Source organism: Candoia aspera, chromosome 2 (genome assembly GCF_035149785.1).
Source record: "Candoia aspera isolate rCanAsp1 chromosome 2, rCanAsp1.hap2, whole genome shotgun sequence".
Classification (NCBI taxonomy): domain Eukaryota; kingdom Metazoa; phylum Chordata; class Lepidosauria; order Squamata; family Boidae; genus Candoia; species Candoia aspera.
Window position 1 is genome coordinate 185,395,469 of NC_086154.1, and position 264,942 is coordinate 185,660,410.

The 264,942-nt window shown below is 38.5% G+C and overlaps 1 protein-coding gene across 1 annotated transcript; it reads left to right on the top strand.

The window, feature by feature from the left end:
* The first annotated feature begins 216 nt into the window (after positions 1 to 216).
* Positions 217 to 133,413, top strand: MLLT3 (MLLT3 super elongation complex subunit). The gene is made up of 12 exons (XM_063295018.1): positions 217 to 500; positions 1,597 to 1,777; positions 70,480 to 70,562; positions 74,631 to 74,774; positions 84,144 to 84,263; positions 89,331 to 89,939; positions 119,840 to 119,918; positions 122,730 to 122,862; positions 125,144 to 125,240; positions 127,214 to 127,285; positions 127,604 to 127,675; positions 132,586 to 133,413. The coding sequence occupies exons 1-12, from the start codon at positions 489 to 491 to the stop codon at positions 132,715 to 132,717; spliced, it is 1,734 nt and encodes a 577-aa protein (XP_063151088.1). The 5' UTR covers positions 217 to 488; the 3' UTR covers positions 132,718 to 133,413.
* Positions 133,414 to 264,942: the final 131,529 nt, after the last annotated feature.

Here is a 264,942-nt window from a genome sequence, read left to right on the forward strand (position 1 = left end):
GTGCGTGGTGGGGCGGGGAGGTTCCTTGCACGGCCCCAACCTGCACGCGGGTTCCTTCTATCCCTCTTACGATTATTATTACTATTATTATTCTGGACTCCCGGTGCTTTTGATTGGCTCTGCCTCTTTCCCCTTCCCACCCCCCCTTTTTTTCCCCTTTCCTCTTTTGGCCCGCTGTTGTATCCATGAGAGTGTCAGGAATCGGCACAGGAGTGCGCCAGGGCGCATGCTCTCGGTAGCTCACAGCAGCCAGAGCCGGGGGCTTAGTTTAATAAGGAGCGAGCGAGCGACAGACAAGGAAGAAGGCGACGGCGGCAGTAGTAGTAGTATCAGCAGGCGGAAAAAATAAAAATAACGAGCCACAGGGCGAAAGCGAGAGAATGTCCGCCATGGGCTTTCCTTTCCTGTGCGCATTCTCCGTTTCTTCATGAATTAGAGCTGAAAGGGTGGGGGCGGGGAGAGCTGAAGACACCCCAAGGCCCCCAGGCATGGCCAATTCGGTGAGTACATGTAACCCCCCCCACCACCCCCGTCTTTTTCCCCTTTCCTTCCCCCAGCGCTGTTTAGCGCTGCCAATTATAGTGAAAGGTTGGGGGGGCAATTCCCCCTACCCTTCTCTCGCGTGCGGCTTCCTCTCCGTCCCCCCCCCCCCGCGTTCCCTCTCCCCTCCTCTGTGCAATTGCATGAAGCGCGCGCGCACGCACACGCACAGTGGAGGCGGATAATAATCCAGCCATATTTCTGCAGCAGCAGCAGCAGCAGCCCGCCGCCGCAACAGCCGCCGTCGCGCGCCCAGGGGGAGCCGTGAGTACAGTACAGGGGACTGGCTCGCAGCTCAGGAAGGCGCCTCTCAGGATGGTGCGTTCTCCCCGGCGTGGCTTTCTGACAGCTGGCGGCACCCCCTTCCCACCCCTCCCCCGATGGTCTTCCTCTTTCTGCATGTAGCTAGGTGTATACACGCGTGTCTGTGAGGTGGAGACAAGAAGCTCCCCCTCCTGAAAAAAAAATGGTTTTTGAAACTACTTCAATCACGGCACCTCCTTTTCGATTTCCCTTCTGTTTCTCCCTCGCCCTCTTATCCCCTCTACTATTTACTCTGAAGGTGATCTCTGTTTCTCTGGAGCGCATTTCAAATGGAACTTGAAATGCCAGCCCCGCTGCAAATTCGATGAATAAGCCCCGAATATACATTAATAGGATTATTAAACGTACGCTGTTCTTTCCCTTTTTATTTTTATTTTTTTTGCATGGCTTCCTGTGGGAATGAATCCCTTCAGAAATTCGGTCTGTTCCCCCATTATTTCCTTCCTCCTTCTCCATGTCCCCCCACCCCGAATTCTGTACCCAGCCCTGGCCTCGATTGCATTTTTCCAGCCTGCATTCCGTTACAATCCCAGCTGCTCTCAGTGGCAATGTCTCTTTAAGAGTAAGGGATGGTGTCCTACCCACCGTAAGCAGGCAGCTATTTTCTTTGTGTGTTTTTTCTTTTTGTCCTTTTCAGGGAACCTTGAAATCTACAGGAGTGGAGTGGGGGGGGGGGTGTTTCCTTGCTTTTCTCTGGTACTCATTGTTATCCTTCTCTCTCTTTCTCCATAGTGCGCAGTTCAGGTGAAACTGGAGCTTGGCCATCGAGCCCAGGTGAGGAAGAAACCCACCGTGGAGGGTTTTACTCACGACTGGATGGTGTTTGTTAGAGGACCAGAGCATAGTAACATTCAGCACTTTGTGGAGAAAGTCGTTTTTCACTTGCATGACAGCTTCCCTAGGCCAAAAAGAGGTAAGGCTCCAGTACAAAGGTGTCTTGATTTCTCTTTAATATGTTTGCTTAAGGGAGTAGAAGAAAACGGTCGCCTTTGCCTTTCAAACTCCACACTGTGCTTTCATGTTCTGAGTCCTAGTTACTGTGCAAAGGATTTGGCAGGGTAGAGGAAGCTTTTTTAGGAAATAATTGCCTTGTGGAAAATCACGGTGATGTACACCTGAGGGCAATACTTTTTATCAACCTTTGGAAGTTGACACTGGTTTGCTGCAGCTTCTGATAAGATGACAGTCATGGACATGAGCTTCTTTTCACAATGAAGCAACTAATACCTGGACATCTTCTGTCAATACTATTTGTTCTTATAATGTGTCGGTTCGTTTTTTGCTAGTTTTTGACCTTTACTCCCTGCCATTAAATGGAGGCATATATTCCATTCAGTTGTGATATGTGTAGTGTTGCCATTTGTTATTTTCATTTGCAGTGTTTATGGTCCTATCTTTCATTAGAAGTAAGCAGAATAATGCTGAGTAATATTGTTTATTTGGTGCCCTTTTTAAATTTTCTGTTGGATTGTTCTTGGATTCTATGTGTCCTTGTATTGACAAAAGTATTGGGTCCTACAAGTTTTAGGATGAATATCTGTTCAGCCTTTGTTTTTGTTTTTTTTCACTGTTTGGATTATGATCTTGAGTTTGTATTGATTCCGCATACAGTTAAAGGAAGTCAACATATGACCAAAAAAAATGCAAACACTTAATTGCCCCCAAAACATAAAGGGATGAGAGTGATATTTCCTTTGATTTCAAGAGGTTTAGGAAGCCTTTGTTTTCAATTTTCATTCCATTGACCTCCAAGCTGTTGTCTTGACTGTTTTAGTTGGATTAGTGGAGGTAACAGTAGGAATACAATAAGGTGCTTTGTTTGTGAACAGGTTTGTTTATCTAAGTATGCACAATGGTTAGCAGTTATTGTCTGTCTAATCTTTATTGGTATATAGAACTCCTGTAGCCTTTTAAAATAGCATCCTAATAAATCCATTTTGCTTAGAGGCTTTGAGAATTATTGAAAATACAGAACTGTGGGTCTGTGAAGGGAAAGGGTGGGAAGAAATGGGCAGGATCTGTGAGCTTTTTCATCTTTTCAAATTGATTTTTTGAAGCATTGTAGCCTATATGATTACCAGTTTTTGTAAGTTATGTATTGGTTTCCTCCCCATTGTTTGATTTATTTTTTATAACTATTCTTGAACAATTTTACTGAAATATCCTATGTACTATTAAATATTGCTAATAATGCTATTTTATGTTCCATCTTCACTATTGCCAAAACCTCCAGTGATACTATTTTTCCCATGATACATATCTTGCTTCTTCAGTATTAGAAACAAATACCTGCCAATAAAATGTCTTTCCTAGGGTTTGGTTTAATTATTTTTCCTCTTACATGTGTTAGAAACTTGTTTCTGGAGGCTGTAGTGCGGATACAATACTTACTAAGAGATGTAATATGAATAAATGTTTCTTTTTGCACAGTAAATGTGGTCATATAATTAACATTCATAGTAGGAAGTTCCTTAGTTCTGTAGTACAATCCAATCTTTGGTGTGGCTATTCAGATGTAAGTCTCTTTAAAAATCAGTGAGATGTCTAAGTAAATATGAATAGGAGTTAAATCTTAAAATCCTGCATCTATGCTGTTACAATGATCTGTGACTATCTGCCTCAATTCCTCAAGCTGAATAACTTTCTGTCCAGTCTGAGGAAACGTGATTTTATAACTTAGATCTGGGGGGTTGTTAAGTGGAATATATTCATTATAATCCAGGATTTTCAAGGATGTATGTACTTGATTACAGACAGTTTAAGTTCCTGGATATATATACTACATTGCTGAGTATTTCTCTTCTTTCTTACAGCCATTGTTTTAAAACATTTATATGTTTTGTTTGGTTTTCATTCATTTATTGTTATTAATTATAGGTGCATTTTTCTAAGTGACAAGCACTAGGAAAAATGTCAGTTCACATAGTTTGGGAAAAGACTGTCATACTATAATTACATGTAACTCAGAGATGATTAGAGTATGTTCTGTGTTCACTGGGGATATGGAACAAGAGTTAAAGCTATGTACCCATCACCTGTGCAGTTGATTTTGGCTTCTATGGTCTAGCAAGAGATCAAGAGACATGCTGGAAATCTTTTTGGTCATGTGTGCCTTTTTATGAGTCAGAGGGCAGAAGATGAGTGCTCTCTAGCAGTGCTTTTGATTTGTTTTAGTAACCCAGCATTTACTTCAGTTGAAATCAATATCTGAAGTTGATGCATAACATGTCCGTTGCAAGCCAGTGATTGAGAGGCTTACTTTATTTTTCGATTTGGCAGGCCTAGAATGTGCAACAGGTTATTCCTGGGTAGTAGTGTTATGCACTTAATGTTAGAATTGACAGTAAAATATTAGAGGAGGGCAAGTTTTTCTTAAATACTGGGTTGCGATTTATGAATTTTTGCTGTTTTTGTTTTGGGTTTTTTGCTATTTCCTGTAAGACAGTTTAGCTGGCAGATAGGACTTTTGAGAAGGACACTAACAATATACAGGTAAAATATGGATTTCTTGGTGCTCTCTAAGATATTCTCTTCTATTGGATACAGTAAAATATTTTTATCTAGATATAATTGCCTCTGGATTCCCCTGTCCCACCACATTTCTATCTCTATTATTATAAAAGCAATCCTCCTTAGTCCTAGACTGGTGGGTGAGTGTATATGTGAAACCACTGGGATCAAGCTATCATTTATGGAAGTTATTCTGGTTCCCCTCTTAAGGGGAAGAGGTTGCCCTTTGGTATCAGTCATAGTACTCCTTTGAATTCCACTTGCTGAGGAGCCCAAGGAGAAAAGTGATGCTGCAGATGTTTATCCTAGCAGTAGATGTCCCATTAGCATCTGGTTAGCCGCTGTAAATGAAGTGCCAAATTGGATAGACTTTTGGTGTGACCAAGCATGGCTCTTTAGCATTAGCTAGTTAGTCTGCTGTTATATAGTATTAGTCATACTTTAGGTCATACATCAGACCACATATTTTAAATATTTTATTGTACTTAAGAATTGGGCAATAGTCATTAATGTCAATGCAGTGTTGCAGTAATGTCATAAGAAGGGTTTTTTTCCCCCTTTCTTTTTTGGTAGGGAAATAAACATTATAAGTATATAGCCTATGCACAAAGGCACATGGGTATGTGTGTGAGAAAGAATCTTTAAAGCAGGACAAAATTATTTTGATTAAACGGTTCTTTGTTGAAGTAGTGATGACCACTACTGGCAGATATACTTGAAATAAATAACTAGGTGATACATTAGGGATGAACAGATAGTAACAGATTAATCATGAATAAAGGGTGCTTTTAATCAAGATTATGTATATTTTTTCCTGCTTCATAGGATTTCTTTAACAAAGATTAGGGCATGCTTGAAAGTCTAAGCTTACAGAAAACTTGGTGAGCTTGTATGTAAAAAAAAAATAGTGTACTTCATCAACCTAAAAGATGTTGAATAGGATAAAGAAGAATCTCTGTATTGCTTCTGTTTATATTTTTTGCTATGCTTCTTCATAACAGAGATGATTTCATTCACTCTTTCTTCCAGATGCAGTTTTGTGTTTATAATTGTTTATCACAGTGGGTGAGGTGGATCACAGCTGAAATTTATTTAAAGAAATTGTTCATTTTGTTATATGTATATAAATGATGTAGAAGCGCAGGTCCATATACCCCCTTGTTGTATATTACTAGCTATTTGGTTGAAGCACTGACACTAAATGGATTGTTAAAGGTTCAACTGTGAGTTGGTAATCAAAATAAAGTGCACTATCAATACAAGCAACAATTAATAAGGAGTAGTGATCTCATTTCAGTATACCAACGAATTACTTGTAGTTTAGATCATTATCTTAAGCTTACAGGTTGAATCAAAAGATAATGCAGCTAACTTACAATGTAGCCACTTCACAGGAAATAGCTAGTTATATTTTTCTCTTTCTAATCTGTACTTCATGAATTCGCTAATTTAATAAATAATCTTATAGATAACACAGCAAAATAAGAACAATATGTCTTACCAGATCATGTAATGCTCCTGACCATTTGTAAGAATTGTTGGATATTATAATGAATATGCAACTGCTACCAAATGGCAACCATGTGATTCTCTGCCCTTGTTAACTAATGCCAGTCAGGAAATTCTATATTTCATGACATCTCACTGTTATGGGATGTGGGCCATAGCTTCCCATTTATTTATTGGGAAGTCTTACTTGAGGCCATTTTTTTTAGCTCCTGCATATTTAATAGCCAAAATTCTGCTTATTTTTTTTGCACAAATCATCTGGAAGTCATTTTAATACTTACCAGTACAGCAGAATTATTTGTTTACAATATTAGGAGGTAGCTCCAATTGGTTGGAACTCTGTTCAGTGATTAATACAGTTGTTATATAACAATGGCTATAGAATTATCTGGTTATTTGTTGTAATTACATTGTCACACATCTCTCTAAATACTGCAAAACATTTAGAGGAAAAAAAATAATTTTCAGCGTTAAAGCTAAGCTGATTTAAGTATATGAGAAATCAAAATAAGAATTTCAACCTTAAGTGAATGCTTAGATCCTTAGATAAAATATGCACATTGATAAAACATGTAGAACTCCATGTCTGTCATATGGGTGAGAAAAGTATTGGGTAGATGCTGACTATTGATCAGGTAAACTGAAAACCTGCTTTGAATTATCTGACATGGATAATCTCTGACCACAGTGAGACATAGTTCCAAATATCATCCCAAGCTATATTAAGATGACGGATATATAGTATGATATTGACAAATCAACTGGCTGGTAAAGCAGAATCTAAAGCAGAGATGGCATCCACAAAGCATAGTTAATGATTGCATGGAAAATAAGGCAAACAGCATCATATAAACAGCTCCTGCTGGTGGTTCCCCAGGTGTGTCTTCCTCAGTGCTGCAGGACTTTTGTAATGAAAAAACCACCATTAGGTGGTCAATTAAAATCATTATATAGTATGTAATTTAAAACTATAATGACATCAGAAATTAATGACGAACCGTTTAAAATCAAAGTTTTTTGGGGTGGGGAATTGCCCTTTATTTAAACAAACAGAACAAATATTGTGTACATAAGCTGTGGTTAGTCTTTGGCTCATACCCTTTTGTTCCTCACAAGATACTGAAAGAGGTGATCAAAAACTTCTGCTCTGAGCTTTAACTAACAGACATTCCCTGTTTTTATTGGAATACTTATTAGTAACTACTTGCTTCAGATAAGCAACTATAATAAAAATAGCAGCGTTGGACTGTAATAGATTATTTTAATGTATGTAGTAATTTTCCCCGCATCCTTCTAGCACCACCCAGAGATTGTGTGTAAGACCATAGTTCACAATGATTCATGCATGTCATCTTGCCCATCCGTGATTTAGTATTTTGCTCAAATGGATCCTGCATGTTATACACACATCAGAATATAAGTAATTTTATAATTCATGATATTTGTATATAGCTTTTCAGGAAAGACAAGAAAATAAAGCTATATTAACCTATTTAAATGATAAAATTCATCTAATTTAGGTTGATTCAGAGTAGATCTATTTTTTATTATTATTTTAAAGAGGGCAAACTAATAGAATATACCTTCTAAAAGTTTCTTAAGTTGTTAAATTTTAACAAGCTGATGTTAAATTTGTGAATATTTCATAAAACTGAAGATTTTGCTAGTTCTATCTGACATATCATTAATTCTAAATTATTAAAGTTGCAATTATGTGTGGTGGTTTTCATGCCAAGAAAAGCATTCTCTATTTGATCTTGCAACCAGTTCCTTTTAATTTTGTTGTAGATTGCTTTGTACACATTTGTCTGACTTTGGACTTATGGTGGCAATATATATTACTGGTTTTTTTTTTTTTTTACCAAGAATCTTTGATAACTTACTATCAAGGCTTAAATTCTATACTTGTAGAATTTCTGTTGCATAAATCACATGACTATTTCCTTAATGATATCTTTGTTTCTTCCATAATTCAGTAATAATTGAATGAAGCCAACTTTTAAAAGCCATGATAAAAATGTTGCATGTAAAACTAGCATTTTGCTGAAACAAATGGATTTTGGAAAGAAATCAGTTACAAGAATAGTGAAGTAGATGGAAGGTTGCATGGGGTAGGAACTTTGCGAAAAGTGAAAATCCTGCCATAGAGATAGCTGATAGTTGCTCTTCATAAGACAAAGGGAAGCTTTTTCCAGTGAATTGCAAGTGAAGTAAGAGAAGCAGAAAGGAAGTGGTATGAATATACATGGTGTTACACTATGGCTTACTTACTCATGGTTTGCTAACTAGGCAACAATTGGCTAGATTTACACAATGCATTAAGCAGTGAAGCATTGTTTACAAACCATAATGACTAGGTTCTCACAGCATGCTAAAGCAAACCCAAACAATACCATATTATGTCTTAGCATGATGACGAAGCGTATCCAGAAAACTGCATGTACCTTAAGATGTCTCCAGCAGCTAAGAAATAGTGTGTGAATAATCTGCTTCCTCCTGGTTGATGCAAGGGGAACAAAGATTTGTAACAACCCATTCACAAAAATTAAGGAAGAAAATAATGAGGTTTACTATATAGTACTTGCCATGTATACTGTTCAGTAAGAATAAAACTATACTCTTTGACTCAGTTAATTGAAGCATGCTTTTATTTTTGTTATGAACAAAACTTAAATCTGAATTGGATTTGAAAAACATCTGCAAATGTTTTATAAAAGTTAAATACTTGCAAGCTAATTTGAAAAAGTAGCTATTTAAATAAAGAGGAAAGAAAGCAGGATCATTTAGGAACATAGTTGGAAACCAGGACATTTTTTAAAATATCTATCTGTGGAATAGTTGCAGATCATTCCCAAATTGAATGTTATTTACCTGCACAATTAAAGTAGGTTCGGCATGCTTAACTACATAGTCTCAGTCATACTAAATGCAATGGGTCCTGTACATTTGCTGACATATGTGCCTTAGGAACCTTGTCTTGGTCTTATTGAAAGATTTGGATTCAGTAAGAGTTTCCATTGACTATACGTAATGGGTTTTGTATAACTCATTATAGTCGATGGAAATCCTGTGACTGATTTGTACGTAGACTGTAGGAATTAAGCATCATTCAACAACATGTATTTAGGAACCAACTTTGAACATAACACTTTGTGCATTCTCAGTCCAATCCAAATTTTATTATTAATCAAAATATAGACATTGTTGGCTCAACTGAGACATTGTACCTAACTACTTACTCTAGCCCAAGAATCTATACCATGATTTGATCTTCTAAATCGAATCTCATTCCCTTTGAGTTGAATTAAATCTGCCATTACTTGGATTTTATTATATTTTATATCTGTATTTATTGATTATTGATATTATTTATGTTTTTATTGAATTTTAAAAGTTTTATTGTGAACTGCCCAGGGTCCCCCACATGGGGGAGATGGGGGTGATAAAATATGATAAATAAAATAAATCTGTCACCTGCCTATTTCATCCTGACTTATCAGAAATCCTGTTTCTGTAGTGCAAATACTATAGTTACACTTTCCCAACTCAGACATAATTTCAAATTCTAATTAAATATCATTAAATATGTTTTTGTGTGATAATTAAGAGACACCAACTTTCTGCCAGAAAATGGAATGGTATAATGAAATCACTGAGCTTGGTATTGATTCCAGAACCAAATATAAACTGGAGATGAAGAATATTAAACATGTGATTACCTCAGCCAATTTTAATTCTTTTGGTGTGCGCAAATTATGTTTTTCTTCCTATGCAATCTGACAAATTCTGTGTACTCTCTGGATATCGTAATTTCTGAATTATTTTTAAGTAGCCTGGAATTTACTTTAGAAGGAAGCTTCATTGGATAGCTGAATTCACATTAACTTTTTAAACTTAAATAGAAATCATATAGAAATGGATATCAAGAATCTACTTCAGTTTTTCCTGAGTGCCAGCAAAAAAACTAGTAAAAGAAATAGACTATTAGCCCAGTACTGTAAGGTGGATTCAAGTTGGATTAAGGTAGAACTAATACTTTTTTGTGTAAATGTTTGGAAAACTTTCATTTTGGTATATTTTGTAATATTTAATGATCATACATAAGAATACACCTCATTTTTGCAGTTAATTTTGAGGATCCTGTGTTTATCTCTCTCTGAACATGTTGTAACTGTTACTCTTTGGAGAATAGCTAGTAGCCTTTTTATTTGGGGTGGGGGGAATCCTAAACTATATTTATGGTTTACAACACTATTTGTAAATTCTACTGAAATCAGTTCAGTTGACGTTCAAGTAAATCTGTTCTATTTCCCTTTATAATGCAAGAAATTATTATGTACTGAACAAACATTAAATATTTAGCAATTGGGAACTACTGGAAAATTCAGTAACATGGAGTCCTATCTTTTCCACTTCATATCCGGTAAAGCTAAACTGGATTTCTTGCATCTAAACTCTTCCTCTGTTCCTCCACCCCGCTTTTTCTTTGTAATGCATTGGTGTTATAATGAGAGGTTGTACAGGTAGCACAATAGAAGGAATAACCTAATCTTTGAGTATTCACAGGCTTGCTATTTCAGAAAGGTGTACCTTTTGCAAAATTTCAACATATTCATTTTCAAGGAGGTATGATACCATCTTAAAAGATATAAAATTTTCTATCCATTTGAAAAGCTACAGTTATAAGATACATGTCTTCATTTGGTCTCAGTCCTATTTTGTGTCTCAGGCAGTCATTATTGCAAATTTGCATTCTGATACTGGCAGTTCATTCTCTTGACATTTTTCTTACATACTGTATGAGTGTGTTGCACACACACCCTGAGTGTGTTAACTTTATATACATTGCTGTGTCTTCACATGAGCATATTGTTCATCTGAAATCAGTAACTGCGTTTATATGGGTTAGGTGTATCTGTAAATCAATTAGGACACGTTTGATTGAGGATTGGGCATAAAACTATACCTGCCCAAGGAAGAAATCCCATTAATGACCTTTTGCTAAATGTTGAAATAGTCTGTTCTTCTACGAAATGTCATTTTGGTGTGTGTGAACATACATGTTCACTGGATCCCTGAGTTTCATTCCTTAGCTTTCTGTGAAATTTTTAATGGGTATGCTGATTATGATTTAATTATGAGTTTTCAGCTTTCATCAAGGAATAATGAAAATTCTATTTTATCAGACCTTATGCTCCCTTTTTTACTGCTACATTAATTTCCTATTTCTCTTAATGGAAGGTAACTGCAGTACACAGAGTTCTCCTCTTTCATCTTCTATATTGTTATAATATCCCTGTTTGTGTGTGTCTGTGTGTGAAAGCAATGACTGCATTAAAAGCAGTTGATCCATGTAGGGTGATATGCTTAGGATACTGTATTGGACAAGGCCAGGTTCAAATCCAGCCTCAGCCTCCTTGAAATTCAATGGCTGTCTTTGAGTAGGTTACTCTCTCTTAGCCTAGCCTACTGCATAGAATAGTTGTGTTTTTGTTGTTTATTCGTTTAGTCGCTTCTGACTCTTCGTGACTTCATGGACCAGAATAGTTGTGGGGGTAAAAAATTACAGAAGAGAATGTTATATATACATTCAAGAGCTCTGTGAGGAAAGGCAGGATATAAATTGCATCAACTAATGTGACATACTTAACTCACTATTTCAGAACTATTTTTTTTTGTAGCAAAACATATCCCAAACTAATTTTTAACATGTAATAGTTGCTTGTTTTCATTTCTGCAAATAGGATGGAAAATCTATTATTGAAGATAGTAGAAGCAGAAACATGGGTGTCTTGGAGGGAAAACTGAAAAAAATCAGAGAAAAGGTTTTTCCTTCTTCTTTCATGAAGCTTTCTTGGTGTTATGTTATAGGGAAGAAATGAAAAATTGATAAGTATTTCTTAATATTTTCTTTTTAAATAAAGAAAGCTATTTTTAACATCTTACCTACTTTGTATTTGGACATATATCAATGTGTCAAATGTTAAAAGGTTTTTTTTCTACATGGAGGTCTTTAATTTCCAAGAATCCATGAAAATGATAAAAATGAAAGATCAGAAGAAATACTGCTGCTGTGGGAGCATTCAAATTCAGAAAAAGAGGCTGATTAGCCAGTGTTTAATGTGTCTAAATGTCCATTCTTAGTCCTCGCTTCCTGCTTCTCTTTTTTTCCCTGAAATGTAAGGTTTTTTGTATCTGTTTTTTTACAGAGGACAACATTCCATAATACATAACTCAAATTGTTTCTTGCAATGGCACACGTTTGGTCTGTTTCTAGCATACTTTTTTGTATGCTTGGTTTTCCTAAACAGCAAAAAAAAAACACCCCCCCCCCAAAAACCCCATAGTTATTTTCCTGAGAGGTACAGCAGCTTGTAAGTCCATTTGAGAGACTTATTAAAACTCTTAAAAGTAAATTCAATCAATGAATGTTTATTGTCTAAATAAAACCACTTTTCAGTTTTATTCATAAATATACCTCTATGAACAAATCAGGTTAAACATTGTTTATGCAGAAAAAGGTTCTGTTGCATATTTAACTATCATATTTTTATCACTTCCCATTTCCCACACAAAGGGGACCCTGGGCAGTTCACAATAAAAACAATTTAAAATTCAATAAAAACATAAATAATATCAATAACCAATAAATACAAATATAAAATATAATGAGATCCAGTAATGGCAGATCTAATTCAACCCATAAGGGGATAAGATCGGTCCCAGCAGGACTAGGGAACCAACCAACCCCAAGAATGGCTTTCAAGGTTTCAATTTTTCCTGGAAAAAAACTTTCATTGCTTCAAAATTTATATGTTTTCTTGTTTTTAAAGTAAAACAGAGTTAATAGCTATAACTTTTTTTGCTGGGTTCCTTTTAAAAATAACAAACTTGAATAACCAAACTAATTCATGTTTTTTTCCCCTGATTTTTATTGAAGTTGCAGCATTACAGTGATTATGTTATAAAACATAATACATTCAAGTGTGTCCTTTTTGTTTATTATATCTTTGAAATATTCATGATTGTTCTTTTATATATATTGTAAGAACAGCAATAAAAAGAAGCCTCAAATTATAACTTGAGATTTCCTTTACAGCTTACTAATACATTAGTTCTGTCATTGATGTAAAAAATAAAAAAACGAAATCTTGTTAGAAAATGTTATTTAAAGTGGATATAAATTGCCTGTAGAGGTGACAGACTTGTCCTTGGGGGAGCTGGGGGTGGCGACGACTGATAGAAAGCTCTGGCATGGGCCGGTCCATGAAGTCACGAAGAGTCGGAAGCGACTGAACGAATAAACAACAAAAATAAGTTGCCTCTATGGTTTGAGTAAGTGTGAGTAATTTAAATCATTCATATATATATATATATATATATATATATATATATATAGCGCCAAGAAAGAGGACACATTAATTTAAAACATTTTAAAGCAGTCTCTTCATTTTCCTGTTGTTTCCTTTGTTAAACAGGTTCACAACTTTAAAAAAGAGAGAAAAGAACATATTGAGACTATGGGTCTCCTACTGGTATTTATACACTAATTAGTCACAGAATTTCAAATTGAAAATACGGTGAAGATCCAAAGATTGTATAGTCCCCTGAACCCAGAGAGTACTAGAAAAGAAAAATGGATTTGCTTGCTTGCTTGCTTGTTTGATTTCATTTCTATAGCCGCCCATCTCAGCGAGTGACTCTGGGCGGCTTACAACAATAAAACCATAAAACAATTAAAACAATTACAATTAAAACAGTTAAAATATAAAATTTTAACTGTTCAAGGTTTCAATTTTGCTGTAGTTGCTGTATGCAACTTTAAAACAGAACTTTTATGTATGTTTATAACTATGGTTTCCACAGGGATCTGTGATTAGGGTGCTGAGGAGAGGCAGTGTTATGTTCTGACAAGTTGGTCATTCTGGTCCAAGGGATTGCATCTTTAAAAAATTCTCCAGGATTACTAACTGCTCTATAGCAGTTATTGTCAGATTAATCCTGCTTCTTCAAACTTTGTTAATATCAGTTCCTCCCATTGGAAATTGTGAGGAGAAAAGTAGATGCAGCTACAGAGCTAATAAAGCATACGCAGAGTGTTTCCCTTAAGATTGTTTTATGATGCTCTGCTACAAGGCAATATATAGAAAAAAGGTCGAGAACAGTTAAAAACAGCTGAATTTTATAATTCATTCAAGGTTTATTTACAAATTTACATGTTTTAATATGCCAGCAAATAATATGTTTGAATGTGTTCAGAGAAATAGTTTGGAAAGAAGTTTATAGAAATCATGATTTCATCTGATTAAATTAATAGTTAAAATGACTTTTTTATGAAACCACTGGCAGTAATGTTATATCAGATCTTTCTGATTTACCTGACAGATTTTTAATGTTTCTGTCCAAAATTGTTCAATGTTTTATAGCCTTAGCTCTATTTTAAAATGTTCAGCCAATTTTTATCACACATTAGTAGAAGTTGCAAGGTAAAAGTTTATAGAAAATGTTGCAGATCAGCATAAAAATTTGTTGCCAACATTGCAGTACAGTATAATACTTACTGGTAAAAAGCTGGTTTCAACTCCGATATGTTCCAAATGGAAACCATTTTCTCAGTATGTATTCCCCATAAGGTTTAACAAACAGAGCAAGTTATAATACTTTTAAGCATTTATTGTGCCTGAGAGAATTCCTAAAAAGTGTGGGCAAGATGGGAGAGAAATAGTGTTAAAAGGTATGAAGAGAAGGGTTCAAAATAATTAGGAAAAATGAAGAAAATTTCAGTTGTATGCACATCTTAAATCTGGATCTTTACTTCTTAATCTAGATCCTTTTATCTTTTGTAACCTTTTTTCACAAGGTATAATTTACAAGTACAATATGATGACTTCGTAACATTCCAGAGGTAAAGGAGACAATATTGAGTTTTTGCAGTCTGTTGTAAAAATAAGTTCAAGATTTAATCTTTGAAAAATTACTTTTTTAAAAATTGGTATGCCATAACCTGCCTTGGGTTCTAAAGTATCTGTTCTGTTAAACACCATTGAGCTGGTATATTCTAGTTTCATATTCTGATTATCTTTGGCACTTCAGAAATACTTATTCAGTGTATTTGATATATTGAATATAAACATTATTCTTTTTTAGTTTCCTTTTTTTCCCCAATGGTTGCTTTTGTAGTAATGGTGGTAATATATACAGATTTTTAACAATTTTATATTGTTCTGGCAGAATCTTTTGCAGGGGGTCTAATTATATTTAATATCAGAGTATTTCATAAAGCTTGTCATATAAAGCAGTAGGCTTTTTTATTTAAGTAATCTATTTAGGTAAGTCTTTAGGGAAAATATTAATTTCTAATCTTGTTTAAAATTGGAGCTGAGCATAATATAAACAAATCAAATATGAATTGAGTTGAAACTTCCTATTCCGTTTATAAATAATACAGAAATAGTGATGCAAAGATAGTTGGGCATTATAAATATAATGTTTATGGAAATTATGACTCTCAGATCAAATATGAACACTTACGGTATATGTTAAGGAGAAATAAAACTGTGCCACTAACTACTAGCTGTGTTTTTTTTAAGTTCTAAACAGTAAATCTTACTTCATGTCTTTTCAATTATACAGTTAAGTAATTATCCATAATTCTAAACCACAGTTCAGTGCTACAGGTAAAAAGAGAAAGGAAACCATGCTGGGTAGTTTGAAGCCAATTGGTGATCCATGCAGGTACTGCAAGTGGTCTGTGATGTAGAGTCAAAATAAAAATGAAAAATTGTTTACAATTAAAAAAAATTAAAATCTGAAAGATCACAATATTTTGGCATGCTTACTTAAAGGCATCCACTTTCGGCGTTCTCATTCAGTCTTGTGAGATTTGTGTATTTCTGTAAGATTTCAGGTAAGGACACAAAGAATTTTGGGTGATCTCACCAGAATTTGGAGTCTGGGTGGGCCATATGGTGGTCTGCCAAAGCTTTTTATGATGTAGTAGTGTTCCATGTAAATGAAAAGGCTGGCAACATCTGCTTTAGATCAGCTTTTGTGTTTATTAAATAATAATCACTATTTCTGGCTTGCCCACAACAACAAAGTACTGCTACAGTGAAACTGAGGTATACCTTATTGGTCCTTCTAGTTTTGCTGGAGAAAGAAGGAAGAGGAGGAAAATGGCCTAGATGGAAGTTTCACTTCTACACTTTTTTTGTTGTTGTTCCACATACATAACACTAACATATACGGTATAATGTTAGGTGCAAAGATTGAGAGCTGAAGTTTTTAATGTTAAAATGATTGATCTGCGCAGTTATGAATTGAGTAATGTAAAAAGCTTGTGGACTTGTATGAATAGAAATGGTGTCTGATGCTCCTGAACAGTATAAAGTGTCAAAATAGTTGCAGACTTTCACAAGGTTTTTTATTAACAGTTTTTTAATAAAAAACAAGGTTTTTTATTAACATTTAGTAAACAACATGTTGTTTACTCCAGAATAGAGTAGCAGAATGGATATGTATATCATTTCAAACAGTTGCTGAAATGGTACACCGTTCTTGGGTTGGGTTTACAAAAAGTGTGAAGTCATGGTTTGTGGAATAAACCGCAATGGCTGCATTCACACAGCAATCCCAAGTCAAAATTTTGAAACAGTCATTATGCCTCAGCACTAGGTGTGAATCCAGTTGTTTAGAATGTAAGTTTATTCTGGAAATATATTGATTTCAAAAGGGAGCATTGATTTAAAAGCAGCTGAAGGTGAGGTCCAGTTCAAAAAATTAGGTGTATTATTTTGTAAAGGGCAGAAGTAAAATGAAGTTTTTAAAAATATTGCTTCAAATACAGTCCCTATATTCATTTTTCTTCTTCCCTAAACCTGAGGGAAAGGGAAAGCAGAAATGTTTTCAAAAGTTGGAGAGAAACAAGGTTCCACTTCTCCTTCCCTCCCCTCCCCCTTAGCACTAATCAAAGCCTACTGAAAGAAGTTTAGCTTTGAAGCCTTGTAGGCAAGCTTTGGAATCAGAGACTCTTATAGGAAATTCATCAGTAATTGTTTTATGGCTTGGCAGAAATAGGCTGTATGCTACCTATACAAATAGGCCTATCTGACAATTTGGTGTCATTTATATCCACCATAAAAAGAGAAGAAGAAAATAGTTAAAGGGGCAGAGGAACTAAGCTATAAATGCAAATTGTCCTACCTTTTTTTCCTCAAAGAAGCATAAAGGAAGCTGTGCATGGGAAGCATTTTATTGAAGGTGCATTAATAGAGGCCCGTCTCCTGCTCAGACTGTTCTAATATTGTACTTACCCTATAAAACTGCAAACCTTCTGTACTTCTTTGACCTGCTTCAATAAATCGTAGGAGCACGATAGGTGCATTCATGATGGAACTTCAACTGTTAGGAACTGAGAGTTATGTGTCACTGTAAGTATGTTCTACCATACACTGGATATTTTAACTTTGTGTCTTTTATTTGAATTTTGGACTTTTAAAAGGAAGACCTAGGCAGTGCAATTTTCATGTGGTCATTCTGTGCTGAACATCTTTACAAAATAACAGACAAGGAGTTCTTTTTATTTTAGTGGTAATTTTAAAATGATGTTTGGGGACCTAAATTACTTAAATCCTACTGATGATATGTTTGGGTATCTTTGTGGAATATAACTGACACCAGAAGAAGTTTTTAATAGACTCACTGCTTACGTTTTGTACAATGTGCTGTCAAGTAGATTCGCACTTTGCTTTAAATGATAATGTGGCTTCCTTTGTTTTAGCTTCCTGCGTTGTCTGAAACTAGCCATTGTGATTTATCAGCTATGGCTTATAGGTTAGTGTGTTATATGAAGCAACCCATCTTTCTCTTTGACTCTTCTTTGTGCTGAAGCAAATTAGGAACAACTTGTTACATCTGCAGTCACATAGTTTATTGAGACAAGAAGCCACGTAACAGTTCAAGCGATCTCTGAAGCTCTTCTTTAGAACTTGCCTTTGTTGACTGGACAGGTAAGGGTAGTCAAAGTTATTTATATTTGAGTTTTAAAGTTCAGCCTATTGATTTCAAAGAAATGTTTTCCAGGCAGTCCAGTTGGTTCCTATGTTGTAAATGGAACAAAATTAGCTCATTGTGTTTAGTCCATTTCTTTTCTTTAACATTACCAGTTATTTGAATCATACTTCACCTAAACAAATAAAGAAGCCTCTTTATTCAAAAGGTGTAGCTAAAACGGTGACATAATCCCTGTACTTTCTGCGTCTACTTAAGGTTCAAAACTGGGAACATTGAAGGAAGTTAAGGCAGAAAAAAATCACCCACTCTCCTCTGAGTTTTAAATGCTGTACATAAATTTGAGATTTCTTTTTTGAGGGAGATGGGATTAGATCAGTTTCTAGAAATAGCTGATCCTTTTCAGCCGAGGGAGGAAAAATATATGTTTATCTAAAAAGAAAGTTGATTCAGGGTTCTCAAAATTTGTGGAGCCACATCCCTTTCAGATACAATAATGAATTTCTGTGATCTGCCATGAATAAAACTGTCAGACCTCACTCTGACAAGGGACCTGCATTTAGATAAAGCTCCCACTCTGCCTGGACAAGCTTACCATTGGGAGCATGGTCTTGCAGCAGTCCATAAGTGCAGGATTACTGTTAAAACTCACTCTGGTGCCTGGGGCTCATCTTTGCACATGTAGCGATGGTTTCCGCAACAGACTCAGCCTTCCTGAGCCACACCTTACCCAACACCTGAGTCAGGATTGAGGTATCCTTGTCTAGTCTCACATTCTTCTCCTTCCAAGGGGAGCCCATTTATTTATATATTTATGGGATTCATAGGCTGCCGTAATCTGTTATGATTCTGGAAGCTTGGAATTAATTATTTACTATTTTACTAATTTTGATTGATTCTAGTTCAGTGCTTTTATTGTAAACTGCCATGAGACCAATACTCAGAGGCATAAAACTCTAATAATTAGTTAATGTGATACTGAACTGAGACAAAGAGAACTGGACTTAAAACTGTTGAAAATTGAAATGAGATTTATTTCAGCATGAGGAGTTAGTAATGACTAATTTAAATCCTGTGATTACCATGGGAACTGAATGTGAATAACATGATCAGGATTCAGACCACATGTACTAACTAGGTCTTTCTCTCCTCAGATTCCAGGAAGTATCTATCCTCTTTTGCTTAGGAAAAAATCAACTAGGAAGTAGAGGTATACAAACTGATGGGATGTATGTATATGTGTAGGTATATATGTATGTATGTATACGCACGCACAAACACATGCACGCACAAACAAGTGCAGACATCTATGTAATATAAACTGAGTTTCTGCTTGGGGTCATGGAGGGTTTTGATGCTAAGTCTGCACAGCCCAAGTGCTACATCTCTTTTTCTTCCAGAAGATCAAAAACTCTCAAGGGTTGTGTACTATCTGTAAAACATTTTATGCCCATTTTCCTTTAGGTTATAACTTGGTGTGACTTTTATAAATTTTGTCCATAATTCTTCCCGTTGTTGTGTTGTAACTGTTCCTTTAAGGTTTTGCATCCATTTGATCATACAGTTTTTTATTTGTTCTGTCTCTATGTCATATCTAAGTACAAGTTTATATATACTCCCTAATAGGTGGTATTGGTTTTGTATTAGCATTTCAAATTCTGTTACTTTCCTCCTCCGTCTTGAGATCTGATTTTATCCTTTTGACTATTTGTAAATACATGAGCCATGTATATTCCAGCCTTCACTAAGTAGTTCTTGCAGTGTTTTTAGTCTATTCGTAGAATCTGAGTGAGCCATATCTACATATGTAATTACATTTTTTTTGCTGTAATTATCTCGGACATGAAAAGGAGAAGCTTGAGGTGAAATTATTGGGCTTAATATTCCCTTTGTGGAATTTCATACTTTTATCAAACTTTATCTAATAATATGTCCTTTTAAGTTTTTAATCTTCCTTTGTATTTCTGAGATTTTATCCATGACAGGCAGCTTGCCTTATGATACAGTTTAAAATTTGGAATGGTGAGGCCACTTCTCTCTTTAGAATCTGGTAGGATTTTTTGTTTGACTCTAGGGCTTTTCCCACTCCATATGAATTTACTGAGAGTTTCTTGCCATTCTTGGAAAATTCTTTCTGAAATTCTGATAGATGCCATTCAAAATAAATAATTCATCTTAGGTAGTACATTCATTTTGATAATTGCAGTAGATACTAAGTTATCTTTCAAGGGCTCTTTTAATCTCTTGGCATAATTTAACATAGTTGTTTTGATATATTTCTTCATTGTTCCCTGTCAAGTGCAAACTGAGATATTTTGCTGAATGGGCTATCTGACAACCAAATTTTTCATGCAAAAAATTAATTTCTTCTTCTTGTAATTTTGTTTTCTGAACAAAATGGTATATAACTCCATTAATAATATCTAAGATGGGCAAATCATACAGTAATAAATGTTGGAAATGTCATAAAACAGAAGGAACATGTTATCATATGTGGTGGACATGTAAAAAAAGTTCCAAAAATAAGCATAGTATAATGCAGAAAATATTGGAATTTAAATTTGAAATGAAACCACAACTTTTCTTACTAGGTATAATCTCAGAAAAAAATCAACAAGAAACACAATTTAATGAGCTATATGCTTACAGCAGTGAGAATAAATTTTGCTCAACACTGGAAGAAAGACACAATTCCAACAATATCCGATTGCAACTAAAACTTGGAGCATATGCAGCAGTAGCAAAACTAACAGTTGTGTGTGTGTTTGTATGTGTGTGTACTCATAAATGTACATACATGCAATAGAAGTTTAACTAAATTTAAAGAACAATGGTTCCCACACATACAACACATTACACAGCATGGCAATATTACAGTTTGGCTTCTAAGGTGGCCTAAATGTGCACAAATATTGCAAATTAGCAGATGTATAAAAAGGGAGAAGTCAGAAATCTAATAGTTATTTTTTCAAATTTAATTTAATTTTTTCCTTTTTTCTCTTTTTCTACTCTTTGGTATTTTAATTCTTGTTAAATTTGTTAAATTTAATTTAATTCTTGTTAAATTTCCTCCATCCGTCTATTTTTTCTTTTCATTAACATGTATAAAAAATTCCCTTCTCACCCGTACGGGTGGTATATGTCTTCCTCAACCTTGGGTTCTCTACTAGAGGCCTGGGAGTTCTGGGTCTGTGCAGTATCTTGGCTGTTCCTAGCACTGCACTCTTCTGAACAGAGAGCTCTGATGATGTTCCTGGGATCTGTCAGAGCCACCCTCCCAGCTTGGGAGTCACAGCCCCAAGTGCCCCTACCACCACTGGGACCACTTTGGCCTTCACTTTCCACTTCCTCTCTAGTTCCTCCTTCAGGCCCTGGTACTTCTCCCGCTTCTCATACTCCTGTCTGATGTTGCTGTCACTTGGCACCGCTACATCTATCACCACCGCTGTCTTCTGGTCCTTGTCTCCTACCACGATGTCTGGTTGATTTGCCAGTACCTGCCTGACCATCTGGATCTGGAAGTCCAACAGGATCTTAGCCCTGTCATTCTCCACAACCTTCTGTGGAATCTCCCATCTGGACTTGGGAGGGTCTAGCCCATAAGCTGTGCAGATGTTCCTGTACACAATGCCAGCTACTTGGTTGTGCCGTTCAGTGTATGCTTTTCCTGCCTGCATCTTACACCCTGCCACTATGTGTTGGACTGTCTCTGAGGGCTCCCTGTATAGTCTGCACCTCGGGTCCTGTCTTGTGTGGTAAACCCTGGCTTCTATGGATCTGGGGCTTAATGCCTGTTCTTGTGCTGCTATGATCAGTGCCTCAGTGCTGTCTTTTAGTCCAGCCCTTTCCAGCCACTGGTAGGATTTCCCAAGGTCAGCCACCTCAGCTATCTGTTGATGGTACATCCCATGCAGGGTCTTGTCTTGTCATGGCACTTCCTCTGCTTGATCTTCCTTCCATGTCTGCTGCTGCCTCAGGCATTCTCTCAACAGCTCATCTTTAGGTGCCATCTTATTGATGTCTCCTGGAGGCTCTGGGTCTCATCCAGGACAGTAGCTTTGACATATATATATGCGCGTGCACACACATATCAAATAACAATTCACTGGAGATCTTAATATTAAGTAATTTGCTTAAGACGGAAATCTTTATTATATAACATACTTCGATGCAAGTTGCAGTGGTTTTTTTTAAATGTTATACTCAACTTTGAATGAAAAAGCCAAACAGTTTTAATGCTTGTAAAATTGGTATTAAATTGTAATTAATATTGATAGAATGTCTTTTTTTTCTCTTCTCTGTTTTCAGTACTCTAAGTCAGTGTTTCTCAACCTTGACAGCTTTAAGATGCGTGGACTTCAACTCCCAGAATTCTGCAGCCAGCATGCTGGCTAGGGAATTCTGGGAGTTGAAGTCCATGCATCTTAAAGTTGCCAAGGTTGAAAAACACTGCTCCAAGTTATCTAAATAATAGAATGTCAATAATCTTTAATTACATTATATAAAATTATTGTTGAAACAATACAGTGTATCACGACTTATAAATAATAAAAAAGGGGAAAATAAAAAAAGGAATAAAAAATAATAAAATAGGGGGAAGGGGAGGCTAGCACATTCGGGCTGCCTGGACCAGGTAGCAAGCTTGGTGCCAAGGTGAAGGGTGATGTGCCCTAGAAGAAGCTCAGGAAGATCTACCCTTAGAGTGAGGAAAGTTGAGGCTTGGCAAGAACACTTTGATCCTGCTGAGTTGCTTTGGGGCACTTAGGAGTGGATTGTATTTATTGCAAGAGATGTCGCTGCAGGTACAAAGTCTGTCAAAGGAGAGTCCTGGGGCCCGCATCCCACAGAAAGCTCACTGGACCTGGACCTGGCTTTGATGTACGGTCCAGGCTTGCAGTTTGCCTAGGGCCACTGTTTCCAGGCAAAGCAGCAGTGATGCAGCTTCACCTCAGATTTGTTTATGACCTCCCAGGTATTGGGTTTTTAAGTATATATTTTTATTGAAAAATTTTAGATAGATGTCCCCCCAAGTATTGTGACTTCCAGTCTGAAAAGCCGTGAGCTAATTTATCATTCTTGGGATATTCCTTGAATAAGAACAGTAAATCATACATTGTTTTGGGATTCTAAGATTAATAGAAATAAAACAGCTTGTTAATTTGTTGCGCACTATTGCAGGGAAAAATTCAATCAGGAAAAAGTTATAGTCCCAAGGTTAAGCACTGGGGAAAAAGGCCTCAGACTAATTTTACATAGAGTTCACGCACCAGAAATGCCACTGCATGCATTAGAATGCTATGTTTAGTTTAATAGCAGTGCTTAACTAGGGTGAAGAATTGCATCAGATTTAAATATTTTGACCACTGCTAATACTGGCTGAAGTTGATAGGAATTGTAATCTAAAACATAGCTATGGATTTGCCTTTATTCAAAGTTACATTGAGTGCTCTCCTCAACCAGCCGTATTTCCAGGAATTTACATTTATAGAAATGTAAGCCATTTTCCCATACAAAGATGTGTATTTGTAGTTGTTTTCTCTTAATTCAAGAGTACTGACCACATACCATTCCACTTGTGCAGCATATTATTTGTGTGAGGTATGATCTGAGGTTTCCATTGGATTTTGTCATTATGAAAGAATGCTGGATCTCTATACATAATATGACAAGGTGCAGTTCCCTGTTCAAAGATACAGTCCTGTATTCCACTGCAGATATTTTGGAAGTTCAAAGTCTTGCTGTTTCCTCCTGGTGAAGTCTTTGATCAGGGGCACTTTTACCCATTTTCGAAACAGAATCATTGGTCAAAAACATTTGCTCAATTAATTAAAACAAAAATGTTTTCCAAGTCTAGAAATTTTAGTAACCATCTTTTAATGGTTTTAATGTTCTTAGCATTTGCTTCTAAGTGGTCTTGGTATTTCCTTCATTTGAAATGCCATTTAGATATTGCTAGTCACTCTTGAGAACAATATTATGCAATTGATTTTCTGTGAGAAAGCATGGGCTAGATTAAAGTACTCCACTTAAATATCCAGAAGGGATTTTAAAAAAGAAAAAGTAAGAAAGAAAGCTTCAGTAGAAGAGAGAGCTAATATTTATTGGAAAGTCTGAGTCCCATTTTTACATGTAGATCTGAAATTTGTTGTTACGTTGCCCAGTATTTCTCTAGTATCAACTACTTCAGAAACTGTATTGCAGACAGTAAATATATTTCTTTGCTTAAGAATGCTCAGGATGGAATTTCACAGACAAGAAAAATAGCTGGAAATTATCTCAAGCCTGCCACTTTATGATTTGAATATAATCCCTTAATTTTCAAGGTCTGGTCCACTAATCTCCTCAGTAATCCATTGTTGTTTCTGCAACTTTTAACCATCCCCCCCCAAACAAGGGTAGTATACACTTCTTTATGTTTTTGAAAGTGATATATAGAATTCTTCACTTAAGAGTTCTAGTATGAACTTAAAATAGCAATAAAATCCTAATGCCATCAGTGTACCATGGGTCCAGCAAATGTTTACTTTGAAGTCCTGCTGAGTTCAGTGGGCTTTCACCTGTGTTTGGACAGAACAGCTACACTTGCTACAAAGCATAAATATATACAGTGTATAATACATATGATACATAAAATGTTTGATGGCATATAAGAGAATGGATATAACATCGTGTAAGTTGTCCTGGGAATCTTATTTAAAGGTGGAAAACATCTATTTTTAGGTAGCAAATAACTGATATTGAACTCCAGCTGTGTTCACAGTAGGGTTGTATACAAGTTGAAAAATAGTGCTTCAAACTCAGAATAGAAGCATGGCTACTCAGAATTTTCCACTGGAACATTTCAAGTTTCCTACTTTCCACTGGAACAAAACTTGAAATGTCTCAAGTGTTCAATCAGAACAAATACTCAAATTTCAAATCTACTGCCACAGAAAACAGTGGGAACTTGAAAGAAATCCCTTGCCTCCTCTTTTTTTTTGGTCTGTTTTCAGGCCATGAAAGTAGGTGGGGGTGTACTTGTTAGGCAGCCTATGGAGAAATGGCCAAAGGGGTGATACGTTTTTTGTAAAAAAAAAAAAAAAAAAAAAAAAATGAAAGCACCCAAATCGACACTGGGCAGAACAGTTTGGCATGGTATGGGCTCCCTGTCCACCTGCAAAAAAAAGCCACAAAACAAAGCCCAGCAAAGATAACAGCAATAGGATTATTTTGATACAGTCCAAATAGCAAGAAAAATTCACTTCTCTGCCAGCAGAGCACAACAAAGCAGAATTTTAAATCACTAATAAATCTATTTAAATTATTTTTCTAATGAACAAAAGATTCTTAGTCTTTGAACGTGTAGTTAATTGACTCTTCCTGATGCAGACTTTCCTCTGATACATCAAATGTATCAAATGAGAGCCAGTTTGGTTAACTGGTTTCTAGCCTGGTTAAGGCACCAGGCTAGAAACCAGGAGACTGGGAGTTCTAGTCCTGCTTTAGGCATGAAAGCCGGCTGGGTGACTTTGGCCAGTCACTCTCTCTCAGCCCAACTCACCTCACAGGTGGTTGCTGTGGGGAAAACAGGAGGAGGAAGGAGTATTAGGTATGTTCCCCGCCTTGAGTTATTTGTAAAAATAATAAAGGTGGGATAAAAAAAATTGTTTTTAAATGTCAGCAGGAAGAATCTGTATCTGTTTCATTGGCTAATCTGTTTCTGAGTGTCTGTGGCTTGAGTGAATTTAAAAGAAAACAAACTACATTGTATTAGAACATTTCAAACAATATGGAATGAAAGACTGTTTTGTCCTGAGCTTGGGACAAACACTAAATTGAACTTGAAACTGTTTCAGAACCTTGGAAAATGGTATTGTGTTTCAGATTTTGAATACTCAAAACAGCTGTTTCATGGTCATAACATTTTGCCATGTACCTGGTTCACACAATATGCTAAGACTTAAACCACGATTAATAATAGTGGTAGGGTTTGCATATAAGGTAAAGGTAAAGGTAAAGGTTTCCCTTGACGTAAAGTCCAGTCGAGTCCGACTCTAGGGGGCGGTGCTCATCTCCGTTTCTAAGCCTTGGAGCCGGCGTTGTCCATAGGACACTTCCGGGTCATGTGGCCAGCATGACGACACGGAACGCCGTTACCTTCCCGCCGAAGCGGTACCTATTGATCTACTCACATTTGCATGTTTTCGAACCTACTACATTAAATTAAACTAAGCAAGTCATATTGTGGCTTATTGCAGTGTGTGAATCTAGAGATTATAAATGAAAAATGTTCAGTTGCGGATAAATCTTGAAGTTAAGGAATTTGTATAACAACGAAGTCTGTACAATGAAACCTCAATTTAACGGACCGTCATTTAATGGACTTTCAATGCAATTAACTGTATTTATGTCTAGATGTCCCCAAAATAATGGAAAAATGCATTGTATCTGAAGTAGTCTGGAGGTGGCTATTACATGTATATTTTATCTTGTTTAATGACATAGTAGAGCAGTTTGGTGTAGTCATTAAGGCACCAGGCTAGAAACTGGGAGACCGTGAGTTCTAGTCCCTCAGTAGGCAGAAAGCCAACTTGGTGACCTTGGGCCAGTCACTGACTCTCAGCCCTTGGAAGAAGGCAATGGCAAGCCACTTCCAAAACACCTTCCCAAGAAAACTGCAGGGACTAGTCCAGGCAATCACCAAGAGTCAACACTGGCTTGAAAGCAAAAAAAAAAAAAAAGGCCATTTAGATCATGATGTCATTATGCAAATGGAGTGAATTGCTGCAATGGTGTGCTTTTTTATTTAATGGACATTTGGAAGTAATGGAAGCCCCTTCCCCCTAAATCTTTGGTTAAACAAGGCAAATGAATATTAATGAATGGGTGTACTTGATGAATGTTATTAGAGGCAAACATTAGCAAATGTAGTGGGTTATAAGTAGCAAGTTAAATGTGTTTTTTTCCCTCAAACTTTCCTTTTTGCTTTATGTAGTGAGATGAACGGCAGATTTTTTAAAGGATTTAATGTGTAGCATTTATTGAAAGAATCTGGCAGGCAGTTGAGGTACCTTATTTACATGCTTGTAATCTGAAGTCTCTGACTTCCAAGTTGCATGGCTATCATGGAAACCTGTCAAGTTCAGCGATAATTTAAAGAGAAGCTTTTAGCTGAGTGCCTAAAACTTTCGCCTGCTTTTCTGTGTAGCTGGTTTTATCCATATACAGTAGTTCTGTTTTTCAAATAAAAGCATATCAGTATTTTCTGGGTTGGAGAAATAACTCTGGAATTTTAGCACTGAATATTTTGGGACTAAAAATTGTCTTTAGGTGAATGATTTGGTTCTATTTCTGTGTTTAATGGCCAGCACTTACACAGCTTACTTCAGGCATTGCAAACCCATTTGTACTCTCCAAACTTATAGAGGAATGCAAGAATATGTATATAATGAAGCAGTGAAAATTTATCTGTGAAAATAGGTGCCGATCAAAGGTATACAGGTCGTCCTTGGTTAATGACCACAATTGAGACTAGAATTTTGGTTGCTAAGTAAAGCAGTCATTAAGCAAATGTGACCTGATTTTACGACCTTTTTGTGAAAGCGAATCACTGTGGTCATTAAGGGAACCACATGTTTGCTAAGCAAATCACGTGGTTTCCCACTGATTTTGCTTGCCAGAAGCTGGCTGGGAAGGTTGAAAATGGTGATCATGTGACCATGGGATGCTGCGACAGTCATAAATGCGAACCGGTTGCTGAGAGCCCAGATCATCACGTGACCACAGGGGCACTGTGATGGTTGTAAGTGTGAACACTGGTTATAAGGGTTTTTTTTTCAGCACTGTCTTAAGTCTGAACCATCACTAAATGAATGGTCATTAAGTGAGGACTACCTGTAATATAGTTCTGTAATTGTAGTTTCAAACTGACTCAGCCATAGATTCACTGGCTGTACCTAAAGTCATCTCTCAACTTCTATTTCCATATGCTAATGACTTGTTTCGTAGTAATATCCTGAAGACATAAGTAACAGTGACTGATAAATACAGAACAGAGATAAGGTTTTACTTTTAGAAGGGTTGCTCATGATTTTGTGGGCAACTGCTCAAATAGTTTACTTGGAATGCTTTTACGGCATGCACAGTGAGTAATTCAGTTGATTAATAAAATTAATGCAATAATGTTCTAACACCAGTATTTTTTAGCTTTGAAACTACCTATTTTTTTATTGTTGAAGCTTTTTTATAAGCTCACACTGATTATATCTGTATTGACAGTGCAACATTAAATCCATATTGATTTAATCTTTATTAAGTTAACTGAAGGATTATAAAACTAGTGTAAGCTTTTAAATTTACAAGAATTCCTCCTCAGGCAAGATAGTTAAAATTCCTGAGAAAAGGGGCAGGGCTGATGTGCAAGCCATATCTGTTCCAGATTTGCATCCTTCAGGAGGCTGTGGGCATGTGAACTGAGCCTTATTTGATGAAGCAGTATTAGACTGAGTAAAAGATTTTCCTAGTGCTTGCTGGAAAAAAAAGTAGTTAATAGTGACAGCTCCCAATTTTGGAAATATAAAATCTAGTGGTTCAAGTCCAAACTATTTCTATATGATATAAAGATTTGGAATAGGCAATCTCAATTTACATTTGCAGAATCTTTCATTTTGACAGCTTATGATTATTTGTGAATGCATCCCATGGTGTGCTCTCTGTTTGTCAGCCTTTGTTAGTGCTTATGTCATCTAAATTAGGTTAATCAGAGAACCATTGAATAAGTTGTGGCTGATCCTTGTTTTTTTCACGTTGAACGGAGGCACATTTCAGTGCCAGATGATTCAGGAACTATGCAACAAACCCCGGCGACTTAGTTTAGGACCCAGTGCAAGTGATAGAACTTACTCTTAACTGAACATAAATCTTACTGTGTTTGTCATCCAGAGGTATCCTATCTCTCTCAGAAAACGTTTGATTACCAAGGAGTTGTTTACTTGGCACAATGGCAAGTTGATGGCAGTGATGTTAATTCTTATTTTCTGGATTTCTGCACTATATATAGATGGTCCTTGGAATTTAGAACGTTAAAGAACTTTGGATAATAATTGAATGAGAGAGATAGAACAGTTGGCAAAGCACCAGTTGGTGTTTTTTCCTTAACATAATCTTAACATGGTCCTTATTTAAATGTAATAAGTTGATGTTGATGTTCAGTCATTACTGCATTGAGCTGTATACGTGTTAACAGCTTTTTGTTAAGCATGTCTTTTATGAAGTGTTAATTTTTTTTTTAAAAAACCCATCTATTTAAAAATTAAGCCATTAATCAGTAATGCCATTTTCACATGTCTAATAGTAAATATCCTCAAACAGATGTTCACTAGCCAAATTTTTACAGGAATAAATTAAAGGATAAATATTGTTCCTGCATGCTTTCTATCTTTTCCCTTTACAAAGAATTCTTTTCTTGGAAATTATCTTCTACTACAGAGAAAGGATCTGAGTATATCAATCTAAAAGTTTTGAATGTATTTTGCCTCTTTGTGCTTCCAAATACTATGCTATATTTTGTAGGATTTGAGGGGTATCCATGACTGAAGAATTAAAGTTAGAGGAAATTTTATTATAGCACCCAAAAAGGGTTTTGTCCTGTAAAGTGGCCTAAAAATTATTCAGTAAGAACAGAAACGTAAGTTAAAATTGAGATATTCTGTTCTGGATAGCTTACTTACATATTTATTTTTACATTTCCTTGTGTTTGTTCAAAAACATCTCTCATAAGCTCATTTCTTATATTGATTATATTCACACATTGCACCAAACCATAATGTGGCTGGCTGATTCTGCCTTATTGTGTGAAACTAGTCAGTATAAGTTATAAACCATGGGTTATGGAAATGATACACAACATCTTTTTTTGCTGAGAGCCTTTAAGTAATATGTTAGGGGCTGTACTTCAAAAGAAGGGGTGGCAGGATAAAATTGTTTTGCACTAAATTATTGGATTTAATTTAAAATTAAAGAATATACAATTAATGTGACTACTTCCCCTGTAATTTGCTTTTATGCCCATTCTATAAAATAAAAAGAATTTTGGAGGGTTTTTAGTCCCTGAAGATACTTATTCTTGGTTTATGTCATTGCATTATCAAGCCATTATAGCTTGTTCAATAAATCACTCAGAAGTTGAGAAAATTATTCAAGGCAATTTAGGAACTCAAAGTAGCAGACACAAAATGTCCAAGTCACTTTGAATGTCCTTATACAGATCTGTTTTATGTAAGTCTGCTCTTTTTTTATAAATAAGAGATCATTGCTTACTAGAACGTTTCCATGGTAAAGGCTCTGATATACAAAGCAGTTTGAAATTGTTGTTGGCTTTCCTTGACATACTTGTATGACTTTCAGTCCTGGTCTGTTTGGCTACGGTGAGTATACTTACTGGAAATCAGCAAGATCATTTTCAGGTCATTTCAAGATTTCCTGAATTCAGAAGAAGCTGGTAGATTTGTTTATGGTGTAGAGTTGGTGAGGAAGAATGGAGCCACTGATGCCTGGCTTACTGTGGGTATTGTAAACTATGTTTGTATTACTGGACAATATTTTAAAGCTTCATTTAACAGGTGCTTTAAAACCATTAAAATATGATTAGTTGTGGTATGTGCCAAAAATGAAAGAATATTGGATAGTGATGATACTTAATGCCCAAATCAGTCGTATTTCATTTAACAGTTAATTTTAAGCATACATTATCACTCCATCTTAATTTCACTTTAAATTAATCTAAGCATAGGTCATTCCAAAATGATAGAATTGGTGGAAGGAACATTCACGCTGTTTTAGGAATAAGACCTTGTTAAGGGAAATGGAGTATGATGAAGCAAAATGTTGGTAAAATCCAAAAATCCAAAGCTAATAATTTGTAATAATAATAGCTTTTTAAAAAGCTTATGCTGTACTAGAGAAATGGATAAATAAGTAGAACAGATTACATCAAGACTTTGGTTTCCGTATCCTTTCCTATGTCAAACATCAACCCAAATGATGGGAGAAATACATTTAGTATTGGTGTTCCCTGATTCCTTGAGGCATTTCTTGTGATATTTTAATGAATCATCGTGAAAGCCATTTCTTCCATCTTCTTTCACCCTCATCCCAACTTTCTTTATATCTGTTTCTATTCCTAATTGGACATTGGAGTGGTAGGGGTAGAATTAATTGTAATACGGAATGTGTGATTTTTGTCAATGCAGATGTTGGGAAATTTCAGAAAATTAAAGCCAAAGCTGAAAGATGAATACTGTAGAGAGTAGACAGACTAGCTGCTTACTGCATTTTGGAGGATGGGAGAGGAACTATGGTTGTACTAGTTATGGTAAACAAAGATGCAAGTTAGATCTACTATAAAAATGGTACAATGTACAGTGTTTTCAGATTTGTCTCCAGGTGGCTTGAAGCAGGCTAGACACTATGCTCTGCATTGCTGATAGGTAAAGATATGAAAATAGTATATGAAAAACCACAAAGAATAGGATAATAGTTGTATTGTACCCATGTTGATTAAATTCATTATCTGTTGGTTTCAAAACTAGCCTAGAATAGTTTGTTCTATGTGTTGCGCATTATAAGTGCAAAAAACTTCAGGTGGTGATGCAAATTACTAGATTTATGTACTCATGAAACCGCTTTTTAAAAACAAATTATGCCTCAGGGATATCTGTACTTCCTAATTAGAGATCCTTGAGCCCTGATCATGAAATCAAATCTTTTAATTTTCAACTACAATTGTGAATAATCTTCACAGTTGTAGCTGAAAAGCATATACATTTTTCATATTAAATGTTTCTCTCTGTATGGTACAGGAAACTAATGTTTATTGCATTAGATGTTGCCTTTGTGTAAATTAAACTCGGTTTTGTTATCTAGTGTTACTTTTAGAGCTGAAGAATAGTGACTTTAAGTATTGATTGCTGACTTAAAACCATCTCCTTAATATATTAATAACTGAACTTGTAAAAGAGCACTATAATAACTTTAACTTTGGGATTGCTGCAAATATCTATCAAACCCTAAAATAGTATGCCCTAAAACTCAACATAATTTCAGAAGAACCGAAAATTTTAGAATAAATCCTAGGCATCAGGTAATTTATGAATAATTAAGATATATTTAGCTTCCCTTTATTGTTCTATTCAGTATTTTAACTATACAGAGATTCTCAGTTGAGGACATAGGATTTAAAGTACCACCCATTAATTTTGATAGTGATTCCAAGCTGGACCATAAAAAATATGTGTGTTAAATTATAGTTCAAAACAACTTCAGATCTCATCATCACTATATCTATCTATATCTATATCTATATCTGCATGCAGCAAAACCCATGCTTTTAATTATTTTAAGTTGTGTATAAAAGAATACAAGAAGTGATAGATATAATGTGGTAGAACAGTTAAACATTACTTAGTTCCAAATTCAATTCAGCCTTAAATATCATTCTAGCCATAAGCTCACTAGGTAGTCTTGGGCAAGTCACTCTTTTCTGTTTCTTATTTGTAGTGCAGGGGAGATAGTGCTGTCTTGTAAAGGACCACTATCTGAATAACAATATAGAAAGCACTTTGATTTAATGTACTGCTTACTTCGAATACTTGAAATGCACCATATAATATTTGCTAACAGTTTTATTTAACATTGGATTTATATATTAATTTATATATTAAAAATGAGATAACAACAGTTGTTTATTTCTTTGCCCTAGCAACTTTTAGAAAGCTCCTGTTTAACCTAACACTTCTTTACTGACAGAGATCTATGAATTGTATCCTAAGACATTCTCAAATTTTATTGAAGGCTGTAACTCCTTCAGACATGGTTTCAATGTCTGTCCATTTATTGTATTTCTTCCTGTAACCCCTTTCTTGAAACCCAAAGACTGGATACTGTCTTGTAGCTTTGAGTAGGCTCAATAAACATACTGAAATTATAACACACTTATTTCAGTGTGATTATTAGACCTACTCAAAGTTTTATGGCTAGGATAGTTGTGTTTGGATTTTAAATATATTATTTCAGGAGTATAGAGTGTGCTCATGATACATCAAACTGGAATTGGCATTAAACATGGTTATTAAAAGACTCATCTAGGAAACTCTCCCCAAACAGTAGTACAGTAGATGCATTTGCACAATAGTCTTCCCTTGGTTTGTTATCTCAAGTATCCTTTAGCTAGCATTCCTTGGGATCGTTTAATACATCAGGAACAAAAAAAGTCCATGATGGTCTAATTGGAGCTGCACAGCATGAGGAAAAGCTAATCTTTCCCCAGCCTCTTTGTTCTGAAAAACAACCCTCCGCACAGGAAAACAAGAGCAATGAAACTTTGGTACAAGAACACCTGCATGTTTCAGTCACTCCATCAAAACTCATTTTTTAAGAAAACAAATGGCTAGATAAACCTTATGCTAGCCATTAGTCTGAGCTTATATCCTATGCAGACCATGAAATAGAAAAGCAATCTAGAATAAGCTATGATTATAAATTATAATTAAGCCTCTCCTTAATTACAGATTAGCTACAATGTGAGCTTAAATGATACAGTGTCCTATGAATAAAGTCATTATGCAACTGTGGAGATCTGGGAGAGAATGTATTTTGCATTCACTTTTTCTATAAATATTATTGTTGTTGTTTATTCGTTTAGTCGCTTCCGACTCTTCGTGACTTCATGGACCAGCCCACGCCAGAGCTTCCTGTCGGTCGTCAACACCCCCAGCTCCCCCAGGAACAAGTCCATCACCTCTAGAATATCATCCATCCATCTTGCCCTTGGTTGGCCCCTCTTCCTTTTGCCTTCCACTCTCCCTAGCATCAACATCTTCTCCAGGGTGTCCTGTCTTCTCATTATGTGGCCAAAGTATTTCAGTTTTGCCTTTAATATCATTCCCTCCAGTGAGCAGTCTGGCTTTATTTCCTGGAGGATGGACTGGTTGGATCTTCTTGCAGTCCAAGGCACTCTCAGAATTTTCCTCCAGCACCACAGTTCAAAAGCATCGATCTTCCTTCGCTCAGCCTTCCTTATGGACTTGCACAAAAGGTTGCAGTAGGCTGTCCACTCTTCTGGTTCTGTGTGCAATCCAACATATGTCCAGTGCTAGCACTATATGGGAACAATAGTGGGAGGATTCATGACTTGGTAGAAGTTGGTGCTTTTTTTCATTAGATGCCCACCTTTGAGGAGGTGGAAGAATTTTTTTCCACTTAAATAAATGGGAATCTGACAGGTGTGATTTCATTTGTAAGAATCCCTTGGATGTACAAAGGCCTCACAGGAAGCAAAATTGATGGATGATTGCAGCTCAGCGATTTGTTTGGCGTTAAACTCATTCACTTAGAGATAGTTAAGGTGATAAGCAGCATCCTGGTGAGGATATTGTGGTAGCAACCGCAGCATTTTGTCTTCTGGCTGCTTCGTGATTGGCCACACCACTATAATAGCTACTTTGTAATAGGTACCCCCCCCAAAGCAGTCATGATGTGAGAGTGCCCAGAACGTGCTTTCATTTTCAAATGCATCAGTAGAAAAATATTGAAGACCCCTAGTATAGAGTTTGTCTTCCAGATTCTGAATATAGTTGAGAGATTAAGGTAGGACCAAAGAATAAGTATTTATGACTTTCATTTGCATAATGCAGACCATGAAACAGAAAAGCAATCTAGAATAAGCTAACAGTAGAAATAAAAAGCATATTTAGTATTAGCAGTAAAGTTTGGGGTGTACAGTAAACTCTTGATTTTACGGATTAATGAGGGAAGAGGTGTTATTAAAGGCAGATGACCATGAAATAGTGGACGTTATTGATAAGAGTGAATACCTATTATGAGGAGGGAAGCAATAAACCCTGTCCAGACTGATTTGCCAAATAATGGACATTGCCTGTTGTTTGGGGCCAAGTCTAGTATTGTCTGAAATTTGGACAAAATGCAGACACAGCAGATTTTATCCATTAAATCTGAAATCTGTTAAATTGAGGGTGATGTAGAGGGAGAAGGGAGTGGCCTTGAAGGGCAGAGGGGAGATCTGTTACCAAGGCAAAAATCAGACAAGCACGGCTTGAGCCCATTCCAAGAAACAAACTTGGGAAAACATCTCAGACAGGCTCCTCCCTAATTCACATGAAGGTAAAGTGCGGGAGGAGGAAAGTGCATTCAGACTGTTATTATAACAGTTCTAATAAAAGTAGTTTTAGACCCAGATGGGATTTGTTTCTTAGTCTAGTTTATAGGGCTGACAGGTTCTACTAAAACTGAGAAACAGCAAACATTCAGCAGATAAACTGGAGCAGATTATTAATATGTGACTCCTATATACATTGAAGCAGACAGGTGGAGCATGCATCTCTTTTTGTTTCTCTGAGTGAGGAGCCTGCATATTCCTTCCATAGGAATGCATTACCTAAACTGATCCCAACCCCTTTGAAATCCTGTAAAATGCATGGTGCGTTGGCATTGTCGTATAATGTAAAGGTACAAGAACCCTGGAACCTTATATTTGACATTAAACCAATAACAGAAAAGGGGCAGTGAAAGGGAACAAACTTTTCATAGCAAGAATGCTAAAGAGAGGTGTTTTTTTAAAATCCTTTTTTTAAAAAATGAGTTAATTAAAGTAATGAAAGTTGGATTTAAATAAAGACATCTCTCTGGAAAATATGGAGATGTTCACTATGTGTTTTAATTGGTTTACCATCTGAAGTTTTATTAAATTCAATATAGTTAGCCTGGTTCTTGCATGGAGGAAGGGGATAGAAGGTACCCGATAAGTATATCCTAGTCCTTACGTGTGTGTGTGTGTGTGTGTGTGTGTGTGTGCGCGTATAGTCTTTCCTACAATTAGGACAATAAAAATACTGAGATGACAACATCTCATCTGAAGAATTTATTAGTCTGCCAAATTATTTGGAAAGCAGTTTTAGAAATAATATTTCTAAATTTGATTCCTGTGTTTAGTTTCACTAGTGTTTGTGCTTAATTATGATACAAATTGCTCATGCATGATTTTGGGAAAGCTAGTATTCCATGAATGATTCGATTAATCATGCCTCTCTGCATCTTTCAAAGAAAAAAGAAATAGGCAGTATTCCTGAGATTGTGAGTTTAGTCAGGATAAATGTATGATACTGCTGGTTGTCAGTTCACCTTCTACTTTTTCATGAGTTTTTATATTACTTTATACTACTTTTAATTGTAAAAGCTTTCAGATAATTTATGTAGTTTTTAAATAAGCCATTTAATTTTTCAAACAAAATTCCCAATGTAGATTATATTTTCAAAACAAATTTTGGAAAATATGTTCAAGAATAATGTCCTCTATAGTAAACTTCATACCAAGTTCCTTCTTGGAGAACAAAAGTGAAGCACTAACATTTTGGCATGATTTTACTGTGCTACAGAAAAGACTCTTAACACATTTTGTTGTTCTTGGCCCGTTTTAGAAATTCAGTTATATTGTGCCTCAGGGGAATGGTAAAAAGGTTTCTACAAAGTTAAAAGCAGAAAAGATGGATCAAACAGGCAATTCTCTGCATGTGAACTTTGTTTTATAATAACTGAAACTTGTTTTGCATAAAATGATAGCCTTTAGAAGAAGGAATGTGAACAGTTAATAACTTGAAATACTAGAGCAATAAGTAATTGAAAGCAGTAAAAGACTGGTTGAAATTTAGCCAAGACAATACTGACCAAATGTTACTGCCAACTTGTAGCTGCTCAGCAGCATATGTAAAATGAGCTTCCTCTTAGCTTAATACCTGGTGTGGAAAAATGTTTTACAAATCCTGACAGATGTTGAAATTGTGGACACTCTGGGAAAGGTTTCATTCAGGAGTATTCTTGGATATAGATCATGGACCCCTTAACATGTTGTTAGTACTTTGAATAGTGGCAAAAGAAAACTTTAGCTTTTTGACAGAAATGACAGGGAATTGTGATAATAATTTTTGGTGTGCACATACAAGAGTACAAATCTGTAATTGATGATTCAAACTACATGTAATATAACATTAAAAGAAAAAGGCTATGGAAAGGAGGGAATTCATTTAGGGTGAGAAAGGGAAGAAGGAATGAAAAGTTTGGATAAATTATTAACTTCTTTATTAATAAGTGATAACTACACTTGAACTATCCATCTCCAAGGAGTTACTATATATGACATCCCATGTTATCTTGGCAAAACAGAAGGATAACTACTTGCTGCAATCCATGACTGAATGGGAATCTGGAGACATGCCAATATAGTCCTTAGTTTTCATCAGCAATCAGATTATACAAAAATCATTCAATAAACCATAAACATTTTTACATTCTTTATTTTATTTTATTTTTATTTATTTTCCCACCTTTATTGCTTTTATAAATAACTCAAGGCAGCAAACATACTTAATATGCCTTCCTTCTCCTATTTTCCCCACAACAACCCTGTGAGGTGAGTTGGGCTGAGAGAGTGACTGGCCCAAGGTCACCCAGCTGGTGTTCATGCCTAAGGTGGGACTAGAACTCTCAGTCTCCTGGTTTCTAGCCCAGTGCCCTTACCACTAGACCAAACTGGTTCTCTTAAAATAGTCAAAGGCATAATGTGGTTTAGCTCAGTGCTATATTTTTACATAGTCATTGTCATTTGTAAACAATGCTTTATAAGTTAGCATGATTTGTGAAGTTGCTATTTTGTGGTATATTTAACAAACATGAATAAGGTAAATGTGGCTTAATGTGACATGAGTCTCGCATCGTAAGTGCTTTTAGTTGGATTTATTTATAGATTTTATATCCTACACTTTTAAAACAATTCTATAAGAGATCCTTTTCTGAAATTACATGCTTCCTCTCTAGATTAAAGTAGCAGGGAAGCTGCTTTGTGTTGGCAAGAGCTTTAAATCTAGGTACAGGCAGTCCTTGCTCACTGAGGCAGTCCTTGTTTAGTGACTGAAGTTATGGTGCAAAAAAAAAAAGCAGCTTTGCAACCAATCCTCACATTTATGACCATCACAGCAGCCTGTGGTCACATGATCGCCATTCAGGCGCTTTGCAACCAGCATAAATTTACAACCATCACAGTGTCCTGTGGTCATGTGATAGCTGTTTGCGTGCTTTGCAACCAGCTTGCAACAAACAGAGTTAATGGAGAATGCGGAAGTAAAATCACAAGTCGCAGTCATGTGATGTCTCGCTGAACGACCACAGTTATTCGCTTAATGACTGAATGGGAAGTGACATAAGCCTGTCGCAGCCACATGATTTTTCTCCTTAGTGACTGTGGCACTTAGCAACAGAGTTGCCGGTCCCAATTGTAGTCACTAAGCGAGGACTACCTGTAGTTATTTATCTTGACTTACTGATTGATTTATTAGAACGTTAAACTGCCATAATCTTACAGCTGGGTAGTATACAAGAAAAAAAGTCCATGGTACAATAATGTACTAAAAATATAGTAAGCCATAAAACCACAGAATCATCAATTTAAAATTGCAACAGTATGGCAATTAAAAATTCCTATGGCACTGTCTTAACTAGTTAAACCACAGCAGAGAAGCATCTCCTCCTAGCCTTCCGCCCCCCCCCCCTTCAATTTCACAGTAGTGGGAAACTACCAACAAATTATCTTATGTTTATGTTGGATGGGTCAACAGTAGTTGAAAGAGATTGTCCTGAATTTTCTGTGTGCCAAGCCAAGTAAGTTAAAGCTAGCACTTTAAATTGCACCCAGAATTGTTTGCATATATTGGCAACAAATACTGGAGTACCAGTGTAATATGTTTATGGTGTCTAGTGCCTGTTAGCAAACAGTCTACTGCATTTTGTTCCAATTGTAGTTTCTGAGTGGCAGCCCTATATATGGTGCATTTCAGTAGTCCAGCAGGGTGGTGATGAGAACCTGAGTTACTGTTTGAGATATTCCTGCTCCAGCTGATTGTTGTTGGCCTTTATAGGACTTACTGAAAGTTCATGTGAAGTTCTTTATAGTAAATAATCATTGGCACATCTGTCTATGCCTGTCTGATGTCATCATAAGGCATTTTTCCTTCCTCCTAGAAACATTAAAATTTTCTCTCATTCTTCTGTTTTCTTTTTCCAGTCTTCTATTTCTTTAAAGTCATAATTCAGTCATTAACCAATATAAGATAACATCATCCTATTGTCTGTAAACTGATTTACACAATGAATAAAAAAAATGTGTTACCTGGGGTGAAATAACAATGACATTATTACTGTGTAGGAAGAAATTGTTTTGTTGTAATGGACTCTGTACAGATTTAAAGGCTGTTGCAATTCAGGAATCAGGCAGAGCAACATTCACCAGCACCTTAAAAAAAAGCTACCTCCTCCAAAATAAACATTTCTTAGAAATTTCATGACATTAAAAATGTTGTGAGCTTTCAATTATCTTGTGTGATAGATTGTATGAGATCTCAGAAACATCACTAATTGCTGAAATCTTGTCAAATATCACCCATTTTTGGAATTTTTAATGTTGTGAAATATCACCCATTTTTTTTGGTATTTTTAATATTACAAGGTTTCTGTCAAGACCAGAGAAGAAGTACCTGCCAATGCTGTATTTGATGGATTTGAAATATATATATTTCATATATATATATATATACACACACACACACACACACACACACACACACACATACATACATATATATATAATTTTAATATTCAATACTTCAGTACTTAGTTTTGAAGCATTTTTTATTTTAATATCTTAATCTCAGTCACCGTAAATTGCTAACGACACTTGCAGAATAAACTCAACATTGTGTTCATTTCATGGGATTTTATTTTATTACAGGATTCCATTTTATTTTATTTTAGCTAATAGCCCCCTAAAATCATTAAGGGTCTGAAAATAAAACTTTAATGATAGTTTGGGAAAGATAATCCATAGCCAAGTTAGGATTATTAGGCTGAGTCTTTGAAAATTTACTTGGAAAAGTTACTTGATTTTGAAATTGTTGTCTTATAACTTGCTCCTTTTTGAAAATTATCATTTAGAGTGCTTCTAATATTTACCATATTTGTGGTGCTTACCTTGTTTGGCAACTTCACCTCAAGGTAGAGCTTTTTTCCACGGATTTTTATCTAGAACAAAGAATCGTGTGGGGGCGGGAACATTTAAGCTAATTAATGCATGTTCATTTCTGAGGTTAGTGCTGGAACAGTTGGTAGAATTTTGAGAATAAAAAGCTAAAGGCTCTTCATCTATTAAGATTCAATGCTCTTTATAAATCTACTTAGATCACAGCACTAGCTCATTTTGTGGTACCATACTGCAGTCGTGAATAAAGATAATCCAGTGAGCCCAACATGACATCCCATGCAGTTTGTCATCCAGAGAAGGACTCACCTTGCCCACACATAAGGCCAACCCAGACAACTGGCAGATCAAGCTTGTGCTGTCTTGCCAACTGAAACAGAAATGGAAAGATATCTAAAATATGAATCAGAAATAATGTAGGTATTCTGCCCGGAGAAATAACATGAAGTTTTGGTTGGTATTGAAAAAAACTTTATTGAAAGCATGTAGTCACTTTACATTCTTCAAGCTGACGATAAAAATAAAGGATATAGATACTAAAGAGTGAAATACTAAAAGCAAAGTTAAAAAATAACATAAAAGCATCATAAGGAGGAACTTTCAATGGCACATTTCTGGAAATAAAATGAATTAGTAACAACACATTTTAAAGGAAAATGCTGATATATTGTTGTACAGTGTCTATTTCTTTTAGCAGGAGCAGTTCACAATAGTAGTGAATAGGCCTTTAGGGAGAAGTTGTTGGTGTTCTTTAGGCAATCAGCACATTTTAAGGAAGGAGGAAGGCATAGTATAGATTTATTTCTGTACATTGATGGAGTTCTGATATTTAATTCATGCTCTGTACTTTCTAATATGCCAGATCTCTGAAGACTCAGCACAATCCAGCTGAGGTTAAACAACAAAATCCACTGCAGTAAGGTGCAATCAGTTTTGTTGATTCATGCTCTCCTGGATTATTTTCTGGCATTGATAATTTGGGCTAGTCTGTTTTCCTATGAGTGTTATTGTTTTACCACCGGTGGAAACAGAATCCTCTCCTTTTCGCTAGGCATGTAATAATCCCAAAGCATCTATCAATATCTGTATTTGAAATGGGCTAAGTTAGTAATTGCATAAAAGATTTAAAAAAACTAAAAACTGGATGCTGTGGAAAATGAAATGGAAAGAATCTGTCTAATGTAAATAGCAGGGAATTGTTTCAGATTAGGTCCATATGAGATATGTTCTTTTTTATTCCCTTACTGATTGGCTTGCCTATCTTCCTTCCAAAATTATTTAGAGAATTATACACAGAAATTCTGCTTCCCTGTTTTATGGTGTTTTAGCTTACTAACTTGTACATGCTCAGAAGTCAAAACCACTTAATCCCCTATACAGTTATTAGTGTTTAACATTTTATTAATACTCAAGTTAGCTACCTGATTTTAACTGTATTATCCCAAATACTCTGTTTCATTGACCGGTTGTACCTCTATAAATAAAAAAATAACAGAATAATTACAAACACTGTAAACTAAGTTTTTCCTATGCTATATTATCATGGACCAAACAGCAGTCAGTGATTTATTTATTTTACCATTTTATTTTAGATTTTTTTTATCTCACCTTTATTATTTTTATAAATAACTCAAGGTGGTGAACATACCTAATACTCCTTCCTCCTCCTCCTCTTTTCCCCACAACAACAGCCCTGTGAGGTGAGTTGGGCTGAGAGAAAGGGACTGGTCAAAGGTCACCCAGCCGGTTTTATGCCTAAGGCGGAACTAGAACTTACAGACTCCTGGTTTCTAGCCCATTGCCTTACCCACTAGACCAAACTGGCTCTCCCATTTTCTGTGCCTCAAACTAAATATTAATCATGATTAAATACATAATTTAAATTAAATGTTCTGCACAGGTTGCATCATTTTACCAGCTGTAATTCCTGGATTATGTTAAGACCATAGTTTCCTCCGAATTTCTACATTGTATTCAAAAACTAATTTTGCTGTGTACATCTTACTGTGAAAGTTCTCATTAAAATTAATAGGCACTTTCATAATTTCAGTGGGATTTTGTTGGGTAAAAATAATTCACCTCAGCACACTAAAGCTAATGATCACATAAAGAAAATAATGTGGTTACCAAGTAATTATTTGAGAATATGGGAAGACTGTAGGCATTGCTTTTTAATTTTATTTGAAGAAAATAATATAGGCAGTGCAAACATGTGTAAACCAAGTAACCCATTTCTTTCTCATGGTGTGGCTAAGGTGTAAATTGCAGATAAAGTCAATGTTAGAAAATAAATTAAGGCATTCATACATGGCAAATTGGAAGAAGCCTTCTATACCCTCATAGGAGTACCTAAAACGTTGTTTAGTTCTTCAGAGACCACTGTAAATAGTATGGACCGAGATTATCGTAGCTGAGCAGTTCCATGGCTCTCAGCAAACAATGAGTTTTACTCATATGCTAAATTTTCTGATGCAGTTTTGCTTGTATCTTTTTTGTCTGTGTGGAAAAAACTTACATTCAGGGAAGTGAATTTGAGTAGGAAAAAAATGGTAGGAAAGGAAAAAAATAAGCTTTTTTTTTTTTCTCACCGCAATCCCTTCTTAAGCTTCTTGAGGGTACCTTTGCGGGTATTGTATGCAAACAAAGAACCATGGAAAATAAAATGTGTTTGCACATGACAAGTAATTTTTGAATCATTTTTTTTAACGTGTTCTTGGTTTGCTTCCTTAGGTCAGGTTATGTCACATGTTCTGTAATCTGTGTGTCATTGTACAAATTGACAGCTTGATTTTGTTTGTTTTGGTGAACAATCACATTTTCTGTACATTAATTTTATACTGTCTTCTGATAGGTTTTTGATCAGTAGAACTGTCCTGTGGTACTCACAGTCATGTTTCACAGTGCATTTGAATCAGTTGTGGAAAAATACATTAAATTGTATATCTGATACTACAGTAATTACCTGCTGTGTTAATTAATTCACATATTGACGGTGTCCAGCCAATATGGTCACTCCAAACAAGCATGGATGATTTGCAACTGCAATAGTAGGATGGGGGGGTCCTCTGAGTGTATATGCAGCTGATCCATACTTGCTGGCATCTGCGTTACGTGAATACTATGCCCATTATCAGTAATTGACTTCTTATGCTTCAGTTCATCCTTCCTATTGGGGAATTGGTGGTATTTGCAACAATCTTACCTGTGATTTTCTTCTGGTTGAGTATTTCTTTACTGAAATCTTTTAAAAACTTTAGCTTAGAATTATCATATCTTGATACTTGACAGAGTGCACAAGTATTTGGTAGATGCATTAAAGACTTGCATAGTCCTTGTCTCTTCACGCTTCATTTTTGTACTGGTTAGAGGGAGAAAATCATTTTTATGTGTCATCAGTGTTCTGGATGGACAAAAATATTCCTTTGATATTAGGAGAATGCTTAGGAAAAGGCATGTGGGTTTCCTCCATAGCTTTTTCCTGATTAAAGCTTGTTACAGTATATTATTTAAGCATTTCTTTTGATTGAAATAAATTATTATTATTATTATCATTATTATTCAAAGAAAAGTTTTGCTAAAATGTCTGACTTTTTAACGTTTTAAAAATCCATGTTCTATTTCATCTCATATCCAGTGATGCAGTTGAGCTGGACTATGGGGCTGAAGTCCAAGGTGTTGGAGCATGGGGAGTGGGGCGGGACCCAAGTGACCATTAGGGCAAGGGTTGAGTTCAACAACAGACTAAGCATCAACATCTGGGCTGGTATAAGTGTGCTGAGACCCACCAAAGCAGATGATGTTCCATATAGTATTTTATGCACACCCACATACAGACACAGAGACAAACATTTCATAATTTGGGGGCATGTTGTTGTTTATTCGTTTAGTCGCTTCCGACTCTTCGTGACTTCATGGACCAGCCCACGCCAGAGCTTCCTGTCGGTCGTCAACACCCCCAGCTCCCCCAGGGACGAGTCCGTCACCTCTAGAATATCATCCATCCATCTTGCCCTTGGTCGGCCCCTCTTCCTTTTGCCTTCCACTCTCCCTAGCATCAGCATCTTCTCCAGGGTGTCCTGTCTTCTCATTATGTGGCCAAAGTATTTCAGTTTTGCCTTTAATATCATTCCCTCAAGTGAGCAGTCTGGCTTTATTTCCTCGAGGATGGACTGGTTGGATCTTCTTGCAGTCCAAGGCACTCTCAGAATTTTCCTCCAACACCACAGTTCAAAAGCATCGATCTTCCTTCGCTCAGCCTTCCTTATGGTCCAGCTCTCGCAGCCATATGTTACTACAGGGAACACCATTGCTTTAACTATGCGGGCCTTTGTTGTCAGTGTGATGTCTCTGCTCTTAACTATTTTATCGAGATTTGTCATTGCTCTTCTCCCAAGGATTAAGCGTCTTCTGATTTCCTGACTGCAGTCAGCATCTGCAGTAATCTTTGCACCTAGGAATACAAAGTCTTTCACTGCTTCTACATTTTCTCCCTCTATTTGCCAGTTATCAATCAAGCTGGTTGCCATAATCTTGGTTTTTTTGAGGTTTAGCTGCAAACCAGCTTTTGCACTTTCTTCTTTCACCTTCATCATAAGGCTCCTCAGTTCGTCTTCGCTTTCAGCCATCAAAGTGGTATCATCTGCATATCTGAGATTGTTAATGTTTCTTCCAGAGATTTTAACTCCAGCCTTGGATTCCTCAAGGCCAGCTTGTCGCATGATGTGTTCTGCATACAATTTGGGGGCATAGTTTTCAGATATACAATTAAATATGTTACCTTTTTTTCTTTAAGAATAGTTAACATTTTCTAAAATAATAATTCATTAAACTTGTATGCTGCCCAACTCTCAATGACTCTGTGCTGCTCACAACAATCAAAGAAATTACAATAAAACAACAACAACAACAACAACAAAGATGACAAGCACAATGAAGTGAGGGGTCTCTCTCTCCCTTCCCAAAGGCCAGGTCTTCATGGCTCTTCTAAACAACAGCAGAGTGGGTCCATCTGGATCTCGGGGAACCTCGTTCCAGAGGGCAGGCAGTGCTACAGAGAAGGTGCACGTCTGGGGTCCTGAGAGATGACATTGTTTAATCAAAGGAACCCAGAGTGCGTCAACTCTGCAGGATCAAATTGGCCAGGCAGATGTTATGGGAGAAAGGCTGTCCCTCACGTAACCAGGCTTTATGACATGTAATGGGTAAGAATTGTGTCTTTATTTCCTGGGGGCAGCAGAGTGAAATTACTCCATTATGATTGTCCTAATATGACTATGATTTGCTTAAATGAAAATGCAAAACTGTATTTTATTTTTTTAAGATTAGTATTGGCACTTTTTTCCTTGTAACATATTGGGACTATATAAGTAATTATAAAGCACAGAATGATAGTGAAACACAGGAAAGAGATGTATGCTTCATGACTGAAGGAATACTACATGGCCTTTTGAAGGGGAAACTTTAAGACAATTAAATCCTGGTTCTACATATATGAATTGCCTCACTGATTCCTACTGTGGTCTAACAGAATACAGTGATTTTGTTGAATATTCATTTGATTTCTCCTTGGTCGCAGACACAAAACATGCTTTAAATGGTTAGACTCTTGGATCTGTATGCTTCACCCAGCAGAACATTTCTGAGGTCTGTGTCACAAGTCTTTCTGGGCTTTTTTTCCCCCTTTGTCTTCCAAATAGTTAAGACAATATATTTGTTTTAAAAATGGGTTATCCTCTTCTGTATGACTAATTTAACAAAAGAGAGCCAGTTTAGTGTTATGGGTAAGGCATCAGGCTAGAAACCAGGCGACCGTGAGTTCTAGTCGTGCCTTAGGCATGAAGCCAGCTGGGTAACTCTGGGCTAGTCACTCTCTCTCAGCCCTAGGAAAAATAAGGCAATGGCAAACCACTTCTGAAAATCATGCCAAGAAAACTGCAGGAACTAGTCTAGGCAATCACCAGGAGTAAAAAATAAATAAATCTAAAAAATCTGTATCTGTGGCTGTTTGATGACAATGTAAAATGTATCCCTAATAAATAGTCATATGTAATATAATGGGTAAAGTTATGAGTTATTACATTTATGTCTCAACTTTTCTCTATGGGTTCATGGCACCGTTTATGGACTGTGATGAAGAATGACAATTCTTTGAAATAAATTGAGTAGAGTAACTGGCCCAGTGAGCTCCATGGTAAAGTGTGGATTTGAGTTCAAATCTTCCTGTCTACATCCAGTACCTTTTACCACTATGAATGGGATAATATTTAAAGTAAAAATCCTTTAAATCTATAAAAACAAGAATATTTTTACTACCAGGATTTCTTATTGTATATCAAATAAGGTGAAAAATCAAGGCTAATGTTATTCAATCCACTCTGTGAATGAAAATCCCCCAATGATTAATAGATAGACTGTGATAGCATTTTAAGTTATGTTTGTTGTTTAAATGTGACAATTTTTGTGCATAATTTATATCTATAATCTGGAGAATTATGTACTATTTAGGAGTTAAGTGCTGTAATATTTTATTTAAGGACTCATAGTATATTTGATATTTTGTGACTAAATGAGGCAGACAGTTCCTTTTTTTATACAAAATTGATGGCTTTGATTTTTCAATGTTTAGTTTTTCCTATTCAGAAGACAGAAACTAAAATGGGCTTAAATAGTTTATAACAGTTTATAGCTCTAACTTTGTGCTTATTCCCTGTACAAAACTAAGGAGTTTATACTTTTATAAACATTTCATCTGAAAAATTTAATATGCCAAGTATGGTATCCATGAAACTTTTTAGCATTAAGCACAATTAATATGCTAACAGTAAATAAAAACATGTAGTATTCCTACCAAAAAATGTTTCTACAGATATTTTTATATCAAAATGAGGTATTAAAAAGATAGTGCTATTTTTTTAATGATAAATCAATTGACAGTGGAAGAAGAACAACTATTTAAAGGGTTTAATTCTTAACAACCCTGTTCACATACAAATATAGAGTGAATAATTTATAGCTGTGCCTCATACTTCAAAAGGAGGTTCATGGGATCATTTTGGGAAAATGTATTTCTGCCTCCTTATTGCTATATCAGTAAACTTGCTAGTATTTCTCCCTGTGAACATCAACTTAGTTGTAGTCCACTACCTACAAACCATTCATTTTATAATCCCTTTAAAATCGTACATTCATGTCATTAATCAGCATATTTAGTGTATTTTAATTGTCCTCTATAGGGAATAAATATAAGATTGGTACTATTAATTTCCTTTCTAAATGAGTTGCATTCATGATCAAACTGTTCAAGCTTTAAAATACTGCTGTGTGTCTGAACTGCTGTTTATATTTCCTGGTTGGCATCTAGGCTACATTTTTTACTTCAATATTTCTCTTTCTATCTAGGGTTTGGCTTGTGTCCTTCATTGTATCTGTGTCGAGAAACAGCCAACACTTTAAATTATGTTATACCATTTTATTTCAGCAAGATACTGAAAAAGGCAGCGAGAGGCATAATTTGTTACAACTTGTAGGCTGCCTGTGACCCATCAGTATGGGTTCTATTACATAATAGGGAACAGAGATTTGAAAGAAAAAGAATACTGGCTGAGAACATGTTCAAAGGGAGCTGAAAGCAATACTGTACAGGAAATTAAATCATTGGGCAAGGAAGTGGAATTGGACTGATTGCAGTCATTAATGTCCTTTTAACAAGAGGCACATAAGGAATGTAACTCAGCAACTGTGATGGTCCCTAGTGTGGAGCCAATTAAGTAACGTAGATGTAGTATTTCAAACACACAGGAGTAGGGAAGGTAGATTATGCATCAGGCATAACACATCTGAGGGTCAGCAGATTTGTCCTGTGAGCAGAATTTACAAGGAGAAAGCCCATGTACAGGAGAAACGTAGATTCATAAATTTAATTTATTAATTTATTTATTGTGCTCTGAGTATATTACTCTTCTTTCCCTTGCATTACACCCTCCTCCCCATTTTAACTATAAATTTACTGCAACCTTTTTGTGCTTAAGCTCTTAAATATCTTATTCTTTGCTAAAAAATCATTTCATTAAAGTTGTTTAAAAACACATATTTCTTCAAAATACATTAGTTTGTGAATTAAATCAGTTTTCTTTGCATTTTACTTGATTTTCTTATGGCATGTTTGGATATTTTTCTGTTTTAAAAAACACTTCTCTTACAACAGCTAACATTAATGTTTAAATATATTTTTGAAAATAATGTTGATGTATTTTAATAATGCTTCCCATATGATTGCTTTCTTTAAAGTGTTGATTACATTGGTCAAGTCCTTATACTGTAAAATTTTAGGAGCTGCCTCTGTATTTTTTAAAAATATTTGAAGTACAGAAGTTCTAAATTTAGGATGGTAGACTGAGCCAGCCATAGAATTCCTCTTTGGTTTTGTGTCTCACTGCATGTCAGAAGTATTGCAGTTTTTTTTCTTTTGTAGTTTCTATAAATAAACAGGTTTTTGGAGATCTTTGTGGGGAATCACAATATGCCTTAAATAATCTGTTTTTCTTTTCACCCTTCTCCCATCTGCTTGCAGGTAGACAAGGGAGGTGATACAAAAAGGCTCAGTTGGGATCTGTTCACATGTATTGCTCCCATGATGCAATAAATCATTGCTGTTCTGTTTAATTACATGTTCTCATTTGCAATTTCCCCCTCTTCCTTTTGTCACTTGTTCCCTACCTTATCTTCAGCACACTGCTATTTTTCTGCCTTTGTTGATTATTCTCCATTTCTTTCTCTCTCCTGCCTCTAACCTCATTATTATTGCTTCTGTGAATGAACAGGAAGTACTGAATAACATCTTGGAGAACTAAGTATGCCTCTATTAAATCTGGCATTGGATGAAATACAACCTCAAATGAATGGAAATACATTCACAAGGAAGAACTTTTTCTTCCAGTCCCCAATTCTGTTTTGGAGAGCTCCCACAACTATCTGGAACAGATTTTGAAAGCAGCATGATGAGGGTTACTTTCTTACAAGTTTTGTTAGGGGAACTATAATATTTCAGCCATTGAAGAAGCAAACCTATATTCCAGTGATGCACATCCTGGGGCTACAGAGCTGCATGCAGCTCTCACAAAGAATTGGGTGTGCCCTTACTACCCCCAAGCTTTAATTCTCAATGTGACATAAGGTGATATTATTTAATAGATGGAAATTAAGCATATACATTGTATTTATTGTGACTAAGTCACTGGACTAGGGTTAGAGAAACCCAGGTTCACCTCTACCCTCAGCCATAGAAACTTACTGGGTTACTTCAGACTATTCCTGCTCTCTCAGCCCAACCTCTCACAGGTTGCTCTTGTGGGAATAAAATAAAGGGAGATCCCTATGTAAATCATTTTGAGCTGTTAGAAGAAGCATGGGATACAAGCCTAACAAATCAATAACCCAAGTACAGCAGAGATGAACCACATAATATTTGTCTGAACCAAGCTTTTTGCTCCTGCAAAACAGTCATGGCATAGAAAGCAAACCAGGTTTTCACAATTCATTTTGAAATGATTTAACCCAAATTAAGAGAAACATCATGCCCTAATTCATTATCTAGCTAATTTTTGTCTGAAATCAGTTACTGTGTAATTACCAATCAGTTTGTTACCTTTCCAGTAGCCAATTATTCCATCAAAACTATGTCTCATCACCCTTTCCTTTCCAAAGATGACAACATTATACTCACACAAATGTATTTCCTTCTCTCAAATGACTGAACATACACACTTCTCCTTCCTTTAATTCCATAATCACTTGGTTCAGACAGTGAAAACCCACAGTACGTTATTAGGTGCTGGGGAGAAAGTTCCTTTCAAAAATAAATTCAGTGCAGAGTGCCTGCCAAAACTGCACACTATGGACTATTGCCTATTGGTATACTTTTGTTATGTTTCTGAATTTGCCTCTGGTCTCATCTGTAGCTATTCTTTCCTTAACAAAGGAAGTACTAATTATGATTTGATTTTTTTTTAATTTGCTTGCTATATCCAGCTATTATTTTAAATTTCTAATATCTGGCCAAATTTTCTTATTTTATTTTCATATTTTCTCATTGTGATTCTAGCTTCCTTTGTATACTATCCACATTCCAAATTGTAGGCATGAATATTGGGTGTTCTCTTGTTGACTACTTTACTTTCTAGTAAGCTTACAAACACATTAGGTAATGCTAACAAAAGACAGCCAGCTTCATATTTTGCTTACTTTATTTGCTTCCTTTTCCACAGTACAACACTACCTGCATCAAACTATTTTGTGATGAGGACCTAGCAAAGTGAAGTGTAGAAATCTTAAACTTGTGAAGTTTCTGCTGTTCTTGAATCTTTTCTGATAAATAAATATACAATCATGTAGGTTGGTTTAAAGTAAGGTAACTTGGTCTTAAGAGTAACTAGATTTTGTGACATAAGAGCTACCTCATCTGCTCATAATGCAGTAGACTTTCTTCATTTGCATACTGCTTTGCAGGTTACAAGTTTATAGCTCCTGTCCTTTCCCCTATTTAAAGTTGTCAGGGTTAGAAAGAGAAATGGTAATACTAAGAGACTTTTCATTTAATAATGGAGTCTTTCTGATGATTTTCTTGATTACATTTTTTTTTTACCCTCTGATTACTTTTAATGGTACAATGTGGTGGATACTGCTTTTCATCATTGTTTTCATGGGTAGATTTCTATTTTCATCCAATTGAATGAAAATATTTTTTCAAATTCGGAGTGCTTTTCTTGTTTACATTCTTCCATAAAAAAAGCAAAATAACTAGTGTTTCCTCAGGTAGATTTGAGGAAATATTTCTAGATATTTTGTGACATAGAACTACAAATAGAACTAGATATTCAAGATGTATCCAGATGAAGCCTCAGAGAGTGATTCCTGTGAAGAAGGTTAGTTTAAGTTCTGATTTTACAAATACTCTAAAGAAAGATGCTTTTTAAAAAGGAGGTCATGAGTCTATTTCCCTTTTGGTAACATGGTTTACAGTCCATGTAAACATTTCTTAAAACCAAGTCTTCTAAACAGCAAGGAGAATGTTATTCTATCCTGGGTTTTCAAACATTTAAGCGGATGCAGATGGACATTAATTTTCTCCTCAAATGATTAGTTGAATACTATTGTAATTTACTATTTGGTAGGCGATAAACTGTATTTTAGTTGTGGGCCATGGTGGAGCAAAAGTTCAATAATGAAAACATAACATCCTCCTTACACTCTTCATTCTGGAGCAAAGTTTACTTTGTTATAGTGGATTAATGGTTGGTGAAATCACTAAACTGTTTTTTTTAAAACCATTTCAACACTCCAGTTACCATAACATTCTTAACTTTGACTTGAGAAAGAAGACAACATTATAGCATAAGGCAATACTAGGATATATTTGAAATGCCTGTTGTTTTCCCTTGTGTTGAATAATAAATGTTTGGTGCAACTATACACAGAAATTCTTTACTTTGAAGATCTTCATATGAGCAAAATGTTACGATATGTTAAGGTTTGGGATTTTAGTATCCTTTATCCCCGACATCTCAGTGATTATATTTGCAACTGTTGGCTCACATTGGCTGGTTCCAATGGTATTTAAACAATATTTTTTAAAATATCCAATATATTAGATTCCTTATTCAGTTCAAATTTAATAATAAACTGTCTGAGGCTATAATTCAGTAGCAGACTTGCATTTTTTTCTTCCCTTGCACTTTCCACCTCTCTCTTCCTGGTTTCTTTGGAATTATGGTATACTGTAATAACTAAGCTGGCAAAGAATTGATCTCACACGTGCCCTGTAAACCAGCCAAGAAGTCGGAAGGAGGGCTTGTTCATAATCCTAACTGTGACTGTGGGAATGTCCCGCAAACTTTACATCACATCATGATGGAATGTCCCCTCAGAAGGTTTCCTGGCTCCCTGCAAGAACTACATCATCTCAAGGGTACTGCTGTCCAATGGCTAAAAGATCTAGATATCCGGCCATAGGCTTAGATTCTTTAGTAACTGCTCATACATAACTTAATTTATTCATAATTTTATTCATCATTTGTATTGTATGTTTTTAAAATAATTTATTGTCCCAATGTCCTATATTTTATACACTTTTATATATTGTTTCTGTGATTTTTATGCAACAATGCTGCATTCTGCTATGCCATATGAAATAAATAAATAAATAAATAGCAGACTTGCATTTTTTTTTTCTTCCCTTGCACTTTCCACCTCTCTCTTCCTGGTTTCTTTGGAATTATGGTATACTGTAATAACTAGGCTGGCAAAGAATTGATCTCACACATGCCCTGTAAACCAGCCAAGAAGTAGGAAGGAGGGCTTGTTCTGTGGCACCAAGCTGTGTTGAATTTTTCAGTGTCTTCAACCAAGTACTTAACTAAATTCTGCTTTTGTTCTTATGTCTGTAAACTGACTCACCTACTGTACGGTATATGAGCAGAGTCTGCTTGTTTTGCAGCGTGCTCGCCTAGTTCACAAAGCAAAGCTATGTATACATGATGCAACAAGGAGTTTGTTTTCCAGCTGCTTTGCCACAGAACTTGATGCTAATTAAGGCTGTGAGGGAGCAACTGGCCCAAGGCCACCTAGCTGATTTCCATTCCTAAGGGAGGAATTAGAACTTGGGTTTCACTGCTCCTAGCCTAGCATCTTAAATATACCATGCGAATGCTCTTGACATCACTGGTTCTGTTTCACTAATATCCACGTGCCATTTATGAAGCCTATTCTTCCTTACAAAACACACAATTCTGAATTTTTGCATTATCAATAACTGATTCATCTTTCTGATCTCTGCATTACATGCTTGCACAGAAATCATTTTCATCACTCTAAAGCTGAGCTCTGAGGGGGGACATGGGTTTCTTCATTCTGCTTTGCATACTTAATGATGTGCCTCCCACCATCTCCTCACTTTCTTTCAGAGATAACTTCTTCATTACCTTCTCTGAGTAGCCATTTTCTAGAACTCTTTCAGGCTGTTTCCCATTATTCCTTTATTTATTGTTTTCTGTGACTTTAGTCCTTTTCCAGAGTTTTCCAAAGTATTCATACCTTATTAACTAGTCATGGAGGCCACACATGCTTCCCAAAGAACTCGCTCAATTCTGGTTTACAGTGAGAGGAATAAACCACATATTTGAGGAAGAAAGTCGTATTCCATTGGGACATTTTCTCTTCAGGTTGCCAATCACAGTATGGTTTGAAGCTGGTGATACAAGAACCAGGTATTCTAAGGCCAGACAGCAGCATTATGTAAACACAAAGCATTTCTGATTTAACTCCTCTAAGTGTAGCTTGCTCTTCACCCATTTGTTTGGAAACAAAGAAACCAGAACAAATTGGTTAACTATTGCTTTCTGAGGGTTCATCTATAAATTAACTATCAGCATATAGACCATTCTCCTTGATTGTTTTTCCTTGAGCTCATTGTCATTTGTGATGTCTCAAGGAACTACAGAGAAGAGGCACTTCCTTAAAATTCAGTTATGAACAAATTCAGTGGTGATGTGCAAGTACAGAACATTTTTTCTGTGAATGGCACAGATGACACTCAGAACCACAGTTAGAAGTAAGCAACCTGTTCATTTTCTTTGCAGTAATGATTATCTTTCCTAAATGACTTTCCCTGATCCACTTGTATGAAAGAGTGGAGCCATGTCATAGGCTCCAAAATCCAAAAGAATGGATTTGGACCTTTAAAAAAAATCATAGAAGCATAAATTGATTAAAAATTGTTTTTATGTCTGAAACTGGTTAATTGACTCAGTATACTCAAACTTCATATATAAAGCTTTAAGCAGAAAATGTAATTTCAGACTGTTTTCTTTTCCTAGTATATTCCGCATTTAATCTCTGCTTATGGAATCATAACTGCACTTAAGTCAATAAATGCAGCAATCACCTCTCCCCACCTAGCCATCACTTTTTGGTTCTCAGATTATGCAAAATGAAGTTATTATCTACTGTTGAGCATCCTTCCTGAAATCAGCCACCTCTTCCACCAGTATGTTTATTTCCATCCGTCAAATATTCCAATTTGTGAAAGATAAATCTAGCATAAATTTTAGCTGTAGTATAAATCAGTCTAATAGATCTGTAATTTATGATATTTTGTTGGCTGCCATTTTTAAATATAGGAACTGTAATACCAAGCTTTTAATTTTTTGGTATGAAGTCTGAGTTGTTTATATGAGTAAGCAAGTCTGCCAACAGTGACGCCTAACAGTCTGCATGACTCTTTAAAAAATTCAGAGGCAAACCCCCACCTCTCTTGGAGTTTGGTTGATTGTTCTTTAACAATAAGAGATTTATAAGAGATTTAACTTCTTGAAAGGATACAAGTGGCCATAAAGGGCTGAAGTTGCTACATAATATAAAAGCCTTATTGAACCAAGGAGAATTACTGCCCTTGATGACCTTTATTTTTGCAAAAAATCTGAATTAAATTTTTTCCCATAGAAGCAGCAATAGTCTGTCTAAAGAAATTTAGCTGCTCAGACATTTTCTAAAACTGAAGAACAGTTCCAAATTTACCAAAATTTGATAAAGGATTCCTTGCTGCAATTAAATTCTTATGTTCTTGTGTAACTTAACATCCAAACATAAGTGTCTTTATAAGTGCATTATAAACTGAGTACAGCTTCCCTTGAAAACAAATTTGTGGCCATATTTTCTTTAGATTTTTTATCCCGCCTTTATTATTTTTATGTATTATAATATAAGTATATTTATATATAAATATATAAACACCAGTTGCTAATAGATAGATCAGTCGCCTGAGACTCAAGGTCTAGACAGACCAATCAAAGCGCAGCCTGGCTTGACTACAGGAAAGCCTACAACTCAATGCCACACACATGGATCTGTGAATGCCTGGCACTATACAAAGTCAACAGGACACTCAGGACCTTCCTCAAGAACTCAGTGGGACTGTGGAAGACAACACTGGAAGTCAACTCAAGACAGCTCGCACAAGTAGCCATCAAGTGTGGCATATGCCAAGATGATGGACTGCCCCACTGCTGTTCTGCATAGGCTTGAACCCCCTCAACCAGATCATCACAAAGACTGGATACAGATACAAGTTGAAGAGTGGAACTACCATCAGCCACCTCTTCTACATGGATGACATCAAGCTGTATGCTAAGAGTGAACGAGATGTTGACCCACTGATCTACCTGACACAAATCTACAGTAAGGACATTGGGATGTCATTCAGACTAGAGAAATGTGGCCGGATGGTAGTAAAGAGAGGGAAGGTAGTCAAGACTGATGAGGTAGAACTATCAGCAGACCACATAACAGACATACAGACCAGCTACAAGTACCTTGGTATCCTACAGCCACATAGGAACCATGATGAGGAGGCAAGGAAGACAGCAACATCCAGGTACCACCAAAGGATAAGACAGATCCTGAAGAGCCAGCTCAGTAGGAAGAACAAGATCCACAACATCAACATGTATACCCTGCCAGTTATCAGATACCTTGCCAGTATAGTGAGCTGGCCAAAGGAGGAGATGGAGGCTGCCAATGTGAAGACCTGGAAGCTCCTCACAATGTATGGAGGTTTCCACCCCAAGTCCAACATCCAGAGATTGTACACCAGCCAAAAAGAGGGCGGCAGGGTCTGGTGAGTATCAAAGCCACTGTCCTGGATGAAACCCAGAGCATCCAGGAGTATATCAGTAAGATGGCACCCTCAAGATGAGCTGCTGAGAGAATGCCTGAAGCAGCAGCAGACATGGAAGGAAGATCAAGCAGAGGAAGTGCCATGACAAGACAAGACCCTGCATGGGATGTACCATCGACAGATAGCTGAGATGGCTGACCTTGGGAACTCCTACCAGTGGCTGGACTAAAAGACAGCACTGAGGCACTGATCATAGCAGCACAAGAACAGGCATTAAGCCCCAGATCCATAGAAGCAGGGGTCTACCACATGAGACAGGACCTGAGGTGCAGGCTGTGCAGAGAGGGCTCAGAGACAGTCCAACACATAGTGGCAGGGTGTAAGATGAAGGCAGGAATAGCATATGCTGAATGGTACAACCAAGTAGCTGACATTGTGTACAGGAACATTTGCACAGCGTATGGGCTAGACCCTCCCAAGTCCAGATGGGAGAGTCCACAGAAGGTGGTGGAGAATAACAGGTCTAAGATCCTGTGGGACTTCCAGATCCAGATGGACAGGCAAGTACTGGCGAATCAACCAGACATCGTGGTAGTGGACAAGGACCAGAAGACAGCGGTGGTGATAGTTGTAGCGGTGCCAAGTGACAGCAACATCAGGAAGAAGGAGTATGAGAAGCTGGAGAAGTACCAGGGCCTGAAGGAGGAACTAGAGAGGAAGTGGAAAGTGAAGGCCAAAGTGGTCCCAGTGGTGGTAGGGGCACTTGGGGCGGTGACTCCCAAGCTGGGAGAGTGGCTCCAACAGATCCCAGGAACAATGTCAGAGGTTTCTGTCCAGAAGAGAGCAGTGCTAGGAACAGCTAAGATACAGCGCAGAACCCTCAAACTCCCAGGCCTCTGGCAGAGGACCCAAGGTTGAGGAAGACACATACCACCCATGGGGGTGAGAAGGGATTTTTTTAAATATAAATATATTTATAATAATAAATATTTATTTTTATAAATAACTCAAGGTGGGGAACATACAAAATACTCCTTCCTCCTCCTATTTTCCCCACCACAAAAACCCTTTGCGGTGGGTTGGGCTGAGAGAGAGTGACTGGCCCAAGGTCACCCAGCCAGCTTTCATGCCGAAGGTGGGGCGAGAACTCTCAGTCTCCCCATTTCTAGCATGGAGCCTTAACCACTAGACTGAACTGGCTCTCAGTTGCAATTTTGAAGGAATAATACTCTACATATTTAATGTAATACTCTATATATTTCCAATATCATCAAATGCTTACAAGAAAGATTATTGCATGAAATTTTAAGGATTGTGCATAAGGATTGGAACATGCTACCCCCGGGGGTAAGACAATCCCCCACTCTCCTGGCCTTTCGGAAAGAGTAAAAACTTGGTTATGCCACCTGGCCTGGGATGGGAGGGGGGACAGTTATTCATGTTGGTGGTTGGCCCCATGAGGGTGCCAAGGTTAAGATCTTCCCATCTGGAATTTTATATTTTGTATTTCATATTTGTATTTGTAGGTATTTATATTGAACTGTTTTAGTGATTGCTATTTTTATTATTTGTAAACTGCCAGATGGGCGGCAAAGAAATTTAATTAATAAATAAATCTCTGTCAATGCCAGCCAAACTTTATATAATCAAAATAGCAAATTCACCAGTAGCTCTTTCGCTTTCCAGGTGGGCTTAACCCATGATCTGATTCTTGGCAATCCCCTATCAGTTATACTATAAATGAACCTAATTTATTACAAATATGCAACAGCAGAAACTGTAATTCTGCTATCCTCCATGCTATATTCCATTATAAAATGCCAATTGGTTTTCTTATATATTCCTTATCCCTCATTAGCCATAGTTCTGCATATCCATAATAGAGACCAGACCTGAGTATGCATATAACAGCATCTGCAGTTTTGACCTTCTTTTTTGTTACTTTACACACAAGCAAAATGGCCAGTATGTAAAACACAGTTTTGAAGGCTTAGGGTTATGTTGTCTTATTTGTTCATCATCCTTGTTCATTCATGGTGTATCTTGCTGGTCAGTTCACATTCAAGGCTTTATGTGGCTTCTTTGCAGCCCTTGATTACCTCCTTTAGAGCCAGTCACTCAGCTGGTGATGGAGGAAGTTGCCCCACTCACACTATGTGGCTCATGGTGGCTTTTTTACTTCACATACAGCTGTAATTGAAATTATTCAACCCCCATTGCAAATCAGGTTGATTGTCAAAATGTACAGACTTTCAGCTGTTTGCAATGAACAAACCAAACAAAAGCAATTGAAATAGCTCAACACAACGAATGCTTCAAGTGGTGTCCCCAAATTCAGAAGAAAGTAGAGAATGAAATTAATGTTTATTTTTAATTTGTCAATGGCTTACTTCTCTGACACTACCTAGTCAGAGGAAACTATAGATCCTGTGTTTATTTATGGCTTAGTATTAGTGTGAACTGGCTACTATATTTTTAGGCTATTTCTGATGCTCTCTGTGTATGCTGCAATTGTTTGGGGGGGGGTAAGTTTGATTATCTTCTGTATCTTGTCACACAATTTCTTTTTCCTGTTTCATTTGTTTTTCATTTAGTATGTTCAGACCTTCTGTCTAGACTGTGAATACAGATAGAACATTGGTAAATTCCATATATGTAGCTTTTGCTGATCCTCTAGAGATTCAGCGGAAAAGTGAAATAGTGACTGGGTTTACATACCATACTAAGCCATAGTGTGGTTTGTTTGGTTTGGGGTTAGCATATTGTATAAACACAGTAATTTGTATGCCATGATTTAAGACTTAGCATACTATGTGAGTCTAGCCAATGGCTTAGTCAGCAAAGCAAGGTTAAACCAACCTGGCTTAGGGCAATAAGTTAATGTAGTCATTCTATTATCCTATATAACAGTTGTCATTCCTCCCTTGGGCACATAATAAGGGAAGGGACACCTTATACATTGATGGGTCATAGGACTGTTAAGTCCCATGGGAGAAAGCCTTTCCTCTCCACTCAAAAAATACAGCCCTGCTGACATTAACTGTTGATAGCCTTGGAGTAGAGGCAGAGTAATGGAGTAAAGTGACCAAAGAAGGAAGAGGTGTGTAGAAAACAGCAAAACAGATTTATCTCACTGTCTGAATTGCCTAGTTCAAACTGATAATTTTTAAATGTTCCCAGGGGCAGAAGTAAAATGTGGCCATGGAAATCAATCCCAGTAATGTTTATACTTACAGGGATAAAGATTGTCACATTCTATACATTCGCATAATTCATGGTTTAGCTATATATATGAAGTCACATTATGGTTTATTCAGTGAACAAGGGTTAAGCATATGATGACTTATAGTGTGATATATGAACCAGTACTATTGTTGTTGTTATTTAGCATCTTTGAATACTAAATTTAATTGAAGAAAATGTATGGCTTACATGACAAACCACCTTAAACCAAGAAATATATTTTATAATATATTTTATGATGCTGAATAATGCATTAGGGTTTATTTCCTATTTCTGTTTCTCCAATTGATTTGTTGAATTCTTTCAGATGGTTTTTCTATATGAAGGCATAGGACTAGATCGTAGTTCTCAAATTCTCTAGAAAGCTTCGTGATAGTCATCCACTGATGATTATGGCAATAATAGATGGCTAGTTGTGTTGTACTGCTCAGAAGGACTAGAACTGAGGAAAGCCAAGATCAAATCTATCTTCCACAATAAAGATCCCAGGTGACTTTGGGCAGTCACATTATTCCTATTCAGATCTTTGCATGTAGAATCCAACATGCAAGAAGTCAGTAGTTCTAAATCATGTTATGTTGTCAGCAAACATCATGTCATCTAGGGGTAGATCTGTCTGCAGAGGAGAGCCTTCACATACAAAGGAGGTTTCCATGTGAGCTAGAATCCAGCACTGCGGGTCTTCACTGTAGTCAGTGGCCTGAGGGTGTGAAGATCAGCTCTTCAGGGACATCACCAGTATGACAAGAGCAGGGGAAATTGATATCTACATGCAGAAATATTGAGATTGCACACAGGTATTGCATGAAGAGAACTTCCATATCAGCTAATTACAAGGTGGTAATAAGGATATAATGACGGCCAGTTTGGTGTAGTGGTTGAGGCACCAGGCTAGAAACTGGGAGACTGAGAGTTCTAGTCCTGCCTTAGGCACGAAGCCAGCTGGGTGACCTTGGGCCAGTCACTCACTCTTAGCCCTAGGAAGGAGGCAATGGCAAACCCCTTCTGAAAAAGCCTTGCCAGGAAAACTGCAGGGACTTGTCCAGGCAGTCTCCAATAATCAGACATGATTGAACATTTTTTTTTTTAAAGGATATAATAGTATGGGAGAATAATTTACTCTTGCTTTGAGTTTCTTGAAATAAAGGCAGATCTAATAGATATATTAGACAGAATTTTCTTATTTTCTTAAAAAGACAATACTTCTAAAGGATTTAAAATATAAAGAAAGCAGGTATATTTGAATTACAGGTGGTATAAACAAGAGACAGAACATTAAAAATAAGAAAATATTGATCTTGGTTTTGAATAGATTTGCACTTGGATTTGACAAGAAAGGTTTGTAAACCAATGAAATGGAAAGCATGTGTTTGAAGGGTATAGTTACAAGCAAGTCAGTGGTATGGAAACAAGAGGTTAAGCATTCATTTTAAAAGTCTGTAGCTTCTTAACAACAAAAATTCATTTTGTCATTTTGTTTGCAAAGTTTGTAAATATTTAACTTACAGGCACCTTTCTTCCTCTCCACCCTGTTTTGATTCATGATAAGGAAAGGCTGACCTTGGGAACAGATTTTTGAAAAATAACTTAATGTATTGACAGAGCAAGCAGCAATCTCCTAATTATAGCTAATGCCTCTCTGCTGGTAGCCTGAGGGAAATCTATGTTGTTTATATGGCCTTCCCCAACCTGGTGCCCTCTAGAGACCAAGCTTAACCAATATTAAGATGATAGATGTTGTACTTCAGCATATTGGGAGGGTGTCAGATTTGCTCAAGTTGATTTAAACGATTAGTGTAGATTGTTTCAGTTAAGCTAGGTTGAAAATTCCAACTTTCCAACCTAGAATAAAGGATGAGAAATAACCCACATATTAATACAACACACACACACACATATATATACACACACATAAAAACATGTGTACATACATACATTCAAATTTAATATGCTGAGGAATGCTGCAGCAATGTTTCTGTGCAATATCTTTCCAGGGAAGAATTAAAGCATCTCATAATGCTATCTCATAGGCACCCATTTGTATGAGTTTTTGGAGACTTCACATCAAGCTTTTGCATAAGAAAACAAAAATCTTAAATAGTTTTGGCTATTATATAAATTTTAAACTTTGGAAAGTTGCATGAGCTTTTTACAGTGCAGCAGATGCTCTGGGTCTTAGAATACTCTATTTGCAAAAAACTTCAGCAGATTATTCTCCTAGCTTTACGTTTGTTGGATTCTGAAGCATGATTTAGGCTTAATTCATTTTTCTTGGATTTCTGAGCACAAATGTTTTCATGCTCCAAACAGAGGGAATGAGCACTTGTGTGAGAGAGATGCTAAAATTCTCTCTGTCATGGATTTTCTGTATGAATGTAGTAGGCTGCTTCAGTCAAAAGTGTATTTCTGACCTTACGCTGGATTCAGACTCATCTTTTCACAAATTGAAAAGCTCTGACATCTGCTACATTAATAAAAATAAGACTTGAATAAAAAGTGCAAATTGCTGGTCAACAATTCAATAGATTTACCGTAATTAATTATATGTGACCAGCTTCTTCAAATTCTTAATGCACCCAATTTAATGAGGGAATTGCTATTCCAATGATAGGAGAAGATGAGAATCTGACCTATACTGATAGAAGTTTGAATAGCCATGAAGAACTCCCACATCCAGAAGAGAATTTCTGTGCCTGAGTGTTCCCTTGAGGAAAACTCAGTAGCACTATCCCCTTCCACTATAAAAATATATTCCTTCTATTATCTTCTAGCTACCATGTTCTTGTGCAAGGAATCTGCATATTGGGAAGTTTAAAATGACTAATTTTAAACATCCTAGTTACAAAATAGCTTAGACACATCAGCAAATATTTTCCTTTGAACTATAGTTTTCCATTATTTTAGTACACCTTTTTCCACTTTAGGGTTAAGGATATAGAGAGCTATTAACTTTTGCAAAGTAGTTGTGGAATTCTGTAATGTGGCCTATACCGTCACTAGAATCTTTAACATGCTAATACAAACTTGGATATAAAAGTCATAAAACATTGTTTTAAGATAATATTAAATGCATGTGTAATTATGTATGTATTCCAGTTTCATTTGAATCTACCGCTTGGACCTTTCTGTTGTTATTTTTCAGCCCTACTTTCTCCAAGAAAGGTGGCTTTTGGAGCAAAAAGGTTTTGAGTTTCCCAAATAATCTACAGTAAACCTATAACAATAGAACAATGCAATACTTACACATTTTGAGAATATGAATAGTTTGTTATGCTGAATTTAATTCAGTTGAATGAAGGAAGGCTTAGTACAAAAAGTTGTTGTTACATGCTGGGAAGAGGCTGTTTGGCAAGATGTCCAAAAATCTAATAGACAAGCTTTTCTAGGCTGAAAGCAGTCCCATTACATTCAAAAGGAATGCTTGCAGTACATATTGTAGTGTGCAAAGCATATTAGTGTGAGTAAAGTACCTCCCAGTGTTAAAGCAACCGTATCATTTGGAAAGCTCTCAAGGTTGCTTCGGATGTTTTCCATGGTTGTCTGTGCATGTGTCATTCATCTCGGTGAAAATGCTTTCTGTGAGTACACATAGATACAACTAGAACAGTGTTCAAAGCAGCCCCACGAACCTACCAAAGAATTTGAGTACTTCAACACTTTAGGGCAGCTTTCTCAACTTTTTGACCCTGGAGGAACCCTTGAAATATTTTTCAGGCCTCAGGGAACTCCTGCACTTTCAGGCTCAAATATAGGCTAGAAGTTACAAAATAATTATATTCATTTCATGTGTAGGCCTGTATATATGCATTAACAGTGTTCTTAAACTAAAAATAATGAAACTTACCTCTTTAATGTGAAGTTGCCCAAATTTGAAATAACCCCTAGTGACCTCTTGTGGAACCCTAGGGTTCCACGGAACCCTGGTTGAGAAACCCTTCTCTAGGGTATGATGCTTCATTTATATTAATGTAGTTTGTGAAGCACTCTTTTAATTGCTTTGCACAACCTGAATTCACATATTGTACTAAGCCATAGATTGTTTTAATCGTGGTTTATTTATTTATTTTTTAAAAATGGCTGGGTTTATGCAAAATGCTAAGCCAAAAATAAACGAACCGTTTTATGGCTTGGTGTAATATGTGAATGCAGCCATTGAATGTTGCGGATCTTACAGGTAAGTGAACGTAAGATTTCACTCTGTTTGTATTAATTCAGAGATTTTTTGACATGTTTTGCCCCCTCAGTTGTCTTTGTTAATGCATGTTTAATTTTGTGGGAATCGAAGCAGTTAAGTAATTATAAGCAGTATTTTCTTAAAATAATCATTTCTACATCACAATTAACCTTATAAATAAAAGGTGCATGGTTATAAGAAAATAACCAAATGGAACTAAACTAACTTCTTTTCAGCGGTAAAAACTTTTTGCTAGTAAATTTGCTTGTTAAGTTTTTCCCTTGCATGTTTTGGGTTCAACATAATGAAACTTATTCTTTCCATATTATATCTAATAGGCCCGAGTTATGCTTGAAATATGCATGCTATTTGAAACTTGATTTCTCATGTCAAAATTTCTAGTCATTTTAGCTTTCTGTGCTAAAGCAGATACATGGTAGTCAGGCAGGCAAGTATACTTTTGCCAAGAAAGGTAAACTCCTAAGGAACAAAATAGGGACATTAGTCACGAGAAAGCTTCATCCTCATATGAGATGAATTATCACGTGGTATAATGATGTGAGTGGAAGACCAAGGTTCAAGTTCATAATCAGCTATGCCACTACAGAGGCTGCAGGGATAAAATTAGAGGGAGGTGTACTGTAGACATCTCCTTGATTTCCTGGAGAGGATGGAATGTATAAATCTAATAAAAAAGATGTACAAATGGAGGAGTGATATTGAGCTCAGTGACCTTTTTTTCTTTTTAAAATAAACACAGCACAGGATTCCTTCTCAGAAAAGGTAGGGATTCCTAAATACAACTTAAAGCAAATGTTGCTACTTGTGATAACTTTAGTTTGAAACTTCATTTACATTTGTCCAGGGAAGTAATTGTATAATAAGGTATTTTGAATTAACAGAGTAAATGATTAATATAACTACAGGTAGTCCTCGATTATGACGGTAATTGGGACCAGAATTTCCATCGCTAAGTGTTGCAGTCATAAAGCGTGACATCACGTGACCACACCACTTAGCGATGGCAATCCTGGCAGTCCCCGTTGCTCTCGTTAACCAAATCCCACCATTTGTTTATACTTATATTTCAAATTTCCATCACCGCCCATCTCCCCCAAAAAGGGAGGACCCACCCCATCCCAAGCTGTTCCCTGGTTGGTCCGTCACAGCCGCAATTCTCAGTAAGGTAAGGGACTGCCTCCTCTTCAACTCCCCCACCTGCCTGTCTCTGCCCCATCTCTGCCCTTTTGGCCACCTGCCTACCTGCTGCTGCCAGCTGCCACCTAGCCCTGCCCACCATACCATGCTCCACTACTGAATTGGCCAGGGTCCTCTTTCATGCCTCTTTTCATGCCAGTGCAGCCAGGGCTTCTCTAATGCCCCCCCAGGGCTTCAGTTCATGCACCGCGCAGGGCCATCTTTTGTGAAAGAAGCCTGGCGAGTGAAAGAAAGCCCCGGTTGCCCTGGCACAAGAGAAAGCCCTGGCTAGAAGCTGGGTCTTCTTTCATGGATGGAAGCCTTGGGTGGGACATGAGAGAAGCCCTAGCTGCACTGGTGCAAAAGAAAACCCCAGCCACTACAGCGGTGGCATGAGGTGTGGCAGGCAGAGCGGCCGGTGGTCGTGGGTAGGCAGGCAGCCAAAAGGCAATCGTAAATGCGAGTGGGCCCGAATGTTGTTCATGTGACCACCAGGGCACTTCAGCAGCTGGAACTTCAAGGACTGGTCCTAAGTCCCTTCATTCGGTGCCATCATAATTTTGAGCGCTGAACAGATGGATGTTAAGCAAGGACTATCTGTTAAAGGGAAGTACAAAATGCCCTTGATTTAACAGACTAATAAGAAAGAGAGATAGGAGTTTTGTTAGACTTGAATGTCTGTTGAATGGTACGCATGCATAAAATGGCAAAAAGGTTTTGCCAATTGCATCTGAAATCTACTAAATTAAGGCCTGATAAATCTAAGGTTACTGCATATCAATGTCTCACCGAAGAAGTAATATTAAATGACAGGTGCTTTTGATAAGTGTTACCAGATCTGGGCTGCAAAAATCCAAACATCTGCTAGATGACAGCAAAGAATTACTGTTTTCTATACCACTTTGTGGCATATACTGTAATGGTTGTATGAATTTTGCAGGCCAGGTATCTTAGCCTGATATTCTTAATAAATTGTTTGGAGCTAGAGTTTTATAAATGGGATAAGGAATTGTTTTATAATTTATTTATGGATTGGGAAAAAAAGACAGTTATGATAAAAAAATTATGATTACTAAAATATTCTATCCCAAATCATTTTTCTCTTTCAATTTCTCTGATAGTAATGGCAAAAAATAAGACAGATGAATGATAATGTGTGATTATTAATTTCTCCATTTGAGTAGGAAAGACTAGAAAGGTCTTAATGTGAAGAATAAAGAAGGTGATTTAGTAAAAGTAAATCTGGGATTTTATATTTTCATGCAAATTGTTCAAACTGGGTAATACAATATAGAGATAAGATCTTTACATGAGCAACAAAGATGGGTGAGATGTTTTTGCATGATGCATTTGAATGCTTTGTCACCTGTGGAAAGGTAGTGAAAGTTATGAAATAAATTCAGAAAAGTTAATTGAGGTATAATTATTTTTTAAGCTTAATTTTAAGGAGATCAGTTATTTCCGGTATACATCATATCAGGATTAGGTAAGAGTTTCAGTTGAGATCTTTTGATCAAGTACATGGGACTTGGTTCATTTCAAACTTGGCATTTCAGAGAAAACCAATTAAAAAATAATAATTTGAGTTGGTATGTATATGTACAGTATACATGTATACACAAACACTATTTCCAAGAAAGAATGTTCTTATATTATTTTTCCTGTATGCTAAAGTAAGACAGCATTAGTAATAACATGTGTGAATAACTTCCAACAGATTTCTAGGAATGGCTGGAATATTTAGGAGTAAAAGTAGGATTAATCATGTAAGCGAACCACAGCTAAATACCAGATCCAAGGCAATAGTATATTGGGGCTACTTGTGCTAAACAGATTAATTTGTGTGTAATAAGATGTTTGTGTATGCTATTGGAAGGCAAGATAGAATATAGTAATAGGAAATTCTGTTCTATTTCCATAGGAACATGTATGTATGAAATGTAATTTAAGTGCCCTTCTAACTGTTTTTGGGTTTCATTGGAGTTAAATATTCTTCTTTACAGAAGTATACTAAAACATATTTTTAACTGGGTGAAGTTCCATGTTGTATGCAAGTAGAAAGCTAGAGCACAGACAATTCCCTTTACCCACTGAAAAGTTTCTGCAGAGGGTTGGTGAACCTACAGAACACTGTAAAATGTATTTGAGTGGGCTATGGTAGGTAGCAGCATTGCATTAATTCTGGAACCTTCCTTGAGTAGTGCAGTATTTGTCACTTGGTTTTAGTGATTTCATCTTTCCTACTTTCCTCACTAGGTTAGACATTTAAAATGTTTTATAGGTCCATTTAACCCTCAGGAGAAACTTCAGTAGAAAGGAGGAAAAGAGACAAGTTTCACAAGTTGCTTTCTACTCATACAGTGTGGGATTTTGCCTGCTGCTTTCTTTTACTTGTCATGTTAAAAATATTAATGAAAAAGAACCAAAATAAAAAGGAGGTAAGTGAGACAGGGCTAGAATGGCAATCCTTTTGAGCATTACAATAATACCAATATTAACAGGATAAATGTCCATAAAACAACACTAAGTAAAATGCTTTTGGCAGCTACTTTGGCCTAAAGGAATTAATTTACAGCAAGCTTACAATAATGTAGCTTTAGGAATATAGTATTTATTTTTATTGTCATTCTAAAGCTTGATTCTCTTTGGGTTTTTTCTATGCTTTTTTATATACTGTTGTATCCTCTCCATAGTATGCTTTCCTCTTTTTTTTAGATATGTTTCACACATTGCAGAAGCAGTATTTGTTTCAGCCATACGTTTATTTATTTATTTAAATAAGACACAGTTGGCTGAATTCATATATTGTGTTAATTTAAAAAAACTTGCTGTTTTAGAAGTGCACATTTATGGTGGAGTTTTCTACTTAATTATCATCATTGCCCAATACTGGGCCATTTCTGTAACAGGCTGGAAAATTTAAAAAAAAATTGGAAGAAAGCAATTGCAAACCAATTTTGTATTTGCTGCCAAGAAAACTACATGGATATATCCATGAAGTCACCAAAAGTTGAGTGTACTTGAAAGAGGCTTTATTTATATCAATCTCATACCCAGAACTTCATTATTTCTAATTTTGTTGACTTTCCTGTTTTGCAATTTTGTTTTTTATTTTAAGTTATACCCAGGACTCATAAAGTGATGCTTTTAATGCAAGAATTTAAAATACATTCCAGGAAAGTCACTATAAATTGGGTCTACCAACATTGAATAATGCTTTTATTAAAGGTCTGTCATAAGCTAGAAAATTATATAGTAGAAAATTATGTGAAATAAGGAGCAGTTATATCCAGCTTATATTTGCTTGGTATGCTTTAATTTTTAGCAGTTGTTTCATAATCTTGAAGATGAAAATCCTAGTATTTTTATTCTCTGTTGAAGAATAAAAGCGGTTGTATAAACGAGGGGTAGACATCCTGTGGACTGAAAGTTTCCAAGTGCCTACCCCTACTCATGGGATTGGGGGTTGTGTGTGTGTTTGTTTTTGCAGTCCCCCAGAGTGCAGTCCTCCTTACTGCTGTGTTGAAATCTGGCAGTAAGATATCAAAATGTAGTGGCATTATTTTTAATAGAAGTAATAATATATGATAAATGTATTAAAATTCACTAGGTTTCATACACTAGTTTGCTTTTTGAAAAACACAAATTCTAAAAAAGCAAAATTAAATAAATAGCCCAAACTTTTCAACTTCATTCTATCTAGTGGCATCACCACTATCCCCCTGCAGCCCTCATTGTAGGAAAAAAAATGCCACTTCTCATGTTATTAAACAAGGGTTATATATGATTCAAGGCACTGAAGCTTTAGGGATCACCAAGCTCTCTCTATATATATATGGAGCTTGCCTTGAAGATTGTAGGTAAAATCACAAACCTGCTTCCAGAAGCAGTGTATTAGCTCAGTTCTGCAGTAAGTACAATTCCATCTATAAGAATTTAAGCAGGTTTTTTTTTCCTGTGGTTGATTGTGCTTAATATCCAGAGGTTTAAAACACATTCAGTCAGTTGACAAATAATTTGTGTATGAATGGTATGAACGTAAAGCTCAGAAAAATTCATTTTACCTGCATGCAATAATCTAAAATGTTTGAGCCTCTATTTTGCAAAATAAGCAGCAATGAATTGGTGGGTCCCTCCCAGTGAAAATGTATGAATAGGTTCCACTGAAAAACATGATATGTGAGAAGATAAGAAACGCTTAACTATATTGTTATATTTATGATTATATCTCGTTTAGGCATTCAGTCATGAAATAATAAATGTGCCTATATGAACTAATCTTCTAGAACTGGGGATAAGTGCATTGCAGTTCTTGTCTAAATGGGTTTCGCTGTTGTTCTGGCCTTCCGTGTGTTGAGGTATATGAACATGGACATTTCTGAAATTGATTTGCTCTCCTATTTCCAAAATATGTATGTGTTAAATTTCCAGAATAAGAACATAAGAGCTTGGCTGGATCAGGGTCCATTTAGTCCAGCATCATGTTTCCAACAGTGGCCAGACAGATACAGATGCTTCCTGGAAATCCATGAGCAAGACATGAAGGTAAAAGTCTTACCTGTTGTGCTTGTTCTGGAGCTCTAGGTGTCATTTCTTAATGCAGTTTCTTTGCAAGCCCAGAACTAGTAAAGCCTGATGCTTGTATTACTTAGTGGAATTTCCACTCTCTGTTAGTATAATTTACTGTTAGCTCTTGAAATAGCTTATATTTCCATGAAATAAATTCTAATTTCAAGCCCATCTTGTTGGAAGTATGATCATGGGCATTTCAAGAAGGTAATACTGCCACCTAACTCATTCCATTTATTATTCTAGCATTGCTATTATTGTCTTATTAAAAATATCCTTGCTAACTCTAGCAGCTTTCTTGCTATAATTGCCCCCCACCCAAATCATGTTTCTTAGTTTTCCTTGTTATATTTGAATCCAGTTTTAAATTACTGTGAATGAGCTTTGTAAGTTAAACTTATGTTTTGGTTTAGTTATTGAACTTGGTTTTTTATGAGATATTAAAGTTGTTGGAACTCTTAGTAGAATTGTGAGCTGTGATTAGTAGTGTAAAAAAAATATTTTTTATCTTTACAACTAGAGATAGTATGAAACAGTACAGTTTTGGTTCAGGAGCAGTTGCATTAAATGAGCAGAGTTTGAAATCTGTTCATCAATTTATTATGTTCAATGAACAAATATATAAATTTAAATATATTCACAAAATCCAGAACTACTTTATCCATTCCATTATTTGAACAAGGCAGTCAAGAATCTTATGTATTTATACAATAAATGTTTAAAAATCCTATATTAAATTGAACATATATTTTGAAACCTAAGTAATATCCAGAGATAGGTTCTGGACTTACAAGTAACTGGACAGCCTTTCCTTATGTTTAAAGAAAATGTATGTGCGAGAATTCATAAGCGCTTGGAGAGCAAAGAGCTTAAGTAGCATAATACTATTGGAGAGTGCAGAGTTTGTCATACAGATGTCTTGTAGATAAGTAGATCTTTCTATTTGGCAATTAAACTGCTTCTGATTCCAGTTTTCTAGAAATTTTTAATTTAAAACATTTGAAATCTTTTTGTCTATCATGTCAGTGGAGCTAAGTTGATAATTTAGTCAACAAAAACTGAAGCGTGCTTGTAGTTTTATATGCTGTATAAATATCTAAGAGGCCAAAAATAATGGAAGAAAATTACTGTTTTTTAAAAAAATTAATAAAGTTTGCATAATGTATTTAAGCATTATATTCAGATAAACTCAGAGGCTTACTTGGACATTTTTATTGGACTTCTTGGAAATATTGTAAGATGTCAATATATAAATTTGTTTATTTAAAAAAGGGATGGGGAGACAAAGGACCCAACGTTAGAATCTTTAATATTCGAATTGTGGCATGCTTCAAGTGCTGTGGCCACCTACATGTACTTCTTAGGAAGAAGCACCTGAAACTGTTAACAAATATTGTTGCAAATTAATCTTATGAAATTAGGCATTTCCAAAAGTGGAAATTCCTGAAAAAGAATACAGCATGCTGTGTTTCTGACCATTCGCCAAAAAACCCATTTTCTAGTTTTGTCTTTTTCTTGGATCAGAAGAGGGATTAGAATTATGCTGTGAATAGCTAGCCAGATAAAAATCAAGGAGCCTTTTTCTTAGGCAATTTGAATGTATTTAGCGATAGAATTATTGTTCAAACTGTAAACTCAAACTTTTTTCTTTTTCCCCCTTAGTGTGCAAAGATCCACCGTACAAAGTTGAGGAATCTGGGTATGCTGGTTTTATTTTGCCAATAGAGGTTTACTTCAAGAACAAGGTGTGTAATGCCATTCTTCAATTTCTCTACACATACACATTAAGTTCTTTAAATTTCCTCTTTAAATTACCAATGACTGGAGATATCTCAATAAATACCAGTGTGAAATCTGCTTGGTGGTAAAATTTCATTTCTCACAGATTTCATAAGCCTTTTTCAGTCCTTGAAATGTGCTTGGGAAATCCAACTGAACTGCCTGCTGATGGAATGGCATCAATCAGAGAAGCAGATTCTCCGTCTCCCTTACAGCCTATTGCAGTCTTTCAAAATATGTAGTGTGTTGAGGGATGCTGCCTAACAGACATTCAAGAACAGATGGAGAAGTTTTGTTATTTAGAAATCCACTAAAGTAACATTAGATGCTATCCAATAGGTAAGGAAATTGAATTCATTAGAGAGAATGTTTCAGTCTTAACTGAGGTGATTAACTTTCATAATATATTTTGAATGTTTAAATAGTTTTATAATTGAATAAAATTATCATATTCATGAGTACAAAAGTTTAACACACCACTTTTCAAGAGATGATAATTTAATTTTTTGTAGTTAACATATCTCTGTGTTAGAGTTGCTTTGTTGTTTAAGTACTTGACTGTTATTTCACAAGAAAAAAATTATCTGGTTCTCTAGTATTAATAATAAATAGATACACAGAGATACAGTATAAACACCCAAGACATCTAGTACAGCTAATTAAGGTATTTGAGTTAGTGTCATTATTCTCATTTTTTGTACAGGGCATTGTTAAATTTGTTTTTCTGGTTTTCTTTATTTAAAATGTAAATCAAGATAAAATGTAAACACTGGTTATTTGCAGTAGTGTATAGAATATTGACATTTTATATTTAATAAAATCATTTACTATAGGAGCTTTCCTATCTTTCCTTTGCCTGCTGGCTCCTATAAGTTCCCATAAAAAAAGTATCTAGGAGGTAAAAGTCTAAAGCAGTGGTTCTCAAAGTGTGGTCTGGGAATCACTGTCCAGAGAACATTGTGAGGTATGTCTGACTGGTCTACAGTGGGAATGGTAAATAGTCTCCCAACTTTAATTGATTCATACTTCCCCACTGCAGGACCATTAAGCACATTCCACAATACTTTGTGAGTCCTTTTGATTTCATGGAGGGTCTTTTAAGGATGTATAGAGGGGCTGTTATGCAGAGGAGGGAAAAGGAAGATCTATTGGTCAAACTGTCTTCTGCTCATGCAGTTGTTGGGTTTCTTCTGAAATGGAAAATGTATTTGTAAGGCGAAAGATGGAGACTGTATTTTGTGAGAAAAAGACTGGTTCTAAAAGTAATTTTAGTAAAATATCAGTTAGATAATGCTTTGTTAAGGAAATAGGCTGCTCTGTGTGGTATTTAAGAATGCAAAAAATAGTACAGTTTAGAGGAAATTGAGGATTTGAAGTTATGTCTACCATATGTTATTTTGGCCAAGATACTACATTTTAGCCTAAATAAATTCCAATCACTGGAAAATAATGAATGTCATTGTGAATAAAAGTAAGTTTATTCTTTTAATTTAGTTCTACTGTTTTGAAAATACGCTTTTTTAATGTAGTGTTGTTACGCTTAATATTTTACTAAATGAAGTAGAATCAAATCATAGCCAGCAACCACCCCCAAAATAACTGGCTTTGATTAACAGATATTTTGTTAAACGCCCAAATATTTTGAGTTTCCAGAAACTTCTTAAAAGACCCAAATTTCTGAGTTTCTAGGAGAGGAATATGATTTTTTTCCAAAAGCCTAGAATATGTTTTTCTACTTTTATAAATAGAATGGAAAGAATTACTTTTTACAAACACAGTCTAAATTCCTACTGTATCTATATAAACATTAAATGGCAATATATTACTCTTATGTGTCTTTCAGTACCAGTTACTGGAAAATGAGACTGGGAAACTGAGCCCTTATGGCATACTTATGCTTTCTATGAAGCTTTTGGCTGACCATTGAAGTAAGAAAATACTAGACTACATCTGTCCTAGGTCTGATTCATCATGTAGTCATGATCTACATGTTATTATTTTACCCTTTAACAGAACTATTGGCCATTCTAAACTGTATACAGCACTGATGATTCGCTGTTACTTATGCAGCGTACATAGAAGTTCAGAACAGAGTAGTTTTGTGGAGTTTGCTCAGTTGATTTCAAATATATGTTGTTTGTGTTAGGTCCTATTTATGTTGATTTCTATGGGAGGCATCTTTTCAGAGCTAGAGAAGATGAGTCCTTTCGATCGTAACAGTGAACTTAAAATACTACATTCTATTTTAAACGACATGTTATTCGTACATTAGATTTTGCTTGGAAAATAAGGGGTTTTTATGACTGTCGCTTTCACCTCGTATTTCTTGGCAGTCCAAATTGAGCCACTCTTGGGTATAAAGAACAAAAACCTTGCTGAATATGGTCTTGCCTCAGGATGAATTCTTCCTTGTACAGCAATTGTCCTCTTCTGGCCTTCTAGGAAGTATTATGCTATATATACAACACAATAGTAATTTGATTCCTTTCTTCATGCTACAAGATGTATTACAGTTGTACAGTGTATAAAGATGGTTGTTCTTTCTTAGAGGATTTGCTAAACAGGCAGACTTTCTATCCAATATTTTATCTGCCTTCATTTAAGCTCTGGTGTAGTGAACAATAATAGTATAGCTTGTATAACAGTTCATTTCTATCCTGAAACAGCTGAGGTATAATTAAACATTTTACAATATATAGAATAAAACTTTTCACTGATGCATAGGAAGAATTTTCACTGAGATTATCTAGTGGATATCACTTTAATGTAATTTAGGCACACAGAGTTTTGTACACATTTCTTCTGGCTTTAACACTAGGAAAGTAAACACAATTTGATTTAAGACTGCCATTTTGTGCACATTTAAGCTGAATCTAGTGGAAGCTACTTCTGAGTAAATATGTTTAAGGTTGTGATGCAAATCAGTGTTAAATATTTGGGCTTCAGTCAGCATTGCTGACTAAATTCTAGTTTAGTCACTGACTACCAGATAATTTTAGTACAGTTTAGTTTAAACTAAAATTTAGTTTAATTTTAGTCTAATCTAGTTTAGTCACTGACTACCAGATATTTTTGGCAAATCACTGTCTTTTAGCCTTGATTCTTTGTTTGTAAAATGGAAGCAATTGCTTCTTATACTATTACTTTAAGTTTATATCTGATCATAAAACTTTGTATTTCACTCTTAAACTTGCCTATGTCTCCAATCCATACTCAGATAATACGATTAAGCAGTAGTTGAAAGTATCAATGCTGCTATGTAATAAAGAAAAATAGCATTTGACCTGCCACATGCTTGTCATTATTAATTAGGAATTCTTGGTTGATCTTAATAGTTGCAATGAGCTGTAGGAAAAAAGAACTAAAACAGGGTCTTAGATATTTTGTACATCATAATTAGCACTTCAAAGTGTTAAGGATAATCAGTGCCAACTTGGCAAAACAAGGATAATGTGCTTATGGTGGACATCTGTACAATCTATACACATCCTGACAAAGTTCATTACAATAATTTAATCCTACAATGTAAAAGAGTGTTGCAGAAAATGCTGTGTGAGTGTCTGACATAAATCAACTGTAATTTTGGAAGATTGATTTGATCAGAATCAAAACAGCTTTTCTCTCTCAATAATTTGAAAATCCTAAATTTTCAAATTAGGAGAAAAATAGTACATAAGTAGTATTTAGTTTTAGTCAACTTTTGCTAGTTGCCAGTTCAACATTCAGTTACAAATATTCTAAGGTTAGAACACAGGAAAAATAAGCAGTCAGTGTATTTTCAATTACAAAGCTTTTGTTTGATCTCTCATAAAAAATTATCTTAAGGTCATAACAATACTTGAAAAACTGAGTCCCAGGTCATAACTCAGTCTGGAAAGTCCCATGCCCGAATGCCTACTCACTTTTTAAAAATTGATTAACACAGTATTTTAGATGTAAATGATTATTAATTAATTTAATTAATTAATTAAAGCCAGCATGTCATATGGTGTCAAGGTTTTTTCCCAGTTGTCTGACTGCATTCTAACCTGTAGGAAGAACCGAAGAAAGTCCGCTTTGATTATGATCTCTTCCTGCACCTGGAAGGACACCCACCTGTAAACCATCTTCGCTGTGAAAAGCTTACTTTCAACAACCCAACAGAAGAGTTCAGAAGAAAGCTGCTTAAAGCAGGCGGGGTGAGTTTCACCTTTATATAGAAACAAGCATCCACAGCAACTCACGAAGTACATTCTAAGCATGGTGAAAGCTGTTTCCCTCCCTCCATAGCAAAAACATTCCTCTAAGTTGGAAAGGCAGCTTATTTTTTACACAGGTGTTACAGATCACATAATATAGGTACATCAGGTATAAAAACATGAAGGCAATGACACTAAATAAAAATGAATAGCAGAGATGCAGGTATTATATGCCAGGATAAAACTGATACTGCAAGTCTATTTGGATCCAACTCCAGAACTAGTATTTATTACCAAGGGTAAATCCACATACCTATAATGCAGAAGGCATGTGGGCACATTAGATAGCAACATCTGGGATATTTTACTACATGGATATTCTTTCTGTCATTCAGCTGCAGTCTGGAAATTCTCTTATAGCCAACATTTTTACCAAAATTTAAAGTTGAACATTAGCAGCCATTGGACCATCTTGCTGTCTGAGCTGAAGAGAATACCAAGAAGGGTAAGAGTTTCCTCAACCATCAGTCCTGTCCATAGGAAAACTCACTTGGCACTTACTTTAGTATGTTAATATGCGTTCTTTCAAACTGCATTTTACAGGGCTGTTTTAATCGTTGATCCTATTGACTGATCTTACATTCTTTTTCTGATAATTTTAGGGATTTTTAAAAATCGTGCTAGAAACAGGGAATAAAAGTATGAACTAAATCAAATGATATTCTAGGCAGTATTTGATATAAGAATAAAAAGGGTTAAATCTGAGTGTATATTTTTCTCATCTATGTTCAGTACTTCGTCTGTATCACAGCCATATCACTCTTTAGGCCTAATAAGCAACAAAGCAGTGTTTATTGGGAGAAAAAGCTTTGCATGTATTTATGTCTATTGTTTGAATCTTATGGACAGTTTATGGACTATATTTATAAATACATGTTTTTAGCCTCTTTCCATTAAACATAACCCCAAAGCAGGGTACAGTGAGCCCATATAAATCTGAGTTATATAAAAGGGCTATTATAAGAATATACTAATTGTTCAGTCAAAAACTTTGGTAAATAAATAGGCGATTAGCTGATGCTGAGTAAATTCATAGCCAACCATAATAGGCCAGGGAGGGAATTCCAAAATGTATTTGAGGTCTTTGGTGACTGGGCACCATGTAATGGTATTGCTATTACCTCATTCATTCATTCATTCATTTGGTTTCTATAGCCGCCCATCTCAGCAAGTGACTCTGAGCGGCTTACAACAATAAAACTATAAAACAATTAAAACAATTACAATTAAAACAGTTAAAATATAAAATAAATACAAAATAAATATACATGGCTGCCAAGTGAGCAATGTATGGATGTTAATACAGCCAAGAGACGGGACCATCCACACGCTCGAGGCCCCAGGCCTGGGCACAAAGCCAGGTCTTCATGGCCTTACAAAAGGCCAACACGGTCGGAGACATCCTAATTTCTAGAGGGAGGATGTTCCAGAGGGCAGGCGCTATGGAAGAGAAGGCACTCCTTCTAGTTCCCACCAACCGACACTCCCTGGCTGACGGGACCTGCAGCATACCCAACCTACTAGATCGAATTACTACCTACTCTCTCCTGCCCATCCAAAAATATGTTTTTAATTACGTTTTCACCAGTCCAAGAGTAGGGTAGGGTTGCTATTACCTTTGCTTAGAATCAAATTTATTTTTCCTCTTCCTTATGCAGAACCAAGGTTACTTTCTCATTAAAGCTCAGCCCTTCTGTTGCTTTCTGTTTTGGTTTGGTTTTTGTTTTCCTCTTGTGGATGTTACTGTTTTGGGCCACCTCCCAGAAAATCCAGACTTTATTATAAGTTTTTGATCACCTTGATTGACCAGACTGTTGCCAGACAGAGTCCTCCTGGTCGTAACTCGCTTTCCATTCACCTCGAATCCTGGCTTTTCTTCTCCAGGTTCAGCCAAAGTCCTTGACTATTGGATCTTCCCATCTCTTTGGAGGTCAGCCAATAGGTCTTTTTACTTCTCTTGGATACCATTCAGCAACTGCTGTTGTCCAATAGCCAACTGACATGCGTGCGACGTGTCCTGCCCAGCGTAGCTTCCATTTTCAATATTCGACGATGACATCATTTATTCCACTTCATGGTCTAATCTGGCTGCTTGGGATGTAGTCTCGGAGAGAAGCTTTCAGCATGGATCTTTCTATAGCCCTTACTACTCTTGAAAGCTCTTCCTCTTCTGCCTTTGTTAGCGACCATGTTTCGCTTCCATATAGCACCACTGATAAGACAGTCGAATTAAACAGATTAGCACACAGTTTTCCATCGATCTTCTCATTCTGAAAGATTTCCTTAATGGAGTTGTATCTAGCCCATCCAGCTTTCTTTCTCCTATCCAGTTCTCTTTGATCGTTGTTCATTTTGATTAGCTGTCCCAGGTAGACATAGTGGTCAACCTCTTTGATAAGTTCATTCAGAAGCCTCATTTGGAATTTTGGAAGCTTCCCTGTCTGCTCAGTGTATCTGGATGTTTTACAACATTCCATAAGCAAAACACTCATATCTCTGCTCCCCAAAGGAGCTCAGAAACCTAATTTTCAATGTTTAAGTGATCTAACACATACAGTATGTGAAAGAAAAAGTAGTGTTTTCCCACTTTCTCCCCTTTATTAAGAATCTTTACAGGTAGTCAAGCTGGGAGTTATATTAAAGACGGGCTGCTTTAAAAGCATCTTCAAATTAATATTCCCATTTTTCTTGTGTTTAACCTATGCAATGATTGAAACAGTAAGGCAAAATCTATAAAAATAGGTTTGCTTCTTTGAGAAAAAGGGAATTCCTTTTTTGTTAGAAAATTTAAAGCTTGTTCCTGTTAGAATACTAAATTCAGTGTTAATAACTTATATGTGGCTCCCCCCACCCTCAAGAAACTGTTGAAAGATTACCTTATATTTATTGTTTGCTGTGCTTGTGGTACGTTACAGAATTCCTTCCAACAGAGTGATTTTGGGGTGGGGTTTTTCCATTTTTTATTGAAAATTTCCACAAAACATGAAATGAAACTTATATTCTGCCTTTTACTTATTTGTGTACTTAGATTCATTATTTAGATATTAAAGCCCACTTTCTTCCTGCTGAAATTGCAGACAGCAAAACTTGCTTGATGTGTAATTTCATTTGAATACATAGGTTCTCAGCTTAATTTTTAAATGTAATTTAGTTTAATTATGTGACCTAAATGCTTCAGAATGAGTCAAGTGGAAAAATACACTATATGAAGCATATAGGATATTCCATTTATATAAAATATAAAATATTTATACTATATATATATATATATATATATATATATATATATATATGCATGCCAAGAAACTAATATTTTTGTAAAGGATAACTTGCAAGTTGATCTACTTTCATCATGATGTCTACATAATTTGTAGGAAAAAAATAATGATAAACTTTGGCCGTTGAAGGCTACACGTTTCTCAATTAAATTCTTAAATATATAAGATTGTTTCAACCATGTTTTGCTAAGCAAGTCAAAATCAGACTTGTAATTAAGCAAAATGACTATGATTTGACCAATTACTTTTTAACTGCTCTTACCTTATGTTCCTGAGCATTCACAAAAACAAACTGGGAATAAGCCAGGAAACCACAAACAAATCATAGAAACACACATATCCTATTCACATATCATGCTAAACTGAAACAGGCAAATCACATTATGCCTGTACATGATATGTGTTCTCAGTCTGGGTTTTCATTTTACAAGACAAATAGAGCAGCAGCATGAAATATTAAATATGAGAGAGAAATATGCTCCCAGTTCATGCATAACAAATTGGAGATGCATCAAGATTAATTTAGAAGAGAGTTGTCTTTTGGTAGTAAAGGTAAAGGTTTCCCTTGACATTAAGTCCAGTCGTGTCCGACTCTAGGGGGCGGTGCTCATTTCTGTTTCAAAGCCAAAGAGCCGGCGTTTGTCCGTAGACACTTCCGTGGTCATGTGGCTGGCATGACTAAACGGAACACCGTTACCTGCCTGCCGAAGCGGTACCTATTAATCTACTCACATTTGCATGTTTTCGAACTGCTAGGTTGGCAGGAGCTGGGACTAGCAACGAGAGCTCACCCGGTCACGTGGATTCGAACCGCCGACCTTCCAATCGGCAAGCTCAGCGGTTTAACCCGCAGCGCCACCGCGAGATACAATAAACTGAAATTACTAGGATTATGGCTCCTCCTTGTGCCACTGTAACAATTTGGAACAAACCTTAGATAGATCCTTATATAAGAAACTACAAAGAAGAATGTTAACTGAAGGAGTGCAGAAAGTAGGCAAACATGCAGTTTCCATGCTCAGGTGATTCTTATTGTATTCAGCATATGTCTGTGGCTATTGTGATCTATATTGGCCTAATTCTGGATGTGATTAACATAAATTGCCATGTCCCATTTCCTCTTAAAGCCCAAGATCTACCTCACCATGTTTGTAGCCTGTCCACTGCTGTTGTTTGTCATTTTTATTGATCGGGCCTCATCAAGAAATATCTCACCGTCTGAAATAATTTTCCTTGTCTGAAAATGTTAATCTTGTTACTGGACAAGTGCCACTGTTTAATGCTGGATATACTTTCCCCCAAATCTTTCTGGTACAGTCTCTGTTAGGGCTGCTAATTAATCTGCGCTACCAGGAAATTGAATCTTCCTTGCCAGTAGTATGAGATTTCTTCTGCTAAAAGGTAAACTAATACTTTAGGAATAACATTCTCTTTCTTTAGCAAAAATTCCAAGATTGGATTTTCTGATGTACAAATGCTGCCTAATCCTAGTGACAGTGGCAGTAGAGGCGAGAATCCACTGGAAAGAGCTGGGAAGAGTATTTGGTATTTTTTTCATTCATTCATTTAATTTGGATGCTGTCAGACTCCAACCAACTCTGGGTGGCTCACAACAATAAATTACCATTATCATAAACTATCATTAGCATCTATCTTGGAAGCCGTACTAACAATAACAGTTACTACCTTGGGGCTGGCTTGATTAAAGGTAAGATATTTATTTATGGTAATGAGTGAAAGTCTTTTCCTGAGTGTTGGTGCAATGAGGAAGAGTATTTTGGTTCTGAAGTAACCCCCGCCTGGGGATGAATAGCAGCTGGGAAATATGGTACCTTTGCTGCTACCACATCTTTGTTATCAACCAGTTTCTCACTTCCCACCAGGCCTCTGGGGAACTAGGAGAGGATTCAAGGCGAAATCCTCACCCCACCCCATCTAAATTGCAGGAAGGGAACCAAACAAAACTTTCAGGGGACTGTAGCTCAGCCAAGCTGAGGTGGTGCTAGAAGGCAACCAGTCAACTCCAGGTTTTAAACAAAAATCAACTTTATTAAAAGTGCCAAAAGAAGGTAAGGTTCTACACACACAACACACAAAAAGACATAAAAAACCATAAAGCCAAACAGCTCAATTTACAACCTTGCCTGAAGTAGTCCCCTCAGCAAGGACAGCCAACTCTCTCAAAAGCCCAAAAACACTTCCCACCGGAAACCTCAGAGAACCCCCTTCTTTTCCTTTATTGGTTTTCAGGGGTCATGGGGCTACCTCTGGGCCCATAAGGCTGGCTTGTTCTTTAAAGGACCAGCTGCTTCCTGGTTATGTAGTTCACCTCATTTTGCCATGGAAACCTTGCATAGTGGCTTGACTCTTCAAGAAATGTATGTTCTAGAGATCTTAACTTACAGCTTGTATATGCCAGGAAGTATAGAAAGACCTAAATCTTAAATTCTTCATCACGTTCTCTATGATTCCTGTATATAGGTAACGCTACATGTGCAGAACCACATTTGGAATCTTCTGTGGCAGGATCCCCACCCCACACATACCAATATAGCTCCTGCTAAACCTGTTTATGTTTATTTTTGACTACCACAGGGATAGCATATTCATCCTTGAACCTCTCTTTTGGGCTTCCTACCTTTGGCCTTAAGGCATAAATTGGGTCTTTTTGCTTTAGCGAAGGCTGTGCAATAGGCTCCTGTAAATACTGCCAGATTGTACTAAGCAAGCCTGCTGCAATCACTCTTCCCGATTGTGAGCCACCCCTCCAGAGCATGCTCTGAAGGCAGCAGATGCTGAAATTATTGTAACTCCCTCAACAAGCCTTCAGTTGCCTCCCAGAAATTGTTGGGCAGCCCTCTCATCTCCTCCACCCTTAGGTCTCTGATGTGCCCTTGTGAACTCTGGGGAAATTGCTTCTTCCAAAGTTTCCTATACAGCCAGATGGAAAGCTTTTCTGATCTTCAATCAGAGGCAACAGTTTAACCCTCTACAATTTCATGTCCATCATATTTTGGCCTTTCTCGTCCACTTAAAACTATGAAGTTTGCCTCTCTGGCTGTTATCTCTTCCTTTTCTTTTCCCCCTTGTCAGGAAGATTTTTTTTTCCTAATGCTGGTAGAACAATTTATGAAAGGTTTAATACATCTTTATGATCCAGCTTCCCCTCTGTTCCCATAATGGAGCTTCTCCCTCATTTTATTTATATAAATGTTGAAACTGTTTGTACCCAGTTCTCCTTCTTTCATGGAAAGTAGCCCTTTTTTAGCTGTGATGTTGGCTTGTCAAGCTGGAGAACTCTGCAATTATTTCTTGTTTTTCATAAGGACAAAGTAGTCCATCTAGATATTTTCTTCCTTCCAAAGTCAGTTTCTACTTTTCATTTGAATCAGGCATAATATTATCTACTATTTTTCTTAACCCATCAACTACGGTGGAAATATTGCTTCATTTGTTGCCTTACCTTTTATTGGACTCTACAGCACTATTCTTCCAGGAACATTCTTGGCCTTCCAGCTGACCAAACAGTTATATCATCTTCTGATCTGTGTTCATCCCATGAGAGCAAAGGCAGCATAAGTAGGCTACCTTAAGATCATCCCAGTACCAAGGCTATGTCAGACAGCTATGTAAACTTAGCCTTCCACTTCCATCCAGCACTAAATACTGGATCTTGACTGCTAAAGAAATGATTATAAATCTTTAGAAAAGTTGTTTTCTCTTTGCTCACCTTATGATGACCAACTTCTTCCTGGTAAGAACCTTGCTATTTGTACGGTACATGTCTGTGAATCGCAGTGATCATGATAAGGTTGATATGGCTGTGACATCTGTCCACTGATTGTCAGGGTTGGTTTGGCTGATCTGGTTGGGTGGGTGTCTCCTTCCTCCATCATTGAGCCATGTGCATCCCTCCCAAAGCTGTGAGCTCAGTGGAAGAGGACAATCATGTCAAGATCATGATGAAGAACAGGCTCATTTTCATTATTCTTAATCTATAAAGATACAGAAAAAAGACCAAATACAAAATTCAAAAGAAAACAGAGACAACACAGATTAAGAAAAAAGAAAAAGTCTGTGTTGAAAGAAATGTATATGAAACATAAAACTCAAAACTAAATCTTAAACAACAAATTAAACATTGACCAATATGGGATGAAGAGATATCTGTTTAACCTTATAGGAGGTTAAAGAGTTATTAAATTTGTTTATACTGATGTAGGTTGGAAATATTTCTTTTCTTTTTCTTTATTACATTCTTTCTTTTCTTTTTCTTCATTCTTTTTCTTTTTTCCTGCACTTTTTATTCTTTCCTTCCATTTTCATTTCTTTAAGTTTAGTTTGTATTGGTTTTTACTACTGTAATTAAAATTCTTAATAAAATTATATTTAAAAAAACATTGACCAAGTAGAGTAATATAGATTGGACTTCAATTACACTACAAGGCCAGTTCATATGTCTGAAACAGATGAAAATGTGTCTTTATCCAGGGTTTTACATCAGGTGTACTAGAACCTTTTTGCAGAAGTAAAACAATATTTTTATCTGCAGCTCATGTATGGTAAATCCAAACTTTTTCATACTTAGCCTCCAAATGTTCAGACTATAATTTAATATGTTTTTAACACTTATTTCTATTTCCAACACAAAGAAGATTATTTACCTGGAACTGCAGTTCTTCATCTGGTCATTTATGAATTCAAACAACCTTCCATCCTAGTGTACTTGGTCTCAAGTGATCTCTGTGTTGGCTCTGTTGGTCTTCAGAATCTAATAGATTCAGCAGATGGTACATCTGACTTCATTGTAAACATAATATGAACATTCCAAAGGCAGCCTGCATAGCTGCATAAACCATGTATAAAATATATGTTGCCTAAATTTGGTGGCAAAATAGATGGTGTGCAATTTTTTTCTGATACTTTTTAGAAAATAAAATTAATGGAGCAGAAAGCATTGATGTTCACGGAAAATTGATTACATCAAAATGATAACATGCTTGCATGTTATAATGTAGATCTTACCCACAATGTACTTGCAGCCCAGTGTCTGACTTAAAAGTGTAAGTCATGGGTTTTGTGTCATGAGGTGTATTTGTAATGGTATGTGGGAAAGTCCTTGGGAGATGGGGCGAAGAGATGCTGCCTAGGGAGTGGTCAGATAAGAGAGAGCATAACCTGCAACTGCATAATGGGTGGGGCAAGAGGCTCAGAAGAGACCTTCCCTAATTTTTCGGGCTGTAAAGCAGACAGTGGGAGAATTGTACTTTCAGACTTGCAAGTTTATGTTAATGTAGCTTTACAATAAAGTAGAAGTAGCTTATCTGGTCATGTTTCCTGTCTGGTCTACCTGGTAAGGCTGACAATATTTCATAACCTGTCCTCTTGCCTCCTTCACACAGATGCCCTTACCAGAAAGCAAATCACTTTATCCTCAAACAGTCCTATTTATGATTTTTTTTTCAGCCAATTCTGGCCTGGTTTCAGCGCGGTTAAGTATAGGTATGGAAGTGAGACAACTTACTTGGAATCCCTTAAAACCCCATTTTGAGGGGATTTAAGGATGAGAATAGGAGTAATTTGCCTCCCAAATGCACCCTCTCTCCCATTTCTCTTTAAAATTCAAATCCACATACAAGTATACAAATCAGCTCTGCCCCTTTTGGTAACATCATCATAATACTTGAGTTTATGCAGCTTTTTGAAAGGTTGGGAGGCTGGAAATTGTAAAGGTTGGGAATTGTAAAGCTTACAATTTTTTATTCATGTTATTTCTTTGTACTATATTTGAATTTTTATGAGCTTTTAAAGCCATTATTTTAGATATTTTTATTGCTTCAATCTGTCCTTTCAATTTTGGTGACAGCCAAATGGTGTTAATAAAATAGATGTCAATTATATACAGCCCACAGAGGAAATCAGAATTGTCAGTTTATCCAAGATGTTTAATTGTCCACCTACAAGATCCTTACTTTATATTCTAGCTTATTTTATAAATGTTTCTAATATTTTTATTACCCTTTCACTGTAGATAATGGTTATGTCAGATGGAACATCAGCTGCTTCAGGGCAAAGTCTTCATCTCCCTAATCTTCCCACTAATTCCCTGTCTTTTTCTGAAGTGAAGAAGAAATCATCTCATGGGCCAAAGGTAAGGCATGGCCATGGTTAGAAATTGGAATGTTTTGAGCAGCTGCTTTGAATGTTACCTGATAAATGAGCCAAGAAGTAATTAGTTAAATGCTTCAACCTTTTAAGTAAATAATTCAGAGATAGATTTATAATCTGAATATCTAGGATAAGTTACATATATTTGCTTCTAAAATGTTTGTAACTACATATATGTATTAAAGCACCCATTTATTTTGCAGATTCAAATTTAAATGTACTTGATACGATTACCCACTTTTTGTCCTGACTGCTGAATTCTAGAGTTGACAGCCTACTGGGAAGCCAATTTTTAGAAATTAATTAGGGATATAACCCAATTCTAAGTTTTGTCAGCAAATCCCATGTTATAGTAGGACTAGACTCTCCTCATCCTTTGCACTCATCAGTCCCCAAATCTAGCCTGGATTTGTCACATGTTTTGGTTGCAAGAAAGAAGAATGCAAAGAAAATTCCCCTAGTGCAAGTGGAAATGATCCTTAAGTTGCCATGGTTCAGTGTTAGGCCATGACCTAATACGTATTGACCAAGGGATATTTAAACGTTCAAAACTGTGTGCTGGTGAATTAAACTGACTTACTATGTATTCAACAGTCTTTTCCAGTTAAGAGTTTATATTGACACATGTAAAGCCCACAGAATCTTTGAGTATTCAAGCAAATATAACAACATCCTCCCACAATTTCAAATGATTTTAATTTAATTTTTGAACTCAGTTCAAAAATTCAAAATAATGAATAAAATGCAGTTTAAATGAAGCCCAAATACGTTAGTTGTGCAGATTTGGTGTCTTGGGAAAATGGGGAGCAGGATTTGCTTGAGAAACATGTGTGGCAGGGAGATAGAAGATTTGCAAACTAATGTGCAGTAGTGAAATGAGTCTTAAAGACTGTTGGAGAGAGGGTGCTCTTAGATAAACTGTGAATGCTGTTAAGCAGTCTTTCACCGAAAAAAAGAAACACAAAATCCAGTGTGAAAGTATGGGATGGCACCAGTTTGGAGAGAAAATCCTTTCCAGAAATAGAAGAGAATCTTCCCTCAGTTTATAATCTCAGCTCCTTCAGGCAAAGCTACAAAAGCCTAGGCCTTTGGAATAAGGGGTGGCTAAGGCTGCATGTGGGAAAAGCACCAACGTGTTGTCTCCAAGGATCTTTTCTGACTGGAACCATCACAGCATCTGTGAAAGCAGTGGTTTGCAGCTTCTCTCTCTTGGCTTACAGTCTCTCTCTAGCTTTCCCTGGAAAGGTTGGGGAAAAAGAACAGAGCTTTGGAGCTCTGGGGCATTCCTTTCTGCTTAACTAAGAAGGTAAAAAGGTAAATAGTCCCTTCAGTAATTGCCAGAGTAGATGTTGTAGTTATAGATTAGAACAAAAGAAATGAAGGCTGGAGTAGCCTTTGATTGGCTTTAGCACACCAAAACAGAAAGACATCCTGGAAGGATGATGACATTGCTGCAGAAGCTGAAAAAGAAATATTATTATTTGAAAAGTACTGACTTTATCTTGATTGAACCATTTAGAGGTGAAGTCTGCTCTTAATTAGATTAGCACATGATCAAGAATATTGATAAAGCTCATAGCCAGGTAGAGGTAATGCTTGTCACACCCAAATATTCAGAAAGATACACAGATTACATTAAGGTCTTGGTTCATTATTTTGTTTTCCAGAAAGGACATTTTATCATTTCTTAAGAAATAACAACTACACAAGCCCACATTTCTTGGCTTCTAGGATTCAGTGATCATCTTTTAACTGCCTTATTCCAGATTAAGGATGGGGGGAATATTATTTTTTAAAATCCAAATCTTGTTTTTAATTCCAATATTTTGGACATGAACATAGTTGTTTTAAAAGCATTTCCACATTTTGTTAATTCACGGAAGATCTGCTTAGAAAGAGGGCTTATGTTCACATTTATTTATAAGAATTTTATATTTATTTTCAGTTCTAACAATACTTCTAGTTATTTGTTGCCTTTTATCTTCGCTTTCCTTAGGTGGCATACCCAGTAATTCCCACACTCCCATTTTATTGCAAGAATAATCTTGTGAAGAGGATTGCATTAAGAAATAGTGACTGGTTCAATATTTATTAAGCCATATTGTAGCTTGCTTGGGTTTTCACTGGCTTAACACGGTATGTGAATCTAACCAGAGTCTTGGCCAAAGTCACTCAGTTTGCTCAGATTGAAAAAGAATAGGTTTTTTTTTTTAATTATGAGAGAATGTATATAAAACATAAAAATGAAATGGCTATGCTTGGAGCACCTGGGAGCAGTATCAGAAGCAGCCATGACACAGCTGCTTTAATGATTCAGAAAGAGGTACTATATGTATGCTCCACAGAACATCCCTTTTGAAGATTTTTCATAGCCATAATAAGTGTGTGTGTGTGTGTGTGTCTGTCTGTCTTCTTAAAACAAGAAAAACAAAACACTAAAAGCCAAGTGAAATAAAACTGTTCTAAGAGAATTCTGCAACTGAGGTGCTGTCACAGATAAAAATCAAGGAAGTCCTGTCTTGCATTCCTGTTGACTTAACTTCTAGGTTTATATGGGAGAAGGTGTCCTATGTATTTATATCAATCTTTCTGGTGTATCCATGCTTGATGAATACAAAGGGGAAAGGAGGGAAGAAGTATATTTGTGTGCACAAGGATATTTTAATTGGATTTACAATTTTGAACATTTTCTTAAATTGCTAAGTTTAATGGGAAGATTACAGTGCAATGGAAGACAATTCATGGTCAGCAGACAAAAGATTGTCAAGTTGTTATCATTAATCATTGTATTATTGTTTAATATATGCTAAATTCTGAATTTTAATTATGTTTCAGATTCTGAATGTTGAAATAGGAGATAAGAACCATATCATGCCATTTAATAATAGTCTTATGGTTACCTTGAGGTGATGATAGAAATAGCTTTCAAATATCAAAGAAAGGCATATTAGTGGAATATGTTGTGCTTGACATCAGCAGAGGCAGCAACTGAAGGGTTGTTGGGGAGGGAAGGTAAAGCACAGGGAAGATCAGAAGTGGGTGGGCAAGTAAGATAGGCCACACTGGGAGCTGCAGTGGGGACAAGAGGGACAAGATGCACCAGCCTCACTCTACTCACCTCACAGGAATTGTTGAACTATGGCCAACCAAAATGGTTTGGCAGACCTTTCCAGTATGTGATCATTTGTTCTGGACTTGGAACATAATGTAATTTTCTTTTCATACGCAAACATAATTTTTGTCCTGCACAGTTGGTTCAGGCTACGTTTTTCTCCTCATGTTTTTATTACATTTTTTGAACCATCCATAAGATTTCAAAAAACAGTTATCATGGAAGGAAGTATATTTTTATAAGCATTAATTCTAGTTTCTAAACTAGTTCATTAAGTAACATTTATTAAGCCTGCTAAATGATACCTAATGCAATACTGTGTATGCAGCTTGGTATTATAAGTGTAAATTACGCATAATTGAAGCTAACAGGGAGTTTCTTGACTTACTGAAATGTTTTATACAATTTGTTTTCTTACTCTACCCACACTTCTATTCTTCAGGGTTTGTCTTTTCATTTAAGTGTAATGTGTCTTTCTACCATAAGATACACTTCAGCTATTGAACTTTAAAAATAAGGTTGTAGTAAAAAGATAAGCGGAAGTGTCAAATTGAGGGTGGGACATTCTGCAACTTTAGGTGGAAGCAAGTTCTAGGTGAAGCTCAATTGTAAGTGAACATAGTTAAGATTTAAACATTTAATTTCAAACTACTTGAAGCTATATATTGATTGGATTCACACAAGCAAAAATAGGATTAGCCTAACGAGTTGACTGGCTTTCTATGATGTTCTGAGCCATAAATCATAGCTATGTTAAGCCAAACTATCTTATCTCTAGATATATATTTCATTTTATTTATTTTTTTCTCTCAAATATTTGTTGCTAATTCTGTAGGAATTGTCTTTTTCATGCTGAAGTTTGTAATTTCAGCATTAGAAAATTCCACTTCTTAGTTTCATGAATCCACAACATAGAAACTACCAAGCTGTATATGTTTTTATTGGTCTTCCAGGATGAATCTATGAATATGGCTTATGTGATTAAATTCAGTTTTGTTAACTTTGGCCTTCCCAGTTTGGGTATTATAGGAGTAGAAGTTTCAACATCTGAAGAGCTTCAGGTTGGGAAAAGTTGTTCTTCATAGATAGGCAGGAACTCTCCAAGGTCCTGTATACATTTTTAAAAATGTTTTAATTATAGATTCTCTGAATTAAAGCTTAGGCTTGCTACCCACAAATATAGCCTGGTTCACATATTATCAGGACCATATGTTTTGTGACCTTTTCAGTGATTCCATCCTGCTTACTCTAATTTTAACAAGTTGTGAATTCTGTTTTACTGCAGCATGGTTAATAATCTTACAATATAATAGTGTTTCATATAGCAGTTCGAAAACATGCAAATGTGAGTAGATTAATAGGTACCACTTCGGTGGGCAGGTAACGGCGTTCTGTTTAGTCATGCCAGCCACATGACCACGGAAGTGTCTACGGACAAACGCCGGCTCTTTGGCTTTGAAACGGAAATGAGCACCGCCCCCTAGAGTCGGACACGACTGGACTTAATGTCAAGGGAAACCTTTACCTTTACCTAACAGTGAATATTCCTATCAAAATTTTAAATGTTTTTTCTCAGAATAGAAAATGACTACCCTCGTAGTACTTAATCATCTAGTACCCAGTAGATGCTTTGATCTGTAAAGAATTTTAGAACTCTTTAATGTCGTGTAGAACATCTATAGAATCTCACTAGAATGTCTTTTATTACCTCTTCACAAAGTGTGTAAATCATTACTCTATTACATCTTTAGTTTATTGAAATTTTATTTGTTGTGCTTTAAGCAAAGAAATACAGTCCAGTAGACGCTATTTTGGTACACAACTATTGCAAGCCCTATTAATGTAGGTAAAGTTTGCAGACCAGCAACTTGTAGTAGATGTATCTCAAACACAGAAGACTAGAGCAAAGGGTTAACTTTGTAATTTCCATTGTTGCAGGAGCTGAGCAAGAGTGTAAGCACTAGTAGCAGCAGCAGTAGTAGTAACAGTTTTTCAAAGCCCCATAAATTAACAAAAGAGCACAAGGAAAAATCTTCAAAAGACTCAAAAGAACATAAAAGTGCCTTCAAAGAACCTTCCAGGGAACACAACAAATCTTCCAAAGAATCCTCTAAAAAACCCAAAGAAAATAAACCACTAAAGGATGAAAAAATTGTTCCTAAGATGGCCTTCAAGGAGCCCAAACCTATGTCAAAGGAGCCAAAATCAGAAAACAACATACTTGCCATAACCGGTGGACAGCAACAAGAAAAGAAGGCTGCCTCCAAAAGGCCTCCTGGCCTGGATTCTGAGGATATTGCAGCCAAAAAGAAGAAAAAAAGTGGATCTGAGGCTTTATTTAAAAGTTTTTCTAACGCTCCTCCGCTGATACTTACTTGCTCCAGTGTGGACAAAAAACAGACAAAGGATAAATCTCAGTTTAAAATGGGGAAGGTTAAAATGGAACATGAGCCGCTGGAGAAAAAGAAAAATACGTTACCACCATTTGATGATATTGTGGACCCTAATGATTCTGATATGGAGGAGAACGTGTCTTCAAAATCAGAAGTAAGTGTTTATTGTTATGTTGTTGTCTGGTTACAGGTTTTGCTTAAAACGTCTTGGATCTTATCCATGAATGCGTGTACGTGTATATAGAATGGATTTCATTTGTATTGTTAGGTAAAATCCATAGTTCCATTTTATAGATAATTTTGCTGGTTGGTTTATTCTAGGGAATTGCATCAGTTGGTTGCTCCTTCTTAATCAAATAGGAATACATGGAATACAGGCTTTTTTTTCAGTGTGATAGTCTTTTGTTGCCAGGAAATAAATAAAATAAATAATAAATAAATAAAGGAAATAAATGTTTATGCTTTTTGGGTATGACTGTAGCTTAACTCTACAGACTGGATGAATGTAAACTCTGTGGAAGAAACAATACTTTGAAACTGGGTTTTGAACAGAAAAGTGCTATGCCAAGTTAATATAGGATTTAAAAATATAGTTTCCTCTTCACCTGGATGCCTTGCTTGCACCTTTATGTTCCAGATTATGATGAATTTTAATGTTACTTTAAGGCTGATGAATCAAGATATATTCATCACTTGCTATTTCACTTTAATAACTAATTTGAACTGTCTCCACTGTATAATGTTTTATATTGACTTCCACATTTTTGAAAATCTGCCTATATTCTTGGTTATAATCCCATTCATAACCTTGATGAGGATTAGTGAGTGATGGAAGCACTTTTATGAACAGGATAAGTTCATACATTACTTAAAAACATGGAAATTTAGAAATGGGAAATTTTTCAATTGGTAACATTTCTGTCTCTGGAATATAGGAACTGGATCCTTGAAAGCTGAACATGTAGGAAAAAAATAGAATGTCTATTTTTAATTGCCTCTTTGCTATTTCAAAATCTAACAAAGGGTTGTATTAAAGAGACCTCAGGGTTGAAGTACATGAGCCATGTTGTTTGTTAAAGTAAAGAGATTAAATAAATTGAATAGGGTGAGTTATTGATATATGGACTGAATCATCCACTGCAGATCAAGCATAGACATCTTTGCAAGTGCTGGGCAAGCACTTCTGATGATGTCAACGTGCTTGTGTACCTGATAGTTATCCAAGAACTGAAAGACAGGAATCATGATAGTGAACATTACAGTGTGCTTTCTGAATTTAGAGTGCTTTCCAAACTCTTGTTTAAAAAATCAGTGAGCATGATGTTCTGCCTATGTTGCATGTAGAGATAATTTCAGACTTGTGAGTATACAAGTTTATAAATACAAAGATAAAAGAGTAATACAAACTAAAGAAAGATAAAAAGTGAGGAAAAGGGCAAAGAGAGAGAGGGGGGAAAAAAGAGAAATATAAAAGTGACTTCCCCCTCCCTCCAGGTAAGTATAAACAACTCCCATGACTTAAAACCTTATCTAATATTTCAGTAATAAAAAAGATCTCTTCTTCCCATAACTCATCTCTTGCCAATAAACAAATTATAAAAATTCATTCAGTTCTATTTAGCAGAAGTCCATTAAGATGTACCAGAAATAATAACATATATATTTTAACCTTAATGAAATAAATCCATGTTGTGTTCCAACATATCACTTTCTCTAAGAAATAAAGCAAAAGAAATCTCTCCCCTATTATAAACAAATCTTTAAAGTATTGTCATTTAGTCCTGGTCATAAAAAAATTCTCTTTGTCTCCTCTCAGGAACAGCTTCGGTAGTTTCACAGGTCCCTTTTGTAAGTCCAAAATGAAAAAAAACTATGCAAGTAAATCTTCTGATTTTTTATTTGTATGTCCCTTTAGTTATTAAAATATCAGCCAGTTTCATTTGTAAATCTGTTGTGGCATCTTTTTCCATGTAACTCTTATAGTCTTATCGTTTTAAAATCCATTTTAAAGTCCATATCTTCTTCCATATCACTCTTGTAGTCTGGCATTTTTTTAAAATCCATTTTCAAATCCACCTTCAAATCAGCCTCAGTCTCTATTTTAACCTGTAAAGTCTGTTCCTCTTCTGTGACCTCTGTTATATCCATTTCTGTAGTGGCAGACAATCTTGAAAGTGATTTCTGAGTTCATTGTTCCCAGACAGCTTTAATTTCTTCTACTGTCACATAATATTACTCCGTTGTATTAATAGGTCTCTCCTCCTTTAATTGTAATCTTTAGTTCTCTCTGGTTCCCTCTAGGCAATCTTCAAAGTCCCCTCTTACCATATGGTTATTCTCCAATCAGCAACACTTTCCCATGGGAGGATTTCTTACAGTTAATTTTAAAATCTTCATATATACTTTTATAAAATTTTAAACAACCCACAGGAAATATTGTTTCAAGTCCATCTAGCCCCTTAACTTTCCAAAATCAACATTCTAGACACTCTTTTCCAAAAATTAAAAATTTTCTATTTAATCTTTAAACGACCATAAAACTTCTTTCACCCAGAACAGAAGGAAGCTCTCCCAGTGTGATGGAACTTGCCCTTCAGAAGGTTCTTAACATCCAAACGGTTGATAATAAGTAGTTTCCTAAGGTAGTTAAGAGAGGAAGTGGGCAAACCCAGTGCCCATTTGAAGGTGCCGAACCTCAGCTTAGGCAAGATGATATTCCCTTGGCTCCCAGAGCTCTCAAACCCAGTGGAAAAATAGGCAGATTTCTCAAAAGTGTAATACTGGAACTTGATTTTAGCTGGGAGATAACAGGAGTTGCCTTTGGCTGTCAGAAGTATTTAAGCACTGACAGTTGTTTGAGGCTTGCTGGAATGGGATGCCTGCTTAATATGAATTATATATACAGTAATGTGCACAAAACGTCTGACTGGAACTTTAATCTCGAATTTAAAGTATATTGTTGCTTTGACTGAAAACTCATAATTAAATATATATAGCTTCAGGAAAGATCCTGTGTTCAGATAATTGGTTTCATCTGGACTTATGTGTTGTGAGCAGTTTGATGCAATTTTTTTGTACAAAGTTGGCTCTTTCAGAAAAGCAGGAGAATATCATTGCTTTTGCTCTACAAGCTCATTTATGGTATTTCATGTTACTGTTTACAGAACTGGAGCTAAACAATGCAGTGTATTTAGTTCCTAATTTGCCAACTTCTCTTCAGTAGTATAAAGCATTCAAAAGAGGTGTTGTACAGTGCTCAGGAACAAGAACCACTCTGCGAACAAGAACCACTTCATATGCACATAGAGACAGCCAAGAATATCTTCTGAAGCTGCATCATAACCTTAGCAAAAGACATAGCTGCTTTAATGATTCAAAGAGGTGCTTTGTTCATCCTCCTTCACATTGTGAAACACCTTTTTTTAATGTTTTGCATGTCCCTAATCTTTAGCCCACAGTGACCATCATCTGTCTTTGGTGTTCTTTATAGCAGCCTTGAGAGAAATAAATTTAAAAAGAGATGAGACAAGGAAGGATAAAGTAACATCTGCACCTGTCTCTGTGTTAAATCCTGCTTTATTGGAAAGGGGAAAAAATACACAATGCTATATCTTCATACTGATGGTTTATTAAACATAGTTTCATGTCAGGCTGCATTGTTATGGGCTTGTATTTGCTGTGCAGATATGATGTACAAAAAAATACTTTAGCGTACTGATGTACATGAATCAGCAAATAAGAAAACCCTGGTCATGTTCTGTATGTATTTTTATTTGCTACAGCTATTAATTTTGCTGTAGTTCATTCAGCTCTTTTAGCATATTTTAGCATACTATGAACAATTCAAGTAATTAGTGTAATTGTGTTTATAATCATATTTACATGGGAAAAAATCCCAATGAGTTCAGTGAGTTTATTCACAGGTAAGTGGTACAGGTGAGTCTGTTTCACTAGTGAATACAGTATGTAGATGAAATTGGATACACCCACAAAATGCTTGAAGACCTATAGAATATAGGTTTTACATTATTACCTTAACATTTTGTGTTTTTAGAGGCTTTAATCATGCCTGGACTTTTCCTTAAAATTCTTTTCTGCTTCACTCCCCAATCAATATAATTTATTAAGTAAAATATTTTGTGGAAAAAGAAGTTATACTTCCAGCAGTTTAATAAATTATCTGTAATAACAGATTTTAAACAGAGGAAGTAAATTAAAATATTCCCAGGATATATGGAAGTCAATAAAGGAATAGCCACAATTGTTAGGAATGAAGATTTTTGTCTGTCTCTCTCTCTCTCTCTCTCTTTCACACACACACACACACACACATTCAATATTAACTTCCATTTTCATTTCATCACTTAACCCTACCTGTTTTGTACATATTTTAAAATGTTTGGCTCAAGCAACAGGTAGCTCCTTAAAGAGACATAATCATTAGTCTTTTTCTTGATTTTTCCTGATTTAAAATGTTTCTGTGTTGCTTCTCACTAAAAAGAATCTCAAAGCAGTTTACAATTTAAAATTATAATTAAAAACAATAGATTAAAACTATTAATTTAAATAATTTAGTTTAGTTTAAATAAATAATATTTAAATACATTAAATATTTTATAAACTTACAGTATAAAAATGCAAAATAAAATAAAACTAAACAGTGATGGAAGTTTCTTGTACAGAAGTGATATTTCATATTATCTTTAAGGTGGATCTTTGTTTTTCTTCATGTGGACAAAAAGTGGAAAACATAGAAAAAATGTGGTTAATACTCCTTTATTTTTATACTATTGCTCTAGCTGTGCTACAGTTTACCAAAATGATCTTTCTATATTCCATGCAATGGAACACTTCCTGCTCTTTTTTCTAAATCTCTGGGTCATCTGCTTTAGAAGAGAAATAAATTGTTTATAAGAACATACAAGTTGTTGAAGGCAAAATGATTTACATTTCTCTGTTAAAATTACTTTAAAATACCACAGGAGGTAAAAGTGGTATAAAATTTCAACTATACATTAAATTCCTTTTTAGATCTAGAATACTCAATTTTTTTTAAAAAGGTATGTGAGTAGGACTAGTTACTTCCCTCATTTCTCTTTAGAGATGTGGATCGTTGATCGTGCAGTTGAATGATGGGCCTAAAATAGCCACAAGCATCAGTGATTCCTTGGTTACAGGAATAGTGACTGACTTTTGAGTACAGCTCATGGAATATGCAATTATTATCCTATTTGACAGTGTCAACAGGCTTGTTTTTAATTTGTGGAAATTAATTTTCTTCTACACTTTATAATATATAATTATTCTAGAATACCTTCAGTACTTTTAAAATTTGTGGTATGTAAATGTTTGTTTTCAATGTTTAGGTGCATTTGGCAGTACAGTACTGTTAGTGCTGTAATAAGATTTTATTCACATGTGTTAATGCCCCAAAAATACTAACAAGCAAGTTTTACCACTTTGATCTAAACTGTGATTATTGCTGCATTAGTTTTTTAAAATCTCTCTATTTTTAAAACATTAAACATTTAAAGATCCACTACCATGTGAATACCAAGAACTTTGGCTAATGTTGAAGTGCCAGTTTCAATTTATATGAGCTAGCAAAGTACTCCAGAACTTTTGTATATTCAGCCAGTTCTAAATCCCATCCTGTAATTTTTGGCTCTCGTCAAACAAGTATTAGGCAACAAGAAAAGGAAGGGGAAGGAAAGCTTACCAAATTTATTACTATTGAGGCAATGGGAGAATAATTCAAACCACTTCAAATTCTAAACATATCTGCTTTTATCTTGAGTTCCTTAAAAACTGCTTCGTCAAAAACTTCAATTGCAGGATGTTTGATTTCATGAAAATTTGCCTACTGTTTTCCTATACTGCACTATGTAGCAGTGTGATAAGAGAACACTTGGCCTTGTTTTCGTTGCCTGTGTATCATGATGTACAACCATGTCGGCCTCATAATATTTACATAAGTTGCAAACTGGAAGGTAGAAAAATTGAAATCTTAGATCTCATTATGGATTATTTCATGTTGCAGCTGCTTTTAGTAGAATAACTGTGGTTGAGAAGATAACATTATTTGTTTTGTAGATTTCCTATTAACATATCTAGTTGAACAGAGAAATTCAAAGTTAAAATGTCATAGCAATTATACTGTAAGTGTCTTAACTATATGCATAAAATAAATATATTTTTTTAAAAAATTAAGTGCTTAACTATCAGGTAAATAAGGAAGTTGCCTCCATCTTGAAGACTTGATCTTGTGGGCTGTTGCCACTGGAAAAAGCAGGAGGTGATTTTGTCTGATTTATTTCTCTCTGCAATCCTTATTTGTCCCCAGGGAAGATTGAATATTCTCTGAAACAGCATAGGAAGTGGTAACGGGGGCTGTAGAAGCAAGGGAAATTGAGGGATAACATCTCTTCCCCACATCCTTCGCACCAGCCAAACATTTCTGGGTAGAATTGTGCTTAGGTTGTTTCTGCTGTACTAGTGAGGAGCAAAATAAATTGGAAACAGATAAAATTGGGCCTAAGCTCACATATACTGCTGTAAATAATAATGTGTTTTGTTTGGTTTTGTTTACTTTTTTATTTTACATTTGTAACCAATCCAAAGACTCTGGAGTGAATAAATCACGTGGTGGGTTTATTCAATAAAACATAGTTGAACCATGATTTAGTGAGATCTGTGAATTCAGCCACCTGTTTTTAAATTAGAGTTAGGGAAACAATTATGAAGAAGCTTGTTGTTGTTGTTTATTCATTTAGTCGTTTCCGACTCTTCGTGACTTCATGGACCAGCCCACACCAGAGCTTCCTGTCGGTCGTCAACACCCCAGCTCCCCCAGGGACGAGTCCATCACCTCTAGAATATCATCCATCCACCTTGCCCTTGGCCGGCCCCTCTTCCTTTTGCCCTCACTCTCCCTAGCATCAGCATCTTCTCCAGGGTGTCCTGTCTTCTCATTATGTGGCCAAAGTATTTCAGTTTTGCCTTTAATATCATTCCCTCCAGTGAGCAGTCTGGCTTTATTTCCTGGAGGATGGACTGGTTTGATCTTCTTGCAGTCCAAGGCACTCTCAGAATTTTCCTCCAAGACCACAATTCCAAAGCATCTATCTTCCTTCTCTCAGCCTTCCTTATGGTCCAGCTCTCGCAGCCATATGTTACTACGGAGAACACCATTGCTTTAACTATGCGGACCTTTGTTGTCAGTGTGATGTCTCTGCTCTTAACTATTTTATCAAGATTTGTCATTGCTCTTCTCCCAAGGATTAAGCGTCTTCTGATTTCCTGACTGCAGTCAGCATCCGCAGTAATCTTCGCACCTAGAAATACAAAGTCTTTCACTGCTTCTACATTTTCTCCCTCTAATTTGCCAGTTATCAATCAAGCTGGTTGCCATAATCTTGGTTTTTTTGAGGTTTAGCTGCAAGCCAGCTTTTGCACTTTCTTCTTTCACCTTCACAATTCCTCTTCGCTTTCAGCCATCAAAGTGGTATCATCTGCATATCTGAGATTGTTAATGTTTCTTCCAGCGATTTTAACTCCAGCCTTGGATTCCTCAAGCCCAGCATGTCGCATGATGTGTTCTGCGTACAAGTTGAATAGGTAGGGTGAGAGGATACAGCCCTGCCGTACTCCTTTCCCAATCTCAAACCAGTCCGTTGTTCCATGGTCTGTTCTTACTGTTGCTACTTGGTCATTATACATATTCTTCAGGAGGCAGACAAGATGACTTGGTATCCCCATACCGCTAAGAACTTGCCACAATTTGTTATGGTCCACACAATCAAAGGCTTTAGAATAGTCAATCAAACAGAAATAGATGTTTTTCTGAAACTCCCTGGCTTTTTCCATTATCCATCGGATATTGGCAATTTGGTCCCTAGTTCCTCTGCCTTTTCTAAACCCAGCTTGTACATCTGGCAATTCTCGCTCCATGAATTGCTGAAGTCTACCTTGCAGGATCTTGAGCATTACCTTACTGGCATGTGAAATGAGTGCCACTGTTCGATAGTTTGAACATTCTTTAGTGTTTCCCTTTTTTGGTATGGGGATATAAGTTGACTTTTTCCAATCTGATGGCCATTCTTGTGTTTTCCAAATTTGCTGGCATATAGCATGCATTACCTTGACAGCATCATCTTGCAAGATTTTGAACAGTTCAGCTGGGATGCCATCGTCTCCTGCTGCCTTGTTATTAGAAATGCTTCTTAAGGCCCATTCAACCTCACTCTTCAGGATGTCTGGCTCTAGCTCACTGACCACACTGTCAAAGCTATCCCTGATATTGTTATCCTTCCTATACAGGTCTTCTGTATATTCTTGCCACCTTTTCTTGATCTCTTCTTCTTCTGTTAGGTCCTTGCCATCTTTGTTTTTGATCATACCCATTTTTGCCTGGAATTTACCTCCAATGTTTCTAATTTTGTGGAAGAGGTCTCTTGTCCTTCCTATTCTATTGTCTTCTTCCACTTCCGCGCATTGCTTGTTTAAAAATAATTCCTTATCTCTTCTGGCTAACCTCTGGAATTTTGCATTTAATTGGGCATATCTCCCCCTATCACTGTTGCCTTTTGCTTTCCTTCTTTCTTGGGCTACTTCTAGTGTCTCAGCAGACAGCCATTTTGCCTTCTTGGTTTTCTCTTTCTTTGGGATGTATTTTGTTGCCACCTCCTGAACAATGTTGCAAACTTCTGTCCATAGTTCTTCCGGGACCCTATCTACTAAGTCCAGTCCCTTAAATCTATTCTTCACCTCCACTGGATATTCCTTAGGAATATTAGTGAGCTCATATCTAGCTGATCTGTGGGTCTTCCCTAATCTCTTTAGTCTGATCCTAAATTGTGCAAGAAGAAGTTCGTGATCTGAACTACAGTCAGCTCCAGGTCTTGTTTTTACTGACTTTATAGATGTCCGCCACCTTTGGCTGCAAAGGATGTAGTCAATCTGATTTCGGTGTTGTCCATCTGGGGAAGTCCATGTATAAAGCCGTCTCTTAGGTTGCTGGAAGAGGGTGTTTGTTATGCAGAGTGAGTTGTCTTGGCAAAATTCTATCAGCCTGTGTCCTGCTTCGTTTTGTTCTCTCAGGCCATGCTTACCTGTAATTCCAGGTGTCATTTGACTGCCCACCTTAGCATTCCAGTCTCCCATGATTAAAATAACATCTCTTTTAGGCGTGTTGTCCAGTAGGTGCTGCAGATCCTCATAGAACTGCTCTACTTCAGCTTCTTCAGCATCTGTGGTTGGGGCATATATTTGGATCGCTGTGATGTTAGATGGCTTGCCCTGAATTCGAATTGAGATCATTCTATCGGTTTTTGGATTGTATCCAAGCACTGCTTTAGCCACTTTACTATTGATTATGAAGGCTACTCCATTTCTTTTGTGGTCCTCTTGTCCACAGTAGTTGATCTGGTGGTCATTTGATGTGAAGTGGCCCATTCCAGTCCATTTCAGTTCACTGACGCCCAGAATGTCTATCTTTAATCTTGACATCTCACCAATAACCACATCCAATTTGCCCTGGCTCATAGATCTTACATTCCAGGTTCCAATGGTGTGTTGATCCTTAGAACATCGGATTCGCCGTTCACCACCAGCACCGTCGGCCGCTAGCTGTCCTTTCGGCTTTGAGCTAGCTGCGTCATCACGTCTGGGGCTAGTTGAGCTCATCCTCTGTTCCTCCCTAGTAGCATTTTGACCATCTTCCGACCTGGGGGTCTCATCTTCCGATGGTATACCGACATACTGATCCATTTAGTTTTCACGGCAAGAATACTGGGGTGGGTTGCCATTACCTTCCCCAGGGATCGCATTTAGTCTGACCTCTCTGTCATGACCTTTCCGTCTTGGGTGGCCCTTCACAGTTTAGCTCATGGCATCATTGAGGTGCTCAAGCTCCAGCACTGCGACAAGGTAACGATCCTTTGCTGAAGTGAAGAAGCTAAAGTTGTTTAGTTTAGTTTAGTTTAGTTTAGTTTAGTTTAGTTTAGTTTAGTTTAGTTTAGTTAATTCCTAGTGACCCTTTTTTATGATGGGTGTAAAGTTTCAATATCCACAAATAAATGATAGTCATTAAAGTATCTTCTAGACTAAAGTATCTTCAGTCTGCCCAATATGGATAAACTGTATACCGGCTAAGAGTTCCCACCTACTGGGAACCTGCAGATAAGTGATTAGAAGCCGGCATTTTCCATGGGAGCTCACCTTCTGTGGAACAGCTTTCTACTGGAGGCAAGAGTGGCCCCTTCCCTCACAATCTTCTGGAAGCTTTGGAAGCCTGCTTATTTGTAAAGGTATTTGGCAACTAAGATGATTTAGTATTATTGCTCTGGGTTAGCTGTGGCATTGTGAGTGTGATATTCATTAGGAAATTTCGTTGTATACTGATATATTTATATTATGTTTGTATTGCGTTTCTTGATTGTATTATTGACTTTGTAAATTGCTTAGGGCTGACTAGGGTGAAGCAGCATAAAAGACATAATAAATAAAAATGGGGTGTAAATGTAGCATGTATCAGTCTTGTACAACCTGGTGCAATCTGGATGAGCTGAATTTCTACTGAGTATAGGCATTAAAATCAAATTAAAACACTTCTGAATTTTACTAATGCTTTCTAGGATAGTATATATGGTTGCAGTTAACATAAATGCTGCTGCTAAATTAATGGCAGCCTGTTAATGTAGTAGGTGTCATCACCCTATCACTATGAGGACCTTGGTGCTACTACCACCACCATTTGATAGCTCAGTTCCAATGCTTTTTGCTGTTTTTAATGCTTTTAATTTAATAAAGGAACAGAAAATCTATAGAAGCTTGGCATTTGGGGGATTACAAAAAAAATTGACACACACACCCCTAGCCTTTAGACCTGGCCCTGCCTTACTGTTTACCTTGCTAATAGCATTTATTTCCATCCTACAGTTTTTGACCTGAGAAAGATAGCTCACCTTCAGAGTGTAAAATATGTATAATAATATTTTGTTCATCAGGGAATTGTGTAAATTATTTAAAATTATACTGCTAAAATGTTTTTAATGTCAATTTTTGTTTCATGTTTCAAGATTTCTGTGGTATTTTGCACCCTTTTAGAACAGTTTTTATATGTTAAACCTTTAGTTTGTATGTTTTTTATTTATAAAAAGCTTTGCTTTTGCACAAGATTCCAGTAAATTAATTTATAATTTTTAGAAGAATATTCTGGCCAACCTCACCCCATTCTTGTTAAGCCTCCAGGTTGTTATTAACACAAAAATCTGCCCTTCTGCTAAAACTTAAAGTCAAAGTGTGCTCTTTTTAGCAGACATTTATTGACATACAATAGAAATTAAATAAGTTTTGAATAATAGCTTTACTTTTTAAGTAAGTGACAGAGCATTAAGAAAAGGTGCATTATAAAACAGTCTTTTTATTTTCAACTTCTGATTAAAGTAAAGTGGATGTTGAGCAGCATCTAAAGTGATATGTGCAATGAAGTGTTAATTCTTAGGAATGTTTCATATTCTCAGATTGAAAAAGTAATGTGAACCTTTCTGTTTATTTCAACCAGCTTTTAGGTCATGGAGGAGCAACATTCTATGTGAAATTACTGTGGAACAAATATTTTACCATTCTAAAAGTGAGAATTCTGGCTAGGGCCGGAACCTGTCTAGAAACTGCTTTCTATTTCTGCCAGTCCAATGTGAAAATCACAAATCACCCCTGGAAAGCATATATCAGCCCATTTGGAGAGGAACACAGAACACTGTTGAGCCAGATTGCTCTCATACAGTGTTTTTCATTTGTTTGATTGCTTATTTTTTATCGTATTTTATCCAATTCACTTGTGGGCAAACCAGCCTGAGGCAGTTAATGACAAAAATCCAACATTAATAAATAGGAAGATGATTTCGAGCCAAACTTAAGTCCTATTGATTTCCTCAGGCTATTTAGTTATAGCTAGTTCGTGTCCTCTTGTTTTATCCATGGAAGGCAAAATTACAGTGTACTGCATGATTCAAAGATTGAGGCCTGTTTTGAAGGTCTCAGTCATTACTTAATTACTCTGTGCCCATCATGTATCTCAAGAATATTACCTCACTAAAGCACAGGGAGGCTTTATCATTTTTTCTGGTTTGCTAAAATAATTTTTATATTATAAACTAGTGTTTGTTTTAAGCTATGAGCCTCTTTTGACTCATTATAAAAGCCTACTGAATGAAAGGAAGGGAGCTATCATTATTCATCAATGCATGGATTGTTATTACCATGCAAAGCTGTGAAATTCCTTAGATCAGCAGTTCCCAACCTTTTTGGTGCCAGGAACTGGTTTCATGGAAGACAATTTTTCCACAGACCAGGGGGGAGGGTTTCGGGATGATTCAAATGCTTCCTCTTTTTCCCGACCTTTTATTCTTTTTTCTTCGCACTGTTTGGAGATAGCAGCCAATGGGCTTGCTTTCTCTGACAGGAGGCGGAGCTCAGGAGGTAATGAGAACGATGGGGAGCAGCTGTAAATATCAGGTTGTAAATTCACTTGCCCACCCACCGCTTACCTTCTGTGCAGCCCTGTTCCTAACAGACCACGGACCAGTACCGGTACCCAGATTTGGGACTCTGGCCAGGTCATTGTGGTGCTCTTATACATTGTCTTATACATGGTCTTATTCTAGCCTGATCATATCTCATTTGGAGTTAATCAGCAGGAGATAACATAGACAATTTCTTCAGTACAATTATTTTCCACGCAGATTGACAATCAGCAGGGCTAATCCTGTTGGAAGAAGCAATAATGACTACTTCACCATGATTATCTCAGTTGTATTCCAGCATTTGAAAGAAAAAAATTGAAGAAAAATTGGATAAAAATCACTTGGAGATAGTGATTCATTCAAATAGCCTATCATAGGTTGGGCTGAGCTAGGCTATTGGAATGAATAAGATATTTATCTCTACAGCTGGGTCCCTACCACCTTCTCAACAACCTTCCCAGAAAGGGACTGGGTAAAAATTTCAAATATGATCTGATTGAAAGATAGCTTCTTCAAGAGGGAGCACACTACTGCCTTCATCAAGGTAGATGGTGTGAGAATCCAGCCAGCCTCTGACTCAGAAAACAACACTTTTTCTGAATCAGAGGAGGAAATAAAAACTTACCGAGCTGAAACCGGGAAAGCGAAACCCAAAGATGAGTCAGCAGTGCGGGAAGAGTCATAGGCACTGATTAGCCAATCTTTGGAGGAGGATTTGAATCCTCCAATCAGTGCACGCCAACGACGGACAGAAAAGCACGTGAAGAAGGCAGCCCAATTGGCCGCAGAAGGGAATAGGCGCACAGAGGATCGACATAAAAGGCAGATGTGCGAAGAGCAAGCTGCCGGAACAACCAATCCTACAAGCCTGCAGCTTCCGCAGAAGAGTCTTTACCAGGGTCGGAGACAGCATCTGTTACCAAAGAGGGATCAGCGCCAGCGTTCTCCACCAAAGAGGAATTGAATCCTGCATCTGCTGCTACCAAGGATCTTCCCCTCACCAAGCCCAGCAATCTCAGTCTCACGACCAGCCTCAGATCTCCGCGGTCACCTTGTGTGCATTCCAGGCTCGCTTCCCATCCCGTTCCGAGGTTCCAGCCATGTCCAGAGTATCCAGTCCGGCCTTGTTGTGCTTCAAGTCTGCAGCCTTGCCCTGAGTCTTCAGTGCAGCCCTGCAACGTTTCTCGCTCGCAGCTTAGTTCCAGGTCTCCAGTATGGATTCAGGGTGCCTGTGACCTCCAGTCTTGCCATAGATCTCCAGTCCAGTTTAGCCGCACTTTGGGTACTCAACCTTGTTCAGGATTTTCCCACCTATCTAATTGTGAACCAGATTTGCAACCTTGTCTAGAATCTGTGGTCCAGTCCTGCCGTGCCGTGCCTCGAGTTTCTTGCCTAGTCCTGAACTTCCAGTTCAGTCTTGTCTTGTACCAAGCTTTCAGCCTAGTTCAGAGCCTCCAGCCAAGTCCAGCCTTGCTCCGAGTACTCAGCCTTGCTCTGAGTTCCTAGTCCAGAGTATCCAATCTAGTCCAGTGCCTCCAGCCAAGTCTAGCCTTGCTTCGAGTTCACAGCCTTGCTCAGAGTCTCCAGTCCAGCCCGAGCCATCGAGTCCAGTCCAGTCCAGTCATTAGAACCCAGACATATCCAGGGGGCTCTGCCCAGCCTCGCCCAGCGTTCTGGTGCCAGCCTAGTTTGAGTGGTGTTCCAGTTTGTGGTCATTTGACTTCAGTTGCAGTAGCGTCTTGTGCTCCAGCTTCTCTCAGCCCTCCAGCCTCCATTGGAGAATCCTGCTCTGCCATCTTGCTGCTGTCTCCTCCTGCAGTCTTGCTGGTTTCCTTGTTGCTGCCCACTTGGTCTTGATTGAACCCAGTTCTTTCTTGATTCTTAAGGATTTATTTATTGTAAATAGTTATTTAATAAAGAGTATTTTTGATATTTAATCTGCCTGGCCGCCTCTAAGTCTGATCAGGACAGATGGCATCATGCTTTCCCTTACAGGGAAACCACCTCCTGAATCTTGCTACCCACAGCCCACATAGCTGACAGAAGGAACCAAGAAGGGTATGAATCCAGCCCACAGATGAAAAGCTCATGCTACAAGGAATATATCTACTTCCCCAGGTTCCTCAAAAGAACTCAGATTTTCAATATTACTTTTAAGATTATACCAAAGAAATCAGTTCTGTACTAAGGAAATAAAAAGGCAACATCTGCATTCATTCTAATTTCCTGTTTAAAATAGTGCTGGTATAAAACAAATCAATGTATGGAAGCAACAAGGCAGTAGGACAGAGAAAAAGATGAATAAAATCCACAGGTTTCACAGGATTCATGAGGGAGGCAGTTTGTACTTTTTTGCACTTGCAGTGTAGCACCCCATTTCCAAGCCTTCAATGCCTTCAGTAGAACTGTGCTGTCAACATTTGGGGGCAGAATAGCAAGAAGAGGCTGGGAATGAGGCAGGAGGCCTCTGGAAAAGAAAATATTTAAAAGATTTGATGAAAGATTTAAAATATTAAAATCTCTGTTACCCCCAAAGATCTGAAACTGCTTCTGAAATTTCCCATTCCCATACAAAAGACAAGATGAAAAAAATTAGCACCATCCCTTTTAGGGACACCTCCATAGTTCAAAGATTGCTCACCCTTGCTTTAAATCAGGGTTCTCCAAAGTGGTCAGTATTGACCCCCAAGGCTTGATGGGACTATCCAAGGGGTTGTGGTGGTTGTTGTTATTTGTAGTCTTATTAGTTAAAGTAGTATTTGTTAAATTATTTTCATATAAATGTTTGCGGGGTGTTGAACAATCTGAAACTATCTGAAACTTCATGAAGCGGTCAATTAGCTGAAGAGTTTGGGGACCCCTGCTTTATATAAACAATTAAGATTTTAAAAAAATCCTGAATCGTGTGTCACAGAATACCCAATATGTGCTGCACATTTGAAGCAGGGAAAAAGCTGACTTGATACAAACTAGAGACCTAAGTGAAACTGAGTTGTACTGGTGATCCAGTGACATTGGACCTGATAGTTGCTGCTGACAGGGTTTCTCCCTGCAAAAGAGACGGTCAGTGGCTTGGGTATTCTTTTGGACTCACAGCTCCACAGATGAGAAACTGTCACCAGTGGGGTTTTTCTCAGCTCCCATTGGTGAGTGTCATCCCTCCCAGGTAAACCAGATGGGAAACATGACTAGATGAGCTAATTCTACTTTATTGTAAGGGTACATTAACAGAACCTAGCAAGTCTGAAAGTACAAAACTCCCACCCTCCCTATTTACTGCCTGAGTAATTAGGGCAGATCCTTCCTAAGTTTCTTCCTCTGATCATTACTCTGTTGTGGGCTCCTTTCTCTTTTATCTGATCATTCCCTACATGGCATTTCCCCACCCCCACCGCATCTTCCAAGGTGACCCTGACATTCCATCACAGTGAGACAGTTACAGCCCTCCTACCTGGAGCAGGATGTCTTGGTAATAGTAAGCCATGCCTTGATTATCTTGTGATTGGAATGCACTTTATTATACTTCTGATGGGCTGGCTTTGGAGACAACACAGAAACAGCAACTGGTGCAGAATGCAAAAGCCAGGCTGCTGACAGGTTAAATCCAATAAGGTAGGATAACATCAATTTTAAGATCGCTTCACCGGCTGCAAGTTCATTCCAGGGCCAATTCAAAATGCTGGTTATTATTTTTAAAACCATACATGGCAATGCACCAGGAACCACCTTGCCAAAACTGAATCTGCCTATCAGTCTGAGAGGAACTACTGAGAGAACACCCTCCTTTTGAAGTCCATGGGGTGTGGGTTAGGTGGCCACTGTGCTATGGAATATTCTCATCTGGCCCCATCCGTTCTTGCATTTCATAAACCTGTAAAGAACTTCCTATTCCAACATGCCTTTGGCCCTGATTAATAATGGGGGACCATTCTGTTTTATATTATGTTGTTGATATTAATATTCGTGTTTTTATTGTTCATCGCCCAAAGACTCTATTGATTGGGGCATTTCAAAAGTACTGTAGAAATAAGTATTTCAAAATAACTTTTTAGTAGAATCAGACTCTGGTTTCATTAAATTTTGCTTGATCTGTGACTGATGCATCTAAGACCGCTGATGGCACTGTTCATGAATGGGTACTTAAGGTCTTTGGAAGCAATACATGAGACAGAGTATCAAACTACATGTGTTTCTTTTCTTTTTCTTTACTTCAAAGTGAGCACAGGGAACCAGATCTATATTTGGATTTTAGGATACAGATATGGCTGTTTAATTCATGTAGGGCTCTTTGCACTGGTCATTTACATTCCCAAGAGTGATCCACTGAAGCAAATGGATCATTTTGCTAACACTGAAAATGCTAGCATGATCAGTGTGATCCAACCTGAGATTGAATGTAGGAACCAAATAATGAATTCTAAAGCTGCTTCTCTAGTTAGATGCTTAGGAATCACAAGAACCTTTAATTCTATTTTCTATGGCATGCTTGTAGATCTGACAGCAAGTTACAGTATCACTGCATAACTTTGGGAAATAGCTAATTGTGTATTTAGTTTGTGATGCTTGATGAGACACATTTAGTTGGGAATTATCTGTATGTCATAGATTTGCTATCATAGTGAGCTATCACACACATTGAGATAGCTTTATCATTTTAAAAGTTAGGCAGCTAATATTACAGCTTATACAACATGTAGGAAAGTGGATAGGGGCAGAAGTATATAAAACTACGTAATGTGCTTTACAATGGAGTTCATTGTGTTAAAATAGAAACTTGGTAAAGGGGGTACTTTGCTGTTACTAAATCATAATATAAATTGAGAAGGACAAAGATACCTCATTTTGAAAGAACTAAATATCCAGTGTTTGTGAAGTATACCGTTACATAGTTATAAGGTATCTTTCAAATATATTGAATATCCAGAGAAAGGATTTAAGGAGGTGATAACATTCTCCACTATCTAGATGAAATATTTTAGGGTAAGTGTCCAGGAGACTTTACTAATACCATAATACTGTAGAAGAAAATTCTTCACATACCTGAAATAATGGGTAAAGAATAATAAGGGACTAGTAGACATTTTGAATCAAATTTGTCTTTTTTTTAATGTCAAGAGTGGCATTTAGGATAAGCCATAATTGTTATATTCACTGCATTTTAAATATACTGAAATATTTAGGACGTTATGAGGTACTCCAGCTAGTTCATACAAAATGATCATTGCAAAGTGTTGATTATTCTTGAGCACTGATCAGCGAGGACTAACACTGCTTACTACAGTCATCTTCTACTTTGCTGTTGTACAAAGAATTCACTGATATATATGGAAATAAAAAATCACATCTAATTAGGCAAAATATATTGGTTACAATTAGAAGCTCTTTTCCCTGGTAAGTGCCCTTTCAGTGTGTTAAACTACAGTTCAAATTATTGACAGCCAGCCTTGACTGTGCTAGCTTAAAAATATTGAGGCATTGTTTATTCATTTTTATTTAAAATTTCCTACAAGATATTTCTGGAAGGTCCGTGGCAAAGCTATTAATGAAGCAGTTTAATTTGCTATAATTGCTCACATTCAAATTACAAGGAATCCAGTGTTTCATTAATTACTTGGTTGCTTTTCTCATAAAGCCCAACCGTTCTGTGATAGTAGTGGAACTATGCCAAAGGTTTCACTACAGCTTCCATATAGATTACTAACCATTAAGGCTGAAACAACTCTCCAGCCCTTCCCTCCCAGTTTTTCCTCTGAAAGTTCCTAATGAAAATTACTAGGATATGCAAATAGCCTTGACAATATAATTCTGTCGCACTCAGTCTTCTACTTATCGTAACATTTTATTTATCTATTTTTCTTTATTCCTTGAGTTAATCAGAAAATTTACATACATACAAAATTTAGAAATTTAAGAAGTATCATTGTTCAAAACAATATTGGCATTTTAATTATTTTATGTGGTCATGTTACTTTTCTTACTTTTGCATGCATTGTATTTATATCACAATTGATTGGCTAAATATATGCAAATATATGCAGTAGTGCAAGCTCCATATCTGAACATGATCAAGATCTATTTGATCCCATATGATGTGATTTTGGAAAAAGGATATGGTCTTAAAAGTTTGCTGTTGTGCTGTATCTTTTTATGTAAATTACGATTTGCAAGTTCTGTATAACAGTAATATTTTAGTATTGATTAATGTAAAGATTTTATCTTGGAATAGGTAATGTGATTACTAACTCTAGTAGTGTAGTTGTGCTTCCCTTTGAGTGTGGAAAACATTGGGTTTTAAGTTTAAGTGGGGTTGTGTGTGTGTACGTGTGTGGTGCTTAGAGTTTTATTGTTTAATCATGAAGAATTAACTTCCAAAGGAATAAGCAAAATGGTCAAAAGGTGGAATGTACTAAAATAGTATCAAAAGTGATAAGCCTCTTAATACCATTTCCAGGGGAGCATATGTAATGGTACTATTGTAATAATTGTCCTATTTATGGGTTTTACTTAGGCATCTGCTAGACTAGGTGATTGTTTGATTTGAATCAGCATGGATGCTCTCATGCTCTTCCTTCCATCCTTTGCTTCATTATTTGCTAACAGAAATTATTTTCCAACTGTGTTTCTGTATAAGCCAATCAAAGCATTGCTTGTAACTGATTTTTGAAGGAGCATCTTGTGATTTGAGGTACAGAGAAAATAAGGTACCATTGTATTCCTTTGAATGTTTCTGGACTGGTTTCATAAGATTTTTCTGCCACCGCAGTATGCCAGGGGGGATAAGCATAATAGTCGCTCTCTATGGGATACAGTTCCTGATCTCAAAAGAAAATATGTAGGGTAGCCCCACATAATCTTTGTAAAATGAAAGAATAAGTTTTCAGTTTTTAATTGTTTTTGTGAAAAACATTATCTAGATGGAAGATGGTTCTAGGCTAATTTGCTTCTCACATAATAGTACTTCCTTTGTCAAGTAATTATGTTGTCAAGTAATATATGCTCCGAGCAACATAAATTAAGATTACCAAGTATAATGCATAAAGTTCTTGGGTAAAAAAAAATGGATGTGATTCTGGGCTATAAATCTGTATTTATAGATTAATGATAAACTAATACGCTGCCTGGCTTTCTGCCATAGGAGTACAAGAAGTAGCTAAAAATGTGGAGACATTTCCCTTGTTTCTTCCTGAATCATTTCTAATACCATGTTTACCTAGGAGAAGGAATACCCTGAATTTAAGACCAACCTCCCAAAATGGAAGAATAGATAGAAAATACTATAAGGACAAGTCCAAATTTATTATAAACCAGTTTGATACATGTATACTACTTTCCATTTGAAATTTAAAAAAACAATAAAATAAAAATCTGTGCAATGCTCAGCTTCCCCACCTTCTGAATCGAGGTTTGCCAACTCCAGCTGAAACTAACACTGTAGGGGAGATTCTGCCACTACCACTTTCAGGTGTTTGAGTATGTGCATTATCTCTGCTAGGAACCATACTCCAAAAAAGGGCAGGCCCTTGCCAAAAAGAATATAAATTAATGTTAGTTGAATTAATTACTTGTTTAAAAGTTACTGAGATGAATGGAGGAAGTAACAGAATGAGGTGGGGGGGAGGGAGAGAAGCCCTGTTCGAGGATTATAAAAGTGGTAAAATTTACCTAAGCCAGTTTTGTATAGGTAGTCCTCAACTAATGACCACAATTGAGACCAAAATTTTTGTCGCTAAGTGATGCAGTCATAAAGAGAGATGTCACATGACCGCATCACTTAGCAACAGCAATCCTGGCAATCCCCATTGCTGTCATTAAGTGAATTTCACCTGTCGTTAACCGAGGACTCACCCCAATCCAAGCCATTCTGGGCTTGGTCCCTCCCAGCCCCAAGTCTCAGTAAGGTAAGGGACTGCCTCCAACTCCCCACACCCACTTATCTCCCTCCCCATCTCTGCCCTTTGGGCCACCCTGTTCTGGAGCTGCTTGCCATGCTGTAGCTCAGGGGCTTCTTGGTGCATCACAGCTCTGGGGCTGCAAGAAGCTCCTGAGCTGCAGTGCAATGTGCAGCTGCAGCCACCCCCGGAAGCCGCAGCTGCCCCAGCCCACTCCCAGCTGCAGTCTCCCTCACCACCCTGTACTGCAAGACCCCTGCCGCCCTGCGCTCCACCACCCCAGCTGACCTTTGCCATCTTCTTGCTCCCCCTGCTGAAGAGGCGTATCTGGCCTGGCTCTTCGTGCCAAGAATCCCCTTTGCGCCACACTGCTGGGCCAGACTGGGGCTGGGCTTCGTGCTGCACTGCAGCTCAGGGGCTTGCAGCCCCAGACCCATGGTGCACCAAGAAGCCCCCCTGTGCTGTGCTGCTTAGCCGGGATGGGAATGAGCCATGCTATTTGGAGAATAGCAGGCCCGCCCCATTCTCACGATGCTTCAGAAGACCTCAGAAGCTTTCCGAAGGCTTTCCAAAGTATCACAGGCACACTATTTGGAGAATGGCAGGCGTGCCCCATTCCCACAATACTTTGGAAGGCCTCAGAAGCCCAGGCCCAGCCCAGCAGCACAGCCCAAAGGGGCTTCTTGGCATGCTGTGGCTCTGGGGCTGCAAGAAGCAGCCCCTGAGCCGCAGCATGAAGCCCAGCCCCAGCCCAGCCCAGCCCTGGGCACACCTTGTCAGCAGCAGGAGCAAGAAGATGGCGAAAGTCAGCTGGGGCATGGCTGGGGCTTTGTGCTGGGGCGTTGGGGTGGTTGGCCATGGCACAGGCCTTGAGGCGGCACACCTCGGCAGCAGTGCTAGCTGCAGGGGACTGAAGTAAGGGCCTGGGGCTGTGACAGCCAGCTGAGTCTGCTAAAGGCCCCAGAGCTCTAATTCAGCCCTGGTGCCGTCATTGCCACCAAGGACTGCCGCTGTGCAGGGCAGCCAAAAGGGCAGAAATTGGGGGAGATGGGTTGGAGCAGTTGAAGTGCCCTGCAGTCGAAACTGTGGGCAGGCTGCCAAGCATCCAACTTTTGATCACAGGACTGCGGGGGTGCTGCAACAGCCGTAACATCAAGTACTGGTGATAAGTTCCTTCCTTCAGTGCTGAACTTTAAATAGTCGCTGAACAAATGGTCGTAAGTCAAGGACTACTTGTAGTGCTTAAGGCACTGGGCTAGAAACAATGAGACCATGAGTTCTAGTGCTGCCTTAGGCCAATCCCTCACTTTCAGGCCTAGGAAGGAGGCAGTAGCAAACCACCTCTGAAAATCTTGCCAAGAAAACTGCAGGGACTTGTCCAGGCAGCCGCCAGGAGTCAGAAACTGATTGGAAGGCACCAAAAAAAAAAAAATTACCTGGCTAGCAACCAAGTAGGAACCTCTGGTGCTTAGTTCAGCTGAGACCCCTGTCACAGCTGGGAATGAGCACATCCCCCCACCCTTTGAGCCTTCTGGAAGGCCATAAAGAGCTGGGACAGGGTGAGGTGGGAGCCCATGGATGGTTCTGTTGGATACATCCAAGGAGAATGGCCAAGGCACCAGGGTTTTGTTTTTATGGTTTTTACAGTTTTCTGGTTTTTATGAACTGTGCTGAGTTATGTTCTCAAGATGGGCAGCCATAAAAATCTTTCAAATAAATAAACTGAGAAGCAAGAACCAGTTTTGGAAGGTATTTCTCAGTTATATCTGTGTTTTGTTTTTATTTTAGCTTACAATCTTATATTGAACATAGCTTTTAACATTTTTTAAAAAGTGATTAGTAACCATTCACTTACAGAGTTTGGGTTTTAAGTCTTTAGAACAGTGTTTCTCAACCTTAGCAACTTTAAGAGGTATGGACTTCAACTCCCAGAATTCCCCAGTCAGCCTTGCTGGCTGGGGAATTCTGGGAGTTGAAGTCCACACCTCTTAAAGTTGCCAAGGTTGAAAAACACTGTTTTGGAGGTACTCTGGAGAAAAAAACATATGAAATGTGACCACTAGTTTTTAATTCAGTGTCTTACTATTTCTGGTTGAAATTTAATTAGTTCAGTAGAACTGTTTAAATTGATGGGTTTTGTGGATTGTAGAGTTAGGCATTAATCCTTCAATTTCTTCATTGTGAAGTGTATGCAAATACTTTGAGACTAACTTATACACAGACCTGTAAAACAGCCTTAAGTAGCTACAACTACTTTTCAGACTGTTTGGAAAAAGCTTTCTGGTTAAAAATATGATTTAAAGAAAAATGTGAAAGGCCTGAAAAATGTTGGATTTTCAAAAATCTTTTTTTTTAATAATATTTATTACAGCATGTAAGATATTGGAAAAAATGTTCCTCCAAAACAATCTCTAAAACCACCCAAGTGTTCACCATGCGATCGTTACACTTGTGGATGGACAACAAGCAGTGCTATTTTCACAAGAGAAGAGAAAATTATTCACCCAGCAATACACTTAAATTTATGACTCAAACACACTTCTAAACTTAATATTGAAATTTTAATTTTTATGAGTAAACCAAACCAAGCCTTCTATAGTTTAATTTAATTTTCTAAAATAGTAAGAACATTTCTTTTAATCAGGAAATCAGTGCTTAAAGAAAAAAAATACCTTGCAACGTTTCTTGTTTTAGGGTAGATGAGGAAAAAACAGTTCGTTGCTTCAAAATGTTCAAAAGTTCTGTTTTTCTAACCATAAATACCAAAGCTAGAGAACTTATAGTGAAACATTGCATAAGTGTTGCATAAGTGACAGCTTCTAATAAGTATTTTTTACTATATTTCAATTTCTTATATATTTCAGCTTCTTATATAAAACTCTTGTGGTAGTCATAGTCCTTGGTTCTAAAAGCTCTGGTTCTGGGATAGTTTTCCTGTGCATTCAATTTAAATTTCAGGAGAGGAACATGTTATGGCAAAATGTACGGCATGTAACATTCCCATTCTGCTACACATTTGAGTTCATATAGTGGAACTTTCTAATGTGAATGCTTGTCTTTCACCTTCTCTGGATCATGACTATTTGCTCCATATTCATATTAGGAATCACTGCAAATTATAGAGGGGAAATACAAAATATTTATCTGCTTGCAACCTATTATCTAATATCTACCCTTAGGAGATATTTTTCCTTTCTGTAGATTCTACTTTACACATATATTTGGATTTACATCATGGATCCTTTGGATATAGAATCCAAAGGTCCACCTATCTTTGCTGCTGATTTGGAGTGAGGTCCAGTAGGTTCCTATATGTGTATAGGCGAGTTTGCAAGGAGACCACATTCCACCAAATGAATACAAAAAGTGTTCTGTGTGAGGCAAGTGGGAAACACATGGATCTCCATGTATGTACAAAATGTTCAAATTGCTTGCTTCTTTCAGTCCCAGCTGTGAGAACTACAGATGTCATTTGTCTGAGAGGAACAGATGCTAACTCCACCCCCTCCCCCTTTCCTTGGCACCCTCAGAAAAAGAGAGATGTTCCATTAGCTTGCCTCACAATCTTTTTGATTGTGAGGCAAGCCTTTAAAAAGCTGTAAATCTGCCTTCTCATTACAAAGGGCAACAATAGATTGATTTATGGTAGATGAACAACTGTTGAGCTTATGTAAGCAGAATGCATGAAACTGCGAGTTAGCACTGAATTTAATAGAGGCTACATACTACTATTGCAGTACTTGGGGAGGGGACTTTGAATGCAATTAATTGGAGGATTTATGGCTATAAATATACTACGTATATTTCTTCATTAAGTTGGACAGAAACTGAACACAGTTCAGTGTAACTTGAAGCTAAAGCCACCTTATAGAAATCTCTGGTTCCAGCAGAGAACAAGGTGGGCATTGAAGAGCAGTTTTCAGTTGGCGAGAAGACCAAACCATAAACTCCTCTCCTTTTACTTATGACTCCCCAGTAGCCTTTACTGTACACCAAATGGCAGTCTTAAGATTTAAAACAGATGATTTGTAGCCAAGTTCACTCCTTCTGCTTCTCTTGATAATCCTACAATAGTAATTGTGGCCACCACCGTCTGATAAGTGAGGGCAATAGGTATCATCCTTTTTGTTTTGTGGCTTCCCGATGGAGGCATCACGAACCTCTGATAGAGAACCATCCTCAACAATGAGGTTTCCAGGAACCTTGGCAGCCTTTCCTACACCACTTTCCTCAGTGGTTGGCTTTTGAACAGGGTTAAACTAATTCTTGGAAACTGTATTTACGGCCCTACGAACGAAGAAAAAAGGGGGGGAAATCATGTCTGTGAATCAAGCTTTATTTCTTTATCGATTTTGTACTAATAATAAATACCTTGTTTTTTGTTAAACATGCCTTGCCCTTCAATCCATTTTCCTGCAGAAATAAAATTACTCATTTATTACATTATTTTCAGTTAATAATTGCCAGGAGGAAAGTTATAGCCTATCCCAGCAATATACGTGAGGTGGCATCTTCAGCAAAAATTGAGGCTGAGTAAATGTTTGAGGGAAAGATCCTCCAAGGTTGGTAAAACATTTTGGTATATGACTTCCTTCTCAAAAGACAAGACAGTGAGAGAGAATCCTATAAAGTGAAAGTGTGTAACCTGTGTGGAGCCTTCACAGACCTCCAGAAGTTCTTACAGAATTGTTATTTTTGATGAAGCAGAAGAGGGTAATGATTAAATACAGTACATGACACCAGAACCATATTAATGCCATGTAATGTTCAGTTTAAATATAGGAGAAATAAAATCAAATTCAGTTTTTCTAATAACCTAAGCTGCTACTTTTTAAAAGTGCAGTTCCCAAAACATTTTTCAAAAGCAAGTAGTGTGAAAAGAGTTGTGCACACCTGTTATAAATACTGAAATATTCAACAGATGAGTTGAAATAAAATGTCAGATCTCTCAGTGGAGGCCTGTAAATGGTAGAGTCCTTCAGACAACTGTGTTAGGTCTGTGTGCTCTTTGGTTTGTTCGTAAAAGATCTGGAGTTGGGAAGAACATAGGAGATGCCAAATAGGGAGATGACCCAAATTTCGTAAGAATGGTTAAGGGAGAAAAGCAAAGAGCTCAGAGAAGCCTTTTGAAAACAAGGAAATGGAATTAAACTGGTAATTACAATTCTATGTCAGCAAATGAAAGAGATGCCCCTTGGGGCCAAAAAAGTCCTGTTGTTGGGTGATATGAGCAATTTTTGAAGAAGTTGTCTATTGCTTATAATTGCTCCTATTTCAGATATTATTTGAGACAGGGAAAATGGAAACTCATTTGCTAAGCAATTTTTCATTTTTTTTTTTTACTCATGAGAAGTTCATTAAGTTCCTCAGTACTCAGAGGTGTACATCAAATTTGTGAAAGGATGAGGTTTTTCAAGTGAAAAAAGCCATGGAACATTTGATGTAATTTCTCTAAAAAATATCTTCATGTACTTAAAATACAATTTTAGTGAATGGGCTATAAACTAAAGTTGGGTGTGTCAATACACTGCATGAACATCTTAGTTGATGGGATGTGGAAAACCATGTGGTTGCAAAGTAGTCTTTAGTTGAGAAATCTTAACTTGCACAGAGGTCGCCTTTCCCAAGAGCAGCCTGCTCCCTGTCTCCCATCATATCTCTCCATTCTCTCTCCCCTCCCCATCCTGCTCCCATTCTGTGCACCTCCCCATTCCTAAGGCAAAGGGACCCATCCCATCACTCACAAGTATACAAAGACAGACAGGCACTGACCAGGTTACCAGCACTTTTCAGCATTCAAGCACCTCCACCCAGGCAGGCTCTCCATCCACAACAACCAACCCCCAAATCATCTTCCACTCTAACACACACACACCACCCCTCTCCACTCTCACATGGGCAGCAGGGAAGCCTCACCCCCAGAGTCCCAGTCAGGCAGAAACTCCTACCACGCACCCTCATCTCTCACTTGAGGGCAGCAGACAGGCCCAACCAAACCCAGCCCGCACACCAGCCAGCAGTCCATAAAAAAGTCCCTGCCAGTCCAGATTTTAGCAGTCTGGGTGCCAGCATCCAAGATAATCAAATACTTCTTCCCTGGGATCTTCAAAACAATGTCAGTCCCGGGCCACATCAGCCCACAGTCCACACAGAAAGGAGAGAAGGGCTGCCAAAATGGGCAATGTACCATATGGTTGATTAACTGGCAGCTGAAGGACACAAGCCAGTTCATCTGCCAGATTGCCACCTTGCTCCCACTCCCACCACTGCTGATCACCTGGCCATCCAAGTTGTCAGCTCCCCCAAGGGCTCTTACTTCCAGGCTGCCACTGCCACCTTGCACCACCACCACATGCCAGCCCAACTGACCTCCCAGGAATGGATAGAGGAAAAGTAATTGGGTAATTCAGAGAATTATTCTCACTATAAATAAGAATAGAGATTAATGAGTCTCTACTTTTAAAAAGTTCTGTTTGTTTTGGCTAGGTGGTTTAATCATCAATCTACTCACATGCACACACAGAAAGGAATAATGTAAAAGGATTGTTAATCTGATTGTGATGAAAGATTGAGAGAATTAGGTGAAGGATACAAAGGTGATGAGAAGTTTTGGATGTGGAAGATCATTTAGTAGTATCAAGAGTAGATCTTGGAGGGAAATAGACATGAAAGAAGAGGAACAAAGTGAAAGAAACGAGTAAAAATAGAATGACTGCAGGAAAAGAAAGAATGAGTCTCTGTGAAAAAGTTATTAGAAGACAGAGTAATTTTCCAACACAATAAATTGATAGTGGCCAGAAAGAAAGATTATGTGGTTGCTGCTTGGAACACAGTAAAAAGAATTATGTTACGAAGTGCCGCCGAAGTGTGTGATTTTGCTGTGTAATGGGAAATACGACTAAGGATGCTTGGTGGAATGATAAAGTAAAATAAATTGTAAAGGGGGGAAAAGTGTATAAGAAAATTATTGCTGCAAAAATGACTACATTCTTTGTAACTAACATTTCCTCTCTCTCCAAATTAAAGAGAAAGCTAATGTATAATTTGGAGAGAGAGGAAATGTTAGTTACAAAGAATGTAGTCAAAGAGAGCAAGGAATGATTCATATTCTGCAGAGAAAATGCAGATAAATTTTGGTTTCCATCAAAATTTGTTTTGGAAGGGATAAAAAAGACCTAAACAAGGAGCCTCCAGCAGAGAGATGTGTATGGGAATTATAGCACTATATTGAAGCATTAAACAAATTATGAATGTTAGTGTTTAGGTTAAAAATAATTTTAAAAAATGATGAATGCTGTGAGAACATTGAAAGATGATAAGGCTGCAGGTATAGCTGGAAAAAAATTAACATATTAATGTGGTTTAGTAAAACTGCGGCTGTTCAACTTCTTTAACTGTATCTGCACCTGACAGTTGAGGTAACACTGTTATATTTTTCCTTTATACAAAGTGAATGATAACAAGAATGAAATTAGAGGAAGATTAAGTATTCCTGGTAATATGTCTATTGGAATTCTTACTGAAAGATTTCAAGAGGTGACAATGAAATTTTGGAAGTACAGTGAAGTTTTATGCCAAGCTGACCTGTGCAGACTAGAGTTTTGCATTTCAGGAAAGTATGAATGTAAAAAAGTTTATTGTACATTTGTTGATTTAGAAAAGGTACGACAAAGTGAATGGCTTTACTTAAGGAACACGTTGCATTAATACGTTGTTGAAGGTTGGTTGATGGATATGCCAAGAGCAGTGTACTGAATGATGGTAGTAAAGCATGCATGAAAATAAATGGAATGCTTATCTAATGATCCAACATTGATCAGGGAATAAGTGAAAGACATGTGAGGTCACTTTGGTGGTTTACTGTATTAATTGGTAAATGTATAAGAAATACTTGCAATGATGTTTGAGATGTAGTGGTTGGAGATGTAAATGTATATGCAGGCAACATAGTGCTGTTGGCTCAGAGCTCAAATGATTTGCAACAAATGTTAGATTGTACGTTGCAACAAAGGTTATGGATCTGAAAATTAACGTTATCAAAGACCAAAATAGTTGCATTTGACAGCAAAGATGTAATGAATGGCTGTAAGTTTCCTATAAAAGGTCCTATAAGGTCCTATAAAAGCATAGAATGCTTAGTAAGATGGGGAAATGGAGAAAATTTAATGCAAATGCTGTTAGAAAAGAAGAGGATATATGTGGTTTGTTGTGAGGAATGGATGCTTATTGAGAGAAGCTAAAATGTGCATGCTGCTACCCACTTTGTTATATGGAAGTGAGAGTTGGACATATCAGGAGAAACAAAAGAAAGTTGAATGCAATGGGATTTTCAGTACTTAAGAAACATGTGGTAGAACAAGAGATGGGCTCAAGAATGAAAGGGTTCTGAATAGATATAGACTGAATACAGAAGTGAATGGCCAGTAGAAAAGGAGTTATAGTATGTTGATAGGATTTGGTCATATAGAGAGAATAAATGAAGTGCAAATAAATATTTGAAGGAAGAATGACTGGTTTGACAGGAAAAGTTGGGAGTGGATGAAATTGATGAAATCCTCAGAAAGAGCAGTGGGAATTTTAAAGAACAAAAGGCAGAGTATGAATGTTGTAAAAACAGAGGTGGTTTGCAAGCATAGAAAAGTATGGAGGCTATAGTGAAAGATTTAGATGTCCTTCTCTTTTTTTATTTCCTGCCTTTAATTTTTTTTGCTCATTCTCTCTTTTCCCCACTTTACATAATGTTGGTTACTCTGAAAGTTAATAGCATGATAGGTTTATATATATATGATTTTACACAATGGAAGAGTTTGGTGCTATTATGTTGTCATAGATACCTACAATACAATACATGTACCTACAATATGTAAGAATTATCCTCATTCCACCTAACTAGTATGAAACAGTTTTAAAACCATTTGCTATTTTCATTTTAGCCAATCAGGTTATTTGCCTTGTCTAATCTTTATTCTCTACTCTGATTGGCAGCGGGTCACCATAATCACAATCAGGAAAATAATAGGCCTTACTTTTCCTGTGTTATGGTTTCTGATTTTTTTTTTCCTATAGTTTCCATCTACTGTTTGAACTGCTTTCTCCAACTGGGTATTATCCAGATAAGTTGGCTGGCCAACATACCTGGAGGGTTTCTAGCAAATGTAGCTGGAGGGCGCAACTTATGGAAGGCTGGTGTGGCCTTACTCAATCAGGGTTCACTGATAATGTGATTAAAAGATTAACCAAAATTGGACATATCCACAATTTATTGCTAGACCATTGTATAAGAAAAGCCTTTGTATTTGGGAGCTCTGTAGACATTCATTAAATGAGTTTGCAACTTGTCTGTGCATAGTTGTTCTGTCTTCACGCTTTAATAGTGTGCCCATTGTCTTCAAAACCATTAACGGTTCTTCCACACACAGTGTAGGTGGGATGAGAAAGAAAGCTTGCCCACAGTGGATACGTCTTGTTCCATTGTATTATCACATGAGAGTGTGTTCTTCCTTGCTTTTATTCTTGCAAAGTAAATGTGACCATTTATCTTTGTATTTTGTTTCTGTTTGGTTTTTGTCAGCAAGCAAATGAACTAATTTTGTGTTTTGATTTTGTTTGTCTTGACTCCTCCACATTCCCTCCTTCCGAAGTCTGAGCAACCCAGCCCTGCAAGTTCAAGTTCCAGCTCTGGCTCCAGTTTCACACCATCTCAGAACAGTCGACAGCAAGGTAACAATTTTTAAAAAAAGGGTTCGGGGAGGCAGTTGCTTGGACGTGCAGCAAAAGAGATAGATGGCATTTTTTTAAAAATTAGATGTGTTTTTTATATCCCTACTAGGGATAGCTCTAAGAAGCTTCGTCCTCTCATTTTATCCATGCAAAATAGGTTGAACTGACAGTGAATCATAATATGAGCCTGGATCTGAGTGGGGATTTGAATTCTCTTCTCCCCACTCCTAGGCTGACCCTAACATCAGTTTGCTGCGATAACTCATAAGTCATTAAGATTTACTTGTTAAAGTTTGAAGTCGTTAGATTCTATTCAGCATTATACTTTTATTCAGAAATCAAGCAACTGTACTTCTAGTTACTTTAGACAACTAACCTGGCTGTGTCCCAATAGAAGATGACAACAGCATAGCTGCGTAAACAAATGGCTTTTTGAAATAACAAAAGTACTTAATTGGAATTAAGATGTTTTTTGCATGCTACATTTCATTTAAAAAAGGAGTTCCTCCAAGGCCTATCAGTCTTAAGACTTGGCAGAAATAAGCAGCAGTAAACAAAAGGACCTAGAACTTCTTTCAGTTTTTAAACATCATTTTTTTTAAAAAGGGAACAAATAGATTCCTTAACCTTTATTGACTTTGCCTAGACACTATGCAGTTCTGAGGAAGTTAGGATTTACATCTGCCAAAACATACTGCCATAACCAGTCTATATTTAAATAGTTGAGAGAGTTCCTATTTTGTCATTCTTACTGTAAATAGCACAGTGTCTACAATCTTAAGTTGTTTCTTGAAAAGCAAAAAAATAAATAAAATTAAATGTATTTTGAACTTTCTTCCCAAAAGCATTCAGCTCTATTTTGTTGATATTTCTAAGTCTCCTCAGACATTTTTTTCTGCAATGATTATAAGAAAATTCTTCCTTTGCCAACTGATGACTGCTTTCTAGGGAACATATCAAAATATATACAACCTCCATGCAAGTATATCAAATTATTGTATTATTATTATTATTATTATTATTATTATTATTAAATGTATATGCCACCCTACTCCCAGAGACTTTGGGCGGTTTACAAATGATTTAAAACATGAAACAAGTCAATAAAAACAATTAAGAAACAAAAAAGCATAGAGATGGCAGAATAACAAACCAGGAGGAAACAAAAGAAAACAACCTCTCTTTCTTTTGAGAGACACCTTTGCAAATGAATGAAATCTGGATATCCATTAAGTTAAGCCATTTTATTGTGCTTGAAAATACTTACTCCGGTCACACATGGATTAAGCCATCATTTCTTTTAATCACGATTTGTTAACTCGTGGTTTAGCCACAGTGGTTGGATTGACACAGAGTGCTAAGCAAACACAAAGAATTATGGCTTACTGCAAAGTATAAACCCAGCCAGTGACTATGATGTGAGTCCATTAAAACATGGCTTAATTTCAGTTACCAGAAACAAGTTCCCCATACAGCTTTTATAAGCCATGTAGGAAAATCTGATTTTGTAGGGTGGCATGCAGTTTTTAATATTTTCCTAATGAATAGCTATTATCTAAGTTTGGGTTGTAATTTCTGTTTTACACCTTGAACACACATCACTAGTATTTATCCTATTAACTGATGATTTTGCAAGAAACCCTGATAGTTATTATTTTATTTATTTAAAATTTGTCTGTGTGCGTCTTTGTTTTATCTATCTTGAACATCATGGAAAGGCAGGGTATAAATTAAAATGATTAATCAGTTTCTCTTCAGATCATATAGATCTTTTGCCTTTCTAAATTAATTAATGAAAACAGTAATTTAACAACAATCAATCTTTATTTTGGTCATAGATGAGCATATCAAATTGTAATTAATAACATCACTAATACTGATGTTAAGAATTAAACTACTCCATAGTGCTATTGCTCTGTTTTTTAGTGGCAGAATTATTTTCATAGCTTTGTCTCAAAAATTAGAAGAAAACTCTTTTTTTCTTCCTGCTTCCCAAATTAATCTTAGAGTTAACATTTCTGTTTCCTTCTGAAAAAAAAAAATGCTTCTGTGTAGATGTCTTTCGTATTAATAAAATATGTTAACATTTTAAGAATCTAATCCTAAAACTTTTTTAATACAACTTCATTAGTGAAGCAGGCGTAGGAGGCATAGGATCTCTATCCAGTTCTGGGATAAAGATAGGTCTCTTCTGTTGGAATTCACACACTTTATACATATGAGCATGCAAAGAGCTGGCTTGACCTGATATTGACCTTAGACTAAAGAAGACAGCTATATTCTAAGTAGATCAAAAACAGGCAGACAAAGAATGCCTTGGCTAGAGCAAGTTGTAATCACAGTGATTTATTAGACTATGACTTTCAATACACGGATTAGCCTAGCAAAATGTACTGTTACTATGGTCTCTTTAGATTTTTCCGGTATAAGATACCTTTAAGGGTCTTTTATAAAATCTTACTTTGCTTTGCTTTGTTTTGTTTTAAAGATGCATTTGGTTCTGTGGAAAGCCAACTTGCTTTACTTAACATTCCAAGGGGCTTATTCTGCAAACACTTAAAACACTAATCTCCTTGTTGACAGAAATAATCCTGTTTTAAGTCAACTGGTCCTTGAATAAATTTACTTTTGTTTAAGCATTTGCTTCATAAGCTCCCCCAAGCAGTGCATCTTTTGTTTAATGATCAGATCCTCATTTCTCCTTTCTTAAAAATTTTGTTAAGACTTGTTTTATTATAAAGCTAACAATAAATAGACTTGCATGTGAATTCCCATTGTTGAATTGTGTCCCTTTTTGTTTTTATTCACCAGGTCCTTTGAGGTCTATAATGAAAGATCTGCATTCTGATGATAATGAAGATGAATCTGATGAAGCAGATGAGAATGACAATGACTCTGAGATGGAAAGACCTATAAATACTCATGGAGGAAGTAGAGTGCGCAGGTTAGGGATTAGAAAAATAAATTCCAGATAATTTGACAGCCTAAGACAAGCCAAAGGTGGTAGAGAGATTTTTTTTTTTTTAGGTTTTGGGATAAGGGAGAAATATTTATTAGATTCATAAAAACAGTGCATGAAAACAATATACAGGGATTTAAGGAAATTTTAAGCATTAGGAAGGAATCTGGGAGGGTGTTTTAAAAAGCTCAGCTTGCTGAGAAAAAAACATAAGATCTGCACTCTAGTATGTAGTGAAGCTTTTTTTTTTTGCGTTTCACTCTTTAGGCTATATACTGCGACTTTAGTAAGTCTGGGAAGTAAGTTGAACATAACAGAGTTTTAACAAGGGCTAATTGGAAGTTTTTCACTTAGGAAAAGACATTAAATTAGCAGTTATAGGATGGGGAACACCTGGCTTTGTAAAAGTACTTGTGGAAAACCTTGAAAGTGTATTTGATTGCCAACTTAACACCCAGTATGATGTGACTATAAAAAAAAAGAAAGAGGCAAACACAGTTTTGAACTGTTATCAACTGAAATATAATTTCCAGTTCGTGTGATATAATAGTTCCATTCTAGTCTCCATTTGAGTACTATATCCAGTTCTGTGTTCCACAGTTTCAGTGCAATTCAGAGAAATTGGAACAGATGTAAAGAAGCACAGTGAGGGTGAACAGGGGACTGGAAATTAAGTCCTGTATGGAGAGGTTGAAGAAATTAAATATTTTTATCTTTCAGAAAAGACAACTTAAGAGGAAAATATGATAGTCATGTTCAAATATGTGGTGTCATATAAGAAGTCCATGACCTATTTTCTGTCATCCTAGAAGCCAGGATATGGAATAATGATCCTGAGTTATGGGAAATAGACTTATTTGAAGGGGTGGGTAGGTGGCTTCTTAATAAATCCATGGTTTGACTGTGAAACTAATTACCTAGGGGAGCAGTGGGATCCCTTTCACTTGGCACACATTTTTTGAGGATGCTTTAATTTTGATTCCTGCCAAAGCAGGGGATTGAGCTTCAGGATATAAATGGCCATAGATCTATGAAATTAGAATTTTTTGCCCCAGTGTGCTTCACTTAGGTACATTAAACTGCACTTGCTATTTTAATATTCCCCCAGTTTGAAAATATTCTTTTGGAGCTCTTTGCTAAGTAACTTGAAGCTGTCAGCAGCAGACCTGGTCACCTACTGTGCATTCCTAACTCCAGATTTGTGAACAATTAAAAACATTTGCTCCAATACAGTTCCATGCAGACCTCACCACCATCTCTCCATGATGAAAATGATATTTATTCCTTCTGCTGTTTCTTAAATAGTTACAGTTCATACTACAAGAAATGGGTCTGTATTTTTCTTTATTTTCAGAATAAGGCCCTCTTTCCCCAAGCCCATCTTTTATTGTTCTTAGAATGCTATGGGGAATGTGCTATTCCCACCACCCCTACCATCAGCAAAGACAGTCTTTTCCAGAACTTGTTTATCTTCCAATCAAACTACAGTGAAACTTGATTTAGTTGGATGCAATGGACAAATTTTTGTCTGGACATCCCCCTCAAATAATGGACATATCCACTGCATCCAAAACAGTCCAGACAAGACACCCTCAAAAAAATCCTCTACCCAAAAGTTAAATTTTATCTTATTTGCAGCAATTTATATAGTGGCATCATTATATAAATTTCATTATGTAAATGGCATCAAATGATGCAAATTAAGTGATTAATATCAATTTATTTCATTTTATGGTAATGACAAATTATCATTTGCATAATGTCATTGCGTAAATGACATAAATTGCTGAGATGATGTAGTTGGTGCTTTAATGGACATTTGGAAAGAACAGATACCCCTGCCTCCTGAATCAGGGTTTCAGTGTGTATCTTACACATAATGTGGAGTACATCTCAATTTGGTATAATTTATTCACCTCAAATTCCCACATCAATATATCTAACAGGCTTTGAAGCTTGTACTGGTCAGGATTATTTTACATTCAGAATGTATCCTCAAACATAAGAATGTTAGTTCTTGATGTACAGACAAATAGCAATTGAAAGATAGTGATTACATTTAATTCCTTTAAATTAGCTCTTCTTTCTGATATCTTAATATGTTTCAGTAATTTCAAATTCCCAGTCATGATGGATAGTCTTGAAAATATAATAGAGGATGTTCAGAAACTGTAATAGGGTAGGAACATTCAAACCTTCCATTTGTATATTGACCAAAGTCTATCTGCTGCTTACCTTTTTCATTCCTATACCCTTTTTTGCTCAGGGTTAGTCTAAGTGATGGAAGTGACAGTGACAGCAGTTCTGCATCTTCACCTCTACACCATGAACCTCCACCTTTATTAAAAACCAACAATAACCAGGTATTGTGTTTTGGCATGACTACAGCAGTCTCTGTTCTCCATATTGGAGCCATATTCCCCCCTCCCCTCCATACATAGGGCATGGATGTAGAACAGGAAAGCCTAAACAGGCAGATCAGGGTCCATGCCCAGTGAGAGAATTTCAGGGGTTTATGAACCACATGGAATTATGGCTATTGATGAAATATGCTTCCCAATAGATAAACAGATGGATCTTCCTTCACATAGTTAATATCAGATATACTTGAAGTGAGCAGTGGCCAAATACAATAAACATTACTTGATTGAGGACTAAGAACTTGCATGTACATTATCTTACTAATCTTGGTAACATCACCACCACTCATTTTCTTATGTTTCAATTTCAAACACCAATCAGCCATTTGGATTTGAATCATTATTTAATCATTTGAAATTCATATTCTCTAAATTGTAATAAAAGAATCAATAGCCATAGCTAATAATGTATTTTTATTATCAGTTATTATCTAACATGAAATAGTTTATTGATCCAGCTTATTTGAGTTGCTAAGATACTACATTATACAAACTGCTAACTCTTTCCAGTTTATTCAGACATTACTGAATTTGCTTTGTGCTGCTATAACCCAAAATATTTTCTGGAAAAAAATCCTTCCAAAAATGTCTAGTGGTTAAAGCAACAGGCTAGATACCAGGAGACTGTGAGTTCTAGTCCCACCTGAGGCATGAAAGCCAGCTGGGCGATGTTGGGCCAGTCACACACTCTCTCAGCTCAACTCACCTCACAAGGTTGTTGTTGTGGGGAAAATAGGAGGAGGAAGAAGTATTCAGTATGTTCACCGCCTTGAGTTATTTGTAAAAATAATAAAGGCAGGATATAAAATAAAATAAAATAAAATATATTTACTTTTTAATTTGAGGTACATGCCATTGATCTCTCCCATGGAGCCTATGCGGTGTGCTCTGGTATATCTCTGAGAAAGGCTAAGGAATTTATCATTTTAAGAATTACAATTTATGATGGATGATTAGAATTGTTACTTTCCACAAGAATAAATACTTATAGTAAATGCAGTATAAAGTGATCTGTGATTCAGCTATTATAAATCACCCATACCTTAATTTCATTGGAAATTATCTCAAATTCATTACTTTTCAACATAACCATGAGTCAGCCAATGACATTATAGTAATATTATATGTATACATGAATCAATTTAGTCAGCAACAACCTGTTGTTATTTAGATTTGTTATATTATTTATTATTTATTATGGTCTCCCCACTCCAAAAGATTCTGTATTCTTGGGCCCTTATCCACATAAAGTACTCTGTGAAAGTTATTGATTTTACTAGAATGGAAGAATGAAGGTGTGTAGATCAGTGCCCATAAAACTCTTCTGGAAATGGTAAATCCCTGTTCATAGGAGAATTGTATGCAAAACAATTTACCTTGCTATGATAAATCTGTAGACTTCGACATATGGATATAATTCTAATATTGTAGAAGTTTAGAAACAAAATTCATCAGTAGATTTTTTTTTCCAACACAACCACTTTAAGTAAATATTGCAGTTAATCTTAAATTTTACATTATAGTTACATGTCAGTTTTTCCCCAAAATGACTACAGTTTACATAAAGAATGTATAATCGTACTAAAGTACCATGACCTGTTTTAAAGCTAATTTCTAAGAATATGGCACATTTATATATAAATAGTTTAAAGAGTTACTGTAAGTTTCTTCCACTAGTATTCATTTGGTTAATAGATGTAAAGCCTTTTATGTTGTTCAGATTTATTTATAATTCTCTCTGTTGCTTTAATTTCCGGCTTAAACTGCTTTTAAAGTATATAACATGAGTTATAGGTAAGGTATATAAATTGGCTGTAAACCTGCTTAGAGAACAAAGGCATCTGACCACAATAGTTTAATATTTTTCAGTTTTAGATCTGTAATGTCCTTAAATATTTACTCTTTTCATTTTCTAGATTCTGGAAGTAAAGAGTCCTATAAAACAAAGTAAATCTGAAAAACAGATTAAGAATGGTGATTGTGATAAGGTAAATAGAAAAAAAGCAGTCTTTGAATCCTGCTTCTGTAGATTAGAATCTAAATTTAGCCAGAGAAGCTAATTGAAATCAACAAGTCTACACAAAAGTGTGTATTTGTATATATGCCTATATGCATTTGTAAATAATGACATATAACTTCATAAATTATTTCTTAAATTACTCCCTTGGCATTTTGTATTCCTACATGTATATTGTTTATTGTTGTTATTTTGGTGAGATCATATAAAATGGAAAATGTTTGTGAGCAAAGCCATGAGGTTTGACAAACTGTTTTGTTGGTTTTAATCTATAATTATTTATTTTCAGGCATATCTTGATGAATTAGTTGAGCTTCACAGAAGGTTAATGACTCTAAGAGAAAGACATATACTGCAACAGGTGAGGACTTCTATGTCTTTTTAACAGTTTTTGCCAAAATTTAAATTTTATTAAAAGAACACAGTCTAAATCTAAATCTGATTTTTCAGCAGAATGTAATCCATCATTCAAAATACTAGTGTGTCACAATTTTTTTCTAATCTAAACAATGTTCAGCCCTACCGAAACATGCTTTACACCAAAAGGAATTTCCTGAATGTTCAGATTATAACAGAATATTCAGCAGATGTTAAATGAATTCACACAATTCAGATTTCAATTTAGTTCTATAATACTGAAATTTGAATTAGGTATTTTTATTTATTTATGGAGTTAGTGCATTACTGCTTTGATGTGATTCAATGGCAAAACAGTTCCTTTGTCACGGAAATTAGTGCTTCGCTATAAGAATTTTAAAATGCAGAGTTTTCAGATGCCTAATTTCAAAATACAATTTCAAAGTAATAGTAATTTATATAACAACTTTTTGTTTTGCATATACTGAACCTAAACACTGCTATTGCCTTCTGTAATTAAAAAAAAATCATTACCCCAGTATAATACATATTCATCCTCTCTGTCTCAGTCCTATGTACACACACCCCAAATACGAAAAGATATGTCCGTAAAAGCAATTATATTTCTGTTTCTTATTGCAGAAGCTTTGTTCTTATACATTTTCTTTAGGGAGTTTTGCAATGTCCATGTCCATCTTCAACCATGGAACTAACTGCATGGCTTCAGGCCAATTGCTCTTTCTCAATCCAACCTACCTGCCTTGACAGTTGGGGAATAACATGAAGGAGGACCTTCATATAAACTATCTTGAGCTGGGGATACACACACACACATAGATAGTAGTTCCTTCACATTATTCATTTAAACCTCTAGGCCTATAAGGTCTTAATTTATCATGTGATAAAGTGCAGTCTCACTTGATGATTCTCTGCAGGCTGACATTCTGTCAAATCAGTGCTCAGCTGGATCAATTAGTGTAAGTCTATAGGCTTTGCATTTGGGGAATGGGGCCTGAAGTGGGGATTGTCAGTTACTGTTCCTAAAGTCCTTAAAATCAAAGCCTACTACTTGCTCATCTGAGTGTCATGGTAAAGATAGGGTTAATGTCAAGATAACTTATCAACTTTAGGTACCCCTAAATCAGAAGATGGTAATAATATTATAGGAGACTTAGGTGCAATTCTGTTTCAGATCTTAACTCACTTGGTAACTTATCATTTAAAAGCAGATTGTTATGAATTAAATAAATTATTTTACAATCAATGTTAACCCTTCCCAATATGAAGAGGGGAAGCCCTTCTCCCGTATACATTCTGTTCTAGAGGCATTTAAATTGCTACAGCATGATTGATTGCAGTGAAATTAAGGGGAAAACCAAAATGTGTAAATTAAGGGGAAAACCAGAATGTGTAAACAGAACTATATATATGAAACAAAAAAAGTATAGCTTACTTCATCAAAAACAAATAAAACTCTTTTGGACTTTGCATCCTGCATCTTTAGCTGAAGTACTTTTAATATGATTTTAATACTGATAATCTGAAAGCTTCCCAGCTATTATCTTAATTTTTTCCCCAAATGTTTCTTAATAAATTAAGAACATAAGTGCTAATATAAAAACATGGTCAGGAAAACCCCTCAAGTTTTCTGGTTAAATTCTTGATCTATTCTCTACTTCTGTTAAATGTGAAGGTTCATCTCAGTTGTGATTTTGGGGCTATATTTCCAAGAGGCCCTTAGGAAGAGTAGGGTTCAAATGTTCATGCTATTTTTAGTTAGGAGCTTAAAAAGGATAGATAGTAATCAAAAAGCGAGATTTTATTTCTCATCTCTCTAAAGAGTATTGCATTGCTTAAAAATGCATCTGTTAACACTTCCTAACAGCTTTTGAATTCCTGAAATTTATTATCAAGGGGGTTAATGGAAAGCCCTGTTTTGGCAGAGTATCACAGGAAAGCATATCAAATCCTTCTTTAAAAAAAAACTTCTGAGAGTTTTTTCTAGAAATCTTCATGGGCTGGTTTATTCAACCAGGGTTAAATGAAGCATATTTTAGAATTACATTCCTAACTCGTTACTTCGACACAGGCTGTGGAGTGTTGTGGCAAAAGTTTCTATATAAACCAGTGTGGCAGGAATAAATGAATGTCTACTTTAAACGTGATGCTTCTCAGCAGGTTGATATTAATTTTTTGTAATGCTGTATGGTTCACATTGTGGACTGGTTAAAAATCTCATTACCTCTTGCTGATCTGGAAGCACGTGGCTGGAAATATATAGGCTTACTTACAGAGTTCCAGGTTATTCAGATGGGCTATCTCACCTAAGAATTGCTTTTGTTCACTTAATAGTACAGTTCTTACTGTTTCTGTGTCCTTCAGTGCAACATGTTCCAAGGTTCTGCTGATCCATAAGTACCAAAAGCATCTACAGTAAACCCATTGGCTGCATTTTCCTGTATATGCTTAGTTTTCTGTTCCTGTTGTCTTGCCAGAAACAGATGAGTGCAGAACATCTCACATGTTTCTAAGCAAAGAAAGAATGAACAACTTTTTGGGGTAGGGGAGAGATTTAGACTTTTGGCAGGAGAGTTTAATAGTTTTAATAACACGTTCTAGTACTTAATTTGCTTTCAGTGATTTAGAGCTACCAAATCAAATGAAGAACATAATTGTTGAGCATGGGGCAGGAATCTAAAATAGATGTTAAATATCTCAGTAGTGCATGAACATTTTCAACAACAGTTTGCTTGGAATTTCCTTATGCATTAGAGCTCTGGTTTGTGACACAAATAAAAATTTAAAATATGGCTCAGTTGCATATAATAACAGAAAACCAAACTGTGACCACCATATGCTTTCACTTTTTACAACTTGGAACAATTTTCCTGCTGTTAGTTTCAGAGTTGTATATTATAGCTAATGTGGTTCATATCTTTAGTTTATATCAAACTATTTAACATAGTTCCATCCAATAATATCTTCATTCAGTGCTGAAAACAGATAAAGTAATATAAAAATGGTACATCTCTGAATCTGCTTGCTTTGCTTTTAGAAATTAATTCATATGGATTAGATACACTAGCTTATTTAACAAATCTGATCATTTGATTTAATATTCAGGGATAATGTTGCAGTTAGGGATTTTCTTGGGCAGTTGAACAATGGGTTAACAAAATCTGAAACATAAAATATGACTGGGTGTTTTAATGGAAGATTGAATAAGCATAGGTAAGTTCATAAAAGATGGAAGAGTCAGCCAAAGCAGTGTGAATCTGGGTACGTGAAGCAGACCCATCTTTAAATGTACAGTCAGGCTGCTAACTGATACTGTGTTCGCTTCCTGCTGTGTTGAAAGATCTGCCCTCACTGCCAGTAGTTTTGTAGGCACAATTTGAGATACTGGCTTAATCTTTAAAGCCCTAAACAATCTCCATCACTTTGACCCTGGATAATAACATCTTCACTGGAGGTCCTTTGAAAGATACTCGCTTCTCCAAGCCTCACTTAGGCATGGAAGAATGAAGTTTTCCTCTGTCACTCCCCAATAATGGAACATTTTCCCTCAGTTTTATTTGCCCTTCACTCTGTGAACTTTTAGAAAAAGATTTAACACACTCCCACCCCATGTAGGGCTCTATATGCTTTGTTTTCCATATCTTACTGCATCTTTCATTGTGTTACTTCTATCTTACTTCTACTGTGGCTGTCTGCTGGGATATAATGATGGGAGAGACATCAAGTAAATAATATTACATTTCATACCATAGTTTCCTATCTATCTGAAAGTGGGCTGCCTGCTATAATACACTGGAGTGTAACTGTCATCTCCAACACATTTGTAGGGTACTAGTTCAGAGATGGCTTGAGTAGAACATAGTAAGCTATGTTATATGTGAGACATTTTCATGTCAGCAAACAGCAGAATCAAGCAGAATCATAATTGAGCATATGCCAAATAAGAGTTGCTGATCTGTTGTGTTAATTTGCTACTTCATTTCTCCAGTTTGTAGGATACTTGCCTGGAAAGATCTATAGCAGTCTACAAAAAGTTTAAAACATTCTGCCTGATTTAAGAGAGATAAATGATAAAAACTCAGGAAGGTTATAGCAAGAATGAGGGCTGATGGAAAGATTCAACACTACCCACTATGAAGGAATGCTTGGTGAAATTGACAGATTTTGCTGAAATGGATAAATTGACTTCTTTGATTAGAGACAAGACAGTATCTACATTTATTGGTGACTGGAAGCCCCTTATGGACTTTTTGCATAAAAATGAAAAGAATATATTTGTGATTTATGGTTTTGATGATTGGACAGGACAGATTATAGAAAGAAAAGTAATATGATGTATTATTAGAGAGGTTAAAATACATTGTACTTATAACTGCTGTGAAGAATATCAGAAGCCCCTTCCTTATACTGTATATTTTTCTTTTCTTTTTCTTTTCTATTTCTCTTTAACTTTTTTTCTTTTCTTGCACTTTCTGCTTTTTCTTTCGCCTTCCTTCCTTCCTTCCTTCCTTCCTTCCTTCCTTCCTTCCTTCCTTCCTTCTAATTTCTGTTAGCTTTTAATCTTCTTGTTTAAAAGCTTTAATAAAAATTATTTTTAATAAAAAGAAGAATGAGGGGTGTTGTTGGCAATCAGGTATCATGCTCGGGGCCAAGGACAAAGAAATGAATGGGGCAAGTTTTGGAGCAATTCTGAGATCCACACTCAAAGATTTAAGAGACTGGGCTCTCTAGAGTCAGACTGTGTTCTCCTAAATTAAAACAAAGGGAATGGAGAGAAAAAAGTCTTCACTTTATTTATAATGTTTGGTACAATTTGGTGCTACATTTTATCTGAAAATCTTACAGATGAGGTGATTGTAAGTGTTTAAATTTAACCTTTTCTCTTGTTTTTGACAGATTGTAAATCTTATAGAAGAAACAGGACATTTTCACATCACAAACACTACCTTTGACTTTGACCTTTGCTCACTGGACAAAACCACAGTTAGAAAATTACAGAGTTACCTGGAAACATCTGGAGCATCCTGAGGACGTCAGTTGTGGCTGCATCAAAAACTGTGCTCTTTTTTTTTTAATGGGAAAAAAAAGAAATAAAACACTCAGAATGATGCAGCCATGGTGCAAAACCTCCAACAACTCTCTTCAGCTTTATTTTTTTGTTAAAGCCAGTTCATCATCTCTTGATAAAGGAGAAGAAAAATGACAAGCCTCAGCAAATTGCTCTTCTCACCAAGGAAATGCTCTGGAAGAATTAGCCTGGATAGCCTTGAAAAAAAAAACACTTAATGAATGTGTATGGTATCATGTGTCTCTCTGTGGTACTCCAGGCCACAAGATAAATGCATGTTCAACACACTGCCTTATTACATAACTGATCTATTTATTACTGCATATGCATATTCTAACGTCCTTGAGGGAATGACACTACCAGACGCTACAATGTCCTGTGTCTCATGAATGCTCCTTGGATCCAGCACACCACCATCACAGGCCTTCTGACCTTACTCTTGCTTTGATGCCACTTTGTATTGACCTTTTGCTAGTATGATGTGAAAACCCCCTGCATTGTTTGGTTTCTATTTCTGTGAGTTCCCCCAAACAAGATACCAATTTGGGGCAAGGGCAGAAAAGTCTCATCTCCATCTTGTTTTTTTTAAATGTTCAGTCTGCTGCAGCAGGATGGGCCCCCAAGCTATAATTACATATTCATCTTGGTTCACGGTTACAAAATTACATAACCATCTTGGATCATGGTTACAAAACGAAAACAAGATTCTGACCTACTTTCTAGACTGGTCAGTAAATTAGTAGCTTTTATCAAGGGGAAAAAAAGACACACGTGTACCAATATGCTATCTCAATTCAAAATTGCTTCCCCATCAACATTTCTGTGTTTGTATTAATGTTATATTAGAAATAAATATAACATTATAAGTAGATGCTTGCCATAAGAGGAACACTAGTCCAGTTTTCAGGAGAAATACTGTAGAGAGTCCTTGATTTGGAACTATTTATTGCCAGTGCGCTGAAAATGATTTCTAAATTTCATTACTGGTTCCATACTTTACATTCAGTTGTAATAGGGCTGTTAACGCAATTAAATGAATAACTGGTTGATTAAATTAATTTCAACTGCATAATCAATACATATGTTTGGATGTGAATAAATGAGTTCTAAACCACCACCCTTTTTTAAAAATTTTTATATTTGTGTATATATTGCTCTAGGGACCATCTTAGAATTTGTATTCCTTTCATTTTTTTGGAGATGAGAAATACTTCTTCCAATATGGTATCTGTCATACCATTTTACATTTTTGAATTATAAAATTATGTCTTTAAGAAAACAGCCACCCAATAAAAACATTTTTCTTTGATGAGATTATCTACTGAACATTGCTGCCCTAATTTCCAGAAGTATTTTTCAATTTTGAACAAAAATGCTTTCATAAAACAAAGTAAAATTCCATGTAGAGAAAGAGGGCAGAAAGAAGCCTTCTCTTACAGAAGCCATTAAAGTAGGGATTTCAAGTGATATTCTGATAGAAGATGTTGCTTACAAAGTACTTCTGGATCTGAAGGATTTGTGAGCCTTTTCAAAATAATCTGTTCTTGAAAGGCTGTTGTATTTCCAGTTGCTGCTTGGTTACCAGATGTCATCTGTTGCTACAGAATCATCCTGCAGAAACATCTTGTGGGTTTCCTTGTTCTATGCGCACAGTATGTTGCAGTATGAAAAATTAAGTTCATAGTAGGGTTATTTCTTCATAATCAAATGGGAATTCTTAACACTGTTTCTTTAAGTCCAAAGAAATTATTTTCTTTTGTGCGTGTGTGTGTGTGTGTGTGTTTGTGTATTTTTTTTAATTAAGATAATTGACCTAAACTATGGAAAGTCTACCTTAGGCTTCCAAAAGAACAAGTGTACTTTTCTTCAGTAATGTTATGACTCTTATTGATGATTGGCATGAAACATACTTGAAGTGTTATGTTCTTTTTTAAGTCCACCTGTTAATGTGCAATTGTTGGGATGGGAGGTGTTTGAAATCTTTTGATGTCAGGCATATGATGTGATCTCGGAGTGTGGCAGGGGCTGTTTGAGTGCATTTTTTACATTTTTGTTAGCATTTTTATATGAAATGTTTGAAAATCTAAAGGCTATCTTTCACTTTTTTTAATAGTGCACATTCAACACAATTCATTTCAATTGAGCACAAAATGTGTGCTTTGGGGGAAGGGGTCAATGTTGACTTTTCTAACTAAATTTTGTGGCAAAAACTCTTGAGAGATCGTTGGAAGGAGCACAGGCCAACATAACTTTGACTATATATTGAACATGTGTTTTTGTTCTTTGTTTTTTAAGAAGGCAAAATAAGTCCTTTGAGCCACAAAAAATAGTAGCTGATGTACAGAATTTGTGGGGGTGGAGGGGTTAACTATGTAAAGGGAATATTACTGAAATTACAGTAGACTCTTAACTGACTTGCATGTAGCTCATCAGTCATCCTTATAAAATGTTAGTTCTCTAGTTTGGTGAGAATGAGGATGGAATAAACACATTTCAGCTGCATTTGTGTATTGAAAGTGAAGAGTGTTTTCCACAAAATTCTGGTAGAATAAGCTGGTAAGTGGTGTCCTTTTTTTAAAAAAAACAATTTACTTTAGTTATTTTGTATGCTGAAACAAAATAAATTCTTTTTCAATTAATTTCAAATAGTCCTATTTTTCTGGCAAAGAATTCACTCAGCTGCATGGAAGATGATCATTTAGGATTGGTAAAATAATATAGCATGAGATCTAACTTTATGAAAACTGTTATTCTCTTGTAGTGTCTCATCTGAACCAGAAGTCAGAATATGCATTAAAAGCCACTATTTTGTCCTTATTGTCCTATTTTGACCTTTTTCTAATGAAAATGAGAATATTTCTCACAAGGTTATAAATACACAATCTTGATTGTCAAGTCAAGCTGCTGGAACCAGAGTTGATAGAGTGGTATGGACACTGTGTTCATGGCTTAGTGCCCCAAATTTAAATAGCCAGTTTGGTGCCCTTCACATGAATTGGGATTGTAATTCCCAGAATCGCACAAAGGAAAAGCAGTTTGGAGACAGCTGATGCAAAATGTAATACCTATTTAACATCAAAGCCAGCTATATTACCACCACATAATTAGAACAGTAATTAGCTATTGGGAGTGGAATTGCAATAGTTCAGAACTTTGGTGAGTGATATCAAGACATAACAATCTTATGCCAGTCATTATAAAGGGGTGAGTCCTTTGATGTGTAATCTCTGCTTATTTACATAGCAGTATACATTAAGGCTATATGAAAACATCTTCAGAAGTACAGTTCATATATTGTAAATCCAAACACTAACTTGTCCTGTGCCAGGTATTTTAAAGATTTCCTCTTTCAGCATTAGTCTGATGTAGATAAGTACTCTAATTCAGATGATTTAACAGCATGGTAAGAAAGTGAATGCTACAGAGAAATATGCCATACTTAAACATCTTTTGCCTGGAATTTCACATTGAGGTTGATTATGATTCTGTGCTTTTTCTATCTTTTTTAAAAGTGCTGTTTAGCCAGTTCAGTCCAGTCCATGCTAAACGGTGGCACAAAGCCCAAACAATTTTTATTATTCTGCCACAGGATTCAGTTCTTTCCCCTGTCCTGTTCAACATCTGCCTGAGACTAGTGGAAGAGATATCCATCAGATCAGGGGGAAGTATCCTCAATATGCAGTTGATACTCAGTTATGCATCTCCACCCTAGGCTTGATGGGGGATGTGTTAGAAGACATGACCTGATGTAAGGAGACTGTCAGAGTCTGGATGGAGAAAAACAGATGATAGATCTGTCTTATCCAATTCCAGCCATAGAAAAATAGAACAGCCATGTTTCCTCCTTCATTCCAGCTCCATCTGCCTCAAGTTCTTCTAAACAATGTTCTCCAACTCTGTTATCATTAGTCTTGCCATTGGTGGACTCTCCAATTTGAACTATCCAGTTTTTACCAGCTTCTCCATAGGTTTGGGAACTGGTCTTGAAAATAGGTAGTTAAAACTAAGACCTTCCACTATGGTCATCTCATGCCTACTCTGGGTTACAAAAAAATCTCTCTAAAAATTTAGCACTAAGCCTTTCATGATCCTAGGCAGTGGGACCCATACAGTATCTGTCTGTATTCTGGAGGTCAGCCCATCAAGCTGGAGAATTTTGTACCTTAAAAGAAGATCCTTCTTTATTTTTCATAGGACAAAATAGTCCTCCTAAAGTTTCCACTCAACTCAATGGATGTCGACTATCCATTTTCCCAAGCCCTCAACAGCTCTGAAATGTCTGTCTCATTCTTGCCTTTTGCCTGAATTACGCAGCTTCATTCTACCAGGACCAACCTTTATTCTTGGTCTTCCAAGGTCTGTCTAAAGAGTAGGGACATTCCCCACAGGGTTGCTCCAAATGGACAGTGGCAACCATTAAGCTCTGTTACAAGCTGGGAAAATAGCTGTACCCCTTCTGATCTGTGCTCACTCCACCAAAGCAAAGACAGCCTTCCTTTACGACATTTCCATACTGGACCTGAGTGAGGGAGCTATGTGGACTTAACTCTCCAACATCATCGCTCACTGTAGGATTGGACCACAGCTTCCAGGGAGATGCCACATTGGAAGGAGCATTCAGTAAATCAGTAGCCAATTCGCCCTTAGTCACTGATTGGATGTATATCTTAATTCTGGCTTTGGGAAGATTGCTTGTTAGTGACAGACACTGCTTCAACTGCAGTTACAAATGGTTCGCTGTGTTAAATATATCCCTTTCAGTTCTGAGAGGAAGAATGGCCAAGGAAGGGGCATAAAGAAATACAGTCTGACATAATGTGCTATCTGTAGCACATTGAATAAACCACCTCTTAATTTCTCACTTGATATATTAAGCCTGTTAACCAAGTCTTGGACTTTCAAGTAGCTGTTCTGTCATGGAGGCTAGAAATGGTTGATGAAAATAGCAGCAGTTCAGTCTGAGTGACCAGTCTATGACAAACTGATTGTAAAACCAGAACCAGGGCTTATTTTAGGTATTAAGTGCCTAAAATAATGTCATAGAATAGATTTATCTATAGCCATAATGTCAAGACTGCTGCTAATCAGCAGTCCTATAAAAATGGAACAATAAATTTGGTTGTTTTAATCCTAATGAATCAATTTAGGATTGTTTCAATCATTGCCTGGGGTTAGGCTCAGCATAACACTATGCTTTCCTTTCTACTAATGCATGTTTTCCATCACTTATACTCTTATATACTCTTACTCTTATGGTGGAAATCAGTTTTGGAAAGCATAGATTGAAACACTGAATGAATCTTAACATTTATGATTGATTGATTGATTGATTGATTGCTTTTCCATTTTTCTGTTCAAGCAAGGCATGAACTATCCTGGGAATTGGTATAGTACTGCCTTTCCTGCCTTAGTCTGCTCAGGATTTGGTTCAACTTCTACAATCCTCCAGTTGGCATTGCTAACAGAATTGGAAGTCCAGCAAATTTGGACTTCAGTTTTGGGATGGCTGGCCTGTAACAAGCAAAAAAAATTACATCAAGGAGGCTTAAGGAAGTAGTAAAGATAACATGTGGCTTCCAGATTTTAAGCCAACTCCCAGCACCCTAGCTGGGATGTCCAATAATGGAAGAATGACAAGGATTGCCTGGGTTGGGAAAATGGGAGCAATATCTGGAAGCTTCTTCTGATAGGAAGCCCACTGAACTTAGTTAAAGTTCTGAGTGGACATCTATAGGATTGAATTTACATGTTATAAGACATAAACAACAGCATTTTTACAGACTAGAGGTATATTAAGTTAGTTTCTCAGATAATTGCTCAAACAGTTTGTATATTTCTCACTTCCTCAATACTGAATGTTGAACAGAGGACAGATCAGAGACCTCTATTTTTATGGCGCAATTAATATAGCTGATTGTGCTACAGCCTGTTTTTAATTTGGCAACAATAGTTATCACTTTTGATGTACCACACTTTCCCTTCCTGTGGTATAAATGACAACTTTCTATTATCTGATGGTAAGACTGTAACTCAGCATCTGCATGGTTATGTTGTCAACTGCAGGCTCCCATCACGATGTGAGAAAGCAAGATCCTATCCTAATGAGACAAAAGAATGGATATATTTCCTTTCACATTCCTTTTTTTAAAGGATTTCTCTGTACATGTTCTCTCTCCCTCCTCCCCTCTTTTGGGGGGAATTATGTATGTGCTATGGGGTGGAGGCTGAAAAGAAAGAAAAAGGAGAAAAGAAGTGAGTTGTGCTAAAAGCCAGACTGTTCAAGTAATAAGGTTGTGATGCTGATACTGATTCGGGCGCTGAGCAGACATTCCTAACCCATTTGGTTTGTGTATTCCTATCTGAGTGGGTGGTCTGCTCTGAATGGAGAGGGAGGGACGCTAAATGCGGCAAGATGGCTTAGTTTCTGAGCAGTGGAGGGAAACTCTGAGACTTGGCTAGTATCATCCAGCCCTCCTTCAGAAAAACAAAGTGCCCTTCCCTCTTCTCTCTGTGAGGGAATGAGCTTCAACTAACTCCCTGAAATACTGTTTTGCACCATATTAAACTTTCTGGCAGGAATTATGTATGGTGACTAAATATTTGGCATACATATTAAAGATTCCAGATGGAGACTGGGAAATGGCAAGTGTGAGGATGGGAAGAAAAGCAATGTCTTAACCATTGTGACCAATTATTTTTCCCTGTCTGGGATGTAAGTAATCTCCCCTCAAAGCTTTCATTTTAACTAGTTTGTATGGAGAGAGAGGGAAGGGGGTCTCCCTGCTGCACATTAATTCTTCATTAGCACATCATTATCAAAAGCTCTGTTTGAAATGAAGCCTATTAAAAGGTGCGGATAGCTGGGTGAACCTTCCAAAAATGGTATCTGCAGAGTTGGAAGCTCAAGTCTGTCCCTACCATGAGAGCACCCATTTTATGAATGGCTTTACACTTTTCTCCCCTTCTTCCTCCCCTTCCTCCTAAGCCCTCCAATAACTGCAAGCAATAAAATGGGAATTCTTGTATAGGGGCCAGAGAACTCGAAGAGGATGATAGAGGTAATATGGAATATTTGCATTTGAAGTGGTCCTATGCCTGATAGACATGGACACCTGTGTGTGTATGTGTGTTCATATTTGTGGTCACACTAATTATGTTTGATTTGCATACAATAGAAAATTGGAACTCCTTTCGTTTGGCAAAGTGGTAGGAATGTTAGCAGTAAGACTCGTGGCTGTTCTTTTTTAAACACATAATAAGGCTAGGACACTGGACACTGTTGGAATTTTGAAAGCTGCTTGTTGGTATTTTCTTAAGAGGGCTACCATTGTGGAGTTTGTTTATCCCCAAGAACAACAGGCCAGTATTGGTAGGACAATCACTCTAACCCAATAAGCAAACTGCCTATAGCTTCCCCAAGTGTTCTCTATCATCTCAACTTACTTTTGCTTCTTGTTTTTTTTCCTGAAGATGTGGGCATCCTTCCACACAAAACACAAGACTGCAGCTGCCTGTAATTTTGATGTTCTATTGCCTTGGGGTCCTTTATCACAAAAGGCGGTCTTGTAATAAAGAGGATTCTAGAAGCTCGTACTTTGCATTGTGACTAGGCTAACCATATTTCCTTGAGACAAAAACAGGACATTGGGATGGCAAAATGGGGCGGGGTTGAAAACGGGACATTGGGACATTTTTATTAAAACGATGGGATGGTCTGGAAATGTTAAAAAAAGGGACTGTCCCATTCAAATCGGGACATATGGTCAGCCTAATTGTGACAAGGAAGCCTCATATTTAGGTTTTACTAAATTTTCACTACAAGAAAGGCCAGATGATGTAAGGGACCTGCTGGATGCCAGAGGAGGTATCTGTGAACACATCAGTGCTCATGGGTAACAATTTCCTATATATGGTCTATGACTATATGTTTTAATAAACTGAAAACTCTGTATACCTTAATTGTCTTTCCCACCTTTCCTCCATCAGAGAATTCAAGGCAGCATATCTGTAGTTCCCAATCTCCCATCTAAGCACCGCTAAGGCCCAAACCATCTTAGTTTCAGCAAGCTTATTGATTTGTGTATGTGCAGGCCAAGGACTGGGATGGCTTCTCATTTTTTCAAGTGATCTAATTATTTTCTTCTTTGTCAATGTTGGGTCTCAAGTGAATGGACAGCTGCAAATTCCTCGAAGTCCAATGGCATTAATAAAAGAAGAGGAAGTAAGATGTTTGTCACAGAGGATATCCTAGAGATGACTACAATGTGACCAAAGCCATCCAAACTCTGGATGATGTTACTGGCCGTGCATGCTATGAAATCTTTTCGAAAGAAGCAGAGATATAAAGATCAAGTGACAAAATAAAAATGGCAGGTTGGTTGACAAGTTGGCATCAGAATCAGCTGAAGGAAAATTGGGGTGATAGGCAGGACTAACGCAAAGAAGTGTCAACTGAGTAGTTGGACTCAGTGATTAATGAGCCCAGCAAAAGAATAGTGGGATGCATCAGAGGTCCCAAAATATTCCAGTTGTTCCTCCACTTCTGGTCCTGACATAACCTCAAAATAGAAGCACAAACTTCTGGCAAATCCCAGCATGCAGCATCTGTGTGAAATAAGAAACGAATGCTCATTTACTGTTCAAAAAAACATTCATGCTGAAAGGCTCTTAGACTAAACAGAGAATCCTGATCCTAGACAGTACTGCAAGATCGTAAAAGCTCAATGGAGTAGAAACAGATAAACACAAGTGTTAGTTTTATGTAAATATTTAATGTCAAGCTTTTCAGTGTGTTAAGGGGTAGAAGTGTGATAGGTGAAGGTTGTTGAATGTGCAAGAAAGCTGCATCTTCCTTGTGATTTGCTTGTGCTAAGTAGCCAGTGTGTGCCTTATAGAAACATCCAGGAAGAAACTGTACTTTGAGTTTCTTAAGACACTTAAATGCCAAGAAACGCAACACATTCCCATGGGTTGAGCAAGGTAATTTAACTTTCCATCTTAGAATATGTTTAGCAGTGTTTATTTAGGTTTATTGAGACTGCTTTAATACACATAAAGGAAGCAGACTTATAACCAATGCAATCAAGTTAATAATTATAAGATGGAATCCACCCCACACTTCTGAGAGAGTTCAGTTGATATATGGCGTTTTTCAGGGAGTACCTACTTTCTCTTACCCTGAACATTCATTTATATGCCTTGACAAATAAAAGAGGAAATAAAGTTGTTGATTAAACCTGAACTTCTGTCCGTTCTTATGTCAGTGAGTTAAAGAATAAAATGGTAGAAACATATTTAGAGTGTGAACAAATTCCATGATCCTATGCTGTGGTAATTGTTTTGCATATTTAAAATGAGAGGCCAGAAAAAAGGTTAAACAAAAGAGACCTTTTTTAAGACTATGTAAGAGGTAAATAAGTTCTTAGAAGCAATTTTTTAAATTCAGATTGCTTTCAACATTTCATATACAGAAGAAACGGGGGAAAGAATGCAAAGAAGAAGAATTAATACAAAAATATCTCAAAAGCATATAACTTACTATAATAGTTACAAGAAATATTAGCTACACTTTAAACACAGCATTAATCTATGACCACACAGAATAAAGTTGGTCGGTCTTTCCATTACACTGATATAGAGCCAAACTCATAAGCAGAAAGAGAGTACACATCTCCTGCCCAAGACCATAAATGCAGGGTGACACGGTCTTTCCATCATAAAAGAATAACCACCTGGCATTTTTGCCTCTTTCTTACACAGGCAGTTGTTCTGATATCATCACAGCCATAAAAGACCCAGGACATAAATGGCTTGTAAAATGAAAAGGCTATCTGTTAGTTGGATCCATATTACAAAACACTTGCAGCTCAGATCTTATTAAAAAGTCACAGAAATATATTTGCAATCTGAAATGATAAGTCTATGTTCCATGTATGGAGATGTCCTAGAACAAATAATTTTTTAAAAAAGACCATCCCTTCTACCCAAATAACAAGGTCCACAATTTGTTGGACTTCCTCCATTTAGCGACAGCTACAACCAGAATGTTCCCTAGAGGTGAAGATAAGTAAGCTTAGACTCTCATACTTTGGGCACATTGTCAGGAAAGACCGATAGCTTGAAAAGGACATCATGTTTGGTAAAGTCGAGGGCCAGCGGAAAAGAGGAAGACCTTCAATGCGATGGATTGATGCAAGTACCGCAACAATGGATGCAGACATTGGAACAGTCAGGCATATGGCGCAAGACCAAACAGCATTTCGTTCTGTTATACAGAGGGTCGCCATGAGTCGTAAACGACTCGACGGCAACTAACAACAACTTTTCCTTGTTTCTTCAGGTCCAAAGTCCATAAGGGAAATTAATCTTAGGATAATCCTAGTTAAGATTCAAATGACATGTTTAGCTGTAGTTAAAATGAGTAGTCCTTATTTAGCTACCACATTTGGGACCAGCAACTTGGTTGTTAAGCGAAGCGGTTGCTAAGTGAAACTGTGACTGTACTTATGATCTTACTTCAGCTTTCCTTTGCTTTACTGACCTATGAAGGTCATAAATGCAAGATTAGTCATAAATTATGTTTTCATCACTGTCGTGACTGCAAATGGTCGCTAAATGAGTCAGTTGCTAAACGAGGACTACCTTTAAGCCCAAACACACCATGGTACAAATTGGTGTTAAGGTACTCCTCCTTAACTATTATAACCCATGATCTAGAGATGTACGTCATGCTAGGTTTAACCATACTATGGCTCAGGGTATATATAAATCATGTCACCGAGAGAGAGCTGAAGTTGAGAGTGAATGTTTCTGTTCCTCTTCCGTAAAATTTCTGCTTTGATTCCACAGTTAGGAATTCTTTAGAATGCATTTTAAATTGAATATTGGACTCCTGCCCATCCCTTACCTTCAACACTTCAGAGAACTTGGTGGCTGATGCAAAGCAAAAGTTTTGCAGAGCTTGAACTAACTAGAATTAAAGTCAGTGTTTACAAACCTGACTTTAGAACTGAAATAATTGGAAGGTTTTCTGCAGCAACCTGTGAGACCTGATGAGGTGATCCATATCATTTCCTTCAGTGTAAATAAAAAGAAACAGGGCTGGATTTTCTAAAATGAAACAAGCAAATACTGTTGTTTCACTAGGCTGGACAACAAGGTGAATCTTGTAAATTCTACACCAGGCTCTCTGTCTTGAAAACACATGGAGGTATGTTTTAGATCTCTCTTAGATGAAGCTGTTCAGCCAGGATCTGTCATATATAGTGCAGCAAACAAGCTAGACAAGTGTTGAGTGTTACCATTTGTTTTTGCCTTAGGGATCATCTTAAGAAGTCAGCGCCTCCTATTACAAAACACATAAAAATGTGTTTATAAAACATGGGTGGTTGGGCTATTTCAAACTGACAAGAATACTATGTAATATCCAAGCATATTTTTTTTATTTAAATAAACCTTCTATCTTTTTTGAAGGAAACTCTTAAAATTGGGAACATTTTATTTATTTGGTGAGACAAGCTAAAGCATATTTGTATAAGCCCTCCTTTACCTCTCTCTGTCTCTCTGTCTCTCTCTCTCTCTCTATCTCTACTGTATCTCTATCTCTATCTAGATCACTATAAATCTAAGGTGAACTGAATGATTTTAGGAAAGCCCAGGCTGGAAGATTTGAGGCAACAGGCCTGCTCAGCCTGTACTGTTGTAACCATGTCACAGAGGGAATTTCCAGTTGATAATACAGCTCCATCTATATGTTGAATCCCTGGCTCATTCCCAGTTACCATAGCTAATACTTTTTTCGTTGCATGTGAAAAGTGCAAGGTAGCCCAGGGAAGGTTGCCAAAAGGAATGGCAAAGAGTGGTGATTGGTTGGCTACTCAGCTCAGAACCAGCAGGAGATCAGATCGATGTTTCCAGATGTCTAAATGACAAGTAAGACTTAATAGGCCCATCACTTCATTCCCAAGCTGTGGTTCAGGAAACCATTTTTCTCACTTTGCCTGCCTGCTTCTTCACTTCAGCCCAGTCTTCTTTAAACTAGAACCCCCCCTGGCATTTAAAAATGGACAAATCCAGTTATATAGCAAGTATAATCTTCTATAGAAACATACTTTCCAGTCCTCAGATACGACATACCACCAGTTAGCCATGCCACAGACTTTCTCCCTCCACAGCAATCTCTCTTTTAAAACAAATAATAAGCTCACCATTTTTTCTTTACAAAATAACCTGTTCAAAAGAAAACAATAATTTTATTATTAATTTTATGATAACTATATTCATGGCATGGACAATTATAGGGCTGAGGGTTTTTCTTTAAAAATAAACTGAAGTTAATGAAGCTGGATGTTTAGGGTTTTTTCCCCCAAGAAACTCATATTCTTCCTGAAGAAAAGCAACTTTTGGATAAAAACCATTTCAATTAAATTTATAAAAGTGGAAATTCAAAAATTTATTAAAACATCATCTAACTTAGTAGCTAAATAAGTATTTTTAGAATCTGAAGATATTAAATAACACTGGCAGTTAAAATTAGAGTTCACTGGATGGCATAGTTCAGTTATGTGTGATGGGAATAGGGGTGGAGGAATTTGGAGTTGTGGAGCTGCCACAATAAATTCAGCTCTGATGCTACACATTTTTACTCTGGTTTGTATGTGTGATATTTTCTGTTCTACTCAGGGAGCAAAATGTTCTGTGGATTAGGTTGCCCTGAGAGGCAGTTAGTTAAACAATTGGAGCTGTTTGTATATCCAGCCAATAAAGGAGCTACCCCTTGTGTCTCTGTCCATTGACCTTCAATATGGAGGTGGTTGCCTTCTATGATTTTTTTTTCAAGTTCTCAGTTTAGCTTACAGCCTCGAGATTTCCTGGTGTTGCCCCGTTTAAATACCCAGTGTTGGATACAGTACATCATCTTTGCCTACCAAACTATTTTTAATAGTGCAGAATAGAAGAGGGAACACCTGGTGTCCTACTTTCCATCTCTATTTTGCTGCCATTATGTATATAAAAGGGTTACAGCTGGAATAAGCCAAGCCCTCCCCCCGCTTTTGGGGCGGGGGGACTGTCCATGCTAATTACCCAGTATTGTATCCAGTAGCTCTGGAAAGTTCTGGGCCTTTTGATATCGAAATATAGACAATGTGAATTGTAAATTGTGACTTCTTCATGTCTCTCTCTCTCTGGTTTTGCCTGCCTTTGATCCTGTTTTGCCCATTAACTGTTTTTGATGTTTACTGATGTTTAACATTAAGCTATATTTTCTGCTAGCTGAACTGTGTGTGGGCATGCTCTGTTCGAAAAAGAGCATTGGCTGGGTGGTGCTGGGTGCAACACCCCCCCTCCTGAAATTATTCCCAGTAATTTTCCAATTCTCAGCAAGCCTGACCCTGCTCAGTTTTTTTTTCCACGATCCACCAATATTGGCTAGTAGCTTTGCCATCTGTTCTACTCTCAAGAAGGCTGCTTTATGCCTCTCTCTCTCATCTGGGCTTCGTATCTACTTTCAGTAGAGATGACTTTGGGAGGATCAGAGAATGGCCCCATCTTGCTGTTTCATCTCCAGAAGTAAATCCTTTTAGCTGGAAGAATTAACACATGCTACCCATTTTAAATCAGAATAATTGCCTCACTCTCAGAGGTTTATAGACCACTGTTCAAAACTTTCCACAGAAAAAAGATTTCATTTCACCGTATAGATGCCATAGAAAATCTCTTTGATTTTCATCAGCGTTTATGCAGGCAGCAAATCAAACTGTGATGAGAAACAGTGTTCATCCCACAGTCATATAAATATGAAGAGGAACTAAAGCTATTTTAAAGAAACTCATTTGAACTGCCTTAACCAGAATTTAAGTAACTGTACTAAAAATGATGATCTCAAAAGACATTTCACAGACCATCTGGAGTCTGTCCCCTATCAACTTAGCAGTGGAATTTATATCGTGCATTCAAAGCAGTGAAACTCGTTAACAAACTGTACAATGGAAATTTCAGAATCAAAGTATCAGATGCTTGAAATTTCCATACAGCTGTGGCTGTCATACTGATGTGAGAATTTTATTCTGTAGCAGGGAGGAAACAGATCTCTTTATTGGAATCAAAGAGTAATGAAGTCAGTCCAACATACTGTTACTTAAGGGCATGGTGAGAAGTCAGTTACAAAAACCCAACAAGGGCCAGGAAATACAAGCCAGAGTGGAAAATGGTTTTCTAATAAATTCTCACTAAGAAAAAAAAGCGGCTTTCTGGATGTCTGTGGTGGAAGATGTATTGACCATGTTTTACTGTACACATGAGAAACTGGCATATGACTTTCTAATCATTTACTATAAAAACAAAGTTGGTCCTTTAAAAACATTTCTTGGAAAACAGAGAATGTAACTTTGCTTGATTTTTTCCCCCCCTTGTGATTAAGCTTCATTTTAAGTCTTTGAACAAGTTGTGCGGTTGCTTGGTGGTTTTGCCAAAACAAAGCTGCTGTTTCCTGGAGATAGTAAGACTGTTTTCAGAGCAGTCAACACCTGTTCAAGTAGGCAGCAGCTGTTTCCAGAGCAGATAAGGGATAGGGCAAGCTGGGCAGATGTGGGTGGCGCTGGCAAGACCCACAGGCTCAGGTGGGTTGTCCTTTCTTCTGCTCATCCCTCTGGTCTATGGCGTGTGTGCAGGGCTGCAACTAGTGTCTGTGTCACCCAGGCAAACATGGATTCCACGCCCATTTTGGCACCCCCCCAGCACTCATTTTGGTGCCCCCCCCACGCAGCGTCTGAGGCACATGCCCTGCTTGCCCCCCCCCCCCCATTGCAGCCCTGTGTCTGTGGGTCTCCAGTCTTATGCTTAGTGTTGGACCCTTTTCCAGGCCTTTGGTGGGGATATGCCACTACTCTTTTGCCCTTCTAAGCAAGCAAACCACCATGTCCTGCCAAAGGCCAAGCAGAGAGGTGACCCATCCCTTACAGAGAGTTGAGCGGGGCAGCCGGTTCCCACTCACAGGCGGTGAAAGACCCCGGATCACTGTTCTCCTTCACTTCTAACTTTTAAATAAAGAAATAACCTATTTACAAGAAGTGGACCAGACTGACTAGATAACAGCCTGCAGTGTCTCCTGTCAAAAAACAGAGCTCTAAAGCCCAGGAGTCATCTAAAAATATAAGATTAAATAGGTTGGTTTAAGTTGCTAGTAGTTACCACTTACTTATCAACCACATGGAAGATGCATATATAGCTGCTGAAATGTATGATCACAGCAATATGGAAAATGCTACCTTAACAGAATCTTGGTCATCCATTAAACTATTTTAATCAACAGATACTGGGATGGGATGCAAACAATAAAATGATAAGGCATAGGAAAGACAGCTAAATAAAAACAATGTCTAGACTGAACTGTTATTGAGACTCCAAAATGTGAATGAATAGGAAGATCTTCAGCTGGTGCTAAAATAAAATCAGTGATGGAGCCAGTTTTTATCAGGGTGTTATAATAAAGAAGGACCCAGTTTGGTGTAGTGGTTAAGGCATCAGGTTAGGAACTGGGAGACCGAGAGTTCTAGTCCCGCCTTAGGCACAAAGCCAGCTGGGTGACCTTGGGCCAGTCACTCTCTCTCAGCCCTAGGAAGGAGGCAATGGCAAACCACTTCCGAAAAACCTTGCCAAGAAAACTGCAGGGATTTGTCGAGGCAGTCTCTGAGAATTAGAAATGATTGAACGGATTAAAAATAAAAATAACCAAGAAGACTCTATCTTACACCTCTGCAGAATGTACTACTCCCAGTAATGGATTGTAGAAGAGAGCACTTTCATAAGATCTTAAAGCCTGGAAAAGTGCATACAGAAAGAGATACTCCCATAAATATTGACACTAAACTTTTTAGTGTTTTGAATGTCATCGCTAAAAGTGGAGTTAGGAGTTTCCCTCACATCCTGCATGTTAGCTTTACATAGACATCTTGTTGGCCACAGTGAAAATAAAATCCTAAACTATGTATATTTATTGTTTATTTAACTTTGTTTTTATATGAAGATAGGTCTTCATAGCTCTTTTTAAGTCATATCTTAAGAGCTGACAGGAATTCTGAGTCATGCAACAAAATGGTCCTTTATTTCAGTCTTATAGTCAAGAAATGCCCTTATTTGTGCCACCGATTTGCCTCTTCTTGCACCAGGGAGAGACTGTTGATCATGAAGAGATGATACCAATTAGCACAAGCAGTCTACATTGCAACATATTGTGCACACAGACATCAGTGTTCAGTACTGAAAGGGAAATGGGCTGTGAGATTTTAATTTATGCTAGCAGAGCCCATTTCCATCTTCTAATATATCCAACCTTTGAGCCAGTTTGGTCTAGTGGTTAAGGTGCTGGGCTAGAAACCAGGAGACCGTGAGTTCTAGTCCCACCTGAGGCATGAAAGCTGGCTGGGTGACCTTGGGCCAGTCACTCTCTCTCAGCCCAACTCACCTCACAGGGTGGTTGTTGTGGGGAAAATAGGAAGAGGAAGGAGTATTAGGTATGTTTGCCGCCTTGAGTTATTTATAAAAATAATAAAGGTAGGATACTTACTTACTTACTAAATAAATAAATAAATAAATAAAAATGTATCCCAGCATTCTCACTTAAGAATTCAAACAAAAGTATTAATCTACTGTCTATGCACAAGCATAGCTTTAATGGACAAAATATTCTATTAGAAGAGAGTATCTGTAGCTCAACATCATCACTGATGATGTTACCTAGTTGGGTAATGAAACATCTGCAAGCAAACAACCAAGCTCAGAGAACACCAAGAACTCCAGAGTATTCTATTGTCAATAGAATACTGAGTATTTTGAAATGTTTTAAGCATCAGTAAAATGCCAACAATGCTCCATATAAACAAGAGTTACAAGAAGAGTTGGGAGTAACCAAAACAGCAAAAGGATTGGAGTAAACTTATCCTACCTCCTTAATAACAATTACAGTGTAATAATGTATGTTTCATAGATTCAACATCCTTAAAATTACAATGACAAAATTGTTAGGTAAGTGGAAAAGGGTAACATTCAGGTAAAGGGTCCCAACTTTTGTGTGTGAGACTCTCAGAGCAAAAATTAAAAGACTTATAAAACAGAGGTAACAGATTCTGCATGTCAGTTTGACCACTGATTTCACATAATCAGAACTGAAATAAAGTAGACACGTTGGGGGAAAGGGGAATCCAAAACAGATTATTCAAATAAGGGTTTTCCCTCTGTGAAGACATGAATAAGTCAGTTTGGGTTAAGTATGCAAATAAGTTAACATTTGAGCATAATCTGAGCCATATGGCATGACTCCAGGCCAAATTGGTCAAAGAATACAAATTTAAGTGGGCAGAGAAAATATTCATTTTCTTCATCACAGTCTAATACATCCTTAGGCACTGCTTAGAGATGCTGATAATCTTGGAATGTAATTGTGTAATCTTCTGAGATCTATTAACAGTTGTTTCGACACATGCTTCAAAGGATCAAAGGAATCTTATCTGATTAAGAGAGAGAAAAATGCATTTCATTTTGGTTTTTCATCTGCCTGTCATTTAGGCTATTCCTAGAGGATAGTTACCAAAGTTATTGAATCAGTATAGTAATCCCTTATGTAAAGTCTGGAAGTTCCATTCCGGTGATGCACATAGGCTGAATATTTTGTAAATTGTATTCTGCTGCTTAGAAAATGCTGTTAACAACTTTCCTTGAGTTTTAGTACCTCTTTTGGGGGAGGCATTTTATTTTTTAAACTTGGCTGCTGCCGGAGCAATTTTTTGCTTTTTCCAAAGACAAATCTTTCTATTACAAATAATGCAGCCAGCCTAGGAAAGAGAAACAGGCCATAGCAAAATTCTAGATTAAAATAGAACCTAAATTCACCAGATATAAGTGCCAATGTATCTATGACAATCATATAAAAGAGTCCAAATGGATTACACCCAAAATTGAACCAGTCCAGTATTTTATTTCCAGGAACTTCAGTTCTCTTTTAGCAACATTTCTTTCTTCCTTTTTTTAAAAAATAAGGATTTTATTCAGTTTCAAGCAAACATAAAAGCTACAGAAAAACAAAAAACTACCAAAAGAAAAGAAAAGAAAAAGCTAAGAAAGTGTAGAAACACAAGAGAAAATTTTTCAAAATTACAAAAAGAGGTTTCCAACTTTTAACAGCAAGGATATACAACAATTTTCCATAATCAATCCCTTATTCTATATTAAACCAAAATCACATTATTTCTATAAATCATTCCATTGGCACATTATAAAAATCAGTATAGTTGCTCCCTCCCCTTATAGTAAAAGAAAAAATATATATAAACCTCCTAATCAACTTCCCTCCCAAAGATAATATTTATTTAATTATTTCCTTCCTACTACTATTCTATACATGCCTGTCTACTATAATAAAGATCAAATTAAAAAACATATAAATTGTCTGCCACTGTACTTGATAATACAACAATTTTAATAATCTTAATCATATTAAACCCCAAACCAGACATTTATTATTTTTTTATTATACCTTAATAAACTTAATCCAAATTGTTAAAGATAAATGAAATCAGCCAAACCCTAAAAGCAATCCAGAGAAATATTCTTAAACCCTTATCCCACTTCAAAATAAACCAGAGCATTTACATATCCCCACAATGCACACAGCACTTTTTTCTTTAAAAAATCGAACAGCCCAACTTCCCCCCTTAAAAACTCTGACTTCTCCTCAGGAGGCCTCCCATACATAATAACCTCTTCTTTTCCATGGCGTTCCACCAGAAGATTAATTAATTAATTAATTAATTTTATTTAAATTTATGTCACCGCCCATCTCCCCCAACGGGGGACTCTTAATTTCACTTATGGCTTGCAACTCCATCTCTCTCTTTAATTTCTTCAACTCAGCAATCCGATCTTCATCCAGCATTTCAACAGAAGTCCCGATCTCACTCTTAGAAGAGACATTTCTGTCACTGTTAAATTCCTCAGTTTCATCCATGACATCCCCAACCAGATGACACATTTTAGACCTCATGTTTTCCACAAAATCCTGAATGCCTTGCATAAAAACTTGGTAGGAATCAGAAAGAATCTGTTTAAAATCTTGGTGGAAGTCAGAGAAAGTCTGTTTAAAATCCTCCATGTCTCAAGCAGTAGATTATAGCAGCCCCTAGGAGCTTAACCAGCAAAAGTTGAAGATATGAAAGGATTCCAGAGTGTGCTTACACAAGTGAAAGTGAGATAGGCAGACAGTTCCCCAGGGAAAGTAGAAGCAGAAAACTGAAAGTTCAAAACAGCCAATTCAACGTGTAGGAAAATACTAATATCTTCAAATTTAATTTAAAAATAATAACAGGGAGACAATTATTTACTCTCAATCCTCCTTAATATTTGGATTCAAAACAAAGTCCAAAACTTAAAAGGAACTTTTTAAAAAAATTGATCCAAAAAATAATGATAAGTACCAAGAGAACCCGCTTCTCCTTGCTGTAGAAAGCCTCTCTTAGGATACACATACTTAAAAGAAATATAAATTGGGTGATTTAGAAATGGGGTGGCCAGTCTTAGTGTCCCTTTAAGGCTACAGTGTGGCTTGGAATGGTGATGTCCCAGCCTCCCAGCTGCTCTTACCAGTCGAACACGAACGCTGTTTGCGATCTTCTGGCTACAAGCAGCCGTCTGAAGGACAAATGGGGTGATTCCAAGTGTTTTTGTTTCTCTGGAAAAACACTCCTGGGCTTCAGGAAAGACCTGCCTGAGCCCAAAAAAACTGCTGCATTGTCAGTTCTGCCTGCTGAGCCCACGGGCACAGCTGTTCAGACCGCCATATCCCCACCGGAAGTCTTTTAGCAACATTTCTAATTGGTTGGATTACAAACACACTGTGCAAAAACCACTGTGTGGTATTTTGATTCCTTTTTGAAACACTGAAGTTGGGGTAGACAAGTCAAGTCGCCAAAACTCTGAATATAGCCCACAAAGCTACTGGAAGCTAATCCTACTTCTGCCTGAACAGCAAGAAACAGAAAAGGGTGAGAAGCAACCCTCTTGGGCCTGATGAGCATATTTGGAACTTCGAGAACATGTGGAGAAAGTTCTGACAAAATTTTCCCTGCTCCCTGCCCACAGGGAACAGGTTACCAATCATGAAATGCTCACAAATGTGTGGTGGCCATGGCCAGTCGCAGAGCATCCAGAGGCACATGAATTTATTGCTTGCTGGCTTGATTCATTCATTCATTCATTCATTCATTCATTCAATTTATGCCTCTTCTTTTTACTCAAGAAAGTACGCCATAAGTATTCATGAATTAAGATTGAAAAGCTCAGTCAAATAGATGCCTATTTGCAGAATTTCTAAATGCTGAAAGAGCAGGGACCAATGACAACTCTGAGGGAGTCCATTCCACAGGTGGATTTAAATCATCCAACCATCTTTCATAGTATGGATTCTACAGCTGGCTTACTGTCGATATTTTCCAATTCATAAGAAGTTGATTCAGGTTTTATGGTTAGCTGCTGATTCATTATTTGAAAAACTGGAAAACCAAAGTAAATCTTTCATTAGCTTAGTGGTTGTTTTAAAATGTGGAAAATATCTTTGGCTGAAAAATTAATAAAGGGTTTTGAATTGTTGTTTCATTGTACTGTTTCTTAAAAAAATGTCCCTGCTTATTAGCTATATTAGTGAGTGAGCTCCCATCAACTTGTCCCAGCTCCTGCTAAACTAGCAGTTCGAAAGCATGCAAATGCAAGTAGATAAATAGGTACCACTTTGGTGGGAAAATAACAGGGACATGAAAGGAGCCCCCTCAGGTGTCCCCCGGGCAATGGTGATGTCACCGGCAAATCCTTTCAACACAGAAGTGCCTTGGTACGTGCTTCTGACACACAAAAAAAGCTATATTAGTCACATCTTTCCTAACAGATTGTTCTTGTCTGTACAAATAGACAAGATATTTTCATTTTAGGAAAAATAATTATTGATTTACAAACATTGTATTTCTCCTCAACATTACATATATGTATATTCATTTCTGTGTACCTACACTTCTTTCCCCCTTTCTTGAAATGTTCTTGGTTTTGTCTTAGATCAGTTTTAATTTTCCACTTCTTCTCAGAGACGTGCATAGAATCCAATAATGTCATTCATATGATGAAACAAGAATTGCAAGGTAAGCTCTGGTCCTTATGCGCACGTGTATGATGTCACAAAAGACATACCAACAATAATGTACTAACAACAACTCCATCTTCTTTAGAGTTTGTTCCAGCTTATTCTCCTTATCCAGCTCTTTTTCAGATTTAGGTAATGTTCTTTGGAATTGGATAATAAGGAACAGTAGAGTTTCACATCTTCAACGTACTGAATGGTACCCCACTCCAAAGATCTGGAGGTCATCCCTCAGCATTATGTAATTGGGGCAAGTGGGACAAAATAGAACACTATGGGGATATCATCAATCAATGACCTAGGGGGCAAATATCCCCCCCCTCAACATTTTAATTGATTTGTTTTAATTGATATGTTTCTATCCTGCCTTTCATTGAGGAGCTCCATTACCACCAGAACAAAAGGTAGCTTGGGCCCAAAGTTACATAGTGAGCTACCATGGTTGAGGATACATTTGAACATGGGTCTCCCAGGTCCTAGGCCAATGTTTTAACCGCTACATCACACTGGGTCTCAACACCATTTTCTGCACATGACCTGCAAAACAACGTTCCTAATGCCCAATGCTGCTAGACCATCCAGAAATATGTCATGGTCAATGCTATTGAAAGCTACTGGAAGGTCCAGACCATGTCCCTCTCATGCTGTTTCCAGTTTAGGTCATATACGAAGGTAACCAATGTAGTTTTAGCACCATATCCTATCTGAATGCCTGAATGAAATGGGTCCAGATAATCAGTATTATCCAGATGTGTGTGGAGCTACAAAGTTATCACTATCTCAATCACCTTTCCCCAAAATGGAATATTTGAGACAAGCCCATAATTGCATAGAATTTCCATGTTAAGAGGTGGTCTTCAATAGAGATCTTAGAACTATTTATTTAAGGCAGGGGGAACATATCCTGCCTACAAGGGGGCACTGAAATCTCTCCCATTGATTATCATGGGGCCAGTTCCATCCTGTCCCATAAAATCAGACTGGAGGGAAAATAGTCAACTAAGCAGACAATAAGTCTAATTTCTTCATATATTCTGACCATATGCTCTAATTCAGTGGTTCTCAAACATTTTGGTTTCAGGAACCTTTTATATTCTTTAAAATGATTGGGGACCCCAAAGAGCTTTGGTTTATGTGGGTTTTATCTATCAATATTTACTGTGTTAGAAATTAAAACTGAGAAATTTTAAAATATTTATTTGACTTTGTGGACCCTGTGCAAGGGTCTCAGGGACCCCTGGGGATCCCAGACCACACCTTGAGAACCGCTGCTCTAATTCTACCAATGAACATTTTTCTTAGCAGTATCTTATAACTTCTAAGATACTCCTTCTCATCCCAGATTTTTAAACTTTTTTTTAAGGTGTGGCTGTCATTCACCATTTTTATTTTCTAAGTTTGTTTATGTGCAGCCCAGAGAGATTCTTGCAAATGAAAAGGATGCTAAAGGCTGATACTTTCCTTTGCATCATGTCAGCTTTCCAATTATTTGTTTTTCATTACGATTCCTAGATAGGTTCCAAACATGGCATTGAGACTGCAGACTGGGTTGATCAGAATCAAAGGCAACATTTTGTAAGCTAACCTGTCAGCATGACTGAGGATCTGTCTGGTTCCAACAGGGCTGCTTTCCTTTTTAATATGTGATAATCATAGGTAAAAATAGTAGAACAACACTATTAACAAACTGAGATCATATGGTCTCTCTCCAAAATATTTGTTGATCTCAGGGTTACCTAACACTAAGGAGGTAATCAAGCAGTGATTTAGGACAGTGGCAGAATGATGTATCCAAAGCAATAAGGATCTGTAACCCACTCAGGAAACCCACTCAGAAAAACCCAGAGAATTCCCTCCCCCCCCCGCCCCCCAATCTTATCTCATTTTACTTACTAACTCAAAGTAGCATTGGGCACTTTCCAGAGCCTCCTTTAATGCTGTTCCACCCTTCAGCATTCTTGGAGGGCAGAAAGACTAATATCCTAGCCTTTCAAAAATTATGTCTGTATAATACAACTATGACCTTTAATACTGCAAGGTTTATGCTGATTTGGGGGAATGGTTAATTCAGCCTCTTTTAACTAATTTCCCAGTTCACACAACTTTAATATTATTTCTTTACTTGCAGACAAGGGCCAGCAAGTAACTTACTTAACTGCAAATTTTGGGAGGGGCAAGGAGCTTACTATTATATCCTTACAAACTGGCCAAATAAATACACTATTATTTTAAAATATATAATATAACCTCCATGGGAGCAGTTAGCTAATTATATTGTCTAGGATGTATGAAATGACATTCTCTAACCTTATCAATGCTATCATACTTTCACAACATTTAACAATGATTGTAATGTTATTTCTGTTTTGTTCTGGTCTAAGACCATAATAAAGTGTTACTGTTATTGTTCTAGGGGAATGTCTATATTTGATTTATGTCCTACTTTCCTACTCCAGTGAGCACTCACAACAGCTAGCAAAATTTAAAAACATTAGACTATAAAAAGTTGAAAATGCAAATTAACATTACCGACCACTCAAAGCCTAAAAGCAGCTAACAGAATCCTGGTGATCAAGAAGCCTCATGACCGATTTCCTGAGCCAAATTCAGCTCTCAAGGGAGCATGTTCTGTGGCCGGGAGACACCCAGGGCAATGCCTTTTCCCACAGGCTGAAAAGCAGGGCATCTCCAAAAGAGCCTCTCCTGCTGGTCTTAGTGACCAGACAAGTTTCAAACAGGAAAGGAGGTCACTGTAAGGTTCTTGATCTTTATGCCCCAAATCCAGCAACTCACAGCACACGCCACTAGAGATATGCGTAGTTCTTTATTGGGACAGTATCGAACTCCATTAAAGCCACGAATGGGGCCTACTTCCTCCCGCCTTCTCTTTTAAGCCTCCTGCCTTCTGCTTCTGTCCCGCCCCTTCCTCTCTTCTTCTTTGATGGCTCTCCTCTGTGGTGACAGCTGGTTCTGTTCGTTCTGACAGTTAATGGCTGCTCGTGCCTCTGGCCCCAAACGCCTTCGCCTGTTCCCCGTCAGTCATCTTCTTCAGCTCTGTGTAATGCTGGAGCACCCAGTCACAATTAGCCATTGTGACTGAGTATTCCATCCTTACAATCACTTAGTTTGGTGCTCAACATTTCAGGCTGCAAAGACCAATGCTGTCACCATAAAAAGTGGCTGGAAAGTAGCTTTTTCAGGACAAGGTGGGATGTTGTAGCTTGTGCTGGTTTGTAGCCTCACTGCAGTGTTTTGAACAAATTGCAGATTAAAGACATTTTTCATGGGTACCAGAGGGCCTGTTGTCATTGTCAAGATGGATGTAATCAAGGCATAAATAATCCTCACCAAATCTGACTGGTTCAGGAGCAGAGACAGCTGGCGCTCTAGATTTCATTGTGCAAACACCTTCCTCATCACAGCTTCCCTAAGCAAAGCCAGCAGCACTGAGACTGGGGGATCCCTTCCAGACTACAACTTGTTCTATTGAATGGGGATACAATCCTGTCCTAAAAAGGCTGAAATGGGGACACAATCAGAACATGTCATAATGTGAGCTTTTGTTCATTCTGCCTCTGCTATGGTTCCATCACACCTACCCCTTGCAGGTACCCCCAAATGGTTTTTGCTCTAACAGCAGCTTCCCTCCCTTACCAAACAATAACTTAGAGAGGAAGAAGGTGATTCTCCTTATAGCTCTGTGATGTTGGGGAGGGTTGAAAAATAACAGCAATCAGTTCCACACCCTCACGCAGCGGTTTTTGAAAAATTTTGAAAAAAAGCAAGAAAGAATTAAGCAAATTCAAACCATGTATGAAAGCCAATTAATATTCATTCACTAGTACTAATAGACTTTTTATGAAGGGTGCATAAAAGCATCTAACAATTTAACTCATTTGTGCGTGTCAACCTCTAAAAGCATGCAATGTGTAACATGCTCATTAAAAGCCTTTCCAAAATAAAGAATATGCTGCCCTAGTACAAATCCTCTTCAGCAAAGGATCGTTACCTTGTCGTGGTGCTGGAGCTTGAGCACCTCAATGATGCCATGAGCTAAACCGTGAAGGGCCACCCAAGACGGGAAGGTCATGACAGAGAGGTCAGACTAAATGCGATCCTTGGGGAAGGTAATGGCAACCCACCTCAGTATTCTTGCCGTGAAAACTAAATGGATCAGTACAACCAGAGATATGTCGGTATACCATCGGAAGATGAGACCCCCAGGTCGGAAGATGGTCAAAATGCTACTGGGGAGGAACAGAGGATGAGCTCAACTAGCCCCAGACGTGATGACGCAGCTAGCTCAAAGCCGAAAGGACGGCTAGCGGCCGACGGTGCTGGTGGTGAACGGCGAATCCGATGTTCTAAGGATCAACACACCATCGGAACCTGGAATGTAAGATCTATGAGCCAGGGCAAATTGGATGTGGTTATTGGTGAGATGTCAAGATTAAAGATAGACATTCTGGGCGTCAGTGAACTGAAATGGACTGGAATGGGCCACTTCACATCAAATGACCACCAGATCTACTACTGCGGACAAGAGGACCACAGAAGAAATGGAGTAGCCTTCATAATTAATAATAAAGTGGCTAAAGCAGTGCTTGGATACAACCCAAAAAACGACAGAATGATCTCAATTCGAATTCAGGGCAAGCCATCTAACATCACAGTGATCCAAATATATGCCCCAACCACAGATGCTGAAGAAGCTGAAGTAGAGCAGTTCTATGAGGATCTGCAGCACCTACTGGACAACACGCCTAAAAGAGATGTTATTTTCATCACAGGAGACTGGAATGCTAAGGTGGGCAGTCAAATGACACCTCGAATTACAGGTAAGTATGGCCTGGGAGAACAAAACGAAGCAGGACACAGGCTGATAGAATTTTGCCAAGACAATTCACTCTGCATAACAAACACTCTCTTCCAACAACCTAAGAGACGGCTTTATACATGGACTTCACCAGATGGACAACACCGAAATCAGATTGATTACATCCTTTGCAGCCAAAGGTGGCGGACATCTGTACAGTCGGTAAAAACAAGGTCTGGAGCTGACTGTAGTTCAGATCACGAACCTCTTCTTGCACAATTTAGGATCAGACTAAAGAGATTAGGGAAGACCCACAGATCAGCTAGATATGAGCTCACTAATATTCCTAAGGAATATGCAGTGGAGGTGAAGAATCGATTTAAGGGACTGGACTTAGTAGATAGGGTCCCGGAAGAACTCTGGACAGAAGTTGGCAGCATTGTTCAGGAGGCGGCAACAAAATACATCCCAAAGAAAGAGAAAACCAAGAAGGCAAAATGGCTGTCTGCTGAGACACTAGAAGTAGCCCAAGAAAGAAGGAAAGCCAAAGGCAACAGTGATAGGGGGAGATATGCCCAATTAAATGCAAAATTCCAGAGGTTAGCCAGAAGAGATAAGGAATTATTTTTAAACAAGCAATGCGCGGAAGTGGAAGAAGACAATAGAATAGGAAGGACAAGAGACCTCTTCCACAAAATTAGAAACATTGGAGGTAAATTCCAGGCCAAAATGGGTATGATCAAAAACAAAGATGGCAAGGACCTAACAGAAGAAGAAGAGATCAAGAAAAGGTGGCAAGAATATACAGAAGACCTGTATAGGAAGGATAACAATATTGGGGATAGCTTTGACAGTGTGGTCGGTGAGCTAGAGCCAGACATCCTGAAGAGTGAGGTTGAGTGGGCCTTAAGAAGCATTGCTAATAACAAGGCAACAGGAGACGACGGCATCCCAGCTGAACTGTTCAAAATCTTGCAAGATGCTGCTGTCAAGGTAATGCATGCTATATGCCAGCAAATTTGGAAAACACAAGAATGGCCATCAGACTGGAAAAAATCAACTTATATCCCCATACCAAAAAAGGGAAACACTAAAGAATGTTCAAACTATCGAACAGTGGCACTCATTTCGCATGCCAGTAAGGTAATGCTCAAGATCCTGCAAGGTAGACTTCAGCAGTTCATGGAGCGAGAATTGCCAGATGTACAAGCTGGGTTTAGAAAAGGCAGAGGAACTAGAGACCAAATTGCCAACATCCGCTGGATAATGGAAAAAGCCAGGGAGTTTCAGAAAAACATCTATTTCTGTTTTATTGACTATTCTAAAGCCTTTGACTGTGTGGACCATAACAAATTGTGGCAAGTTCTTAGTGGTATGGGGATACCAAGTCATCTTGTATGCCTCCTGAAGAATCTGTATAACGACCAAGTAGCAACAGTAAGAACAGACCACGGAACAACAGACTGGTTTAAGATTGGGAAAGGAGTACGGCAGGGCTGTATAATCTCACCCTACCTATTCAACTTGTATGCAGAACACATCATGCGACAAGCTGGCCTTGAGGAATCCAAGGCTGGAGTTAAAATCTCTGGAAGAAACATTAACAATCTCAGATATGCAGATGATACCACTTTGATGGCTGAAAGTGAAGAGGAACTGAGGAGCCTTATGATGAAGGTGAAAGAAGAAAGTGCAAAAGCTGATTTGCAGCTAAACCTCAAAAAAACCAAGATTATGGCAACCAGCTTGATTGATAACTGGCAAATAGAGGGAGAAAATGTAGAAGCAGTGAAAGACTTTGTATTCCTAGGTGCAAAGATTACTGCAGATGCTGACTGCAGTCAGGAAATCAGAAGACGCTTAATCCTTGGAAGAAGAGCAATGACAAATCTCGATAAAATAGTTAAGAGCAGAGACATCACACTGACAACAAAGGCCCGCATAGTTAAAGCAATGGTGTTCCCTGTAGTAACATATGGCTGCGAGAGCTGGACCATAAGGAAGGCTGAGCGAAGGAAGATTGATGCTTTTGAACTGTGGTGTTGGAGGAAAATTCTGAGAGTGCCTTGGACTGCAAGAAGATCCAACCAGTCCATCCTCGAGGAAATAAAGCCAGACTGCTCACTTGAGGGAATGATATTAAAGGCAAAACTGAAATACTTTGGCCACATAATGAGAAGACAGGACACCCTGGAGAAGATGCTGATGCTAGGGAGAGTGGAAGGCAAAAGGAAGAGGGGCCGACCAAGGGCAAGATGGATGGATGATATTCTAGAGGTGACGGACTCATCCCTGGGGGAGCTGCGGGTGTTGACGACCGACAGGAAGCTCTGGCGTGGGCTGGTCCATGAAGTCACGAAGAGTCGGAAGCGACTAAACGAATAAACAACAAAGTACAAATCCTAAATAGGAATTGTTACCCATCATGCTCCGTATCTATCTCTGACCATTTTGAGGGTCACATAAGTCTCCAAAGTGTATATTTTTAGAACATGTGAGTTTCTTTAGTGCTGATCCATAACAGTTGCCTCCTGCCTGGCCAAGCACTGATAAAATTCAGAGACGACTCCTGACAGTTCAATATCCTGCTTACAAGACTGCCTGAAACATTTTTGCCCCAAGCTGCCCCAACCAACCTGAGAGAAATAGGTAATGCAGTTTCTTGTGCTTCCAGATCCTATGGATTAACTGTGAATGGGAGTGGAGCTACCTTTCTACTGCTCCTCTCTCCTTCTTAGGGCGATCCAAAATTGATTACAGTTCTACGATAACATGTTAAAACACGATCCTTTCTCTTTGACTTCCTGGGCCTTTGGAAAGATCCCCTCCACAGCGCTGACAGCTCCAGCGGCGTCCCTCTGAGGTTTTCTGAATAGTAAAGAAAGTGGCTGGGAGGAATCCTGCAGCCGCCTAAATCCTCCTGGATTAACTTAAGCCATCCTGCGTCGCCAACGCAGCCAGTGAAACGGAGCCTTTCAGAGTCTGAGACACCAGCAGGACATCCTGTTTCAGTTTAGAAATTGCCCCCCTTTCCTGCCGGCCCCCCCACACCCACCCACCAGTAAAACAAAGGAGCCCAAGGAATAATCGCCGACAGAGGAGCGGGGCTCAGGAGGTATTGATTGTCACCCTGGCACAGGGCCAAATTTTGCAAGCCACAGAAATGGAAGCAGCCAGAAAGCTGCTAGCAGGCAGGCAAAGAGCACCAAAAAGGCAATTCTTTAAAAACACTCCAACAGCAACAAAACTTCCTTCCTTCCTTCCTTCCTTCCTTCCTTCCCTGATCACCAAGTTCTTGGTCTGTCTTGTTGTCAATTTATTCCACTGACTTCCTAAGAACTACAGCTTCAGATTTTGCTATTAACAACTTATTATTCGTGACAGAGATTTGCTTTAGAAAAAAGTGTAATGTAAAAAATCAGTAATAAGAATAGTTTGGTTTTTTAAAATAATAAGCAAGAATTTAAACAATTACCTGGCTGGGTACCTTTATTTATTCACATATTTATTTTTGGTGGCAAAATAAATACAATTCCAACTAGTATCATCATCTGGATTTTATACTGTATTTATCTTCAATATTATATTTGTATTTATATTTATTTATGGTATTTTAATGTTTTTATCCCTGTTGTAAACCGCCCAGAGTCCCCCCTTTTGGGGGGAGATGGGTGGTGGCAAAATTTAGTACATAAATAAATAAATAAATATAATACAATGTTTCACTGTGAGAGAACAGGGCCATAAAACTTTTAAGTAATAGATGTGTGGGCTAGTGGAGGGCCACCTCTCCTTGGCGGCTATATGTCAGTGGTAGGCACAAGGGTGTCCACAGGGTGTGGTCAAAAAAAGTCAAGATGGTGGCTACAATGGTGCAATTGCAGCTTTGCCTGCTTTTTATGGGTGGTTGTGGGGAAAATAGGCAGGACCACGATGTACCCCCATCTTGAGTTGTACAAGATAAAGCAGAATATAAATCTAATATAAATAATAATTTTAAAAATCCTTACAACAGCAACCCCATCATTAAGTTGGGCTGAGAGACAGAGTTTGATCTAAAGGGACCCAGTGAGCTTCCATAGCTGAGGGTGGCCTAGATCCTCACCAGACTGGTGCCAGACCCACACCTTAGCCACTATACCATGCTGGGTCTTTAATATTAATACTCCTTGTGATTAACAATAACTACATAAGTGGAAATCAACATAAAAGGGATCAGCAAGGTTTCTTTTTCCCACTTCAAAGTGTTTTTGCTGTACATCTAATCAAAGCTTGTGAGGCTGTAAAGAAACAGCTTTTTTGGAGTGGGTTTTATAGCATGTGGTTTATGAGGAAACACTACACAATCTAGTAAAACGTATTATTCCCACACTTTCTTTTAAGCAGCCCATGGGTTCGGGCTGCCAGCATGTCTCTAATTATTTAAACTGAACTGAGTAAAGTGCTGAGCTGCTCTGTGAACTTCCAGCTTCAGACAAACATTCGACTGATGTTTGCTTTGCCTGACTCTCAAATTTGCTTTAAAGAAAAAGAGAAACCTGCCCTGGTTTTAATTAGCACCAAGATGTGGCCTGTTCTGAAGCAATGCAATGCTTCTGGTGGTTCTTGGCTGGATGAGGTTTTACACTATGGAAGGGAAAGGAAGAAACGTGGCTTGAGATCAAACTTTTACCACAGGGGAATTTTTGTAGTCATCGTTTTTAAGGGCGCTTACGTCATGGTGTTTTAATAGCAAGAGACCAAGTTTCTCTTTTACTCCTCCGCTCCATACCTGTCCCCCCCATCATCCATCCCAAAACACTGGCAGTTCAGTAAATAGCTGGAGCAGATGCAGAGCTGTCCCATATTCCAGTCAAATATATAATTTGAAAACTTTTTAAAAGAGGAAGAATCAGTCCATGAAACGGACAGAAACGTGAAGGTAGTGAAAGTTCAATTCTGCCTCTCCCACCCCCATCCAGAGTGCTGTAAAACTTCATGAAGGCTAACAATTATATTGTCTTTGTAAGCAGCAGAGGAGACTTGTGTGTCCTGCATAGGCTATCCCTGGAGTTTTTAGCTTTTCTTGAGCTTATATATCCCCACCCAAAGTCATATTCCCTCTCTAAATGCAATCACCTTGAAGACTAGTAAAGCGCATTCATTAGTGAAATGAATAGCAGATATTCCAAAGTGATTCAGGAGATAATATGATGTCAGCAGACGTTTCTTGGAATTTGAGATTGTACCATCAATTATAAGAGTCCTGGCTCTTCCCTTGTCCCATCAGTGCTTAGAAACCCCACCAGCTAAGCTCTTTGGATTTTTACTCAGCCATCTTTCCTACCACTTAGATTTCTCCCACTCTTCCCACATCTGTCTTTTATTTATTTCTTATGTGGATTTCCACTATAGAGTGGCTTCCCCAAAAAACAGAACATTTCAAGCAATTATTAATATTTGAAGCATCAAGGTCTAAAAGCGTAGCATGAACTTCTCAGGAAAGGGACAATATCTTAAAGCAGACACAAAGTAAGGGAAATTTCATTTTTGGGCTGATGCTAAAATGATGGTGTTAGAGGGAACACCAAGAGAGCCCTCTGGAGGAGAACATCTCCCCCCCCCCCAAGGTAAGGCTATCCCCAACCCTTCTGGAAATCCTTCAAAATGTGTGGGGTTTTTTTCAAAAGGCCTGGGGATCCCCTGGCAACAGGGAGCTTGCGTTCTAGCTGCATCATGTGTAATCTTCTGATGCATTCCCTTTCTTGATCTTGTTTTTATTTATGTTTGTTTGAAGTGGGTTTTGTAGAATGTTGTTAATTATTGGTTTTATTGTACACCTCTCAAAGTCACTTTTGTGAGATGGGTGGCCATATAAATTTGACAGATAGATAGGAGAGAGAGAGAGAGAGAGAGATGATAGATAATAGATCGATCGATCAACCCCAGGGTGCCACCAGCAGAAAGGTCCTTTCCTTCTTAGTCACCAATGATGGAGACAACAGCAAAGGAAAGGGTTAACTCCCAGAGATGTCTGCAGGGAGGTGGGTGGCAGGTGTGACTGACTGGTGGGTGGCAGGTGCACACGGGTCAATGCCATGTACACCTACAAAGGGTTGTGGTGGCCCCTTTTAACTCCCCCTCATCTGGTCAGAAGGCAAGGCAGCCTGTGGAGGTGGCCCCTCTCAACTCAGTCTCAGCTCTGCCTTCTCAGGAAAAGGAAGGTCTTCTCTGTGATCTTGGCTTCCCCTGGGCCAAGAGGCCGCAGTTCACATCCATTTGACAAACACAGTTCTGATTGAGGAACTGGGAAACAATTTAGCAAACACAAGGGGTCTCATTGTAGACAGAACAGCCTCAGTAGGTCTAAAAGAAACAGTTACATTTCTCTTTTCTTTCCCCCCACCCCACACCAAGCCTCGACCGGTTCCATTTTCCAGCTCTTTTTGCTGCTCTGGGCAGGGATCAGTTTTCTGCACAGAGCCATGCTATTCCGTTAGGTAGCATGCGTGGCTCTTTTCTACAGCAGCATGAATAGTAGTCCTGTCCAAGGGGCACTGGCTCACCTTCAGGCTTCTGGAAGCCTTGTGCAACTGCGGGCTGTGGATGTGGGGATGGGTTAAGGCCCAAACTACGCTAAATGTGGTAGCCTGCTCAATGGACTCCTTAGCCCCTTTGAAGGAAGTAGTAAATCATGGCCTGGTTGATCTCTGATCTGTCTCTCTCTCACTTAGCACAAAGAAGAAGAAAATACATTTGAACAGGTCCATGAAACAAGTGAATACTTCTGCTCATACTGCTCACTTATCTCTGAGTTTTCTTTGGGAGGGAGAAGAGGTGAGGTCCAATGTTAAGTGCTTCAGATGGACTATTCAAAGACTATTTCTGGACATGCTGTGCTGTGTGGCAAAAATGCATCTGCTGAACCAAATGAAACTGGAAGCTGCTGCTTCTAAAGATGTTGGTGCACCTTTTTAGCAGCATGGACACAGTGCAGCCTGGTTTTCTACTGGTGTCTTAAATTCCACAAACTAATAGATATGTGGGCTTAGTGTACGTGCTATTCACATTTAGAATAGAAAGGATATGGCTCACTCTGAATTACCTGGGCTTGAACATTTTGTTCCACAGTGTTGGAACCAGCATCGAAAAGATCCTGATAGACCCTTGTATCTGTCTTAAAAGACCCCATGAAGAAATTGTGCATCTTACATGGGCTGAACCACATGACCAGTTGAATTAATGACTTCCAAATGGAGGACAGGGCTAGGCACAAGACAGAAATGTTATGGAAGCACATGTATTAGGTGGACTTGAGAAGTATGGATTTGGGTTTTCAAATAGTTGATCAAAATTTATTTGCTTTATTTTAAAGCACAAATAAATTAGGCATTTTTACAGAATGGCTTAAGCCTTTAAAGCAGTGTTTTTCAAACTTGGCAATTTTAAGATGTGTGGACTTCAACTCCCAGAATTCCCCAGCCAGCATGTCCACACATCCTAAAGTTGCCAAGTTTGAAAAATGCTGCTTTAAAGAATGTACAGTCTGAGTCAAGACCCTGCTATTTAGTTTGCAAAGCAATCAAGACCTACTGTGGTTTTGCCAGAAATTAAACTTGATTTCCCTTGTTCAAGGCCTTCCCCAGCAGTTTCAAGTATCAGGTTTATATTATCAAGCTGTATGCACAAGTAACTGTGGATTGGTTTGGATTTCTGCAGACAGATGAACCTGTGGCAGTCCTCCTCCCTAGACTGTAATCCAGAGAAAGGGGTGTCGACTTCTCACTGAACCCAGGCACTTTAGAACAGGGTGTCCTAAACTGAAGAGTTCATGAAGCCACATCCTTGGAAGTTAGATCCCCTGCGATCACCCTTGTTACTTCAAGAGCTCTAATACCCTGGGCTTACTGGTGCCTTCAGATATCAGGAGGTTAAGGGAAACCATTAATAAACTGCCTAACGCAGTGGAGTTGGTTGCTGATATTACCTTCAGCAGTCTTCAGTTTGCAGTTTGCTCTATGGCAGCAAGGAGTGGTAGCTCATATCAGGTTGTGGCTCAGGCACAGGAATAAGGCAATCAGGCATCCAAGCCCTTCAGGAGTAAGCAGTTGTTTGGTAAATCCAGTGACATGGTGCTGGTGGAGATTAAGAAGAAGAAGAAACAATTCCTTCCATAAATCAAAAGGAATCTGCCAGATACCACAGGAGAACAGATCACCAAACTTTTTCATAATGGAGGTGGTCAGAGAAGCAATTACCGGAGACAACAGCCCAAAGCAAAGTGGAGAAGCCCCAACAGAAAAGAACATCAAATTGACACCAGAAAATTTGGGTCTTGACTCTGGTTGGGATGGCTGTCAAGAAACCATGGCAGCTTCCAGCATGGCTGAACCAAAGTCCCATCCTGTATCCATACGCACAGTGGCTTCATCTCTGTGCCTGGAACTTAAAGAGAAGAGTTCTTAAAAGCTCACATTCCCAAAATAGAGTAGAATCTTAGAAACTAGACAAGCCCAATTTGCATGGTGAAGTTGACATGAAGAGCTTTTCTTCATTAGCACAGGAGGAAGAACTTTTCTTTCCCAGCTCCTACCTTTCCTTATAGTGGGCCTGAATAGTGGACTAAAAGCCTATGGAGACAGGAGACTGTTCAGTGATCCATCCTTTGAGAATAGTAGAGACACCTAGTTTAAGTGAATCCTTAAGTTAAAAGTTTTCTTAGAGTGGCCAGATTAATTTCCCCTCCAGTTATTCATTACTTTCCCTGCTGGAATTTATCTTTAGTGTTCAGAGCCTAACAGTAGCTCCCTTCAACTCATTAGGAAAAGGGCTTGGAAAATGGCTTTTCTGGTGGCAGGCACTTCAGCCAGAAGGATAGGGGAACTGGGGGCTCTATTGATCAGGGAGAATTGCGTGTTTTTCACTCAGATACAATATTAAAAGCTGAACCTTGTTTTTTTCTCTCTAAGGTTAATTCAAGGTTCCATAGGACTTTTTTCCCCAAATCTCAGCCACCCTAGGCAGAGGGTTTGGAGTAAGTTGGATAAACACTGTTGTTTATGCATTTTTTGTAACACAGCCCTAATAATCAAAGAATGGAGAGCGTTTTGGTCTCTCATAAGGAGAGAAGTATTGGCAAGTGAGTTTCTAGTGTAGTTTCTATTAGTATGAGGGTCCGAAATTATATTGTCCTGGCATATTCTGCCAGTAACATACAAGTACCTGCAAGTATCATGGCTCACTCTGTTGCCTTTGGACACTTGGTGGTGCAGAGGGTGTTATATAATGGCAGGCCACCTAAGATATGAGCTTTAATCTATTTCCTTTCCTGATAACTCCATCTTTGGTGACTGAGCACAGCAATTGAATGTACCAGGAGGTATCCTTCTAGTCACCAGAAGACGGACCCAACAGGTCCTACCCAGGAGATTTCTAGAGGGTGTAGAATTATTAGGTATGGGATATGAAAGTGTGACATTTGCAAACTCATTTTTTTTTACTGCAGTTAAGAGTTATTGGTTGACGTGCATATAAAGATTATTAAACTGGTTGTTTTTTGTAGCTGAGTCAATAGATGACTGAATGAGGGGCTACCTCCACAGAATGCAGAAATATTAGCCCAGCCTTCTGACTGGAAGAGGAGGAGTTAATCATTGTCTGTTCCTGTTGGGTTCGTCTTCCTGTAACTGGAAGGGCACCTCATGGCAAGTCCTATGCCGTTCCTGACTCTTCTTTCTGAATATTGCAAGCATGCAAAATTGTCTGCTCTATACACTTGTTTCTTGGCAGACACATAGATCTGAGAACCACGACAAGCACTCGTACAGGTGTCTAATTTTTCCCAATCTTTCAGGTAAGTTCATTCATCTTTTTTCTTGTTTAATTTGGCAACCAAATTCTAAGCAGTCTTTTCAGAATCAGAACAGAGGAACCTCTTCTCAAGGGAGGTCATGAAAGCTTTACTGTTCTTCAATCAACAGTAAAGCTGTGTTCATTTAGGCAGGAGGTGGGTAAGTATGTGGTGTGTTTCTCTTTTATGATTTTACTAAATGGGTTTTTAATTCTATTTTATTATTTTTATTCTGTTAGTTCCTGGCAGGCAGGGCTGGAACCAATTAGACAAGCTCACAAGAATACAAGGAGTTCTGAAAAGCAGTGAGTCCTAACAAAAGAATTTTAGTGGGTGTCTGTTTTGAGAGGAAGTCCTATTTATAGAATCAATATGCACACACCTTTGTGCCTCTTTCTCACCCTGAGTCATGGGCTACCAAGCCTCCTCTTTTGGGCAGGAGACCCAATGACCATCGGTCTCTTGTTTTTGCAGTAGTCAGATCTGCTTGTGTGCTGTTTCTCTCTGAGTATATAAGAACTAATTCTCAGGCTCACTTGAGCAGCAGGGGTTGGCCAAAAGATAGAAGATCTATTGCATCCAATAAAAGATTGATTTAACTCCATATGTGTAAATATGTATGGATGCCTCAGACAGTGAGAGTGCTTAGCTGACTTCAGCTGATCCCAGAAAGTAAGTAGGCCTTGCTTAGTACTGAATGGGAAGCATCCTGAAATTCTAGGACTATTGGTAGACTGGAAAGTTGAAAAAATATTCTGAAGGCAGCAACAGCGAATCATTTCCATAACTGTGCCAGGGAAAATACACAGAAGTAGTCACCAAGGGTTGAGCTCAATCCAAGGGTGTCTCTACTATGTGTATGAACATACACATGCATAAGTACTGATACACACGCACACACACACACAAATACAATACAATATAGTAAAATACAATACAAAGATGGTCCACCAGGCCTAGTTTCGTTTTCTGTGAAAGATGGTGACATTTTAAGATCACAGGCAGAGGTCTTTCTCATAATCTTCAACAGGGGTGGGTGATGTGTGGATCTGCAAATATGCAGTACAACTCTTATCGCCCTTTGTCCACTGGCTATACTAGTTAGGGCTAGAGGGATATGGTGTTCAGCCACATCTGGAGAGCCATGTATTGCACTCATCAGGCTGACTACTTGACCCTTTTCGTAAAGATGGATTGAATTTTTAAAAAAACGGGTCTATTTTTTTTAGTTACGCCCCAAGGAACAAGTCTTCTGTGGATTAGAATGGGTAGAGAGCCAGGCTTCATCAAGACAACCAGATGTAAGAATTCCTCTGAGTATCTTCTGTTTGATTCTTTTACATTTCCATGCAGTTTCTGCATGAGCTGGCAGGAGCACCAATGAAACCTGATAGTGCATAACACAGAGACGTGTGTGCACACCTGTTTACTTTTTAAGGACCAGTGTTCTTATTGAGAGGAGGATGCAGGCTGCCTTATTGGAACCTTTTCCATACTTGAATAGATAAATGGCTGTCTTTTGATTCTGCTACTCTGTTTGCAAACAATTTTTGTAAAATGAAGAAATGTCATTTCAAAAGGAAACAGGACCCTTGCAGACTTGCAACTCTGCCTTCACATCTGCAGTTAATTTGGGAGAGAACATGTGTGCACGCACACACAATAACAGCAAATGCACATGTTCATTTGCATCTGCAAGCTTGATTGCTCTGTGTCGATTGCAATAATTGTTTGTCAAAAATTAGAGGAGGCTTTCAGGATAAAATGGATTTCAAACAGCACATCCAGTAACACTGAAATGAAAGAAGATGAGTTGAGTGAGCATGGGGGCTTCATTGATTTATTCTGATGGCTGGAAGCACCTGCGTTGATGATGATGAACAAAACAGTGGAGTTAGAGCTTCCTAGCAGGAGGTGAGCATTTTTCATACACAAGAGATACTCCTTACTATTAACACTGCAAGTATCAAACAGAGCTTCCAACCCAGAGAATCTGTGTGCCACGTCCTTTGCAGTCACTGATATACAACCATGGCATAGGGTGGTTAGCAGTTAAAAATTGAGGGATGTTGCTCCTATCTTTAGTTAAATAGGAGCCATTCACTGCTTTGTTCTGCAGGTAAAAAACAGGCTTGGAAAGTTTATGGCTATTCCAGGGAGTTTGTGCGATGTGGATGAGAGAAGATACTCGTGATGCATCTCAGGTGAGCTCGAATGATCAGGCAAACTGTGGAAGAAACTTGACAGAGTTGCTCTGTGTCCATCTTCAGCTGACATTTTCTATGTGACTTTTCTGCAATGCGGCCCCTGTTACTTGTAGAGAATCTGGAGGGGAATTGAGCCAGGGTGCATGTTTAGGCTACGTTTCCTGAGTTTCACTATTCTGTGGGAGCAAAAAGGGGGGAAAATCAGGCAGACCATAGTGAAGTGACCATTATTTGTCAACTAAAACAGATTTGCTCTGAAAAACACAGTTTCTTCTACTGTGCTAGCATAGTAGCATTCAATGTGTACGTCTTCATTCAGTTCTATTTTTTATTCAGTTATGTTTTCATATGGCAGTGCTATACAGGAGATACAGTATGTGCGTCTTACACCTGTCAACCTATGTAAAAATGTACTTCTTTGATGTTTTGCTACTGATGTTTAGGGTTGGAACATGAACTTTGTCATATCATACATAGTTCTGTTCCTACCATATCACTGGCAGAAAGAGCTTACTAAAACTTTGCTTAACATTTATATGTAACATTTTTATAGAACATATTTTGGTCACCCATTTCAACACTTGCAATGGCACTTCATTAATTATTTCAGTTATTATTTTTTCTAGATGTATCTTTGGACACTGATTACTTTCCTCAATAGTTTGTTACTGATTATGCAACTTTAAAGCCTGAATATGAGGTTCTGGTTCAACAACATTTCTTAAAATAGTTTTTACAGTGCCATTATTTAATATTTTCCCTAATTCAACCATTATGTGTTTTCCCATATTACCTAACCAAATTAAGTTCTCAAATTCCTCATTATAATAAATTACTGTCAATAATTTGGGCTTATCCTGTCTTTATATGGCAGATACCATATTCCTATTTTATTTCTCCTGTAATGGCATCCCATACAGAAAGTTGTTTTTAATCATTGGTATTCTGATCCTCAATCATTAGCCACTTCAAAATTACTTATGATATAATAAAACAGGGTATGAAGGCTTGCTTCTATAAAGACATACCCTTCTTTCACATGCATTTCTTTAAAAAAGGCTTGCAGGGATCAGCAAGCATCTGCTTTGTTACTTCATCGTTTCTTCAGTTTTACTCAAACCTATCTACCACACATACACCCCTCCGCACATAATGTGTTTGTAGATAGACAGACAGACAGACACATCCCCCCCCCCCCAAATTCATTTTGCCTGCTGATAAAACTTCTATACAGAATTCTGGGTGGCAGGCTTGGACTGAGGCTGCATACAAATGAGTCTTGTGAAAATAGCATGGAGTTAGGTCAAGAACAAAAGCAAATGGACATCAAAGGGAGTAGACCAAGTGTGGAATCTCTGGCTGCTATATACCGAAGGTTTAAGAGATAGAGTGTTAACAAAATTGCTTTTTAGGAACAACAGCCACAACAAATGACGGTTTTGATCCTTCTGGCTTCCTTTTGGTGGCAGAAATAGACTCTTCACTCCCCGGACAGAATCCCTTCTTTAAAACCCTGGTTCTTTGATATCCTTTGGGGCTACTGCTGCTGGCTGCACTTTGTTGTTACTTGTGTTTCCCAGAGACATGAGAAAGTCCCTGCCCACCATGTCGACCTGTCTCGGAAAAAGAAAGAGCGAACCGGGAGAATCACAGCCAGGGAACCTGCATTGGTTGGTCCTCAATGAATTCTGGCAGGCTTCTGAAAGATTAGAAGCTTGGCCTTGCTCGCTTCCTTTTTCTTCTGTTTCTCCCCTTTCTAGTCATCCACTGATGTGTGCATGGACTGCAAAGACATGGGGGAACATTCAAACTGTGCAGCATATTTTTCAAGTTTATTCTACTCAGTCACCTTCCCCCACCCTACCCTGGGGTAAAAGACTGAAAAGAAGAGAGGTTAACAAGATTTTTTTTTAAGGGAGAAAAAAAATCTGCTTTCCCTTCCCTCCCACCATCCAGCCCAGCATATTAGAAAACATATTAGAATGAGAAAGAGCTCTTAAAAACTACATCACCTCTGTGTTAGTAAATGACCCATTATTAAAACTTCATTGCTCTTCAATTGGATACAATGCTGGGTTGCCAACCTGCATGTTTGTGTCTTGAGTCATGTGATCTTAAATGCTTTCTGAATGCTCCTGCTGCTGTTGTTGCTTAAATGTTTTTTTTTTAAGGGGGGGGAGGGAAAGCCCGCTCCTTTCTCTTAACTATCAGCATTTCTTTAAGGATCCTGGGAATCAAAGGTGTAATGAAGAGATGCAGAGTCCAAATTGCTTAGGAGAGATGTCTTGGCTGTTCGGAAGTGCTCTTTAAAACACCCATCTCCTCTGAAAGGCTGCAAACTTACAGTGTGTATGAAAAGTGCAGTCGGAATCACTTTCACCAGTAGAGAAACCAACTATGTGCATGTTTTATGTAAGGCAGGCGTAAGCAAGTGTAGTGCCCTCTGCTCCTTCAGAGATTAGCCTTTGCCATTAGCCTTGCAAAGAGGGCCACTCATTGGTTGGATTTCCTCCTGTACTAAAAAGACTCTTAGTGATCCTTAAGAATATTTAGAATACTGTAGACAGAACAGCCTCCAGTGCTCAAAATGCAAGATTTGGGAGAGCTAGAAGCTCCCCAAAGAAGTGGAAACCTTCCACTTGCAGTAGACAACCATAAGAACTTTGAGGATGAAGGAGAGCTCTCTAGCCCCTTTTCCCCATCTTCTGCTTTCTAAAGCCTCCATACTCAGTCGCTCTCTGAGTGAGATGGGCGGTGACTTAATTTGATATAAAAATAAAATAAAGTAAAATAAATAAATAAATCTTGTCTTTATTTCTAAGACAGCAGGGGTCAGATTAATTGGAACTGGCCTGAGGAAGGGAATGGTGTGACCAACCCACTCTTGTCTGGAGAAAAGGAAGCTTTTGGTTGTTCAATTGTATTAGAGTCGAGTCGGGTCACTTTTATAGGGAGATGGGCGGTGTACAAATTTAATAAATAAATATATAAACAATAAATATATAAACAAACTGCTGATCCTACATTTTCTTGCCTCGCAGTTATAGCAGTGTGTTCATTTTTGCTGGGGGCGGGGAGGAGTGATTACCCCAGAGTGGTCCTTGTAATGTATATTTGGACACAGAGACCAGGACAGCAAAAAAGCATCCTTCTTTACCTCAGCAAAATGTATGTATCCTGCTCTTTGGGGAAAAGTTAAGCCACCTCTTATTTAAATATGTGCATTAGACACACCCACATACAAAGAAGGGGCAGCTTTGAGGGAGGAAACAATAGCAGCAGAACTGAACCATCAGGTTCTCCCAAGTATTTGCTGAAGAACCTGGTGCGTCATGGATTTCAAATACAACAGTTTCTTGGTCTCAGGGGCAAGTATAGTCTTTCTCTTGCCAAATAAGAAGCAGCAAATTCTTCTAGGGTTTTTTTTTTTACTTCTTTTTAAAGGCCAACATAATTTTGTCTACTCAGTTGAAAGAAGAAGGCAGCTCTTGAGGCCACTTCCCCTATGTAACCGGGCTTTCTTTAATGAGGCGTTATGAATTAGCCACTGTAATAGGCTTAACAGCCCAGGGACCAGGACCAGTGGATGTAGAGGAAATCCTTAAACAAAAACCAAGATTGGGAAAAGTTGGGAAAGAAAAAGTAGCATAGGCCCTTTTAATATGAAGCCTGGAAAGTGAACATGGAACCAGCTGTGTGTTGGGTCTTTTATAATGTCCTACCCCTTCCATCATCATACAACATTAGCCAACTGAAATAAAGTGTCTTCTGAATGCTCCGACCTGAGCTGGATCATACTTGTTGTTTGCAGGACTTTATTTGCTATGAAATGTACAAAAAGGTTTGGAAGACACAGAAATGTTACAATAAATACACAGGCCTCAGAGACAAATTCCTTGGATTTGTGATACTTAATTTCTATGGCATTAGATAATGAAATATTCTATCATTTCTCATACAGATTTCAGATTTACATTTCAAAGACTGGTCCTTTTCTCTTTCACACCCTGCTTTCTGAGTAAGAGAATAAAAAATATATTATCAAGCTCTGGGAATACTGTCGTCCATCAGATCATTGAAGAAAACAAGCCACATGCCATTTCTGCGACATTTGTTTCCACTCATATGTCACACACATGGGAGTGTGGCACGTGAATGGCTGTCAGCTGGCCAAGATGCATCATGGGCACTTGGTGGCCTTTTTCTTACAGATAAACTCCACTTTTAGAGGAACTGTAGCCAGAGCAAGTTCTGTGTTATTAATATCCAGCCAACTGCTTTTATTGGTCCACTCCAGGGAACCCTCTCTCCCCCTCCCCCACTAGGCCCATTAGAATGGTGAACCAACTCCATTTTATCAGGTGTAAAGTAAAAGGGCTCACATTGTTCTGATAGATGAAAGCTGCTGCTTTGTTTGATGTTGAGCAGGGAACTTAAATGCTCTTTCTTGTCTGCATGAGGTGTGAACTGAAAATTGCCGATTCCTGTTAAGCTCTGTGTCCTGGGCAGTGGACGGGTTAACTGGCTGTTAGTCACAAAATGACTTGGCGGGAGTGTATGCCCGCTTCTGAAATCTGCTTGCATATGTCCCACCAAGAGGATATCAAGTAATTCCTCCTTTGTCCCACGGTCTGGCTTTCACAGCTATTGGGATGAGCCGGCTAGACCTGACTCAAGGATGCTTATTAAACTCTTTGGTGTAAGTCAAGGAAAAGATTAAAGGGAGAGTGCAATCTGTGCAAAGCAATGGCCATGACTCTAAAGCAGCAGATGATCTAAGGGGAGGAAGGATCTTCTCTTTCAAACTGGAGGCTCTACGTGCAATGCAAATGATCCCAGATGCAGCTGCCACTGGCAGCCAGCCACCCGCCTACAGAAGAATAAAGTCAAAGCAACAATTCCCCCAAACCCTGAAGCTTAGTGACTTCAAACAAGGTGGGGGGGTATGGGGGGCAGAGGCACAATTCTTTCCAGTAAAGTTCTTTCTATCCCCAGCTTGTGCCAATGACCTCACCACTACAGCTGTCCACTTCAGGCTCAATCGCTCTCCTTCCAGTGGACCACATCTGGTACCGCCTGGACATTCAAACCTGGGATGGGAAACATCTGGGAGCACACCATCTTAGAAATGCATTGTTACAATTTGCTCTAACTACCTTAAACTTCTCTCAACTTTAAAAAAAAATCCCAACCCAGACCAGGCAATATTCATAAATTTTACAACAATGGGTTAGAGATGAAGAGACGGGGGCAAATGCTTCTTGTGGAAAAGACAATATGGCAGCTCTTGAAACATCTTGGAACCATTGCACCTGACTCTGCAGGTGTAAACTTTGGAATGAATTTAACTGAAGCCCCAAATGAATCCAAGTTATTCTTTATTTATTAACATTACACTGCAGGGCCTGCACTCTGGAACAGCATCCCCTGGAGGTTTGAACTCACCGGACCCTGCAATGTTTTTAAACCAACCTTGAAAACCTGGCTTTTCCCCCATGCTTCGGGATAGGTGGAATGTGTCCACCCAGACTGTATTATGTTGGTTTGCTATGACGCATCTTTGTTCCTACTACATTCATTTCCTGTTTGTTTGTTTGTTTTGCATACCATGGTTGTCTCCACTTGTACACCATATGCAGTCATTGATTGGAGTTGGTGGAGTGGGGCTTAGAAATCTATATAATAAATATATGGATAAATAAATGAAGTTTGCTTTGTCTATTTTTTTTCAAATATCTAAATATTCCTACTTTCCATATCTCATCAATCTTTTAAGCAAACACACCTCAAATCTCATGGAGATGAACGTATTAGGGCAGCTTTTTATATCTGGTTACTATGCAAAAGTTGAAGTTTGGGATAACTTTGAGTACATACCTAGGCAGAATGAAATCTACCAGAATCTTAAGTAACTGCCTTTAGAGAACAGTAAGTAGAACCTGATTATTACTCTTTCAGTTGCTAGTATATTAGCATTAGAAAAAAATATTAGAAAAGTTAACTCCAGATCTGGCAATGGGAACTACTGTGGGCCTTTTCCCATCTGGCTGACAAAAAACATCGAATTTCACACAAGACTTGGCAATACAAACCTCCTCTTGACTTAACTCCATACTTAGGGATTTGCTACAGCAGAAGCTTGTGGCTGCATAAAATACTGAAGACAAGATAGAAGTCATATAGATATTAGGCACGAAAGCTGGCTGGGTGACTCTGGGCCAGTCACTCTTTCTCAGCCCAACTCACTTCACAGGGTGGTTGTGGGGAAAACAGGAGGAGGAAGGAGTATTAGCTATGTTCGCCGCCTTGAGTTATTTATAAAAATAATAAAGGCAGGATAGAAAATAAATAAATTAATAATGTAGGTCTGTCTCCTGCAGAAGACAGCAATCGAACTGTGTATATCTGTGTGTCTTCTCCAGGATTTTAATCCTAGGCTTTCCCTCTATCTTTTCGAATCAATGGAAATGTGGCTACTCTCTTCCTGGCCTTGAGATTGGGAGTCCTCTACTCAGGGTTTACATAATGGCACCGTCTAGCCTGAGATGTGCTGGTTCCTGGCTCTGCAATTTCAGCCCTTTAAGAAAATAATCAGTGAGGAGCTGCCTACGGATATGATGAAAATCTAGCCCCATTGTCAATAAATTGACATTGAACCCAATGGATTGCTCAGTCAACAGTGCTCAAATGATGTGTCACTCTATAGTCATGATACAGACGGAATTAGGTGCAGAGATAGCAGTGCTTTTTCAGAAGCTACTTCCAAGGGTTTCTAATGAAGGCGAATAGGAAGTAACTGGAGGCTTTGACCTCCACAGAGCCTTAAAATGCAGGGAAGGTAGCTCCTAAAATGCACACATTCTGGGTACAGTTGAAATGGTTTTGAGCATCAAGTCCCTGCATTTCTTTTCAGAGCAAGAAATGTGTTCCAACCTTGTCTGCAACATTTCTTTCTGCCCCAGCAAGAGGTGGGCAGGTTTTTCATGGTTGCATGCTACTGTATATCAACACCTGTGCCTATACACAGACATAAATAAACATTTATTTATTTGATATATATGGATGCCCATCTCAAGTATATGACTCTGGGAAGCTCACAACATTAAAATAAGTTAAAACCATATATGCAAAACACTAAAATAAAACAAAGGATAAAAACACAGCAGCCAGAGAATCATAAAAAAGCCCTCCACATAGCCGAGAAACGGGCTCTGTCACACACGCAGGGCCCCAGGCTCAAGCACAAAAGCAGGTCTTCAAGGACTTACGAAGGCCAACCTAATCTCTGGAGGGATGATGTTCCAGAGAGTGGCTGTCCTTTGGGGCCCCACCAGCCAACACTCCTTGGCCAATAGTACCCAGAGCATGCCCCTCCTGCTGGATCAAATAGGACAGGTAGAAACAACTGGAAAGAGACGGTCCCATAAGTAACCTGGCCCTGAGCCATAGAAGACTTTAAAGGTAACCACCAGCACCTTGAATTGCACCTGGAAGCAAACTAGTAGCCAATGCAGCTCACAGAGCAGTGGTGTCATGCATTTCCTTAGGTATTTATTTGTCACTAACATTTCTATGCTGCTCTACTCAGCAACTGTGTAAAAATCTAGGGCTTCTGACTCTACTCCAAAAACAATGCTTTGGAATCTAGAGGAGCATGCATGTAGCACTTGTCTGCAGCTCTTTAAAGCAGCTGCATCTTTTCCTGAGCTTGCCTAGCTGCCCTCTTCAGCTGTTGCATGATCCCTGGAAAAGACACAGCTGCCTTAAGGTGTTCCCGCAGGTGCTATATTTGTGATTCTGAAGCACCTTCAACCTGTGAATTGGAAGCATTACATAGCTGTACAGATAACTACATTTAGTGAATAGATCTAATTTTCTCAATGATAATACTTCCCATTGGCCATGGAAATTGCTTCTGGTGAAAGATGCCAGGCACCTGAAGAGATGTTTTGTTTATTGTTTGCTGATAAACACGTAGCACAGCTGCAAAAGGAAGCTGCCATTGGATACTGATAAAGGAGACTGAAAGACAGGTTGCAAGAATGCAAGAGAGACAGTTTGGCCTAGTGGTTAAGGCAACAGGCTAGAAACCAGAAGGTGAGTTCTAGTCCCGCCTTAGGCATGACAGCCGGCTGGGTGACCTTGGGCCAGTCCCTCTCTCTCAGCCCAGCCCACCTCACAGGGTTGTAGTTGTGGGGAAAATAGGAGGAGGAAGGAGTATTGGGTATGTTCACTGCCCTGAGTTACTTATTTAAAAAATTAAAGGTGGGATAAAAAAAAATCTTTAAAAAAAGAGGCTACTATGGCAGCCCTGTGCTGAGTTTTATTTTAACCCCCAACAATATCTAGTTTTATCTTCTCTGTGTCACTTAGGTCATTATGTAACAGCATTTCCTAATCATTTCTCCAGATCAAGACTGGGTCAGGTCTGGCCCTTCTGGTGCTCACAAACTGATTGTTGAATATTCAAGCTCACCGACGTGGGGAAGATCAGTCATTGCCTGTCTCTGTTCCTAACAATCAGCTGCTGCGGGTCAGTCTTCCTTCACTGGCTTTGATAAGCCTTCCTGCCCTCTGTCCATGCCCAATGCACACAAGAAGGTAGAAGCGTAGCTCCAATGTCCTTTCTGTTCAAGCAGATCTCTTAGAGCAGTGTTTCTCAACCTTGGCAGCTTGAAGATGTGTGGACTTCAACTCCCAGAATTCCCTAGCCTGGCTGGGGAATTCTGGGAGTTGAAGTCCACACATCTTCAAGCTGCCAAGGTTGAGAAACACTGTCTTAGAGCCTTTCCCCAACCAAGTTATACTATCCTGGTTGCCTTAGCAGAAAACTGTATCAGGAGGCCGCTTGTTCCCTTTGAAAATCCCTAGTTTGCCTTTAGTGTCACTTCAATTCCTGCTGAAGTTAATGTGACAAAGCCAAACAGATGTTGCTCACCTTGAAGATGCCCTCAGATGGTCTTGGAGTAAGGGGGAAAATACTTCTTTAGGGCCAGTATAGCTAAGGATGACAAATGCTTGTCTCATTCCTGATTTGGGAACAAGGTGAAGGAATGCAATGATGACCCTGCAGCCAGAAAGACGTTGCGTTTTGTGCCAGGATTAGAGGCAAGTGGGCAGGCTGGAGAAGCATGGCATCCTAAGGTCCTGATGGGGGTAATGGATATAGACCACGTGGTGAGAAGTATGAATCTGCCTGGTGCTGATACTTTCAGGAGCTGCCTTTAAAGTGTGCAGCTACATCCACAACCACTGCAAAAATTGACCAGTGTTTTTCCTGACTGAGATCCAAAGCAGGCAAGGAGATGTGGCTGATGACATGCAAGTCCATTTTATTCTCCCCTCATCAAAGCTTGCATTGGCTGTGGAAATGTGGCTTTACGCAGCTGTTGCAAGCTGTCTGTCATGAGTACCCGAGGAATCGTGCGGCTTTGAAATGTATTAACCTGCACTCCTGCTGCCCAGTGGGGCCTGTAATTAAGCTGTAATTCCTCCCAGATAGTTTTATAGTTCTCCTATTGTAACCGTCTGAATTCTAAACAGCATCTTTTCTGACCTTCACCTTTTCCAGCTTCTCGCAACCTTCGCTGGAGCAAGATTGGCCTCTTGAGGTCCTCTTTCTATAGCACCTCAGCTCTTTCTCCTTTGCCTGCCAGGAGCGGAGGACTAGCTGCTTGTTTCTGAGGCTTGAATGCTACAGAGGGTTTACAGGGGAGATAAAAGAGACTTTCAAGTGGGGTGCCAAGGAAACTTGGCAGCATCCACATTCTTGGGGAGCCTCGTGAGCTTTCCAAAGGAAGTAGCGTGTGATGCTAAACGCATAAGCACCTTAAAAGCTGCCTTTTGAGGAAACCTCTCCAAAGCCATCCAGAAGAATCATAATGTCAAAAAGATTTTATGGTAAAACTCAGATCTAACATTGGCTTTGGGAAGTATCATCATAAGCAAACATTAGGGGAATGTGGAGGGGGTGGGCTGACATTCATTCTGAAGGACTTTAAATTTAGTGACTGATAGTGCTGAGTTTATTTTTCAAGAATACATTTTTCTCTGATCCAGAGATGTTGACTTTTGTAGCTATCCTTCTTTTTTTGGTCACAAATTTGAAAAGTCTAGCCTAATTGATTTCTTCCTTCTCTCTCTCTCTCTCTTTCTCTCTCTCCCTCTTTCTTTCAACTTAAGATGACAGTTTTATTGTTGTCATGGAAATTCCAGGTTTAATGGACTGCTAACTTTTTGAGTACTTGTTCGGAAACAACATTAATAATAATAATAGATACACAGTACAACTATTCAGATAGGCAACAGCCATCTAGGAAAAGTGTGGAGAAAGTCCTCGCTGACATTTCAGACCACATATAATTTTTCTTCAGGGGAACCATATCTATATCTATATCTATATCTGCATAAAAGGTAACCCCACTAAATGTTCAAAAGGCATACAGGGGATTTTTATTTTGCAGCATATCCAAAAGAAAAACTACAAACCTTCCAGTCATTTGCACACTATTTCAGTGTTTTGTATAAACCCAACCATTTGCCCTTTAGTGAAGAAACTATGAATAAACAATCTAAGGTTTAGTGTGAGATCTAAACCAAGTTAATATCTAAAATATTTGGCTTCCTGTGGTTTGAAAATTGTATGTTTCTTATGCATTTACTCTCATCAGTTTTGCATATGAATTTAAGGAAACATTTCAAAAACCCAAAAATAAAAAACTGGAAGATGGAATACTCACTTAACTTCAGAAGCTCCTCAGATTTGTTCTGTAGAATAAAATATTGCACACCCTTCTCTAACACCACAGCCCAATCCTTAAGTAATTTCTTTAGATATATCAACATACTACTTAACTTGGTTTGAAACTAAAATATTTACTATTATTGCTATACTGTTTTCAATGGAAGAATAAAGCATGACATTTTAATGCTTTCCTGATGATTTCTGCTATATTTATTATGGTGCCATTTAAGGTTATAGTTTTTGACACCTTATAAATTTATTCAGATTGAAAAATTTTCAGAAATATAGATCTGAAACAATTAGTCCCAGAGTTCTGTTTTATTAGTTTCCAAGCTACAGAACAGGCAGTGTTTTGATTTAGAGCATTGACAACAATGTATGTTAAAAATGGATATATAGCTCATTGGGTTAATTTGCATACTCCTGGTGTATTCTGGGAAGCAAGCAGAAGTCATCCCAAACAGCAGAGAATTGGACTTCATCTAACTAGCTCAAGATAACAATCTGGAGTCTGATTTATGAAATAATTTGCATATTCCTGGTGTATTGTAGGAAGTAATCACTGTGAATAGCAGAGAAATTGGACTTCATCTGACCAGCTCAAGATGATAGTTTAATACTAGGTTTTTGAGGTAATTTAGGTGTTCCTGGCATTTTTTATAACATAAACAAAATAACTGCTATGATTTCAAAGAGAGTTGAATCTTGGGTATACCTGTAGTTATTGGTTAAAAAGCATTTATCACTTCTGAAGCTGGTACTGATTATATTAGTATGGTATAAATTGAGATGTGCATCGGTCTTTTATTTTATAGCTATAATTCTTATGGTGTTCCTTGTTGCTTAGCTTTTTTGAATCAGTGATAATCATGCTTAAAAGGTTATGTACTACATGTGCTTTCAATCTGTATATGTATTTGATAAGGCTGGGCCACTAATAGAATTCAATATTTCTGCAAGTGGAAGCCAAGAAAGCATGTGTCCAGCAGGCTGGTTGTTTTTTAAATTTCTTTTTCCAGCATCCAGTGTGCTATAGTAAGCTCTTTACCTCCCTTCAGCCCCATTAAGCTACAGGAATAATACAAGGGTGAAGGGCCTTATCTTAAGGGACTGAAGTTAGCAGGTTCAAAATGCAGCAGGAATTGTTTGAATTAAGATCTTTCCAGACAAAATAATTTCCCACCTTTTTTTATACACATCTAGAGTTTTATTTTATTTTTTAAATACACCTGGAGTTTTACAGTTTTTCCAGCTAAGCTATATGAGTTTGGGAGTGAAAGCATTCTGTATAAGATGAAGGGAAAAGTAGTAAAAATCTGGAGTTACTTTAAAAATGAAAATGCATGGAAAGAAAGCTATCTAGACTTTCTAATCAAACAGGATCTCCCGCCCTTCACTACACTAACCACAGACCATTACTCTTAGAACCACTGAAGTAACATCTCCATACACCTCTTCTGGTATGTATATGACTATCACCTCAGCTTGGGGACACACCTTTTCTTACAAACAAACCAACCAACATTAATCGGAAAAAGAATGACCACTCTATTCCAAATGTATTCAAGTCCGTCTAAGAAAATTCATAAGGTTTTTCCCCCCACAATGGAACAAAGAACCATGTATAAACATTAAGGTCAGGGTGAGTAAATCAATTTCTGACCTCCAGAACTGGTTGCCAGTTAGTTCTGACAAGAAGGCAAGAAGTAAGTCCAGATTTGCTTTTTGTCTGGCAGCTCAAGCCATAGGATTTGATTTATTGGGTTAATTTGCACATTCCTGGTGTATTCTGGGAAATGAGCTGAAGTCACCTGACCAGCTCAGCTAGAAGCTTGGGATCTGACTCATTGTGAAGATCTGCATCCTCCTGGTGTATTATGGGAAGTGAGCAGAGGTGTCACTCTGAACAGCAGAGAAGCTTTATTTTTCTTACCAGCACAAGCTAATAGCCTGGCTCCTGGCTGATTGATGTGGTGTGTATCCTTCAGGTGTATCCTGTGAAATGAGCAAAGGGTCGCTGTGAGGGAAAAAGAAGTTAAATTTTGCCTGATCACTAATTTACCAAAACAAGGCATTAGTTATCCAATGTTTGTTTTTTGGTAGTCTATATTTTTATTACTATAATAATAATAATTAGTTACTTATAATAATGAAGTAGAGCTTGCTCTACTTATAGTATCTTTTAGCTACTTACAGTATAGTACTATTTTACATTGGTAAGTTTTAAAGTTTAAAGATCTAGTATAGGAAAGGTAAATAAGCTGTACTATATAATGTAGAAGGTGAAGAATAGATTTAAGGGACTGGACTTAATAAATATGGTCCTGGAAGTTTGCAACATTGTTCAGGAGGTGGCAAGAAAATACATCCCAAAGAAAGAGAAAACCCAGAAGGCAAAATGGTTGTCTGCTGAGACATTAGAGGTAGCCCAAGAAAGAAGGAAAGCAAAAGGCAACAGTGATAGGGGGAGATATGCCCAATTAAATGCAAAATTCCAGAGGTTAGCCAGAAGAGATAAGGAATTATTTTTAAACAAGGAATTATTTTTAAACAAGCAATGCGCGGAAGTGGAAGAAGACAATAGAATAGGAAGGACAAGAGACCTCTTCCAGAAAATTAGAAACATTGGAGGTAAGTTCCAGGCCAAAATGGGTATGATCAAAAACAAAGATGGCAAGGACCTAACAGAAGAAGAAGAGATCAAGAAAAGGTGGCAAGAATATATGGAAGACCTGTATAGGAAGGATAACAATATCGGGGATAGCTTTGACGGTGCGGTCAGTGAGCTAGAGCCAGACATCCTGAAGAGTGAGGTTGAATGGGCCTTAAGAAGCATTTCTAATAACAAGGCAGCAGGAGATGACGGCATCCCAGCTGAACTGTTCAAAATCTTGCAAGATGATGCTGTCAAGGTAATGCATGCTATATGCCAGCAAATTTGGAAAACACAAGAATGGCCATCAGACTGGAAAACATCAACTTATATCCCCATACCAAAAAAGGGGAACACTAAAGAATGTTCAGACTATCGAACAGTGGCACTCATTTCACATGCCAGTAAGGTAATGCTCAAGATCCTGCAAGGTAGACTTCAGCAATTCATGGAGCGAGAATTGCCAGATGTACAAGCTGGGTTTAGAAAAGGCAGAGGAACTAGGGACCAAATTGCCAATATCCACTGGAAATGGAAAAAGCCAGGGAGTTTCAGAAAAACATCTATTTCTGTTTGATTGACTATTCTAAAGCCTTTGACTGTGTGGACCATAACAAATTGTGGCAAGTTCTTAGTGGTATGGGGATACCAAGTCATCTTGTCTGCCTCCTGAAGAATCTGTATAACGACCAAGTAGCAACAGTAAGAACAGACCACGGAACAACGGACTGGTTTAAGATTGGGAAAGGAATACGGCAGGGCTGTATCCTCTCACCCTACCTATTCAACTTGTACGCAGAACACATCATGCGACATGCTGGGCTTGAGGAATCCAAGGCTGGAGTTAAAATTGCTGGAAGAAACATTAACAATCTCAGATATGCAGATGATACTACTTTGATGGCTGAAAGCGAAGAGGAACTGAGGAGCCTTATGATGAAGGTGAAAGAAGAAAGTGCAAAAGCTGGCTTGCAGCTAAACCTCAAAAAAACCAAGATTATGGCAACCAGCTTGATTGATAACTGGCAAATAGAGGGAGAAAATGTAGAAGCAGTGAAAGACTTTGTATTTCTAGGTGCGAAGATTACTGCAGATGCTGACTGCAGTCAGGAAATCAGAAGGCGCTTAATCTTTGGGAGAAGAGCAATGACAAATCTCGATAAAATAGTTAAGAGCAGAGACCTCACACTGACAACAAAGGTCCGCATAGTTAAAGCATTGGTGTTCCCCTTAGTAACATATGGCTGTGAGAGCTGGACCATAAGGAAGGCTGAGAGAAGGAAGAGAGATGCTTTTGAACTGTGGTGTTGGAGGAAAATTCTGAGAGTGCCTTGGACTGCAAGAAGATGAAACCAGTCCATACTCCAGGAAATAAAGCCAGACTGCTCACTTGAGGGAATGATATTAAAGGCAAAACTGAAATACTTTGGCCACATGATGAGAAGACAGGACACCCTGGAGAAGATGCTGATGCTAGGGAGAGTGGAAGGCAAAAGGAAGAGGGGCCGGCCAAGGGCAAGGTGGATGGATGATATTCTAGAGGTGACGGACTCGTCCCTGGGGGAGCTGGGGGTGTTGACGACCGACAGGAAGCTCTGGCGTGGGCTGGTCTATGAAGTCATGAAGAGTCGGAAGCAACTAAATGAATAAACAACAAAATATAATGTAGAACACAAGCTAGTTAGTGTAATGATTAAAATTATCAGCCTGGAAATCAGCAGCATGATAATTTTGTTGAGTGTCAGTATGGTCTAATGATTAAGGTAGTAGGCTAAGAACAAGAAGAGGGAGAGTTCTAATACTGACTGAGGCATGAGTGCTGGCTGAGTGACCTTGGGCCAGTGCTTCTTTCTCAGTCCAGCTCACCTCACCTCATAGGGTTGTTGTTGTGGGGAAAATAGGAGGAGGAAGGAGTATTTGGTATGTTCACCAGCTTGAGTTATAAAAAATAACTCTTATATATATATATATATAAAACCTGAGTTCTAGTCCCACCTTCTGCACAAGCCCAATTGGGTTATTTGAGGTCGATCACTTGCATGTGTGTGTGTCCATACACATTTAGAGGTTACTTAGGCCTGGTCTGCCTCATTCCTGGGCTAAGGATGAGCTGAGGACATTATAGTGGAAACAAGGAATGATTGTGCCATGGTTGAGAAAAATGGGGACATGGTGTTCAGTAACTTCTGCTGTTGAATAAGTACTAAGATTATTATTAGGCTGTTCATTGCTAATGTGCTTGTTGTGCAGAGTCTTTCCAATAAATCAGAAGCAGAATTGCAATGACATCCTGGACCAGCAAGAAAAATCAATGGATATGAAACTATGCTTACAATTCACAGCTTGTGTTTTTCTTACTAACATCCTACCCTGGTGTGATGCGTTCCAAACAGCCAATTGAGTTACTCCTACCCTAACATCTATGTATATGGCCTCCTCCAGCTCCTTTGTGTTAAGGACAAGGAGGTATTATAGGCATGTCTGGAGGGTGCCTATTCTCAATATTAATTGTGTATTATATGGATTTATATGATTTCTCCATAGAATTCATCCAACAGAATCTTTGGGTTGAACAGAAGAAATGGACATGAAAGAGACATCACACAGAATTGGTAGTTTGGGGGAAAACAACCTCTATACAGGATATTGAGCTAAAATACTAGCATGATCATCTGGATACCCCATTAAATTTCCATAACAGATCATAGCTGATTCACTTGAAAAGCTCCACCTAGAAGCAGGTCTCTGAATACATAGACTTGCGTTCCTATGTTATATTGTAAAAATAACTCTGCCATCAGTATCCTCTTTGGATACAGATGTCCAAGTGAATATACCCCTAGATGAGCCATATGTTGCCAGAAATATTCAAGTACAATCTATCCAGAAGACCTCGAGGAAGAGCCTGGTAGATCCATGTACGTGTCCTTTAGGGGAAAGTGGGCAGAATGATGATATTCACAGACCAGGAGCAGAACTTGCCCTCAATGCAAGGAGGCAGCAAAGAGGTAGCAGATGAGTTGGTAGGTAAGAACACATAGCAGAGCAGAGAAAGCCCAACAGTGAAGGTCAACGGTGGGTGTTGCTGCGGCCTAGTCCTATGACCAAGGGCCAGCTATGACTGTGTGATAAGCTCACCTTGGAATGGGAATAAGAGAGCACTGATTCTTGTTCTGTTACTCCAACTTGCACGATCCAGCCATATCTGAGTAAAACCCAAGCACTAATAATAAATCTAAAGCTCACACATTTTGGATATGTCCTGCAAGGGCAAGCATCCCTGGGGGAGACCTTGATGCTTGTAAAAAATCAAAGGCAATTGGAAAGCAAGCTGACAGAGGACAAGGTAGTGAGATACTATCAGTGAACACACAAGCATGAGCTTAAACAAACTCAAAGAAGCGATCACTGACAGACAGTGATGGAACAAATTGCCAACAGCAAAATCCTGGCGCCCCCAGCCTAAATGGACAGTTAGCGTGCTGCCTGGCGTTGGTGGGACTGCTAAGGTTGCTAGTCTGAGTGCTGATGCATCTACCAATGACACAAAAGCACCTCTGCAGACATGCTTAAGCACAGACTTTGAGTCCATTAGGGTTGCAACTAGGAGGCTTAGAGATTTTTTTAACTCGCTGAATGGCTCTCATTGTTCCTCTTCATTCTGTGGACTCTGGATCTTGAGACATTATTACTCCCCTTAAACTTCTTCTAATCTGAAAGGTGGCTATTAGGGAGAAAAGTTTGTCTTCTGCCCGTCAGTTCTCAGACACAGTGCCTGTGAATCCCAAAGAGAAACAAACATCTCCCATTTATCTTAATTGGTGTGTTAACCTCAAAGCATAATTGTGGCTGCTTAAATCTTAAACCTGCTCAGCAGCGGAGCTGAAGTATAAACATCCAATAGAGAAACTGTCAGAGCTCTTGAGAACAGACAGCTGTTTCAAAATGGGAGCTGCCTTAAAAAACAAATATGCCAAAATACAAGGGATTATTGTTCTTACATTTTTAAAAATATAAGTGACTTTTAAGTACTTAAAGTATAATTTTGCCAATGTAGGCTACATGGTGCCTGTTTTCTTCTTCACAATGGTTCCCTCAAATCCTATCTTTTTGGTGAATCTTCATTGTTTCCATTCTACCCCAGGTATAACATTCCCTTTGAGATGTAGGAAATCCATGCTGGGTACATGTCTAATCTAATTCTCTAATGGAATCTGATGGAATCTCCCACACATCATACTAAGGCTGATTAACCATGATTCATTAAAAAAAACATAGCTGGATTCATAAAACATACTATGTCTAACCCAAACCAACAACTTCATGGTCTAGTGTGATATATGAACTCAGTGTGTTCACACATGAAGCTAAACTATGGTTTAATCAACCATATTTTACTGAATAAAGTATAATCATATAATAAGCCATGAAAAAAGGGTAGCAGTTGGGTTCACACACCATGCTAAACCAAAACTAACCAAATGTCATTTTGGAATAATGTCATAGGTGAATCCAGTATGACTAACTTTACTGAAATATTTTCTCTAACTATCCGTCCTTAGATCGCTTACTCGGATTTAGTTCCATTCAATTTCATTGAAACTATTTATAATTAAAACTTGTTCTCTAGGAGTGCATATATATTGCCAGGAAAGTAAAATACTTATTTTAGAATACATACATAAACTTAGTTTAAGCTTCTAACTCTATTAAATTCACTGAGGAATATTATTCAACCATCATGCACTCCAGATATTTAAAAAAATAGATTCTTGCCAAGTACATTTAAATTGGGCCTTGGTGAAAGAATGAGAGAAGAAAGGCTTTAAATCAGTTGCTTTATTTCATAAAAAGAGGCTAGAGCTATTTGCAGCTTGCACTGTATGCTTTCACAGGAAAATTGGATATTTCAAATGAGCAACTTTTATAGTACCAGGCTCACTTTCCAGATACGGGTATATCCTGATGAAATGCTCACTGTGATTATTAAATTCATTTTTAGCAGATCAGGCAATAATACTGAAGTGACATCATTAGCCTCACCACCACCACCATGCCCCTGGGTCTACTTCCTCAGATGGATTAGTTATACTTGTTGTTATGACTTATGAGTTAGTTATACAGTACTTGTTATTTCCATTTGGTTCAACAGCAAGCAATAGTATTAGGTTGAGCTAAGCATGGGTCTTATCAGCACTTGGAAAGGAGACCATCAAGGCATTCCAATGCAGCAGGATACATTGGAAAGTGAAAAACATTCCAAAAGAATGGAATGACCAGCCAGTTCCATCCTGTTGCCAAGAAAGTCTTTGTTGGGGTTGTATGGGATTATTATTTTTTTTAAGTAATAATAAGGAGCTAGTCAGTGATATTTCCTGCATGGTGCAAAGATTTCTTGTTGCATGTAACCTCCTTCAGATCTTCCTCCTAAATCCAAGATGCTCCACCTGAGACCCCATAGCTGCAAGAGAGCTTCTTCAAAGTTTTCAATATGGCTCCCTGAGTCCAAAAGTTGTCCTTTAATTTTGTAAGGTGACAAAAGGATTACATTCTTGAATACCTGGGGGGAATCATATGCACCTCAATTAATTAAATGCTAATTAAGGTATACTGAAATTAAATTAGTTTCCAGAGTGCAGACTCAGGCAATCACCTATATGGCCAAATGCAGTTCTCAATGCCCCCCCCAAAGATGTTTATTCCTATAGCAAATCCAGGAAAGTTAGAGACACTTCGGGGATATCCATCAAATACACTTAATCTGAGAACTAAATTAAGTGAGTTTTCTGGTTGGGTTCCCTTTATTGAACCATATGCTAAGTAAATAGGATGAGTTGCCTAACATGTTAAACCTAAACAAACAAACAAAAAATACTAATCACAATCAACACTAACCAAGCATGGCACATTTGCAGATGCATCTGCTGATTTTTGCTTAACTGATTAAGTTTTGTGGGTGAACAAAGCCAGCAGATGAGGATGCCAATGTGGATGTTAAAGGAGAGCTTGTATAGCAGCTTCTCCCTGCATGTAGACCAGTCTGAAGCTTGCAGGAACCTCTTTATTACAGCAAATGGGTGAAGAGTTGAGAAGAAACTATTCATATCATTCTCCTGTACATTTTCTGGCACTAATGAAATAAATCACTTCCCCTTTGCAGCAGAAAATTATGGAACTGCTTGCTGAAGGATATATACTGTCCTGACTTTACTCAATGCCAGCATTAGTTTTGGACGGCTATACAGCAGTGTAACCCATGAGGTATTGTGACTTTCTCCTATATTATACCAAGCTGGCTGTGATGATTAATTTAGGAAGGCCTCCAAACCAACAGCAAAGAGAGAAAAATTTCCTGACTAGGGCTGGGAAAAAATCTATATTTTCTTCAGTTGTATGATTCTATATTCATGTATTGTAAGCTTACATCATGCTGTTAAATGTGGCTTCCTTTTTTCCTCCTTTTTTATTATCAACTATCTTGTTAATTTTTACTGTGCTGTACCACCAGCACAATCCTAGTTGGACTATATTTATTTTATTTATATTTATTTATATTTCAAATTTTGTCAGTGCCCATCTCCCTCAAAAGAGGGACTCTGGGTGGTTTGTATGAAAGAGAGTAATTTAACTCTTTTGGGGTTTTTCTCTGTGCCATTTTCTCACAGATGATCCCCATCCTCAGGCACCTATTTGCTATAACACTGGAGCAAAATGAAATCTGGGGAAAATATTTGGCAGCAGATACCACAAGATGAACGATTTAACCTTATTTCTCTGTTCAATGATCCTAATAGGCTGATGAAAGGGAAAGGATTCAAAAGAGAAGAAACTTCAGTATGGGATATTTTAATGTATTTATTATTACTGTATATTTATATCCTGTAGGAGCTCAAGACAGTTTATGCGTTGATATCTCCCTACATTTTACCAACACAACAACCCTGTAGGATTGGTTGGGTTGAAAAATATTGACTGGTTTTGCTGTTTGATCAAGGGAGGAAGCCAAGTCAGGCACTTGCAATTTCTGTAAAAGTTTACCTGAAAATAAATCCCATTGCATATCCTGTGAGTCAGTTCTGAAGTCCCTGTATAGGATTGTGCTGTGAATGTCACATTTGACCCTGACTGCTATGGGGGGGAAAAAATCTTCCACAGAGAATTGCTAGCTTTGATCTGAATCTTCTTGAAATTTTCTGAAAAATTCCACTTAAGAGCAGGATAAATCAATAACAGGTCTGGCCCAGAGAAGCTGTTCATGTAGTCTTCCTAAAGCCCTTTAAACTGCCGGGGCATCTGCCTTTGGTCCTAGCTGTCCTCGTTTGGTTAACTTGTTTTAACATGTTAACGGCAAGTCTGTCAGAAGCTGTATATTATTCCTTATCTTGTCGCTGTAGTGTGTGTACATGAAAAAAAATTACTTTTGGACAATTTCAAAGACAACAGAAGAATTCTCAAATGGGTCAACATTTGGAGAGAAATGAAGTGTCAACTGATGCTTTGAGCTCCATAGTTGCACTTATTTAACTTGACATCCTTCAGCAAAAGGCTCTGTTTGTTTCTTCTCATCCCGCAGAGTAAATTTATAGCCTTATCTGTCTTCTTCTGGCACTTAGGTAGTTTAAGGTTCTCTCTTCCAGATGATTATGGACATTAACAAATTATTGTATATTCCAGCTGGTTATATTTTGACAAGTTAGTGAAAAGAGTTCCAACTGCAAAGTAACTTGAGACAAAGATGACAAGCTTGGGGAGCATGCATGAAACTATCTTTGTTTCTCATGTCCTGTCCCTGATGAAAGGTAGCCAAGAAGGGTCCTGCGAACAGGAGAGATTAATTAATGTCTCTTGTGAAATTAAGGATCATGGCTGCAGGGGCTCAGATAATGCTGAAGAATCCAAGGCCACTGCTCCATTTTACATGACTGTTTAAGTCTGTTTACATGACTTAGGTCCAGCTAGTGTCTGGACACACACACACACACACTTTTTCAGTCTTGCAGACTTGGTTCATTAGTGTGTTAACCTACAGCTTAAATCTGACATTATCTGGATAACCACTGTTTGCTGGGCTCAGACATCATATTAGACCATAAACTAAGGTTTATAAATCACAGTTGCTGGCTTCAAACAATTTGCTATGCAGAACTAACCGAAGCAATGTAGGACTTAATGTTATGTAGAATCCCATCTAAATCAAGTGAGACAAATAAAATGCAGGTTAGTAACTGTTCACCAGCTGATACGAGTCTAGCTGCTTCTTGGAAGCCCCACCAATTTGCAGAAGGTATGAAAATATACTGTTACAGTGACACTCCAGGAGGTCTGCCAAGTTCCTGTGTTTGCATATTGCACAAAACATGATCTAGATTTATAAGTATAGGATTACCAGGTATCTGAACAGGCAAAGGAGGACATGGACAGTTGGAAAGCAGGACAAATGGGGGGAAAAGGAGGACACACTGTTTAACTTTCTTGGCATCTGCAACAAAAGTTACAGTGAAAAACTGGGAGTGGGGGGAGTACTTAGGCCTATCCAGCATCAGAAAGGCTAGTTTTTCAATCTCAGGAAATGTGTTAGAGCCAATCAGGAGGCAAAAGCCTTCTATGTGTAGCTGATTAAGGTCTTGTCAATTTCAGGCAGCAGTCCAAGCCAGCCAAGGGTACTAATCAACTCCAGGTAGTTCTCAAGTTAGGACCATTCATTCAGCAATGGTTTGAAGTTATGACAAGCTGGACAATATTTGATTTTAAGGTTACGCCTGCTGGACAGAGGAGCTGAGGACAAAAAGGAGGACTGGCCTCCTCCTGCTGAATGTCTGGTAACCCTATATAAGTAGGGCTTCCATATTACTCTGCCAAAATCTGAATAACCACCTGAGACATTGAGTTTTCTATGTTTCTTTGTTGCCATCTAATTGTCATCCATATTCCAGCTGCTGGAATATGGTAATCCCACCCAACGCAATCAAGCTCAGTGAGGATGTGACACGAGGAGTGGGCACAAGGATTAGAGGCTGGCAAAAGCTCTGGTGTCTGCGGGCCCCAGGCAGCTGCTTTCCCTGCCTCCACTCCATTTTTACAACTGGAGAACAGATCCTGGCATTCTTCAAGGACCCCTTAAAGTCCTTGAAAAGTATTGGGCTCTTGTTGCATTTTGTCCGCCAAAAGGTTTTTGCCCATCAGTGAGTTTCTGTCTGTGTGAATTTATCTGCTGTCAAGTAAAACTGTTTGGACATGAGATTTTATCACTAGTGGAGGGCAAAAAGCAACAAGGGCCATGTATTTTCATATTCCCTTTCAGTAGTCTTTTCTCAAGACTAAGCCTATGCTTAGTCTTGAAATTGTACAAGTTTAATGACAAGAGCTAGTATGGAGTTGTGGAGTGTATTTTAGATTTATAGCTCCGTAGTTTCACTAATTTCAGGAAGAGTTCTAATTTGTAAATTGGGACTGAATAGCTCAAATCTTTCACCTCAACCATGTGATGTTATAAGTTCAGGTAAACATTAACAATTAATAGAAAAGACTAGTTCTAAGAGGATTTTCACTGCCTGTGCATTTACATCAGTGTTTCTCAACCTTGGCAACTTTAGGATGTGTGGACTTCAACTCCTAGAATTCCCCAGCTAGCATGTTTTACTAATTTACATAGAAACATACAGAAGCCCAAGAAAGCTGAAAAGTTCATGGATAGTGCTGCTGTGAATTTCTTGATCTGTTAGGAAATGTGGTACTGTTTTTCTATCAGGGTTTGCACAGCTCATTCAATGGTTTCTTTTGTGAGTCAACCCAAATTCTAATTAAATAGGTGTTTGTCAGATACTGGTACTTAAAGAATTATCTTCAATCTAATTAGCCACGGTGAACTCAAGAAATTTTGTGTGTACATTGGAGTGAATTCTAGTCAAACTGCATAGTACTGAAAGTCAGGTAAATAATTCTGGCATTTTTGGCAAATAACACACTTGCTCACACACAAAGCAATCCCACAAGTGCCTCTCTTTATCCCTAGCATTAAATGCCATAATAATGCACTGAATAATTAACAATTTGCGGCCTTTAAAAAAACACCAAAGTTTGTGGCCTGAGGCAGCTGCCACACCTTATCTAATGATAGGCCAACCTGTAATTATGAGAGGAAGGCATGCACCCTTCCTTAATTCAGTTGGGTGTGTGAATGATAACAATCATAGTCTTTTTTTCTCCCCTAGTTTAATCAATCTCCATCTTTGTTGCCTTTTCAAGGACAAAACTGAGCCAAGGATTCTGAGTGATGACTCTCAGCAAAATCTAAGGCATCAAAATACACATGAACAAAGAGAATGTAGATTGCAGCTTCTCGGCAGTAGTTTAGACCTTTACACATGGTGGTTTTTCTGAATCCTGAACCTTGGGTGACCAGAAAAATTCCAGACTTAGGGAAGCCTGCATATTGAAAAGTTTTTCTGGTAAACCCTTCCCCATTTCTCCAGGCCTAATAGCACTGGCAGATCATCAGCTCATGCCAGGCCACCCCTTTTTATGTACTTTTTCTCCATTATCTTTTATTAACTAACCAATCAAAAGCCACTACATTTTTATATATTAAAAACATTTCACCTAACTCTACGTTAGGGGCAAAAATGAGGCTTTGACATTGATGTATTCCTTGGATGAGATGATGCTGCCTTTCAAAATCACTTGAAATGAATCAAACTGTCCATTTTGTTCCATTTGGTAGGTTTCCAGTCTCCTGCCATCACTTTATGGGTGGGATTCTCTATAAAAGGCTTTATGCTGGTAAATAAGACATAATCCACAATCTTGCAACAATTTTTTTTTCAGAATGAAAATTCTGAAAGTTCTCCCATCATTACAAGATTCATACTCATTATGAAACATTGCTCCATTTATCTGGATCCTGACTGGATCATATACATTCCTACTATATGAAGCTCTCCATTATTTCACAATTGTATTATAGGGTATCTTTCAATTGTCTAGATTATAGGGGTGTGACCCTTCATGAATCCAACTCCAGTTATTGTTCAGTTCTAACCCTACTGTCCCTATTTACCAAAAAGAGCCAATGTTCCCACACTGGATATCAAGGCTGAGATGATTACCTATTGTGGCTCTCCGACAACACAGTCTGGAACCCCAGAACTCTAAGCCTCAAGTGCTTGCAGTGAATGCTTGGATATTTATTTATTTATTTGTTTGTTCAATTTATATTGCCACCCATCTCAAACTAGTGACCCTGGGTGGCTAACAACAATAAAAACAGTCATAATATAAAACAATAAAAACAATAACAAAAATTAAAAATAAATGTAAATATAGCCAAGCGATCTAAAAGCCATGGTGTTAACATAACCATGAAACAGGGCCCTTCCCACACTTGGGGCCCCAGGCCCGGGCACAAAGCCAGGTCTTCAAGGCCTTCCGGAAAGCCAACAGGGTCGAGGCCATCCTAATATCAGGAGGGAGGATGTTCTGGATGGCAGGCACCACAGCAGAAAAGACACGCTTCCTGGTCCTTGCCAGCCGACATTCCTTGGCTGATGGGACCCAGAGCATGCCCCTCCTGCTGGACTGAATTGGACAGGCAGAACTAACTGGGAAAAGACAGTCCCTAAGGTAAATGTGTATTGGTAAGGTAAGTAAGGTAATATTGCAAGTGAGCAGAGTCCCAGGCTGTTTTGTGTGGCGCTGTCTTCCTGCATATCAAATATGAAGCAATTGAAAGGTCGTGACTGGGTTCACCCATTATGCTAAGCCACCAGGGTGGCTTGTTTGGTTTTTGGCTTAGTGTGTTCTGTGAACTCAAGCACTGTGGTTTGTAAACCGTGGTTTATAATTTGCATCTTGTGTGAACTTAGCTAATTGTGGTTGATTCAGTAAATCAGGCTTCAAAAACAAACCACAGCTTAGTACCACGAGGGAACCGAGTCGTTGTAAGATTAGAGCGTGGATATTCAATTTCATTTGACTCTTGCACATTGCTTCAGAAACTAGTACAGCAGAAACTACAGCAGAACAAATCAGTAGTAAACAGAAAACCTTCTTCAGATTACTGTATAGTAATGTGGTTTTAAAGCTCTTAGGGAACAACGATCCTTGATACAAAGGTATTATATCCTTATGTTCATGTCTGAAATATTGTAATTAACTCCTTTCCCAGTGTCTTTTCATTTTTATCATGATACTTCTGCTTGCAAATAGATTATTCCAAGCAGTTCCTTGCCTTGTCTTTCTATGGATTCATTTTTGCAGCAGTGCTGTATATTTAAAAGTTGTAGGGAAGGACAGGTAGAGAAAAGCCACAGTGAAAAGTTGCAGACCACAAAACCAAGGATGCTTTCAAGGCAAAATTCTATCATGCCAGAAACCACATTTGATATTTCCAGTGGCCTGTCTGGATAGGAGAGCTGGGGCCTTTTGTCACATACAGAGTTGTATGGCAGAATTGCTAACAGGTTACTAGACTGGCCTTCCCTGGCTGAGGCCTGAAGATAGGTTGGACTTCCATCTCCCAGATTTTCTAACAGAAGACCATGCTTAGAACTTCCAAAATGGCATTCAGCATTTTAAACCAGGTCATGGTGTACAGCTAGCTTCTTCATAGTGGAGAAACTCCTAGAAACAGTGGTCTTACGAAGGTGACCTGGCTAAACATGAACATGATAAGGGGCAGGCAGTTAAAACCCTGTGTTGACTCCTGGCAACTACCTGGACTAGTCCCTGCAGTTTTCGTGGCAAGGTTTTTCAGAAGGCGTTTGTCATGCACTGCCTACCGCTGAGTAAAACACAGACGCTGATTCAGAGGAAAGCAGGTTCTGGTTTATTCAATCGTAGAGCCAGTTGTGAAAAAAGCTGAGAGGGAGCGCGCCCCCTCACCCTGGGTTATGTCATCCCCCCTTTGTCCTGCATACTGTCGTGCCGGTAGGTGAAGGGTTGCGGGGCCCCAGCTGGTGCCCCGGGATCGCCCATCATAGGTTTCCTCCTTCAGCCGGTGATTGCTGTCAGCTGGGCGATCTCCGCTGCACTTTTGCTAACAGCTTGGGTGTGCCTCGTGATCCGCCTAGTCTTTGTCTTTCCTTCTTTCTCTTTTGTGTCCTGATGGCTGAATCATCCGGCCAGGGTCTGTGTCTGTTGTTGTGCGTGCTATGCTTATCTTGAGTCCCTTCCTCTGCTTCCTCGTTATTGTCATGTGTGCCGTTGTGCTGATGTCTTCAGCTCAACGGCACTCATGACATACTGCCCCCTGTCCGAATAGTGCCCCCCCGGCACTACCCAAGTCGCGGGCTTGGGGGGCCCTTTCCCCTGGGGGCGCGGCGGGGGGGGGGGGCCCACGGGGAAAAGGGTGTTCAGGGGCCGGTTCGGCTTGTCGCCCCTTTGGCTTGTCGGGGTACGCCCGGTGGAATGCCTGGGTCAGGTCTGGCGCCTTGACGTGTTGCGCCGCCACCCATTCTGGGTGGGGGAAGTGTTTCCACCTTACTAAGTAGTGTAATGTTCCCCGTTGACGGCGAGAGTCGAGTATGTCTCTTACTGCAAAATGTTGGCCGTCGATCATCACTGGGGAGGGCAGTGGCATGCTCGGGTGCCATCGAGAGGTGGTTGCAGGTTTCAGGAGGCTGGTGTGAAATACCGGGTGGAGTCTCCGTAGATTGTGCGGCAGGTCCAGGCGTATTGCCACCGGGTTCACTATCTGTGTTACTCGAAGCGGCCCGATGTACTTAGGCCCCAGTTTTTTCGAGGGTTGAGGTGACTTCAGGAATTTGGTGGATAGGTAGACCATATCCCCTGCCTGGAACATCGGTTGCTGGCACCGGTGCTTGTCGGCCTGCTCTTTGTAGGCCGCCTGTGCTTCCTTCAGCGCTGCCGTGATTATTGGCCACGATTCCGCAATCTTCCGTCCCCAGTCACTAGCGTCCACTTGGGGTCCCGGGGGTTGTGGTAGCTCCGGTATGGGTACGAAGTCGCGCTCCGAGACTACTTCGAACGGGGTTTTCCCCATGCTCGTATGGACGGCGTTATTATATGCGACTTCTGCAAAAGGGAGCAGTTCGACCCAGTCGTCTTGGTGGTAGTTGGTGTATGAGCGTATGAATTGTTCTAGGGTGGCATTGAGGACCTCTGTGGCTCCGTCCGTCTGGGGGTGCCAGGCCGTGGATAGGGCTTGTTGGGTCCCCGTCAGCTTTAGGAAGGCCCGCCAGAATTTCGAAGTGAATTGTGTGCCCCTGTCGGTCACCACGCGTGCGGGACATCCGTGTAACCTGTACACGTGTATAAGGAAGAGTTTGGCTAGTTGTTGGGCGGACGGGACCGATGAGCAGGGGATGAAGTGGGCCTGTTTCGAAAAGTAGTCTTTCACCACCCAAATGGCCGTTTTCTTCTGGCTGGGTGGGAGATCTACTATGAAATACATGGAGATTTCCTCCCATGGGTGGGAGGGCTCTGCCACCTTTTGTAAAAGTCCCGGGGGCTTACCTGGTGCCCGTTTGGCCCTGGCGCATGTCGGGCAGGACGCTACATAGGCTTTCACGTCCCGTCTTAGCGTGGGCCACCAGAATTGATGTCGTGTTAGGTGCAGGGTCTTTAGGAACCCGAAGTGTCCCGCTTGTTTGGTGTCGTGGGATCTGCACAAGATCGCCTGGCGTTGCGAGTCCGGGACATATATTCTGCCTTCTCCCCATGCCAGGTCCTGTGCCATCGTCACCTTGTCGGGGTTTGCTAGGAGCCAAGGGTCGGTTTTGAGGGCGGCAGTGAGGTCCGCGCGTATCCCCCCTGGCAGTTGCGGTTGGCGCCGTCTGGTCACTGGTTGCCCCACTGTCAGTTGTGCCGTGGGGTTGGGCTGCCTCCGAGCGCCGCTCCGGGTGGTCACAGCCATCCCCAGCTGGGAAGCGGATAGGACCGTCCCAATCATGTCTGGGGCGGGCTCCTCGTCTTGGGGCAGTCGGGAGAGGGCGTCAGCCAGGAAGTTCTTTTTGCCCGGCATGAACTTCAGCTGAAAGTTGAAGCGGCTGAAGAATTGGGCCCATCTGACCTGTTTTGGGCTGAGGCGTCTGGGCGTTCGGAGGGCCTCGAGGTTCCGGTGGTCTGTCCAGACCTCGAATGGTTGGGTGGCTCCTTCCAGTAGGTGCCTCCATGTTTCCAACGCCGATTTTACCGCGAAGGCTTCCTTCTCCCAGACGTGCCAACGCCTTTCTGTCTCAGAGAATTTCCTCGACAGGTAGGCGCATGGTTTCAGGACTCCTGTGGGGTCCTTTTGGAGTAGGATGGCCCCCAGGGAGAAGTCTGAGGCGTCGGCTTGGACCACGAACGGCCGTTCTGGGTCCGGGTGCGCAAGGATTGGCTCCGTGGTGAACAGCGCTTTCAGCCTGTTGAATGCGGTTTGGCATGCGGGAGTCCAATTTAGTACTGTGCCCAGGTTCTTGGCGCGTCGTGTGTCCCCCACCCCTTTAGTTTTGAGGAGGTCTGTTAGGGGGAGGGCTATCTCCGCGAACCCCCGTGCGAATGACCTGTAAAAATTCGCGAAGCCGAGGAAGCTCTGGAGTTGGCGCCTGTTACGGGGGCGTTCCCAATTCCCCACCGCCTTGACTTTTGCGGGGTCCATCTCTATGCCTTCTCCAGAGATTCGGTACCCCAGGTAGTCTAGGCGTGCTTTATGGAATTCGCACTTTGAGGGTTTGGCATAGAGTTTCGCCCTTTTTAGCTTGTCGAGGACTTGTCTGACTAGGGTCATGTGTTCCTCGTGCGTTTTGGAGTAGATAAGGACATTGTCTATGTAGACCAGGACCCCTTTGAACAGGTGTTCATGCAGAACCTCATTGATGAGTGCATGAACACCCCCGGGGCCCCTGCGAGTCCAAATGGCAGCACTTTGTACTAAAAGGCGCCTAGGGGGCAGTTGAACGCAGTTTTCCATTCGTCCCCCTCCCTGATTCGGATTCGGTAGTATGCCTCGCGAAGGTCCAGCTTGGAGAATACTCTGCCCGTGGACAGGTGGGTGAGCATGTCTTTCACGAGGGGTAAGGGGTATTTATTGGATAGGGAAGCTGCATTGAGGCCCCGGTAGTCGGTACAGAGCCGTAGGGTGCCGTCTTTTTTCTCTCGGAATAAGTCGGGCGCTCCGACCGGTGAGCATGCCGGCTCTATGAATCCCCTCTCTAGGTTTTTGTCGATGAACTCCCGGAGGGTTGCCATCTCCTTCGGGGTCATCGAGTAAATCTTCGGCCTAGGTAAGGGGACATCGGGCAGCAGGTCAATCCTACAGTCCGTCTTGCGGTGGGGGGGTAGTTGATCAGCTTCCGCCTCTCCGAAGACCTCTGAGAAGTCAGCGTATTGCTCCGGTAGGTCTTCTGGGGTAGCTGTGTTGTCCTGGGTTGCCGCCTCTGCTCGTCCCACAGTGGGGTTGGTCCTGCCCGCTGGAACTGGCGCCCGGTACTCGCCGTCGTCGAATTGGAAGGTGCGGGTCTTCCAGTCGATGCGCGGGTTGTTTGTCTCGAGCCATGGTATTCCCAAGACTACGATGGGCCGTCCTATGTGGGTTACCACGAACGATGTTCGTTCGGTGTGGGTACCCATTTGTAGGGTGACCGGCTCGGTCTGCATTGTGGCTGGTTTCCCTCCCGCTGTTGAGCCGTCCAGCTGGTGAAATGCCAGCGGCGTGGGGAGAGGGAGGCAGCGTAGGTCGAGTTTGGCAACTATGTCGGGGTGGATCAGGTTTTTCGAGCACCCCGAGTCCACTAGTGCCGCGGCCGTGGTGGCTCCGTTGCCCACAGAGAGCTTGATTGCCGCCATTATTACGGAGCTTTCGCTGCTCTGTCGAAGTGATCCGCGCCTCTGTCCCACCACCTGCCTCGCGGCACGTTTTAAGGCAGGCGGGGAGCGTTTCCCGCCGGCTGGCCTGGGTCTACGGCATCCTCTCCCCCCCAGTAAGCGTCCCAGCCTTCGTCCGGTGTCGCTGTGGCTCCGGTCATTCGGCGGTGGGGGGGCGGCGGCGGGTTAGTTGGTTTGAGGCTAGGTTTCAGTGCGGGTTTAGGAGCGCTAGCTGGGGTTCGGTTGGAGAAGCAATCTGTCATTTTGTGCCCCATTTTTCCACACCTCCCGCAGGGCCCGCGAGTAAATTTCTTCCTTGGATATGTGGGACCGGCCGTCCCCACGTATGGCGCGGGTACCTTTGGGCAGGTGTTGGTTTTGTCTTCCGTCGTTGCCATTAGGAAGGTGCGGTGCGCGTGTTCTGCTCTCCCCGCGAGGTGGATCCAGCCTTGCAGAGTCTCCGGGTCGTCCTGGTAGAGAGCCCATTGGAGTACCTCGCGGTTGAGCCCCCTTTTGAACATTTCTAGCAGGGTGGTCTCGGACCAGTCGTTGATCTTCCCTGCGAGGGCTTTAAATTCGAGGGCGTAGTCCGGGACAGTGCGTGCGCCCTGTTTGAGGCTTTGGAGTGTGCTTTTAGCCCTCTCTTTGGCTAGCGGGTCCTCAAAGTAGCGCTTCATCTCGGTGATGAAGGCATGGAAGTCAGAGAGGGCGGGGGAGTTGGACTCGTACATTTGGACGTACCAGTCCGCCGCCCGGTCTTGTAGTTTGATCGCCACGGCTGCGATCTTGTCCGCTTCAGAGTTAAAGGAGTGTCCGTGCCGCCCCATGAACTCCCTGGTGTTCGTGATGAAGAACGACAGTTTCGCGGGGTTCCCGTCGAAGACAATGGGGAAGTCCTTTGGGGCCTGGGCGTTCTGTGAGTCCCCTCCTCTCGCTTCCCGACCCATGGCCTCGTCCGCCTGGGCCGCTTGTTGATTAGCATTTGGCCCATGGGAGTGCGACGACCCGCTCGGGGTGTGGACCTGCACGGGAACGTCGTTGGGCAGCGCAGGGGACATCAGCGATTGTAGCATGGTCCTGAGGTCCTTTAGCTGGGCCTCCATGGCCGCGAGTCTGGCTTGTGTTTCCCCGTCCGAAATCCGCGCCGCAGCTGGGGTTGGGTCTATCGGTGTGTCCACAGGGTTGAGCCGCCGGTGGGGTTCAGGCATTCCCGTCCGCTGGTCAGCTTCCTCCGTTTGGGAGTGCGTCGGCTGGGTTGCCTCTCCGTCCTCCACCGTGCTTGCCGCAGTTGGGCTGACGCTCCACGCCCGTGGCTGGGGTGCGATGTGGGGCGGGGGGGTCTCCGCTGGTCTCGGGAGGTATGTTGCTCCCTCCCGTGGCCGGGTCGCCTCCGCCTCCGTCTCCCTCTGGGCTTGGAGCTGAGGCTCGGGGTGGGCCGGGAGGGTGTCCGTGGCTCCTGGGGTCCGCGGTGCCTCTGGCCTCGATCGGTCCTCCTCCGCTTCTTGCCGTGCGGTTCGCCCGCCTTGGCCGCGACGCGTCGGCCTCATCGCTCTTGGTCTTCTCGCCGTCTATTCCTCCCGCGGCTCGTTGTTGTCTGGTGGGGCTCGGTGAGGCTGAGTTTGTGACTCTCAGCTTTATGTCATGCACTGCCTACTGCTGAGTAAAACACAGACGCTAATTCAGAGGAAAGCAGGTTCTGGTTTATTCAATCGTAGAGCCAGTTGCGAAAAAAGCTGAGAGTGAGGGGAGCGCGCCGGTGCGGGGTTTAAATACCTCGCGCCGGTCAGCGCCCCCTCACCCTGGGTTACGTCATCCCCCCTTTGTCCTGCATACTGTCGTGCCGGTAGATGAAGGGTTGCGGGGCCCCAGCTGGTGCCCCGGGATCGCCCATCATCGGTTTCCTCCTTCAGCCGGTGATTGCTGTCAGCTGGGCGATCTCCGTTGCACTTTTGCTAACAGCTTGGGTGTGCCTCGTGATCCGCCTAGTCTTTGTCTTTCCTTCTTTCTCTTTTGTGTCCTGATGGCTGAATCATCCGGCCAGGGTCTGTGTCTGTTGTTGTGCGTGCTATGCTTATCTTGAGTCCCTTCCTCTGCTTCCTCGTTATTGTCATGTGTGCCGTTGTGCTGATGTCTTCAGCTCAACGGCACTCATGACAGCGTTTGCCATTGCCTGCTCCCAGGGCTGCGAGAGAGGGACTGGCCCAAGGTCACCCAGCTGGCTTTGTGCCTAAAGTGGGACTAGAACTCACAGTCTCCTAATTTCTAGCCTGGTGCCTTAACCACTACACCAAACATTTGGCTTTAATATGATGTTAATCTGTTTTAATTAGATTAAATCAATATAATTTAACACTGATGGAATATTAATATGTCTTTTGAGTGTCCAGATGAATAAAGAAAATGCTACACTTATTGTAGAGCAGCTGGGGTATTTTTACAGTTGTAACCCCTTCCTAATATCAGCTTTAGAATTTTGTCCCTAGAAGGTCCTGGTAGGATCAAGCTAAAAGAACGGACAAAGAGAATGGAAGAAAAGATGCAAAAGTTGTTTGAAAAAGCAGGTAGTACAAGAACTATCATGGGGAGCTTGGCCTGTGTTCCTCATGCCAGAAACAAGACAGAAAAACAGAAACTCCTTTGAGTGGATGGCTAATATATGCAATATCTTGCTCAAGAGACAATTATTGCAAGACATTATCTTTGGATTTACTTTACTTGCAACTACCCCCAGTTGCTCTCTATGTTTTAAAAATGATTTTCTTTTCCAGTGAACAGTTCCGTATATCTTGAATTGCTTTCTAGTTTATTCAGTGTTCCAGAGAGGGGCTGTAGCTGTGTTAATCTTCTGCAACTAAGCCAGCATGGAATCTTGAGGCACCTTCAAAATGAACCCATGTATGACTGCATAAAGGTTCTTGGATCGCAGTCCATTTATCAGATGCATGGGATGTGTCCATTCTGAAGGTGACGCAAGCCTTTTCCATATTTTGTCTAACATTCCCAGTTTTTCTCAGGTTAAAATGTCTTCTTTTGGTATAGGTTGCCTTTCCGAAGACTATCTTGTTAAAAGGTGGCAAGTTAATATTATCTTAAGTGGGTAAGATTTCTGATGTTACAAGGAAAGAACTGGCAAAGGTCGTATTTCAACATGGGGCAGATTTTGTTTTGTTGCCTTTGTGGCTCAGCCAACACTTTATGCATTTATAGAACCAGGACCTGAGGGGCCAAATGTCCCTTCAGGGAGGCAGCCTGTATGAGGTGGAAGCCATGAAAGGAATACAGAAATACAGAGCTGCATAGAAAGTAACCTGTGCCAAAGGAAATAATTTGCTTTGACAGTAATGGTAGAGCTGTTTTTAAACAGCACACATCTTTCCTTAGAGCTGTTTTGGATTGTTCAGAGGTCCTAGCATATGGGTCACTCAGATCACAGCTATAAATGCCAAGCCCCAGAGTCAAACTTTTTTTTAATCTTTCCAAGAACTCCATTAATTTATTATAGCACATTTGAACCACAAGAGTGCCCCTGATTTCCTGCATAAATGCTGAGGATTATGTTAATCAGTCTTGGTCTACCTAAGACTCCAAAGCTTTATTTTTTCTCAAGCTTGAGGATCAGCAGTGGGTCCTTCCTAATCATATTCCCAAATCTTATCCAGAACACAGCATTATTCCTTGCTCAGTGAATATAGTCTGTATATTCAAAATACTTAATTTCAGGGTTGTAGATGTATTACCCTTTGGTGTCATTTAAAGATCAGAAATTATTTTGACAGCTTAATTGTTAATTAATTAATTTCACTGCCTAATTGGGAAGAGGGTTTTAAGTTTTACAACAGTGATTTTTCTGTCGCTCTCTTCAAGGAGGAATGGTTTAGATGGACATGGTCTTCTTGTCTGAATGGAAAACATCCTGGTATCAAATCAACTCAGTACTGTGTGGTTAATTATTGTCTGTTGATAAGGATTCTATTGAGTCTGTTCATCCTCACGTGTTAATTTAATTCAGCAAAAAATCATTTTTTAAAAAAAGATTCCTTTTCCAATTAGACCCTGATAACCAAGTGTTAAGAACCGATTCTGACTCAATATCAAACTGTGCTGATATCTAAAAAAGAGAAGCCCCGCCTTTCTTTACACACAGCTTATGAAAAACACATTTCTAATGGCAGTTCTTGAAACATTTTAGGGCGAACATACAGTTTGGTTTGGTGTGGGCTAATGGAACGGGAAGGTAGATTTAAACGTTCAATAAAGCACTGGCTACTAGATTTGCATAGCAGTATTTGATCAAGAATCCTGATGGCAAAGATTTCAGTATTTGAAATTGAGAACTTCTGCTTTGTGAAACGTGTCCCAATCATGATTTGAGGCAACTCAAAAGAGAAAGCCATTTACATTTGAGGGAAGGATGAGAATTATGGATTCAAATTCAAGAGGATATCTTCCGTCCTTCCCCAGTAGCCGTCTAGGTAAATGTGCCTGCTTTCCACGATTGAGTCTTTCCTCTTGCAGCAGCAGCAGCAGCCAAAGCAGACCTATTCATGGCTTGGTTTTGCTTTGTTGCATCATCCAGATGCAATGGCTTCTTCCAGCCAGAAAAAGACAGAGGTGGAAACTTGAAACAGATCAGGGGTGTCCTCCTCTGGCTTGTTTTTGCTAGAACAGAAATTTTGCTAGAAACCCAAAGCCATTGGATAGCTTTTCATTAGCCCAGCATGCTAAAAACAATTGGTAGGTGTGGCATTTAGCATATGGAATGTTTGGGGTTTTCCTCCAGATATATAGATGAGAGAGAGAGAGAGAGAGAGAGAGAGAGAGAGAGAGAGAGATCAGCCTAAATCAATCCACTGCAGGATGAAGGCCTCTTCTTAAAGATTTTGGACCATCATCTACCACACTAGTTGGGTAGATAGAGGCAGTTTTTTAGGGCTGAAAGTGACTGGATCAAGTTCCCCCATCTGGCTTCCATGCCTAAGGGAGGACTAGAAATTGAGTCTCCCTGCTCCTAGTCCAGCATCTTGGCTTGTGTGTGTGTATGGACATGTACTTCTGCAAGTATGATGAGAAAGTTTATTCTTGGAATATCTTATTGTGGGTATTATCACACAGGCTTTAAAGGGGTCAAGTCCTGCAGCAGGACTTGGGTGTACAGAATGATTCTTTTGACCATGGTAGCTTTTTGGGCTGGAGATGCGAGTTAGTGTATTAGAGTGGTTATGCTCCTTCCTGAGTGGGCAGATTCAGTCATTTGGGGGGGACTGAGAAGTTGAGCCTTGGCCCCTCCTGCAGGCCTGTTCTTCTCCCCATTTTGTTTAACATCTCCATTAAGGCTCTGGATAAGACCTTCCACTGGGTTGGGGTGAGGTATCATAAATATACTGATGATATCCTACAGATCTCCACTCCTGACTGAACAGGATATGCAGTGAAGGTTCTAGCCTGAGGTTTGGAGGCAGTGAGGGATTCAATGGAATGAAACAGGCTCACATCAAATCCCAACAAGACAGAATGGCTGTTTATCATGAAACCACCTGGACCCAAGTCAGTTCCAGGTTTGGTTCTTGATGAGATCACACTCCCCCAGAAGCAGCAAGTATGTGATCTGGGAATTCTCTTGGATCTTGTGGAGGAGCACATGAATTCAAAGTGCTGGTCATTCCTTCTCATCTACAAGACCATCTTTGATCAGAATATGCCTGTCCTATGTAGTCGTTCAGGAGAGTATGCTTCTGATTGCACCCCCACAAGACCAAGGGCACCAGGCCTCATAAATAGGCTTTTTCTTCAGCCCTCCCAGCCCCATGGACTACCCTCCTTCCTGAAGTCAGGATTGCCCCCTCCCTGAATTCATTTAGGAAAGAGATTAAGACTATCCTCTTCTGCTGAACTCACAGAATGTGGGAAGTTGGTATACATAACATTTAGTAGCCATTTAATTATATCTTCAATTTTTAAGGGCTTTATGCTGATCTTAAGGTCTCTATTTTTGATTGTTGGGAGCTACTCAGAATCTTGGTGGGTGGCATACAAATGTCGCAAAACAAATTTTAAAAGGGGGAGATTAGACCATTTGCAAAAGATACATTTATTAAATGACAATATCAAACCATCTTGTTCAGAAGCAGTTTCCCACTGAACACCACAGATTGTGGATATGGAGAAAGGGCAGAGCACTGTTTTCATGCTTCTTGTGCTGCAGCACAAACCAACACAATTTTGGAAGTCAATTCTGCCAGGTTCAGAGGGGCTTCCTCTGAACTTTCATTAACTATCTGGCAGGGTCCAGGATGTGGGCCTTCTCGCAACAGCCCCTGCCCTTTGGAATATCCTTCCCCCGGAAGTGAGGTTGGCTCCCTCCCTCCTGGACTTCAGAAAACAGCTGAAGACCTGGTTCTGTCATCATGCCTGGGGCAGGAGGGGATGTAGTCATTCCTGGGGATGGCTAGTCTCTTAGAAGGACCCTGCTCTGCTTGCAAATCACAGAGAACTTTTAGCCACTGGGTTCTTACTATATTTATTTTATTATGTATTATAGTATTTTATAGTTTTATATTTCTCTTATTTATGTTTTACTGTAAACCGCCCAGAGTCCCTTGTGGGAGATGGGCGGTGATAAATTTGATTAATAAATAAATAATGAATAAATAATGAACTAGTGTGGGAAGCTGATATGGAACTGTCAACTTTGCAAGGTAGTCCAGACAAGAAGCACACCCAGAAGTACTAGCTCTAAGTTTATTGTAAGGTTACATTAACAGAATCTTGCAAGTCTGAAAGTACGTCTCTCCCTACTTACCTTTATAGTCCAAGAAACGAGGAAGGTCCCTTCTGAGGCATGTGCCATACCCCCATTCCTTCTGTAGACTCAGATGCCACTTCTCTGACTGCTTGCCAGTCTGCGGCTCTTCCTCCTGTTTCCCGAGGTCATTCCCACATACCATTACAGGAACTAGATGGAACTTCCATCTGATCCATCATGACACTTTGCATGTTCTTACCAGAGTATCCAGCCTCCCCCAGGCTACACATTTGTCTGCCCCTTCCTTCCTTCCTTCCTTCCTTCCTTCCTTCCTTCCTTCCTTCCTTCCTTCCTTCCTTCCTTCCAGGGTTGGGCTAGAAGACCTCCAAGGTCCCTTCCAACCCTTTAATTCTATTAGACCTTTCAAATGTCAGCTGTACAAAATGCATTGCAGCTATTTCATGGGGCATCCAAATGTTGTTATTCTTTGGTAATTTGACCATCTTTGATGTCCCTTTCATCTGAATTTTTTTTTAAAAAAAACCTCTGAATTCATGTGGGCAGAACAATGGTCCCATCAGTGTTTTTTCCTCTCGCCTCTCCTCTCTTCTTTTCCAAAAGCATGCCTGTTGTTCTGAGGACAAGTACTGGGGTTTTGCTCACCCATTCACAAACTTTTTAATGCTTTATTATCCTCAAATTTCAAAGTAATACAACTGCAGTTCTACAATTAGTTCTGCATCTTGCTGCTACAGTATCGCTTTTATCACTTCAGTGCTTATTATTTTTAACCATTGATGGTCATGAAAAAAAAAATCTAAAGTCTAAAGACGGTATTTTAAATAGGTCAGCCAAAGACTTACAAAACAATCTGGAAGCTTCTGAGTTTTTACGAACTCTTCCTTAGGTAAGATAGTTAAAAAGCTTTAGAACAATTTTGCTTTTTGAAGAGCACTTTAACATCCAGAAGTAGACATGCTCTTTTCTAAATATTTAGTTTAACTAATAGATAGATGGTAATGTCTAGTTAACCTTGGCTAACTTGAAAAAATTAAGCAGGGTCAGCTCTAGTTAATATTAGGATGGGTGACCACCAGGAGATCCCAGACTGCAGACTGGGAAGTTGAAACACCAAAAAAAAAAAAAAAAGGCAGTGGCAGATCACATTGATATTGTTATTGAACAAACTACATTAGTTGTACAGTCAGTAGACATCAAGCTTGACTTGAGTGGGGTGTATTAAAAAAAATAAGCTGCTAAAAAGATACTCTTTAAGATTTTGTTTTATCCTAAAGAATACTGCCTCTTCCTGCCCAAAAACATATTGAATATGTATGATGCTCAACTATTTCTTGATCAAGGACATAATCCAGCCTCAGGTAACCCAATTTTAAATGCTTGCAACATCAGTGGAAAACATTTAAATTCTCCAACTGTACCATTTAATTCTATGGGTCCAAAAAGTGCTAGCTGGATCTGGCTCTAGGTAATTATTGCCCTTCTAGTTCCTCTTCAGTTTTTCCCCAGGCTGAGTTGGGCTGGATTCAGCCAATTAAATCTTCAAGGTTCTGTCCGTAATGTGTTAAAAGACTTCTGGATTCACCAGCTTCTAATTCCAAATTCAACCTCCAGGCACATTTTCATACTATGGGTTGAAAGTAATCTTTTCCTCTTTTGTTGCTTCAAATGTTCTTGTCTATTTCTGCTGGTGTCCTTTACTCCTTTACAGACTAGCCCCAGCAGTTCATTGGCCGCTTTGCAGAGAAAGGACTAATTCTTCAGTTGAGCTACTGCTCACCCTGCACTCTAATAGGTTCTTTTTCTTTTGTCCGTGCTGCAAGAATAGTGCCGTGGTTATGATCTTTGCTCCACATAGAGAAGGTTCTTAGTTCAAAACCTGATAGAAATGTTGTTGCTTTTTAAGTAGGCTTTTTCTTTTCCTAAGTAGCTAGTTTTTCCCCTGAGCTTTTTTAAAAATAGTAAGTCCAGGGGGGCACCATTTTTCCTGTCCCCTGAGGTAGAAGGATTTTACCATCACCCCATATATACATAGTCACATAAGAGTATACATTCTGCAGGAAAACCCACCCACAGGAAGGCTTTCCTGGTACAGAAAGGTGGGAGGACACAGCCACAGAAGAATTGTCTTTTGTCACATGGCAAGTGGGTAGCCACATACATTTAAATAAACTTAAATAATTATTTATTTAAATTTAAATTTAAATAAATAATTTCCAGTGGGAGGATATGGTCACATGCAATCAGGAGTGTGTATCTTGCAAATTGTTGCCCAAGTGTCCCACTCCAGACAAGATTTTTTTAAGCTGGCTGAGAGTCATACTGACATGAGCACAGGACAGGAGCAGTTTAAATAGTAAGAGTGGATCTGCCATCAGCCTAAATGGCATTCTTATAGCTACAAAATTAGCTACTGATTTAAGTGTTTGTTTATTTATTTATTTAGAATATATATAGAGAGAGAGAGGGAGAGAGAGAGAGATTGAGAGAGAGCTTGTGAGGTTTGAGCCCGCTTCTGACTCTGAAAATGAAACTTATCGGGAGAGAATTGGAGAAGCTAAACCAGGAAGTGACTCAGCAGAGAGGGAGAGTTTGCAGATGCGGATTGGGCAAACTTTGGAGGGGGATTTGAATTCCCCAATCAGCACTCGAGACAGGAGAGCTGAGAAGCATGTGAATCAGAAGGCAGCTCAATTGGCTGCAGGAGAGAAAAGGTGTGGAAGGGATCACTTTAAAAGGCAGGTGCGCAAGGAGCAAGCTGCCGGAGACAACCAATCCTTTGAGCTCACAGCATTTGCGGAAGAGCCATTACCTGCGTTGGAAGCCTTGCCTGTAGCTAGAGTGGAACCAGCACAGCATCTTCACCACAGAACCATCTTCTGCACAAGCAGCTCCAGTTCTTGCCATCCCTGCTGAGCACAGCCTCGTGTCCAGCTCCAAGCCTCGTTGCTTCGCTCCAGTGCGATTCAGGTGTGCTCCCAGATTCAAGCCTCGCCTAGACTCTCCAGTCCAGCCCAGCTTAGCCTCTAGGGCCAAACCTTGCCCAGAGGTTCCAGTTCAGTCTCGCCTAGACATGCCAGTCCAGTCCTATCTGCTTGCCAGCTCACAGATCCTTGCCTCCAGCTTCTGCCTTGCCATGCACCCTAGCTTCACCGAGTCTGACAGCTTCGATCAGAGAGTTAGCCGAATTCTGCCTTGCGGTTCTGCCACAGTCTGACCCTGCAGCCACGCCTGTTCATCTGCCATTGCCTGGGTGGTCTTGATTGAAATTGCTTTGCCTTATTTATTCACCAGGACTTTACTGTTGTAAATAGTTGTTTTAAATAAAGAGTTTTGATTAATAATTCTATCTGGCCGCCTCACAGTCTGAACAGGACAGAGCTGCCCATCTTAAATACATAACTCATATATAAAATAAAATACATCTTATAATCATGTATAAAATAAAATGCATAACTTTACTTCTTTTATCACTTGTTTTTTTAACCAATCTATTTGATGAAGAGTTCTGAAAAAGCATGAAGGCTTACACACCAATAAATTAATTTCTCAAGAATGGCTTGTGCGGTTTTTTTTATTTATTTTGGACCCACCACTAGCTATAATTTTTAAAGACACAATCCTGATCATAAAACCTCAAACACGCCTAGGAAATATGATCAATATTGATGTAAAGCTAATTGCACTGCTAGGCTTAAGTATTTTCTCTCTATATTGTCTTTAGATGTGTAATATAATATTACCCATCTGGTATCATACATCAACTCTGGTTATTAAATTATTGATGGCTACTTGAATTCTGCTTTCCCAGCTTGGGTGAAATTCTTCTGTGGTTCCATCTAGATCATTTAATGGATACCTGAGAGAGCATGCTTGGAACTCTTGAAATAAAAAAACTGCTTAAGTTGAATTATTCCTACTGTGTAATATAATACATTAACAATATAGGACTAAATTCCTAATACTGAAATGTGCCAGCATATGTTGCGCTGCCATGATGCCATGAAGATATCTCTGTGTGTGAGTCTCTCTCTCTCTCTCTCTGTTACAAGTTACCTGCGTTATCTGGTGGGAGGCTAGTGGGCTTCCTTGTGCAGCTGGTTGACCACTGGGAGAACAGACGGCTGGACTAGATGGGCTGGGGGTCCAATCTACCAGAGCACTGCTTATGTTCTTACGCTCTTATGCGCTTACAAAATGCACATATTGGCTGACATTCGGGAGAGCTAAAATACATCAGGAATATTGTTTGATAATCTATGCTTATCACCCACATTTGGCACAATCTGACATGGAGCTTTTTCTTTTTTAGATTTTTTATCCTACCTTTATTGTTTTTATAAGTAACTCAAGGCAGTGAACATACCTAATCCTCCTTCCTCCTCCTATTTTCCCTACAACAACAGTCCTGTGAAGTGGGTTGGGCTAAGAGCAAGTGACTGGCCCAAAGTCACCCAGCCGGTTTTCATTCCTAAGGCGGGATGAGAACTCACAGCCTCCCAGTTTCTAGCCTGGACCCTTGACCACTAGACCAAACTGGCTGTCTTGGTTAATTTTTTATCTTATCTTATTTGTTTGTTTGTTTTGTTTTTTTTAATTGTTATTCCTGCTGGCACTACCTCTGCTCCACTCTGGTGTCTATTTTGCTTCTTGAACCATTTTGTTGCCTTGCTCAACTGCCTTCTGTGCCCCGAACGATAGTTTAACCATGATAAAGTTCTCATGTTCCATAAATATTGTCGTTTTAGTTACCAACTCCTTTACAGTCCAGTGCAACCACTCCCTATGTGTGACTGGCTGGCTCTGAAACCAATGGTTGTGATCATCATTAGCATTAATTTGAGTTGGTGTGAAACTGGCTCCCTCAAGTCCTGAGTTGAGGATAATTGTTAAATCGCTTTGCAGGCGATTTTTTATGAAGCTGTTTTAGTTCTGAGACCCCCTAATAACTGCTTAACCTCATTTGTTCTCTCCATTATTGCCATCAGAACTGGTTGTCAGCAGTGACCTTTAACCTTTCCTGCACAATAGCATCTTGAAAAATGAAAGTAAGGTAAAGATGAAAAAATGAACAATATCTTTTTCACTTAAATCATGTGAACTGTAATAACACTGCTAATGTGTTTCTTCCATATTGTTCACCTTCTGTTACACTGAAATGTATGATTCATTTTTAGAACTTTATTTTAGACACTTTCAGATTTTGCATCCTTTATAGACTTTCTTAATCAGCATCTGTTTTGATATAAATATGGGCTTAAATCCTTAGTGTCATGTCCAGGGTCTGTCCTGACAAATTGCCAGGATGATATTGAAACATTGGAATATCTGTGACAGTTTGACAAAGCCAAGATTTCTTTTCCACTTTGTAACATGATTTTATCCTGAAGTGAATAGTCAAATGTTCACATTATCTGTAAAATCAAGCTGGAGATTAACTCTAATGGGGTTAACAAGTAATGGAGAAAGGTAGGAAATTGCCTGTGCCGCACAGCAAATATTTGAACAGGGTCACTCCCTTGATGAAATACACCCACCCATTTCTGCTCTGGAGCAAAAATACTTGCCTGAATTACTTTAAGAGAGCTTCACATTAGTGAGTTGATGCCTTACTGTACATTAAAGTGTCCTTAGATAAATAATTTCTTTTTTAAAAAACAGATTTAGTCATCTCTCTCTTATTTCTGACTTAACCAGTGCAAAGATAAGTATAATTTCAATTGAAACCTTGCTATCAAATGAACTCAGTGGTATTTAAAATGATTTGGAGACATTAGCAGATTCTCCTAAATTATAGTATTCCAGTTAATGCTTTTGGAATGCTCCACAGACTGAAGAATAATCACATAAGGATAATGTGTTTTTTTCCTCATTGGATTGTTTTTCACACAGGGCTCTTTTGCATTTACTGGTGTGGAGCCATTGCCTTACTTTATACCTGTGCTTTAGTAGGTATTATATTTGTGTCTTCTCTTTTCTCAAAGGCACTCTGAGTAACACATCTGAGTTATCTTCACAATTATTTGTATGAGGTATATTTTAAAAAACCTCTGGGCTAGAGTTAACTAATGAATGCTGCAGTTGTCTGGAATTTGACCACAGTTCTCACTTACTAGAAGTCTGGATGAAATTCAGTGCCATGTGAGTAGACAATCCAATCTTCCCTGTGTTCCCCCCACCCCCATGTCCCAATCCATACCGAAGATCCTCTAACCTTCAGCATAAATTCTGAGGATACTCAAAGAACAGGGGATCATCCCACCCTGTTCCGCTTTCAGGATACATTTCATTGCCTGAAAAGTTGATGGAATCCTCATCTTTATCCACTAAAAGACAACACCCTCTCTAAATCATATTGACATGATAACTATATCATGCTCTTTGGGATCCATTTGGAAACCTAAGTGAAAACTAGCAGAACAAATTTGATGAGAAGTACCTGAAAGCTAGGGTTTCAACCTTTTTGAGATTTTTAGGGAATTTTAGGGAACATTGTTCATTTGTTTTAAGGGAAAAGGATGCTGGAAATCCCCTTTTTTCCCGCTTGCATTCTCTTTCTTTAATTGTTGAATATATATATCTAATATTGAGGTCTCTATGAGCCTCAATTATATGACAATAGTCAAGGGGACTTCAACCAACTAGGGGTGCTGAAATGGCAAATGGAAGTAGTAGTTATTGGATCAAGTTTGTACCACATTGCAAGGATAGAGAAGGATGTAGGAAGAACACTATTCTTGTTCTACGTTGCCTAAATAACTTTGGACTTAGGAGCATCATGTCCCCAGGAGCACTCTAGGATGTGCCAGGATGTAGCTCTAGGAGAAGAAAATGATCAAGGATATTTAAAGATGGGTGAATATGAGAAAATATAGCATCTTTGATATCTGGTACCTTTCCAGGGTTATTCTTCCTGTAAGATATTATGAATTGTTAGCAGATAGGAAATAGCTTGCATATTTTCAAGTGATCTGTTGTTTAAGTTTTTCATCTCTTGCCAAAAAACTGGCAAATTCATGTATGACATTACATCTTTGTTGTATCTTCAACAGCATCATGATAAAATACATAGTCCTTTGGGAGGGATTGTTTCTCCTGAGGAAGAGTTAATCCTAGGCAGGAAATATTAGAGGGTATTATCTCTTGCTCAAGCAGACATACTATGGTCAAATGTAAGTATTTTAAAAATTTCATTGATCCATGAAAGTGCCATGACAATGTAGCAAATCAAGACATTTATTGTAATATAGGAAGACATTGATTCAAATTCCAATCCTAAACATGCAATTTAAAAATAAATCCTACTGAATCACAAATTCAATGAAGATTATCTCAACATTATGGTGAAAAATAAAATTTCAGCCCTACTCTTAGATAATTATCTTGAATGACATAGACAGTTCCCTATGAAAGCTGAAAGTGTACATGAATATGTTAAGATAAGCAAGGCAGTGTGCTTGATCCAACTGGAAACCGTGAATATGATCTCAGATTTGTCAGTTATTTGTTGAAATAAGAGAAAAATAGCAAATCCTAAGGTAACTACAATAAACATTTTAGTCTTCTACAGTCAAAACCATATGGTTGCTGATGAATGCTAGGCTTCCTGTATTGCACTGATGATGGGTGTTTGTTCTTGCAGTCCAACAAATTAGGAAAATATTTATTTTTAGAGAGAAACCTGCAATCAACAGAAAGTGTTTTGGCATTCTTTTCATATGTACATGAATGCATAGTAAATGTTTTATTGTCATTTGACAAATATTTTATTGCTATAATTTTGTAACTGAGAAATTTTAGAGCAGAGGAAAATATGTTTTTATGTCTTTAATACAGTTTTTCTTATATAGTTTTTTAAAGAGATGAGAACATATGCCTTGGCTTGCCTACCTTAATGTATATGTGTTCATGCAACTGACATAGATTTATATTTCATTCCCTGGAGGTGGGTTCTACAAAAGCATTCAGATAATGAATTAATGGGCTTCAGCATTACTGAAGAGAAATGTTTCCAGAATGCTGTCCTTCACACAGTACAAAATATAATGTTTGACATATCTGTTCCTGAATTATGAGAGATAAATGTGAAGTAAACTCTGGAGATGATTAAAAAATTACGTTTCTGTTGTATGTTACAAAGATTAACTGAGTAGGGAAGTTATCGAGCTAATGCTAGGATTGAAACAGCCACAAGTAATTGGACAAATATTTCTATTTACCCTCTTTCCTTTTTCTTTTCACATGATGAATTATAGCTTTGAATGCAGTCACAGCATTAAGCTCTCTCCCAATTTTAATTTCTGGGAGAGTTTCAGTATATATGCTTGTGCCCCTTTGCTAAGAGAGAGTTGTAACTTCATGTCTAGCTATATCAGTTCACATAGGACAACATAGGCCTTGGCTTTGAAAACCAAGTTATTATTCTTAAATTGCTATAAACAGGTGGACTGCTATTAGCAAGAGAACCTAGGTGAGCTAAAATTATTTATTCTGACCCAATAGATTTACATATGCCATAAGCTATCCACCAGCCTGTGCTACTTTAAGTCTCAGACAGAATTCGATCTAGCAACACATCAGTATTTTTCCTCAATTGGGTTTCTCCAGATCTGTTACATTTAAAAAATTCCCAGGCAGCATTGTCTTTGGTCATCTGGCTGGAATTTAGGGCATTGTAATCCCACCTCATATACAAAGGACTGGTTTGGGGAAGGCCACGGTACATACTAAGTAGCCTATTTATGGGGACTACAAAGCAGTAAATGACAGCAAGAACTCTTCAAAGAAGTGGAAGGGAATGAACAATTGCATTTGCCTCAGGAAGTCTTCAAAGGGCATTCCCATTTTTGTGAAGGACTGAATCTTTCACTGCTCTTCAGAACCATTAAGTTATTTTTCCTAAAGCCAGATACAGAGTCTTCTAAAATATTATCAGGGAAGGTATTTTTATTTTGCAGAAAAAGGCGCATGCATACCTGTATACCTAGACCTGTTTCCTCAAAGGGTATTCCTTCAGATTATGAGACTAGCAGAGTAAAGAAACTTGAAATGTTTAGATGTTACAAGAAGCCTCTCAGCTGCTTGGTTCTTAAATTCTCCAGAAGAGTGCTGTGTGCTATACTTTAAACCAGGTTTTCTCAACCTTGGCAACTTTAAGATGTGTAGACTCCAACTCCCAGAATTCCCCAGCCAGCAAGGTGAGAAACCCTGCTTTAAACAAACTCCTTGAGTGACTTTCCCTCATTTCTTCTTTTTACTTCCTCCACTTCCATGTTGACTCCTTGTACAGCACTCATTGTGGCAATGCTTGAATGTAGCTGACAGTAAGTGGTATTTGAAAACCAGAGAGGAGAGACTGAAATGAATGGAAGATCCTTTCAACCCACCTGCTTCTTATTGAAAGGAAAAGGACCATTTGTCCTTACATAATCTGAAGAAAATCCACCACAGTAAAAAAAAAAGGCAATGTATGTATGAAACTACAAGCCCAAACTTTATTAATTTTATATGCCAAATCGTCAGCTGCTCTGTTAAAATCACCTTCTCTGGGTTGAGTTTATACTTGGTAATAAGTTTGAAGCTGCCATTCCTACGATGTATAGATAGGTAACACTCTGCTGCAAGCGTCACATGAATGTCATACTTGGCTTTTAATTTTAATGAATCCACTGAGTTACAAGAGGCCATTCATGCAATCAAATCCAAACTCTGCTCAGTGTAGGAACTCAAATTAAAATGTCCATGACAAATGACTGACTAGCCTTTGCTTGAACAGATCCAATAAAGGGGACACCACAATCGTCTCTAGATAACTAATTGGTTCCACTCTTGAACTATTTTTATTACCAAGCAGTTCTTTTTAAATATTCAGTGGGTATCTTTCTTCCTTAAACTTCCTTGCACTCTGGAATGACAGTTGTCTTGATCTTTTCCGTGACATCTTTTCAAAAATTGTGTTTCCTTCTGAAGGCTAAACATGCCTAACCTTCAACGTCTCTTAATGGGACTTAATTTTTTGTTCCCTAATCATCTTGGTTGCTATTCATTGAACTTGTTCAGCTTTCTCTGATTCCTCTTGAAGCATGATACCCAGAACTGAACATGGTACTCAAAGTGAAAGTCTGCCAAAATAGAATAAAGTGATTACTTCTCATGATCTGAAAAGTACACTTTTGTTGAAATAGCCTAAAACTGAATTTACAATTGCAGCCATATCATCCCACTGACTTACAGTATGTTCAGACTGTAGTCCAGTATTAATCCAAGGTTGATTATTTGTTGTTACTGCAGTTGTAGCTGTTGTTATTATTATTACACACATACCATTGCCAGGTTCTATCCACACATTTGAAACCCATGGATGTGTTTAGAAGCCACCTTTTTAAAGTAAATGTGTGTCTGTGTCACCCATGTGTGCACAGGATCCACCTTCCAGAAAAAGGCAGGGCCAGCACCAACTGCCCCACCTCCATACAATAATGGAAAAGGTAAATGGACGGGGTGGAAATGGAAAGAAAAGAAAGACCCTGAATGGGCAATAAGAAAAGGGTTAACATTCACTAGGCTAACAGCTAATTTTTAGACTAATCTTCCAAGGCATCTATATTTTTCAGCAGCAATACTGTAGCTACAGTCATTTGCACTTCATACTATAAGGAAGTAGGTTTTTTTCTTCTATTCTTCCCAACCCAGTGCAAGGCACAGCCTTTTATAAATAATTATTGAAGGGCAGGTGTCCAATAGGTTAAATACAGAATTATTAACAACAATTTCATGCAGAGTTACTTATGAATAAGCATTACTGCATGCACATCAGATTATGTTTTGGTAGGACATTTCTCTCTGAAATTTGACATGGGGTATCAGGAAGAGAAACAGTTTTACAACAATGGCATAACAGAGTAGAGATCAGAGCTACAGTGTTGGAAGAAAGAGACATAATACCTTTCACTATATCATTTTTCCTGATGCAAATTGCCCTTTTGAAGCTGCTTGTTTGCATTGCAAGTTAAAGATATAGATACTATCTCTCTTCCTCCAATATCATAATTCTTACCGCAATAGAATCTCTCAATGCATCACCTTAAAAATCCAATCCAATCCAATCCAATCCATCAATCAATCAATCACTGCAGTTAATTTTTCAATGGATGTTAAAAAAAAAATAGAGCAAACTCTGATGCAATACATAGATTTCTACAGTTCCATTATCTGTTTTTATAATATCTGGCCCCCTTTAGCAAAAAACTACAGAAACCTGTAAAAAGCTGTGGCATGCATCATAGCCATAAACGAGGAACATTCCATCTTGGGACAGACAGGAAATGCGTTAGCTTAAGTGCAGAAAGACAAGCCACCTATCCTAACCTCTCTCCATATTTGCACAGTTTTGATGCAGCTTCCTTTTAAGATAAAAAGGAAAGAACATAATTCCTCCTTCTTGGCAGATGTGGCTTTTTCCCCTCCACAGATGAGCACTGCTCTTAAGCTAATGGGTGATTACAGTATGGTATTATAGGTGAATAATACTTTGGATGCATTGTATCTCTTCAGAAGCCCTGAGCTGTACTTCTTAATTGTGGAACTATCATACTATAAATAGCCTGAAGTCAATTTTGCATCAATGTGCAAACTTTCCTGATGAGTCCTTCATTAAAAAAGAAAAAAGCAGCAATTTGCTGGAAAAGGCAGAGACATCATATGTTATTTTATCAGAATACAACAAAAAGTGTACAGCAGTCTTTTCCAGCTCCAAAGGGCATTCAAAGTAGAATTTCCGGCACATGTGCTCACAATCCCAATACAGCTAGAGCATGCAGTGATACTGATCGTGGTTGTGATGGAGGATGTTTTCCCACTAGCTGGTGACATCGGGAAGGAGAGGAGAAAGAAAGGTGGAGGAATCAACTAATTACTGGACTTAACATGCTGCAGGCACATGATCATCTGCCAGCGAAAAAGGCAGACTCGGAATGGAAGTGGAGGCATCAAATGACATGATGGTACCATTTTCTGCTGCCTCAAGGATGGTTGGACAGGAGTTCAGCTTAACAGTGAGAAAAGGCCCAAAGAATAGTTCAGCACATGGGCAAGATGGGGAGAGAGATGGCTTTTTTTGTTCTCTTTTTTATCTCTCTTGTACAATATATTTTGGCAGACAGCAAGTAGGATCGGATGATTTCTTGTTTTTTCCCCCGGTTGATCAATCTGTGATGGTGGGTACTGAGATTATGGAGAAAGAGAGAGAGATCATTGCTTTTATCAACCTGATGCTCCTTAGATGTGATAGTCCACATTAACGCTGGGGAACTTGTGACCTTTGAGATCAGATTGGACAATGTGAGAGGATGTAGGGAGATGTAGATCAACAACATCTGGAGAGCACAGATTTCCTACTTCCAGATTACATTATTCTCACCCAGAATGGGATTAAAAGAACCATGAATGGAAAGGGCATTTAGGAACCCAAACTAAAATGTGCACTGCAGATGGGTGTCTAGCCTCTGTTTGAATACATCTAGTGAAGCGGAGGCTACCACTTCTTGGAGTAATGGGTTCCACTGTCAAATATCTGTTAGAAACTTTATCATTCAATTGAAATCTGCCTTCCTCTAACTTAAATCCATAATTTCATATCCTGCACGCTCGAATGATAAAGATCATACCTTCAAAAACATTAAATGTTTGCCTTTATTCATTTAATAAAACAGAACGAAAAAATTAAAGCCATGGTAAAAAAAAACAAAGTACAACAAAACAACTATATACAGAACACAATACATCTTGACTTTCTTTTGTGTAATGCCCTTCTGTGTACTTGAAGAGAGCCATCATGCCCTCCTAGCTCTTCTCATAGGTAAATATATCTAATATTTGGGGGGTGCTGTAAATTTTTTTTTTCCCTTTGCTTGTTACCTGAAAGATTACAGACCAGCCAAGATACTGCAAGAGGCATCTCCCCTTCTGTGTTAAGAACTTTACCCAATGTTGCACAGGTGATGAGGCAGCAGAGTGAGGTGAAATAAAGCATCTTTTCAGATTTATTTAGAAAAAAAGGTAAGATTGTTGCTTTGGCTTTTTCAGTTTGTATACAATAAGGAAGGGAAAATAAAGATATTTGTGAGGTTATTAGGAGTAGAAGTTATTGATATAAAAGGAAGCGTGTTGAAGGAAGAGCAGCCAACTTCCATCCTCAAACAGTCAGGAGAGATCTATTAAAAGGAAGTGTTTGAAAGTCTGGCTGTAAACAGTAACCAGCACTAATTGCACAGTGAAGTTTGCCAAAGTTTCAGGGAAACTCCCAGGACAGGTAACAGCAAATTTCTGCAAGATAATTATTCATTGGATACATCTCTAGAGCATAACAAAGATAATAGCACTAGAATGCATCTTTGCTTCACGTCTATTGCCATTTCAATATTGGCAGAACATCCATTTTTAAAAACATAAAAAGGGCATTCTTGGGCATGTTTTGGGCCTACTGATCTAAAGTCATCTGATATATTTTGTATCCACCTTGTGCTAAAAAACAGATGTAGAAGAGATTTCTAGTTTTAAGATGACTGCTACACATTGTGCTACCAGGCTTAAAAACAGCAGTCTACAAGATGTTCAGTGCAATCCAGTACATGCATAAGCATTGGTGGACTAGGGGAGTCAGGGATAACACAACTGGCATGATTGATGTCCTTATGCCCATAAGGATCCAGGATTGCCGCCTGAATTAAATAAGTATCTCCCAGAGCTGGCCAAGATAGTAACAAAGGAAGAACTGATTTGAGGCAATAATTCAAGAAGAATTATTGAGAAGAATTATAATTACTGAGAAGAATAAAAGACCATCAGGGGCACCCTTTCATATTTCAGTACAGGCATGCAGCCAGGAAGTTGGTTGTGAGGAAGGTCTGGGGAATCACCACAGAACAGCTGGAACATAAATACTCACACACTGCAATGCTGAAATGTATGTAATTGTATTATTTCTTACTGAACCATTTGGTAGAAGGCTGCAGGCACACTTAGTCTTTATATCAGCACAATTAAAAACTCTTAAGAGATTTATTACAAACACGACTTTGCCATCTAATGAAAAATGATAGTTTGGGAGCTGCGCTATTCTCAAGGGAGGAGTAAATATATTCCCGAGAGACACGCTGTGTTTTTTTGCGTGGGGGTGGGGGGTGGAATGGAATCAAGATTGAACAAAGGCTGACTCTCTGGCTCCTTTCTAGATAAATCATAGTTACATTTTGAAAGGTATCACATCTCAGAATGTTGGTTAAGATTGTTTCCTATTTTGGATTGATTGTGCTTGCATGCTGCCTTTCTCTGAAAGAGCTCAGGCTTGTGTTTATGACAATGTGGTGAGCTAGATTAAACCTTCACAACAACTGTGTCAGGTAGATTAAAGTGAGAGATGATATCTGACCCATGCAAAAGAGATTGGAGGCCAATGTATTGCAAAATGATTCCCTCCCCCTTAAGTTTCCTATAACAAATATTTTCTTTATAGATTTTTTTTTATGTTAAGCAATGGGTAAGGCTGTGCAGAGAAGGCAGGCTTAAAATATTGAGTGTTTTCTCAAGTAGAACTTCTATGTATACCCATTCACACTTTCTGGGGCATTATTCTTAAACAATTGCTGCCAGTCCTTAGTAGCAATGATGGCAATATCCTTGGTGTGTTATAACACAATGTAATTGAACTATGGAGGCTTGGGACTACATTTCCCATTAGCCTCTGCTTTCATGTTCATCCCTAAGCCAGAAATGATTGCCTAACTGGAAAAAGAAAAGAAATGGGACAAAGTCAAGAAAAGATAATGGGGAGGGAGAGGAGAGAAAAGGTTCGTGTCTGGCCTAGGGTTGGCCATTCTCCATTAGTGGCAGTGTCATTCAACCATTGTTGAGGCAATGTAAACCCCGCCTTCATGTTATTTTGGCACAGGAAGAACTGTGGGGTTCTTGTTGCTCTCTGGGCTTGGTTGTTTGCTTGCAGACATTTCACTACTCAACTAGGTAACATCAAACAACCAAGCTCAGAGAGCAACAAGAACCCCACAGTTCAACCCTGAGCTACAGTTATTGTCTTCTTTTCAAACAAAAAGAATTGGATGACTCTAGGAGGTGCTTTGAGACAATGGTAGAGAACTTCCTTGAGTGGAACAATAGTGGAGACTCAGAAATGAAGAAAACTCATAAAATGCTGGATCCTGGGATAATGGCTGGACAGCATGGCCTTATGACAAAGACTTTGGATGGAAAAAAGTCTTAACGTTGCTCCAGTGCTGAGCAGGCATACTGCTGAAGAGATAAGGATTTTAGCCTGGCTGTTGCAATTAAAATCAAATATTTTCATGCCAAAGACTTTATTATCGTATTTAGACCCCACATTTCTATTTATTCCAAGGCTCAAGGTGACTGACAACATTAAAAAAGTAAAGAATATCAAATATAATAACATCAATAACATTATATGCAAAACCAAATTAAAATCTGTCATTGAAATAATTAACAATTAAAAGCTTGGTGAAAGAAGAGTATTTTTACCATCTTCCCAGCCACTGAAAGAGTGGGAATTTCTTATGTGCACAATCTATTAAGGAAGTTACCCAAACAGCAAGATTTTATCTTTGTATGTCCATGCTGATTTCTGGTAATGACTGCAATATTTTCATGGTAATTACAGAATGGTTTCCTTATGATCTGCTCAGGAATCAGGGATTAGTGCCAGGGATATCTGCTGTGTAGTTTGCTGATCTTCCTTTTCCCCCTTTCTGAAGATAGGAATAACTTTTGGTCTCTTCCATAAATCTGTCAGGTTGGATTAGCTCTACAAGATTTCTCACAGATGATACAAGAGAGTTTGGCCAGACTGTCTGTTAGTGCCTTCAGAAGCCCAGGATGTCATTCTTCTGGTCCTGTAAATTTAAACTCATTAAAAGTAGAGAGGTATCTCTATGGATCTCAAGCTTCAGTCCTGCTCCAGTACCTTTGCCATTTCTTGGTGGAACACAGAGCATTTTATTGAAGAAGACTGAATCAAAGTAAGAATTGAGGAGACTTCTCTTTTATTTATTAGCATCTTATTTTCTTTGCTGAGCTGCTGGTAAACCAATTCTTTAATCTTGGACATATCTAAAGAAGTCCTGTTTATTCTTCTTCACATTCTTCATTCACCTCAGTTCATCGTTCCCTAACACCGGCTCTATAGTTCTCGGCTATTGTCTGCACTCTTCCTTTGTGAGTTCTTGCACTTCATATTAAAACACCTCAAAGCAGTAATAATATTCCCAAAGCACTTTCATTAACTAGGCTTAACACATAAATCCGAATAAAGGTACAAACACTGCCCTTGGGCTGAGCATCTAAAACAGTGTTTTTCAAATTTGGCAACTTTAAGATGTGTGGACTTCAACTCCCAGAATTCCTCAGCCAGCATGCTGGCTGGGGAATTCTGGGAGTTAAAGTCCACACATCTTAGAGCTGCCAAGTTTGAAAAACCCTGATCTAAAAGGCTACATAAGGAAAAAGAAATGAAAGAAGAAAGGAGAGCTAAAAGGTCAATCATTTGGCAACGTGAGAACAAAAAATCTTTAACTCACATTTACCACACTGCTAAGGCTTACTGCGTTATTACTGGCTAATTGTCTTGTGAGTTCAGAGACAATATAATTACACAGCAAATTGCATGCCTATAATTATGCTTCCAAAAATGAGGTTAGCCTGTATTGCCTCAATCCTTATATGAAAGATCATGGCTTGATACCCCTCCCACCCCCCATCTTGTCATTTCTGCTGGTCTTTGAGGAAGCCCTTTATGCCCTATGTATACCAGTAGGAAAGCAATGAAAAGATGATTGAATTTATCACTTGAATGGCAGAAGTCACCTTAAGTGGAGCTCTTTGGAGGACCCATTTAACCAAACCAGCAGAATCTCTCAGTTACTCAAATCTACCAGTTATCTTGATAAAGCCAACAATTTCCATTACATAGCCCAGTAGCAGTGTATCATTTCTCTGTGCCTTTCCCTGCTGCAGGAAAATCCACTTTTCCCTCAGAAACTGCTCCCATTCCTTCCATTAAGCAAACATCCAAATACTATATAAGCCTTCACATCCTTGAGAATGGTCTTTCTATGCCTTTTTTGGGGTGTGTGTGCATTTTTGCCTTTTTCCTACCCACATCTCCTCCACAAGTCTTTATTGTATCAGTTTTGCCCTGCCTCGGGTTCTTCAGCTCTACATTCAATCAGTTGTACTTCTTGGCCCCCTTTCTGCTCAGAGATTAGCTTTAAAACACCTTTGTTTCAAAGGGACTTTGGTTTACATCTGGTGCATTCAGATTCTAATTCAGTGGCATGGCTAGTTTCCAAAGAGCATGCACTATGTTAGAGTAGAGAAAACAATGCATGGGGGGGGTGAGAAAACTATACCCCCACCAACACTGGCAGGGCAAGTTATTGCATATAAACAGGGAGCAAACCCCACACTCACTTGCACAGATGATGTTACCTAGTTGGGTAATGAAACGTCTGCAAGCAAACAGCCAAGCTCAGAGAGCACCGGGGATTCCACCAGGATTGGATTTTTTTATCAGTTTAGACATATGAGTGGTCAGATGTTATGAAGGCAAAATCTGCAGATGAGTGGCACAGACAATAATTGATTGGTCAGTTTTGAGACCAGGTAAGAGAATCACTGTTCAGCTACATCTGCAAACATCTTGATATTCCAATTCCCCTGAGATGGGTGGAACATAGCAGTATGCCTTTTAAGACAGCACCAAAGATATAAATTGTCAATAGTGATCTGTGTTTTACACCAGCCATGCCAAAGCTTAAAGAATGGGATGAGCTGCTCTCCTGGAAACATTCATAATGTGGTGACATTGGTTTAAAAACCATGATGAGATTTGAAGAGGAAATGTACCGGGGCAGGAAGGTTGCAGAAACAGAAGCTCAAGCAGAAGGGAAGCTAAGGAGCACAGTAAGAGCAACCATGAAGAAGTGTACCAAAAATATCCTCGCATGTGTGAAAACAGATTGGAGCCTTGCAAAGACCTGGCTTCTTTAATGATTCAGATATAGGTTCTTTCTGTGCATTCCTGCACATTCCAGAGCATCTTTTCAAATGCTTTGCAAAGCTTTAATTCATACATGTTTCTGGACTTCCCAAGGTTGTCTGGGTTGGAAACGGCAAGAAAAAAAATGGTAGTCTAGATTGCCTTTTTATATGATGGAATGTAGCTCCTCTTTTATCAGTAAAACCCTCGCAGACCTGAAACATTCAAGTTAATATTTTGAACCTGCAGGAAATGAGCACATTCTTTGCTTACTTTTTATGTAGGCATATTGCAAAATAGGGAAGAGATTTAGTGTCCATCTCTTACTATTTTTCTTGTGGTTGCCTCTGATCTTACATCTCTTCACAGCACAAGTTCAAGTTTAATTCATCTACTATTTGTAAGTAAACATAAGCTTTGGCTGAGCATAGTAACAGCAGTGATGTAGCTGGGTCAGTGATGACGTACTGTATTTAAACCTAACAACCTCCCATTCAGAGGATTACAGTAAGCAAGTATAAAAGGAAGACTCTCAATTTTATAAACTGCACAAATACCTGAAATGTTATTCCATTATTATTTTCACTCTTTCTTTTCTTTCTCAATAAACATGTTCTTCAATAGACATGTTTTTAATGCAAAAAAAAAATCTGAGAACAATATAATTATTTATATGTTTGAAATTGTATGAGACTCCATCACTTCAAGTAATCCAGTGTGACATACTGATTTACTGTTTGGGGGCAAATAATGAACATGAGCTGCACAATTATAGCAATGGGACTTTATCCCAGTCAGAGCAATGTGTGTCCTTGCTACCGTGGTGAAAATTGATCTCAATATACCAGATTCTTCTTTTAACGTTTCCTCTTCCTTGACAGGTAGAATTCATTGAATCCTGCCAAAGTACATTAAAATATTTGCCTGGGATTGCAATGAACTCTGCCTTGTTCTATATGGGCCAGAAAGAAACCTGGCCTCTGTGCTTTTCATTCATCTTCATGCTCTTCTTACTTCCATATAAATAATAATAACGTGCAGTCTTGTTTACAGGTTTATTATCACTAGTAATTAGCATTTTAATTTGATTCTAAATTAAACTACCCAACTCTGGCTGGTTGCGGATTGTAACAATAAACTTATTATTATAACTACTCAATTTGTTTTTATGTTCTTGGTTTATGGGGCTGTGTGATATGATGTTTTCAGTATTTTTGTATGCAGGATACAGAGCTGAAAAGGGTAACTTATTTTCGCAGCCTTTGGGTTAGTGGTCTAATGTCTGGAGAAGGCTGATGATTATTGAAAAGAAATAAAAGTGTTGTTGAATTCCTCTTTGATTATTAACATTCAGTTTGCTTTATCTTGACTGTCTCTCTTACTCAGTCCTGTGATACTCTCTAAAGAGTATCTCTAAAGAAAACTAGAAAATAAAATGAGTATTTAGATAAATCTAATTCAATATTAATTAATAACATTTTATTAACAGTCAGAATGTTAATTACTACCAAGTGGTAGACCAACAAATTACATTCTAAATTGCCATTTAAATTAGAAGAGTTAAATAAAATATATAAATTAGATAGACTCATAAAATAAAGCAAAATAAAGTTGTGTTTTAATCTATAATACTGATTACTTCAGTAATCAGTACTTCAGGAGTGGAGCACTTTTTCTGAACCTCTATACCAGTTTTTCCCAACCTTGGCAACTTTGTGTGGTCCCTAACCCAGCCAGAATTCTGGGAGTTGGCTCAGCTGGCTAGGGAATTCTGGGAGTTGAAGTCTACACAACCTAAAGTTGCCAAGGTTGGGAAACACTGCTCTATACATATGTAGAACTTTGTGAGTATGTTGCAAACACATTCCCAAAATCGCTGCCATGTTAAGTGTGGCCAGTCACAAAATGAACATTCCTCTATACTCCAGCTGGTGAGGTTCTCCTCTGCCAAATTATCTTTTGCCATTGACTTATCTTTGTCTTTTTCTGGGCAGATGAGCACATCTTCAAACAAAGCATTGGGCAGCCACCCTCAATGTCCATGTTTGAGGGGTGTCCACAAGTATCATAAAAAAGTCAAGATGGTTGTCGTGATGGTGTATCTTGACTTCTTTGTCTATATCCGGTGGATACTCCTGCCATGCTCTAAGAAAATCAGGGGGATCCGAGTGAAGCAGTCTTGCAAAAAGGATAATACTAGTGGATTGCATTTTTCTATAGAATGCTCAGGGATTCAAGAATGCTGATCTCAGATAAGTAATGTTATTGTTTAAAAAAATAAGAAACTATTATAGAAGAATTCTGACAACTGCTATGTATCAAATGCAAGCCCTATTTGTAATGAAATCAAGCTTCAAATGAACTCTATCTCCTATCTCATGGCAGAGTGGGCTTTAAGTCCTTTTTTGGGGGGTGGAAGGGATGGTTTCCACCTGTCTCTTGTTTTGTTAACAGGCTAATCTGGTTTTAGGCTGTTTGTTTTTGATATTTTCAGAATTGGCTATGACATGCACAGACAAAATCTATATATGTAATCCTCAGATCCTTCATGGAAATTATATCAGAGCAAATGTAATGTAAGGATGAGGAGCCTCGGTTGGAATCTGAAAAATTACTTACTTTTTAGTTATGAATGTATTGTATGCAGACAGGCCACTTGCCTTTAGCTTCAATTTCCTTTCTGTAAAATCAAACTAGTAATAATGTATTATGTATAATAATAAATGAGAGCCAGTTTGGTGTAGTGGTCGAGGCACCAGATTAAAAACTGGGAGACTGTGAATTCTAGTCCCGCCTTAGGCCCAAAGCCAGCTGGGTGACCTTGGGCCAGTCACTCTCTCTCAGCCCTAGGAAGCAGGCAACAGCAAACCACTTCTGAAATCTTGCCAAGAAAACTGCAGGGACTTGTCCAGGCAGCAGTCACCAGGAGTCAACACTGACTTGAAATCAGCATTATCAGCATCAGCATCATGTGCAACAATATACCAGTAAATGTAGTATATTATCTGGTATACATGGAAATTGGTATACTGTACATGGAAAGAGAAGAAGAGGATGACCAGCAGCAACATGAACGGACTCAGTCACTATAGCAATGAGTGCACCATTGGGAGACCTGAAAGACCAGATTAGGGATAGACTGTCATGGAGAAAATCTATCTATATGGTCGCTGGAATTGAAAATGACTTGATGGCACATAATCAATCAATCAATACATACATACATAGAAGTTGTAAAGATGAATGAAAAATATGTGAAATAGAATGACTCCGACAGTCCACACCCAATGGTGAGAACTACTGGGTTCAATAGTACTTGCTAGTGTCATCAGTGCGATGGTGCCATGATTTTGTGGAAACCTTGGATGTATAGACTCTGACACCCTGAGAATCTTGGTATGTCCTCCTCCACATTTGAAGCAATTTCTATCCCTTAGGACGATGAGATTATGTTTGACCATGAATGCTTTCTGAAATCTCCAGGTTAGAGAGAAAGATGAGCAAAGTTTCCAGGCTTTTTCTATGGATTGCTTTTTCACTCTCTACGTATCTTAGTGGCAACAAAATCAGTCTCATCATGCAAATTACAAGCAAAGCAAGCATGGAGAATATTTTTTTTTAATTTAGGAAAGTCACTAAATTCAGCTTTTTCAAAGAAGAAGGTTGCGCCTTTTTGCAAATGTAGCTTTTTCTGTGATATTGTCTAGGTGCTCTGCCCAGCGCAGAAATGTCATATAAATGAACAGACTTTGGATAGCTTCTGTCTGTTTCCCTGAAAGCTATGCTGCTGGTAGAACGATTGAATTTACTTGTACCAGATTGCTTGATCTTTGCAGCCAAGTTTAATTTTCGTTACTAGTATAAATCTCCTGTTTGCATCTAGAGCATGGAATGAACTCTGTCCAAGGGACTGATTAATCTCTACTATATACCATATTTTTTGGTACTGTCTACAGCAAAGTATTTACATACTGCGGTTCAAATCCCACAAAGGAGTCCATTTAAGAATAGCAGTTGTTCTTTTGCTGAGATATTTTCTCTTAGGCTTTAAAAGACATAAAAGTAGTTCATCCATAAAAGCACCTTGAGAAAATATGCTGTAGGTGTCTTTTGATGACATATTATCATACCACTGAGTTTAATTAAAGTCTGGAATACCAGTTTCATTAAGCACTTAATAAACTAATTCAAAATCCATGTAAGCATGAAAAGATTTAGGCCATATGCTACACTGAATATTTTTTTTTTCTTGTTGCAAGAATAGAAGGAGCTTGTGCAATGTGAATACAAGCTACATGCTTGGTAGTTTAAACAGCTGTGAACTCAATTATTGGCTTTATGTGACAACACAAAGATCCATTCATCTATTTGAGGTTAATAATATTTCATATTTGAATTGTATTAGGATGTCTTAGCTCCTTGTCTGGAATGAACATGAACATGAATATGTGTGTGTGTGTGTGTGTGTGTGTGTATGTATATGTATACGTATATGAAAGCAGTGTCAACCAACATCTGAAATGGTTTGATACTAGGCTTTTTAAATGTCTTCTGCTCATGTTTTCCTCTGAATAGGTATACATAAGATGATTCCATGAAAATAGTATTGTACCACCAAGAAGTTTAGTCTCTTCTATTAAATGTACATTTTTTATAAAACTAGACTGGTTGGAGATTGCAGAAGCTGAATCATATTCTTTTAGACTTATAAATCTACTCATATATTGTTGTGAATGTGCAGGCTGAAAACTCTGACATTCACAGCTGGCTGGTCTACATGTAGGACAGGTTCAGACAGAATTCTCATCCATGAGTGAGGCATGGCACTTGGTTACATACAGAGTCAGACTATCCCACTCTCTCCATTTGCTAGAGATAGAGATTTTGGAATCCTTTGAGGGGGAAAGAAGGTCAGAACTTGGGGAGAAATATGTGGACTGAGATTGGACAAGAGTGGAGATTTACCATGCCCTCAGCAACCTCTGATTAAAATGGAATCTCTGCCCCCAAAGCTGGAGGAAGTCCAGGTATATGAATTGGGTTGGATTCACTTAATGACTGCTTCACTTAGCAACCAAAATTCCAGTCCCAATTGTGGTCATTAGGCGAGGACTACCTGTAGTGAATTGTGGGTCTCCAAGCCCAAACTGAGTATTATCGCCATTGGATCATAGCAATACTTCTTTTGTTTTTTCTCCTGTGTGAATATATTTTAAGTTCCCTATTTATTTTCATTAAAAAATTAAAAGCTTATAGTGCCTCAGTTTTCAGGTTGAACATTCCTACCATAAATGTTGCCTGAATGTCCAGAAATTGTAATGATCTGAACAGTAACTTCAATAAAGTAAAATAAGAACATCTGGAGAGTATTAGAAATGTGCTTAGATGAGTCAGGGTACCTACCATTCCCAAACTGTGATAATATGAAACCTTTCTAGTTATAAATAAGGACCACTGAAGCATAGCAATCTTTCAAAACTACATCATTGTAGCACCAAACCACCTGTTGATTTAAAACTCTAAGCTCTTTGAAGCTCATAACCAGCAAAGCAGAATATATGGTTTACCATAACTCCTCACTGAAGCATTTCCTATAAATCATTTGTCAGAGAAATCTATTCCTTAAACAGCGAGCGATCACTAAAAGGCTTCTGGAGTTTAAAAATGATTCTGTCTACTTTGCCTACAGTGCAAAGGTATAATTGCCATATAATTTTGTTCAGCTTTCAAACACCAGGATCGTTCTGGTTCAAGAAGAGCAGAAAGTCAATTAACCTTCAGAGGTCTTCCACCCAATTCCATTGTAGAACTATCGTGCTTATTTGCAATGCTTACTAGTGCATTGACACACAGATGATAAGCCATGCCTACGTATTACAATGTTCAACTAACCAAAAGGAGCAAAAAATTTATGTCCATCTTGTATCTTTGAGTGCTGAGAAGGGAGAGCGCTACCAAGGTTTGGTTTGGTTCTGGAGGAGATAGAAGATTTATAACATTTCCATAAATTTGATAGATCTGGAGATAAGTTCAGCATAAGTAAAGGTAAGCAGGGTATCCTCCTTCTGGAAAACAAACCTACTACCCCACATCGTATCTCAAGAGGGAGAAGGTGCCATTCAAACTATAGTTGACAGCCCAACACTTTGTTTCTCTTTCTCAAATTGCCATTTCATCCTACACACAAAGGCCTTGGGATGTAGGACGTGTCTGGGAATGGCTGCTAATAAAAATGGAATTTCATGTGTGTAGATTTGCCCAAAGTAATTCAAATTATCAGGGCTTATCTCTTAATTAGACATTGTAGAGCTACACAGTTATCGCCAAAAGAAGTGTTACTTTCTCTGAAATGTGCAGGCTGAGGAATTCTGGGAGTTGAAGTCCATACATCTTAAAGTTGCCAAGTCTGAAAAACACTGCTGTATAGTATTTTCAGCTTTGTGTCAGTAAGGACTGCTCTCTCTGCCACCTGAAGGGACAGCCTCATTGCACCAAATAGTAGGGCAACTCTGCCAGAAATACTATAGATATAAGCCCCATCTTGTTCAGCTTTCGCTCATCTCTTTCTTATTAATTCATGTTTATTTTTAGCCTGTTACTTCTTTAAAGGTATTTTTCATCTCTTTCTATTCAAATCTAAATCTCCTTCTCTGGCCTAACTTTTATAGTCCAGCCACATGCTTGTGTTTTCAGAAAAGACAGTAGTGCTAGGTTCTTCTCTAGTCACTCTGTTTATTGTTCATAATGATTTCTGCTTATCCTCTTAATAGGATTAAAATCCGTGGATTAACAGCTGTGTGAGGATGTAAATAAAGATCTTTCCTCAAGCTATTGTTAGCCTATTGGAAATACCAGTTGCCACCTTGCTTTAGTAAACTGTAATTGACAAGAAAGTAATTTCTGTGCATTTAGTTGCTTTATAGAGATTAACTTAATGTACTGTAATATAATTATTGCTAAGTAAATGTTTCCTTTTTTAGTTGTAGAGCTAAATCACCAGGGCTCTGTCTAAAAACCACAGTTCTACCTGTGAGCAAGTGCCACAGAATAAAGGATGAGATTTGCTTTTGAGAAAATATGTGTAGGATTGGATATCATAGCTAATTTCACCCAGTTACTGTACAGAATGATTTTCACTGTTTTCCAAAGCCATCAAGTATCCTGTTCATCTTTTCCTCACCCACAAGTTTTTATTACATTCCTGTAATTCTGATGTTGGAAAGCATAGTTTGACAAATAACATCAGCTTATTACTTCTATTACAATGGAGAGATCTTAGTTCTGTTTCTTCTCCACATAGAGATGAGTTATCTTGTCTTCTGAGATTTGCAGTAATGTTGCCAGGACAAACAAGGCTCTGGGCAAGATGTCTTCTGGGAACCACATGTGCATTTCTGGACCTCCTGTTTTTCTGTTTCTCTCTCGTTTCACTTCCTGGCAATTTTTTTCCCCCTCTCTCTTTCAACCTCTCTGGTCCTCTCCTCCACTCCACTGAGCTGTCACATTGCAATGCATTTCCCTTTCTCTCTCTTTAAAACAGCTTTGATGCACTGCAAAGAAAGGCTGTTGCCATGCTGTGAGGGAAGAAAGAAAAAGAGAAGATAGTAGGATACATCTATTTCTGATTTGGGCAGGGGCAGGGTTGGGGCATTGAACTTGGATGCCCATCCAGATGTAGGCACATGGACCCTGCCCAGTGATCCAGCTGGAGTGACAGTAAATAAAATCTGCATCTGTAAGGCCCAGGCCAGCCAATTTTAGAGACGGAGGATCCTGCACAACAGCATTTTCTTACTGGAGAACTAGTATGGGAATCTCCCATTGATACCAGAGAAATTAAAGTGATGCATTCAGACTTCATTGGGGAACGGGTTAAAGCATCTGTTTACTGCAGTCATTTAGTGTCAGGCTTCTCACCAACGTGGCTGTTAATGTTTAACCCTTATTGAAGTCTTGGCTTCCTTGGCAGAGAACCTCAGGAGACATGACTCACAAGGTTTTTCTCCTTATTGCAAAGCAAAACATCACCACATATATAAACAGAAATATGGATGGATGGGTGGACACCTCCCATTTTCAGTTCTAGGCTTTTTCCTCTTGCTTTTCAGAGTAAAAAAAAGCTGGCCATTCTCTTGATGGCCTTGGAAGTCATCTGATCTATGTTGATGTAACCAGGAGCCAGCCTGGGAACTGCTGCTTCCTGCCTCACCAGCTTTGTTCCTCATATTAAGAGTAAAATCTTCCTGCATGAAGTCATCCTGGATTTTGTTGCATTTTACACTTAGAACAAAATGCAGTTAGTCAGCCCTCTGGGATGTCTAATAAACAAGAAAAATGATATATTGTTGAATTATTCTCATCTTAAGAACACAATATTCTTCAAGACCTTTTGCCGCTGATTCTTTAATGCAGGATAGGTATTCCAACGATTTATTCCAGAGTTCTTGTACGTAACTAATGAGAGTCACCTAAAGTACTTTCCAAAACTGATAGTAATTCAGGAGATTTCAATGCTACTGATGCATCTGTGCCAAATTGTGAAATCAAGAGATGTTTTAATTGAATATACTGCCATTCTGAAATTTTAGGGAATCCAAATTTCCCTGGCAGTAACTCAAAAGTTACCGATTGGCAATAAGATGATCTAAATATTGATACCCTGAATTGCCCATGACTTAAAAATAAACATTTTTTTCCCTTTTTCAGATTCAGGTTGACCCAGAATGTTTATTGTATGAATAAGAATCAATATCTCTCAAATATGCCATCAGTAGTTCAGAAAATATAGAAACTTTATGGCAAGACAACAGAAATATATTTTGTAGAACATGTTATGCTGCATTTGGGGCAAATTCACTAATTCCTGGAGAATGTAACATTGGCTCTTTTTTCTGCTTTAGATGTGCAGAAAATATTGTTTTGGGGTTGTTGGGCTCTATTAATAAATAGTGTCTATTTAACACTATTCTCAAATGTTTTTGTACCTTTTCTGCTCCTTGTTTTTTGGTTTCGTGTTCAGTTTTAACTGATACTTTGGTAGTACCTGTGCATGCAGTTGTCAAAGGTTGCAATATATAATATAAATACAGAAATTAGCAGCTACCATTTTGCAGCATCTTCATGTTTTTTCTATGAAAGTGGCTCTCTTGTTGCTTTTATTTTGCTACAATCTAGGAACTATCTTAGTTAACCACTGATTCGTATAATATTCCCTAATGTGAAGTGGATTTGGTTTCAGTACACTTCATAGAGGATGAATATATCTCTGTGTTGCTGTTCTACCTGATATCTGGGTTGATGAGGGAGAAAAGTCAAAAGTGATAGAAAATCTGGCATTACCTAATTTATTTTTTAACAAGATGAGACACAGCACTTGTAAGAAAAAATTCTTCAGCTGAAGTAAAATGTTCAGCTAAGAAGATATATATCACAAGTAATAAGAAATCTCAGGAGCAAATTAAATACGCCAAGGAATTTTATTTTGCCACTGAAGCACCTGTTTGAATTTAGTGATAAACCTGTCACTTGAGGAGAATATCCCCATTTTTTTTAATATTCTTCTCAAATTTATAACATGGAACTGAAAACTACTTTCAGAAAGATAAAAATCCCCAATAACTCCAGAATCTATTCCTCAATATTCCTAGATTATCAGTAAACCTTCAGCAGAACAGAAATATATATCCATAAACTTTATTAAAATCCAGCTTTTTTCCTACTAGCAGAAGCATTCCCCAAACACTGTTCCATTCATGAAGCTTCTTCTAGTACAAAGGGGAAAGGGAAGTGATTTTTATTGATTCCCCCCTCTCTTGAATCCCCCACTGTTACTTCCTCCACCCTTCTAGAGGATTCCAGAAATGCCACTAGCATATTTGGCATAGGAAGCTAAAGGGGGAGAGATAATCTCCAAAGATTGTCTCTCCCCTCCCCCCACCCCCGCTTTTTCTACCAGCAGAATTTCTCCCTGCCATTTCTACATAAGCCTTTTGTATGCTGAACCCAACTCATAATTTTTATTGCATTTAATATCAAAAAGAAAGGGAGATTATTTAATATGTTTCTTCCAACCACCCTGCAATCTCCTTCAAGATCCTTTCTCCTCTTTCTTTAAGAGTACTAATGGTTTACAGCTTCAAACACAGTAATTGTTTCCTTATTTAAAGCTGATTCAGTGCTTAACAAATTCCACCTCTCAGATGAGCTAGAAATTGTATAGGCACTGGCAGCTGGTCCAAACACTTCAATTAACAGATGTTGCAACTGCACCTATCACCAGCTGTGCTCAGATGTAAACTGATATTTATTTGTAAATAGTTCACAAGGCAGTAGACTAAAAAGTGAAGGGCCTCACCTACCATGTAGCACATAAAAAAGGAGGGATGGGGGGAGGACAGTCCCTAGATAAAAGATGGACATTTTCATGCAGCTTAAAATTACAGATAGCTTTCATTCTGCAAGGCACATGGCTACTGAAAACAATAAAATGTCTGGGTAAACAACAGAAAATATTGAAAGGGATTTGTAGCACTTACTATTTTTAAAAAATATTTTTGTTACAAAGTTGTCTAATTGTCTATCCCATTTAAAATCACCTCTTAATCTAAAATCCAACTGACCACCATTGCAATCCACCTTTTCTTGCTTCTGATGTGTACACTTGCAGTTCAGGCTGAACCTGACAATTAGGACCAAAAGAATCCCTTCAGCGACACTTGACAGATACACAAATATACACACAATGCATAATCTGATCAGGAAAAGGAGGTTGTGCTGTGTTCAGAGAGCGTTCATAATTTAATTGGAGGCCCTGACCATTAGACCACTTTAAAACTAGCTTAAATTATTCAATAAAAATCATCTCTTAGGAAAAATATTGTATCACAGCTCAAACCAGATAAGGGTGCATTGACTCATTGTTCTAGCTGGCAAGTGTGAAAATTCTGGCATTGACATCTCTTGAATCTAAGGAAAGCTCCTATGATTTTAGAGCCTGTTTCTGAGACAATATTGGCTAAGGCAGTTTTTCCCATCAACAAAACCATCAAACATACAGTATTTCTTTCTATTTTGCAACCGTTATAAAAATGCAGCAAGAATTAGCATCCTTTACTTAAATAATGTGGGAAAAATGATTGATCCTGTGGCATGAATCTATGCTAGAAATAACGACAAGAGATTTGGGAAAGCTTGCCTTGTCATTGTAAAACAACAAGAGTAAACGCCCCTATTTCTGGCAATTGGCTTTCAGTTACTGTGCCCACTTTCACAAATTTAGAGTTCATGTGGTGGGAAGGGAAGAAGATAAAGAAAATGATGTGTTTTCACTGCAGTTTGAAAATTCGGTAATTAATGGCTAAACGAAGCAGTGTATAATTTCTCTAATTTTTTTAAATGGACCACTGGAATTGTCAGCTCCACTAGGTAGACCAGATGAGGAAAGCAACTCTACAGGAAGGCTAAAGCTACTTTTATTGTGATTGGCTATAATGACAGAATCTTGCAAGTCTGATTGTGCTGTATCTCTTCTTCCTTCTTGTACTCCAGTGAATCAGGAAGGCATCTGCCTGACCTTCTTTCAAATGTTATCTCAGTGCTCTGGACTTAAAAATGCTTCAGCCCCTTTTGCCTAGGTAATGGTTCCTGCATATTTCTGTCAAGGTCATCTTCCTTATTCTCTACAGAAATAAAGGTACAAACCCTTCTTTATTTGTTTGCTTCTTCTGCAAATCAAAACTATCTGTGCTTAATAAGCAATTCTGGAACATTTTGAGCAGCAAGGTGGCTAGAGATGCACTACCCGTGAGATGCCAAAGAAAAATTCTGTCCTGAAATCAGGTTGTTGGGTTTTTTTTACTGAATCTCTGCAGGTCTCTTCTGGCTCCAGAGCACAAGCCTTTGTGATTACTTTGTGATTAAATCAGGATTCCTCATTTCAGCAAATAAAGTACTGTCACCTGGTGGCAAATGATGGAAATGAACTTCTTTGGTCTGGCCCATATTAGAAAACTCGTAAGTACTGTTACCTACAAGTAATTCTCATTAAATCCAGCAGGGCTTCTCCCTGAGTAGATGTGAATTGGCTTCAGAAAAATGACTGTATTTTGGGTGGGGCCTCTTTGAACAACTGAGTACAATACTGCCAGGAATTACAAGGATCTGATGTCAAAGACTGTGCTGCTTCCACCCTACCCTTTCATTTTAAATTAAATCTGCAGTGTACAGGGGTTTTTTTAGAATTTTTTTTCTTCAGCTGCATTTGACAACATTTCTCAGATTTGAGAAATTAACATTTAAGTACTGCTGTTAGAAAATAGTAAATAAATAAAGGAGGACTAATAACAAGCATGAAGAAGTACATTATGCAGAATGTGGTTAGACTATTTTTGGTTCAACTCTGAATAGGATTCTTGGACAGAAAATGCTTGCAGATAATAAACCGTGGAAGAGCTGCAGGAACCTGATAATTATTCTTATTAACCAAGGGCATTGCAGACTCTCACATGCTACTGCTTTTATGGTGGCTCAGGATTCTAGACATTTATGTAAACCAAAGGTATTTTATCAGCTGTTCACTGAGATTTTGAACAATACAGTTTGGGTCTCCCTTTGCAGTTCCTTCCACCTTCTGCCTAATTTTTATATGTCTTTTGCCAAGAACAGTGTTTGCCTATCAAGGACCGTTTGACCCAGATTAAAAGCAGAGCTGAATGGATAAATGTTTAATTGATTTGTTGAAGATGTATTTCACATATAACAGTGACAACTCATACATATTTAGAATACCATTTGTAGATGTTTCATAACTATGAAAACATTGTTTCCATTGTACTACCTATTTTGTGAGCAAATTGCCCTAGGAGATTTTGTATTTTTCCATAAAACCAGACTATAGCAAGCTGTGAGTTACTCTAAGTTGGTTTCAAAGAGATCCAGATATTTGAAGCCAGGAAAATAGGTTATATTAGTACTATTTGGAAATACATTGCTAGTACCTAAAAATTATTATAACAGAGAAATAATCATGGAAAAAAAATTAATCTGTGGAGGTTACTTATTAAAGGAATTCTTGGTCTTCAAACTGAAATGCAGATATTATATTACACATGATGATGATCGTATTTGAAATTCACATGCTTCAAACATGAAGAATATCAGGGATTTTTTTTTAAAAAAGTTAAAATAAGCTCAATAAAGAAGTTTGCAATTTCCACTGGAATTCTCCCGTGGGGGGCGGGGGGGGGGGAGACTCAAGCTATTAGCCAGAGTTCAAGAGACCATCTTCTCCATTTTATTCTTTCACCAAAGAATTCCTATGCTGATCCTGAAAAACCACTTTCCCATTCCCAAATCTATCTACTCTAATGCTGTAAACACTTGATTTTACATTGTAAAATAAAAATTACTCACATAAATGGCTGAATGCCCTCCTATCCCCCACAACACTTCTTTCTTGAACCTGTTTCTGCCATATCCTAGGAAGCTTTGTGGTGCTAGGTCTTCTTGATTTACCCTAGGTCCTAAACAGAGTGCCTAGTGCTATCCTAAATATTACTGTCATCAATAAATCTAGGTTGCCAGATAAATGATCCTAAGACTTTTGTGGCTGTGGTGGTTATGGCTTTGTCAAAGTACAAAGAAAATTTAAATCATTTCTTCAATATTTGCATGCAGTTACAGATTGTATAGATTATTTCATCAATGACATGCAGCTCGTGTGAAAATATTCCTTCAGTGGAAGCAAGGAAGGACGGAGGGGTATGAGAGAGTGACTATATATATATACTTCTGAATATTTGAGGTTAAATGTTTGTTCTCTAAATGAGCTCCAGTGATCTCACCTTCTGGTCCTTCTAAGTTTTCATTAGCCCCACCACCACCCCTGCTCAAAAGTGTTTGTGTGTGGAAGTGGCAGCATGGCCTGTAAGAATGTTTTTTAAGGAGCCTTTAGATGCTGGCCTCCTTTACAAAATGGGACTTGAGACTTCTCCCTTTCCACTCCTCCAGTTCAGACAGCACACGCAGGTCTTTAAATCTTTACCTATGAACATTTATAGGGGCTCTCAGACAGGCTTGGCTTAAAGCCATTGACCTCTGTGGCCTGTCTTATTGACCAGAACACAGCATCCTCAGCCCACATAGTATCTGTCTCTTTTTATCTCTCTGGAAGAGGAAATGGCTCTTCAAATTACCGGGAACACAGTAATAAAGACAGGAGTTACTTCTCCATTCTCCTGGGGGTGGGGTGGGCTAGTCCTTAGAGGAAGCTTATGAAGAGGGTCTGCAGACTTGCTGGCCAAGGCTTTGGCAGCCTTCCTCTTTTCACTGCACATTTGGGGACAGCTACTCTCAAGCCTCTCTGGAAATTGGTGCATTTGCAACATGTAATTACCACACAAGTGACATTGTTTATGGCTAATCAATAGCAGATAAGATAGAGTGTAGTTCAGTCAGGAGTAACTTACAGTAATCCCCAGGAGAGCACTTACTAATATCCAATCTGTGAAACCGCTGCAATTTCAAACATCTGCATTCAGGGCACATAGGCTGCAAATACTCCCTCATTGCCTTCTGTGCTCATGAATGAAACGCTTTGCTTTGCTTATTTATCTTATTTATCTGTTCCTTCACTCATAGCTTAGTCAGTTGTGTACTCAGATATTTTCTCCATCACTTCTGCAGCTTCTAGCATTACCATTTAAAAGGTGCAGCTGATCAGTACAGCTGATCCATCTTTCCTTCTTTAATTTTTTTTCTGATAAAAGCAAAAATGGAAGAAGAGGTGGCCCTCATACAAAATTCCATGCTTGAGGGAGGATGATGGCAAAATTAAAGCACTTGGAGACATGTTTAATTACAGGTAGTCCTCGCTTAACAACCACTTGTTTAGTGAAAGTTCAGACTTATGACCAGTCCTCACACTTAACAGTTGCAGTGTCCCCAGTCACCCGATCACGATTCGGGTGCTTGGCAACCAGTTTGCATTTATGACCGTCGCATCGTCCTGTGGTCACATGATCACCATTTTCGACATTCCTGGCCAACTTCTGGCAAGCAAAATCAATGGGGAACCATGTTATTTGCTTAACGACCACTTGGCTCACTTAATGCCCATGGTGTTTTGCTTAATGACTGCCACAAAAAAGGTTGTAAAATCTGGTCAGATTAAGTTAATGATCACTTTGCTTAGCAACTGAAATTCCAGTCCCAGCTGTGGTCATTAAGCAAGGACTACCTGTATTCAGATGCAATATCAGCTATCTGCCTCATTTATCACAACCGCTTGATGAGATAAACAATACAATTCTCCTCACAATTCAAAGTATGCAGAATCACCCAAACTGAAATGCAGCAGTGAACGAGCTAACAAAATAAGGGGCAAAACCATAAGGGAAATACAAAACAATCTAAGCTAGTAATCCTTTTCTACATTTAGCTTCTTTCCCATTTATTTTTCACATCCACTGTCATCAGTATAACTAAATCCTTCCAGAAAGACTGAGAGTGAATGGTGGAAGTAAATTGATAAGTCTATCCATTTATCCAAGTAAAACAAAACTCTTTTCAAAAAGATGACTGTTTTTATTGTCCTTGAATTGGAGAGACTGTGTTAATTTCCCAAAGCACTCTATGCCAACTTTTGTAAGCCAACTTTAAATGGAGAGACCTATTTCAGTTTTTGGTTTGCATACTATTTCCCACCAGGCTGCAGAGAGTAGAAAAAGACATCCCTGTTTTATATGTAGATTGCTTGACTTATCTGCATATTCTCTTCTATCGACTTACTGCATTCTCTTCTGTTATCTGCATATAGCTGATTTGCAATTTGCAAAAAATACTGCATTTCAATGGGCAAAGAGTTGAGTACAAACAACTGGAATATGGACTTTCCGAAAATAGTTTCAATTGGTACTTAAAATTATTAAGTTGTTTCTCTAGCTTTTGCTTTGACCAAAATCCATGTGGATTGTGTTAAAAACTTAGGTTTGGAATTCTGTACTGAACATGTGATATTTTAATTTTAAACTGCTTAAATTATGTAAGATTTTATTGGGACCAATGGCTGAAATGAAGTGAAACGGAACTATTTGCAAGCATCACACTGGAACGTAGTGCTGGCATCCACTCATTTTTATTCCTGTATTCTTGCTTGTGCTACCGAAGGAGAAAGATTCCCCATGACCCAATTTATGAGCAGAGACCACACAATCTGCTCGAGCCAAGTTTATTCGAACAGCACTGGGGACAGACTACAGGATTTGCCCACTGAAGGAAGGTACAATATAGTTGTATAATAAATACTGACCAGTAATGATATCAAATGTCAGTCATAACATGGGTTAGATTATGGTGAGATAAGCAGAATAATTAACTGGAGGTTGGCACTTGTCAGTTTTTGTGGTTAGTTACTTCCTAGTTCCCGTTAAAAATACAGGTGCTGATTTAAGGTAACTTGTGAGGGAGCATCTGCAAATGCCTAAGCAAGCTATTAAGGAGGCCTACTTAAGTTCAGGGTCAGATTCATTTCATGACCACTTTGCTTAGCAACTGAAATTCCAGTCCCAACTGTGGTCATTAAGCAAGGACTACCTGTATTCAGATGCAACATCAGCTATCTGCCTCATTTATCACAACCGCTTGATGAGATAAACAATACAATTCTCCTCACAATTCGAAGTATGCAGAATCACCCAAACTTAAATGCAGCACTGAATGAGCTAACAAAATAAGGGGCAAAACAATAAGGGAAATACAAAACAATCTAACCTAGTAAGCTAGTAAACTAAGGTAGTTTGGAAGTTTTTGTTCCGGCATTTGTTTTAGTCCTTCACTACTGCCTAGCTTTTAATAAGATTTTTCACTGGGTTGGCCTCCCTTTATTGATAGCTCTTACAGTACTGCTCTTTAAATTAAGGTTAAAAAGTAGTGGTAACAGGTGGGAGTGTTCATGCATGCCCAAACATAGAAGATACATGCACAGTCTCACGCTCTCCACTTCTCAAAATCCCACGGGTCTTTAAAATCTTCAGGAAAAGTATTATTAACCCTTCCCTCTGTGTTATATTGAATACCATTCTAGTCATCCAGGGACAATGGCCTATCACTTCTATAAAATTGCTGGTTTTCTCACTGTAAGTGTTCTCTGTGCAGAAGCTGGAAGCAGCTAAAATTACACAAGAGGAAATCCATCACTCCAAAGTGTTCCCACCCCATGCTTTCCAACTGCTGCCCCCACAATACTAGGAAAGTCCCAATTATAGGTGCAGGGACGATAACTGCTGATTGTGCATGGCCAAGAGTGTGTTTTCAGTGGATGCCTATAACCCTGCTAACAATAGGGGTATGCAGATAACTGCATCATTATGTGTCACTCTGTAGCCCCCCCCCCCCCCCCCGCTTGCTCCTGGAGTCAGATTCAAGAGATCAGGCAAAACAGAGGCTAAGAGAGTCTGTGCTGATACAAACTCTCCTAGGGTTCATCTTCTGTAAAGCGAAAGGAAACAAAAGCTGATTTCCAGGCTGTATCTCAAATCTCTGTTCTTCTCTCAGAACGTAAACATCTTATGTCTTTCATTCTCTCCTGGGGATAGGGGATAGTGGAGAGACAACATTGATTTTTTTCCCTTTCTAGAGAGAAAAGCCCCAGTAATTTATTGCTTTCATTTTGGGAATCGTGACAATTGGAATTATGGCTCAGTTCGGGTGGTCTGCACTATGCCTGACCTTCTGTGCAATATTAAGATAGTTTTATTATTGAATTGAGTATCCAACTGATTTTGGTGAAATAGGTTTTCATAGCATGTGCAGTTCTGTTTTGTTGCTTTTCGTGAAAGGTATTTTACCACCCACGAATTGCTTTTACGTTATAGATCTTTTCTTTTTCTTTTGCCACCATTTTGAATGACTCCACAGTCATTCATACACCGTATTTTATTATTATTATTAATTTTATTTTTATCCTGCCTTTATTATTTTTATAAATAACTCAAGGCGGCGAACTTGCCTAATGCTCCTTCCTCCTCCTATTTTCCCCACAACAACAACCCTGTGAGGTGAGTTGGGCTGAGTGAGAGTGACTGACCCAAAGTCACCCAGCTGGCTTTCATGCCTAAGGCAGAACTAGAACTCACAGTCTCCTGGTTTCTAGCCAGCACCTTAACCACTAGGCCAAACTGGCCATTTCAGTGAATAACTTCCGCCATCTCCACTGACATTCCCCTAATATGGTAAGTATTGAGCCCCAATTTTATATTTCTCATCTAACTTCAGATGAACCTAGGCTATAATTGCTATTCTAAAAGAATAATCAAAATGCCTTATCTCTCTTATGATATACTACACATAACAATACTGCACTCCTGTTACAATTTATGACATTTGAGGGAGAAAACACAAATTATCTTTAAGCTAGTCCAAAGATTTCCAGATTGCTTTGCGGTCATAAAGCAATTGTTTTCTTTGTTTGACTTTACTCACTATTTGTTCTATAGAATCATCAAAGAATAAGGTTAAGGGCATAACTTTGTAATTGGGATCTGTCAAGTAAAGGTCTATGACAGTGTTTCTCAACCTTAGCAACTTTAAATACATGGACTTTGACTCCCAGAATTCCTCAGCCAGCATTGAGAGACACTGGTCTATGAGATATGGTAGCCATCTTTTTTCACCCAGAAGAGCACCGGAGCTGCCAAAGGTGAATTGGAAGGCTCAATGAACCCCCTCTCTAAGTTTTTGTCAATGAATTCCCCGAGAACTTGTTTCTCAGTTTCTGACACAGCATATATTTTTGGCTTAGGTAGTTTAGCCTTTGGGTCAATTTCAATGGCACAGTCAGTATTTTTGTGAGGAGGCAATTGGTCGCACTCTTTCTCATCGAACACGTCCAGAAAGTCTGTATACTCGGGTGGAATGTCGGGCTGTGCCACAGGTTCTGCCGCAGGGTGTGGTTGAGGAGGGTGCCGGCTACATTCCACCCAGGTTGTGGTACAGTAAAGAGGTTGCCAGCCCCATTTTTAAACAATAAAGCACCTGAGTCCCAGTCGATTTGTGGCTTTCTACTCTTTAGCCACGGGAGTCCCAGGATGATAGAATAGTTGGCGATAGGGGCTACAATAAATTGCGAGGTTTCTTTATGCCCCCCCAACCTCATGGCCAAAGTCTCAGTCCGGAATTCCACGGGACCCCCGTAGGCAACTGAACTGCCAATCTGAGTGAAAATAATTGGATTTTTAAGTCTTTTGGTTTTAAGGCTCAGTGTGTCAATTAGGGCGGGGTGTATCAAGCATTTTGTGCACCCCGAGTCTAACTCAGCTGTCAGATTGGCTTTGTGCCGGGTTCTTAACGTTTTTTAGTCCTACTTTCACCAGCAAGGTGGGGCAATGATCACTCACCAAAGGGTCTTCTTTGTCGTCTATCTCCAAAGTAGGCATGTTGCGCCCTGAAATTTCCACCTGCTCGTGGGCGTGATTTAGAACAGGTGAAATTAGTTTCCTGCCGGCTCCAGTTCCTCCTGTTTGGAGTCTTCGCCAGAGTCAAACAGGGACTTCACCTCTGGATCCTTTCGGGCCAGCGCCGTTGCAGCAGCTGCCTTGCGTCTAGTCGGTGGGGTTTTAGCCAGTTTGGTTGTTCCTTTCGGTGCGTCTGACTCCCCGCATGGGCATTCTGCTGCTCTGTGGGTGTCCTTCCCGCATTTGAAACAGCTGCCTCTTTTCCCTGGCCAGTCTTTCTGGTCCTCCTTGTCATGGAAGAGTTTCCACTGGGTGAAGGGAAATTGACCTGGGGCTACGGTATTTTTTTCCATCATTTGCGCTCGGAGTTGCCGACGGAATTGGTATTGGGTATTCTCCACCTCCCCTGCTAGGCAGATCCATTCTTTCAAAGGGGGGGGGGGGTTCTCCGCAGCAGAGCGCCCATCTCAGGATTTCTGGCTGCAAGCCCCCTTTGAAGTAATCAGTCTTAGTGGTTTCCAACCAGTCCATAACTTTTCCGGCAAGAGCTTTGAACTCCATGGCATACTCCGCCATGGTACTTCCCCCTTGCCTAAGTTGCTGGATACCTGTCTTCGCCCTCATCTTGTCAAGTGGGTCCTCGAACCAGCCTCTCAGTGCCCTCATAAAGTCACGCAGGCTGTTCAGCTCCGGGGCCATGGCACTGTGCAGTTGCACAAACCACTCTACTGCAGGTCCCCGGAGTATGGTGCCTACCTGGCTCACTTGTACTCAGTGGGAAAGCAAGATCCATATTCCTTCACGTATATGGACACGTTGGTCAAGAAGAACGCCAACTGTCATGGGTCTCCATCAAACTTAACTTATATGTCCTTCAGGGTCACAGCTGATGTTACCCCGCTGGACAGAGCTCTCCCCCAGTCACCTTGGTTTTCTGGGTGGCCTCCACTCCGCCAGTGGCTCACTGGGGATTCGAAATCCCAGGTTGGGGTTAGGGTACGCCATCTTCCTCGTGAGGCCGGCGACGCCACTCTGGATAGCTGAGTTGATATTTCTGCCAAGGGGTACGCCATGGTCTCCAGGGTTCTCGATACCTGCTGCAACACCACTTCCGTAGCAGACATCCTCACCTCCAGGCTCCGCATTTCTTACGGAGTTCAATTGGGGTCTGGTATGGTCCCATGCGACCCCAGGCTCTGCACCCTTACTTGTGCCTCCACGGGTGGAGGGGCTCTTCCCTCTTCTTCTCTGGCACCGGGCTGGGAAGGCCCATCTGTGGTTCTTCTATGATAACGTTTGGTGTCTGAGGCTCTCTCACAAAATTGTGGGAATGGAGGGCACTTTCCAACTCTGTAGTGTTGAGCTGGGGTTCCATCTCTCACTCACTGTTCCCGCTCCCCAAGCTCTCCTCTGTCTCAACTTTTTCTTCTTCCACTTTGGCATACAGCACTGTCCTCTCCGAAGGCGGCAAAGGCGATGGCTGCTTAGCCCGGGATTTTCCGTGTTTAGGCATGGTTTGTCAACTCTCAGCTGATTACTTGCTCAGGAAGAGTTTTCGAAAAGATGGATTCGCAGCTTAATGTCAGTACCTGATCATTCGAGCATTCACACAATCACAGTCAGGAGTCTGGGATTCCTTTAACTGTTTTAATGAAGCGTAATGAACGGTACAGAAGGCAAGCTGCAAATAAAGATTTCCCGCTCAAACCTAACTTAAAAACTACATTCCCTTAGTTAGTCCCCTTTCCCATGAAACCATGTCACCCCCCCCCCACCCATCCAGATGGTATTCCTGGCATATCTCAACCCCGTGTCCTTGATGTCCTCCATAGCCATAATAAACCACTTCACACTCCAACTTCACACCCCCTCCCATCTGGCGACACGGATTTCATTCCTTGGAGAAGGAATGATGGTAGATGCTCCAATAAGGGTTTCTGTAAAACCTTTGATCGGGGGGATCTGACATTTGCAGTCATAAAGCAATTGTTTTCTTTGACTTTACTCACTATTTGATCTATAGAATCATCAAAGAATAAGGTTAAGGGCATAACTTTGTAATTGGGAACTGTCAAGTAAAGGTCTATGACAGTGTTTCTCAGGCTTAGCAACTTTAAATACATGGACTTTGACTCCCAGAATTCCTCAGCCAGTATTGAGAGACACTGGTCTATGAGATATGGTAGCCGTTTTCTTAGGCTGGCGCAACCTGAGCTAGAACACTGCTTGGATATGCTGGCACAATATTCTCTCGGGTAACCCTGCTAGTGGGACAATGAAAATAGGGTAAAAATATGGGCAGGACTCCATTTAGTGGGCCATTCCTCACATAGGCTTGTTGGCACCAGTTTTTCACTAGGGGTGAATTGAGAATTAAAACAAAGAACCCTACATGATTAGTTACTATCATGGGTAATGCTATAAAAAGATAAACTGTACTTCACTTCCCACCCACTACTGTTTCCAATGCAATGTTTACCATATTCACAGTTAATTTCTATTTCATTATTCTCATCCAGTCCCAGTGCATATTGGCATCTTTAATTATTGTTTCCCAAACAGATAATTAACCTTCCTGTAATTGTTGGAAATCTCTTTCCCTGTGCATTAAATTAGCAATCTGTACTTCTTTGCATTCATAAGCCTAGGGCAGATTTCCTAAACTTTTCTCTAATGCCTTAGCTGACTATGCCATTAAATGGGCACTGTCTATTGAGGTGTGGTAAATCACAGCGGCTTCCTCTGCAATTTCACCTTGTCTTAATCTGTGTACATGGCCAGCATGGGTATCTACACTTGCTGATTTGTTGTCTAACACTTCCAAGACTGTGCTGTTAATATTCCAGTGCCAACAATAACACAGGCTGCAGTAAACTTCTTAATGACCCTTGCAACAGGCAGGTATAGTTTTTGTCCTGAACTCAGAATTCATGCAGGGACCTCTGTGTTCAATCTTTCACTGATACTGGTTGAACACTGAGTCTTACACAATGTCACAGTTGTGTAGTTAGCTGCCTTTATGACTGCTATATGCCATCCCAGCCACTAGATTGTAATTCACCCCTTCATATTTATGCTGTTAACCTAAGAACAGGACCATAGGCAGGAATATTAGTACCAGTCAACAAGACATATACAGTTTGTGTCCCCTGGTCTTTCAGCAATTATTTCCCCCTTTCCCATCTATTGCTCAAGGATATGCACCCAAACCTTAAACCCTGATTGACCATAATTCGTCTTCTTTCAGGGTGAGGTTGCTGCTAGAGCTCTATCTTTTCACTACTCAATTGACCAATACACTCCCCTCTTTTCAAAGTTACTGTTTCCATCCATGTATTTAAAAATATCATTTTAATTTCTCCTTGGTAATCAGCATCAATTACTCTTCCCAATTCTTGAGCTCCTTTCGTTGCGAAATTCATTTTCTCTGCCAACCACATATGTACTTGAAGGCATTTACACTCTTATCCCCAATGCTATATAGTGCCTAGACCCTGGGGCCATTTCTGTTTGAGAATGCAATAGGTAAAGCTTTAATCCTGCATTATCATCTGTGGCTCTAGTAAGCAAGATCCCATTGATTGCAATATTCCACACTCTCCCTGGGTGAGCCAACTGTGGTGAACCTGCTAGCATTTGATGAAATGGCATGCTGGCCCCTAGTGGTCAGTGATTCAAAGTAATTAAAACATCTTCCAGTACTGTACCTCCCTCCCTCCCTTTAGAGATGGATCTCTTGTTGGCTTTTTAATTTGTTCTTTCAGCAATCCATTATAGCATTTCATAAATCCTGCAACTTGAGAATAATCAGTGATGTGAAAAGTCCACAACTGAGTTGTCTGAGGCTGCTAATTGTATGTTCAGCGTCTGCCCTTGCATGGTATGCCTGAATTAGGAATAAGTATCCACATCAGTCAACAAGGAACATCTTCTATTTTCTTGAGGGAGTAGATCCACATAGTCTATTTGCCAATTTGCCCAGCTGGATTTTCTCTGCTGGTACTTCTCAAGGGGTGTTTTTGCAAGGGGATTTCACAGATATTTTGACCCATTTCACAGTTTTCAATGGTGGTTTGTGCTAATTCCATTTTAGGAGGTCTGCTACACTGCCCAGCCCATTTGAGGATTCCTTCCATGCTCAAATGCCCATTCTGTTTATGGCCCCATCAAGTTAAAGCTATTTCCTGTGCTTCTATCACTCTTACTGATACCCACAGATCCTCATCTGCATTGTTCTGCTATTCCTCTCTTCACAAGGGCTTGGAAACATGTGCATCTATGCTCCCCACATAAATAAACATTTCCTGGGCTATTTTCTATAGTTCCATCCCAAATCAATTTGCCCTAAATAGTCCATTGGTCAGCCCGCTGCTGAGGGCTCCACTGTGTTGCTCCTTTGTATAAACCTCACCTATTAGCAGGGTTTTTCAGCAATGGTTATCACTAGGGCTTTTAATTCTGCATATTGTCTAGAAGTGCCTTGCTTCTCCTGAGACAAAAGGTCCTCTTACAGAGGCTTAATTGCTTCCACTTTCCACTGCTTCTTATCTACTTCATGATAAGCAGAGCTGTCTGGGAGCCAGCATGTTCCTCCTCTTATTCAGATGCCAAAACTTCTTTAAATGGACTTGCCTCTAAGGCTGCCAGATGAGAGGGACCTTCCATCTCTGCAAAGGTAATCCTCCACACTGTATCTTGGTAAATCACAGAAGGTGCAGTCCCTTTAATCAGTGCTTTTTTCTGGAAATAAACTTTCCACTTAAACAAAGTTTGTGGTTCTGATGCACCAGTTCAAGCCCCCAACCCATCATCTCACACCCATCCTGCAACTTGCAACTGGGTTCACCCAGTGATAGGTCCTTTCCCAGTTAACCTCTGTGTGTAGCAAGGCTTCCTAAGGGACCGTTAGCTGCATTTTCACTGGGGTTTATCTTCTTCTGCAGCTGCTTTGACCAGAACCCTAGAGGTCCCACCTTCCATTTAGCTTCTGCCACAAATTCCAGAAAGCCACAACACTGGTAACAGTTACATCTAGTTCAAACGGCTTGCCAGATGTTAATGGTCCACACTTCATGAGTCCCAATTGCTTCCTTAGCACTTTCAAAAGTGTGGGGGGGTGATTTTTTTTTTGCATTTCTTTTCTTTTTTCCTCTTCTTTTCCTTTTCCTTTGTATTGTATTTTATTGTTCTTTTTAAAACCTTAACAAAATTATTGAAAAAAAGTGGCTATTTACTTGTAATGTTTTTAGTAGTTTTCTTCTTTCTCTTTTTCCCCACCCTATCTTTAAATAATACAGTGGAGATATTGACATTCAGCTCAGACACCTTTAAAATCTTTTTCTGTCAAAAATAACATATCCTGGTTTTTACAGTTAATTCATCAACAATATTCCAAACACTAACTGTATAACCGTTGCAACTTCTCTCTCTGCTTATTGATATTCTTTCTTTGATTAATTCCTTTTTTTTCTTCTTTTGCTTGTTTTATCTCTTTTCTAAAAAAAAGATTAATAAAAAGCTTGCTGTTGTGGACCCCACTTAAATGCAGCTTTCTTCTGTGTTACCTGGTAAATAGGCTTCAGTAAAATGGAATGAACAAACTCCAGTACCCCAACAACCCAACAAACACTTGAACCCCTGACTGCTTTTGAGGCACTGCCATATCTTGAATAATCATCCCCCCAAACTTTCTTCAAAGGCCCCTGAGTTGTTTTTTTCCTAATTTATTTCCCCAGCTTGCTCACTCACTCACTCCCTCTCCCCACACCCACACCCACACCCACACCCACACACCCTTGTGCTCTATGGCTTCTTATAGTATTTGCCCCACTCCCTTCTCTGCATCACCTGAGATCATGTCATCAAAGCAGTGCAAATATGTCACACTGGCAGAGGACGCAGCATTGCTGGACAACATGGCAGCAATCCATGTCAGAGCAAGGTTGACTAAATAGCCTTGAGGAGCACTTTGATGGTTGTCCTTCCTAGGTAAAAGCAAATTGATTTTGACGCTTGGTACAAAGGGAATAGAAAAGAAGGTCCAGCTTGCTGGGTTATTGCTTCTCTTATTGTAACCACATCTGACACTGCTGCAACCAATGGGCCAGGCTTGCTTGTTTAGAAACCTGTAGTCAACCATGATTCTCCAAGATCCATTGGGCTTCTTCAGGGATCAGGCTGGGCTGTTGGATGGGCTTGTGACAGGATGCATGAATCCTACCCACAATGGCTCATTGATTGTCTTTTGGATCTCTCAGTGGCCTCCTGTCAGCTGGTACTGGGGCACATTCACTGGGAAGGATGTGGCTGGTATTCTATTCACTGGGAAGGGTGGGGCTGGTATTCTATTCTTCATTTGGCCTGCCTGCCAAGGGTAGCTTTAACTCCAGTTGTTTCCCCACATACTAAAGATCCCCTTTCAGTGCCTACTGTTCTGCCAATAATACATCTATTCCCAGTATGTGCTCAGAGAAATTCACTAACAGTAACCAAGCCAGGAAGGGAGCATCTCTTCTATCGCCAATGTTAGATGTCCAGGTTTAGCCAGAGTTGTAGCTACCACCCCCCCATACCCATCTGTAGTCACTGGTTCTCCCCAAAATGTATCTGGACTTCCATGTAAAATTGTTGCTTTCATCCCAGTATCCAACAACCTTTGAGTATCATTATAGTCCCTCAGCTCCAAAATTGTTGGAGTTACACATAGGCACCAATCCTCTCTAACAAAAGACCTTACCTGGGACACTGGGGACCTGCCACAACTTAGTGAACAGGCTTCAGGGTTTTCCACAGAAAAAGCTCCAGATGCTCTCTTTCACTCTTCCCTTCTCCTTTGGAGGAGGAATATCCCTCCTTCTTCCCCCACAGCAATCTCTTCCACTACTTGAACCCCACTATATGTTTGGCTGCTTATCTATTTCCTCCTTTGGCACCTCTGCCCTAAGGAGGTCTTCAAACATCTGCTTCCTGGAGACCCACAGCAGGGGTCTCTCATTTCCACTGCCCTTGAGTTAGTCACTTCTCCCAGTTGATCCCATACAAAAGGAAATTTAGTGCAATCCTATACAGATTTACTCAGAAGTCACCTCCATTGCATTCTGTTAGAATTATTCTTTGGAAGTGCCCATAGGATTCTTGTTTAATTTAAGGGGTTTTTTTTGCAGGAAAGTTGAATGTGGGACTGAACTACTTTGATAATAGGATTTTTCACCACTAGGTGGTGACAAAAGACTATCCCAGCCATCTGAAACCTTTAACAAAGAACTTAACAGAGAATATTTCTTTATAGCAGCTAATGCTGGAGCACCTAAATGAACAGCACAGTACAGCTTTTCCATATGTTCTGCCTTAACCTGTTTCTTCTGCAGAAAAGAGAAATTAAAGACATGGGTGAAAAACATGAGAAGGATGCAAAGAGCATTGTAAAATTCTAGGTTGAGGCTGGGCACAATAAAAGCCTTATCTGGAATCCTCCTGTCTATTAAACTGCATTACTGTAAATGAGTGGGAAATATAATAGCAGCAAGAAGTATTACATTACATTGCTTGAAAGCAACCACAGGTTTTGATTTTTTGTAAGATGGTCTTTGGTGCCTGCAGATGAAGTGGATATGTTTCCCTGCCAGACTTAAAAAATGGAGCTCCAACAGATATTCCTGGAAGCAGGATCAGAATTATTTTTAGCTCAGGCTAGAATAAATTACCAAAGGCACACAAACATTTCAAGCAATTGCAGAAGAAGTTCCAGAAGTGAGACATTATAGGAAAGAAATCTGAACCAAAGGCTAGCAAAAGGCTAGTCTAACTTATGTTAACAGCTGCTTAACGTACAGGGTTGTTATGTCTCAACTCAGAGGCCATATCAGTCAACTGATGAGATGTGCATAAAGACACAATTAGAGCTTCAGCTTTGGGCCCCTCATCTGCCTTCCCCTTTCTCTTGGTAGATCTCTATATGCAATACTGTGCAATATTATACAGCATTTACACAACATACTAAGTCATGGTTTGTTCAACCAAGATTGATTGCCTAAACCCCTCCTGGCTGGATGAATGACCTCACTAAATCATTATTCATGATGGGGTTCACATATGAAACAGAAACCAAACAGATCACAACAAATAATGGTTTATTCAGTATATCATTACTGAGTTATGTGTGATGTCGGAGCCCAGTCTGATTATCAAATGACACTGTGTCATCCAAATGAGAAATAGTTCAAGTCTGGTTTATAGAGGAGCACCCTACACATAAACAAACCATAGCTGGTTGTAGGTAAGCTTATTTTAACAAGGATCTGGTACGTCATCCAAGCCCACACTTATACATAGCAACCCTAGGGTTCCCAGAAAAATGGGGTGGCATGGAGGAAGTAGATACAAAGTGGATTTGTGGTTTCCCATCTGGCACACAAGGCTTTGACCTCTATCGGTCCACAGAGGCTTTTGCTTTCGTTGTTTTCAAAAGCAACATGACTTTTTAAAACTCAAGAAATGCTGCTCAGCACAAAGGTTGCCAGGATAGCAACAAAAATGATGGACAGATATGTTGCATGGTATGAATTATTCTATGCAGCAAAAGGCATGGTAAAAATAGAAATTAGTGGACAATGTAGGGTGATTACTACTATAACTGGTCTCAGCTCTGCTTTTTATCTTCATTTCTCTCATCTTCCTTCTCCCTCCCTTCTTGAGCTAATTGCCCCTCTTCTTTAATTACACCATCTTCATAGAAATTAATTCTTTAATTACACCATCTTCATAGAAACAAACATGTACCTTACTTGCAGTCCAGACAATGTCAATGTTCACAAGAAGGTAGGAGAAAAGACATTATTCTATGTTATCATACCATGAGAGAAAAGGAACAGTAACAGAGGCCAAAAAATAAAAAGTGAGATTAAGGGAATCTTCCAGAACCCCATAACCACTAAGGGACCACCTAACTTTTACATATTAACAAGGTACTAGCTGCTACTATTCATCCTTCTCCATTTTTCAGGGTTCTTAGCCCAATAAGGTAAGCCATGGACAAGCATCATTCGCTCTGTTGTGTAAAACATATTCACTAGGTAAGGGCCTTAATCATGATTCATGTTGAACCATGCTTCGCCTGTGAATACAGTCAGTGTATTTATCATACTTATTCGAAGAATATATGTATCTCTGCTGATGGTGGAAGCAGGAGTAGAAATGGATATGCATATGGGGGTGGAATTTTTTTAGCTGCAAGACTATCATTTCCATTTTATTAAGAAGCATTGATCCCCTGCTGAATTTTTTTCACCTCCTCCATTAGATTGGAATCAAGCAGCCATTCCGGGCTGAGATTGATAATGCTAACTGTCCCTTACCTTATAGGGTAATTATTCTTTTGTGATGGGCAGTTTGCAGATTACTGAGAGTTAATGAATTTCAGGCTCTGCTGTTACTTTTATGCCACACTTATTTTGTACCTTGTTGACATTCTCCTAAATGAGCATTGATTAGCTCATGACCTCCTCTTAATGGTGGAAAATGGGGCCAGAGCTTGCTGCAGTAATTTCATTACTAATCTTTTTGTCATGGTTATAAGCTCTTTGATTTTTTCCCCTCGAAGTTGTTTTTAAAAATCTCTTGAATTTAATATGGCTAATACAACAAAGCATCTGGCTGTGAAAAACATCATGATTAACTTTCTGTTATGGGCTGCTGGACCTTTTCTGAGATATAGAGATACAGTTTCTAGGAAGAAATATATGTGGAAAACCTTGCTCCTGAATGAAAATCCAATTTATTTCACCTATGTTGAGAGTAGAGTTAATAGATGCAATAGCTGACTTTTGTCTTGAGCTTGTAAGAAGAGGGATTTGGGACAGCTTTGGTCAAACTGTGGTATGAAAAACAGCAGCTACAAGTAATTCCAGCTTGCATATTTTTGAAAACTACAGCAGTTTCATTACTTCCATGTAGTCACTTTAATCGGCGTCAGGCTCTGTAACAAGCTAACTGAAAAACAAAATGCCACTTCACACTGTTCCTACAGGCAGACTACTTAACAGATAGTAATTGACCTTTCCTGCTTCTGAGATTGCCTACAGAGTCCTAGAACTCTTGAGAAGTCCTACAGAGGTCCTACTGAAATGAGCTTCTCTAGAAATCCCATGTTGTTCTTTCTATTCCCCTTCCAAATGTGTGTTGGTACCATCATGATAATCAGCCACTATGCCTTTCCTGTTGTTTTTTCCCCCTTTAATTAAAAAAAAAGGACTGTAAATGACAGCCTCCTGATTTTCCTTTGCAGTGGCTAGGAGGACTGAAAAAATGGTTGATGCACACCTAAGCCAGCCAACCTGGATGAGGTGTGGGAGAGGGGGAAAGATTGTCAGTCACCTTGTATGAAAACTTCCATTGTCCTGGATGGCAAATTTCCTTCCACATACTGCACAGAATGAAGTGTTCAGTCTCATAAAACAGAACTTCCCTATTCTCCAATTGTTTCTGTGATGTAAAATATTTTCATGACTGAATGAATGAAAATATTTTCATTCCACTTTGTGGAATGGTACAGGGCATTTCATATGTTTAAATACATGTGAACTTGGTCTAGTGGTTAAGGCAACGGGCTAAAAACCAGGAGACTGAGAGTTCTAGTCCCGCCTTAGGCATGAAAGCCGGCTGGGTGACCTTGGGCCAGTCCCTCTCTCTCAGCCCAGCCCACCTCACAGGGTTGTTGTTGTGGGGAAAATTGGAGAAGGAAAGAGTATTAGGTATGTTCGCCGCCCTGAGTTATTTATAAAAATAATAAAGGGGGGATAGAAAATAAATAAATAATAAATAAACAAGTCTGAGCAACTCAACCTCCTTCAGATGAAGGTGTTTCAGGTCCCTTTTGTTGCCCACCCAATTTCAAACCTTCTTTCATCAAAACACAATGCAATATTGGTGTTTTAAGCCTCAAGGAGAATAAAGGCACTTCCTGAGTGCTTCACTAGACTTTTCCCCTGTGGTTTTTCAGAAACAGATTAAATTTTTTTTAACTATACTATAGCACCTGTCCCCATTCCCAAAAGTGTTGATCCTTGAACTATAGCTTTCAGCATATTCAAATGGTCATAGTGGCTGGGCTGCTGAAAATTCAGCCACACTTGGAGGGCTACAGATTCCTCACCAGCGGTATAGCATACTGCACAGAGGCTTCTAGAGTAATCTAACCCTTCTACAGTCTTCTAGAGCAGTGCTTCTCAACCTCAGCAATTTTAAGATGTGTGGACTTCCACTGCTTGCTGGGGAATTCTGGGAGTTGAAGTCCACACATCTTAAAGTTGCTGAGATTGAGAAACACTGGCCTAGAGTCTTCTAGAGTCATCTAGTCATTCTAGAAAATACTGTCTTCTAGAGTCATTCAATTCTCCTAGAGTAATCCACTAATGTCTTCCAATGTCTAGAAGACGTTATTGTGTCAACATGGGTCTTTATAGGGTGTAGTCAAAAAAGTCAAGATGGCAGCAATGATGGTAAAATCAAAGTTCCACCTACCTTTTATGTATGTTACAATGAAGACTTGGATATGTATGTATGTCACAATGAAGACTTTGATCACTTTGTTGTGATCATCATCTTGACTTTTTTACTATACCCTGAAGACACCCGTGTGCCAATATAACAAAAATGAGGGCAACATATACGTCCTAACAGTCAGGAACCACGCTGAGACGAGGAATAGGTCTCTAGTGTTTATTACTGCTACATTAGACAGAAAATCCTAACAAACTGAAGAAGCATGGGGAAAACCCAGACGGATAAACCCCAAAAGTCAAGGCGGGTCTGATCTGTGTCTCTTTGAATGGCTACTTAACTCCTAAGTACTACGCATGCATTTTCCCTCCTGGATAGGGGCCCCCTCCTGCTCACCATCAGTACTCATGACAATATACTTCCCTTTGGCACAGTTTTTAATTACTTTTACAACAACAGAGACATATTCTCTTTTAAATTTGAAATCCTCATTTATCATCATCATCATCCCACTTTTTAAATATTTGATCAACTCAAGGTGGCGAACATTCTTAATACTCCTGCCTCATTTTCTTCCCCAAAACAACCCTGTGAGGTGGCCTGGGCTGCATGAGAGAGTGATTGGCCCACAGTCACCCAGCCAGCTTTCATGACAAAGGGAGACTTAGAACTGACAGTTCCCATAATAGAAGTGATATGTGTAGATTATTTACATTTTTCTTTTTCCATGTTTCTATTTTGGATCTTCTTTTAAATCAGGAATCACTTTGTTTTTTAATTTTCTTTATAGTTTTTTTTTTTGCAGTTAGCTGGGGGTGTTGTATTTTTTTGTTTGTTTTAAAGTTTTTTTTAAGTACTAAGGATAGAGGTTATATCACCTCAATAATGGCTGGGTGATGCTGCAAGATGCTGGAACTGAGTGGTGGGGAATTGCTCACACATCTATATGGCTTAATATCAGATTGTCTAAATTAAATAGGACAGACTGGCTACGATGTTTATATGAAGGCACTTAGCGACATCAGAGCAGATCTTAGAGCCATAAGAATGGCTATAAGAGAGAGGAAGGAGGTCCTTATTTTTCAAGCAGACTTCAGCTCACATGGTATTGAATATGGCCCCATATCTCTAACATGGGCATAATTTCAGATGTATTAAATTGTTGATCAATAACTTTGTTTTTTTACTATAGTCATTGTTAAAATTGTGAATCTAATGGATAACTGCATTAAGAACATTATTTCTCTTTTTATTACTAAATATGAGTTCTGCTTTAAAATTATTATCATGGTAATTAAATGAACAAAACCACAAGCCATCCCCCTCCCAGAAACTGTGGAAGCTCCTAAGACTTCAAACACACTAGAAACTGACAACCTCATGTAAAATTTAGGACTGTCATCTGTTTGCACTTCCAAGCGAACGAGGCCCATAAGTTGAAAATAACATAATAGAAATTAAGTTTTCATAGAATGGTCCAAAATGCATCTGCTGAGTGGTCCAAAATGCATTGGACTTGTCCATTGTGCAAAATGCAGATCATCAAATACTATAACAATGAACTTCATTGAACTGAAAGCTCTGGATGTATCCAAGTACAGGAGTTTATCCTTAATTTATTACATAAACAGTATAAAATAAAGCTTAATCATTTGCCCCTAAAGCCTCTAGATTTCCAGTATATTTCTTCTAATTTGATTTACCAAACCCTCTTCAATTATTGTCCGAAAAGTTAAGAAAATTGTCACATTTTAATTTGCCTTGTCCCAATGTTTTTGAGAGAAGCCTGACCAATTTTTTTTGCAGAATAAATTTTTCTGTACCTATATCTATTCCAGGAAAATGTCACAGAAATTGGAAAGTATCAAACTACTCCTAGAATCAGCAGTTTTTTTAAAAAAATGTTAAGAAGTAGCATAATTATGCATTGGCCCTTCATTAATTTCCATGTGCAATAAAAAGTTTAGGAGAGCCAGTTTGGTGTAGTGGTTAAGGCAGCAGGCTAGAAACCAGGAGACTGTGAGTTCTAGTCCCACCATAGGCACAAAGCTAGCTGGTGACTTTGGGCCAGTCACTCTCCCTTCTTATCCACCTTAGCTGCCACTCTTCCAAACAGAAATTGTGTGCTCTCTTTTATATCAGACTAGATCATTTATATCACCATTGAATCGAATAAACTTCCTTCTTAGGAGGCAGTGGTGAACCACTTCTGAAATCTTGCCAAGAAAACTGCAGGGACTGGTCCAGGCAGTCACCAGGAGTCAATATAGACTCAAAGGCACCAAAGGGGGAAGAGTTTGGCTTTTAAACTCTTAGCAGTGTGTTTCAGATTGGGTGACATGGTAAACTAAACCATAGCTTGGCTTAGTGTATGATATAATGCAGTCTATGTGTACTTCTGCACAGAGAGCCAGTTTGGTCTACTGTAGCGGTTAAGGCTCCATGCTAGAAACCAGGAGATGGTGAGTTCTAGTCCCGCCTTAGGCATGAAAGCCAGCTGGGTGACTCTGGGCCAGTCACTCTCTCTCAGCCCACAATGTCAGGTTCAGCGACAAGCCGGTCGGTCAATTCCTGTTGTAACCAACAGATCAACATTCGACTAATCTGAAAAAGCAGACCCTGCACCTGTGGGGAAAATGCTAGGAAGAAAAAGAAAAGAAAGAAATGTGTACTTCTGCACAGCTGCCAACAGTGGTTGTTATTGAACATCAAACTTATATTTCCCACCAATGTCTTCTGGTTCCTGAGAATTCTCTTCAGATGGCTAGCACTCACACTCCCCACCCCCAATGGCCATAAAAGTCATCATTAAAGGATCTAGGTATGTCTAGCCTTTACAGTAAGATTGCAATCACATCAACAGCATTGATGTGATTGCAATCTTTAAATAGATGGAGGGTTGTTACATAGAAGAGGGAGTCACCTTATGCTCTGTTGCCCCAAAGGGCAGGACCAGAATCAACAAGAACATAAACAGAAGCACTGCCCTGTTGGATTGGACACAGGTCCATCTAGTCTGGCACTCTGTTCTCACAGTAGTCAACCAGCTACACAAGGGAGCCCACTAGCCTCCAAGCAGGTGGCCTTCAGAGGCAGTGACACGGCCATCAAGGCTAATAGCCACTGATCCCCATGATTTCCATGAATTGGTCCAACCCTTTTTTGAAGCCAGCCAAGCTGGTAGCCAGCACCACATCTTGTGGTAGCAAATTCCAAAGATGAATTATGTGATGTATAAAAAAATAGTTCCCTTTGTCCTGATTCTTCCAGGACTCAGTTGCATGAGTTACAGTTGTTAAAACTTCAGGAAGTAAATTCAGGCTACATATCAAGATAATTTCTTTTCTTATATATAAGAATTTTATTAGATTTAAGACAAAGATAAAAGCTACAGAAAAGAAAAAAAAGAAAAAAAAAACTAAAAAAGTGTGAAAACAGAAGAGAAAATTTTTTTTTTAGAAGTTACATAAAGAGGTGACTTCCGACTTTTAACAGCAAGGATATAGAACAATCTTCCATAATCAATCCCTTACTCTATATTAAACCAAAATCACATTATTTCTATAAATCACTCCATTGGCACAATATAATAATCACTAAATACAATTGTTCCTTCGCCTTATTTTAAAAGAACACACACACACACACACAGTGTGTGTGTGAATGTATGTGTATGTGTGTATGTATGTATGTATGTATGTGTGTATGAATGAATATATATATATATATATATATATATATCCCTTAATCAACTTCCCCCAAAGATAACATTTATTTATTTCCTTCCTACTACTATTCTATACATTTGTGTCTACTATAATAAAGATCAAACTAAAAGCATATAGATTATCTGCCATTATAATTAATAATACAATTACAATAATCTTAAACATATTAAGCCTAAAACCAAGCATTTATTATTATACCTTATTAATCTTAATCCAAATAATTAAAGATGAATGAAGTCAAACAAGCCCTAAAAGCAATCTGGATAAATATTCTTAAACCCTTATTCCACTTCAACATAAACTAGAGCATTTACATATCTCCACAATACATGCAGAGCTTTTTTCATAGAGAAATCAAACAGCCCAACTGCCCCCCTTAAAAACTCCAACTTCTCTTCAGGAAACCTCCCATACATAATAACCTTTTCCATAACATTCCATCAAAAAATCAATTTCACGTATAGCTTGCAATTTGATCTGTCCCTTTAATTTCTTCAACTCAGCTATCCAATCTTCATCTAGCATTTCAATAGAAGCCCCGATCTCGCTATTAGAAGAAGCATTTCTATCATTGTTAAGCTCTTCAGTTTCTTCCACGACATCCCCAATCAGATTACACATTTTAGACCTCATGTTTTCCACAATGTCCTGAATGCCTTGCATAAAAACTTGACAGGAATCAAAAAGAATCTGTTTAAAGTCTCGATGGAAATCCAAGAAAATCTGATTGAAATCCTCCATGTCTCACACAGTAGATTATGGTGCCCCCTAGGTACTTAGCCAGTGAAAGTGGGAGATAATAGAAAAAGTCCAAAATGTGTTTACACAAGTGAAAGTATGATAACAGGCAGTTCCCCAGGGAAAGTAGCAACAGAAAGCTGAAAGTTCAAAACAGCAGATTCAACGTGTAGGAAAATGTTAAAATCTTTAAATTTAGTACAAAAATAATAACAGGGAGATGGTTACGTACTCTCAACCTTCCTTAATATTTGGATGGAAAGGAAAATCCAAAACTTAAAAATATCAAGATAATTTCTTGACTGTACAAGGCACTGGCCAGTGGAAGAAGTTGCAACATCTAATTGTGAGGTCCTTTGCTGGAAGTCTTCAAACAGATTGATGATCATCTATCAGAAGTATTTCCCTGGATCCTGCGCTGAACAGGGGAACTAGATGACTTCTAATTTGCTTTCCAAACCTACGATGCTGTGTTCTAGCCAGTTTTCCACTCATATCCTGTTCTCTTCATTGCCTCAACAAAATGTGTTTTGCAGTGAGGAAAAGGAAAACAGGGCTACTGTTCCAAGGAGCTGTACCTTGGATCAATTGGGAAGGATAGGGAATAGCACCATGGCACCTTGACTTTGGGAGGGAGAGGGGAAATCCTGGGAGGCTGGACAAGGCAGGAATTTTTTTTAGTTGGAAACTGTTTGGAGCTATAAGGTAGACAAGAATGGAAAAATATTTTCACAGCATTTTCTATGGAGCTACAACCGAATACTTTCACTGTCTAGGTTAATCAGCTCTTACAAAGCATCTTGTGGGGACCCAGGGACTTATGAATGCCTTTCAGCAACAAGCCTGAATATCAAAAGCACACCCAGAGTTATATTTGATGACTGCCCAATGGTAGCAGATAGAGGCTTATTGAAAGCTGAGCTTCATATCTTCTGGAAGTACCATAAAATATTCTTATTTTGGATTGGCTTTTATTAGCAGAATTAAGTAGGCAGGGTGAGCTTTAATTTCTATATTGTACTTTTTCTAAATTACTATTGGTTCTGCCATGTGAGTTATTATAAAATTATATATTCTAAATGAATTTCTTTTTTAATTAAAATAAACCTCTTATAAAGAAGAAAGAGAAATGCTTGTATGCATGAAAAACTTCCATTGTAACATTTGATGAAGAATTATCAGAACATCGAGGGAAGAAACAAGGCTATGTATGAAAAAGTAGAGGAAAATAGCAAGTCAAAATAAAGCATTTAAACTGATTACAGCTGCTAAATGGATGCTGTTAGTCTGTTGTAGTAAAAATAGCAAAGGTTTGTGGTTTGAACACCAAGAATTTATGGTAGCAAGCATGTACCTTTTAATCCAGGTAACACTATACACAACAAACAAAAGATTTCTGGTTTCCCTAGACTCAGTAGAAGAGATTTTACAGCATATTTAAATCTTTTTTGTTGAACACCAAGGGATTTAAAAGTACTTATCTCTGCTCAGATGATTCTGTTATTTTAGTAATTCAGGAACTGTGGAGAGATGCAAATGGAGGCAAGGGGAAATCCATAGCAGCCCTAATTACTGGGATAGTTTCCAACCATAATGCTATGGTACTTGGGCTACAAGAATAGGCAATTTTCATATATGACATAAAACAGTGATCCTCAGATAATTATATTGTGGCTGCCTAAATTACTTTTAATAAAATGTACTAGTGGAGCCACCTCCCCAAAAGGCCTTAATCTGATTGTTTGTACATTTGTTTTTTCAGTCATAGAACCAAGATGCAGTATTTCAAAGACCGAGTCTATTGAAGCATTAAGTCTTGCCATTCTGATCTGAGTAGGGGGGTTGTTTCAGATTTTCTGTCTCTAAGGTTAGGATGTTGATACCTCCACACAGTCAAACTGATGTGATAGGAATACTAGTTGAGCTTATCTCGATTGAGTTGTGCCAAAGGTAGAGTGATTATTAATTACATCACCATAAATATATTTATTTGTTAGTTATATCTTACATTTTGTTCAGGAACCAGTGCAGCATACTTAATGCTTCCTCCTTCCATTTTTTTTTCACAACAGCAACACTGTGATATAAGTTGGACCAAGAAAGTATAAATGGCCCAAAGTTACCCAGTGAACTTCTGTAGCTGACCGTGGACGCAGACCTGGGTCAACATAAATGGTTGGGAGCATGGTTACAACTATGGAACTGAGCTGCAAAATCCAGCCGATCACTGGATGGTATCAAAGACATGCAGAAAACATGAACTCTTTGCTGTCATCTAGAGCTTGTCCAAATGTTTGCAGCCTGGATCTAATAGCCCTAAGCATAGTCATCATTCTGTTGAATTATACATTCAGCATTGTGAATGTAGACTTTCACAATGTATATTTACATATCTTTGAAAATGGAAATTCAAGGTTGGCCTGTGATTTGAGCATATATTTGATTATTTGCAAGACTATAATGAATGTGGACTTATCCAAAGAATTCAGCCACTCCATTTAAAGCTTGGCATTGAATATTAGTAGGGTAGATCATCATTTCAGAGAGTCCCTCTTTTGGGGGAGATGGGCAGTAACAAAATTTGAATCAAATAAATTAAATAAATAAATATTTGGGTCATCGGTTCAGAGATATTTCCTTACCAGATTCCTCAATGCCTTCAACAATGGCACTGCTTCTAAAGTACTGCCTTCATTGGAAAAGTTCTTAAAAATTCAGGGAGATATTCAGAGATGTATCTGCCTTGAAAATAGCCCATGTTATTCATAGTGAACCGTGTAGCAGTCAAACATCAGAAATTGACCACAGGAAATGTTTTATGACATTTTGTATTATGTCATAAAATGTTTTATGATAATTTTTATGTCATAAAAAGTTTTATAAAATTTGCCAAATTTCTATTCCACAGGAGTCATGGGTCCTGGATTTTGGATGCATTCTGTAAGTTAACCCATTTGAGGTACCTTGGTTCAAAAATTGTTGGCCTATGATGCACCATTTTGCCCAGTTAAAGGTTATAAACCAGTAGACATGAGAGTTTTAGTAGTATACAGATTGAATTCTGCTGTATAATTTTTTCTGGAGAATTCTTTCTGCAGTTGGTTGTTACTAACATCATAAAACAGATTATTTTCATAAGGTTATTTTCTCTGTGAAATTACTGGGGTTATTAGTATGTAAAATATAAATGCTTATCCACATTGTTCTCTAACTGTACATGTGTGCAAAAAGTAACTTTCATTTTTTTTTCCATTTCATTAATTCAAAACCCTTCAGGATTAAACTTTTTTGTTTGTTCACTTGTTTTGTTTAGGTGTGAAGCTGACTTGACAAGAAAATACATTGTGTAATTTATCTCTGTTTACCATCCAAATCTTAAATGGCACACTGTGCATCTTTTGGGTATTACACCAGCAATGTGACCTAGTAAATATTGACACGTAATGCATAGGATTTGATGAAGCAGCTGCAGATGGGAATTAACTGGCTTTACACCTACATTATTTGTTAGGGAATATATGCAGTGTAAAATACTCAGCATATTTTCAGTGGTCAAAAATATCCTGAGATTTTAACCAAAATCATTATTATATTCTAAGCTTATCATCCTCAAATATGGCTTATTTTAGACAGTTTTACATGAATGCAGCCTTCCCTGTAAGTACTTTTGATTTTTGACATTTTTGACCTTACATATAACATGTAGCATTGTATTTTACTCTAC

What these genes read in the sequence shown, in the direction of transcription:
- MLLT3 (XM_063295018.1), top strand. An exon ending in AGGTTTACTTCAAGAACAAG is followed by an intron (nt 70,563 to 74,630) that starts GTGTGTAATGCC and finishes TCTAACCTGTAG; the next exon opens with GAAGAACCGAAGAAAGTCCG. An exon ending in TCAGAACAGTCGACAGCAAG is followed by an intron (nt 119,919 to 122,729) that starts GTAACAATTTTT and finishes TTTATTCACCAG; the next exon opens with GTCCTTTGAGGTCTATAATG.